Here is a 272,204-nt window from a genome sequence, read left to right as displayed (position 1 = left end):
TTAGTTGTCTCCTAATGAAGAGCACTTCTATATTTCAAGTGCAGTTGTGCTCTATATAATATTAAGTTTCTGAGTACTTTTGGTAGATGAATGCAAATGCAGATAAATTTCAGAAGCGTTCTTGTCAAGTAACTCCAGGAAGACTCATGCACATAATCATCAAAGTCTGGATACAAAAGAACTTGTTAAGTATCTTGATAATCCATCAGTTTCTGAAATTTCTTCTGTGGATTCTTTAGAAACTTGGATGCAAGAGCATAATGAATGTGTTTTAAAAGGTTTTTGAACTGAAATGGCTTAGATAATCTCACCAGAAACTGCAAGCAATTTAGATGGTTTATTGGATTCCTCATTTTTTTCCAAATCATTAGCATCTCTTCAACATGTAGCCTGTTAGATTGCTTAGCATTTAGCAGAAGTATTCCAATGCCTACTAACATGAAAGAAATTACAAATGTCTTTAGAAACTATATATACACACAAATATATAACTATATATGCCACACTGGAAAAATTATTAAAGAGCTTAAAGCCACACTTTCTTTGGAATGGACTATGGACTATGTCATGGGTTTTTTTGGTTTTTTTTACAGCTGTGAAGATATTCTTCAATGAAAGTTAATGCCTCGATTTGTATGATGAACCTGGAAAAAGCAGAATTTAAGCCCAGAGATTTTTTTAATTAGTTTAATTAATGTTAGCATATAGTATTTGCTAGAAAAGAGTGAAGATTTTGAGTAGTTACGTTAGTTGTGTACAGAACCAATGAGATTTCCTGTAAAAATAATTCTTGAGCGTAAGTCCAGCATCTAAAGTGTACAGGCTTTGGGTTTTATTGCTGGATGAACAAAAGTACTGTTTTCTAGGTATTCTGAAGACCTCAGACTACCTCAAAGGAATAAAGAATCTGTTTTCTTATGGGTTTGAATTCAAATTAACTAGGAGAAATGATGGAAGAAACCAAGCCCAGTTTTACTTGCAAGTTTTTAAATTTGAACCTAATGGGTGTAAATTTGATACGAGTTTCAGATGAGTTTTCTATATAAGTATTAATGATGTTCTGTCACCATCTATGTGGAAATCTGAGTTCACTTAAGAAGAAATGGAGATGGAACAAGGGCACTTGAAAGCAGCACAAACCTGTTTGCTGCTTTTATAACAGGACTCAGCTGAAACATTTGCAAAATATTATTTTCTTGTCTGCTGAACCCAGAGTTAGTGTCAATAATTGGCTCCGGAGATGCTTCCCTTCTGTTTCAGTTTGTTTAATTTGGCTGTCCTCAGCAGAGTGGCCGCGGAGCAGAGATGCAAACAGTGCCTGTTTGTACACCCCCAGGAACGGATCAACGACAGCAGCATTTAAGAGCAAGGGATTTCTGGCTTATATTTTCTGCTGAGTTTTGTGTCTGGGATCTCTGAATTTCAGATAGTAATAGTTCTGTGAGAGGATATGAGATCGGCACTTAGAACCACAGTATCACTTCATAGCCTCACTTTTCTTTCATGCTGTGGATTTATGCCACTTTACCGCAGTGTCATAACTTTCAGATTTGTATGCATTTATTTTGATTGAAAGGTAAAGTGTTATTTCTAGATTCTTACTGAGTTTGATGACTTTTCCAGGTCTTCCTTTCACACATAACAAAGTATGAGTATATTTCAAAACTTTTCAGCACCACCGCTATTTCTAGGAGATTCTGGAAGCATTTAAATGAGCACATAGAAATACATGAGTGCTTTGTAAAATTGTAGCCTAGGTGTTTTGTATTTGAAGTCTGGACTGTAAGATGACCTCTGGTCAAATGAATCCCAAAACAAAAAAAAAGTAGCACAGAGGAAAAAATATTTATCTGCTACAGTTGTGCTAGACTGACTGCAACTTCCTGCATATGCCCATTGCATAAACCAGAGATTCATAGCTTAAAAACAAAAACTCTCTTTGAGAAAACTGTTTCAAAGCCCTACCAAGTTTGTTTGTCTCATGTTATCACGCTACAGTGTGCTAATTAATATCATGAATCTGAAGGTTTCAGTTATTACATTTGAAACTGATTGATTATATATAAAGTCAATGTCAGCAACATTTGCAGTATTTGAGGCTGATTGTGTATGATATTTAGAGCAAAGACACAGCCTTTATTCAAAACATACATTACAGCCTTACAATATATTTAAATATACTGATAACAGTTTTATTTAAATTAGGAACAATAAAGTAGACTTCTGCAAGCATAACATTGCAACAGCTTTTATGATCAGGAAATTCTTTATCTTTTCCTTGGACTCTCCACTGCTGTTTGGGGGGAGGGAAAAAAGCAAACCTTAACTTCAGTCTGTTATTCTCAAACTACTGGCTACTGTTATTTAGAAATACATCCATGTATTTTATGTACATCTAGTTTTAATACTTCACGGCTGCCACATCCTATGTACTGACCACCCCACCCCCTCTTCTGCGTTCTTGAACATGAAAAAAGACGATTAAAAACATTCTAGATATTTTGAAGGCGACTTACCCAATGGTCAACAGTAAAATATTTAAGAAGTAAAAGCTCTGTTAAAAGAGTGGGGATTTTCCTTGCAGTTCCTAGGACATAAAGGAGAATAAAAAATTAAGGATGACCTTTACTGAGGATGCAAGAACTCATGAAATAATGCAGTAACCTTATCATGAATTATATAAAGAATGCTTTTAATCCTTAAATTTTTTCATTAGATGATCAGAACAGTGTTAGTCAACATACGTACAAGAACACGGTTCTGATTATTATATATAGGTATATATAACACGTCGATGAACCTATAAATTGCTTTCTAATGTGTTTTATTGACAAAGGCCTGTTAATTGAAATTCAGTCCATTCCTATAATAAATCTATTCTCCCACAAAGTATTCTCTGATTTACTTTACCAAAAGCTGATTTCAACTTCATTTGGCCAGGTCTAGTAAGGAGAGTAACCTCAGCCAAAGTGTGCTAATTGTTCTGTAACTGTGACACTACTTAATAATCCTGTAAATTCTTGCTGTCAAGAGCCATCCTTGTGTTTTAGCAAAAGCTTTCTGTTGTATTTGGCAACGTTTCTCGGTTTACTCTTTTGTGCCTGGATCTTAGTATCAGCTGCAATATATGCAAAGGTTTTCAATCTATTTGTTCAGTTCTGATTCTCCTAAGCTAGTGTTCTTCTAAAGCACTTCTGAATGATCCTAGAAGGTTAAAGGATTTTAATTAGCAGGCTAGGATAAACAGCAGAACATCAGTTTTTATGCAAAGCCATCTCACCAGTGCTAGTGTGGCAGGTTTCTAATTGAAGCCCGCTCTTCACTTTGATGATCTATCATTCTTGCACTGTTTGCTGACAGTGGAATGAGTGGATGGATTATTACTGTTTGCTGTATACATCTACTATTTAATCAATTTTTTAACTGCCGCAGCAGGAGTAATATCAATAAATACATATAAAGATATAGTCACGTGCACATATATAAATACACACAGATATACGTGTGTATGCATATAAATATATTTATCTTACAAGTGCTCTGTATCGGCCTCTTCAGGAAGAGCACACTTGGGCATTGTAGACAATTTAGCAACTTATATTAGCAAAGAATCCAAATTTTGGGATTCAATACTTTTAAGTTTGGAGTTCAAGTACAAATGGCAAACAAAGATGAAAGATCAAAATTATTGCTTTGTTATGCAATTTGTTCACAGCTGCAAGTGTGCAAAAAGATCAAAAAGATATCTCTCGATTGTTGCATTCTAAAATGTATGCATCAGCAGTAGTTCATTTCTGACTGAGTTAGCAACACTAGTAGCTCCTGGTCAGGGCAATAGGAGCAGCTTCCAAGCCCCAGTGCAAGAGCTGACATTGGTCAGGGGCAGCTAGCAGCTGCCATCCACCAGCAGCAGTTCAGTTCCTTTGGCGTAAGAAAGTAAGTTGAAATATTTGCAGAAATTCCTTGCATTTATTCCTTGCAGAAACAGAGCTATTGCCAGCGAGGCTGTGGTTATATTGTCATTAGCAATGGCTGTGTACACTACCATCTCATCTGAGTGCTAACTTCATCCAGACCAGAAGTAGGCACGTGACAACCTGCTCCCAAACTTGGCCAGAGCACAAGATCCAGTGAGCAGCCTGGCTGGTCTTTATGCTGGAAAACAAATGCTGTCATAAACACATTCTCTGTGCATGTCTTAAAGCTGTCAGGTTGTGCATTTTCCTTTTTTAACAGATTTGAGGTGGCAATGTAAACCCTGGATCAGCAGCCCCTGGCTGGAGTATTTTCTCAACTCAGACCTGTAGTGCTGGACTCACTGAACCACAGCTCTAAGAGCTCACTCAAGACACAGCTGAGTCAGAGAAAAAGGTGTAAGAAATGCAAATATACATTTCACAAGAAGAAAAAATAAAGCTATAGTATTTTTAATATAAACTCAGTTTAGCTAAGTCAGGTTATGGCAATCATGAAGACAAAGTATCAAAGTTTTAACTTTCTCAAGCTGCATGGGGTGGAAGTGTGTCTTTGATCTCCCTATGCTGCTGGTACAGTCTAAGACACAGCGGATCCTTAAATCCAGGGCTGTGCAACACAGGTTTTGTCAATAGTAGCACCCTCTGCAGTTCTCAGTATGCAAATCTTCTGTGTCTGGTCAAGTAGCTATAGCGGTAGGTAGAGTAATGCATTAAAAAAATGATCAAATGTGGTTTTCTCTGTGCAATGAATTCCCTGTTTTCATAAATCTCATTTGATTGAAAATTGTTTCTCTTAAAGATACAGGATACCACCACAAAACCATAAGTTGGCATTTATGCAACTTTTATAACTTAATTTTCTAGGGTATTTTTATATTTTATTTTTACTCCCCAAAAGGAAAATGTTACTTGGAAATGCAGATTATTTCTTCAGCTTATGGTTAATGTAAGGTACTATATAGAAGTAAATTATATGCCATGTCCCATAATCGTTCCTCCTTATTGCTGTGTGCTTTGTTGCATCATAGCAAAGGCTATGGGCACAGCTGGCAAAGTTTAGAATTGCTCATAGGGTTCCTTACAGTCATTTTAAGAATATGAAATAGATTGATATCTCTTTTCCATATTCTTGGAATCCTTCCACTATTTCTATCATTGTGTAGCTCTCCACCATCATTTCTGAGCTTATTTTGCCTTTTCCACTAGTTGCAGTAGCTGTGACTTCAATATTTACTTGCCAGTACAAACAGACCTTTCATACACAGCGCTTAAAACATTACAAAAACTTAGGCTATGTGTTTTTTATGGCAATTTAGAACAAAATGTTCTTTAAAAGCAGAAATAAGTTTTTGTTTTCATTTTCAGCAAAGTGCACTCTTCTGATGACAATACAACTTTGTGTGCTCCATTACTTTGTCTCACATGAGTTAATTAACCTGATGTTACAGTATAAATAATGGCTATCCGCTATGGATAGGGCGTGTATGAGCACCACCTTTTTAACTGGGTGCAGTGTAGTGTGCATAGAAATGTTTTATTGCCCCCACAGCTCTTTTTTTCTGTGGCTTATCAAATTAATTTGAAAAAAGCAGAAAATTTTAACCAGAAGTAAAATACCTGTCTTACGTCCAAAATACAATGAAAGCTTGTCTGTTAGCATTGTTGGTGTATCTGTGGTTGCATGGTGTGGTATATTCTGCCATTGAATCCCACTTTCAAGTATGAAGTAAGTTCGACAAGTGTTTTTTTGTTTGGTTGGTTTTTTTGTTTCTCCAAATGAAACAACTGCCATGGTTTCACAACCTTCTGTTTGAATTCTGATGCCAGATATAAACTTCCCCTGCTTGTAATACACTGTAAGGAAAAGGAATTCATTTAGGTATCCAAACTCTCTTCCAGCGTTTATCTCAACACAGCCAGCCAGCAACTTGTAATGTATTTAAAATGTGTTAATCACAGTAACAGATACCTGCTTCCAACTAATCACCACCATGGTATTAGCAGGGTATACAGAGTCTGCATACCCTGTTATATAGAGACTGTCTAAACGCCCTGATCACAATCTCATCCATGTTTAGCTCTTCAGTCAAAGCCAGTGATACTAACTGTATCATGAAATGTATTAAGCATGAAACACCGTGTTTCTAGCTTTAAAAAGTTGCAACAAGAGAAACTCTACAGGCAGTCAGAGGAATGAAATGGAATGCTTATTACAAAGGCTAACAGAAACAGAGGAGGAAACTATTTCCATACATGACCTAATGGGGATGCACCATCACCAGCAAGGTCAAGCACAGGCTTCTCAGTCCTGGTCTGGGAGACAGAAGAGCAAGGCAAAGCTGATAACAAGAACAGATGTTTGTAGCTGTAGTAACAGTGCAGGGAAGTTGTGGTAGGCAACGGGAAGCTAAGGTACAAGTTTCCCAGCTTAGTTAGTTGTGATGGTGATTGACACTACTCTGTTATTTTGTTACTTCTCTTTCCTAACTGTTGTGATTTTGCAAATCTGAGGTGACCTTCACTTTTTAATCATCAAATGACTTCCAGTTGCACGGGTGAACCTGAAGTTGGGTTAACCTGCCTACCATTTAGGCATTCAAACCATGGAGGTCTGTGGCTGAACTAGCCATCTACGATTCCTCTATTGCCCGTGGAGAGAAATATGCATTTTCAGGAGTCATCTGATGTATTTTAATCCTGTGTTGTAAGATAAGAAACATGACACTGTAGAACACCTGTCTGGTCAGAGGAGAACTGCTTCTTGAACTTTTCATTGTTGCATCAAGGATAGGTGTAGTGCAGAAGCACTACTTAAAGCACAAAATGTTATCATTACTGTGACCCTTCTTGTTCTGATGGTGTAACTCATGATCCAGTATACCTCACGTTCATTTTCTGTTATTTAGTTAGAAGAAGCACACTCACATTTGCACTCAAAAAATAAAATAAAATAGAAAATACCCACATTAATAAGCAGATTGGGTCAACACCACTGGAACAAACTCCAAAAATTAACTAATTATTAAGCATCTGTTTTCAATGCCATAATAAAATTCCCAAGACTGAATACTTCACCTGAGTTCCCTTTGTACCCAGCACTGTCGTACATCGGACATGAACCAATTCAGGTGAAGAGAAAGAAATTGGCAGCATGCTTGCAGCACCTTAATCATCCTGTGATGCTCTGATTTTTAACAGCGGAGAAGTTTCGTAGCAGACCATAGAAGGAACATTTATTCTTAGTAAATTGTATGTGCAGCTGCTGATCATAAAGTTTTACTACATACTGCAACAGACTTTTAATGACATTAATAGGTGTCAGTTTTTCAAAGGTGCATTCATAATCTGGCAAGGAACATGAAGGGCAGCCAAAACAGTTTCTACACGTACATAAAGAGTAAAAGGAAGACTAGGGAAAATATAGCCCTTCTGCTGAATGCATCCAGGGGACTGGTGACCCAGGACACAGACAAAGCCGAGGTACTCCAGGCCTTCTTCCCCTCAGATTTTACTGCTAAGACTGCTTCAGAAATCCCAGATGCTTGAAACCAGAGGGGAGGTCTGTAGCAGGGAAGACATTCTCCTCCTTGGTAGAAGAAGGACACACACAGTGTTTAAACACAGAGGACATACATGAGATCATGGGTCTAGAGAGCCTGCACACACAAGCATACAGAGAACTGGCAGATGTCAGTGTGATGGAGGGACTGGAGCACCTCACAGATGAGGAAAGGCTGAGAGAGCAGGGACTGTTCAGCCTGGAGAAGAAAAAGCTCAAGTTAGGGGACACATCAGTGTGTATGGGTGCCTGTAAGGGAGGGAATGCAGAAGAGGGAACCAGGTTCATCTCAGCAGAGTCTGCTAATAGGACCAGAAGCCATAGGGACAAATGAGAAACCTCAAATTCCATCTGAACACAAGAAAACACTTTTCCTGGGAGGTGGGTCAAACACTGGCACAGTTTGCCGAGAGAGGCTGAATATATTTTGCATCCTTGAAGATACTCAACACATGGTTGGACACAGACTGGGCTCTAGGTGGCTCTGCTTTGAGCAGGGTGTTTGATGAGATGATCTTCTCCCACCTCAACAATTCCATGATTCTCTAGTAAAGCTTTGACTAGCCCTATGTAAGCTAACCATTTCGCTGGTCTGCATCCACCAGGCAGACACCTTATAAAAAAACCCAGAACGGACTCAGCAAGAAGGTTGATTTTGTCCAGTCCCTACTTGTCGGAACAGAAGTAGCTGAACATCCAGCAGTCTCTTGACACAAACAAAAGCTGTGTGTATTACAAGGGAATTCAAGCCACACAAAATGTGGATGAAAAAAGTTGAGTGAGCTGAAAATTTGATACATATTACACACTTCTCAAAGGTACGTATGTTTTCTTTTGCCTTTCTTGCATTGTGAAATTTCACAGGTTAGTGAAAGACTAACAGCCAGAACCCACATGTCTCTAATTTGAAGGTGTAATGCTCAGATAACTTGTGTACAGTTAGGATGTTCCCTTTGTACTATTTGTGTTAAAGTTTGGATTTATTTTTTAAGGTTTGTTTTTATTTATGACTACAAAATGCTAATATTTTATTACAGAAATCCTCTACTTTTCAAAACACGTATCAGTTTCCCGGGTTCAAAATCACTGTTGTTACCTCTTCAGTAACTCCAAAGATATTTTGTAGATTGTACTACTTTGATGATTTTTTTACAAGACAGATCTAGTCTGTGCTAAGGGTGTAAAAATACAAATGCTTCTGTGGGCTGTAACAGGAACTGAAAGCGATTCGTAAGTTGTAAGAGGTATTTGGCTTAGTATTTGCGGAAGGCAGTATACCAAAGTTTCTGAGAAGGAATATAACTTTCCTTGACTGAAATAGCTAGGTACAGTGTGGGAAACATTCAGCCTCAGGGGGACATCCTGTTCTTGTGGTTTTAAAACAAAACATCAACCCTAAGATTAAAAATATAAACACTGTGGCCAGGGTTGTGTTCCCCACAGAAATCCCATAGATGGCATCACAGCATAAGTTTACTTACATTTCAGCTGCTTTTAATTTAGAAGGAATGCAACTGGTTTGGCTCTTCTTTTCTTAAAAAAAAAAAAAAAAAGAAAAAAAAGCTAGCACTTTCCTACAGCTTCAGCTCTATCTTCCATGCCACTTCACTCTTAAAAATCAAGTCTGCAGAGAGATCTGGTAAGTCTCTCACTTTACATACATTTATTTCTCCCACAGGTGTCCATTGGGAAGTATTGAGGACTGTCTCAGGAATGTAATTCTCCAGTACATAAACCAGCATGGCATTTGAATGGGTTTTGAGAAGCACACCCGACACCAAGGACATTTGTGGATGTATTAAAATATTGTCATGGGAAAGAGCCGAATCAATAACAGTAATTTTTTCACTAGCAATCTACAAAGTTTGTTTAACTGGGTGTTTCAAGAGGTTAATCAGGCACAGACATAGATACACACAGACACACACTCAAGGTTTCAACTCTTGTGAGCAAAGAAGTGAATTTTTTTAAGATTCTTGGAAAATCCTGGTTGTTCAAGGAACTCACGGGCACAGACATGAAAATACCATTAATTACAGTAAATTCAACATTATTGCCTTAATTCAGGAGAAGGAAAACCAGCAGATAAGGAAACCAAATTATAGCTGAAGATATCACTGGAGAAGACCAGAAAGGAAAAGGGAAGCCAAACCTTCCACAGCATGTCTGGTGATGTCATGAGCTGCTGGACCATTTGTCTATCATTCAGAAAGGACATTATGTTATCACTAGTACATTAATACCTGAATAACAACCAACAGATGTCAGCGAGATTTTTTTTTTTCATATTGGGCGCCTCCACAATGGAAGAACTGGGAAGACTGGTGAGGAGCCAAATTGTACTCAACCCACCCTCAGTTCATGAAACAAGCCAAGAATCCTGCCCCTGTTGATGATCCAGTTATGGCAAAGTTGAATTATTGATGTGCAGTTGTTGATGGGCACAATGTATATAATCTGCTGTTGAAAAGCAAAAGAATGTAAGTGGAGGCTGTGACATCCTTGGGCTGAGCCTCGACTGCTTGCCTGATACAACCCTCTCCTTCTCCCTTGCAGCCTCCCATGTGGTTTCTGAGGCTACCTGCAGTGTTTGCAGCATGACTGGATTGTTCTCCATTAGGCAGGCTCTGAACCCACTCCAGCAACATGCACATTGAGTCTCAGATTAAACCAGCGCCTGTTATTGTTCTCACTTACTCTTCAGGCAGGTTCTCCAGAGAAGGTCTGTCAAGGACCTCTGACCAGAAGAGGTCACATCCCCACTGTTATGGACTACAGCTCAGACCTCATGGACATAGGATAGGTGAGTGGAAGTTGACTTATCATACAAACAAAAATAGCATAATTATTTAGCAGTATGGAGGGAAGAGGGGAAAATAAATAAATCAGTGAATGAATGAATAAATAAATAGATACATAAATTCAGCCTTGTAGGGTTTATAGCCCTGCTCAGGATTTGCCACTGATGTGGTATTTCCAGCACAGTTCATCCCTTTTATCTCAGCTGGGTCTGCTTATAAGGTTTGTGAATGACTCTAAAACTGCCTGTGTAAATATTTGCACTTCCGATTCCTTTAAAAATCTTCCTCCTTCCACCCACAGAAAGGGAATGGGCCTGGCCCCACCAGCTAAATATGTTCTAATAGTAACATCACTGTAACCAAAAGTTTCATGGTTGCAGATTTCCCAAAGAGAAATCTTAATTCCTCAGCATGATGTAAATATTCCAATTGCAGCATGAAAATCTGGCCATCAAAAGCAAGTGGATCTAACAATGTTCAGTCACAAAGCAGTACTAAGCAAAAGTTATGCACATAACGGATTTCATGGGCAGCTAACACTTCCACCTACTCCAAAACCAGACAGAAAGTGTACAGAAAGTGAAGCCCCCATCAATACTGTCAGTATTTCTATGAGGAGTTGATTTCATTGCCCCAGAGCTATGTGTGGCTTAGGGCAACAGTAGGAAGCACACAGAAACATCTGCTCTGAGAAAATGTCATCTTTTTTTTAAAACAACATGAATCTTCTTGCTAAGTTCTGTTCCCCAGGAGCCATAACAATTATACTGGGAGTTTTTTAATGCTGCTGTTCTGGGTCATCCCTCCTCCCCCCAAACCAAAGCATTCAGAACTGCACATGCAATTTTTTCTATCATTTTATTGGAATATTTTAAATGTTTGTAAGTTTTATCTCTTAGAAGAATAATATTTTGGAATAGCTTTTAATAGAAAGCCTCTGGTCCAAGCTAATATACCCCACAGAGGACAGAAATGGTATCAGAAGAATCTGGTGCTTGCAAGAATGACCTCTACTTTGCCTGAGAAGATGCGGTCTCCTGGCAGCCCCTGGCCCCTTCACTGCAAGCGGCACTGGCCAGCTCAGCCTCGTAGCTCCAAGGAGCCCTGAAAGGCTCCCCTGTGCCACTGCCTGCTCCCACAGCCCCCCTGGCATCCAGAGACCCTGGCTCCTCTTCACACTCCTCACTTGTGCAGTGACCTGCTCGAACCTGCCTCCAGTCAAGGCCACGTTCAGCAAAGTCCAGGCCCTTCCAGACATAGACAGATGTCTTGGAAATTTGCCTGCAGCAGCCATCCCTCACACAGTTTTTGAAGGCGAGCTCCCACTCCCCTTCAAAACACCGCTGCAGCTGAGGTTAAATGAGCCAGTTCTGTGGCTCATTCTGACCACAGAACAAGCACCCTGTCCTTGTTAGCTAGACCTTTATTCTATGGCTAAGCTGAACCTTTTTGCAGGAAACAGCAGGCAATCGGTCCTGCAGAGACTGCCCAGCACAGCGCAATGTTTGTTATTGGCTCGTTTCCCTTGTTACTTTCTGGCACTCGGGCTTAGACTTCTCCCTGCAGTTTCCCAGAGGCACCAAAATATGTGGAGTGAGGCCTGGCGGCAAGTGGCAACCCTCCAAACATGGTGGATGGAGCAGCTCAGTCAGCAGGAGAGGCCCTTGTCTGCCCTTGCAGAGAGGAAAGGCTCACCCCCTGCTGGTTCTGCTGCCAGGAACCCTCACCCACAGAAACACTGGTAGCCAGATCCCAAGCCTGGGCAGCCATGTCACGTACCTCCCTGCAGCTGAAGTGCTCATGTTCATCTCAAAGCCATCTTTCTGCCCAAATCGCATTCATTGCTTCTGAAGCTCATGGCCCTGACCCAAGCAATGGTTTTGTACTATGCCACATCGAAATGTGGTCACATTTCAACCTCTGTTTGTTACCATTGGCCTTGAGCAACAGCAGCCAAGTAGGTGCATCTATGCTGGCTAATCTTTATGCATGTGTGTTTATAAATCACAATGTTGTATTAAGTCCCAGCCCTCAGGTTCTTCAAATATGATATGGGGCATTCTCTACACCAAGCTGACTGACAGATTTTCTTTCATTAACCATTAAGTTTAGTTAATACACTTGCACTTTCACATCATTAGGATCAGTCCCAGCAGCTACCATTAAATGAGCTCTTATTCCAAATTAAGAAGCCAAGACAGAGTAGGTTCAGCTGTACCTCTCACGCCCTGCCTTTCATTTCTGCTAATGCGTGGTGCTACATGTAGGATCATTATTGATCAGCCCACCTTGAACTTCTAGCTCTATTGAGAATCAAGTGCAGCCACAGTAGTGTTAATCGCACAGAACTTGATCACTGGCACGGGCACACATACAGCAGACTGCCAATGCTTTCAAAGGTCTTTTGGGATTAGTAATATCTTTTGGGATAAGTAATGCCCTAGTAACTCCAACTCTCTGTCATCATCAGAAGGATAAAAGCTCTGAAAAGCCTGTGATTCAGTTCTCAATATCTAGCACAGCATGTGATGCTAATCCTGTGGCAGATGGATGATGTAGTGTGTTACTTGCTATGGAAGATGACTTAACAAAAGAAGTTGTTAAGGGCACTTGTCCTTCATGACCTGGAAATGATTTCACAATGCATATTCCAGAACTAGTTCTTTGTGTACCAAAGACAGTATCTCACAGATGCTCCATCAACACTCGTTCTGCATCACCTTTTCTAAAAGGTGACACTGTTGGCATACCATGTGCGTGACAGTGCAACTAACAAGTTCAGTCCTTAAGAGACAGAGGACTTCCACATCTCTCAGTGGAGACTGGAAACTACCAGGGAACTTCTCATCCCTTTCACTGGTTTTCTGCCAAGAACAATCAGAAATCTAAATGCTCTCTTCTGCTACTCATTTATTAAAACTTGATTTTGCTTGAGTTGGTGTCTTGGCATTTTTCCATTCACCCACAATTGTGCATTCTTCTTCAATTATTCATACAGCAGCTGCTCTAACGCCAGTTAGATGTAGGCCAGTCAAGAACCACTGAGCAGCAAAGACTACAGCAATCACACCACGAAGACTGCCACACTCTCTACCTCGCTGCAGCCCTTTCATTCACTCTGTGTCTATGCACTACACCATGCTGAGTAAAGCTGAGTTACCTAAAGCCACAGATGTGTTCCTCAGGAAGTTTCAGCCTCGTACCCATGCAGGAAAAGGATAGCAATACTGCTGTACAGACTTCTCACTTCATAAAAAAATTAATATCTTTTTCACTTCCAAATTGTAAGCCAAAATGACACTGACTCTGACACTACAATTAATCAGATCTTTGTCCAGAAATGTCTGTGCTTTCAGTCATACATATAGGTTGTCAGCGGTTCCATACTTGGTGCAGCTTCATGCATATGACCTGCTGGTCCCGTAGTCTTTAAGATACTCACACACACTATACGCTAGGTTGGCAAGAACCGCTATTGCACCCATTTAGTGGACAAGGAGCCAAAATACAAGAACAATATTTGCAACGATACTTCAGACCTTGACATTCCCGATTTTATTATAAGGTGCTCTTCAACATGCTACTAGGTAAACCACTGTTAATATATAGTAGTTTCTGTGGGATTAGGTGGTCACCCAGCCCACATTTGTGCTCCTGATATCTGCAGACCTACCCTCTTCTCAAACATGCAGGGCAGTAGTATAAGTGCACACCACACATGCCCCCTCTAACTCAATATGTTAAACACAGATAAACTCGAAGCAAAAACAACTATGTCATATGTGTCTTGGTACCTACATAACAAAGAGAAATAGTCACAACTGCAGCTTGCCTGCCAAGACAGAACAGCTGAAATGAGAAATGTAGGCACTAAAACAAGGTGTTAGGTCAGGCTTTAAATGCAGCACCACAAATTTCTGCTTTATTCATAAATACCCTCAATGTGTCCTTTTCACATATATTCTGCAGAAGGAGTGAAAATTCTATTGACCCTTAAAACAAGCGTGGGAAAATAACAAGATTGGTGAGGAGGATTACAAACACACTCAAGTGACTTGCAGCTGGAGTATAGCAAAATATATATATCATACTAATTGTTGTTTAGCCTTGTGTTAGCATCTGTAATTATATAACATAGGCATGTGATAGACTTAGAGGTACCCTGTCGAACCCTGCACTGCTGTGGGAGAGATCAAAGCATAGCAGTAAGCTACACTTGAGTGAATCCCTGATAAACAGACAAATCCAGCAGATTTGTTAACTCTCTAAGCAAGGACTGAGTTCCTGCATTCTCGCATGTGTTCCTCTGCCTGGGTGCGCTTTAGAGGTCCCCTCATTCACAACGTAACAAAAATAAATTTACTCTTTGCATTTCATCTGTGGTTTTGTTGCTGTTCCTTGCATCCTCCCTGGGTCGGCTCACAGAAGCAGCCAGGTGCTTCTTCCAAAAGGGTTTTTTTTCTCTTTTTTCTTTGTATATCTGTACTTTGCTACTTAGCATCAAGTATCTTTCCAAGAAAAATGTGCCCGCAGTTAAGTTTGACTAATGTATGTTTGAAAATGTCACCATCCACTGCAGTAGAATTACAGTTTTATAGAGATACTTGTTGGGAATTGCACACCAAAAAATTGTATTTAATGGCTACTTATATAAGCCCCATAGCTTTATTGAACAACTTAAAACCGTGAAGGGAAAAAAGTTCAATGTGATGGTAAATCACAGTACTCTACACAAGAATACAGTACTGAAAACCAATCACAAGGGTGTTTTGGGTTTTGTCCCCTTCAAAACCTTCAGTTTACCAAACAATATTAACTTCACTGCTAGCAGAGGAATGTATACAGAAGGAACATATTCTGAAGAAATATGACCAAGTCACATTGTAATAATAATCCTTCGTACTACATATTCAAATACGAAGTTATCACACCATTTCATAAGCTCAATACTTCTACTCAAAAAAATCAGTATGCCATAACAAAATATGTCTTGAACAGAGAGATACTTTTCCAGATCAATGCATTCCAGAAACAGAATATATGCAGGGTTGTTTTTTTAATTTCAGTAAGGTACAAATACTTGCTGCAATCATCCTACAAATCAGTTTGTATTCTTCCCAACTGAACTTCAATTACAGTGCACCAGAGCTTCATCCACATGCTTTATGGACTTTCATTTGGAAAGTCTGCTGCAGAAGGCATCTCCCTCATGTAGCCCTCGGCAGAGGCAGCAGTATTTTTCCTGACACTTTCTAACAAAATCATTTCACATGTGAGAAACCTACAGCAAAAGCCTAATTTAGTTAAAGCCACTGACTGGCTTTACACGCTCCTTTGCTTTTCTGAAAACCATGACCATACTGTTTCAGTCACTACTTTCGCATTTCAAAACTCATCTGGTTTTAGTTTGTTTCTGCAGTCCTCTTTTAATGAGAGTAGAAGCATTTCGTGACAGTAAATTAGTACATCAGCCTCTAGAAAAATATGCAGCCGTCAGTATTTGAGATAATAAAAGTCATTACTATAATGCACTAAAGTCTACCTAAAACATCTGGATCTAACTTCTAGGTTTACTTTCTTATTGTGTCTTTTAACAGCTATTATTTTGTACCAGAAGTAACTTTCACATCAAGTTCCCCGAATATATTAAAAAGCAAGGGGGAAGGGGAAAGAGTAGGCATTTGCACACATATCTAAGAGAAACTTAGAAAGGTGTTTTATCTGAAACTGTGACATCAAAGTCCAATAAATCACAACTGGGCACTATCTAGGAAAGCTCTGGTAAGACTGCACTGTTCCCTTGGTGCTCCAAGCATGAATGAATCCCGAAATAGCCACACTGCTATCTCAAGAACAATCTTCAGTCGTACATAGCAAGCCTTCCCTAGATGCATGTTGCAAACTCTTCCCTGCTGGAGTTTTCACCAATATCAGCAGAACTAACCCAAAGATGACAGGGCTCACAGTAGCAAGGTTTTGAGAGTGAAAATGAGCATCTAGATTTCAGAGTTTCTCTAGAGCACCTCCCTTCCTCAATTTGAGTCCTTCAAACTGGTTCATGAACTAAGCTATGCCCAAATATCATTTTTTTTATTTTTTAAGGAGCTATTATTAGGCTGTAAGAACATGCTGCTTCTTACACACTGTCATTCTTTGGGGTGAGACATAAATGGTGCTTATGTTCATTCAACACTTTTATGAAATGACTAGGTTTTTCCAAATAACAGATTGTCTCAGTTGAAGTTGTGTATGTCACATACACAGTAAAATTCTTTGAAGTTATCAATATGATAATATCAAGATGGTATCCAAAACAAAATTTCAGACAGCTTATAGAACTTCAGGTGGACAGCCAGCAAATTATGCTAAAACTGCCATGCCTTTTTCGAAAAGGTAGAAAACCCAATTCTGTATCTGCTATTAAAACTGTGGCATGGGGCAAAAGTATGGTTGCTGCTTCAAACAAATAGAAATGAACTTGGGCATATCACCGTTTCCTTGGAATGCTGCCACAAGTAATGGGACAGAAGAGCCTGATGTTTTTTGTTTTCTGGAAAAGAAGTGGGAGGAGGGGCCAACAAAAGGCAGGAAATAAAAATAATGTGTATTGTAAGTTATTTATTATGAAACTGACTCTCAATGAATATTGAGGGCATTGTCTGACAAGCCAGATGAACCCAAGCATACCCAGAAAGAAAGGACAGTACTAAACAAGGTCTCAATGTGGCCACCAGCACTACAATTTCTTTTTCAACTCAGGTGAACCTTCCCAACAGCTTTTCTGTAATCTCTAATAGGGTGTTAGCTCATATTGAACAATGTAGTCTATTTGGGTTTGATACTATTCTAATGCTCCCTTTCGGACAATGAAAAACAGTCACTACATGAGTATCATTGGTTCAAGTATTTGACAGTTTACGGTCTTGATGCTACTGATTCATCCAGTTTCAGTTCTCTGTCTGACTCAAAGGACTTCAAGCCGTGGATCTAGGTGAGGAGAGGGTGTCACCCTCTATGTCAGTGACCAGCTGGACTGCATGGAGTCTTAGCTGGGGATGGATGAGGAGCTGACTGTGAGCCTCTGAGTCAGGATTAAAGGGAGGGCAGGGACAGATGACATGACAATGGGAGTCTTCTATGGCCACCAGACCAGGAAGAGCAAGCAGATGAGGCCTTCTGTAGACAGAAGCCTCATGAGGTGCAGCCTTGCTTTCACAAGCCCTCGTCCTCATGGGGGATTTCAATCACCATGGTATCAGTCGGAAGGACAACACAGCAGGGCATAAGCAAGCCAGGTGTTTCCTGGAATGCATTGATGACAATTTCCTTCAAGTGATAGGAGAGCCAATGAGGAGCTGGACCTTGTTCTTGCCAACAAGGAAGGGCTGGTGGGAAATGAAAGTTCAAGAGAAGCCTTGGCTGCAGTGACCAGGAAATGGTGGAGTTCGAGGGTCTAGGGCAGTGAGGAGGGCATGCAGCAAACTTGCTACTCTGGACTCCACAGGAGCAGGTTTTGGCCTCTTTCGGGATCCCCTCAGTAGGGTACCATGGGATAAAGCCCTGGTGGGTGGAGGGAGGCAAGAAAGCAGGTTAATATTCAAGGTTCACCTCCTCCAGGCTCAGGAGAGACACATCCCAAGAAAGAGGAATACAGGCAAAAATACCAGGAGGTCTACACAGAAGAACAAGGAACTCCAGGACAAACTTAAACTCCAGAAAGAAGCCTATGTAAGGAGAAGAAAGGGCAGGTGGCCTGTGAGGAATACAGAGAAATTGTTTGAGCAGCCCGGGATCAGGTTAGAAAAGCTAAGGGCCTGATATAATTAAATATGTCCAGGGACATCAAGGGCAACAAGAAAAGCTTGTACGGACATATCAGCAATAAAAGAAAGGCTAGGGAGAACATGGGCCCTCTCAACAAGGAAACAGAAGACTTGGTTGCCCACCATATGCAGAAGGCTGAGGTACTCAATGACTAGGAGACCAAAGAACCACCCAGCGTAGGAGAGAATCAGATTCAAGACCATCTGAAGTGCACAAGTCCATGGGACCTGATGAGATGCATCCATGGGTCCTGAGGGAACTGGCAAATGAAGTTGCAAAGTCATCATCCATCATACTTGCCGTGGCAGTCCCCACTGACTGGAAAAGGGGAAACTTAACTCCCGTCTTTAAAAAAGGTTATAAGGGAGACTCAGGGAGCTACAGGCTGGTCAGTCTCACCTCTGTGCCTGGCAAGGTCATGAAGCAGATCCTCCTGGAAACTCTGGTGAGGCGCAAGGAAAGTTAGAAGGTGACTGGCAACAGCCAGCATGGCTTCACTAAGGGCAAATCATGTCTGACAAATTTGGAGCATTGGTGGCTAAGGGAAGAGTAACTGATATCATCCACCCGGACATGTGCAAAGCATTTGACAGTGCCCAGCATGTCATTCTGGTCAATAAATTGGAGAGATATGGATTTGACAGGTGGTTCACCTGAATGACCACACTGAAAAGAGTTATGGTCGACGGCGCAATATCCAAGTAGAGATTGGTAATGAGTGGCATCTTTAGATGCTTAACATCTTTGTTGCAGACACGAACAGTGAGATTGAGGGTACCCTCAGAAAGTTTGCCCATGACACCAAGCTGTTGGTGCAATTGACACGCTGGAGGGAAGGAATACCATCCAGAGGGATCTGGACAGGCTGGAGAGGTGGGGCTGTGCGAACTTCATCAAGTTCAACAAGGCCAAGGTCCTGCACTTGAATTGGGGCAATCCCAAGCACAAATACAGGCTGTGTGGAAATGAATTGAGAGTAGCCCAGAAGAGAAGGACTTGGGGGTGCTGGTGCATGAGAAGTTCAACATGAGTTGACAATGTGTGTTTGCAGCCCAGAAAGCCAACCATGTCCTGCGCTGTATCAAAAGGTGACCAGCCAATCAAGGGAAGTGATTCTGCCCCTCAAATCTGCTCGAGTCCCCATCTGGAGTACTGCATTCAGGAAGGACATGATCTGTTGGAACGAGTCCAGAGGGCCAAAGAGATGACCAGAGGGCTGGAGCAACTCCCACAAAAGAACAGGCTGATAGTTGGGTTTGTTTAGCCTAGAGAAGAGAAGGCTCTGGGGAGGCCTTATAACAGCCTTCCAGTACTGAAAGGGGGCCTAAAGGGAAGCTGGGGGGGATGGGTCTTCATCAGGGAGTGCAGGGATAGGATGAGCAGTAATGGTTTTAAGCCGAAAGAGAGGGAGATTTAGACTACATATTAGGAGGAATCTTCTTCCTATGAGGGTGGTGAGGCACTGGCACAGGTTGTCCAGAAGAGCTGTGGATGCCCCATCCCTAGAGGTGTTTGAGACCAGGTTGGATGGGGCTTTGAGCAACCTGATCCAGTCAAAGTTGTCCCTGACAATATTAGTAGAATGGAATTAGATGGACCTTTAAGGACCCTTCCAAACCAATGCAACAGCAATTTAAAATAAAAATCAGATTTTTCATCAAACTTCAGTGGTATCTGGACAGGGCCTCTACAGATAAGCTATGTGCACACAAGTCCAATACTTTGCTTATCAAAGCAACACGACACTCTCCAAAGCAGTTTAGCTTTTTGAAAAAGAAACCAAATGTTGCTACCACACTTTGAACAACAAGTATTTTAAAAAAAACAGGCTTCAACACCAACAAAAAGAGGAAAACCACTTCTGGTTTGCAAGATCTATTTAACAGATAATAACACAACCATTTCATGTCAGTTCATTGTAACACTTCAATAGGCACCCCAAAGCCCCTCAGTCCCCACCATGTTAATACTAGATACCACAAGTCACCAGACTGAACTGGCACATGTATTTTGACTGTGAGAAAAAAAAGATTGCCACGTATTTTATTGCTACGAGTGCACAGGGAATTTGGAAGGGCAATAGATGTAAAGGCTAAAATCACTTCTTCAGTAGATAAAACCAAAATAGGTTAAAAGATTAGGACTTAAAACCACAATCAAACAGATGTTTTTCACTTAGTTTACCTCAGTATTTTAACCAACATTATACATTTTATTGTTTAGAAAAGATGCCGACATTGCAGAAAAATAATTATGTTTTTTAAAAGGACAAAGGTATTACATGGTGGTATAAAAAGTGTAATGGGTGCCTGGAGGGGAAGAAAGGAAAACAAAACAAAACAAAACAAAACAAAACAAAAAAAAGAAAAGAAAACCAACAAAATATACTACTCCAGAAAAAGTAAAAAGCTAAAACAAATTCCAAATGTTTAAGTTTGAAGGTTTTAGCTTTTTCAAATACACAACTACGAGTGGCTTTCACAATAACAGTCACAACTGAACAAGACTTTTGGAACTATTTCACCCTTCAACAGGCCAGTCTGAAAGTTAAAACAAATAACACAATAAACTGCTAAATTCATAAGTATACAACTGCGAATTGCTTTTAGCTGTTATAAAAAGCTCATTTACGTATCTATTGGTTCATCTTTTATAGTCAAACTGTGCTTGACATTTTTTAGTTGAGACATACTGAAACCCAGCAGCACAGATGGTTTGTGATTACTGATGGCCTTTAAGCACAAATTCCTCCTTTTTCCAAAGAATGATGCAACATCAATTTTCCATGCATATACATACAAGGAAAGCAATTCCACCTCTTTTTTAGAAGGATATGGCCTCTTGTGAAAGTAGTCTGTCAAAAACTGTTTTTGAGCTTCATATGAATTATGATCATACTGCTTAGGATCTATCGCTAACATGCAAAGCTCCTCACTAGAAGGAAGCTTCTTCATCTCAGTCCTAGTATTAACCTTTTGTCGTTTGAAAGGCACTACTCCTGAATCCACTTCTTTTTCTGGAGATAGAGCTATGCCACTACTTAAGCTCAGAGGCTGCTGTTCCTTACTCCTTTGGTCTTCTGCAATAAAGCAGGAATCCAATTGCTTCCTTTTCAATACCACAGAAACATGTTTTTCACCATTCAGAAACAGTAGCTCTTTCTTCTCAGTACGCTCAAGCTGCATCTTCACACTTGAGTTGCTGTCTTTGGGAGCACTTCTACAACGGAGCAAATGTACAGCAATAGCTGTTAGAGTCATATTTCCAGTGTACACACCACAACAGTGGATGCACTTGAAAGCAGGAGTCTTTAAAATTGTATGTACAGTTGGCATTATATGATGCCGCTCTTTCAAATGTGTTTCATAGGTTTCTTTACTAACAAACGTACCAAAGCAAAAGGGACAGGTTAATGCTTTTTCTTTGCACCTGTTGTTCACCTCTGCTGTCCGAGGTTTCACTTTGATGTAAACAGGGACAAGTGTTCTTGAATTTAGCCCAGCAAGCACTGCCAAATGTACTTCTCTTTCACCAATGTCTTCTTTTGGTAACACCGTACTGAAATCAAAGTGTGGAAATACAAGGCCACCCTGAGCATCGTTACCTAGTTGAAAGCCTCTGTTGCTATAATCTGCATGTAACTGCTTTTTCCCATTGTGTATAGTTTTATTGTGCTCCACAAGGCTTTTTAAGTCATGGAAAGTAACGGTGCAAAACAAGCAAGCTAAGCCATGCATCAAGAGATGTTTCATGAGCTCCTCCTCACAGAGAAAACATTTACAGGAGAAACAGCGCACTGTCTTTTCCGTCACCCACCTTAGAAAGGGTGCACAAGCTGCAAGTTTGTCAGGTTCCAGGGTTTCCTCCATTTTTACTTCACCATGTTTGTGGGCCACCGCCATGTGCACCTCGTAGACATTTGATGGGAAGAGCTCATTGCAAACAGGGCAAGTCTTCCACTGTTTAGCCTGCCTGATAGCCTGACTTGTCTCAGAACCAGGTGGCGGGGCTTGTAATATATTCTGAGACATTAAAACCACTGGAGGAGAGGGTGCACTAGCTGGTGACTGCGACAACTGAGTTACTGTCCCAGACTGCATTAGTTGCATGGGCACTTGTGGTGGTGCAACAGTTGCTACTCCACCTGCAGGAGCTACAGGCAAAGTAACTGAAACTGGCGCAAGCGTGTAGGTAGGTATCCCATTAACCTGCTTACCAGTCGGAATCAACTGCCTAAGTATAGAACCTGCAGTCAAAAAAGTTGTGTTTTGAGAAACTGCAGGTTGAACTGGCTGATTTACTGGGATAACTGCTGAGGCAACAGGTTGATTAAACTGAAGAAACCCAGGTCTCACAGGCTGTCTAGCTGGAACAACAGAGGCAACAGGCTGGTTAAGCTGGAGAACCCCTGACGTAACTGTCTGTGTCACAGGAAGGACCCCAGGACCAATGGGTCTATTCATATTCCCAAGTGACTGGTTGACAGAGAGAACACCTGGTGCAACCAGTTGATTCATAGGGAGGACTCCTGGTGCAACTGGCTGATTTACAGGGTTGACAGGTTGAGTCACAGGTAGTGTTCCAGCTGCAACTGGACCACTTATAGTACCGATAGGTTGATTAATAGGAAAGAGCCCAGGTCTGACAGGCTGATTAAGAGGAAGAACAGCAGGAGCCACAGTTTCATTTACGGTCCCAACAGACTGATTAAGAGGAGTAGCTCCAGCCCTTACAGGCTGATTAAGGGGGAGCCCATGGGAAACAATGATGGGCTGGGAAGGTGATGGCTGAATATTAATGTTATTCTGACCTACAGGAATATTACTAGATACAAGAGTAACTTGTGATGGGGTAACTACGGGAGCAGAAGTTGTATGTGAAAGGCTACCACCAGAAACACTTGGAACAGTCAGTGATCTGACTGCGTTTTGAACTGCTTTTGGCTGTGCCACACTCTGGTTTTGATTATTCTGTGGAAATGCCAGCTGGATGCAAGCTGGAGCTGTGACAGAACCTGCTGGAACAGTGGCAGTCCCTGCAGATGGAACAGCCACTGCCACACCTTGGGGTGGCTTTGGAGCAATATGCATTTGTTTCACAAGTCCTGGTTTCTTAATATGTTCTGAAATCACAGACCGAAGTTTGTTTTCCAGGTCTCTGTGTGTTTCAGCTGTCAAGACATGATACATTAAAGAGTCCTGGCTGTTGGCAGAAGTATTACATTTTTTACAGTAGTGCTCAATAGCATCCTCTTTGCTTTCATCAGGTTTCTGGCCAAAATACGTACTTATTAAGTTTTGAAAATGGTTCATCAGCACATGTTTCTTCATATTGTAATACAACGTGTCTGTAAAGTGACATTTCAGACATGTAAAGTTTATGATGTCAGTCCTGAATTGTTTCATGCCATCCAAAATGCTGACTGTATAGTTCTGTATTCTTTTATTAGATGAATGAAACATCCGAATATGCTTTCCCACTATTTTGGGATCAGAAGCAAATGCACATTTTGGGCAAGGAACCACCAGCTCTTGGTCCATTTCATCCTCATGGTAACGGTGCAAGTGATTCTTGAATGAAGTAAGCAATTTTGACGAGAACTTGCATAAGCTACAGCAGTATGGCTTTGTTCTGTATCTCTGCAAACAAAACAAAAACATTCACTTAGAAACTGCCAGTTCCTAGAGCTGTTATGTGTTTGAAAGTAAGTCTGCACTATCACCTGTCAAAAATGCCTTCACTGGATGTACAGCATGTTATCTTCTCAGTTTCATGGAGATCTGTTTTTGAAAAGCAGGCTTAAAGATGACATAATTAAAGGGAGAAACATTTGTACATGTTTTGCTTCTCCACACTTTACTAAGAAGCCTTAATTGAGTTCAATTCTACTCCAGCTGACAAGTAGAGATTCTGAGGCTTGTTTTTAAAGATGGGAATCACAGAACACTAAGAAGAATTTGCATGCCACTATTAATAGGAAGTGAAGCCTTCATAATTAGGAATAGCAGTCCTTTCAAAATGACACTTCTGAGGCTTTATTTAGTTCAGGGCTACTTCCTAACCACTGGAAGAGAAAAAAAGGTAAAGGTCTGTGTGTGTGTGTGCATTTCAATACCCTACCTTTAGCTGAAAGGTCTCCAAAAGTACCTCTCACAGCAAAGCCATAGAAGACTGATTTTTTAAGAACACTTTTGGAACCAGACTAATAACAGAGAGAAGAACAAAACTCCCCTTCATGATAAAACAGCAATGACCTCTTTCTATTAACTCAACATACTGTACACACCATCACAGTGATTTCTTTGAGAAATTTCCTCTAGCACATTCATTATAGAGCTTTGCAGAAAATTATTTTAACTGTATAAAAATAAACATAACTACCTTCCACTACATAGTAGCTTGCTTCCTCAATAATATGTCACTTGACAGCATGACTTTTCATATGAATGGTATGAGGTTTAACAAGGCCAAGTCCTGCACCTCGGACACAACAACCCCATGCAGCGCTACAGGCTTGGGTAAGAGTGGCTGGAAAGCTGCCTAGCAGAGAAGGACCTGGGGGCATTGGGTGACAGGCAGCTGGACATGAGCCATTAGTGGCCCAAGTGGCCAAAGAGGCCAACAGCATCCTGGCTTGTATAAGAAACAGCATGGCCAGCAGGACCAGGAAAGTGATTCTGAGCCTGTACTCTGTACTGCTGAGCCTGTACCTTGAATCCTGTGTTCAATTTTGGGCTCCTCAGTACAAGACAGACATTGAGGTCCTGGAGCATGTCCAGAGAAGAGCAGCGAAGTTGGTGAAGGGGCTGGAGCACAAGTCTTAGAGGAGGTTGAGGGGTGACCTTTTTCACTGTCTGCAACTACCTGAAAGAAGGTTGTAGAGAAGTGGGTGTTGGTCTCTTCTAAGTTATAGGTTGCAGGATGAGAGAGAATGGTCTCAAGTTGCACCAGGGGAGGTTCAGGTTAGACAGGAGAAATTTTTTCACTGAAAGGGTTACTGGGAACTGGCAGAGGCTGCCCAGGGAGGTGGTTGAAGCACCATACCTGGAGGTATTCAAAAGACAGGTAGACGAAGTGCTCAGGGATATGGTTTAGTAGTGGACAGGTACAGTTGGACTCTACTATCTCAAATGTCTTTTCCAACCCAACAGTTCTATGATTCACTCTCTCCAAAAAGCTGTCAACCATTTTTCTTATCAACTTCCTAGGAAGCTAACCCTGGCTCCTGCCAAAAACTACAGAACTCATTCACAGCAACTTCCAGGTGACTGGTTTGCACTTTCAAACATCTAATGGAAGTCTTCCCTCAGACGTGTTTGTCACCTTACTGACTTCTGTCCCTTACGAAACATCATCCAAAGGGAACATGCTGTCCCACCACTACAGTACCCAGCCTACCTAGATCACTCACATACATGTCACAGTCATCTCATGAAGAACTGTAGCAGAAGTTAGTGCAGGTCTTTTGCCATTTCATGTAGCCATGAAGGTTGTCACCTACTAGCAATACTGGAAGAATCTCCTGATGATAACCAAAATCTAAATTCCAAATTCAAAAGACTGGGTTAGATAAAGCCACCCACTGGCTAAGGCTGCTGAAGGTATCAGTGAATTATGGTCTACTTACAGTCTTCATGTGTCTGGTTTCAGCTGCTAGTAAACAGCATCACAGTAAATTAGATGCTTCCATCTTTCCTTAAAGTATATTGAGTAGAGAAAGGCCACTGACACTAGTCAACTAATAAAGTATACAGAACATTATCTAAAGCATCACCAGCCTTACTTCTGAAGAAGTTGGTCACAAAGAAAGGCGACTGCTTTTTTTAATTGGTTGTCCGAGTCTTAGAAAAGCTTATGTGTTTTTAAATACTGGGCTTATACATCCTTTACTTTCCTCCACACCTCATTTCTGGTTTGAGCCTTTCTGTCTCCATAAACTTATACCATAGTCTAATACACTGTAAATATTTCCTTGCTGCCAAATCTTGCAAATTGTTAGGTGCAAAGAGAACACTGCACTTTGCAAGCAAGTGGTCCAAGTCCTGAATTAATTTACTACTCCATATCAGTGGTGTTTGTTCCTTACACAAACAAGCATTGCAGTATACTACTAAGAAACCCCTGCAGTACCTGCATACTGCTAAGTATAGGGGAAATAATGTTCCGTGTCTTCATACATCTGTTTCTTTTTTGATGGAGATAAAAATTACAAGACTTCAGCAAAAGAAAAAAAAAATAAGTTCTGTACCTCAAATTCTATCAAATAAGGACAAAGCCTAAAGTTCCACTATTTAGCTCAAAAAAAAAAAAAATCACCACCAAAAAATACCAAAGAAATTCTGTTTCACCAGAAGTATGTGGGAGTCTGCTACTCGGATATTTTCTATACAAAATATAGCTCTTGCACACAGATACCTTAGAAAATAATTCTGTCAGCATGTTCTCCTTGCATACACACCTAAGCTGCTTTTTATATTCGCAAGTACTGCTACAGTTTACTAAAGGCATCTCAATTTTATAGAAAATTTTTAAAAGTAAGAATTTTAAGCCACTTCAGAAAAATTGTCTTGGAGATTGACCAACACAACCCCAAACTGTACAAACAGAATCCAAAAAGGCTCATTAGAGGAGTTTAAGAAAACTTACCTAGTACCACTCCAAAGAACATACCCCAAAATGCAGTAACACTTCCCACGTTCCCCACAATTTAGAGAAAAGCAGAAAGACTCACAGCCTCCAAAAACCAAAGTTCTTCTAGAATTATTCTTCTAGAATTATTAATATCTCCCTAAAAATAGCATGAACAGTAGAAACCACTAACTCAACTAGACATCTCCAACCTACTGAGTTTCCAGTGTAGCACAAACAACTTCTTTTCCCCTTACAGCAACAACTTTGGAATAGAACATCCTGAACTTCTTTTCTCCCAAGTCAAGGCAGCATGATGTCAAGATACATGAATTTTATACGTATCAATGAACTATGCCTGTCCAAAGAAAGTGGATAGGGACAAGCTTAATATCCAAACGACATAGCTTGGCAAATCTGTTCCACAGCAACACATTACAAGCTCTACATTGAAGTTCATCAGATCAGATTCCAATCTTGTTTTTTCAGACAGATACAGATACTACTGGTCATACTGACTAATGGAATCCGGATCTGTGCTACTCCCTTTTGGTAACAGATCAGGTGTCTCTGCTTGGTGTCTCTCCAAATAATAGGGATGAACAAAGATTTCCTCTCTAGTAAGTGGCTTTTAGCTCTTTTCCATTTTCACTAAAGTGGCTTATAATTTTTTCCTAAAGTACTGTGGAAGGAAGGCAGAAAAAGAAAAACCCATTCATCTTAAGTTTTAGACAGGAAGCTTCACTTGCTCTGTCTTCATTCTCCTCTTCTGTTTCATGTCTGGGGAGGAAGGGGAAATCTCCCCTGCTCCAGTAACACAGAAGTTCTCCCAACACCGAATTTCTTTCTTTAGTCAGAAGGCAGAGGAAAAGGCAAAAAAGACAAAATAAGCAAGACTAGAGCTCAAGGTAACATGCTGACTGCAGCCATGAGACCTGAGACTGAGACCTTATGAAAAGGAATTTTCCATGTGCATAAAGAAGGGAAAAAAAGGAAGATAAAAGAAACAGAGACCATCATAACCATTAAATGGAGTTATTCCATTCACCTAAACTAAAGGCAATCTTGACTGAAGATAACAGTAAACTTCATCTGAAGTGGCACTAAGAGGCTAGATGCAATCTGTCTCTATGGACCTACTCAAACAAGTCATTCACAAATTCAAGCGAACAGATGAACCTCTAGTCTTAAATGTGTGAACCCACATTCATGAAAGCAGAACTAGGAGACAAAGCAGACAAAGGTCCTGAAGGGCAGGGGGGGTCACCTTCTACTAAATGACACTTTAGCAAAGACTTTTTTTTTTAGCAAAGAGTGGCTTTTGTTTCAGTCATCCTGTATGTTGAGGTTTTGTTAAAAAAAATGCAGCTATTAAACGTGGCAGCCTTTGCTTTAAAGATTGTAAAAGCAGATAAACTCCTGGCAAACCATCAGGGCACTATTCTAAACCATTACCTTTTGATTCAGGATTAAAAGAGCAGACTCGACACTGTTTATACATTGCGGACAGGCCTTTCTCATGGAAGCAATCAGGAGTCCTACGACTCTTCAGCAAGACTGAGAAAAGACTACCTTTTCTTCTGGATACACTCCTATGCACTACATAGTACCTTAGAAACTTGCTAGAATATAAAATTATATAAATGATTTGGTTTCTTTATGTCAACAACCTTGTCCTTCTCGTACATTCTAGCCTCTCAAAAGATTCCAGCTATATGAAACTAAAAGCCATTTCGCATACTGAAATGTAACAGGAATATGTTTTCCACTGCAATTGTATCCCAAGCAGCTAATAATTTCAGCTTAGTCCATTCACACCTACGCAATTATGCTTTCACCCTTCCAATAAAAGCAGCACATAATATACAAAAGCATGTTAAGCCTACATATCAGATTAGGCTAAAAAGGCAGAACATTAGTGCAACATGGTAAATACTGATGTTCAGTGTTGTATCCTTAAAGACGGCAAACAAAATATATAACCAGCTGCATTACAGAGAAGAACAGATGAAAGGAAAGATTATTCCCCGGCTTACTACTTACCTGGAATACTCAGATGTTAAAGCTAAAAGGTGTATTTTAACTTTTCCAAAAATTCTGAAAGTGATAAAATTCAGCAGCTCCACAGGTACACCCATGTATTTCTAATACAAATACACATACCTTCCTTTTGCCCACAGACTCCCAGGGAGCGACATCACTCCATGAAGTGCTACAAAAGTGTTTTTCACCTGGGTCAAAACTTTTAAGATTCTAAAAGAAAAAAGAAAACAAGAAATAATCTGCTTTTACAGTCTGTTCTGAATAAAAGAAAGCCTCAATACAAAGCAAGGAGAAAAAAAAAAGGAAAAACTACACAAATGTAGGATGGATGGAAATTCCATACAGCATTCAGATACGGGTCTCAAAATTCAGTTCAAAGAAATTACTTCTTTGACCCCTCTTTCATTTACACTTTGATTTCATTGCTTATAGACAACTTCTCAGTGAGCAAAGATATTTTCTCCCTCTACCTTCCTCCTCTTAAACCTGTAACACTTCACTATCTACTTCAATTTATTAGCTTGCCTCTATGGTTTAGTTTGCAACAGGTTTTAGCGCTAAATCTTCATAGCACTGCTATGCTTAGAACTTAATAATGACAAAGACTTTCCCAGAAGCTCATTTCAAAGAACAGCAGTTATTTTTTCTCAAGTTGTAAAAGCAGCAGTATTATCATACCTGTAAAAACCATATTGGGGTCAACAACTTCCCTTACAGCATTCTTCCAATCAAGTCCATCAGCTTGTGTTCCTTAAGACAAAGCCAGCTACCACTCAAAATCCTCAAGTCCTGTCCAGTTTTCTGAGGTCATACATATGCAAACAAGTTTAATGGAAAAAAACCCAAAACCAAAAACCTAGGTTCCTGTTTGCTAGGCATTTCTGAAGACCTTAGGCTAGCTTCAACAATACACTACAGCATCTTAGATGAAACACAGGTTGTACAATCACAAATCTAATAGTTTGTGGTAAAAAAACCAATGCAATATTCATGCAAAATTTACAACACAGGCTATACTGAGCAACATAAAGAAACAAAGCCTCTAGCAGTCAAGTAAATACAAAGTCCTACTTAACATAGACTCTGTCTACACTGGGCTCCTGTCCACACCATGCAAATGTGAGCACCCCTTTGTGTACTGTAGATTGTAGCGAGCCAGAAGGTCATGCCAGTGATAATTTAAGTTAATATCTCAAGAATTTAGAAAAACTTACCTAACTTTGCAATAAGCTTTCTAGCTTCCAGTTTCCCAAGGAGAATCCTGAAGAGCTCAGGGCAACAATAAACAACCCCCTTCCATTCTTATAAGCATTCAGGCACTGAATGAGTCACGCATTTGCCCTTCAGCCAAACCTTCTCTGAAAAAAAACCACACACCTTAGAAAGAACCTTTGTGCTGTCCCATTGCACACCAGGCAAAGGATCTCACCAAGTTCTGAGACAAGATTTTGGCAACTCAGATGGGACCTCACTGACAGCCTTGCCCAGATTCATCTTGCCAAGTCAAACAGGGAGAATAGGCCTGACTGGACTCCAGAGCACATCCTGACCTGTTTGACTGGGCACTCCATCAGCTCCTCTTCTGCAGATGAGTGCAACAGTGCAACAGCTCAACAGTGCAACACTACAGAGGTATCACGCGGGTAAAGGCGGGAGGATAGCTGGACCTCTTTGGAAGTATTCAGATAAATACTACATAAGATGCATCAGGAAAAAAAAGACATACAGCAGGGCTGTAACCTTGGTTATTTCCTCTCTACACACAAGGTTAATGAAGGAAATTTTAACCCCTTTGTTCTGGTCTGCTTCTCATGTATGAAATGCTGGCTCTGATCTAGTTTCTCTATTTTATAACTATCTTATTTCTACATGTAAGATTAAAGAAGGAAATTCTATAAGCTGCTGGTTACAAACAAAGGGAAAATAATCCTATGTTCTGATTCTGGTTCTGTAATGGGTGCTGCTACTTCCCAGAAAGTTCCTCTTTGGTCACCTCTTGGGTGCATCCTCAACTACTGGAAAAAATTTGGAGGGGATGCCCCAACTAAGACAAATTTAATATGGTGTTGTAATCAATGGTGGCCACAATACCAATTAGATGGGAGAAAAATGGTGTGAAGATGGATCCTTGGAGTACAATATTACAATTAATGTTGTTTTGTAAGCGGGGGGGGGTGATTTGCATAAATTACCATATGTAGATTTGCTTTTATCACTAAGAACCAACTGGTATATTAGACAGAAATTATCCATACAGTGCAAGTAATATGAAATTATTTAGCATGTTGTTCACTGGTCAGTCTGTGTCAGATATTAGAAAGAAATTATAGAAAGTGGATGGAGCAAATGGAATGTCGATCTCGCAGTTAATATGAAGATTATGAAGTTTAGAATAAGAGGAAAGAAGTAGGGGGGGAAGAAAACTAGCAGAATTACAGGTTTCGCTATTAGCAGCTTTAAAAGATGGCCAAGGGAGAGGTAGAGACAAGGGAAATGCCAGAGGAGGATTTAAAACACAACTTGAGGTCATAACAAAACACAGCAGAAATTTCCCTTTGAGAACAAACCAATGTGCCTATTGCAAGCAAGAGGGACACTGGAAAAGAGACTGCCCTCACTGTATAACCACCAAAAAGAGAACAGGGAGACAGCTAACTTGTGAGCAGAAACAGATCTAGATTGAGGAGGACTAGGGATATCATTGAAACATCCCTAGCCAATCCCCTGGTTCCAGTAAAGCTAGGGAATTAAACTATTTATTGTTTTTAATACAGTGGAGCCACACATTCTGTTACTAGTTGTAAGGGATCTTTAAGTAAATTTATTATTCCTATCATTGGGGCAATGGGAAAGCAAATGATCAGACCTTTTTTAAAGCTAAAAGTGCACAATTGGTGATACTAAATTAACTAAATTAATTGCTTTATATGCCAAATGTGCCGCTGCTCGGGAGAGACTTATTTTGTACTTCGCACACAATTAACCTTTTTTTGAAAATGCAGTTCAGTTACATATTCTTCCAGAGAAGGCATGGAAAGCACAACCATGTCCCTTAGTGGATTCCCGAGATTAGAGCCATCAAGGAAAAAAGAACAATATTCCTAATGAAGTGTTAGATGCCATAATTCCTTTTATTTGGGCTACAGAGAAATGAGAACAGCACAAAATGCAAGTCTGTCAAATACAGAATTGAAGTTAGGAGTCAAACCAGAAAGAAAGAAATAATACCCAATAAACTGGGAAGCCATAAAGGTGCTGAAAGCCCTAATGAAAGTTTGGAATTTTGCGAGAATGCTAATCTGAATACAACACTCCCATTCCACCTGTAAAGAAACCTAAACCTCAAGAACATAGACTGGTCCAGCACCCGCAGGCAATCAAACTACAGCAGATGTTCATCTCGTGGCGTCTAACTTTATATCTTAGTCTTTGGATTTGTAGTTAACAAGTGTTTTACTATACTAGATCTGAAAGATGCCTTCTTCTGTACCCCAATAAATGGACATTACCAGATACTATTTGCCTCCGAGCAAGGCAACACAACAACAGGTAGGAAAGCAGTTATGCTGGATGGTGCTACCACAATTATTCAAGAAGAGCCCTACATTATTTGATAACGTACTGGCAAAAGAACTGGGACAACGGCAAGATAATCAAAATATTACATTGCTACAATACAGAGATGGTGTTCTTATTGAGACTGATTGGAGAGATGACTGTCTGCAAAAACTAACATTGAAATACCAAACCTTTTTTAGATTTGCCTGGGTACCAAGTATCTAAGAGCACAGCACAAGTAGCCCAAGAATGAGTTCAGTGTTTGGGATATGATATCTTAGAAGGCCAACAAGCATTTGACTTGTAATTGTCATTTTGTAATGAAAAAGTAGAAATCTGCAGAACTGCAGTTCCAAACATCAAAATTGGAATCACAGACGCAAAGAATTGTTTGGGTTGGAAGGGACCTCAAAGACCATCCAGTTCCAAATACCCTGCCATGGGCAGGGCAACATCCACCTCAATCAGGTTGTTCAAAGCATCATCCAACCTGGCCTTGAACACCTCGAGGGATGGGGCATCCATGACTTCTCTGGGCAACCTGAGACAGTGCCTCCAGATCCTAGCAGCAGAAAAATTTCTTCCCAATATCTAATCTAAATCTCTGCGTTTAAAACCGTTACCACTCATCCTCTCCTATATTCCCTGATAAAGAGCTTTCTTGCCTCCTCCCCTTCCAGGGCTTTATCCCATGGTACCCTACTGAGGGAATCCCTGAAGAGGTGACACCACCTTCTCACCTAGATCCACGGCTTGAAGTCCTTTGAGTCAGACAGAGAACTGAAACTGGATGAATCAGTAGCATCAAGACCGTAAACTGTCAAATACTTGAACCAATGATACTCATGTAGTGACTGTTTTTCATTGTCCGAAAGGGAGCATTAGAATAGTATCAAACCCAAATAGACTACATTGTTCAATATGAGCTAACACCCTATTAGAGATTACAGAAAAGCTGTTGGGAAGGTTCACCTGAGTTGAAAAAGAAATTGTAGTGCTGGTGGCCACATTGAGACCTTGTTTAGCACTGTCCTTTCTTTCTGGGTATGCTTGGGTTCATCTGGCTTGTCAGACAATGCCCTCAATATTCATTAAAAGTCAGCTACATAATTAAAAACTTACAATACATACTATTTTTATATCCTGCCTGCCCCTCCTCCCACTTCTTTTGCAGAAAAAAAAAAACATCAGGCTCTTCTGTCCCATTACTTGTGCCAGTGTTCCAAGGAAAGGGCAATATATAGATGGCAGCAGCTTTGTATACAAAGGAGAAAGGAAAGCCGGGTATGTAGTACTGACCATTGACAAAGAAACTGAAGCTCAACATTGGCCTCAGCAAAATACAGAATTGATAGCTAAATGGAAAGAAAGAGGACTATTGAGTTCTCAAGAAACACTCATTAAATATGGGCCAAGGATTTTGGACCTATTGCAAGTAGTATTGGAACCAAAGGGAGTAGCCATAATTCACAATAAAGCCCCCCAAAAGGGAAAAGGAACTGTAATTCAAGGTAATCAGAAAGCAGAGCTGCTCTACAAGACGAAGTTCAAGAAGCACTAAACCCTGCACATAAAGATGTGGACGTGTCACAATACTACCAGTTTGCAGAGACACACTCACATAGGAGCAGATGCTATGATTAACAGCATCAAACAACACAAAGGACCAAAGACACCAATGCCAAGTCTAGCTGATACCATTACTACAAAATGCCTTCTCTGTTGTAGAAATAACCAAAAAATTCAACAGAAACCTGTCCCTGGAAGTTTAATGAAAGGAATTACCCCAGGTGCAATAGAAACTGCAAGTATCTTCTTGTTTTAGTAGATAGTTTCCGGCCAGCCTGAAAAAGGTTTCTCATGCCACACCAACCAAGCCAGGGAAGTAACCACAAAGCTGTTAAAAGAAATAATTCCTTGATTCGAAATACCAGGATTGTCATCAGATAATGGCCATAATTTTGTCGCAAAAGTGGTAAAAGGGGTATCTAAATTCTTAGATAACTCATTAGAGATCAAATGGGAATTAAATACCCCTTGGGTGCCTCAGTGGTAAAGCAGAGAGGATAAATCAGACCCTCAAAAAACAAATTGCCAAATTATGCCAAGAGAATCAACTAAAATGGATAGAGGTTTTACCATTAGCCTTAATGAGGGCTAGGATAACCCCCCAGCAAGAGAAACAGTTAAGTCCTTTCGATGTACCAGAAAGGAGATTGTAGCAAGGTGGGCACTAGCCTCTTCTTCCGAGTAAGAAGTGAATGGACTCAAGTTGCACCAGAAGAGATTTAGATTGGATATCAGAAAAAAACTTATGTACTGAAAGAGTGGTCAAGCATTGGAACAGGCTGCCCCGGGAAGTGGTGGAGTCTCCATTCCTGGAGATATTTAAAAGATGTGTAAACATGATGCTTAAGGACATGGTTTAGTAGGCATGGCAGTTGGGCTGATGGTTAGACCTGATGATCTTAAGAAGTCTTTTCCAACCCTAATGGTTCTATGAATTAGCCTATGGAAAATCGTATCCAGTTAATGGTCTTGCTGTCAGCAATGACGAAATGTATATTAAAAGGGAAGGAATGCTCAGAAAGTATTTGATCTCTCTAACAGACATTCTACTTCCTTTAAAAAGATATTTGAATCACCAATCCCCACTGCCGTTACATATTCCAATACATGATTTCCAGCCAGGAGATTCAGTGTACACATTTCAAATATAACAGAAGAGTGAGAAAAAAACAACTAAATATCGTTCAACAAGTGGCAAAACCAAACTGAAATATAAAAGCAACGGACACGGGACAGTAAACAATTTTGCATGGATTAGGATTTTCCCCTAACAGGATAGTTACAGAGTTTATTACAAAACTTAACAGTACTAGTGATACATTGTGATTGTTTGCCTCATGTTTGGGTGTTTTAAAAATGTAATTATTGGCCAAATTTCTTGCTCTTTAATATTAGTTACACAGGAATAAGTGTTACAGCCACAGAATAGAAATGAGTTTTGTCTGACAATAAGATTGGTCTATAGTCAAGTCTTAAAGGGAGGAATAAGAGAATCAAATGTAAAAACACAACTGAAAATATGATTCAGTTACTGTACATTAAGAGCCTAATGTAAAGCCTCATTCTCTCTAAGCCAGGTTAGCATCTGTTAGTGATCTGTAAAAAGTAATCAAGCTTCCTTTGTGCATGAAAAAGAACATGCAAGGCCTTAAATCAAGGCACCTGTCTAAACAAAAAGGAGTACTGTCTCCACAAGGTCCTAAGCTGATGGTTTGCAAACTAACATGAATTCAGCAGAATCACTGAAGAAACCGGGACAAAGGTAATAGAGGTGACAAACCCCTCACAGAACACTGGCCAAAGAAACCCTTTCACCCAAAACTTGAGGGCATGCACAGTTAATTTACATAGCAAGCGAGGATTGCAACAGCCAGTAAGACACAGATTATTAATAAAAAGAGACAGACAACCAATAAGCGTAAGTCTGATGTAATTATGAGCAGAGATTTGTAAAGGAAGAGTAGGATAAACATTGTGTGACGTTTTCTTGAAGTGTGCTATTTTGTGAGCTTATTTAACTAGCAACCCACTTCGCACAAACTGAATAAAATTCATTACCTCAACTCTGTGTTACTGGCTTGCACACCAGGTAAACAATCCCATGAGGTTTGGGATAACAGTTACATGGAATAAGAGAAATCCCACAACCTTGGAGAACACACTGGTTTTCTTACATATGCTTGATAAGGTAATACTAACAATTCTTCAGCCAAACACACTGGAGTGAATTACACACCGCTATAAAAGTTTTCTTGACATTTATACGCTACCCAAAATATGTTCTGCTTCTGGTTTGAGTACTCTCCACCAAGAGACTTGAACACGAGATTCCCACAAATCAAATGCATGTGGCAGTTAAGTGTAGATAATTTAGCTGAAATGGCTATTTCCTCCAGACACATATTCACTGATAAAGATGGATAACCATTCTTATTACTACAATCAGTCAATGCTGCAACTGGCTACTCTGATGTCCCAGAAGCAAGCTTTGATTGGCTAACTTGTTATGCCCCTCCCTCATTTCTGACTTTGAGGGGGGGCAGAAAACAAGAGAAGGGAAAGGTAACAAGAAGAGAATAAAAACCTTCCAAGAAGCCCAATTAATCCTGATGCATAGTAAGTACTTCCAAGTTCAAGAGAAAAGTATTTTAAGAATAAGAACTGTTTTCCCCTCTGTATTAAGACCATCACTGTTTTCCAGAACAAAAATATAAAACAGAGTTTAAATGAAGAGGTTAAAAAGCTAAAATGGTTTACTAAAGGAAAGCCTCTGACATTGCAGTATACCTAAAGTACTACTTTGAGAATCAAATTAATAATCTAGCACAAAAGGGCTCATGTTTTCCTCCTAGCAGAGATCAATCAAGAACTTTTAGCTTAAAAACTAATCCATTTGTCTCCAAGCTACCGAGATAGTACCCATACATGAAATTTCTTCACCCTCCTCAAACTACTGTCCATTAACAAGCCTTACTAGAATAATATAACACTGATTTTAAGACCACATAGCAGGTCAAGTTTCTATCGTATCATTTCACGCCATTTCCTAAATTGTCCAGCCTTCTCACAGGGATGATGTCCAGAAATCAATCTTAATACGTGAGGAGAAAAAAAGCTACTTCTCACCTATTAAGACACAACACACCCTACTCTACCAAAAAATGGAATTGCATCTCCATATGAGCAGAGTACAAATGAAGTTATAAAAAACATTCTTCTCGCTGCTAAATTTACACCAAAACCAGCCTCAGATTACCTGGAATAATCAAACTGAAGCTATGAACTTGGTTGAGAGAGAATTATTCGCAAAAATCTGAAATGGTACTTTTTGGTCAACATTTCACAGAGCTTTTTCCAGAAGGGAAATGTTCACCGAGTTACCCATCACCCACCATTTATTAAAAATGAACCAACCAACCAAACACCATCCCCCAAGAAAACAACCAACCAAACACAAAATGCCTTCTTTCTCATTGACCATTAAATCCTATACTGCAACCAAAGAGTTAGACCGCAATCAATTTCATAGCAAAAAAACTAGTATCATCAAAATATTTCTACACTGAAGTGTCAGGAGAGAACAGCTACTGAATTGGAGGTTTAATTACAAAATATATGACACAATAAAAACAGTAAGAAAATGGAGATTACTAGACAAACACTATTTGCCCCAAGCTCTTACAACATTTAGATATATCAAACATTGTTCAACTGCAATAACTAAGAATGTTCCAGACTAGTTATGCATGTAGATCTTAAGCATTTCCTTTTCCAATTGTTTACTTCTACAGTTTCAGAAAAAACACCACAAAAGACACAATAACATCCCCACAGAGAGTTAACTTACTCCAGTACCATGGTACAGACTTAACCCAAACTCTTGACTACAGTCAATGTGAAGTCATAAAAATAGTGAAGAGCCAAAAAAAACTGTGTACCAGACGGCTGAAATACACTACTGTTTAGTCACTGAGTTACAATACCGTGTTTGCACTTGTTCTCTTGTTAGGTTTGCCAATCTAGTGGTGTGAATTATTCCTGCTTGTTGCACAACACTTTCTCCACAAAGTGGCAACCATGGTACTGCGTTCATCTCAATAGCCCCAGTACACTTGCACATACTTTAAGATGCAGAATGGAACTAGGACTCTATAATATAGACATGTAGGGTACTTTCCCCTGGACACAAAATTTAAAAAGTGCAACAAGACGCCAGAGACTAATTGCTTCTCCATTTTCAGAAACACTGAAAATCTGTACATCCTTCAGAGGCTTGCCCGTGATGAGACAGGATGCCTTCGAGTTGATTCGAGTCTTCATTTGCATGTGATTTAAAAAAAAAAAAAATCACCAAAAAGTTGCTGTGTAGCACACAAATAACATTTAATTAGTCTGTGGTGGTTTTCCTAAAGCTGTACTGTTTCCTCTTGTCAAAATGTTACTAGCAGAACATATAGAGTACCATCAATAACACATTTCATGGAGAAACGGAGTTTCTTCCAATGTTACATAGTAGAACACTAAATTCCACCCTGACATAGGAGCAGTCATGAACAATCCTTCAAGTAAAGACCATACCACAAAGATCTGTGGCAGAAGAGTATTTTATACATATACTAAAGAGTGTAATATTTTTCAACGGTTTACGTTTCAGACTGGTTTACATTCTTTCAAATGCTTTACCTTCAACAATTCCCTGCAGCTGTCAAGCCCAAGATCCACAAGAATGCCCTTCACCTTTTTTCGAGCCTTCCTGATATTATCAAGATTTTGAACAGGAATTTGAAACATCTTGCACTTTTCCTGAAAAAGAAATAAAAAAAAGCGATGGAATACTTTGAACACAGGCACCCAACAGTATGCATTTAACAGTATTAAACCAAAAACTGAAGTCTGAAAAAGGTACTTCAATACAAAAATCCAGAACCCTTAAGCCCAAGGCCTGTTCTCGTTTCCCAGCCCACCACTTGCTTCCTATTAAAGGAAAGATTCTGATTTTTGTGGGGGGAAAAAAAACCCTTACATTTCTACTTTCCCATCTAAACAAAATTCCAGGTTTTCTCTTTCAGATCTCTTTGTCTCTATAAGGCAACTGTACTGTGTTTTGTAGATTTTTTTCAAGAGAATTTTACTAAGTTCTATTCAGAAAATTACTATCACCTCATTTTGAAAGGTATTCAACAGTTTTCACCTTGAATGTTAGCGTCAAGATGAGAAGCCTCTTTGATAATGTGCTTTGTTGTCATGTATGGATACACTTATAATAGGATTACTAATAAAATCAAAATTTCCTGCAGAAGCTTCTGCTGCTGTTAGCTGTTATGGACCTAGGCATAAACAAGCTAGTAAGTATCAGTGCAGCAGAAATAAAATTTAATTAATGTATGGCATTGATTACTAAATAGGCTGAAGTGCGATAATTTTTTTTTTAATACCTGTATGCTTCCGTCTCTTCCTCCGAAGGAGTATATATAAATCTATCACCTCCTCCTACTCCAGAGTTTGAATTTCTGTCCTATCCTGCTCCTTCCAGCAAACTGCAATAGCTGGAGACCACCACAGAGAAGATGACGACAACTAAAGCAAGTTATAGAAAGACATTTATCTTCTGCGGGTCATCTTTTCAAAGAGTTGTTGTGCAACACAGTTGCCCATCTGTCTGGAACATAACACCAGGAAGGGTCAAGTGCTTCCCCAACAGCCAGGCTTTTACATGTGCAGCTTAGCAATGTATGCATCAGCTGCTTATCTTCAGCTCCCAGGACATCATAAGGTATCCCCACAAGCTTCACTTCAGAAGCATGTGCCTTTATTTATCCTTTCTTATTTATCCTTTATTTATTTATCCTTTATTTATCCTCCCTAGATTACAGTAAAATGCAATTTAGACTGATGTTTAAGAAACTTAAATGGGTACAGAATGCAACAGAACCACCCTGCACTGCAAAGATGCCACTGGGAACTTCACAGGAACTTTGTTCCTAAATAGCTGGCATAGGACCCAACACAGCTTAAAAGATCTCAGTCCTTATTGCTAAAAAATTCATCCATCCAGGACAAATTCTAATAATAAAAAGAAAAAAATAAAGAAATCCCCAAACAGTACTTCAGCCTTCATGGTCCTGAATGTCTTGAAAAGCGATACTTCTCAGAAATAGGCAAGATCACCATCAACATGAAATCTTTGCCTTGAAAGACAATACTTTCCTGTAAACAGCTGTAAAAAGCCCTCCTACATAAGACAGATACCGAAAGGTAAGCCTCACCAAAAAGCAAAAAATAAAAAGCAATCTTTTTCTACTCTGTATGACATCACTCAAGAAGAAAAGCAACAAACCTTATGTACAAAACATAAAATTAAGGCTCTTTTAATTAAAATTCAAACAACTCACATGCTATTCTCCTCCTCTTCTCCTCCCAAAGGAAAGATGTGTAGAGAGAAATGGAGAGGGAGCCCCATTTGACAGATGCTAGTCTTGTTTTCTAATATTTTTTATCATTAAGAAGTCTGGAAGACATTTTGATACCATTGGGGTGGGTGTGGAACAGGAACCTGTACGGAATGGAGTAAATCAGAGTAACTAGTCTAGCATTCTATCAACCAAGCAGTAAAATTAAGATGCAAAAGACTCTTTTTAAAAAAAGTGAAGTCAACTGGAAATTTGTATAATCTCCAATTAAAGCTTTGTGATTAGTCCCCCTGTGATGGCAGGTTACGTGCACCAACCCCATGTTCCCAGGTAACAGAGCTGACAGGATGTCCTCATGCTCAGATCCAGCCAGAAGGAGATGGGGTTCAATATGTTAGGCTCCACTGGAAACAGTTCATCCATCTCTGTCTTTTAACTGATACACTGGTGCTAATGAAGAAGGTGAAACAGACATTTCTTGAGGCATGTCCATGGTCCCTCCAGAAAAATTAATCTGCACAGGTGGTCTAGTATGTAACAGTCTCATATCTCAAGAGTTTTAACTAGTAATCTTTCTGAAATTAAGTCATTAGTCCAGGAGAAAGAGAGAATCATAGAATCACTACATTGGAATAGACCTTTAAGATCACCAAGCCCAACCGTACCTGTCCACTACTAAATCATATCCCTAAGCACTTCATCTACCTGTCTTTTAAACACCTCCAGGGATGGCGACTCAACCATCTCCCTGGCTGTGCCAGTGCCACCCTTTCCGTGAAGAATCTGTTCCTAACATCTAATCTGAAAGAGAAACAAAACAAATCAACAAACAAAGAAAGAAACCTGAATACAAGTTACTCATTTTCCAGTTTTCTAGTAGTTGGCCTTCAAACCAAAAATATACATTTCTGTATCACGGGCAAGGTTATTCAGGTGGTCTTTAAACAAACTGCTTGGGAGTAAGACTAAGTTATTCATCTAATGTTCTCTGCATTCATTAGACCATCAAGGCCCCATGATAAAGGTCACAAAATTTCAACTTTCTAAGCCCATTCCCTCAAGCCCTCAGTTTTACTCCCCAATTGCTATACTCTTTATTATTCATACTCTTCTGTTCTGGACATTCTTTAAGCCTTAGCTTGCACTTTGTTTCCATGCATAACTAAACTCAATGTTTTGTTGGTACACATCCTATACTTAACCAGCAAATTCAACATGAAAGAATTACACTGAAATTAAGCCCAAGTTACTCTATCCCAGACCCTTTTATCATGTTGCCTAAGAGACAAATTTATCTTAAACTACATCTAATTATAGCTTCCAAAAAACTGATAATCCATCCAGTTTTCACAGACAGTACCTTTTCACAAACAGAGCCAAGACAAGTTAGCAGGAAAATAAAAGAACCATTGTAGCAGCTTGTGTCCCAAACTGTTTCAAAAAGGTCATTCAATCCTTGCTCAGGCATTTTATCCCTCAATCTATCACTGCATTTACTGTTCATTTAGAATACACCTTCATACAATACAGCAAAATGGACTTTTACGCAACACTAAAGGTTCACTTCATTTCTACAACATCTGTAATCACATACTATAACATCCATCTATGTTCAGCTTTGCCACAAAAATCACAAATTCAATTCCTCCCAGTAGTACTGTAGTATTTTAATGCTGGTCTAAAAACAAGTTATTAGAACAGGCTGAACAGTATCTAACCAGTCAAAAACAGACTCCCAGTTTGCCAAGAAACTATGCTTGACTAATATCTCTGCACTAAAAAAAAGGCAAAAATACTACACTTCACTGCTCCAAAATGAGAAGTCACCACAAAGCAAAAAGTTCCTACTTGCCTTCCTTCTTAGAACAATACTAATTCCCTGTGAAAGAGACCTCAAGACGACACCAAGTCCAGCCTCCTTTTGAAAGGAGTTTCAACAACCTGGGCACTCTGCGTCTTCACCAGACGGGTCTTGGTAACCTCCACAGATAGTTTTTGACAGCCTCTCTGGGCAACCTTTTCCAATGATGGGCTCTGCTCACAGTGCAAGTTTTTTTTTTCCTTCCATCAAATCAGCATCATTTTAGTTTGTGTTCCTAAGAGAATTAGGCACATGCAATCAAATTAAATATGAAGCAGGTATGGAGCTGGAGCAAGGAAGATTACAGATGTGCCTTCCACATGCATGCAAATACATCCAGCAAAATCCAACAGTAAACTAGATAATCAGGCATATCTAGAGATTTCAGGAAAACAGGCAGCTAGAGAAAAATTCCTATCCACAGAGAAAAAGGCTGCAATGAAACCCTTTTTAGACACCAAATGATCCACGCAGAAGCCAGATCTCCAGATGTGCTCCTTGGAGGCTGGCTTTCACTGGATCTCTTACTTATAGAGCCATTTATAGTAGGGAAATTATGAAAGGCTTATGGAATTTTGGGTCTTTGGAAATGCAACCACTCTTAGTTTATGTAACTTTTTATCTAGTAAACTGGCATTAGTAACTATAAAAGAGATTTTTATAAAGACTTCTAAGTTTTGGGATATTTGTGTAGGAAGTATTTTTAAATTTTTTTTACCAACTTATATTTATTTCAGCAGTTATCAGAGTTGACAAGCACCAATAAAGAGCTCTTTTATTTTCATTGTTGATAAATCAATATTAGTTGAGAAAACAATAACTACTACTTCATTCCTGAAAATTAGATGGCAGCATGCAGTATATACTAATTCTTAGAATCTAAAGGGTAAGAACACTGGATGGCAACAACAGCAGCTAGGACAGGCACATTGAGAAACTGCCTAGACAAAAGCTAGGCTAGGCCGAATTTTACTCACATCAGTTCAGTTCTGTTTCTGGCAATCTTACAAGCCCTCCAAGAAGTCATACCAGGATATCTGCTCAATCGCATATTACATGGATGGTTCCATTCCCTCGATTCTTATCTGTGCCTTCCGAGAGGGAAGATTTAAGATTTAAGAGTATTTTGGCACCACCAAAGCTTATCCAGCCTTTAGAGGGAGAGGGAAGAAATGCATATAGCTTCCTATCAACATCTCTAGGCATTTTAACAGCTTTGAAAGATTTGATTCCTGGAAAGAAAAACAGTCAATTGATTAGAATTGATACTATTCTTGTATGTTACTTAATGCAGTGTAGATTGAAATGACAACAGAAAGAATTACTAAAACTTCCTAAGTGTAGTTCTAGTCAACCAAATAATACTACTTTATCTTCCTAATTTCCAATTTCTATCCAAGTGCAACTTCATAAAAATCTTAGATAATAATAATAAATGTTTTTCTCTTTATCTAACTAAACCAGAAACTTTTAGGGGTTTCACTTACAGATCTCGCATAGCACATAGCCACAACAATTTTGCTCTTCTTGGCTATAAATCACACACAGTTGTTAAAGTGGTCATCTAATCTGACACAAAGTTGGCCATTACTCAATAGCGGCTAGCACAGTAAAAAGCATCAAGTTGTGTAATTGCGCAGATAAAGACAGTGCATCAACCTGCACCTTACTTAAAAAATCAAATCAAAACAAATTTAGGTCAATAAACGTAGCTACCAAGGTTTAAATACTGTGATGCTTCATTAGCACACAATCAAGTCTCTGCTACCCAAGATGAGAAAATGGGACTGTACCATTCAAATTCATGGAGCTTTCCTAGTGCACTGTGACTCACACAGCGCCTGACTCCCTTGAACATTAGCATGAGCAGGACACTGAAGCCAGGAAGACTCAAGCTCATTCTACAGGACTTGGGCATCTATCTACATGAAGCCTACTCAAATCCCACAGGACTCATCAGCCCCATGCAGATGTGAGCAGGAGAGTCACACACCAAGCCCAGCTACTCTAGGAAGACATACAACTGCATTTGTATTGAACTGTTCAGTATTGTATGACTCAAAGACATTTCACAGATGCACAGAACAGACCACAGCACAGATAACCCACAAACTGAATAATTCAGCCAGAGGATAGAACTTAAAAAAAAAAAAAAAAAGGCTGTGCTACAGCTTTCGGCAAAGGACTGAAGTGTTTAAACTCAAGTCAGATCCACCAGCATTCAACAATACAACCCAAACCAAGGAGTTCCCAGTGGTAAAACCTAAGGCATTCTAAAACTGTGCTCTTGCGCTCTTCGTTGGTTCTTAAGATCTGCTATAATTTTGGGGGTGGTGATTTTTTTTGTTGTTTCTTTTAAAAAAAAAGCTTGCATGAAATGAACTATTAGAATGATAGTCTTATTACAGCTTGTAATATAGCTTATTTAAATATTACACACAGTTGGTCTAAATATTGCCCTAAAGAAATCCTATTTTTTTGTTCAAACTTAAAATGAAAGTTTATTGAAAGGACCACTAAGATTTCTAAATTATAAATTAGATTGGGGATTCCAAAAGTAAGTATTTATAAGTATTCCACTACAAGTCTTTAAAACTTTTAGGGGTTCAAAAATCTATTTTTTATAATAGAAAACTGTTAAGGAAAACATTAATCCTCCCCCAACAGTTTACCTGTCAGTATTTAAAATATTTACCACTTGTAAGGAAGTTGTTAATAGTTTTGACAGTATAAAATTATGAACCCTTGCAGGATAACTCAGATATCTATCTTTTATTCCTTTTACAAATCAGGACAAAAAGAACGTCCCACTACTTGCTCACAAGCAGAAAACAAGGATATTCAAATGCTTTTAATAATTTAAATTATACGGGATATGTTTGTTTGCATTATCCATAAACTTTTTGATTTTTTAAATTTCATCATTGCTGAAATAACACAGGAATATTTAATGCAATTCTGCATTCCACTAACATTTTAGTTCTAATGTCGCATGCATACCATTGTCGTGAACATCATGGTTCCCCACGAGCTGTTTCAAACACCTGTACAGCCTAGAATCAAGACTTTTTAGCCACAAGACTTGGAGACAATCAGTTAAATCAGTTCCTTAGATACCCCATCACTTCAGAACTGACATGAATTAGGAAATAGAAGTGGTTCTAAACAGCTGTTTAGCAAGTAGGCATTGTGAAGTCTGCTGGAAGAGTTGGGGTTGTTCAGCCTGGAGAAGAGAAGGCTCCAGGGAGACCTTAGTGCAGCTTCCAGAACTGAAAGGGATGCAGGAAAGCTGGGGAGGGGTTCTTGATCAGGGAGCGCAGGGACAGGACAAGGAAGAACGGTTTAAAGCTGAAAGAAGGGAGATATAGATGAAACATTAGGAAGAATTTGTTCCGCGGGAAGATGGGAGGCACTGGCGCAGGTTGCCCAGAGAAGTCGCGACTGCCCGTCCTGGGAGGTGTCCAAGTCCAGGCTAGATGAAGCTTTCGGCAGCCCGGTGGGAGGCAGTAGATTGGACTTGGATGATCTTTAAGGTCGTTTCTCCCTCAATCCCAGTCCCTGACCTCCCGCCCCGCGCGCCGCCTGCAGGGGGAGCCGTGCCGCGCCCCGCCGCCAGCACGCGCGCCGGCCCCCCGCACCTCCCCTCGCCTCGCGGCGCTGCCCCCGCCCCGCGGGCCGTGCTCCCTCCGCGCGCCGCCAGCGCGAGGGCAGCGGCGGCGTCGCCGGGGCCCGGGACTGACCTCGGCTCAGCCTCCGCGCACGCCGCGCCCGCCCTCTGGCCCCCGCCCGCTCCTCAGCCACAGCCAGAAAGGGAAAATGGCGCTCGATTTATCCCTGGAAGTGACGTCTGGGGCCCTATTTGCATGCCGAGAAGCTGGCCAATGGGAACGGGCCCCGGCCCGCGCTCCCATTGGCTTCGCCGAGAGGTCGGGGGCAGGGCCTCGCGAGGGGCCGCCCCTCGTCCCCCGGGCTCACCTGCACCCGGGTTACGTGCCCCGCCCACCCGGGACGCTGCCGGGAGATCTCGCGATAGCCAGATGCGTGATGTTATCCGGGAGTGGGCGGGGCCCGTGGGCATCGTGCTCACCACGTGACCGGCCAGAACTGCTGTCCGGCTCCGCGCGCGGCGGAGGCTTGAGCATCGTGTCCTCGCGAGGGGTCCTGGCGCCATCCCAGGCCCGGAGGAGGGGACGGGCCCGGCTCCCTCAGTACCCATTGGCATAGGCTTCCGCTGCCAGGCGTGCCTCACACCTCTGCCATGGCGCTCCTCCACCTGCCCTGGCGGCCGTGTGTGGGGCTGGCGCTCCAGAGGGCCAGGGTGTCGCGGCGGGGAGCTGTGAGAGCCCCTATGGGACCCCAGCGGGACTCCTCTCGGGTGACATCATCATAGAATCAATCATAGGATGGTTTGGGTTGGAAGGGACCTTAAAGATCAAACAGCTCCATGCCCCATGCCATGGGCAGGGACACCTCCCACTTGACCAGGCTGCCCAAGGCCCGATTCAACCTGGTCTTGAACACCTCCAGGGACGGGGCAGCCACACTGGCTTGCAGCAACCTGTTCAGTGCCTCATCACTCACGTGGTGAAGAAAGTCCTCCTTATGTCTAGTCTAAATCTGCCCCTCTCTAGTTTACAGACTTTCACCCTTGTTCTATCACTACAAGCCTTTGCGAACAGTCCTCCCCAGCTTTCTTGTAGCTGCTTTCAGGTACTGGAAGGTCACTATAAGATCTCCCTGGAGCCTTCTCCAGGTTGAACAAGCCCAACTCTCTCAGCCTATTCTTGTATGGGAGGTGCTCCAGCCCTCTGATCATCTCTGTAGCCCTCCTCTGGACCTGTTCCAACACTCCTTTGAGCTGTGTCTACCAGCCGCCTCCATGTGGAGCACTGAACACAGTTCTTACTCCTACTGTGATGGCAAATGGGTTCTGATGAACACAAGATGGAAGCAGAAATGGTTCCCTGTGCTGGTGGGTGACAGCCATACCACAAGAACAAGACAAGCAGCCACATCAGCAGTGTTCACCATGTGAATGAAATGCTGATCACATGGAAGTCAGGGAATTTTGTCATTGGTGTTGGTAGCCATACTGTTTCACTGCTTGTCTATGTACAGCTCATATGCAAGCCAAGATGTTGGCCAACTCCCATCAAAGCCCATGAAGGCCACAGCAGTAGACTGACTGGTATCTTGTCAAGAAGTAATACTAATAAAATATTCAAATTGGCAGGAAATTATTCTGTTTCTTTTCCAGTAGTGGCCACAAAAGTTATTTATTTTGCAGTCAACACTCTAGTAAGTACACTGAAACAGAAGTAGTTGTAAGTTTTTTGGGGTGATAACTTTCTGTTTTTAAAAATTTATATGATATAAAATTATTAGCCACGTCCATTCTGCAAAGTAGTGTAGGCTGTCAGGGTGTAGGTAAGTCAAGACTCAAAAACATTGATGGAAAAAAGAGCAGATGTCCGTGAAATGTAAATTGTCGATAGCAGTTATATGACCAAACTATAAAAAATGTTATAACACAGTGCCAGGAGGCATATGTCCCAGTAAGTTAATATGTAGCATTTCAAATGAAGTTACTAGCTGCTGTCTCATAATTCATAAAGTAAAATAATTTAATATAGCTCTGCCGAAATAGAAATGCCCAATAGCTTGTATACAACCAACAACATTCAACTTCTGTTGCAACAAAGCATCACCAAATAATTGCATAGTGTTTCAAACAATGAATGCGTTAAAATGATTAAGCAAAGGATTAAGATTAAGAGAAAATAGTTGTGAAAGGGTCTTTCACAGCTGAACATTGCAGCAAAACTGTGGAATATCTCCTGATTTACACAGGATCACAGAACGGTTGAGGTAGGCAGCAAACCTCTGGAGGTCATCTGGTCCAGCCCCACCTGCTCAAGCAGGGCCACCTAGAGCCTGTTGCCCAGGATCACATCCAGATGGCATTTGAAATCAGCCAGTGGTTTCTATCATGGTAATAAAAATGGGAGTTATTTTATAAAGTAACTTATATTAAATGTACCTACATAATAACTTCATTTGTAAATATATTATCTCTTTATCTCCAGCTATCCAATCATGCACTGTGCTCAGCAAACTCAGTTGCTATTTAAATGAGGTGGAGTTAAGAGTTAACACTCATTTGCTTGGGAAAGGAGGTTACATTTTTACAGTGCAGGACTAGCACTAAATTAGAAGTTAGTCCATTAGCCTCCAACACATGTGTAAGACTTTTCAAAGTGAAACCTGTGTCTAGACTTCAAATTCTTCCACTTGTGAAAAACAAACAGGATAGCAACATGCAAAATGCATTTGAGAGGAGGTCTTGGAACAATAAAAATGGATAAGGTTAAAAGGGAGGAGTGATGTATGTATCCATTTACCCGATAAGTCAACAACAAATTCAAATTATAAAGATAAATGGATTTGAGAGCAATAGAGTGAAAGGAAGAAAGGACAGAAATACACAATGTAAAGACGAGTAAAAAGTTAAAAGGTCAGTTAGTTTTTCTGAGACAGAAATACTAGTTTTAATCAACTAAATCCAATGGGATTAGTAATTTGCATTGGAAATGTATTTCAAGACAAGAAACAACTCCAACTAGGGGGTATCAAGACATTTGTTGATTGTGTTTTCATTACATGTAGCTTTGCTGTCATATGGGAATTCAATATTTGTTTAGTTAGTTACCCCTTTAAGTAACATTTTAAGTAATATTTAGCAGTAACAAATAAAGTAGTATTTTTGCTTGTATTGCTTGACTTCTGGGGAGGTGACAATAACAGGAAGAGAGTGCTTTGGCAACTCACAGTGAGCTGTGAGCACTTTAGCCCGGTCTTCTTCCTGTAGGTGAAATTCACAATTTCAGCTCTTTCCCATTAGCTCTCTGCAAGCGGAACAGCAGGAGCAAAGAGCACCCACCTGCATGTGTGCAGCCAACAGCTGAGGTGGCAGAAGAGACTCCTCAGAGTCTATAGAAAAGTATAACTAACTAACTAACTAACTAACTTCTCTGGCTGCTTTCCAGGTCCCGGATGAAGATCCCAGACCAGTATTGACTTACATGGCTCTTCTAGGGAAGTACAGGAGGGTGGAGGGGAGTTCTGTCTTTTTACAAGGATTTCCAGTCAATATATGTTCTTTTCAACCGTTCAGTACATTTCCTACGTGAACTTATATTAGTGTAACGGTAGCAAAATTCTCCTTGCTTTTCAAATAGATGCTGCAGCGCATACCAAGCTCAGTGATCATATTCAAGACTGCCTGTTGAATATTTCCATCAGCCTATCCTGGAAGTTTAAATATTAATGTGATTACTTTACAAAATCTCTTCCCAACAAATAGAAGTTACATGGTCTCCCTTTGCATAGTGCTTATGTTTGCTTTGCCAGAGAAAGGTGTTTCATTGATTGTTGTAGTGTTGCCATGACTGGATAAACCGAAGACGACCTGGGAAGAGTTTCCAAGGGAGCCATGCACTGGTCTCCCGCTACCACTCCATTCTTCTGCTCCCTGCAGGGGGCCTTCTCTAATCCTTTCTTCCAAAGTAACAATACCCTACAGCTCCAAAGTAACAATACCCTACACCTATGACTCTTGAAGTCTGTAGTTCAAACAAAATTATATGTTAGGAGCTGAAGTACTTTTCACTGGAGTCCAGTTAAAATAGCAGGATATCCACTGTGCTTAGTGTTTTGTGATGCAAGCTGGCACAGTCTGTTCCCTTAGATCAGCCTCAAATTCCACTGAACTCTAGAAAGCCTGAATAATCACTGAAAGTGATAGATTTTTCAAGCCAGTGCTTATCAAGAAGGAGCTTCTCTTCTAGAAGAAGACAAGGAAGCCAAGAAACAAGGCAGGAAGAAAAGGCAAAGCACAATGCCAGGCATGCAGAAGTTATACAAAAAGTAACCATATTTAAAAAGTCTGGTTGCTTTTACAGCTTAAAGTATGTTGCCAGGTCAGTGCTAGAGAAATTAAAAGCATGACAGAGTTGAAAAAATGAGTACTGTTGTAAAAGAGAAAAAAAATGATAGAGAAGCTTTTTCCAGGGAAGCTGTTCTCTCATTTACGCAAGAAAACATTTTAATCGCAACTTGCTGTTTTCACTCTCTGCCATGAGATGCTGTCATAGCTAGGTGGTTCAACACTTCCTTGAGAACTCAACCCCTGATTTGGAAAGTACAAAACGGGTCTTAATTTCTGTGCTGGCAATATAAACATGTACCAATCTCTAGCCTCAGTTTCCATTAGGTAATATTAATAAAACCAATAGATGTCATATACCAGAATTCAATATCTATGCCAAATTAACTTGTCCTCGATATTTATCCCTAAAACATTTCTCTTAGTTTGGATACTTAATGAAATCATCTCTCCTCGTGTTCTATATGAATATTTTTAGATGAGTATAATGTAGAGATTTCCAGGGGAAAATTTCATCACAATTACTTGTTAGTGATGGTTGAAGCAAGATCACTTTCCTAAACAAAACAGTGTTTATTAATATGTTTTTACCTAAAAAAATAGATTTAAAATTAATGTTAAACTGTGTGACTACTTTGGCTAAAAGAAAGATGGGTCTTAAAAATCCAGGCAGTGTTGTAGAAAAGAATTAATAATTCAGAAACTGAGAAGTAAAGGTAAGAAGAAAAGAGCAAGGACCCTTTCCAAGTCCATTCACTATTTAGTGTCTCTGGCACTTAATTCACGCTCAAAATTAATTTTAGAAATAATCAGATATTTCTGAATTTCCAGTATAATCAGGAATTTTTCAGCTTCATTTACATTAGAAGCATTTTAGTAAAATTTGGGAAATGTATGCCTGGAAAGATTAAATGTATCCGCTCAAAAAAAATTAATCATAAAATGTATACAGTAATGCAGGAAATCAATTCCTCAGTAGATACAAATATTTCTACTTTGAGAATTACATTGAGAAACATGTACATTAAGAAATGTTTACTTCTCATAATTTCTAAAGTCTGGAAATGCAAACAAGAAGATATTAGAAGAAAGCAATCACCACTGCTTTTGCCAACACTTTGCACATACAATTCTGGGGTTTTTTTTCAGATGTTTCCTGTTTTTAGAAGAGGATTTAAAAACCAATTATAAAGATGCGTTGGGTGTTGCCAGTCACTGCCTTTTTAATGTCAAACATCCCTTCAAGTTTGGTCCAGGTTTCCCTAGCTTGTTCTGGAAGTACATGGCTTTATGTCAGTCAATATCAAAGGGAGCTGAATAACTCTGCAGCAGTACATATTTGGTTCACACAATAGGGCTAATAAAACTAATGAAATCTTTGAACTGTATTAAACCGGAGAATATATTCAAAGACTGAACTATACTTTCTCCTGGTTTAAGTTTCATCAGCAAATAATTTTCTTGTGGTGCTTGATGTCACATGTAATTTGCATGATAAATAGTATTTATACATATAGATTCTTATTAACCTATCCAGACTTTCTGCTATTTTCCACTGAAGAGAGTTTCCATCAAGCAAGTATTCTGAGGAAGCTACAAGCCAGTATTATATAGTTTCATTCTACATTATGTACATATCACATATTAAGTATTTTTCTTTGCTCAGAAATAATATTTAGCAAATTCTTAGAAGAAATGTAATTCTTATATATATTTATTTAAATAGCTACAGTAGTTTGGGTGTAGTGTTTAAGGAAAGGTACTTTTCTAGATGTGCACCCCATCTTAGTGTGATTTGCTGGATTTTGATAGGGGAAAAAAGAAAACATAAAATAGTGGATGCTTAACAGAGCTGCAGACTAATATATATATATATGAATAATTAGCTGCTGGAGGGGAGGGGAAACAAAACCCCAGAAGTAAAGGTCACTTACTGTGGAATCATAGCAGTCCCTCTAGACAATTTACACTGCCCACCACTGATGCCTGGCAAACTTGATCCTGGAAATGAGATATTTCACCTGGGTACATGAAAAAATGGTTGTGGCACTGCTCCCACTCCTAAACTTGACACATAAATCCAAGTCAATAGTATCTAAAGTGTTTCAGAAAATATTCCATTACACAGCCTTTCAGATGTCTTGTCTTGACTAAAAAGAAATGTTTACTTTACGAGACATTAAGCTTATGTTAAGTGTGAGAAGTACACAAGTCTGATGATAGTACGGGAAGGAGGTCATTTCTTCAGCAGAATTATTTGGTTTGGAAAAAGAATGTATTCGTTCTATCAATGTATCAAAGCAAATCCTAAATAATTTACATGCATACAATTTCTTTTTTTCTTATTCTAAGTATTGCTTGAAAAGAAGACAGATGAAGAGGCCAATTTAGATGATGTTCTAAGGCCACCTTTTCAAGATTAGGATCTTCATGTTATCTGATAGTTTGCCCCATACCATAGTTCAGCTAGAGAAGTCCAAATGAAAACTGCTACAACCTCAGGAAAATTGCAGAAGTCATAGACAGTAGCAGATTCATGGCCAACAAACAACTGTTCAAAAAAGGTGTAAAAAATGTGAGATTATTGTGGAGCTGGGCTTAATACTGTTGAGCAGATTCAATTGGATTCAATGCCAGCAAAGGAGGAGTGGCATGGTGATGATTAGAAAGAGTGTACGAAGTTCAACACAGAAAAGACTAGATTAACCTTATAGCTCAGGAACTCAGCTCTCCTGGAGGGGAGAGACAAAGAGATGGTTATTGAACATGTTCTAACATGTCACAGTGAGACAAGGCTCAGCTTGATTGCTTCACTCAGTACAAGTGGACACGTTCAAATATAGACATTTTCTTACCATTGGTTGGAAAATGTTGGTATGCAGGAGTGAACAGCAAGTTATCATAAAGTTTCCTGTGAAACTGAAGAAATCCATGATGAAAGCTTTTCAATTATTATCTGAGGCTTACAGTGCAGAGATCCCAAAGATCAAATTGATGCTCAAAAGAACATATTTTTTGTCAGTAAAAGATGTAAAAGCAAAACTGACAAGAGATCCTCAACAGCCTTTCAGAAAACGATCGGTCAAATTGCTTTGAATATTGGCAGAATCACATGCAGCTGTGTGCCGACTCAGAACGGAACTATTTTGAAGGTGATCATAGTTGTTTTTCTTAATTGCTTAAAGAAAAGAGAGTAACAGGCACAGTCTCATTGTATTTGGGTTGGACTTCACATTCCTTCAAAGTGGAACACCTAAGGGTGATTGTGAGGTGCCCAGTTCTGATCATGTTTTTAATATCAGGAATCCAAACACTGGAGATGCTAATATGAAAGCCCTCCAGACGTATAATTTGTTCAGCCTCCTCACAGATTTCTGGAGCTCTCATCCTACCTGACTGGTTAAGAACTTATCCTTGAATAAGGATAAGTTTCACATCTAGCTAGTTGACTCTGCACCTAAGCTTAATCCAACTATCAAAGTCCTGTTTGCAAGCAGGTACCAAAGCTGCTGGTCCCAAAGTGGCTAGTACAGTTTCTTGAACAACCATCGGTGGGATGATTAGCGTAAGGGAAGTTCATGTTGAGGTTGTCTGGGCTAAAGGACTGTTCTTCCTGATTCCCCAGGGAATCAGAAGGGGTATCAGTATGCTAGATGAGAAAAAGTCTAGACGAGCATGAGACATAGCAGGAGGTTTTGAGTTTCACCAGGAGTTAGGACAACAGTGCCAAAGGTACTTGGCTCACAACATCAGCCAAGTCAGGACTTAATTTCAGCACCAGCACTTAATTTCTGCACCTTCTGCATTTGTACGTACATTTTTAAGGAAACTGCTTTCTTCACGTATACAATAACCTTAAAACAGAAGGGAGATTTCAGGGAATGGATGAGAGTTCCAGTGCTCAGTTCTTCCATGATGCCAGTCCTTGTAACTGTGGTACATGACCACTGATGTTCTTCCTCTAGGCATTCAGCCAGTGAAAGGGTGCTCTTCAGGGGAACTATTGTCCAGAGGTACCAGGTGTTTCCTGGCTGCAGCTGACCATTGGGGAAAATAAGTAAATTTTGAGGGAACGCTTGTTATTTGCGAGAGAGTTGTATCATTGGACTAAGTATCAGAAGTTCTTCAACATCAAGGATGCCAAATCTATGAACAGAAAACAATGTTTTCATGTTATGTGGGCTTCTACCACTATTAGTTCAATATGCACAATGCCATTATGGATCTAAAATCTTTCTTACATAACATGTTGGGTCATGAGCCAGCAGGTTGACTATAGCTATAAACTGCAGGGGGATTTCATATTTGTCTCTGCTAGTATGAGCCAGTTCAGAGATCAGTCCAGTCCAAACATATCCAGTCAGGCACACATTTGGATGATCTAATCAACTTTAAGCCTGCACGGAAATAAACACCTCTGCTAGCACCTTTCAGCAGTAATACAGCGAAGATATTCTAAGCAGCTGGACAATTAGACTATTTTTTCATCAATAATAACCTTCAGACTTCAGCTAAGTGTTGATCTTGACTACACTGGGGTCTGCTTTTGCCAGTTAAATATGTGTGTGTATATATATATACATATACACGTATATATATAAAAAGTACTGTGTATCAAGATTGAGAAACTAACTTCTAAATATTTTAATAACTTATGAGCTGTACTGAAAAAGGCCCAGGCCTCTTGAGAAATAGAGAATGGCTTTTCTTTTCAGCTTTGTAAGCAGCTTTTGCAACTTGCCTGTCTCCCTTTCCAACATCTTTTCCTAAACATTGCTGGTGGACGGTGATTGCCCACACTTTTCTATGCTGAGTAGCTGTTCACCGTCTTGTCGAATGGTATTTGCACAACAGTCAGCTAGATAGGGAAAGGTGCATAAAAATAAGCTGCTTTCTAGGTAACACAACTGTATCTGTTGATGCTGACTTATAAGTATTACTGATCATCTGCTGATTCAAGAGCAGCTTTATATTTGCCCTGCTAGTCAGATATATTGTAATTTAGTGTAAATAAATGGATCAACATCTTTGACCCTGTCTTGAATTAGATTTTTGAAGTGCTACCAAGAATTAGTTCTTAAATTCACAGACTCAATATGTACACAAACATCTATATACATAGATAGGTATAGTAATGTCTGTGAATAGCAGGGCACTTTGTGCAGGGGCTGTCTGTGTGGCACTGTAGACCTGCTAGTTGAGTCTCAGCCTCAAAATCAGACTGAAAAATAACATTGTGGTGGAGTTTGTTACAGCTTGTCTGACTAGGAGGATGAAGTAGATGAGCTATAGACAACTATGAGAAGCCCTCAATTGCAAGTCCTTGCCCTGATGTGGAATTTCTGTCATCCAGGTATTTTCTAGGACAGTAAAACAGGACCGTGCAAGCAGTCCATGAGTTTCCCAGCCTCCACTCATGACAATTTCTGAATGTAAATGCTGGATAAGCTGACCAGGTAATTCATTACTTGACCTGTTTCTCACAAATAGGAAGGAAGTGATGGCAAATATGGCTGTAGACAGCTCTTTGAGTTGCTGTGACCACCAGATCATCAAACTAAGGCTCCAGAGAAAGGCTGGCAAGGTAAGCAGCAGAGCTGGGGTTAGAACTTTTAGGATAGTCAACATTGTCTTATACAGAGTAGGAAAGAGGCAAGGTAGGTAGGGCTCCCTGCTTTGCCATTGAACTGAAAGGCAAAAAGAGAGCATACAAGAGGTGAAACGATGGCAGGCAGAAAAAGAAAAGTGCAAGTATAAGGGTGTTCTTGATGAAATCGGGAAGACCAAAGGCAAGGTGTAGCTAAAACTTTCTAGGAATGAAAAGGTCAAAAAGAATGATTTCTACAAGTGTATCAGCACCAGGGAGGTCAAGAGAAAATAAGGGTCCAGTGATGAATGGTGCATACAGTTTATTGGTAGACAACATGGAAAAGACTGAAGCACTCAATATCTTTTAACTTTACTCTTTCCACTCCTCCCAAATCTATGTACATACCAGCCTAGTGCAGGAAGGTGAGGAACAGCAAAACAGCAACTTCTTAGAGAAGCTAGATGTCAAATCTGCGGTGGTGGATAGAGTATGTCCAAGATGCAAAAAGGCTAGGTTGGCTCAGTCTGATGAAAAGGATCCTGAAGGGCAATCTATTAGTTTCAAATCTTAGAATGTCCAGAGTTGGAAAGAACCTGCAAAGATCATTGAGTCTAGCTCCTGTCCCTATATAGGACAACCCCAACATTCATACCATGTGTCTGAAGGCATTGTCAAAATTCTTCTTGAATATTTTCAGGGTTTAGGTCATGACTCCTTCTGGGAGGAGCCTATTCCAGTGCTTCACCACTCTCTGAGTGAAGGACCTGAAGAACCTTTTTCTAATATCCAATCTCAACCTCCCCTGGCACATCTTCTTGTCATTCTCTTGGGTCCTGTCATTGGTCATCAAAGAGCTCAGCACCTTCCCTTGTGAAGAAGATGTAGACCACAATGAAGTGACTCCTCGGTTTCCTCCAGGCTGAACAGACCACGTGAGTTCAGCCGCTCCTTGTATGACTTCCCCTCTCAACCTTTCACCACCATTAGGATTTATTTTCCAGTAGGTTTGAGCAAAGCTTACAAGGTAAGATGGGCTATCTGAAACATCCTACCAAAACAAGTCAGAAGTAGTTACCACGATAGACAAACATTTCTGCATTTTTAATCCTATAGTTTGAAGTGTGATGCTTTGTTAGCTAGGTGTTCATGAGAATGACTGGTTATTCACCATTGAAGAACAAATAAGTGCAGTGCAGCAATGTGCTATCAGCAGTGACTGAATGCAAGAAAAATAAGCATGCAACTCATTATTCCTAGTTAAAAAAGATTTTCTTCTGGTTTGATAGGGCATATTCTATAGAGCTTTGAAAGTTTTAAAGCTAAACTTTTTTGACTTCACTTATCCTCTTGCAAAGTTAGGTATATGACAAAATGGCAAAGCGTTCAGCAATATACTAATCTCTTTCTCTTTGCTTAGCATTTATTCTACATTTCTTCGCTTTACATATGCAAACAAGGCTTAAGGGTAGTTTGGCTTTCATGACAAGTAAGTAATTCCTTGGACAGAAAATAAGATTCAAGTGAGATGTGCATCTTGGTTTTCTCATTTCCCCGGTGTGATCCCATTTTTGTCGGTGGCGTTTCTGACTTGGATGAGTAAGGAGACTGTCACCCTGCTCGAGTTACATGTTTTGGAGAGGGTTACACAGAATTACAGAATGACCTGAGTAGGAAAGGACCCATGAAGATCGAGTCCAACTCCTATCCCTGCACAGGACAACCCCAACATTCACACTATGTGTCCGAGGCCATTGTCCAAATGCTTCTTGAATATAATTAGGCTTGGCACTATGATGTTTTCCTGCTATCCAACCTGTCCCTGTCACATCTTCCTGGCATTCCCTTGGGTCCTGCCATTGGTTACCAGAGAGATCAGTGCCTACTCTTCCTCCTTTCCTTGTGAGGAAGCAGTGAACTGCTACGAGGTTCCCCCCTCAGTCTCCTGTTCTCCAGCCTGAACAGACCAAGTGACTTCAGACGCTCTTCATACAGCTTCCCACCCTTCACCAGCTTTGTGGCCTCCTCTGGACACTCTCCAGTAGCCAGACATCTTTTTTATACTGTGGCATCCAAAGCTGCACACAATACTCCAAACGAGGCCACACCAGTGTGGAGCAGAGTGGGACAGTGACCTCCCTTGACCAGCTGGCAATGCCATTAGTAGACTTCTCACTGTCAGCCCATCTCCAGCACAACAGTGTTACTCAGCGATTCTGCTGGAGAGACACTTCTGTTCTGGATAGACACAAAATGCATAAACAGTTTCACGGCAAGGTCTGAGAGATCTGAGAGTCAGAGAAATCAAACTGATTGTTTAAAATGAAGCAGAGGAACTATATGTGCTCATTTAAAAATTAGCCCCTTATAGGACTGGGTCTTCAGGAAGATAACCAGATTGGAGGGATAACTGAGGTATTTCTTTACTTTCAGTCTGAAACTTAGACCTGAACAATACACTTGTAGGACCACAGAGTATTTGGGAAGGTTTGGATTGACAGGCATAGGAAGCAATGAAAGCTCTCGTATTATTTAAAACTCATTGACTAATCACACTGATTCAAACACGAGTGGTGAAGCACAGGCTCAGAGGGGCACCAATCACTTAAATTCAGCTGCATATCTGATTCTGTCAGTGTTAAAAAACAATTATGCCCAGCTGCATATTTCTAACAAGGATTAATGGCTGTATTAAGGACTGCAGCCAGTGTCTCCCATTAAAGATAGAGGACCAGGTCTGAAGGTCCCAGAAGTTCATTCCCCATCCGTGGTTATATAATGCATAAAAAAAAATAATCAAGGGATTCTGAAAGTGATTATAGTTCATAGTACTCAGATTGACTGTAAAGTTCATTTATTATCTTTTACAGCTATAAAGGTCTTGAGGTTACAATTACACGGGTAACATAGCGAAAATACAGCAAAGCACAGAGGAAACTCCCCACCCTGATTCCGAGGGAAACCAGCAGGTGCTGAGACAGAGCACTAGTGAAGGGGAGGCCACTGCTGCTCCCACCCGTCATCTTCTGTGCCATTCCCCACACACCCTGGGCTGCCTCCTCATTCCACTCCCTCGTGCCTGGTCGCTTTTAAGATTTTCAGCTCTTCTAAATCTACTTGCTTTGGCTTTGTTTTCCTCATCCAGGTTCAGAACAGCTGTCCTGTCCGTAATGTAACACCCTGTGTATGTGCTAGGCCATCTCTCTTCTTGAACAAAGCAGAATTCCCATGACATTAGCTGTGGCAAGCAGGTCAGCAGCCCTCACTTGCTCAACAAGGGAGTAAAGGTACGAGGGCCGACAGTGAGGATGGTTTTGGTTGTTTTTACATTAAATCTAATCTATGAACTTTAGTTTATAGGTGTCCAAATTAAACAAGAAGCAGAGGTACTCAACATTGTTCTATTTGTTGTTTCAAAAGCCTATTATGTAAGTTATTTTGTTCCTTTTTTCACCTTTTGGTAGATTTAGGACAGTCTCACATTTTATACAGCACAAACTAAAAATAGAGACATTAGTGTTCTGTGGATTCATTTCGCAATTACCAATTAATAGGTTCCTGTCATTCATTCAAAAAGTTAAGAGATTTGTTGCCAAGTTGCACTAAATTCATGGCCAGCTTGGATTGACGGTGATATTGCACAAAAGCAGTTTCTGCTATGATAAATACCTTCACTCACTGGAAAACAAAGCATCTAATTTGAAGTTTGTCCATGCCATGAAATTTAGGATGAGCTCCTGGAAAGCCAGAACAAGTCATGCTGAAATTTGTGGGATTAGTCACCTACTTCAAGTTAGGCAAGTACTACTGTGAACTACAGCTTCAACATGTGTCTTAATACATGTACAATAATTGGACCCCTCCCTACAAGAAGGACACTTGGAGCGTGTCCAGAGAAGGGCAATAAAGCTGGTGAAGGGGCTGGAGCACAAGCTTTATGAGAGGCGGCTGAGGGAACTGGCGTTATTTAGCCTGGAGAAAAGGAGGCTGAGGAGAGACCACCTTGCTCTCTACAACTACCTGAAAGGAGGCTGTAGAGAGGTGGGTGCTGGTCTTCTCTCCCAAGTGACAGGCGATAGGATGAGAGAGAATGGCCTCAAGTTGCAAGGGGAGGTTCAGGTTAGACATTAGGAAAGATTTTGTCACCGAATGGGTTATTGGGCACTGGCACAGCTGCCCAGGGAGGTGGTTGAGCCACCATCCCTGGAAGTTACTCAAGAGACAGATGGATGAAGTGCTTAGGCATATTGTTTAGTAATGGACAGGTACAGTTGTGCTTTTGATGATCTTAAAGTTCTTTTCCAACCAAGCAATTCTATGATTCTAATGAAAGTTATGCATACATTTACAAGATCCTGATCCTTAATACTAGCTCTTAACAGCTTACAGGAATATCCTATGGACCTTAATAACCCATATCCTCTCCATATTGTCACAGGTAGTCACCCTTCAAAATATGCTTCAAGGGGATTATTAAATATCCTGCAGTGAATTTTAGTTTTCTTTGCTGACCTGAGCTCCTGTCTTCAACATAAAAATCCTTTAGACTATTTTTTATAATCTTCAGCTTAGCTGTCTTTCAAATCTTTTTCAAAGACTAGAGCACAAGACTGTATAGTGCAACCTCCTCTGTATTGTCTTTCTTTACTTCCCCATTAACTAATGGAATTAGATGTTCCTTATTCCTGGTAGAATTCGTTTACAACCTTGTTAGTTAAAACATATTTTGAAGCTTCAGCTTTTTCTCCCTTAGGCACTCATGCTATTATTTTTTACTTTGAGCCAGAGCTTTAGTCTCACTTTCTATATGATTCCTCATTCATTTCCAGATCTCAGTTACTGGAGCATTCTTGCCTGCTGCTTTTCCCTGTCTTTGAGTTTTTAATATAATTTTTCAGTCACAGTTAATGCTTTGCCCAATTTTACCCAACAGATGAGCAGTTCCCCATCCTTTTCTGGTTGCAGTTTCCCTTCCACAACTGTGAATAACTAAATATTAAAATAAATAAATGTATTATCTTTCAAGATTGTAACTTCATTGGCCATAGTTGCAACAAATTTCACCTTCTTGTGGGAAGAGTTCCCTCATTACACTAGATCCTCTAGAGAATACCCTGTCCTGGTCTTTGCACCCTGAAGGCCACCCTTTGAGTGCCACTGTCACTATTTTGCTTCCCTCTTTCTTCCTTGACCTTAGAATAACAGGCAGTATCACTTTGTTATTATTTTTATCCAGACCACTCAAAAAAGAAGAGACATTTTATTTCAATACAGAAACCATAATTTTATTTGAGATAATCAACAGAACTGCAAGAACTTTAACTCAGTGATGCACTATGTATATTTTGTAATTACAAAACTGTTCTCTGACTGAAAGTCATACAATTGCAGCAGCCTAAAAGCTGCTTAACCGTATGTTCCAAATAGCATACAAACCTTATGCTAGCAAACTTTCCCACGTGTGGCAAACCTATTCGTTTGGAAGAGGAAGTGGTAAACAGGCTCTACAAAGCTAATTTTTCAGTATCTATGGCAGGGTTTTTTTTTGCTGTTGGCAGCTTACATTTTAAAGGGAGTGGCTTTTTCGCTTTTTCACTTCATTTCTGTTTATCAGTAGGCTGACTTAGAGTTTTGCCATCATCTGTCTCCAATTCATTTACTTCTTCCTGTAATTCATCCTCCAGCTCATAGTCTGAGACTGATTGAGTGTTATCATCCCAGTAATCAGATTCATATCTGTCCAGCAAGTATTTCTGTGGTGTAATGTCATCATCAGGAGGATTCCTTGTTTTTTTCTTTTTCATTTTCTTTTGAATCTCAGAAAGCTGCTTCTCTTGCTCTTCTGTCCAGGCAACAGTTTCTGTATCTCTTGACACCTTCAATCTTTTATAGTCCCTTATCTGCTTATTCATCAGTTCATGATCAATACCGAAAAGATTAGACTGCACAGGTGAATCTGAAGATTGAGTTGCTGAAGAGAACAGTTCACTGTGGAAAGGAAAACAAATGTGGTTTTTTGCCCATGTGTATTTTAAGGGACAATGCTAACTTGAGTAACACAGAAATAAAGTGGAGCTTTCAGTCTGACTTTATTAACACACTATGATCAGCATTGTGCTCCCTATGTTAAGAAGGAAGAGATCCCACCGTACTATGTGTCCAAGGGCAGGCTGTGTGTAAGTGTGTCAGCGTGTCAAAACATATAATTGGAGGAAGCCAACAAAGCAATGACATTGCAAATGAAACCATTTCTGGGAGAAGGGGTGCCTAGATAACAGAATGAGCACTGGACCTGCGAGCTCCAAGGAAGTTAGACTTTTCCCAGCTCTTCTAAGAAATAAGAAGCAGCAGCCTGTGCCCAAATCACGTCAGGCATTTAAATGACAGCATATGGCACCTTAAGCTGGATTTCAGTCTTTCCACAAAGCAAAAAACAGAGGAAGATGTTAGGTACCCTATGGGAAAGGTTGTCACAAAAATTATTTTCCCCAAGAAGCTATTTTTGATTTGCACCTGATAAATCATCCTGCGAGATAAGGCATTTCCACCAAACTGCAGCAGACAAGTGCAAGGCTGTCAACTTTGAGGGCATCTAGTCCACAGAACCATTATTCCAATAGACCAGACAGACCTATAGTCAGACCTATCCCTCAAAAGCCAAAAATCCCTCACAGAAGAATGTTAAATTAACTTTTTGTTAACTTAGGGAGGTTTGTCAGAGACCTTTATCTCATGTATAACAAACCAAACTTATACCAGGAAAAACCCGGCCAAGTAAAAAAGTACTGGTAAATGGAGAGCTTTTATCACCATGAGAAAATTACCAGCAAGAAACAAACTGCTGCAAAGCAATTTTTTAAAATTCAATTATCACAAACATATTGAGCCTTGAATTCTTAGAAATTCTAAACCAATTTCCCTCACAAAAGCAAAGATACCAATACCAGAACAAGTATTAAGTCTGCAAGTAACAAGCCTGATGACTATGTTACTCAGAGTATAAATATCAAACACCCTTGATTTCTAATACTGTGTTCTGTTATCACCTTATGGTTTAGTTGCCTCTGAAAGTATATATCCTATGCCGTGACAAAATGGTCCCCTGTAATTCTCCACAGCTTAACAGAGGCTCATTTACATATAAAAACCAGACTTCCCTTTCCCTATTTGCAAACCTGTGGTCTGCAGCAAGCCACCTGGGCATAAAAAACAATAACAAAATACCCTATGGAAATATGTCTGCGCTAAAATACAAAAGTAAAGCAGAGCATATATTGTAAGAAATATTTTCCCTTAAAATTAATAAATGGTGTGGCTTTGGTAAGGAAAGCTTAAGCTACAAAATAAAATGCCATCTTCTATAGTTAATTTCTCAGCTGATTACATGTTAGCTTTGTCCTAGGCTATTCCATAGCCTCTTCTGTTAATAAAAGGGCCTGATAATTAAAACTAATATTTTTAAAAGCCAAGATAACTTTTTGGTGAAGTCTTCAAAAAGTCTCTCTCTTCTATTTCCTCACAGAACCACTGGCTGAACTCTGAAATAACACATCTTAATTAAAATATACTTTCTGTCATGTCAAATAACACACAATTTAAGTTGGCCAACAGAGATGAAAACAGTCATTTGTAAACTGATTCAAAAAACCCACCTAGAAGCATTTTGAGATGTTTCTTCTTCTTCTGGAGGTCCAAAATCAGCGACTGACAATAATTCCTCAATCTGCAAGCATATGAAGACAATACATATTAAAGGTCCTGTATTAAATTTATTTTGTTCACACCTACACAAGAAACAGACAAGTACGTACCAGCATATATTTTATTTCCTACATGTGTGGAATATTTAGCAAAACCATTTCAAAATAGGCTTTTTCTCTAGTTTTACATGGAACTGCTTATGAGTCTTGTCTGGGAAGATTGTTTCAAGTAGTATAACTGATTCATGGGTTCCTATGAAGTTTTTGTCTTATGTACATTCTGAACAGTTTGATGGGGATTGTGTGATGTATATAATTTGTGTCTTATTTGGTCTTACTTCAGTGATGAAAATCTTTTTTCATAACATCCTTACACTAAGGGTTTTTTTAATTCTTCCCCCTTTCTGTGAGTATGATTATCACGAGTATCATTTTTTCGACCACATAAAGTTCAAGCAGTTCACTGCCTTTCTAGAGAGTCTGAAGTTCTTGTTATCCCTTCCGGCTCTGCCAACACACACCGCATGAGCCTGTAAGTCACCAACCGTAATTGGTTGTGATAGTACCACATCTGAGAATAAGGCACTTCAGGACATCGAAATGTGAATACGCTCTTTTCAACTAATGTTCTTTACATTCACATTAACAGGTTGAGGCAACATTTTTCATGAAAAAATGACTCATCAGTGTCATCTTTCTCTTCTGGAAATCTCACTACTAAGAGACCTCATTTCAGTGAGGTCCTGAAATTTCCTGTCTATTGACAGGAAATGAATAGAAAACATTACTATTCTAGCAATATTTGAACTAGTTTAAACTATCTACACCTTGACAGAAGATATGAAATAGTAAAAATAATATTAAAACTGAAAAAAAAAGTAGTATAAGCAAATTTACACTCTCCATGCAAAGATCTGCACTTAAATAATTCACAGATGAGAAAGGGTTGAGGTAAGAAAAAAATTAAAAATCACTGATTAGATTCAATGGAATTCTAAAAACATGTAACATTTAAAATGTGGAAATCAGCTCCTCAGACTTCATTTCTATAATCACATTTACCAGGCAACAGACAACTGCCTACCCTATATTACTCCTTAAAATTGTAATTTCATTTTTTAGGATTAGCTTATTGGCCTAATGATCTAGCCTACAAGCTTCTCTGAAACGTCACTTCAGAAATTTTAATAGTAAAAAAGTTCATGAGGTGATAGCTACAAGGATTCTTTATATTGTATGTAAGTATCATCCTTAGTCAAGATTCTTTGCTAAAATGCTCTGGAACATGAAGAGGAAGGGGTACAAAGACTGATTTTTAATGCAGATTGGTAGAGCAATTGAATGATCAGCTCTCTCCGTATTCCTAAGCATTACGGCATGCTAAGTCACTATGTTTGCATATCATTCTATTCGTACACTGAGTCAAAGATTACAATTACCTCCTTTACAGCTGCAGCTTCTCTGTCTTTTACAAATACTATTGGGGGTACATTGCCTAGAATCTGTTGACTCGTCAGAAGATACCTGGCAAAAATACAGCGTTCGTCAGTATGAGTAACTATACAGTACCTCCAGGACAGAGAAAACATGTTAAATTAATTCCAGTAGTATTACAAATTTAAGGGTATGGTTTGCAATGGATATGGTTCTTTGAGTACCCATTCAGGTTATCACTAAGCAGAACTGCAGAATCCCAATTCTGAATGTATACATACAAAAACCACGAACTACGGACCCACTGACTATATTTGATTTGCTTCCTACATGCACAGGCTGGTGCAGGTATTTTCCCCACTTCATTTGGCTTTCTTATCCCCACTGTAGGGGTGACAGCAGTCAGGGATAGAGCCTTCACAGCAGGGCAAGACAACTAGTCCTATATGCTAGCTGCAGGAAGGACTGACAGGGCTCTCGTTTTCTTCCCAGCCAACAACATTCTTTCTCAGATTGGAAGCTGTTGGGAATATAAGACAGCATTGTGCTGGAACAGGAATTACACAGCCTTGAGAAACAAGGGCAAAGGAAACGCCTCTTCTATGAGGACAGGCTGACAGAGTTGGGGCTGTTCAGCCTGGAGAAGAGAAGGCTCCAAGGAGATCTTATAGCAACCTTCCAGTACCTGAAGGGAGATACAAGAAAGCTGGGGAGGGACTGTTCACAAAGGCTTGTAGTGATAGGACAAAGAAGAAGAGGTATAAACTGGAGAGGGACAGATTTAGGCTAGACATAAGCAAGAATTTCTTCACTATGAGAGTGGTGAGGCACTGGAAAAGGTTGCCCGGGGAGTTGTGGATGTCCCCTGGACATATCACTCCCCTTGAAGCTGCTGAAGAGGGCTACTGGTTTGCTGAGTCATGGGGTGGAGGGGAGTGAAACCGAGGTCTGGTGGCCACCCCACATCAGCGGCCTCATCGAAGCCCATGTGTGCAGCAAGGATGAGTGGGGGAGAATGAGCTAGCCATTATGTATCCGCCACTCATTTGCCTGTCAGGATGACCAAACTGGCCCCTGGTCAACCTCGTGGAAACATCTAAAACAACTTTATCACTGAACTCTGGACAGGTCGTATAGTCCCTCGTAAAGCCTTATAGGATGTTAATATTGGGCTAGACTTAAGCTTATACTCTTGACTTAGGATTGTAACATTATAGGCAATAAACTAAATGTTTAAGTGCAGTTCTGGGTCCTACTCTATCTTCCCTGGGGTGCGACACCTCTCCCTGGAGGTGTTTAAGGCCAGGTTGGATGGAGCTTTAAGCAGCCTGGTCAGGTGGGAGGTGTCCCTTCCCATGGCACAGAGGTTGGAACTGGATGATCTTTAAGGTCCCTTCCAAACCAAACCATTCTATGACTGTGATTCTATGAAATGACTCTACAAGTATGCTTCAATGCCATCTTTCCTATGGAGTGAAGCCCTGATCCTCCAACAGGCTAGCTGGACAGCAGAGGGCAAGCCAAAGAAAGAGGAAGAGACACAAATCTCTACGATATCCGGAAAACTCACTGGACTTTCTGCCAGAAATGGGTAAAAGCATCACAATATACAGTAGCATCTTGACATTTATATTTTGGGATTGGTATTGTGAAGAATTTCTGCAATATCAGCCATCCTTTCTGGAGGTCCAAATTGTCCCTAGCAATCAGAATTGCCCAGTCAACCTCCAAGGAAATACTTCTTGTATTGCCAGTCCTCTTGTGCAGCATCATATATGGCCTACTGCCACACATGGTGTGTCCAGTCCACCGCCACTAGTACGATGAAGTGGAATTTCATCCAGACTCCTCTTTCTTTCTGCTCAGCCCAGTACAATCCTAGGAAAGCACAGAAGCCAAATAAGCCAGCTGTGCTCCAGCAGGAGAATACATGGCTGGTCTAACACAACTATTGTTCCCTATGAGGCTCAGCACAGGAAATGCTCTGACTCTAAATACCTAAAAATCTAAAGCATCCTAACAGGTTAGATATGGATTGTTAAAAATACTTAAGAAATGGTAATATCACATGGCTATGAATTATGAAGCGGTCTAATTATTTATCCCATAGCAGCACCGTATACGTGGAGCACTCTTCTTCAGTACATTTTCCACATAATTCTCTTTCTCCATAGTAGAAGCTGGATTCCAGTACACACGACAAGCTGAAAAGTTTGATGCCAGTGACACCTGCAAAAAGATATATTTCTTTATCTTTAAATTACATATATACACACATTTCATACACAATAAAGACTCTAACTCATAAGCACACAGTGACTCAAACTGGATATGTAAATTCTTAGAATCTCTTCTCCCTTCTCCACTCTTAAGAACTGTAATTACACGATGCCTTTATAAAGGTAGAGTTAAACAGCAAATAAGATTTACATTCAGTACGTGAAAGGACTTTTTCTATTTAGGCAAGTCACTGCCTTATCTCCCCTCCAACTGAAACTAAATGAAGTCTGTTAACACCTGTGTGTTACTGACAGCGATACATTTAGTCAATGTGACGGTGCCACCATCACAAATAGGCCAGAAGGACATGCTGTTTTGGAATACAGTTGAAAGTCTGAGATTCTGCTAAAGAAGGAGTTGTGATACTGCCTAGTTTGTTGTCACCCACCAAGAGTGTGGTTTTGATATTGACAGAAGAAAGGGTACTCCTTTGGGTACATGCCACTGTGATGTAAGAGTCCCTCCAGCTCTAAGAGTCCCTCCAGCTCTAAAGTGTGCTGGGAACCTCCAGTGCCTGAACCCCTCGCTCACTGGCAGATAATATTCATAGCTGTCATGCATCCAATTGGAAACGCATGGTGTGCAGGGGCCAAAGCACATGTGAGACTGACAATCTTCCTGAACAATAAACTTCTGAAACACAAATTGGATTCTGAAAGATTTCTGTAACAGTCATTCATTCCCTCTACCAGCATCTTACACAACAAGTTCTCACTAGGAGGGTACAGTCAGCAAATTTCTAATAATCTATCTGGCTCAAGCAAAGGAAGGAGCAGAGGAAGAAGGAGGAGAAAGCATAAATTTCCCATTGGAAGGCACAGTCTAGAGATCATCTAGTCCAGAAACCAACTCTTCAAACATGCAGGTGTGTACATATGTCAGCAGGAAAAAAACTCTATCAGAGTACTCTCGGGAGTGAAAACTGCACCACAGTCTGCTGTTGACAGTGCTACTCTTCCCTAGGGCAGAACGGACTGCCCCTAAAACCCAGGGTATATACTGATTTTTCTACCACCAAATAACTCCTCCCCTGGGAAACTCACCACTCATTAAAAAACCCACCATGACCACTAACTGGCTGTTTCTACTGCAGGATCAACCCTCCCCATCTCCCACATTGAGCCTAATGTGAGCACATAAACAACCCTGTCTAACACAAGCCATTTCTTCTTCATCACATGAGTAGTGTTATCAATCGGATAAGTTTGATGTGTCAGGCCTGAAGCATGATTCTTATCTGTATTACTATCATGTAATTTTAACTTTTCATACTGAAAAAAACAAATTCTGACAGACTCCAGAAAGTCTATTAGAAAATTTCTTTTGATAATGGAAGTTAATAATATCAGACCAGGATCAGCTCAAGAGTAAATCAGGACTGAGTCACAGTCACATTGCAGTGCAGAAAAAACACTAAACACTATGCTAATAAAATTTGTACTATATTTGGAAGAAGGCCATTTCCTTCTCTCTCTCTCATGTTATAAGTTGTTTCATTTACAGCAGTGCCTCCTGTGGCTTGCCTATACCAGCCAGTACTTTTTACGTGCAGACATGCCATCTGAGCTAGACCAGCAAACCTCAAAGCCCTAAAAAGAGAGAAATATTAAATCAAGGATACAGCACATATAGAGTCAAAAGATTCACCTTGCCCATGTAATTTTAATTGCTTGCCTGAAGACAGAATGAGTTCAGCTAGCAAAATTATCTGTTTCAATCATAAACGACAAACCCCTCATCATAGATGCAGCTATGAGGTGCAATTTTTTCCATGCTTCTGATTAATAAAGCTAGACTTCTAAGCCAAACATTGGTATCATTTCATCTTAACAAACAGCAAATGTAGAAGAAAAAAATACAGACAACAAACAAGAATGTGAAGACTTAGTTCTTGAATCAGAGCTTTAACATCCCTTTCAAACCCATGAATTATAGCTACAAATTTCAATTCTTTCTGGAACCTTCCTTGCCAATGCCATTTTCTTAGGTTTGCCTTTTTTTGAACTAAGCTCATGCCCCATAATGATGCTGGCTAGTGACACAGTAATCAATTCTCACTCAGCTGCATGAAGTCTCTTGGAAACACACATTTACATTGTTAATACCAAGCACCTACTTCTGAAAGGGCAAGGTAAAATTAACATCTGAGTAACAGAAAAAAGAGTCATACCAGGAGAATCACCATTCAGTTAGCCTAAGTTGCATTTGCATTATAGCAGCAAAGCTCTATTAAGCCAGGTACAATACTGGCAAAGTTTTTGTAGTGTGCAAGGTGAAAACAGGGCCTCATCTTGATGTGTTTGGCGGCACAAGAATCAACGCAGTAAAACTCTTCCTGCACACATCACAAAACACAGGGGAGCTCCTCTGGCCGTGCCAACCTGTGGTATAGCCAGAGTAGCTCAACGTATGCTGTAGCTTTGTTACTTGCCTTGCAGATTTCCAACTTGAGATCATAAAGTTCTTGATTAACTTCACAGGTAGTCATCATATCTACCACAGCTTTGTGAATAAGACGATTCAAGACTCTGCAGCGTATGTTATCTTCTTTCCTAGTTTTTGTCTGGTCAACTTTAATTATAGAGGCCAACTTGGTTGGTTTATACATCTTAAAAAAACCAAAAAAACCCCAAACCCCAACACATTAATCAGTAGTTACAAACTTGTATCAGGCAATTATACAGATTTGTGCACTCTAATGTTCGCTCTCAGAATGCCATTATTGCAGCTGTGATGGCTTGATACAGATCTTATGCATTAGGTGTTTCAATAAATACTTCTGTTCATAAACTATTTCACTGTCATGTGTTACAGTCAAGGTTTCTTAGTTTATTATTTTGTAGTATGTCATACAACTCAATAAATCCGTTTCCTAAAATATAGCATGTATTAACTGAAAAGCATTGCTTGTTTGAAAAACAAACAGAAAATCTTATTTTCCATAAAAGTAAAACTAAACTGTTACACATGAGTTTTAATCTGGATCAGTTCTCTGCTACAAACTTGAGAACATGCAAGAGACTGTTAGTGCTGGCACAGATGATAGATCAGCACAGAAGAGAAAGCAGCCATGGGGAGCCGAATAGCTTCTCTTGACCGCAATCCTGGCATGTCACACTGAAACTGGCACCCTGGTGTTCATTCACAAAATCCCGCTACTCCTCCACCAGAAAATACTTTTGCCAGTTAGATACAATGGCAGAAGTATAAGCTTGTTCTTCCTGGCACGGATAAACCCAGCACCTGAAAAGCTTGCACTTACCGTTTTAGATCCCAGGGTAGGGCTGTCATACCAAAACTTCTTCCTTTGGGGAAGAGGAAAGGAAAGCAGCTTTACCCTTCAGTGGCTAAGAGGAATGACAGGATCTCTGTTCAATTAAGCAGCCACCTGCCTGAACATACAGAACAGCACCCGTGTTTCCATGACCCCGCCATGCTTCAAGGCCAGGGAGCAGTGTGGGAAGCAGAGCCCCCACCCATGGCCAAAGAGGGGGGAATCATGGAATCACTAGGTTGGAAAAGACCTTTGAGAACTTTGAAGCCAACGTGCGCTCGCAGCCCAGAATGCCAACTGTATCCTGGTCAGCATCACAAGAAGCATGGCCAGCAGGTCGAGCGAGGTGATTCTGCCCCTCTACAGCACACTTATGAGATCCCACCTGGAGTACTGTGTCCAGTTCTGGAATCCTCAATGTAAAAAGGATATGAAACTGTTGGAATCTGTCCACAGGAGAGCTATGAAGCTGATCAGAGGGCTGGAGCACCTCTACTATGAGGACAGGCTGAAAGAGTTGGGGTTCTTCAGCCTGGAGAGGAGAATTCTCTAGGAAGACCTTATAGCAACCTTTCAGTACCTGAAGGGGCTACAGGAAAGCTGAAGAGGGACTTTTTACAAGGGCATGGAGTATCAGGATGAGGTGGAAAGGCTTGAAATAGGATGTGGGAAGATTTAGATTAGACACCTCCCTGGAAGGGTTCAAGGTCAGGTTGGATGGGGCCTTGAGCACCCTGGTCTGGTGGGAGGTGCCCCTGCCCATGACAGTGGGGTTGGAACTGGAGGGGCTCCAAGGTCCATTCCAACTCAAATCATTCTATGACTCAATGATCATTGAGTCCAACCATACCTGTCCACTACTAAACCATATCCCTGAGCACTTTATCTACCCATCTTTTAAACACCTCCAGGGCCGGTGACTCAACCATCTCCCTGGGCAGCTATGCCAGGGCCTGAGAACCTTTCTGGTGAAGAAATTTCTCCTGATGTCCAACCTGAACCTCTCCTGGTGTAGCTTGAGGTCATTCCCTCTCGTCCTATCGCCTATCACTTGGGAGAAAAGACCAGCACCCACTTCACCATAACCTCCTTTCAGATAGTTGTAGACAGTGATAAGGTCTCCCCTCAGCCTCCTTCTCTCCTGGCTAAACAAGAGGAAAGCCTGGGAAACGCAGCCCCAGGGATTCTTTAGCAACTGCTGTGATCAGGCACAACTCTGAATCACCGGAGCAGGTGACACTCGCAGGGTGGCTCAGGACAGGTGGCTTTCCCCTATGCTGTGGGGAACAGAGGATCGCTCTGAGCCCCGAAGCCCCTCTTGATACCAACACTGCCAACAAATAAACTAAGACTCGTTTTGGAGTTTTAGAAAGTGATCATCCTTTACCAGGCCTGGGCAGCACAAGGAGTGATCTCCATCCAGTGTGTGACCTGAGACAAGAGCTTGGGACAGAACTGATTCCCCACTTACATGCATGAGATAAATTCTCTCAGAACTCTTATGCATTTCTTTTACTTTCCAAGGTCTGATTTCAATGTTATTATGAACTTCACAAGAGTCAAATCTCTTGCTCAGTTGGAGCTTTGGAGCCAGCTCTGCCTGACCTTGCATTAGAGATGGGGAAAGGCAACAAACAGGGGGGATTGCAGAAGAGGCATCTGTTCAGCACAGATCGTACTGCACACGAGATGTAACTGTGGCTGGAAAAACACTATTTGAAAAAACACGCCATTAAAAAAAAAAAGCTATAAAAAATGCTATTAAAAAAACATGTTATAAAAATGCTATCAACAAAAACATCCTATAAAACCCCATGCTATCAGAGGGCCATTCTGTCTAACTTCCAAAGAGTCATAGAATCATAGTATCACCAGGCTGGAAGAGACCTCTTGGATCAAGTCCAACCATTCCTATCCACCACTAAACCATGACCCTGAGCACCTCATCTACCCGTCTATTAAATACCTCCAGGGATGGTGACTCAACCACCTCCCTGGGCAGCCTGTTCCAGTGCCCAATGACCCTTTCTGTGAAATTTTTTTTCCTGATGTCCAGTCTGAACCTCCCCTGGCACAGCTTGAGGCCATTCCCCCTTGTCCTGTCCCCTGTCACTTGGGAGAAGAAGCTAGCACCCTTCTCTCTACAACCTCCTTTCAGGTAGTTGTAGAGAGCAATAAGGTTTCCCCTCAGCCTCCTCTTCTCCAGGCTAAACAACCCCAGCTCTCTCAGCCGCTCCTTGTAAGACTTGTTTTCCAGCCCCTTCACCAGCTTCATTGTTCTCTGGACACGCTCCAGAGCCTCAACATCATTCTTGTAGCGAGGGGCACAGAACTGCACACAGTATTTGAGGTGCGGTCTCACCAGTGCTGAGTACAGAGGGAGAACAACCTCCCTTGACCTGATGGCCATGCTCTTTCTGACAGAAGTCAAGATGCCTTTGGTCTTCTTGGCCACGTGGGCACACTGCTCTCTCACATTCAGTCGGCTGTCAGCCAACACCCCCACGTCCTTCTCCTCTGTGCAGCTCTCCAGCCACTCTTCCCCCAGTCTGTAGCACTGCACAGGTTTGTTGTGCCCCAAGTGCAGGACTCGGCATTTGGCCTTGTTAAACCTCATGCCACTGGTCACAGCCCAGCGGTCCAGCCTGTTCAGATCCCTTTGCAGAGCCTCCCTACCTTCCAGCAGATCCACACTTCCACCCAGCTTAGTGTCATTTGCAAACTTGCTCAGGGCGCACTCAATGCCTTCACCCAGGTCATTGATAAAGATACGGTACAGGACTGGACCCAAAGAACACAATTACGCAGAGGAAAGGAACCTTTGCTTCAGGTGTAATCCGCACTGTTCCCTCTCCCGACCCTCCCGCCCCGCCCTGCCCGCCGCCCCCGGTTCAGGGACGCCCGGGTGCCGCCCGCACCTCTTCTTGCGGAGCATCTTGCTCAGCAGGGTCCGCTCTCCGCACAGACCAGCGCAGCTGCGCAGCGCGCGGCACCACCGCGGCGCCACCGCCGCCCGTGCGCGCCACATCGCCGCGCCACTTCGTCGCCCCACAGCGCCTCCTGCCGCCGCGGAGGGGTCAGCGCCGCACGGGGACGGGGCGGAGCTGGTGCCGGAAAGCGGGCGAATCGACTTCCCGAGAGTCGCTTTGGAGGGTGGGAAGGTGAGCGTCCTTTATTGGGGCTGGGCAACGCGAGGAGTGATCTCCATCCATCGTGTGCCCCGAGGCAGAGCTGGGGACAGGGTGCATTTCCCACTTACACACACGTGGATAAACTTTCCCAAAAACCTTATGCATTTCTATTACTTTCCAAGGTCTAATTTTAGTGCTGTCATGAAACCTCACAAAAGTCAAAACTCTTGCTCAGTTGGATCTTTCGAGACGGCTCTGACTGACCTTGCATTTGAGATACGATGAAAACTCCAAACAGAGAGGATTACAGAAGAAGAGACACGTTCAGCACAGATCACACTGCACCTGAATTAGGGAATGGAGTCATGTATGGCTTAAAGCTTGTTTGACACAGCCAGGCCGCTCTTAGCACAAGTTCGGGGTTTTGCTTTGTAACCTGAGTTAGCAAATACTATGAATTTTTGCTTTGTAACACAAGTCAGCAGCTTAGGGACTTGCCCCTCTGGCCAACTGTATCCTGGGCTGCATCAAAAGAAGTGTGACCAGCAGGTCAAGGGAGGCTGTTCTGCCCCTCTATTCCTCTCTTGTGAGACCTCACCTGAAGTAGTGTCCAGTTCTGGAATGCTCAACATAAGAAGGATATGGAACTGTTGAAACAGGTCCAGAGGAGGGCCACAAAGATGATCAGAGAGGGAGGACCTCCCATAGGTGCTCTCAGCACCTCCCAGGCTGAGAGTTGGGGTTGCTCAGCCTGGAGAAGAGAAGGCTCTGCAGAGACCTTATAGCAACCTTCCAGCACCTGAAGGGGCCTACAAGAAAGCTGAGGAGAACTGTTCGCAAAGGCTTGTAGTGATAGGACGAGGGACAATGGATATAAGCTGGAGAGGGGCAGATTTAGGCTAGACATAAGCAAGAATTTCTTCACCATGAGAGTGGTGAGGCACTGGAACAGGTTGCCCAAGGAAGTTGTGGATGCCCCATCCCTGGAGGTGTTCAAGGCCAAGCTGGATGGGGCCTTGGACAGACTGAACCAGTGGGATGTCCCTGCATAGCAGGGAGGTTGGAACTAGATGGTCTTTAAAGTCCCTTCCAACCCAAATTATTCTATGGTTCTATGTACTGAAACTGCTATTTTTGGGCATGTATGGATCACTATCTAGGAAACCATAAAACTAGTTATGACACAATAGGGAATTAAAGTTGTGTAACCCAACTGCTTGCTCATCAGGATTAACCACAGGATGTCTGGAGCGTTTGATAAAATTGCTATATGAGCTGACTGAAATTTCACTGTGACACAGGTGCATTTTGCAGGGTGTGGACCCTGTGCTCTCCCTGCTAGCGAAAATAAAGGTACTTGGGCTTACATCTGTGAGTCAATTCCTTTGAACCAACACAAGACATAACAGTATCTGGAAAAACACTATCTGAAAAAAACTACGCTATTAAAACCATGCACCCAGAGGGACATTCTGCCTGACTTACAAAAAAATAGTTACTTGGATGAAAGTTAACTCTATTTTAGCTTAAATCAAAATATTCCACATTTTGTAATAATAACAACTACTTCTTGTATCAGAGCTGCCCGTGGGTACAGCGACAGAGGATGCGAACATGCACAGAGCCGTGTGCCAAGCAGGCACAACCAAGCACAGGCGCTGCAGTCTGGATCAGTGATCTTGGAAGTGAGAGCAGAGATGACTGCTGTGTTTCCATTCAAGGGCCACCCAGATCTGCAAGCTGTGCCCAAGAGATGAGCATCACTGCTTGGAACATCAGGAACAGCCAGGCTGTTGTACCGACTGTGGTGCCACATAGACCCTCAGTGGCTCTGGAATACAGTTTAAATGTCCTTCAATTCAGTGTTACATTGATAGCCATTTTTAAGAGGAGGCAAGCAAAATAAACTGCACAGATGCAAGACCCTGGACTCAAGAGTTTTTCCTCGATGTTTGTGACAAAACAATGCAGTTTTCCACACAGAATCACTTTTGTTTATTTAAATATGTGTTACACGTTTCATCTGTGTAACACACATGGGATAATTACAGGAAGAGTGATCAAATTACTGTTTATTCACACCAGGACTAACACTAATGGTATGGAAATTAAATGCAGGCTGCTTTACAGTAATACTTCATGAGGGATAGGAAGACCCATAAGACCCGCTTGTATGCTTTTGATCATGTTTTCCATCATAAGGAGGCGTGTCTTTTTAGTGGCAGTTCCCATGTGTGGAGTTATTATAACATTCTTCAACTTTAACAAAGGGTGATCCCTGGGAAAGGAAAAGAATTACTGAGCCAGTCACTCACAGAGCATTCAACTGTTATTTTGTCACCTGAAGTGAGCCAGGGGGATATTTAAAATAATAATTAAATATAAAAACTAATTGCATGGCCCAAGCATACTCAGAGAAGTCCAAAATGCTGCCTAGCTTGTACTTTTTTAATACAACAAATCATCCAAATGAGCCAGTGTGAATTTTGTTTGGCTAGGATGGAAGGATCGGGGACATTGCTCCAGTACAAGTGCCCATACATCATGCACACCCACTAACAAAACTGTGTAACATCTTACATGCTCACAAACTTGTACTTGGTTTGAACCACACACACACACACACATCTGTATTTAACTTAAACATATGTCCTACCTTGGCAAAGGTTCAGGATATGTCACATCCAGAGCAGCTGCCTTAATAACTTTGTTCTGAAGAGCTTCCACCAAAGCATCCTGATCCACAACCAGGCCTTGGTTACAGTAAAAAGGATAATCTTATTTTCACATTCTGTACTGTTCTCTCACCATCTTTTCGGGAATGGTGGTCAGGCAAATGGCAGGGCTAGCGTTGTTCACAAAGCAGAAGCAGCAGCAGAGAGAGGGTGGTGAAGTAGAAGGAGAAAGCTGGGGTATGTGGATTAGAGTGGGACAGTCAAGAATTTTAAAAGGCAGTACCTAGCACCATAAAACAAAGTATCGTGCCAGACTTCAGGGCTGGCTGTGCCACTTTGGTGTATGTTAGCAACAACAAATATAAAGCTTAAGTAGTAGGTTATGCAAAGGTACATAGGCTACTAACACTCCAAGCTAACATTTTAGAGACCTGCTTGCTCATAATTACAGAAACGCTTAAATGCTCAGATATGACCAAAGAATCAGAGAATTTACTGCAGATTTTTGAGTGACAGATGCTATATTAGGGTGGGTTTTCTCAGGGCTTTTCTCAGGCCAGCAAACCATAATGCAGTTTTGTTTATTCTGCACCCTACCTCTGCTGACATTAATGAGAGTAGCTGTGGGTTTCATCAGCTCCAGCTCCCTCTTCCCAATCAGTTTGTGTGTCGCCGGCATCAGGTTCACAGACAGCAACACAAAATCTGACTGCTGGAGCAAATGATGTATCTTCTCACAGTAAACAGCTCCAACAGCACTTTCTTCTTCCTTGTTTCTGAGGGGGGAAATAGAAACTTAAACTCCTGTGTAAGCAACACAAAAAAAGTTCAAGTCATCATTAGAGAAAAGGTTTCTTAATTGTTTTCTTCGCTCTGTAGTGCACAGCAGTGAGCCAGTTATATCACCAAAATGCAGTAAAGAAAAATCTTAAGCTGTTTTCCACAATACCAAGTGCATTATACACAAAAGTGCAGTATTATACCTGCAGGGATGGAAAATAAGAAATTATTATCATGTAAATTCACTGAATAAATAATAAGATAAATGCATTTGTGTCACAACTTCTGCTTGTAACAGGGATTCTTTTCCAACCCAAAAGGAAGACTGGTATTGAAACTAATTCCCTTTCCATTGAGAAGTTGTCTGAAAATTACTGAGGAAGCTCACAAGACAGGGCAGGGGTTAAATCTTCAGAAATTAGTGTTAAGCAGCAGTCTGCCTGCTCTGTGTATCACTGCTGGTTCTCTGAAAGTGTGTGCTGCAGGACCTGCTGACACATTTGATCCATATCAGGACAAGGTTGACGCATGTATTGCCCAACTTCTATCAGGTTCCCACAAAAGAAAAGGAAAGCATAGGCCTGTTGGGGGTCATGGCATAAGGGAAGTGCACATACAGCTAATCCAAAAGAAAGCAAACAAGCCGGCAAGTCCGGGTCTTCATTGTCAGCTAGCTCTGAAAGGGCAAGCGGTGTCCCTGCCTCACCTGAATCACAGGACATATGTCCTGCCAGACTGTTTCTCCTTGCTTCAGTCTTTTGCAATGTCAGCAATACAACAGAAAGGAGCAAGGAGCCCTGACTCATGGGAGAGACCAGTGAGATGTATCTCTCCCTTCGTTCCTGACTCTTTGTCTGTATAAAGTGGGAAACTAATGACCATCTTGAAGCAAGTGTATGTACCTTGCCACTTAAAATAAAGAGCAAGTAATAAGTAGCAACTTATTGTCATAGCCCTGAAGGCACCAGCAGACACCTGCCCACCTCCCAGGGCTTCCTTACATCCCAGTGATGTGACAGCAGGGCTGTGTGCCAGCTCTCTGCAGCCCTGGTCTGACTTCCACCCTGCTTTATCACCATGAGCTTGCCTGACATTTTGGACTTTGGGGTCAACCTGGCTATGATCTGTGGCCCTTGCTGCTTCCTGGTACAATATTTAATAACAATAATGCAGAGAGCACATCATCCTATTACAACACTGAGAGAAGAAGAGATCTGTTTGACAGTGAAAGGTACAAATAATGTATAAAAGCAGTGACAAAGCTGCAGCAAGCTTTACCTCCTATTCCTGTTGTGGTACAAAATCTTCATTTCAAAGGCTTTGGCTCTCTCCGCCACTTTGTAGCCAATGCTGCCCATTCCTATGATCCCCAGGGTTGCCCCAGAGACTGCATCCCCCAGCCAGTCAGCAGGGAAATACTCTGTGTCAGGGGAGACTGCCATCTGATAGCCTTGGAGGAGGAAAAAGAAGGAAAAATGTCATGTAAAGGATGTCCTGGCATCTGGTTACTCTTTTCCCACTTACTTTTCTCCTAAAACAATGCAGAAGCAGAGGAACAGTAACATCATGTCATTGTGTTTCTGGACAAGAAGTGAATAATGATTTCTGACATTGATTTGTTTCTTAGGATAAAAAAATATCCAGCCTCTCTTTGTCAAACAAGGAACGTAAGGCCGAGCAGCAACCTCCCTTTGATGTACAGCACACCTGCCCATCATTTCTCACTGTCTGCAGTACAGATTACTGTGCGTTGAAGTGCACCTCGGCAACACCACTTCTTACTCATGGGGGTTCATCAGCAGGGCTAATGAAATGGGTGGGGCATGGATGCCACTCATCTTGGAAATACTGAATGGCGCAACTTATGAATCAGTTGTAGTATCATCAAGACTGTCAATAAGGCCAAAACATGATTCCCAGCTATCTTGCAGATACACCAAAGTTGGCAGGGATGAAAACAACAGAGCATGGTGGACAGATTTCTGGACAGCTTGCTCAGAATGACTCAGATACCTAGGCAAAGGCAGATTTCAAACCTCCTTGAAAATATCTCCTTTTAATCCCCTCTTATTAACACTTGTAAAGCAAGACTGCAGTGAATAAGTACAGCGAGTAAGTGGCTATCAGCTGAGGGATAAGAGACCTGAATTAAAGGTTGTCTGAAGAAGGAACACATTTACCTTGCCGATATGCCTGTTTGCAGATGGTATGCACTGCATCTAAGTTATTGTCAACACGACAAATCTGTCTTAACTTTATCCTTATCCCTGTATTTTTCTGTAATTCTACTTCCCAGTTTACTTTTTGTACACTTCCTAACTGCATGTTTTGAAGCATTGCCTTTTCTATAAAGAGAGTGAAAGCATTTAAGTTATCACCTTCCACAAGTCTCCTGGAAGATGCCAGCATCAAAGCCATTGCCAAGTCTGCAGTGTCACTGGAAACAATAAACGGAGTGTTGGACGCTTTCACACCATATCCGGAGAGGAGCTTCAAGTCTAGGTGATCTATTCCCACTCCAGAGCTTGCAACTATCTTCAAGTTAGGCAAGCTCTGGAGCAACTCTTCATTAACAACTGGTTTGTGATACCACATATAAATAGCTCTGATCTTTTCACTGAGAAATTTCTTGTTTTCAATATATTCTTTCAGGGTGATGAGATGAAAATATTTCTTCAGAAATTCAACATGGTCTTCATGTACTCCGTGCTTCCCTCCTATATAATCAATTAGCACATAAGGCAGTTCCTGGTACTCCATGCCCTAGAAAAACAATGAGAAACCAGAAGGACATGTCCTTAAGTGACCTATCATGCCTTTTTTTAAAAAAAAAGCAGGACTTTATTTGCTTCTATATACGCTGTTTTCCCATTTGATGACAGACTTGGGTGAAGTTATTCCCTCCCACACGCAGAACTTTTCCCATGTCCTTCCTCTGTTATTGAGAAGGATGTTCAATTTTATATAATCTTGTTACCAAGACAAGAAAACATTGTTTCTGGCATACCAGCTATGCTGACACTTAAATTAAGACCTACCAGACGCTACTCCTCTTCAATATTTACAGGCCAAAGTCTTGATAATTTAAGGTCCTTCTCTGCCAAGCAGCTTTCTGGCCACTCTTCCCCAAGCCTGTAGTGTTGCACATAATAAAACAGAGCTGTGATTTGTCAGCTATGGACTTTAGAGTTATCAATTCAGTTTCTGAACATAAGTTTACCGGTTTTACCTCAGTCTTCTTCAGTGTCCTGACAGCTCTTCACTCTGGTAACTCAGCACGCTGCCTCTCAGCTCCTTAAGAAACACAGCTATATCGAAAGAGGTACAGAAAAGACATATGTGTATACGGCCCAAGAGCAGCTAGCAATACTATTCTCCTGGCTTAGCCAGGGCAGGTTTCCGAGCTCCAGGGCTGCTGGTAGCAAGGAACTGCTGCTCTCCCATTGCCCACTTGGCAGGACCAGTGCTCCCCTCTCCACCCCCAAACTGCCAGCCTCTAGAGTGCTGTGTAATGGCTCATTTTGGATATAGAGGGATATGGAACTGTTGGAACAGGTCCAGAAGAGGGCTATGAAGATGATCAGAGGGCTGGAGCACCTCTGCTATGAGGACAGTCTGAGAGAGCTGCGGCTGTTCAGCCTGGAGAAGAGAAGGCTCCGGGGACAACTTAGAGCAGCTTCCAGCACCTGAAGGGATCCAGGAAAGCTGGGGAGGGACTGTTTACAAAGGCATGAAGTGAGAGGATGATGGAAAATGTCTGTAAATTGGATGGAGGAAGATTTAGATTAGACATCAGGAAGAAATTCTTCACGCTAAGGGTGGTAAGGCACTGGTTGCCCAGGGAAGCTGTGGATGCCCTATCCCTGGAGGTATCCAAGGCCGGGCTGGATGAAGTTTTGAGCAGCCTGGTCTGGTGGGAGTTGTCTCTACCCATGGCAGGGGGGGTTGACCTGGATAATCTTTAAGGTCCCTTCCAACCCGACCCATTCCGTGATTCTATTATTCTTTAAAATACTTGTCTTCGATCCCCCTGAGCGGCCCGCGCCCCGCCCCCTCCCGCGCCCACCGCCCGCCGCTCACCTGGCGCCGCTCGTCCCGATGGCTCCGCGGAACTGGGGGGAGGGGTCGGGGCGGGAGGAGGTTCCTGTCCGGCTGCTCCACCACCCTCTGAGGCAGCAGCCGTCTCCTAGTGGCCAACGTAAAGCTCCCCGACACATTTTCCTGCCGTTCCCTCTAGTCTTATCTTTGGTCACCAGAGAGATCAGTGCCTGCTCCTCCTCCTTCCCTTGTGAAGAAGCAGTAAACTGCTATGAGGTTCCCCCCTCAGTCTCCTCCAGGCTGAACAGACCAAGTGACTTCAGCCACTCCTCATACGACTTCCCCTCTTGACCCTTCACCAGTTTTTGTGGCCTCCTCTGGACACTGTCCAGTAGCTTGATGTCCCTTTTTATACTGCAATACCCAAAACTGCACACAATACTTGAGGTGGGGCCGCACCAGTGCAGAGTAGAGCGGAACATTCATCTCCCTCAGCCAGCTAGCAATGCCGTGCTGGATGCACCTCAGGACACAGTTGGCCCTCTTGGCTGCCAGGGCACACTGTTGGCTCATGTTCAACTTATGGCAACCAGAACCCCCAGATCCCTTTCTGCAGGGCTGCTCTCCAGCCTCTCACTCTCCAGTCTGTGTGTATATCAAGGGTTGCTGTGTCCCAGGTGCAAAACCCAGCAATTGCCCTTGTTAAACTTTATGTGGTTGGTGAATGCCCAGCTTTCCAATTTCTGTAGATCCCTCTACAGGGCCTCTTTGCCCTCAAGAGTGTCTACAGCTCCCTCCAGTTTGGTGTCATCAGCAAACTTAGTTAGTAAACCTTCGAGTCCTGCATCCAAGTAATTTATGAAGACATTAAAGAGTACTGGTCCCAATATGTATCCCTGAGGCACCCTACTAGTGACTGGTCACCAGTCCAATGTAACCCCATTCACTATGATGCTTCTTAGCCTGACCTATCAGCCAATTGTAAAGGCACTGCATTATGTGTTTATCCAGCTGTTTGCTGGACATTTTCTTTAGGAGGATACATTTTGTTTAGGAGGGTGGGGTTCGATGGTCTGTTCTCCCTGTTGGTCATTGCACTGTATGCAGGTGAGTTAACACGGTGCCAAGAGTTGCCTCCAACCGGAGACACCAGCAACAGACCTCATTGTGCACAGGAAGAACACCCTCACAACCTCTCTTTGAAAGTTAAGCCACTGGGGAAGGCTCAACAGCTCAGTCACTGCAGCTCTTATCTTGGCTAAAGGCAGTCCTGCGCTTATCCCAGCGGAGAAAAGTGAAAAATTTCCCAACAGGGTTACTTGGACTGTAAGTCCCTGGTTATCATAAAGTCATAGAATGGTTTGGGTTGGAAGGGACCTTAATGATCATCCAGTTGCAGCCCCTCTGCCATGGGCAAGGACACGTCCCACTGGATCAGGTTGCTCAAAGCCTCATCCAACCTGCCCTTGAATGTCTCCAGGGATAGGGCATCCACAGCTTCCCTGGGCAACCTGTCCCAGTGCCTCACCACCCTCACAGGAAAAAAATTCTTCCTAAGAGATCATCTAAATCTCCCTTCTTTCAGCTTAAAACCACTACCTCTTGTTCTATCACTGCACTCTCCAATAAAAAGACCCTCCATATCTTTCCTGTAGGCCCCCTTTCAGTACTGGAAGGCTGCTGCAAGGTCTCTCCAGAGCCTTCTCTTCTCTATGCTAAACAACCCCAACTCTCTCAGCCTGTGTTCATAGGAGAGGCCTCTGATCCTCTGAGGTGATGGAGGCTGTGAAGCACAGTTTCAGCACACTGTTCAGTAAACCTGTGCTGGAGTGATCCCCCTTGCTGTTTGGGTGGTCAACAGACAGGTGAAAGGGTGCCTGCCTGCTGGGGTGAGAACAGCTCAGAGCTGGGAAACACTTCTGCACTAGGCACCAGGGAGCCCTCTGCTTCTGCACTATGAAATCATCAGGAATTGTGTGCTGTGCCTATCCTGACTGTAGTAGTGCTTTGCAAAAGAACGGATTGCAGAATGGTGTCTTCTTGAATTCTACCAAGCACATTTTGATTTGCTGAACATTGAGACAGCTAAGTTCGGCATCAAATCCTCTATAAAATGACTAATGAAAAGATCAAGTATGTCAAATGTTACAATAATTATGCAAAACCTTAAATTGCTCTTGTTATCCTGTTATTTTCGAGCATCATTGGCTTACATGGATTTCAGACAGTTAAATTTTAAAGCAAAAGTTAATTAACTTGGAAGGTGGAGTTACAGTATATTAACTGGATTCTTAGCTAAGTCCACTGGAATTTTCTTCATTAAAAAACAGCAACAAAGTCTAAAACGCTTACACATTCCCTGTTTTACATCAGCTGCTTCCAAGTTTGCAGACAGGACATAATGGGTGATCTTTTAACTTGCTGCTCACCTTACAATACTCAAGATCAAAGGACCATTGTAAAGTCCCTCCCAAAGATGCAAGTAGTTCTGGCAATGAATCAAGGAAGAGACTTTACCACATTTTAGTAGTGAATTATAAAAAAAAAAAAAAAAAATTTAAAAAGGATAATGCAGTAATTTTTCCCTATATATATCAAACTGACCAATTTGAGTGAACAAAATGAAGAAGCAAGTAGTCAGAGGAGCCAAAAAAATAATAGTCAGGGCAATGTTACACTTTTTTTAAAGCAAAAATGCAGGACACACGTATCAAATGTTGAGAAAATGGGTGTGTTATGTGGTTAGATGTGGAGGGAAGCAGATGGCTTCAATGTTTTCTGTATAACTTTAATATCTAATTTTCAAGTTATGGATAGGGACCTGGTATATCTCTATAGGACATATAACTGTATAGCAAAATACACAACAAGAGAGCTCAGGAAGCCATTTATATTTTAAGTGACTTAAGGACTGTTTGAATTACTAGAAGACAGAACGTCATAGACAGTAGAGTGTGAGCGGCAACCAAACAACATGGTTACCATACACTAACTCTGATTAAGGTAAAAAAAAAGATTAGAGTACCAGTGCAGTACTCTAAGTCAGTAGATTTAATTTATAGAGTACTTTAAAGACTTAAGAAACAATTATTATGCAAGCACCTTATTAGCACTGCAATCATCAGCTTGCCCTGCTGTATTGCATAAACACCAATGGCAATATTTGATAATGGGAATGAAGTTCACAGAACGTGCACTACTACTCTCCCCATATTCACAGACATTATTAATTTCAGAGAACTTTGTCACAATGCTGATGTAATAGATCTCTTTATAAAATAGAAAACTAACAGCACATTGCAACGCTGTGTAATTCAGTTTAACATAGCACATGGAGGTCTGCAGGGATTCAAAGGACAAAAGAAGCAAAGGCAGGAAATCTATATAGTGAGCCAACCCAAGCAATGCATTTGTTTTCACTGACTCTAAACCATCATCAAGCGTTACCACTAACCCACCTGCTTGTTGTAGGTAAGGTCAGCTCTCCCAGTAGACCACTGTAGCAGTGCTTTATGCCGGATCATGTATTGTTTGTCTGTCCAAATGTTTCAAACAAATGGAGTGAGCAGTAATGGATCATCTCTTTGCTTACGTGGCCACTGCATTTTTTGTTCTATTTTTAGTAATCATGAGACTGGATGTATTGTGTTTTTCAAGCAACATCCAAGCAGAATAACAGAGATGGGAAACAGCATCTAATAAACCCAGGAAGGTTTCCTTGACTCTATGTCAGTTAATCCGATATTACTCAATAAATATTTATGGATTAATGAAAGGCAGGAAACAAAAGGTCATTTTTGGCAATGTAATTTTAAAAGAGAGGTAGTTGCTTTCTGAAGACGTTTTGTGAAGCTGTCCTTCAAGTGATTTCCAGCCCATGGAATTACATGTTGTTAGGCACGTGTGAGTCAATCCATCATTGCCATGACTGATTGTCCCATGAATCCTGTCTTCCAGCTCTGTGTCTTCCAGTCTAAAGCACTCCACCAGCAGGAAGCACTTCTGTAACTAATAAGACCAGATTCTTGAAATATTTGCCAAAGCAGAGGTAAAACTCAAAGCAAACGCTAACCATGTTCTATTTGTCTATTTTGGAGTGAAATGAAGTATCGTATCTGATTTTATGTTTCCTGCTTCACATCCAGGGAAAAGTGTGCATGTGCAAAACTTTGTGTTTTTTCCACTTTTACAATATTGATCTAATAAAGGATATTTTTTTTTTCTCTTTGCTACTTTAGCTTCTTGTAGTTTTGTTTTCAGCTCTGTAATTTATTACTTAGCTTTTGATTTTGAAAGGATAAACTTAACTTATTTTTGTCAAGGTCATACCGGTGACAATGGAAGGCATACTGTGCACCTATATGTCAAAGAATAGGGAGGTACCTGGGACAGTCTTGAAATTCCTGCCACCTAACTTGCAGCTCCTAGGAATCTGCAATGCCTTGTTCCCGTGAGCTACAAGACTTGGCAACATATCCTGTTAAACTGGTGGAAAGAAGTGCCTCTTGGCAAGCACCGATAACAGCCTTTTGCAAGAAAAAAGAAGTGGAAATGGCTCTGTAAATATGCATGAGACTGCAATCAAAATCCTAGCTGCACTTAGTGGCAACTTTGCTATAAATTTTAATGATAGATTAAATAATCACACTATTCTAAAGTCATACTACATAACAAAATGCACACCACTGCCCCTTCGAGTTGTGTATTGATTTATTCATTTTTTGGACTTGTGTTAAGACAAAATGGGTATTAGACATGAAGACAACTGAGAGGACAGCAAACTGTTTCCTACAAAGCTTTACTAAGGTCCATGAGCCTGAAGAATGCTTAAAGAGTGCTTTAGAGATGCTTTAAAGTTATCCTTTACCCATGGAATTTGAATGATTGATTGCAATATAGGTGCAGGAAAGCCATGGGATTTTGATTTTTTTCTATATTATTATAATAATTATATTAACACAAACATCTTATCAATGTGATTTTTTCTCTCTGCAGTAGTGAAGCTCCCTGCTGTATCTTTTTTTCAAATATAATTATCTTTGCAAATGTCCAGTCACTGTGATACAAAGGAAAACATATAGATTTGGATTTTAATGCTGCATGTGTTTTTGTAGACTTTTGTGCTGCCACTAATTTACAGAATTGTGCTGGAGGCTTAGAGGGCTCTGCATGGTTTTTCAAATATTTGTACGAAGTTGAAAATCTGTAGGTAGACTGCACATAACTTTGGTATTACAAACATAGTAGAATGTTCATCTTGAAGATTAATTTTCTTTAGTGGTACTACTTTAAATTTCCAGTCTGCTTTGAGTAAGTGATTCTGAGTACGTCTGTGAAAATTGACTTTTGCGTGAGCATTTTGTGTCTCAGGAGCCAGTTTAAATGGAGACTTCCATAGGGAAAGTCAGTAATATTTCTAGACAAGTAGCTTACTTTATTGCTTTTGATAGCTAATAGAATGGGAATAAATTGAATTATGTCATCTGACATTACATTTTCTTTGGGACTAAGGAGCCTAGCAAGAACTAGAAGTGCATTGGCAATCAGAAGTTGTTTTTCCCCGAGACGCTTAAAGCCTACATGCATCTATCTATGGTTGGAAGTGAAAAGTAATGCATTCCTCCACTTTACAAGGAAATTTAAATGTAAAAGCTGTTTTATAATGACATGCAAGACCCAGCCTTAATGGAGAAAACATATGAATAAACACCTTTAGTGCTGAAGGGGGAAAGAGACCATTAACTACTGCTAGAATTTTTCAACTACTTCATCTCTTATAACCTAAGTAGCTGTGTCTGTTTTAATGCCAAGGTTAGTCATTATAATGATGGTCTTTAATTTTAACTATGTATGATCCCTGGAAGAAAGGAGAAAAGAGATAGTTAAGTTACCTGTTGTTGTTTGTCCAAAGAAAGAGGAGTCCTACTTTGGTTTTTGCATTATGTTTAAATATAAAGTTAATTTAATTTAACTTTACAAAAACTACTTACATCCACAGAACGTGACCAGCCGTGTTCAAGAAATTTTGGACATTAAAAGGATATGTTAGGAGTACATATTGTGCTCTTTTGTCCAGAAACAGACTTCTGCCATTAGGTAGCAATCTGAACTATGTCAGAAGAGAGGATTAAGCCCTACTGACGCATTAACGCTGCACAATGGTCTGAGCCATAGTTATGCGACTCAGATAACAGACAGTGACGTCCTGGCACACATTGATAACAAGACCAAACTTCTCCCACTCCAAAATGCTGCTAGTACAGTTAACTCCATGAGGCATCATGTTGGTAGAAGTGTTTTTTAACAGCAGTCAGGTAGCCTCTGGGCCCAAGAGATCCACAGTACTTCAGCCTAGTACTGGGGAAACAAGCCTACCTGAGGGAAGCCTTGGGGCAATGCAGCAGGTCTAAGAGGGATGACTAAAGCTTTTTCACTCATTCAAGTTGCACCTTCAGATAAAGCAATGTGTAAGCTGAGCACTGCTGCAGTTTCATATGGTGATTCTGTGGAGGGTGTTTAATGCTTCCCTCCCACACAAGCCCCTCCTGCTGTTTCCTGGTGTGCAGGCTTGCCTTTGGCCTGTTATCAGACCTAACATTTGGATTGCATCCCACTGGTATTCATGGCACTCCACACAGACCTATTTCCCCAGGGTGTGTGGGGCTGCCTCTGCCAGACCCATGCCTGCTGCAGGGTGGCCTCCTGCCCCTGGTAGGGCTCACACATCTGCTGAGGAACAGGCAGGCACAGCAGCCTGGGCAGGGATTCCAGGTAGGCGATAGCCAAAGCTGTGGACCTGATAACACCAGTCTGCAGAGCTGCAGTGCCTCTTGGCCAGCTGCTGCACCTGGTCTGGAATAACAGTGTCTCCAAGTGCCACGTGCAGGTAAGGATCTCAGAGTGAAAAGGGAATAGGATCATAGAGTCATGGAATTGTTTGTTTGGAAAAGACCTTTGAGATCATCAAGTCCAATATTAAACCATATCCCTGAGCACCTCATCTATCCACCTTTTAAATACCTCCAGGGATGGTGACTCAACCACCTCTCTGGGCAGCTGTGCCAGTGTCTGACAACCCTTTCAGTAAAGAAGTTTTTCCTAATGTCTAACCTGAACCTCCTCTGGTGCAACTTGAGATTTTTCTCATCCTCTCACTTGTTACTTAGGAGAAGAGACCAACACCCACCTCGCTACAGCCTCCTTTCAGGTAGTTGTAGAGAGCAAGAAGGTCTCCCATCAGCCTCCAGGATAAACGGCCCCTGTTCCCTAAGCTGCCTCTCTTAAGAGCTGTTCTCCAGCCCCTTGACCAGCTCTGTTGCCCGCTCTGGACACATTCCAGGACCTCAACATCTTTCTTGTAGTGAGGGGCCCAAAACTGAACACAGGATTCAAGCATTCACCAATGCTGAGTACAAGGGCAGAATCACTTCTCTGGTCCTGCTGGCCATGCTGTTTCTGATACAGGCCAAGATGCCATTGGCTTTTTGGCCACCTGGGCACACTGTTGGTTCATGTTCAGTCGGCTGTCAATCAACACTCCTGGGTCCTTCTCCACCAGGCAGCTTTCCAGCCACTCTTTCCCAAGCCTGTAACACTGCATGAGTTTTTTGTGCCCCAAGTGCAGGACTTGGCACTTGGCCTTGTTAAACCTCATCCTGTTGGTTGCAGCCCGTTCATCCCGGCTTTCCAGATCCTTCTGTAGAGCCTCACTACCCTCCAGCAGATTGACAGTTTAGTGTCATTTGCAAACTTACAGAGGCTACACTCAATACCCTCATCCAGATCATCAGTAAAGTTATTGAACAAAACTAGACCCAACACTGACTCCTATGAAACACCACTTGTGACCCGCCTCCAGCTCTCTTTTCCACATTAGTTTGAGTGTCTGATGTGTCAGGCTCATCAGTACATCACAAAATCTGGTGATGGAGTGCATTGTCTATCTTTTTACAGTAAATGATGCCACCAGCGTGCTCCTCTTCCTCTTTGCCGGCAGGGCAAAAAAAGGATCACATTGTATTTCAGCGTATCAGTCATGAAAATATTTTCTTCAATGATGTCACTGGTATAGAAACTAAAGGATCTGATTATAACATTCATATAGCAAACAGGCGGCAAACAGAGGTGAATTTAGTCTCAGCTGGCTGTTTAGGCCCTTCTGGAAGGCTTCAAGCTCTACAACAGGGGTTCGATTGCATGCGTGCCTCTTAGCCACTGCAGTACAGTGTCCAGGGGCTGCAAGTCTGCAAGTGGGACTTAAAGCTAAGCACTTCAACAAATGACAGCAAATGGTCCACCTCATGTCATGTGAGGAATAACACCAGAGGCTTGTTTTGGTATTTAAAATAAAAAACAGGTTTCCTGTTCTCCTCTGCCACTTTTCTTTGAAAGACAAGCATGACTTCATTAAAAATCATGACTTGGTAATTTCCATAATTATCTGTTTAAATCTGCAAAAGTTTGCATTAGTTCTACAACACAGAAAATAAACTTACATGCACCAGAGACAGCACTTATTATTCTGCTAGCAAGGTGACAAGTTTATTATATTTCAGTCTCCTGATATTACCAGCTCTTCTAAAACATCAGCAGAATACTGTGAAAGTATCAAAAAATGCCTCAGGGATAAACTCACTTCTGCCAGGGCATAGCTATCAGAGATGTCACCAGGGATAGTTTATGTAGATGAGAACAAGTAATAATGTCCGTTTAAATCTGTCTCCCCCCGTATGAGGTAGAAACAGATTTAAGGGGAGACAAAGTCTCCTTTGAGTTTCTATAAATCTTGTGGTACAGCTGGCAAATCAAAGGCAGATAAGTTTAATAAGGTAAATCTGTAGGATCTTCTCCTGAAGCAGGAGCATCTTAACCAAGCCAAAGGTAGTAGTCTATTTGGGGAAATGGCCAGGAAAAACAAGGGGCAAGAAATGGAATGTGTGCTACTAGTAGAAACTGAAGCAGGCTGCCTTGTTGCTCTCTTAATGCTCCCTTAACTCCCCGATTCTCGCATCAAACCACTTCAGTCTCAGAACTTGCCCATACCTTTGCCAGCCCAGCTTTCAGCATATACCCTCATTCTGCTCCATTGTTGTCTCCCCACACTTTCATCTCTTCTGGCAGCCGTGATCACCAGGATTGTCTGATCTTTGGCACCCTCTCCACTTTTGGCCAATAGGACTGTAGATGATCATCACATCAAGAAGCAAGTCTTACATCAGTTAAATGTCACAGTCACTGAAAATGTGCTGCTGAAGAAATGAAATTTAAAGTTTTTCAGATATAGGAGAAACAGTGTGCACCGACAGTGTGTTGTTCATGTGAAACCATAAAATTAAGTCTACACCCATATTATTCTAAAACCTAAATTCCAGCCTCTATGACCACTCGGTCCATAAAGCAAAAGATTGTATATAAATCGAATGTGATTAGATTCTGCTCAAGTATTTTCAGCACAGGCCTGTGAAAACTACACTATATGATTTTCTTTATATCTAGTGAAATATGTTATGTATGTTTAAGTATAATTTAATAACCTTTGATATATTTCTGATATATGAAATATATGAAATAAAATATTGAATATTCTATTTATCAACCCAAAATATTTGGATTTTCTCATTTTGTGTGAAACTATTGTGCACTACAGATAACACTAGGAAAAGTCAAGTTATTGGTATGTAAATCTTGTATGATTTTTATAAGGAAAAAAAGAATGGAGATGTCAGTTTCCACTAGTCTTCTAGTAGATGCCAGCAGCAAAGCCATCCCTGTATCTGCTGTGCTGCTGGAAACTGTACATGGAGCACTAGATATCTTCACCCCAAAGCAAGCTACAAGTTTCAGATTTAGGTGATCCATCCCTACTCCAGAATACACAATAACTTTCACGTTTGTCACGCTCTGGAGGAGGTCTTGGTCAATGATTGGTTTGTGCCACTACAAATAAGTTACTTGAACCTTTTTACTCATATGCTTTCTGTTTTCAAGAAATTCCTTCATGGTGATGAGGTAGAAATGTTTCTTTGGGAATGCCATGTGGCTTTGCAGTATCCCAGGTATGCTACCGATTTCATACCAAAAGCTCAGGCAGATCTCTTCCCATGAGCTGCAAAAAAGAAGAAAGGCACAAAGTGTCAGAAAAAATGCATATAATTATTTCCAGAACATTTTAAAGAATAATGAACTTTCATATCCTGTTTCATTACATCTATGACAAAAAGACCTTATAAAAACACATATTTAGATAGTGAGGTAAACAAACCAAGACAAGAAAGCAGCTCTTTTAAAATATACTACAAACTATACAAAAACTCACACAGAGGTGTTTCCAAAAGTAGGGTTCTTTACCTGTGTGCGTAAATCTAATTAAACACACAGTAATCAATATATTTGTATTTATTCAGTTCTGGTCAGAAACGGTGCCAGGCATTTAACATAGTCAACACACCTGGTCATTTTGATTACAGGGTGTTAATATATATTTAAACAAAGAACTAAGATGCAATAACTTTTCTATTAGTTCATTATCATTTCATAGTTAAAACTTACATATGCACATGCCTGTCTCCTACTGAGGTATTCAGCTATCAGAGTTGCCTTATTTGCATCTAAGATGTCCTCCTGTAGGTATGATGTTTTACCATTTAAATATCCTAAGGTAAGTTAAGGATACAAATTTTCTTGTCTTCATCCCAGTCTTATTAAGCAGAACAATAAGATTAAGTAGCTCCTCTATAAAAAGTTACAAATCCTTACTATGTATGGATTCTCATGCCCCCGCACGTGTACAAATACTCTCTTTGTTTTCCAAGTGTTCTGCCTAACCTACTACACTTGTACCGTAACTTTGAATCCTACCTTGTTACTGTTTGGTACCTTTACCTGGAGTTTGGATCCTTCATCAGACGTATTCACAGAATCAAATCTGAACAAATATGTTCTCTCATTTGTCTGTAAATATTTTTGTTCACTCTCACCCAGTGTGTAACACACAATTATTCCTACTCAGTTACTTAGTTTCAGGACCATCAATAGCCTGGTGCAATAAATCTCCTTCCCTAGCGTGAATTCATAAATTACCATGGAATCATAAAATCACTAGGTTGGAAAAGACCTCTTGGATCATTGAGTCCAATCATTCCTATCAACCACTAAACCATGACCCTGAGCACCTCATCTACCCATCTATTAAATACCCTCCAGGGATGGTGACTCAACCACCTCCCTGGGGCAGCCTGTTCCAGTGCCAATGACCCTTTCCATGAAATTTTTTTTCCTGATGGTCCAGTCTGAACACCCCTGGCACAGCTTGAGGCCATTCCCCCTTGTCCTGTCCCCCTGTCACTTGGGAGAAGAAAGCTAGCACCCTTCTCTCTACCAACCTCCTTTCAGGTAGTTGTAGACGAGCAATAAGGTTTCCCCCTCAGCCTCCTCTTCTCCAGGCTAAACAACCCAGCTCTCTCAGCCGCTCCTTGTAAGACTTGTTTTCCAGCCCCTTCACCATCTTCATTGCTCTTATCTGGACATACTCCAGAGCCTCAACATCCCTCTTGCTCTGTGAGGGGCCCAGAATTGCACACAGTATTTGAGGTGCGGTCTCACCCAGTACCAAGTACAGGGGCAGAGTAAACTCCCTGGACACTGCTGGTCACACCGTTTTCTGAGACAAGCTGAGATGCCACTGGTCTTCTTGGCCACCTGGGCACCACTGCTTGCTCATGTTCAGTCAGGTGTCAACCACCCACATCTCCTCCTCCACGGACCAGCTCTTTCCAGCCACTCTTTCCCCCTAGTCTGTAGCACTGCACAGGGTTGTTGTGCCCCAGTGCAGGGACCCAGCATCTTTGGCCTTGTTAAACCTTATGCCATTGGTCGTCAGCCAGTGGTCCAGCCTGTTCAGGTCCCTTGCAGAGCTTCCTACCTCAAGAAGATCTACACTTCTGCCCAGCTTAGTACCATCCGCAAAATTGTTAAGGGTTGTACTCAATGCCTTCATCCAGGTCATTGATAAAGACATTGAACAAGACTGGGACCAGCACTGAGCCCCTGGGGGTACCACTTGGACTGGCCTCCAGCTGGAGTTAACGCCATTTACACCACTCTCTGGGCCCGGCCATCCAACCAGCTTTTCACCCAGGAGAGCGTGTGCCTGCCAGGCCAGAGGCAGCGAGTTTCCTAAGCAGAATGCTGTGAGAAACTGTGTCAAAGGCTTTACTGAAGTTCCAAGAAGACTACATCGCCTACAGGAGGCGGGTCACTGTCATAGAAGACAATCAGGTTAGTTTGGCAGGACCTGGCTTTCATGAATCTATGTTGACTGGGCCCTGATCACCCGGTTTCTCTTGCATGTGCTGTATGATAGCACTCAAGATCACTTTTCCCTGGCACTGAGGTCAGACTGACAGGCCTGTAGTTTGCTGGATCCTCTCTCTGACCCCTTCTTGTAGATGGGTAAACATCAGCCAGCCTCCAGTCAAGTGGACCTTCCCCCAGTCAGCAGGACTGCTGGAAGATGATGGAAAGGAGTTGGCAAGTACGTTCACCATCTCCCTCAATACTCTTGGGTAGATCCATCCAGACCCATAAACTTGTGAGTGTCTAATTGGCCAAGCAAGTTTCTAACCACTTCCTCTTGGATCACGGGAGCTTTGTTCTGCTCCTCTAGCTCATGGGGATGTATATACAGGGAACAACTTTCCTTACTATCAAAGACTGAGGCAAAGCAGGCATTAAGTACCTCAGCCTTGTCCACATCCTTTGTCACAGTTGTTCCCTTCGCATCCAATAAGGACTGAATATTCTTCCTGGTCCTCCTTTTACTTTTAATGTATTTATAGAAAGAGTTTCCATGACGGCAACTACATCATAGTCTCCTTGCCCTACAATAGCTTCCAATTCCTCCTGTTTATTGCTCATGCTGGTTGGTGTAAATGCACTTCAGCTGGGCTGTTATTCTCTCAGGTCTCATAAAGGGAATAGTGTTCAGTCCCAAATGACTGGTCCTTGGCACCCATCAGTGCCAATTACATCTTTTCTGTCACTAGATGTACTTGCCCCTACTTGCTCTGAGTTGATACACTGGAAGTCCTTGACAGTACACCCTCTCTCAGGCACTGGAGTGCCACTTCCAGGCTCATTCATGACTAACCTGGCTTCATCCCCCTCCCCCTTCACATCTAGTTAAAGGCTCTATTAATGAGCCCTCCTAGATTTTTGGTGAGGATTTTTGTACCCCTAGGAGACAAGCATGCTGCATCCCTGGTAATGAAGCCTGGGGGTGCATGAGCCAGTCCATGATCAAAAAACCCAAAGTTTTGCTCCTCACACCAGGTTTGGAGCCAGGTATTAATCAACTGATTTTTCTTGATCTCTCCCTCTTTGTTCCTTGTTGTTGGAATGGAGTTAAACACTGTCTAAGTAACTACGTCTAAGTAATTTAGAAAAATGTTCCAGACAGAGGTCTTGAAAAGAAATTGCACAGCTTATCATGAACTTTGACTTACCAGGTTAATTTTTAAATACTTTTGTTCACAGATTTTTGCAGCCTGCTGTCCTGAAGAGACATCAGTGACTCCAAAAGTTAGGGTTTTTTTTCAGCAATCACTGACCATTTGTTAGTGGGTCCCAGGGGATCTGTGGATTGACAGCTTTTCTTGTGGTTTCTTTTTTTTTTTTTTTTTTTTTTAAATAAACTATTTACAGCTACCATTGATTTTCCATAAGATAAGCTTTAAGAATTTTGGGAAGAGCTGCAGGGAGAACTGTTCAACCACTGAAGGTCTTGGAATCCCCTGTAGCAATACTTGCTGTTGTCTTGTCAGTGGTATTTCACTATTTGCATCTGAATGTCTAACCCTTGGCCTGTCTACACATCCTTCTATAACTTCATTTTACCATCCCTTCAAGAAGCCTGACGATATTGCAAAACCATGGAAAGGCTTCCTGATTTTATGGAGTTGACAACCATTTTACTGAATTTCTTGACTTCATTGCTTGCTCACAGAAAAAAGAATGCAAGAAAAAGCTTGGCCCTGGGCTGTAAATTAGGACTTATCACTAATTTTGCCTTAGGCTCTGCCTTCACCCATGTAATTTCAGTGGTAGACCTAACATTGTCTCACAGCCAGTCAAATAAAAGCATCATTTTTGTCTGCATGGAGGAACTAAATCTCTTGGGATTTACTTCCCTTTTCAAAAGATGCCCTCAGGAAAATTGAATATACTTTTTCAGTGACTGGCTCTGCTTTAACATGTAAATGAAGCAGAATTTTTCTTACACTAGAAAACCTTTGGCCAACTAACATTTCAAAGGAGCCTGCTTTCTTCAACATTTTGACATAAAACCAGAACATTGCACTATTGGCTGAAAAGTGTTTCAGGATATTTCTGCAGGGAATTAATTCTGCAAATTCTGCAGGGAATTAATGATCAATTCACCTTTAATATATTTGAATGAGTCACACAAACTGCTTGGTATACTTGCTTATCATTATGTAGCAGCAAGTACTGTGAACAGAACACAGATATGCACTGAAACAGTGGACCAAAGATATCAAAGTGCATAACTGCTTAGTTTAAAATCTTCAAACAAATCTCTTTTATTAATTCTACTTTACTTTTCTGAATTGTAAGTAACAGTACAGATCAAGTATAGTGAGAAGATAGTTTTCAGCATCATGACAACAGCTGTGGTGCAGGAACAGGTTGCCTTTTTTTTTTTTAGTTTAAAATTACTACTTTAAGAAATACGGCCTTCTCATACATCTGAGATTTAGTGATAACATCTGGCACACATCATTTGGGGAACACTTCACTTGGAATGGGCTGGCCATTGAGAACAGCCAGCATATTTGCTATTGCTTCTTCTGCCATCATGCGGAGAGCTTGGACTGTTGCTGTTCCAATGTGAGGGGTTATGATGATGTTATTTAGTTTTAATAAAGGATGATCTCTGTAATAAACAGAAAGAACAGAATGTATTACACAAAGAACAGAAAGTATTACAAAGAGAATTTACTCTGCAGCTATCCCATGCTAGTGGTTGAGAACTGAACCTCAGGAAAAAACAATGATGCGTGGAGATAAAAGGGTCACAAGCACAGAACCAGCAGAAAGCTGTGAGAAGCTTGATTACCCATTTCTTCTTCCTCTTTATTGGTCTCATTGCCTTGCCTGTCATTTAGGCTAACTGACAATTGCAGGAAAGAACAGTTTGTCATTTGTTTATGATAGTGTGAGACTAGTTGAGGTTTTGCCCTTAAAAAGTGAGAGACACTCCTCATGGAAGTCAAGATCACGAGCACAGTTTTGCACACAGTTTAAAACTCTTCAGATTAACAGAATTGCAAACAGGTTTCTTTACCTTGGCAGAGGCTCAGGGTATGTCACGTCCAGAGCAGCAGCCCTAACAACTTTATTCTGGAGGGCTTCTGCCAATGCATCTTGATCAATAACTGCACCTGCATTGAAAATAAACCTTGCTATTGTGACAGATTAATGACCATGTTTTTACCTGAAAGTGGGGAAAGATCTCAAGTGAGAAAACTTACAGGATCCTCACGTTATTAGAATGTCTTTCTAATAACCATTAACCAAACAAAACAAAAATCTTACTTCTTAATCTTTGATTAGAGGAGATTATGGTCCACTGCATAAGGCTTTTCCTGGGATGTGACCAGTTTCAGTCTTTTCCTCATTTCAACACTGACTTCCCACATTACTATAGACAAACCATTTGATCTCTTCAAGCTTTCCACTTTTTTTACTTCTGCTTTGTATGCTGAAACTATAACATCTCTTATTTTATGCTTGTTCAGTACCAACAGATTTGTAATCCCAAGTGAGGGTTTTTTCTGTATAGCTGTTCCAAATGAAATGTATATCTTCCCTTGTATTCCAGACATCAGCAATGCTTATAAACCTTTCATTTACTTCCACAAAAAAAGTGCTATCTTTAGGCTAAAGAGAACAGAATATCTACTAAGCACCCCTAAATTCCATAGGACCTTTGAACACAGAATCTGTTCTATAGTAAGTCATTCATTTGTGGACTGCTGGCTACTTCATGACTCAAACAATACAGGGTCATCACAGACTGAGGTTGGAGGAGGGAATGTCAACATAATCAGACGGAAACACAGTCTTAGCTGTGGAGCCACAGTGAGTTTAGATCATCCTACCTCGGCTGATGTTTATAAGAGTAGCTGTGGGTTTCATCAGCCCCAGCTCCTTTTTCCCAATCAGTTTGTGAGTCTCAGGAGTGAGGTTCACAACCAACATAACAAAGTCAGATTGCTGCAGCAAGTCTTCAATCTTCTCACAGTAGTGGGCACCAACTGCCTCTTCCTCCTCCTTTCTTCTGAAGAAAAAATGCACACACTCCCAAATTGACACAACTATCTCTAATTGGCTTTAACAATCAATAAACCTGAGACAGATCTGGAACAGCATAGAGATCAAGAGGTCTGAGGTCAAGGTAAAGGAAAAGACGTTGATAGGTATGGATGGTCGGGGAGAGGTGGCAAGGATGTGGGCTGGAGGGAGAAAGAGGCTAGAGCTAGCACTGAAGGAGTGACAAAAGCAAAGCAGGCAGGCAATATTAGGTGTAGGAGGTTGAGGATGAAGTCAGACTCCCCTCTTCTTCCCTGCATCTGTGCCAATCACTGGAGAATGTCCCCTTGCCTGACATGTGAGTTAGGACTCAGAATGGAAAAGGAATGAAGGGGAAGTGAAGTCTGCAAGAAAAGGAACTATAAATCTAAAAGAAGCTAAGACCCTTATGCCTGGTGCCAGTGCGATGAGTGATACGGCTGGGCTGAGGAGAGGGGTTATTGCCAGGGTGAGCCAGGAGCCTGAAGCTTGAAGAGTGCAGCAGGACAGGGGACACAGTGAGGGCACAAGGCCTGTTTGCTTGGACAAAGTCTTCAGAAAGGTTACACAGCTCTTGTTCCAAACTGCTAGTAGCTACCCAGTGCAGTGAGCGCAGGAAGCAAGGGGGAACTGCTTCCAGAGTGGAGCAGTAGGGAGCCGAAGCAAGAAAGCACTAGCATGCTGGTGCTCCCCATGCTGCTTCCAAGTGTCACTAACGCCTAGCAAAATCAGAAGACACAGAGCAGAGCTGTAGTTTCCATCAGTGCCCCCTGACTAACTACATGCAGAAAGCAGATGTTTTTACCTCTGTTTCCTGTTATGGTACAGGATCCTCATATGGAAGGCTCTGGCTCTCTGAGCCACTTTGTATCCAATGTTGCCCATCCCGATGATCCCAAGTGTAGATCGGGTTACTTCCACCCCCAGCCAGTCAACAGCAAAATACTTTGTGTCTGGAGAAACCGCAATCTGGCAGCCTGAGCATAAATAGGTACAAGCAAAAGTGTAATAGGTACAAAGGGCTACAAATAGGGGAAAGAAAAAGTCTTTCACCATCACAGCAGTGAGGCTTTGAAGAAACCCTTACAAAATATCCTTGATAATTTTGACCAGTGTATAGAAGATTCTGGATGGTGCCATTCCCCACAGACAGGGCTGGAGCCAGTAACACTGGGTGGCTCCAAGGTGGATACTGTGCTGGGAGGAATGGCTCCTCAAGGAATTAACTCTTTTGTATCAGGAGTATTTTCTTGGAAGTTCAAAAATAGCGCTTTTTTGACATTTGACCCCTCTTCCAGCATTGATTTCACTTTATTTAAGCTGGGGTAAATCTCACCATTTCTCTCCTGAATCACAATCCAAAGCAGCACCACTACCTGAGTATTTAGTGAGCTATTATACAAAGAACTTGAAGTCCAGCAAGATGCAATAGTAAGAAAACATCATGGGGAAAGAGCTGTTATTTCATACTCAGGAGTGGAGCAGCAGTGACAGAAGACTCAGTCCCTGAAGACAGGCAACTTCTTGTGACAGTCTCTACTGACACCTTCCTTCCCCTGAACGGCACTGCATATTAAGCGCACTTTGGTAAAGCACCTACTTTTAAGGACACACACTAATGTTGGCAGTCCAGTTTGAAAAAACTTTGTCAAAAGGATCATCATCTATTTCTATAATAATACTGATGCTCTTCTGGACATAATACCCATTGGTTTAGATAAACTCTTCACAGAAGCAGGAAAAAAATGAAGAGTTATAATAATTACTGCTCTAGAGCTGGGGACATGGCCATTAATGCTTTGTACCGTCCTGTAGCTCCTAGTACTTGTTCCAAGGGGAAATGGAGAAGTGGTGACATTTGATTTGAATGCATTTTGAGTTCACTTTTTACAGCTATAAGCAACCCATCCAGTGAACAGGCAGAGAAGAATTAAGCCCCAGACATTATTCCAAACAGGAAATCACAAATGACCTTAAAGTGCATAATTTAGACACAGGTCTTACTCTTGTCATCATTGCCTTAAAAAGAAGTGGGACACAGGAAAAGCAGAGGCCTTTGAAAATGGAGTCCCCAGATTTTTTTTTCCCTGTAAAAGCAACCCAGATATTGATTCAGACAGTTCATCTGCATCATAGTAAAAGTGAGATATGCCCAAGAAGCAGTTAAGATCCAGAAAAATTTAAAACATTACCTTCTACTAGTCTTCTGGCAGAGGCCAGCATCAAGGCCATCCCTATGTCTGCTGTTGAGTCCGCCACAGCGTGTGGGGTGTTGGTGACTTTTACGCCAAAGTTAGCAATCATTTTCAAGTCTAAGTGATCGACTCCAACTCCAGAGTTTCCAATTACCTTTAAATTAGGCAAGCTTTCTAGAAGTTTCCGGTCAATAGTTGGCCTGCACTCAAACACGAAAATAGATTGGATTTTTTTGCTGATTTCTCTTTTGTTTTCAAGAAATTCCGTCATGGTGATAAGACGAAAGTGTTTCTTCAAAAGTGCTGCAAGGTCTTCTAGCACACCATGAGTTCCTCCTACACCTAAAATCAAAACACCCGGCAACTCTTCTTCTGCCATGACCTGCAGCAGGGGAATAGAAATCATTTAGGAGAGCACCCTTAACGTAGTTATCCTTTAAATTCACATCTGTAAAACAGGAAACTGATGGGACTCGATACTGCCTTTAATGATACAGAGAAAATCCACAGTCACTCAGTACTAGCATACTACATTAGACAGCTTCCCAGCATTTTCATCTAAGCTGCAGTTAGGCTGTACCACCAAGGAATAATCCATCCCATCAGATCTAAATCCCGTACTACGAGGTGTTACTCAAATAGTTTCATTTTAGTTCTGAATCAAATTGATTTCATACAAATATAGTAGCTTCTTGACCTTATTCACAATTCATTTTTACAAGTGATGGTATGAAACAGAGGCCACTAGAAAGTTACTCAAAGTTTGTTGCCTGTTGGTGAAGCTGCAGGTAGTGCAGGCAACCACTAAGGTTCAGATGGGTCTGACAAACATCTGTCAGGAATAGTTCAGGTCTAACAAATTTGCAAATGAGGGGTCATCCTTGGACAGCCGCTACACTGCTTCCCGTCAGTGTTTTAAAATATCAAGATCTCTACCTGAACTTACCCCCACAAAGTTTATCACAGCCGTGCCTCTATGCTGAGCCAATGGAGAAGAGCACTAGAGGTGATACCGTAGGTCCCATTGACAACACAGTGCTTCATACCAGAACTTTTCCCTTGGCCAGAGAGTTTTGAGTTCAGTCCTCTCTGCAACACTCATGCAAATGCATTGTATCCTACAATAAGACAGAGGCTCCACAAACAGCCACACACCTAATTAGAGGCAGCCCTTATTGACAGAATAGTAGGTGAGGATTTGCTGTTTGTCTTAGCAATAGCCATATCTAATTTCCTACAACTCTGTTTGCTGTGCTCCACTTGCTTTAGGTCTCTATCCCATTCTGCATCCTACATGTGGTTCTAAGAAACCTGACATCATGCTAAATGAATCAGAACAACTTTTCAGAGCAGTATGTTGATTTATTCTGCGCACACAGTGTTGGGCAGGAATTTCCTGCTGCTTCAGTCCTTTCACAAAAGCCTCCAGCGAGTAATCTGCACCCAAACCTGTGACAAAAAGGTGTCAATGTAGACTGGAAGTTTCTGTCAAACCATTGCCCTTGTCCTGAGCAAACTGCGTCAATTAAATGCTTATAATCTTGACACCAGCAATAGTACTTTATCCTGGCCTTGACCTGCAATTCTACAGCAGTTCCAGTCTGCTGCTGGACATGGGCTGGAAGGGGCCTTCATGTTAGGACAGGTCTGTAGCTCAATATGAACAGCTTCTCTGGTAACACTAACTGGTTCTGACCAGCAGCAAACAAAGCAATGAGATGCAGAGTACAACCATATTGCAAAGAAATACTACATTCTTAAATATATCTAATCTATTTCTTGCCAACTGAAAATAATTTGAACCCTGCCATCCCTCTACAGTTGTGAAAATTGTGCAAATTACCCTAGCCGTAGTCTGTATGTTTCTTAGAGTATCATGCAACATGACCTTCAAAGGATAAACTAGATTTGTCCTCCAGAATGAATGATACATAGAGTAAAAGACAAGATTTGTGACAGTGTAGTCCAGCTTCTTGATGATCACAACCTGATGCTCCTGCAGCAACCTGCGCAGGCTGGGTGGCAACTAAATATTATGCAGTTAAGTGATGGAAAACTGAGCATCAGATATGATCAACTGACCAAAGCAGCACTGTATTACACCATTTGCTTTCATTACCACTTCCTCTTCTATTACAACACACTATTCACAAAGGTCAGAGTCAGACGCACATTAATTTTAGAAATGAAACTTCACAAACAAAAAGGTGATCCATGAGGAAGCCACACTAAAATGCAGCGAGAGCTGGTTTAGTTTTAAACAAACCAGATGGTGCATTAGAAACAGGCCAGTCACATGTAATCAATCTTTCAATTAGTGTGGACATGCTGGGTCTGCCATAATTTCAGACCTGTTAAAGCTGCACATGAACCATTAATAGACTGCAGCTTTGGTTCAAGAGCTGGGTTTCCGCTAGTATCAGGTACACTATTAAAAACATATATTGACAGCAGCAAGCTACAAATACTAGAAGGAACCTTGCAGAGAGAAGGAGGTTCTCCAGATACCAACCTTGGTCTGAGGAGCAGTTATTGTTTGTCCTCTAGCACTACCTGGGCTGTCTTGTGCCTGTCTGTAATCCACACTTGTCCTGTGACAACCATGTCCATGGAAAGCAATAACTGGATGAATAAATTTGGAAGCAAAATTTGAAGCACCAGACTTCAAGGGCATTGTTTTTAAGAGACTGAATGCTTTCCTCCTGAACATAATTATTCACATATCAGATGTCTTGTCCAGTGCGCGAAATGTTCCACCTGTTAAGGGTATGACAATTTTGGTTTGGGACTAGTATCATCTGCAGTATCACTAAATTTTATTCTAAGCTGTCTCTCCTCCTGTTTTTAATTTACACAAAATTATGAGTTTCCATGTATGTATACATCTATAATCACATGTAACACTTCGATATAATGTATGTGTACTAAGTTCTGGTCACATTGCCGAGACAACTTTGAGTATACAACTCGAATTGAGACAAGCGGGCAGATAAAAAAGACGACATTTGAGCTAAATGAATCCGCCAGCCTTATTTATTCTGTGGAACTGCTCACTTGCAAATTTGTTGACTAGCACTGCTGTTTCACTCTGGACTTTGTCAAATCACAGCGAAATAAAATTGCAGAGTTTTTCCTGTTGTAAATGGAGTTCATAGCAAGCAGAATAAACCCCTCCCACCAGCTTCTCTACAGAACAACAACCAAAGAATTACCCCAGGGCTGCTTTCTTCCTTATGACGTCTTCGTTTTCTGCTGCTCGACTTCACTGTGGATGGAGGAACCCGCAGAGCCCGGTTCACGGGGAATCCACCGCGAGGCTGCACCGGGGCGGGCTTGAGGGGGCGGAGCAGCGCCGCCTGTGCCTCTGCTGCGGGGACAGCGGGAGCTGGAGCGCTTTGGGCTGGAATGACAGCGAGCTGCCTTCCTCTCCTTCGGTGGTCCCGGCATGGCACTTGATGGAAAGCAGATGCGGTGACACAAGGACCTTTGTAGTTTTTAGGGAGCTCCGCAGTTCTGGAGCAAAATACTTGGGCAGAGATTCACGCTGCCGAGCTCAAGCTGATGTGGGTTTCTCTAGTGGAAAATACACTTTTCTCCCTGCCTGCTGCAAGCTGACCTTCCATAGAATCATTTGGTTGGAAAAGACCTTTGAGATCATCGTGTCCAACCGCACCTGTCCAATACTGAACCATCCCTAAACACTTCATCTACCTGTCTTTTGAACACCTCCACGGACGGTGATTCCTTCACCTCCCTGAACAGCTGTTCAGAAGAACCAGTTTGGTGAAGAATTTTTTCCTGATATCTAATCTGAACCTTTCCTGATGAAAGTTGAGACCCTTTCCTCTTGTCCTAGAGCACAGCGTAGAATAAAGTGTAGGCCTTTCATGGAGCAAAAAGATTGGCCTGGGATGCACTATCACAGGGGCCAGCTCAGCTCTGAAACCCAATGCTGAAAGGTCCCAGTTTCACCGCTGATCAGTGAAACATCTGCTTAGTGTGTTTAATCCTGGCCTTGTGCTGGAGCGTGGCCGCTGCCAGGGGGTGGGCAGCGCAGCCCCCATGGGCAGGGTTGGCTCTGGGTGCAGGGGAAATCTGAAAGAAAACACACAAGATGGATACACAGTTGTCAGCCAGCTGGTTCAAAAGCACCTGTATTTTCACACAGTGCCCGAACCACAACTAGGGCGAAGTCCACCAAGATGGTAGTTACTGTGTGTTAATACACTGACAAAATCTTCCATAACCAAGAGGCATATACAGCTGCTCTCCTTGTTGCAGTATCTCCTTGATTCTATGCAGGAACACATATAATCATAGAATCGTTAAGATTGGGAAAGACCTCTATGATCAAGTCCAACCGTAAATAAATCCAAAGAAGGCACGGGGGGAACATCTCTAGGGTAGGCGGTAGCAGAGATTCAAAGGTTTGAGCTGTGGTGGTCTCTGATCCATTATTTTGGTGCCATCCAGCAGCATGGCTCGGGCCACTGTGGCATGCCTCCTTGTCCCACTTGCAAGGGGGGATGCCCATGGCCCCAGCCAGCAGAGTGGCAGCACAACCCACCCACCCGTGTGGGCAGCCCTGTTTCCTTGGGCAGCAGGGTTGTTGTACCCCTACACAAACCAACATGAGCTGCTGTGTAAGATGCAGTGTTCGTGCTACAATCTAATCCAGTCACGGGAGTTAATGAGCAGTCAAGCCCCTCTTTTTGTAGTATTTGAGGAATAGAAGCATAAGAAAGCATGAGGACTGCAGGAGACCAGCATCTGGCCAGTACTTCAGGAACCAATAAAGATGGTAGGTCAACATAAACCTTATTTTGAACCTCATATGGAAACTTCAAAGGGGTCCAGATTCCAGTGAAACAGACTTGGGGGCTGCTTTGCAGACCTGAGACTGAATCAAGGACTGTGGGGAACATGCACGAGGGGGAGGACACCTCTTATAATTCGTATTGGGAAATGTGATTAATATGCATGATTTTTATGAAAAATATAATAGATATTTGGGGGTTGGAACTAGATGGTCTTTAAGGTCTCTTCCAACCCAAACTATTCTATGATTCTATGATATGTGTGTTCTTCCCCCCTGCCCTGCTTGGTGTGGTCCGAGCTGGTTTTGAGCCCACCCGCGCCTTCCCCGGTTGGTATGGTCCGAGCGGTCTCCCCCGCCCCCGGGGAAGTCCCGCAGGGCGGGAGCGCGCGGCTCAGCGCGGGGCCTCGTTGGGCGAGCGGCTTTCGTCACTTCCGCTTCCTCTCCGCTCTTGGCGCCGTCGGCTTGTCCCGTTTCGCCTAGAGAAGGAGGCCCGTGGGGTGAGGCGGAGACCGGGGACCGGGGACCGGGACCGAGGACTGATACAAGAAGTAGATACTGTTACAAAAAGTGGAATGTCTTTTGATTTAAGCTAAAGTTGTTTCATCTGAGTAATTGTGTTCTTTGAATTCAGTTAGACAGAATGTCCCTCTGACAGCGTTTTTTTCTTTCAAGCGGTGTTTTCCCAGACACTGTTTGAAGATGAGAACATCTGCGCAGTGTGATCTGTACTGAACAGGTGTCTCTTCTGCAATCACCTCTCTTTGTAGCCTTTCCCCATCTCAAATGCAGGGTCAGGCAGAGCTGGAACCAGCTCCAACTGAGCAAGAGTTTTGACTGTTGTGAATTACATAATAACATTAAAATCAAGCCTTGGAAAGTAGTAGAATATGCATAAGATGTCTGGGAAAATTTATCCATATGCATGTAAGTGGGAATCCATTCTGTCCTCAGCTCTAGTCTCAGGGCACGCGATTGATAGACATCACTCCTCATGTTGCCTAGGCCTTCTAAAGGATGCTGTCTTTCTGAAACACCAAAATGAGTCTTAGCGGGTTTATTTGTTGGCGGTTTTGGTATCAAGACTGGGAGCTCAGCCTTGGCCCTGGTGCCCAGTGAGCTGTAGGGCTTGTTGCAGGGCAGCAGGGTGGTGGTCACTGAGTGCTGGCCTGGGCCGATGAGTCTGCTGCTGCAGGAGGCTTGTGGTGGGGCTGCGAGCTCAAAGGCAGGCCGGGCTGTCAGCTCCTGGGTGGTTGCTGTCATCCTGCAGGCCCACTACGCACTGTTCAAGATGTCATACATGTTGCCACACTTGCACAACGGCTGGCAGGTGGACCAGGCCATCCTATCAGAAGAGGACCGAGTTGTGGTCATCCGCTTTGGGCACGACTGGGACCCAACCTGCATGAAAATGGATGAAGTCTTGTACAGCATTGCTGAGAAGGTAAAGTGGAGCTGTGATGTGAGATCGGCCTTTTTGGTTTGCAGTATTTCACAAGGTTTATATGAAGCCTGAGGAAGGTTATAACTTGATTTTTAGAGAGGTATTCTTGCTTTATGAGGCAGCAAGAAGGCTGTTTGGTTGCTTTCCTGAGTGTCTTCTAAAGTCATCAACTACCCTGATGCTTGGAATATTTAAGGGAGTGAAAATCATAGAATGGTTTGGGTTGGAAGGGACTTTAAAGATCGTCCAGTTCCAACCCCCCTGCCATAGACACCTCCTACTGGATCACGGTTCTCAAAGCCTCATCCGACTTGGCCTCGGACACCTCCAGGGATGAGGCCTCTATGACTTCTCTGGGCAACCTGTGCCAGTGCCTCATACCCAAAAGAGTATTGCAAGTTCTGAAATCAAGGTCACTGCCTATTAATAATTCACCATTTAATGAACATCAGCATTTGAGCAGAAACGAGTACTTGGTAGTAGGACTGCTGTGGCTGTAGGTAATGCAGCACTGTCACTTTACAGTCAGAATGTAGAGTAGCTGCAAATTTCCATTTTGATTACAACTTGATAAGGTACTTTCATTTTGACTCCTAAAAATGATGATATGCTAAAATGTACAGGATGATGTTGATCAATCTACCAGTGATATTTGTGGAGGTGGATGGTATTCTTTTGAGTTGCATGGGCTGACATAAATTTTAGGAGCCAAATTCTAAAGCTGTTTTCAGATGGAAACTGAATGCCTGCTGACAGCTTGTCACTTACTTAAGAAAGACAGATACTGAAGAGAAGTTAAGCTGTGAACATAAACAATTGGCTATAATTTGTCTTTTGGTAAAGGTTTTGCATAGCTGCTCTTAACTGAACCACATAGAGAATGAAGCAGAAAAACCTGAACCAGAAACAGTAATTTGGGTAGGGAAAGGGGTCAGCCATCGTCATGTAAAATTTTGTACATACTCCATAACTGGATAGAGTTTTCTGCGGTGTAGTCCTTTCTCTTTTAATGTTATTTTTAAATAAAGGGAATTTCTGTCTCTAAAATCTGTACAATGAAAGATCTATGCCTATAGGCAAATGTTAAGATGTAATAGAATACAGGAAGGAGTTGTGACTTGGTTTGCTTTAGTCATTTTTTGTTTGACATGGTGGGAGTTTCTTATGCTCAGATACCATTAGTAGTGGGTTTTGGCAGGATGCTTGATAGTTTAGCAGAGGTATTGGCAGTTAGAGGTGACTGGGAGAAGCAAGAACAATGTAACTTCTTATTTAAAAATCTCCCTCTGCAGAAATGGCATATTAAAGGGGGAGATCCTTCCTCATCTTCTTGCTTACAAGCCATGCTTGGATCTCTGCTGTTTTAAAGAGTGAGTAAAAGTTCCAATCATATAGGTGTTTATACTGGAGAATAATACAGATTGTTAACATGCTGTAATTGCGTGCTACATTTGAAGAAAATGTAGCCATATTTTACATTTGTTACCATGGTTCAATATACTTTTAGTCCACAGTGGTTTTTTGGTAGCAGTAATACTTATCTGTACTTTGTAAGGGGAAAACAAGTTTTTTTTTCAGTTTGAATCCTTTTGGCGGAAACCAGAACTCTATGTGAAAATGCAAAGCAGATGATTTTCACTGAAATGTATTCCATTTATAGTTGACCAATTTTTTTCCCCTGTTTTAGATGGCAAAGAAGCAAGGTTTCACTGAGTTTCAAAACAAATGATAATTACAAGATGTTATATTTTTGCTTTGTCAGATTTTCAGCCAAACATCCACGAACCGAGTTTCACAAAATTTCTCTGGAATGCCTTTTTTTAAAAATATATGTTTTTTGAAAGAAGGCTTTCAGTTATAAAAAAAATCCCCTGAAATACAGGGCTTTGGCTGCTAAATTACTGTAATACCCCCTTTTTACTTAAAACCCATGATTTATCTAGGACTGAATGCCATAAAAGAGGTAACCTCTTGTGAAACCAGGTGACTTTAACCAATAGGTTGTATTGACTCGGGGTGGACTTAGGGAGGATTATTCAGATGTTTTGCACTTATTGAACCATAATCAGAAGTGTGAATAGCTGGAGCTTTTGCCAGAACATTAGTTGTGCCTCTACCTGTCTGTTAAAATTTCATGAAGAGTAAGAGATGGAAAGAAAGGGAGGCAGGGAAAGAAAGACTTATAAAAATCCATATTGGTATTGTAATTACTGCTGTTTGTAATTAAAGTAGAGCAAAGCTAATCCATTTACTCATGTCTGTGGTTTTTGAAAATGTTGGCTGTAAGTACTGCTCTCAGCAGTATAGTGTCTTTCTCTTTTCCCCTATAGATTAATCACCTAAACTTACAGCATAATTAGAAATAAAAATTCAAGTAAATACTGACAGTACAGACTCTCAAGTCACTACTTACTGTGTTTGCAGCTTCTTTCAGTTCAGTAATGCAGGCCTGCTAGGCTTCTTCAGCTTGGATGATTTGTTGCAAAACCTAGTCTCAGTTCCTGTATTTTTTTTCCTGTGATTTCCTTGCCCATAAAGACATCTAAACATGAAAATCATTGTCTAGAAATCTAGGAAGATAAGAAGATGGAGTCTTGCATTTTGTTTCAGATTTCCTTAGGTAATTGCTGTATGCGCTTTAGGCCATAAGATAATATATAGCTGTGAGATTTGCTGCTTAAAGGGTGCTGAAATCTTAACCAAAAAGAGTTGCTTACTCCTAACAGAAATATAAAGGAATTTCATGATTGTTGCCATGTCATTGATCATATTTCTGTGGCAATCTCATGTTGTAGGAATGCATTAATTTTATTTTGAATTATATTGCCAAAGTCAGGGGGGAGAACTTTGGAGCACAAATGAAATTTATTTCATCTGGGATATGATTTTTCCTGCATCTCCGTTTGCCAGCAAGTGTGTGGCCTTGATCAAGATAGGACACAGAATCTGTATCTTAATGTTAAAGATCCTATAGATTCATCTGCTTTATAATCTTGGGCCATTCTGTTTAAAGATTTAATAATAGTCCACCAGGCAGATACAGTTCTGTGAAGTGTTAAAATAGCCTGTAGTTGTGGTGAGGCAGTACTGTACTTTTGGGATTTTTATACACACGTTGAGTGATGTAGACTAGTCTGTGAAGCTACAATAATTAAGAGAAACAAACAAGCAAACCAGAATTGAAGTCCAATCAATGAAAGTAAGTTGGATAAAATTTTGAATCCATGCTGCTGTTCAGTTTTTAGTTTCCTACTCCATCCTGTCGCTGTGGACAGCAGCTAGGATGGTCTGGTAAGACAAAAAATTTTGAATTGAAAGGTGGGTAAAGGAAGTCAGTGTCAGAACTAAGTACTTTCAAAAGTTAATATCTGTCTCGTTTTTCTGCTGAAAATATTTTTATCTTCAGGAGTTGAATAAGAATGGATCTGTCCAAAAGGAGGTCTATCACTAGAGGGTTGGAGCTTTTTCAGAAAGCAGATGACTTACTACAAGAAATTTACTGTATTTTAGTGTATGATATGAGGTTAAGTGCTTCCAGAATAAACTATGTGTCCAACTGCTAAAATACCACAATTTTTTTTGTATATTGTCTGGACAGTAAACTTTTGTTTTATGTTAACAACCTCAGCAGTCTCAATTGCTACAGCTGCAACTGCTTTTATTTGGTGTCATTTGCTTGCTCAGGGTTGTATTTAATTCTTGCCTGAGGTGTCCATCTGTAACACCATTGATAACTAAAAAATCAGAAAGCTTCTTAGCAACCAGTACCTTGAAATGGTAGTGAAGCTTGTTCTAAATAGGAATGGGGTTTTTGAACTGATAACTATCTGTGGGTTGGATTCACTTCCCACTGGGTGATGGTAGGTTAAGCTTTGGTTTGGCTCTGCAAACTTAGTAGCTCAAGTATAGATCAACTCCTAAACTATACCAGCCTGAATCCAGAAATACTTCAGTTCCTTTTGCTTAAAATGAAGCCGAAGCTAGAGCCTCGAGAATTAGAGCTGGCTGCATGTGAAGCTGGCTCAGATGCTGCCCTGTACTACTGTTTCTTGGCCCCAGTAGTGTCGAGACAATGGATGCTTCTGCAGGCTGTAAAACTGGTCAGTACTGTTGAAGGAGAGAGACATTTGAGTAGTTCTGCAGGGCTTGTCTTGGGTTGAAATAAAATGCCTCTTGGTCACAAGCCTGCCCTGTCTGGCATGGCCAATAAACAGTAGATATTGATTAAGATTTATGTAACAATTTATTTAAGACTTGAATAGTCTGGTACTCTTTACTAAAATCTTAGGCTGTTACTAGTGACAAGCGTTGATGATTCCGCAACAATTCAAGTAAATTTAATGTATATAATGTCACACTAACTTCAAAAGTTTTGTTGTTTCAGAACTATGTGGAGTACAGAGTTCTTGGAAGTAAAATTTTGGTTTAGCAGTGCTTTTGTAGTGGTCTTCCGATGTGACATGCAATTGCCTTGGACTAATTTTTCAGTGAAAAAGTGGGTCCCAAGAATGTTGTATTAATGCTTGGCTTAACTTAAAGTGATGTTCTAATCTCCAAATTAGATAAAAAGGTGCAAAGATTATTTTTTTTGGAATTGCAACTGTGTTGTGGAAATTTCCACGTGTGGCAAAGCTGTGCTACTGATGCCAAAAACGTCAGCGGGGTGGAAGAAGAAATGATAGGAGAAAATGGCTTTTCAAGGTGGTTTGGTTTTGGGGGTGCTTTTTTTGAGTTTGTGTTTTTTTGTTGTTTTTTAAGACAAAAACCCAAGCCACAAACTAAACAACTGCCTTTTGTCTGGCCTTCAAAGGCTAACCAGGGAGTAATCTCAGTTACTTGCCAGCTAAATTGTTGACTCTTAACATCCTGTTAAGTATTTTAGAAATCTTTCTTATGATATGGATGTGAGTGATCACTTGAGAGACTGTTGGATTTTGATATTATGAAGAACTTAGATTTTCAAGGCTTTACCTCTTGCATTTTTTGGAACGTGGCTTAAATGGGATGTTGTCATTAGATTCTTGGCAGTCTAGAATCATAACTGGCTCCATAAAAGCACACTGAAAACTACTTAAATGCTGTTTTGTTCCAGAAGAAATTTTACTTTCTTTACTACCAGTAATTATTCACATCTTTGAAGTGTGATTATTTTTTATAATTTAGAAACTGCCTTGAAGCAGAAGTCCCATCAAAATTTATTTACTGTGTGCCTCTGTTTTTTTGTAAACAAACATCTCCATACTTCCTCCATTAGAGTGCCTACTAGGATGATTAAGTACAGGGTAGGCCATATATAATATTTTTCTAGTATAGTCTAATCCTGTTTTGTGGACCAAAATTAAAAATCTTTACATCAAACAGAAATTATCATAGCAGTTCCAGATGTTTGATAGCAAAATTAATAAATGGAAAGTCCTGTTACAAACAGTAAATTTGTCATAAATCTTAGACCACATTTGTTACTTCGGACTGGTAATTTTTTGTAGTCAGATGGGAAGGAATGAAATTGATTTTGCATGTAGGTAAGGATAGGGTGTCAAGGTTGTGCAGTCATGGTATGATGCGTGAGTACAGTTACAGCTAAAGGTTTGTGTAATTTAGATGCCTGTTGACTTATATTTTAGTGTGTGTTTTAATTTCTACTATATGTGTATGAGCAAAGTTTAGAAACTAGAACTTCCCCTAATTCCACTTAAGATGAAATATCCTGCATCTAGGAAACAAAAATGTGACGTGGTTTTCTTTCAGGAATGAAGACATGAACTATGACATTAAGTGGGAGGGATTCTTGTGCATTTAACTAAGTAACTCTGCGAAATGAAAGCCTTGTTTTACCAGAATTGCCCAGAGAATAGCTTCTCATCAAGGCCTTTTTCATTATCAATTAAATTTTTAAGCTCCTGTTTTAGCTTTAATCCTCTCAAAAAAAGCTAACGCTTTTTATTTTTATCAGTTTTATTTTCATTCACTGAACCTTGTTAAACAAATTAGATGACTTAAGAGGCAGAAAAAATGCTTGGAGGGAAGCATCCGGGCATCTTAGATATTTTCTTTTTTTTTTCTGAAGTCTATAAACAGCTGACAATGGAGGCAAAATGGGTCAGCTTGGCTTGCAGAAAGCAGCAGTTACTCTGCTTGTTTAGAGTTGTACATGTCACTGTAAGGTCTCAGTTGTACATAAAGGGCATTTGTTTCTCTGGATGTTGATTTAGCATAGTATCTTTCCAGCTGATACTGGATGCGAAATGAGCATCTTAGCTGTAATTAAAAATCCTTCCCATGTTAATTGGTTGTTGTTAAAACTAATGGCAAGACTGTTTACTGTGGCTTTATGACTTAATCTTTTGGAAAATATATGTTGCAATAATGAGAGCTTGTATCTACTAATTGGTAATACAAATAGTGAAAGGCTTGGTAATATTTATTGCTTTTTTATTTCCTGTTTTCTTCTGTTTAGGTAAAAAACTTTGCTGTTATTTATCTTGTGGATATCACTGAAGTACCAGACTTCAACAAGATGTATGAGTTGTACGACCCCTGTACCGTCATGTTTTTCTTCAGGTACATGATTGTTCTAGAATGTAACTCAGTTAAATTTTTTTGTGTGTCAAATACAGTGTCCCAGTGATCATTTCGAAATGCATGTTCATTGCTGTACAAGAGAGTAAACTGTTAATTAGGAAAATGGCTTGTTTTCCAGTTAGCTGAGTAACAATGTTTTGATAGGAGTACAAATGAGTGATAGTGAAAATTTGTTTTATCAAATTTATTATTATTTTTTTTGTTTTATTTGTTTACTTTTAGATCTGAAACTCTGTATAGAATACTGCAGTAATAGAGCAGTCAAGCTTGTCAGACTGGCTATAAAGATACACCCAAGTATTAAGGTTTTTTGGAGCTAAGGTGTCTACATTGATAAGATAAAATGTGCTACTGACAAGCGTGGAACTCTTTCTGGTGTTAGAGAGTAGTGGAAAAGAAATATAAACAGTGAGGGGTATGCTGAAGTTTAATTGCACTGACTAGCAAACTTGGCCGGTTAGCGGTCTTTGTTCTAGCTTTAGAAATAGGCAGTAAAATGTCAGCTTGAGTGGCGGGAGTGGATGCTCTTTCTATGATGCCTGTTTTGCAAGCCTGGTTGTTATAAGGGCTTCTTTTGAATCCTGCAGAGCATTCTTGTGGGAGATATAAAGCTTCTTTCTGAATTATAATAACATGTTAATTTGTCTGGCTTTTTTTTTTTCTCTCCCTTTAAAGGAACAAACACATCATGATTGATTTAGGTACAGGTAATAACAACAAGATCAACTGGGCAATGGAAGATAAGCAAGAGATGATTGATATTATAGAAACTGTTTATAGAGGAGCCCGCAAAGGTCGAGGTTTAGTGGTATCACCAAAAGATTATTCCACTAAATACAGATACTGATATTTCTTCTGCCTTTTTTTAACCCTACATCCACTTAAATTTATTCTTCTGTATGTGTACATATATATATATATTAAAAGACTACAAATACTTCAACTTTTGAGCATATTTTGAATTATTTAAAAGATTTTATGTCTGTTTGGAAAAATAGAAGTCACAAATCCTGGAACTGTGTGATTGCAGTAATACTGCAGCTGAATTTTGGGTTGTTTATTTTTGTTGTAAAGACTTTACTCTGTGTTGTTCTTTTGGTATTATGTATTTTTGTACACAAAAAGCCTGCTTGCAGAAAAACATTTCTACTCTTATTTGTGTAACAAAAGCAAATGAAATCTGGGGAAACTATAGTGTACGTTTTTTGAAAGAATAAAATCAGTTCCACTTACCTTAATTTTCTTTAGCCAGTAAATTTTAGGAAGTAAAACAAAGGTAGTTGGATGCAAAGTCATAATGTTGAAGATGAAGGCTTATCACTTCCGTCTGGATTCCTTACATAGTATCTTGGTCTTCTGTATCAACTAGAAACAGGAATAAAACACTAAAGTGCATTTATTAATATTTAGCAAAACTGAGAGAAAACATCTTCCATGACTTTGTGCGTGCCTTCCCCCCCCGTCAGCTTACTTGACTTGTGGCGATGGATTTTCATGGAAATTAATGCATACAGTAGTCAGTTTGAAGTACGTTACAGATTCTGCAGTGCCGAAGGGAAAGTGCAGTTCTGGGCTGGCTACAAAGCCAACAGCTGAAGAAATGATGAGCTGTGCTTTCTCTCATTTGACCTCGGCTTTGTCTAATGGTGTTTTATAATGCACATATACTCGGGTGGCTTGGTTTGGATTCCCCTGTGGCATAGCTTTTGAAGCTCCCATTTGCATTACTGACTACTTCTGTTTTGTGTTAATACAGCCAGTCTTGTGTGATTTGTTTTGGGTTGGGTTTTTTTTAACCAGTAGATGCATATTTACAGATTAAGAAAAAAGAAGACAGACTATGCAGAAAGAAGATACCTGTACTTTTGGTCCAATTTGTCACAAGACACAGAACATTTTTTTTTTTTTAGACTTAAATGTGTTTTGGAGGACTTAGAGTGAGTCAAGGAAGTGAAACACAGGGTCCCAGTTTCTGCCTAGGTTAATCTGGTTTACAGTGGTTATTAATTATGGAATCACTTATTTTGGAAGGACTATCAGCCTCCCAGTCAGAGTAGATCCTATTGATCAAGTTGCGTAGGACAACGTTGAGTGTCTCTGAGGATGGAGATTCCCTAGCCTTTCTGGGGGACCTACTCTGCTGCTTAAGCACCCTTATAGTTGAAAAAGTGAAAAAGTGTCTAGCTGGAATTTCCTGTGTTCCAGCTTGTGTCTGTTAACTCTCATATAAAACACCTCCAACAACAGACTGACTGTTCCCTGTGCTCTACCATGGGGTAGTTGCTGGCAAGAAGCCATAGTCTTAAGGCTGAAAGAACAGAATTTGCTCAAACCATCGTATGCTTTCTACTCCACCATATCTTGGTGGCTCTTTGTTTTACCCCTCCTCATAACAATAGATTTCTTGAACTGCGAAGCCCCAAAATTGACACATTTTTCTGGATGTGGTTTCATGGGAGTTGAATAGAGAGGAGTGACCTGCTGGTTGTACTTGTGCTAATGCTGACCAGTAAATATTTGGCTGCAGGCTTTGTTGCCAGGGTACCCTGCTGACTCACAGACAACTTGTCCCACTCCTTTCCTGCAAACCTGTATGTCAGCCAGGGCTCACGACTGCAGTGCAGATTAGAATGATTTCTTGATACAAATGAAGACTGTAATAGATGCTCAGTATTAACACCTGCTGATGTTTTAAAAAAGCGTATTTATCCTTTATCAGCCGAGGTATCCTTTTTGCCTGGTAAGGCTTCGATTTCTGCATTTGTCGCAAGAGGTTCCAGTTAAGTTTCAGAATCTTTCCTGCGAAAGGTGCCAATGTTTTTGTGGACAAGAACCTTAAAGTTAGTGCAGATGTCCTCTTTTCTTTGACTCTACCGTGGCTTGTTCAGGACATGTTAGGTAACTAAAATTCCTTATCTGTTCCACCATCTCTAAGACAGACTCTTTCACCAATATGGCTAATGTTAAAGAACTGAAATTGGCACAATATGATATGTGCGTGATGTTATCTACATGGGTGTGCATAGCTTTGGGTGGACTTGTGAAGAGTAACAACTGACCAGCTGTAATCTGTTCAAATACCACCATTTCTTTTACTGCAGAACAGTTTATATTCATTGGAACTATGAAGTTTTGCAAGGACACCTTTGTGATAACATCAAATATGATAAGGTGCATTGTGTAATGTAAAACATGTAAAGAAGCATCAAAATGGTCCATGCAATGGACCATGCAATTGGTCTAAGACAAGTGGAAAATACTTGTCTTAGAAGGATCTTGTTATTCTGAGAATATTTAAATAAAAATGGCAACAAATAAATATGAAAATTTTAATACTAAAATAAGTGAAACGTATTTTCATACATGAAAAAAGTTTGTGACTGGGTAAGTTCAACATATAGGATGTAGTTTTCTACCCAAAATAGTGGTTTTGCCTTCCCTGAAACTTAACAGTTCTTTCCCAATTACAGGAAATAGTGTCCCATTTAGATTAATTTAAGTCAGACAGCCATGCAGCTGTGTGGAGATGTCTTTAAAGTCACACAAAATAATTGTATAAAGGATTACAGAATTATTTAGCTTGGTAAAGACCTTTCAGATCATGAAGTTTAACCCTTAGTCTAAGACTGCCAGGTCCATCACTGAACCATGTCCCTAAGCACTACGTCTACACATCTTTTAAATACCTGCAGGGATGGTGACTCCACCACCTCCCTGGGCAGCCTCTTCCAATGCCCGATAACACTTTTGGTGAAGGAATTTTTTCTAATATCCAATCTAAACCTCCCCTGGCTCTATGTGAGGCCATTTGCACCTGTCCTATCACTTGTTACTTGGGAGAATAGACCAACACCAACCTCACTGCAACTTTTTTCCAGAAGCAATAGTTTTTTTTTTTTTTTTTTAAAATAGATCCTGTCGTGACATGATGCAAGTATGTTTGTTTTCACTGACTCTTGGTGAGAGGTGACTCTGATAGTAAACTCGCGGTTTCAGTGCAGTGCTGTTCTGCTTTTACCTTTCTTCATCACATCCTCATTTCAGTGCTGCAGAGAAACAGTGAATAAGTAAGTGAGTGGTTTAATTATTCATGAACATGATTCAGTATAAAAATAGGAAGGTCTCTACACAGTTAAAGGAAATCTTAATGGATTGTCTTTCTATATTTCTGAAAATTGTTTTATGGCTTATCACCACAGGCGTCAGAACGAACAGATGCCTCAATTACTTCCGTAGAGTTACAGATATTCCTGTCTTTCACTGGTTAAGCAGAATTTATATGTCTCAGTTTGAATCAGGACACCACTTGCACTCACAGAACACAAGCAATGCTGTCTCATAAATACTAAGAACACAGACATAGGCATCCATCAGGGAGAGGCAGTGGCATTTACAACAGATAGTGGTACAAAATCCAGCATGCAGTCCTGAGCTGTAGTGTGATTTTATATTAGTGTTTGACAATAATACGAAACTTATTGTTTCTTCTTCCCATCTTACTGCTGCAAGAATGAGCTACTGTGGCATCTGGGGTGAATGAGTTTAAGAGGTGTGCCTGGAGCCACAATGGGAAGCTGAAACATGTTTAAAAAGAGATATACATACATTTATACCAGTGAAAATCCTCAGTCAGCTAGGCTTGCAGACTTGAGGGACAGGAATGAGGGGAAGGAGTGCTCTAAGCCACACATATTATGACAAATGTACAGTCTCAGTTTATGTATTTGGGATTAGTTTGCACTATCCCTTCTATATGTCACTTGGCTGCAAAACATGCAGCAAGCTGCAGTTTGTGTTCTTTGGAAAAAAGCTGTAGCGTCCTTTGGCTCTTGGCAATGAGAAATCCAAGATAATTTAAAATATCTCACTATACTTTAAATAAATGCAGATATGATAAATGTGTAAACAATATTTTCATGCTAGGTCCTGCCCATAATGGCAATACATAAACTACAGTAAAAATTAATTCATTTTCTTTACTCTCAGCTATTCATTAGTGTTTTCGTTCCCAGCTTCTGTCATCAGGTCAGCAACATTCTTCTCAAGGTCATCAATGCGCTTGCCCATTTCTTCCAGTAAAAAGTTAAAGGTAACTTTATTTATAAATGAGAATATTAAACATTTAGGGTTTTTTTCTCTTCTGTTAGAAAAAATAAGAAGCTTTCTTCCTGCTGTCTCTTACTTATTCACATTCACCACTAATGCAAGATGAAGCATGCACAAAGTTGTATTATTACAAGACCATCCCCACTTTCTTTCTCAACAGTTAAGCATTCAGGTTCTAAATATTTTCCAATACCTTCCTGTATGCCCATGACTGAAGTGGAGTATTTTCTGAGTGAGATTTGTTTCCTTTCCGAGGAACTATTTTAGCTGATACCATATGGTCAATATACACAATCAAAATATGAGTGCTGCTAAAATTTTGTACGCTAGAGCAGCTGGTTCCTGAAAGGTTGAGTTACAGAAAAAATGGAAGATTTAATATACTCACAGTTTGTGAAAGCAGAAGTAGCGTCAGTAAGTAGACCTAATGAGAAAACTCAGGGCCCCTTCATGGAGTCATAGAATGGTCTGGGTTGGAAGCGATGTTAAAGATCATCCAGTTCCACCCCTGTGCCCTGGGCAAGGACACCTTCCACTGGACTTCTCAAGCCCCCATCCAATCAGGCCTTAGACACCTCCAGGGACAGGGCACCACAACCCCTCTGGGCATGTCGTAGTTTTTCTTTCTGAGGGCTCAGCTTCCCACACTCAGAGCCAACAGTTGGTTTTCAACCAACAACATGCAGCAATACACTGGTTTAAATGGCACATTTGAAGATGACTGCTTTTTTTAATGACCTTCAGAATCTTTACACATAATGGGCTGATTATTTTACTTAAAAGCAAGAATTGCTGTGCAGAGCCTGGCTTCCAGAGTATCTGGAAGCCGATACTCATTTTAGTAAAGCCTTTTTTAGGATCCTTCTCAGTAAAAGGAAAAATAAATGGAGTTGGGGAGCAAATCTGCTGTGTTTACATCCTAAGCACTTAGCAACGTCAATCATTGTAACTTAATTTGATGTTGAGAAAAGAGCGCGTCTTGGTTCCCACAGGTGGAGCCCTCTCTGCTGCACAGGGGGGACCCTAGCCTGGTCCCTTGGAGGAGCCACAGAGCATCCTCCCACGGAGCCAGGAGTGCAGGTGCGGCGCAGGATATTTCTCAGTGTTATTGTCTCGGTCAGAGCTTGAAGATGCTCCTGCAGCTGGTGCAGCAGGGTGTCCACCTGGGGGGAACAGAATCATAAAATCATTGAATAGTTTGGGTTGGAAGGGACCTTAAAGATATCTAGTTCCAGCTCCCTGCCATGGGCAGGGATGCCTCCCACTTAGATCAGGCTGCCCAATGTCCCATCCAACCTGGCCTTGAACACCTCCAGGGATGGGGCAGCCACAGCTTCCCTGAGCAACCTATGCCTCTCTCATAGTGAAGAAATTCTTCCTAATGTCAACTAACCAGACTGAATGCATATTAATATTTCTTTTTAATTTTTAAAGTGTTTTTTTTTTAAAAAGATCTTTAATACTCTCATGTAATTAGTTTTGTAATATGAAGTGGTTAAAATATCGTGCTTGTTGAAGTTCCTTATACCAGAACATGTCAACAGACAAGAATGAACACGTCAGACAGAACTGGGTGGTGCCTCTCATAACCATGTTAGCATGTAGGTCATCCCTGTGTTTTTTAGCTTGGTAGCATAGAAAGCTTTTGATGCATCTGTTACTGAGGTGTCTTCTTGTGTGTGCAGATGCCCTGGGTGCGCTAACTCTTGCCCAATGTAAAGTCAGAGGTTTTTAGTTCACTATGCCTATATGGTTAGAGAGTATCACTGCTGGGCAATAGCTTTCATTAGTTTGTTACTTTATGCCAAATACCTAATAGTGCCTTCACCTGTAACAAATTTCTGTCCTGAATTAGTTGGTAGTGCTCTCAAATGTTGGAAAGATTATTTTTTATAACTTACCACTTCGAATCTTTCTTAATAAACTTAATTGTTTTCCTTCTTGACCTTCCCCACCTCATTTGGGAAGACGTGTTAATCTCTGTGGTGAGATTCTGGCATCAAAGCAAACCTCCACATTGCTGCCTGCTTCCCATAATCCTGGCATGTCCTCAGTACGTCCTTATCTTCCCACTCCTGCAGATTCTCTCCTCTTTGCCTTTCTCATTGTAGAGAGAAATATCAAGCACATTTTGCAGAGCTTGACTGTTCTACTGCTCTAGGAAGTATCTAGATAAAAAAATTTGAACAATAATATGCACATAGATATGCTTTACATTTGTACTTAGGCACTGGCTGCAATCACATAGCTTTTTTGTTCTGTTGTGTAAATAATAAGGAACAATTGATGCTTCTTACCTGTTTATTTGTTGTTAAAGTATCTCTTTGCCCCTAGGGATAAATAGTAGAGCTGTACTATTTTTGCATTTTTGCTCCTGATAAGAGCCATAGTCTTCCTGATTTTCCCTGCTGCCAGAACAGCTTCTGTCTTAGACAGCAGTGTTTTCCCCTGGAGACAGTCAAAGCAACTGTTTGCTTGTGTCCAGATGCCTTGAACAAAGTGATGGAGTCCTATTTGCAGTGAAGAGCTTGCAGGGGTAAAGAAACAGCTGGAAATGTGGAGAAGCCAGAGTTATACAGACAATGAGTTTGCAAGATTTGCATTAAATCTTCGTAGCACCACATTTTAGCAACAGCTAGGTTAGAGTTCAACAGAAAACAAGCATGACTTGGTAAAGGCTTTTTTTAAGTAGCCTCTTTTGTTTTTAAGGCAGCTTAGTGGTGTCAAGACTAAAAACCATTAAAGGTGTGGACACTGCAGAAAATGTTTCACCATGCAGTTACCCCTCTAAAGGTCTGGTTCTTTGACTTTGTGGCCTCCACAGCTAATTTGAATGGCACTCGTAGTTCAAATCTTGAGCTGAATTAGGCAAATAATCCACAGCTGGTTTTACGAAACAAAAGTAGAAGTGTCTGTGAAGCCAAAAATGTTTGTGGAGGAGTTCCAAAGTTCTAGAAAGCCTAAGAGTAGAAGAGATAAGCAGCAAGACTAGAAAGACTTTGCTTCACAATTAGTTTATTTAAAATAGACCTAAGTGTGTTTGGCTTTGCCCTGCTATCTTCTATTCTCCCCCTCCTCAGAGGGCTCAGTTTTTCAGAGTTGAGCTGTTATCAGACATTGCCAGCATCTGAAATCCAGGAAGGTAAGACGAGTGATATTTTAAAAGCAGTAGTTTGTGTTAGGCATGCACAGGCTAAGGGAAGTTGTTGGTTTCAAAAACAGAAGTTTAGCTGAGAACCAGTAAACGACCAATGCCACCAGTGCTCATAACCACATTTACGGCAGTAAGTAAAGAATACTTCATTTACTAGAAGGGTACCAAGAAGTTCATGTGGGCAATGAATACAAAACCAGATCTTAAGGGGGTAGAGAAAGGGACAAAAGACAAGATTTGACAATACAAATTCTTTTTCCATGCCAAAATATGCTCTAAACTACTTTCTTTCAGTAAAAAGCTTAGACTCTAGTCACCTTCAATTTAAATATCTCTTCTTGGTATGAAGCACATAAAGTAAAAATAAAAAATAGGGTGACCTGGAGGTTGGGGAGCCATCTGCTTCCATCCTATTTCAGAACTGCAGGACTGTGCTGTGAACTCTTTACACTGTGATTTTATGTTGAAATTGTGTTCAAAATGTGCTTCTCTTGCTCTTTTCTAGGGAAATTCCAGTCCCTCCAAAGCTGGAAACAGAAGTCAGGGTAGCAGAACAGGAAATAAAAGTATGCTGAAATATTTGAAGTCCCAAGTTCAATGCCTCTACTATACAATGCCATGATGTAAAAACCTGCGGTGTGGAGGAATAAAGGAATTGTGTTGTAGAAATGCATTACTCTTGTTGTTTGGATATTACGTAAAGTCCTCTCTCTCCCCTCTTTGCTGACAAAAGAGATTTTATATACCAGGGATCAGGAATCCTCTTGCCATGCTCCAAGCATGTCTGGCTCAGGGCCACTTTGGAATGGATGTCAGAACAGGGAGAAGGAGTCTTAGAAAAAGACTAATATTATGTGTGTAGTAAGAAAGAAAACGGGAAATTTAGTCCTGGAAGGAGACAAGAAGTACAAAGGCCACCAGGGCAGCTTGTCTGGCTGTAGATCAGAAGGCTGGGTGCAAATCACACTGCAAATTTTTGTTTTCTTTTTTTTTTTTTCTTTTTTTTTCCTTCCTGGCAGAGGCACGTTAGGTTGTAAAAGTTTTCACTGAAGAGAAAAGGGCTAGATACAAGCTAGTTCTTCCGTCACAGTATTTCTGCTACCAAATTGTAGGGTAGGGTCTTTGAGTCATGTTGTTCTTCGTCTTTGCCTCTCTCTTAGGAATCTTCTCTTGTGTACTTTGAAATCATTGTTCAGTGGGACACAATGTGCAGAAAAAGCACCTGGCTTTGCTGTGTCATCAGCTTTTATATGCTGAAATCCTAAATGGTGCTGGTCGTTCTTGCAAGCAAACTATTACCATTTACATGTTTCTCTTGACTCAGCGCAGTGCAGTTCACTGAAAGCTTGTTCCTAGTGAAGACAATTGCTTTTCTTTCATCTGGTAGCATCTGTAAAAGTAACAAAGTTACTGTTATTTAAAAGCATAGAAAGATGTGGTGAGTGAAATGTAAATGCTCCAGGCACGGTGAAAAGGCATTTGGGTCAATGGTGCCTGACAACTGACAACTGTAGAGCTTCTTTGAAAGACAAGTCACCCGAGATGAATATTAAAAGCTTAGGTGTCTGCATGGTTCAGATTTCAGGCTTTGTATCTTTGAAGAGACATGGGTAATTCCAGTGTCTGGGAAACTGGTGGAATGATCCCTGATGGAGGTGCTCTGCCTTCAGCTTTTGGGGACTGCTGCTTACAAATCCCCTTATTGTGAAACTTGTTCAGTTGGCCCCTTTCTGCACGTTTCTCCAGAAAGAAAACTGTAAGGGTTAAAGATATTCTTTATCAAAAGTTCCTTGCCTGTACTATGGACCTCATGTATCACTAAGCAGCTGTAACAGAAAACAGGATATAGCATTTTCTCTAAGTGTTCTGTATTGGGGACAAATGTCCATTTGCAGGAGCAGCAGAAAGCCCGCTGCAGGTGCTTTGACTACAGAGGCTGGTGTGGTGGCATCCTTTGGCTCTCTGAAGAGTTGTGTGTAATTCATGAAATCACCCATTTAGCTGCTGTTTACTGAATTATGTGGTGATCTAGAAATCTCTAGTTTTTTTCCAGGCATGGCTGGTAAGAGATACTACTTCTCATGTTACTTTCTGCTCCAGCCTTGTTCCTGCTGTCTTTGGACACTGAGGGTCAAGTAACATTCATTGAACGGTTCCCCTTGAGTGGTACCAAGTGATGCTGCCAGCATAGCCTGGCACAAGGATCACCTGGGCAGAAGAGCACTAGAGACTTGGCCCTCCATAGCCAAGGGGAGGGGTGAGGTGGCATAGCTTCATGGTGCAATGGCAGTGTATCTGACTCCAGATCAAGAAGGTTTTATGTTCAAGTCACGATGGGGTCATGGTGGGGCTCTCAAGGCACTTTTGGTGCTGGCAAGAGGGGCTCAGAGGATGCGTGAGGGTGTTCAGCTTCTCTCTCAGATGAATCTTTTATTTGAGGAGGACCTGTAACTGTGGCTCTTTGGGGTTTCAGGAGAAATTAGTCTGCAATGGTTGTCTGCCTCATTTAGATTACTATCTTGGACCCAATTGTTGCAATAAAGTTGGGTGGTTGGTTTCAGTTTGGTTTTTTTTTTTTTTCCTGCTGCACCCTTTGCTCCCAGTGAAGGCAGTGCAAATTTCTTTTGTTCTGTTTCTATGTGTAGAAGATGTTCTTATGTGTACCACAGATGCTAAATTTATCTCAACAGAAGCAAACCACAAGTGTGCTACAGTGTGTACAACAGAAGTCCTTTGTCCCAGAACAGAGAAAGGAAAAATAGTTTCGGGGTTTTAGTGCTACTGACTCCAGATCACATGGTGGTATTTTAAATCTTGCTGAAGCTATAGTTTCTGTGTCATTTTTCCTTTCTGCTTCCAAGACACTCCACAGCTTCATCAAAAGGGAGAAAAGATGAATTCCGGTGAGACTTGAGACACTGCACTTGCACCCTCACTCATTCTTCAGAGATAAAGGTAGCTCGAGGATTTCTCAAACTGCGTTTCACTTCCTTTGTTGGGTCTGGCTGGGAGGGAGTTAACTTTCTTCATAGCTGCCTGTATGGTGCTCTGTTTGATTTGTGACCAGAACAGTGCTAGGAGTGCACTAGTGCTTGCACAGTGTCAAGGCTTTCTCTGTTTCTCACTCTACCCCCCATCCCAGCAAATAGGCTGGAGGTGGGCAGCATCATGGAAGAGAAAACAGCCAGGACAGCTGACCCCAACTGACCAAAGGGACATGCTGGACCATGCAGCATCACGCTCAGCAATAAAAATGGGCTGGGGAGGTGGGGATTGGAGGATGGGTAGTTTCTTCCAAAGTAGCTGTTTGTCGGGGACTGGCTGGGCATCAGTCTACTGATGGGAGGTGATGAGTGATTGCCTTTGCATCACTTATTTTAAATTGATTTAATTGTTTGCTCCTCTGAAATTTCCTCTGTTGTATCAAAAATGTAATAGCGTGAAGAAGGGTTCATGTATCTCTACCAGCTGTCAGGTTGATTGCTGCTTATGTGGCATACTTGATTTGGGTTTCTTTCTTCATTTGTCTGCGGAGACAGTAGCAGCCCAAGTATAGGGAGGAATCTAATCAGCTCAGCCTATGCGGTCCTGGTTCCCGCTCCTCAGGGCAAAGCGTGCCACTGCTGCCCAGAGATGGGCCTGTAGGCTGTGCACATTTCTCATAAGTCCTCCTTGAAAGTGGAGAGGGAGTTTTTTTGTATGCAGGTGGGTGCTGCACCCATGCTGATACTCAGTGCTCTCTTTACAAAGACCAGCGCAGAAAGAGAAAGTGCTGATGTACAATAAAGCAGTAACTCCTGTTAATGCTATCTTGATTCTGTCCATCAGCTGCAAAACCAGAGACTCAGCAGTGTTTGATGGAGCCAGGAGGCTTCTGCAACCAGCTGCATTAAGGTTGCTTTACAAAATTGAAAGTAGAGAGGACTGCTGATTTAGTGATAAGACATCTTGGAAAAAGTGGCCAGTTTCAAGGTTCTTAGGACTCATTTACTTGTTTTATGAACAGTACAATGAATATTTCTTTTTAATCTCACCATGAGTATAGTTGTAGAATGAGATATAATGTGATAACTGAAGGGAATTTGACTACTGTAGGAATTCACATAATCTTTATGACAGCATTTATTGTGCAGTATGTTTGAGGAGTGACTTGGAACATATCCACACTGTCTTTAGCCTGTGTCTTGCAAGGATTTCCTATACTTCCTTCAGTGCAACAGCATTTTTCTAATGTAGAAGATAGAATGATTTTAATAGTCATCTTTCAAAATCAATTGACGAGCAACAGTCTGGTTAGAAAACCTGCAGCTATTTGTGTTCTGCAGTAAGGTGAAGGTTCGTGTGCTGCAAAACACACCTGTGTGCATGTTTGTACACTGCTAAAACTTGGTAGGTGGCAGAAAGGGTTGCAGCTGAGTAAGGTGCTGCTATGCAGGGAGTAAACAAAAGGCTTCAGAAGCCCTGAAACAAACATTTATTTGTGTTTTCAATCCAACTCCTTTCTGTTCAAGACTCAAAACAAACATTTACAACTGCTGATATAAAACACAAAATAGTGCTTCATTCAGTTGCAGGAAAACCCATCTCATTTCTCCCCTGCTGGATAAGCAGCAGGAGCATATACAAGGAAGGAGGCAACGTGTCTATAGAAGAATTATGTGATGCCCAGGGAAACAAACTTGGAAGGCAGTTGTGCAGCAACCTGTAAGGGTAAATGGATGAATCATCCTTTTTAGCGTAGCTAAAGTTTGCTGCTGCTTTAAGCAGCAGTTCAAGGATGCAGTGTCTGTGCTATCTTCTGGAGAAGGCTCTGAGGAGACCTTATAGCGCCCTTGCAGTACCTGAAGTGGGCTACAGGAAAGCTGTAGAGGGACATTTTACAGGGGCATGGAGGACAGGACTAGGGGGAATGGCTGTAAATTGGAGAGGGGCAGATTTAGACTAGACACAGGAAGAAATTCTTCACACAGAGGGTGGTGAGGCACTGGCGCAGGTTGCCCAGGGAAGCTGTGGGTGCCCCATCCCTGGAGGTGTTCAAGGCCAGGCTGGATGGGGCCTTGGGCAGCCTGTCTGGTGGGAGGTGGGAGGTGTCCCTGCCCATGGCAGGGGGGAGGGTGGAGCTGGATGATCTTTAAGGCCCTTTCTAACCCAAACCATCCTATGATTCTACGGAGCTCCTTGTGGCACCTGTGTGCAGCACTTGCCCAGTGCAATCAATAGGAAAGACTTCCTGATCATTTTGGGTAGATGATGCAAGTGCTACCTCCTTTTTTGATTACCATTTGGGGAAAATAACTCTGACTCGTAAGGAAGATGTGCTGGTTACAGCTGTGTTGCACGTAGTGAAGGAGGGACTGAGGTTCTTGAGAGCTACAGGAATTTCCATGAAGCACAATGGAGTTTCTCATAACTCTTAGGAAAACCCAAGAAGTCAAAGGCAGGGGAGCAAGTTCTGGGACCACGTTTCAAAGCAGTGAGAAGGGAGGGAAGGCTCTATTCTGGAGTGCAGGGTGTCCTGTGCCCTTCCTCCCAGGGTGAGCTGCGAGCAGGCAGCCTGCTCAGTGTCACTGTGCCAGTAGTGATGCCTAAATGCCAGCAAAGAAACTCTAAGACTTGGTTCTGAGTTCTAGAAAGTGAGGACCCATTATCAGGGTTGAACAACATGAGGAGAGATCTCCATCCATTGTGTGCCCCGAGATGAGACGAGAGCTGGGGACAGGATGGATTTCCTGATTAGAATCATAGAATAGTTTGGGTGGGAAGGGACCTTAAAGATCATCTAGTTCCAACCTCCCTGCCATGGGCAGGGACATCCCACTAGATCAGTCTGCCCAGGGCCCCATCCAGCCTGGCCTTTGAACACCTCCAGGGATGGGGCACCCACAGCTTCCCTGGGCAACCTGTTCCAGTGCCTCACCACTCTCATCGTGAAGAAGTTCTTCCTTATGTCTACTCTAAATCTGTCCCTCTCCAGTTTATACCCATTCCCCCCGGTCCTATCCCCACAAGCCTTTACGAACAGCCCCTCTCCAGCTTTCCTGTAGGCCCCCTTCAGGTACTGGAAGGTCGCTGTAAGATCTCCTCTGAGCCTTCTCTTCTCCAGGCTGAACAACCCTAACTCTCTCAGCCTGTCCTGGTAGGGAAGGTGCTCCAGCCCTCTGATCATCTTTGTAGCCCTCCTCTGGACCTGCTCCAACAGCTCCATATCCTTCTTATGCTGAGGATTCTGATTCCAGAAATGGACACAGTATGACAGATGAGGTCGCACAAGAGAGGAATAGAGGGGCAGACATGCTTACATGCATGTGGATATAAAATTTCCCAGAAATTTTATGCATTTCTATTACACTCCAAGGACAGAATTTAATGTTATTATGAACTTCACAACGGTGAAATGTCTTGCTCTGCTGGATCTTTGGAGCCAGCTCTGCCTGACCTTGCGTTAAAGATGGGGAAAGGCTGCAGACAGAGGGGATTGCAGAAGAGACACCTGTTCAGCACAGATCAAACTGCATACCACACGTTGTCATCTTCATAGAATTAACAGTGTGCGGGAAGCACCTTTTTAAAGGGATCTGTTCTGCCCTCCCCTTTCTCCCGCCCCGCCCCCCCCCCGCGCTCTCTCTCTCGGTCTCCCTGCCGCGCGCGCGCACGCGGGGCCGCCGGCGCGGCGGGGGCGGGGCCGGCGCTCATTGGCGGAGGCGCCACTTGTGTCATTGCGGCGTCCCCCGCCGCCCCCCCTCCCCCCGACTCAGCCCCGGTTGCGGAGCGGGGGTGATGGGGGCTGCTGGAGCTCGGGGAGCAGGTGGGAACCCATTTAGGCTCGTTCCCTCCCTCCCTCTCCTCGGGTGGCTCCGTCTGAGCGGGGCGCGGAGGGGGAGCTGGGAGGCACTCTGATAGTAACAGGGGGGCGGAGCGGTCAGGGGCAGCGGAGGGGGGAGGGCAGGGGGACCCGGGGGCATCTGGGGGGAAAGTCCCGGGGCGGCGAGCAGGGGGTCCCGGGGAGACGGAGCGGACAGAGAGACCCGGGGGCGGATGGGGGGAGGGTAAAGAGGAGGTGGACGGGCAGGGGATCCCGAGGACGGAGGGAGAGCGGAGGAGGCAGGGGCAGCCGGGGAGGGGGATTTGGAGCGGGCAGGGTGTCCCGGGGGTGGAGAGGGGGCAAGGAGGGAGGGAGTCCCAAGAAAGGAGCGAGCAGGGGGTCGCGGGGGGACGGAACGGACAGAGAGGCGGCGGGGCACGGGCAGAGGGGGTCCCGAAGATGGAGCGAGTTGGGGGAGACAGGGGCCGCCGGGCGGGGGATTTGGAGCGGGCAGGGGGTCCCGGTGGTGGTGGGACGACAAGGGGACCCGAGAACGGAGGCGAAGGACAGGTAGGGGGTCCCGGGGGCAGGCAGATGTCCCGGGCGGGGCTGCCGAGCTCCTTGCTGAGGCCCCGGCGCTCCCCGCAGGTCCCGTCCCGCAGCAGCGCTGAAGGAGCGGGGCATGGCCGCGCCGGGCCCGGAGTGGGCGCTGGTGCCGCTGCGGCAGGTGGTGTCATGGGGCGCGGCGGGGGCGATGGTGTTCGGCGGCGTGGTGCCCTACATCCCGCAGTACCGCCACATTCGCCGCTCCCAGAACGCCGAGGGATTCTCCACCTACGTCTGCCTCGTGCTGCTGGTGGCCAACATTTTGCGGATACTGTTCTGGTGAGTTGGTTTTACTGCGTCTGCCTGGTGCCCATCGTTCTGGCTTGCTTGCTAGCCGCAAGGCTCTGATTTGGAATATTTTGTAGAATCACAGCATCCCTAGGTTGGAAAAGACCCTTGAGATCATTGAGTCCAACTGTACCTGTGCACTACAAAACCGTATCACCGAGCATCTCATCCACCTGCCTTATAAACACCTCTGGGGACAGTGACTCCACCACCTCTCTGGGCAGCCTGTTCCAGTGCACAAGAACCCTTTCGGTGAAGAAAACTTGAGAAAATGATGTTTCACAGGGAGGTGATCAAAAGGCTGAGGGGAGACCTTATCACTGCCTACAACTGCCTGAAAAGAGGTAGCAAGGTGGGTGTCAGTCTCTTTGCCCAGGTGACAGGCAATAAGACAAAAGGGAATGGCATCAAGTTGCGCCGAGGAGGTTCAGATTACACGTCTGGAAAAATTTCTTCAGCCGAAAGGGTTATCAGGCACTGGCAGAGCTGCCCAGGGAGGTGATTGAGTTACCATCCCTGGAGGTATTTAAAAGGTGGGTAGGTGAGATGCTCGGGGATATGGTTTAGTAGTAGACAGGTACGGTTGGACTTGATGATCTCAAAGGTCTTTGCTAACCTAGTGATTCTATGAAAATCTTAGGTTTCTATAAGTGGGTAAATCCACACTGAGTGAAATGATCTTGGTTCAGGAGCACTGTTACCTTTGCAAGGTCCGATTATTAGTGTTCTGGTTCTGAGATGCAACGTTTTAGCTTGTTGGTAAAGGAGAGAGGTTTATTCTAAGCTAGGTCTTTTTTCTTGCTGACTGTATTTTACATTTCTGTTGCCCCTCTTGCTCCATCCTCAGAATGAAGGGCCTGGTCCTGTATACTTATTCCAGCATCTAGTTGGTATTAATGTCATTGGGACACTTGTCATATGTTCTCGCATTTTCCTTGGATGCCAGCTGGCTTCAGAGGGGTGTTCCCTTCTAGAGGTCCATGCACAACAGCAGATTAAAATATTAGCTTTTTTGATAAGTAGGCAAAAGTTGGTCTACCTTTCAAAGCAAATTCTTTTTGGTTTTAAAATAATTTTCAATATTTGAAAGCAAATTTGTTTCTGCATTTAGATCCCGTGCACCGGACGAAGAAAATATTGTTAGGGTGTAATTTCCATAAATGAATTTTACTAACTTATATTCTTCTTTACTTCATATAATACAGATGCTACAACAGTGGGAAACTATAGAAACCAAAGATGAAATAGTCCAGGAAACAAGTGAAACTAAGAAAATATTCTAAGAACGTTTTGACTACAAAGTGGTGTTTTGTGGTCCTCAAAGAACTGATAGGTAACAGGCTGCATCCTGTTGTTGGTTTCCAGTTTCTTTTTAAAGCTCCTCTGACTCTTTAAGCATAAGGAACTTCCTGGATTCTTCTACAGCAAAATGTAAAATGTAAGTGCTGTTCTGGAGTGGAGAAAATGGGAGCCCTTCTCGGGATCACAGCTGGCAGTCAAATTGAGGAGTCATCACTAGATAAGAGCTACTTGTTCCATTAGATCCATGTTTTCCTGGGTTGAAGCATGTGGAGCAGCTGTTGGAGAAAGTAGAAGGGAACTTAAGGACGTGGCAAGGGGAGGAGAAGTGAAAAGCCCGAGCTGACAGTTTGAGAAACAGAAATTGTCTATTTTTTGTTTCACTGGAGGTAGTTCAAGTGTACAACTGATGGGCACTGGAATGGAGATACTGGCAGTTTCTAGGTAACCCAGGCGAGTACATCTGTTAAATGAGACTTGGACTGTGGAAGAACTGAAAGATCTTTAATTTGAATTGATTTTAAGTATTTGTAGTTGACGTGTAAAAGAAAAAACACTCTGAGTAATGAAAAGTTATAATTTATGTCAATGTTAAAAGATTTGTCAGCATTTCAAAAGAGAGAGAATTTTTGTACTGTGAGTGTTTAAGCCACATGATAGTAGCACTTGCTGACATGTACTGGCTCTGTGTAGGCTCTGGTCATCTTGGAGCTCGGTGTCGGTACCAAATGGCTTCACACAGCACTTGCGTAGGTTTGTTTAGCTACGGGGGGAGTGCAAAGCCTGCAGCTGGCTTGTGGGATGATGGGGAAATGTTGCAGGTGTGAGCCTGCAGAAACCTTTCTGTCTGTACTTATAATTAATAATCTCTTTCTAGTTCTCTTGAACTAAAAGATGGAAAAGAAGACTTGTATAATGATAATTCAGTTTTCCCTGAGAGTGTATTTTGCTTCTCTACTTACAGAGATTAGGCATCTCTGGTAATTCATTATAAACATCAATAAGTCATGAAAGCAGCTCTGAAAGTGAATGTTATCCTCAGGCATATAGGTGATTAAAGGCAGATAGCATAGCAAGAGCCTGTGATATCTGTGAACATGTTTAAAATGCACCATAGAACAGCTTGGCAATTCAATTTTTAGACTAGTTGTTTAATGTCACCTATGGCTGATGTACTGACTGGGACACAGCACTGTAAATGTACACAGCAGAATTATTGTAATTGTGTGTGTAATATTTACTAAAGAGAATTAGAAGGTTTTTGTTTATTTTGTTTATTTGTTTATTTTATTGTTTTAAATTTATTAAATGATTTGATCCTTTCTTACGCTGTAACAGAACAGTAATATTGCGTTGTGTATAATTTTTCCCAATCTGACTTTCAAAGTACCAGTTGATAAGATTACTCCTCCTCTCCTTTAGCAAACTGGTCCAGACCTTAATTCAAGTCTCTTCTGAAAACTTTTACTTGTGTGTAGCTACTGTTTTCAATTGTTTTGTTTATCTTCATTATCTTCTGGTTTTTAAGCATATGGTTTGTGTCAGATTCATCCCTCTTGACTTTCCCTCTACCATGGTCCAAAAATAAGTACTTAAACTTTCAAGTTCCAGTTGTTGCTTTTCAGGCCTTAATTATTGGGGTGGTTCTTTTTTTTTTTAACTTAAAAGATACTTCTGTAATTTGTTTCTGTTGTTACTTTCAGATTTTCTCTAATTTGAATATATTCTTGAATTTGAGGCTTATCTGGTGGCATGGTCTCGGTGGCGTGGTCTTTCAGATGCACAGACAACAGAAACAGACAATTCCTGCCTTTTATGCCATGTTTCCTCTGTATTTTCACTCTTGAATAGTTTTGGTCTTTTTCTTACTCATAACAGACCCAGTCCCACCTTTCCCCTCTGGCTGTACTATACTTTGTTCACCTCAGCTGTGGGGGCAGTTCTCTCATTGCTTATTTGTGAATTGGCAGATTCCACCTTCCTTATCTTGACGGTTTGAGTTTGTTGGGTTTTTTTTTGGATGATGTATGGTTTTGCAATGGGTGAAGTCCGACCTTTTGTCTCCCCTCCAAATATTTAGTTCCAAATCTTGGCTTGTTTTATGTGTCAATAGAGTTGCAGTTGATGGATTGAACTGTGACAGTAACCAATGAACAACGTACTGAGATCAAGGATAACAATCCTGTTTCCAGTTACCTGTTTCACAATTTCTCCTCCTCCAATTAGAGTCTCCAATGGCAAGCCATCTTTTTAAAATTCAGAAGACTCAGTGCAATGCATCTACTCCCTGTCTTCCTCTCATCTAATCTCATAGTTTCAGAGTGTGCTCAAAGAACTTCTTTTTGTTAGTGACATATTATCCATTAAGTCATTTTTCATGTTTCTGTTTCACAGTCTCAAAATGTCATCTTTAAAGAGACATTTCTGCTTTTAGTTATATGTGTTTGGTTTTGCAATAACAATGCATATAACTCATATAACAATGAGTTATATGCCAGAACTTTGTGGAAAAGCAGTGGGTGAGGACTGGTCTGCAAGGATGAAAACTGCATGTGGATAGCAATGGGCATGGCTTTTTTTCAGGAAAAAGAAAATAGAAGTTTGGCTGTGCAAACTTATGCTTCAGTGTGTTGATTGATTGTGAAGTCTTTGGCCCTTTTAAAGAGGATTCTGAAAAAAGAACTTTTGGAAAAGTAGACAGTCTGTGCTCATAGCATCGCATATGGCAGTCTCTGTTTACCAGTGTGAAAGTCAGATTTTGTGCTATGACTAGACTTGGTATCAAGTTTAGCTTTATTTTTAGTAATAATCTATTGTTATAATTTTATATAATGCTTCAAAGCAGCTGGCATGTGCTGGTAATGCACACTCGCAGCCCAGAAGGCCAACAGTGTCCTGGGCCACATCAAAAGAAGCATGGCCAGCAGGTCAAGAGAGGTGGTTCTGCCCCTCTATTCCTCTCTTGTGAGATCTCACCTGGAGTATTGTGTCTGGTTCTGGAATCCTCAACATAAGAAGGATATGGAGCTGTTGGAATGGGTCCAGAGGAGGGCTGCAAGGATGATCAGAGGGCTGGAGCACCTTCCATACAAGGACAGGCTGAGAGAGTTGGGTTCTTCATCCTGGAGAAGAGAAGGCTCGAAGGAGACCTTATAGTGACCTTCCAGCACCTGAAGAAGGGGCGTACGAGAAGGCTGGGGAGGGACTTTTTACAAGGGCATGAAGTGACAGTACTAGGAGAAATAGCTGTAAATTGGAGAGGGGCAGATTTAGACTAGATGTTAGGAGGAAAATGTTTACAGTGAGGTTGGTGGGGCACTAGAACAGGTTGCCCAGGGAAGCTGTGGAAAAAGTTACACAGGAAAAGTTACACAGTTCCTCCTTTTTATAAATGCCAGAGAACAATGGTAAAATCTCTTCTGTACAGAAAGTAAAGGTGAAAGTAGAATTTTGTATGTCTAAGCAAGAAACTTGTTTTGGGTGCTCCATAGAGTCCTGCAAGTTTGTGTGTGAAGGAGCATCTCTCATATCAAGAGATCCAGTTGTAAAACTAGTTTGTTACTTGTTCCTCTTGCTGATTAAATTCTGCAATTGTATGGGCTGTCTTTCAAGACCACTGCTGTGCTGCTTCACTGTCTGTCATGGCCCTCGTAGTGTGTGCAGTATCCTGCATGCTTTCTATCTTGCCTAGAATCTCTAACTTTGTAAAGAGCTGGGAAAGTCAACCCGGAGTGGTGAGGCCTGTAGTCACTGTTGGTTTCCAGTCTTGCGGTGAGCGGCTTGCTTTTGTGAGCTGTGGCGGTGCTGTGTCAGGCTTGATCCTGTACAGGCAGGTGACGGCCAGTGGCCCTGCTTGGAAGTGGAACTGCCTGGGACAGCAGCCAGCAGTAGAAGCTGGAATGGCAGCTGGGGAAATAGGAGACAGTGCAGTCAGGGTGATGGTAGTCTGGTTGTACCAACAACAATCAGTTTCTTTTTAGAGATATCCTAGGGAAAGAGATAAGCAAACTTTTTGTGTTTGGTCTGGTTTAGACTTCTTTTGCACAACTGGCAATTGCTGTTTTGAGTAGGCTCAGAACTGGAATAGCAGGATTATTGCGACAGTTCAGTCATACTGATGGAATTACCTAGTTTTCTCAATGACTAGTTTGTTGTCTCTGCTCTGGCACTTCTGTCTTCATCACTCTGAAAATGCTTTAATCGCTTTAAGGCTGTTGAAATACTCATAGCATGTCAGCCCCTCCCCATCTTTATTTGCGCATTTAACTAGTACAGGAAAAAGAGTTCCTCTGTTTTTACAGTATTAAATAAACAGTGAAAAACTTTGTGTCCTTGTCTGACATGTGATGTCTGAGTTCCCAGAGTCTTCCAAATATCATGGTTGTTCACTTTGCCACATACCATTGTAGTTGTGGGGTGAAAATGGAGAATAATGCTCATGACGCCTTCATCCCTAAGACTTCAAAGTTGTTCTTGTCAGTGAGCCTGTTATAGTATCCTAAGGCTCTTAATCTTTCTCTCATAATCTACTTAAATGTTCCTCCCCTCCTGGCTCCTGCCTTGGCAAAGATAGGAATAACATCTGTGAGGCAGAAAGTAAGCAGAACACGTAACAGAACGCTCTCCATGCAGGACTTGCACTTCGCAGTGCTCCTGGCTCAAGCTGGCTTCAGGACTCTTAAACTGGGTTGGTGTTGCCTTGGCAGTCACTAAATATCAATGCAAAGTAGGGTAAGCAGCTTGGAGTGATATTTGTTTCCATGATCTTGAGCAAAATGAGTGTTCTGGCTTTACTTTTAAGGTTTCAAGGAACCCAACAGTGGTCCTTGACACTAGTATTCCTTACAGCGGTGTTGTCCAGGTAGTGTGGTGTAGGCAGTCTCCTGCTTACTCTGCCTGTTAGTTGTGGTTGTGTTGCCTGTGAGACTCAGTTTGGGGATTGGTCTTTGGGAAGATATAATTCACATGAGTATGTGCATCACCCTTACTGTATTTGGCTGGAGGATTGAAAAAAAAAATAATCTTCAGGGGTTATGTATTGCTTGAAGCCCCTATAAAAATTTTTGAATTTCCAGTCTACCCGTTTTGAGTTTTGTTTTATTTTTTTTCCTGGTTCTTTAGTTCTTAAGGGGTAGACGATCTGCAGCAACGTTTCCAGTCCTGTTTCCAGTAAGGCTATGGTGGTGGCAAATTGTGGTGATCAAACAGCAGATGGCCATGCTGATGTGTGTTTGTAGTGGGTGGAGGTTTGTACTGCAAGCAATACTTTTGTGAGGCACCCATTACTGAATGGCCAATAATCTCATCAGCAGGGAAAAAGTGACCTTTTGTTGAACTGCACTGGATTTACAGTCATAATAATAGCTTTTAGTTTATTGTGCTGCTAGCTCAGCTCCTTTTAAATGCATTACTGTATTTTTACATGCAAATGCATTTGTAATTGGAGATTTTTTTTCTCAGTCTGATGTAAACAATTTTAACTGTTCTGTAATTCTAAGGAAGTCTTTCCCGTGTTCTTTTCCTCATTCCCTCAATAAGAGACAAATATAACAGTAGTGAATTTGGTTATTCAGGGGAACTTGGCCACAGCCAGCAACATGGGCTGAAATGAGCTTTAGGATCATGGACATGGGCCATAGGCAAGGCCAAACTTCTGTTGTTTTGCCCTACAGTTTTTGTGTAGTGCAGTGAAGGCTTTATCCAGAGCACATTCTGCTTGTGATTACGTGCACTAATTGTGTTCTTTATTTCCTTCCTTGTAATGTCCTCCAAATTTGTTAGGGTAATGGCTCTCGTGTGGCTCACCAATCGAATCCGTTGATGGTAGGAAGAAGTAGAGGACCAGGGTATACACAAATGCTATTCTTCCAGTAGCTACCAGTGGAGTCTCTGGCCATGGTGTGGAGGCTGAAGGTGGTGTACTTTTCCTTAGCTGTACGCAGTTAGGCAGGAAATAGTTGGACATTTTCATTGGTGTGGGCTGCTTTGCTGTTCTGCACAGGAGGATTCCCAAGGAAGCTAGTCAAGGGCTTTCTAGTCTCTTTCTTGTGCCTTACTAGTTGACTCGTAACAAAAAAATCTCTCTCTAGTGAAATAGCTATAGTGGAAATACAGTGAGAGAGTGTGATGGTGAACCTTGTTTTTTAGTAACACAGAGCTCTGCCGTGAAAGTAGCCCAAGCGTAAGGAATAATGTTTTGCCAGGGTTCAATAGAACATGAACTGTCAAGAAGGCAAAGATTGCCATGCCTATGAGGCTGAGGTCTCCAGCAGCACAGTGTGCTTAGAAAATGGCCTTAGTAACTGTGCTATAAGGAAATTTAGAAAGCCTGTGTGCCATGGACTGGAGGCTGAAAGAGTCAGGGAGCACAGCAATGTGCTTTCACCTTCCTCAGCATCTCAATGTTCAAGGCATAAAACCTGGCTGAAGTGAGCACAGAGAAGCAGCTCACTGCACTGTGTGCAACCTTCCTATTTAAATTTTTTTTTTTTTTAATTTTATATAGTTGGAGGGCTGTATATGAAAAGCTTCCACCCTTTAGCTCTAGTGCACTTATTTAGCGTTTCTGGTGAGGATTGATGAACTTTCATCAAGTAATGCAGGAAGAGAAACTTGGAGCATCACCAGTCTCAAAGGGTTTAATTTTCCTGTGACAGAACCTTGTGCAATTACATATGAGTAAACTCTTCTGTCAGGATTGGTCACAATCCAAGTTCACCTCTGCGTTATGTGTAGCAAGGGCTCAGTAATCCCCACCAAGCATCATCTGTGAACAAGCACAAGTTAAATTTGAGGCAAGGTGGAAGGCAGGGGAAGACGAATCATGTGTTCAGTTCTCACATCTTTTGGCATTCCTTACTTCCCCCACTGTTGGTCCAAATTGGACACAAATTCATGAATTCATTGTTGTGTTCTGCAGACCTTGTCTTTCCACTCAGAGGTCTAGAGGTAGACAAAACATAATACCTTTTTTCCCCCCCTGAAGGGCAATGTTATATTAGATCTAGCAAGCTTATACCTGTGTGTGTATATTTCCTCATAGGACAGGTGCTATTATTTTTATAACTTCATAGTAAAATTAAAAAAAATGGGGAGAGGTAAGTTTTGAACAGAATTTCTTGTGAAATTTACAGAAGGTGTATGTGGAAAGGACACGTAACTGGTATTAATGTGGCATAACACTCTGATCTCTACTGCCTTGACTGCTCCATGAATCTGCTTTTCCTTTGAGAATAATAAATTTGCTGCTGGCTTTGGAAACAAACACTTAAGCTTCTGGTTTCAGAATTTCTAGGATCAGTCTACAGGAATGTTGTAACATAGTTCTCAGATGCTCTTGCAAGTGATTTGTGACTGAGCTACTGCATGCGCATTTAGATTTGGCTGATGACTTTCTCTTCCTCAGCCTGCTGCTATTAGGATTTTCTTTCAGCTGCTTAGATAGGATCAAAAAATGAAAATAAGTGAGTACATCACTTGTCATCTTTGAGATGTTTTTTACATTTTGTTTTCCTTTTTTTTTTAGGTTTGGAAGACGTTTTGAATCCCCTCTTTTGTGGCAAAGCATTATCATGATCTTTACAATGTTACTGATGCTGAAACTGTGCACTGAAGTACGTGTGTCCAACGAGCTCAACATAAAACGCCGCTCTTTTGCAGGTTAGTGACAGGAACTGACTTTTCCAAGGAGAATCTTTTTGAAAGGATGGTCCATTGTATTTTGGACAGGAGTTCTGTCTGCAATCCTATCTACTTGCTTGATAATTCAAGGTAGCAGCTCCTGAGCTGCTTTTTTGAAACTGCTTTTCCAGATAAATGTGTAAAGCTGTAGTTTTATTTCAGACAGGTCTTGATTCAGTCTAGAAATCATTCTCCTTAACGTTTCACACTGTCCACTGAATACAGAAATGACTGTTAAGCCATTGTGCTAGCCTAGATTTTTTTTAAGATCTTGGCCAGCATAGGAAGTTTCCTTCTGCTGTACTTTCTACTAAGTTCTTAGGTATGATCATACATTGTTATCTGAAACTTTATTTTGCAATTGCAAACACTTGCTTTTGTACATAATTTATTTTCTGTTTATTGGAGGTGCTGTCATACCATAGCTGTGAAACTGTCTTTTTGTATACCACTTTCTTGAGCTATAGTGTGGGATTAGTTGGGATTTATGGGAATTTTCACATTTTTTATTTTGATTATTTGTTAGTTTTTAGGCTTTGATATTTTCAGTGGAGGCCACAATATTCTTTATTTATTGAAATAGTCAAACCTTGTGAAAAGTCCCTGCTTTTTTTTCCACTTAAGAAATGTGAGAGTGGTAGTTTTTGTGTTTCTCTGACTTTGACATACAACATTTTATGTTACTGCTTATTAACAACAAGAACAGAATTAATGCTGTCAGCTTTTTATCATTTGTTTTGCCAATATGGATGTATAATTTATTCTCTCCATCTGTTCTCTTCCCTCACTCCCTGAAAATTGAGGATCTGATCCGGTTCCGGATCTTCATAGCCATCATTAGAAGGCAGCAGCTACTGGCTGTGTAGTAGGGTATTTTATCTTAATAGCTCAGGAAGCAACTTCCATTCCTGCTCATTGTGGAGTGGAGTGTGGAACTACTCAGGTAAGTGAATTCATGTGGAGGAGGAGATGCGCTCCAGCTCCCAAACACAAGCTGCTGTTCACTAGGTTTGTTAGTCTGGCAGGATGGATGACTTCAAAACTACTTCCAGTCGGATTTAGCAGCAGTTAAAATCTCAGAAGCATTTGAGGGGGGCACATATGCTTTTGCCCTTCTTTGATCTCTGTGCTAGCATTTTGTGAAGTGGCAGAAATGTTTCTCTGTTTGCCCTGTCTGAGGGAAAATTGTCCCTGTGCATGTTTACACACACATTCTGGCAGGCTCCTTTGGTAGCCTTTGGACCAGAAGGGAAGCTTTTCAGTTTAGTGTATTGCTCTCTTTAAACAACTCTCCCTGAAAGACATACAGTCTCCTAAAGAATAATCCCTTACCAGGTGACTGGCAACTCCTCAAGGTTGCATTGTGTCATTTGATCCTTTGTCCTGAAACTCAGCTTGTCATGTGTTTAATTAGCTACACGGACTGATTTTACCTGATTGTGGACCTTTATTGCTTTGCTTTCATCAGAAGGCTTGCATCTTCCCACAAACTTTGAGAACAGCAAAAATCTTTTTTAACCTGTGATTGATTTTCAGTAAGAGCAACTATAATGTGATGGCTTGGAATAAACATATAAATGCATACAAAGCTTCTTTCAGGTGAGGGAGAAACATAGGTTTGTATTTCAAGCACAATATGAGTAGGAGTTTCCATGTTTCTAATTCTACTCCTAATCTTATCTCTTAAGTTTTATGGTGATATAGCCAAGCTGATAAATCTGTGTACTTACTTTCTTTCCTCATAGCTTACTGGGACAGTAAGAAGCTAGGTTTGAAGTCAGTGTTTTTGATTAACCTTTCAGAATCCTGAGGGAAGTTGTGCAATTTCTATATGATTATATAATTATTTTTCACATGGCTGATCTTCAGTTTAAACATTTTTTTCTTTTTTAATTTCTATATTCCCTTTCAGTGTTTCTGCAACATAATCCAAAATAGTTAGGAAATGCAAATCGAAAATAATTTAGAATATTTCAGTGGAAGGGAGTTTGCTGTTTCATTGTATTACTATTAAATGTTGTGTTTGCCCCCCAGTCACACTAGTTCACCACTGTTTTGAGTTACGTTGGAATTGTCTTTTATATCTTTTGATTTTATTATTCTTACAGTTAAGGTCCCTTTAGTAATAACTTGTTCAGAAGGAATCTACTTAAAATTTCTTGAAGTATTAAGGTGCAGTCTCTCCTAGTCTTGAGAAGCTTGTTCTGTATTCTGTAGCCTGTTTTGTGGTGCTACTGGGTTAAAGTACATGTCAGTAGCAATTCAGAACATAGACATAAAGCCATTCAGTTGAAATGCTTGTACTTCCATTTATAAGGTAACTAACATATCATGAAAAATACTATCTCCTTGGTCTCTTTCCAATAATGTTTGATTATTTCTTGTAGGGCCTATATACAGAATTTATTAGGAAAACTTGCAACATCTTTTATTTTTTCCTCTCAGTTACTTCTCAATTATGGGAGTCTTTTAAGTGAAAGTAAGTTGAAAGTGCTGGAGCCCATCTTGTACTGCTCCTGCCTTTTCTGACTTGTTCTGTGTACATAAAGTTTATCTTTCAATTATGTGTATTGATTGAAGACAGAGTAAATCCTCTTTATATATACAATTGTTTTATTATTTTTAAAACTTTGACTATTTAGCCTGTTATTAACTATTCTGAATTGGGGGGGGGGAACCTCAAAACAAGAAAAACAAGAAGAAACCAAAAAACTTGTAACTTTATTTTAAAACCTCCAGTGATAGGACAGTTCTCTCTTCTGCATATGAATACTTTGAAAGCTGTGTGAAGGTGTCTTTAGATCGAACCAGCAGGCATGAACAGTGCCTCCTCATCTTTTATCCTTCATTTAACACCATTTTAATTGCATCTTGGATGCTTTAATGGACATCTTCTGGTACAATTGTTGTGGTAAGAATAGCTCTCCTTATGGAATGGTGGGTATGCTGTGTGTTGTTAGCTCAGTACAGAAAGGCTCAAGGTTCAGTGGTAGTTTCTTTTGTCATAGTTGTTTTTTGTTCAAAGTGCTGCAATATTTCTGGGGTGTGATGATGATACCGTGCTAGAAAGCTAAATATTGAAAAGCAAAAGATGCACGTGCCTTGTCCTGCTTTCAGCCTCCTCTTGATTCTTGAGTCAAGATGCTCACCGATACAGACAGTTAAAAACATCTAGTCACTCTCTAAAATGCTGGCAGACCAGAACAGTCTCTTCATGCTCTTAGAGAGACAAAGATTTCAGTTATACCCAAGACCGTGAGAGATTTTGAGCACCCTGAATGTATGAACGATACTGAAAAGCAGTGGACAGCATTTGTTAAAAATGGGAGCTTGGATGTCTTCTCTTACTATGCTACAGCCCAGACTCCCTAAGTAGAACATTGCCTCTTGTATTTTTACATGAACTATTTCCCTCTGGTCATTCATCCAGTTTTGTCTTCCTTCCAACTGCTGGTTGTTTTAAGCTGCTTTATAAATTACATCTTATTATAGCACTCTGATACCTTGAAGAGCTCTGTTTTTGGCACTGGAAAGCCCTCTTGTGTAATACATGATTTTCAGATGGCAGAGCAAGGCTAGAGTGAAAAAAAATTAGCATGCAGAATGGTTGCAGATGGAGTCTACTCTGCCTGTCTTGGTATGATTGGCTTAAGCTCAGGCTTTTTGAAGCTGTTATAGAACAGCATTTTCCAAAGGAAGCAAGGCAGCTGGATTGTCCTAGCTGATTATATGTGCATATCTACACTCTGTGTCACTGAGGTAATGACTTGTTTTTTGCTGTTCACAGAAGGTATATAAAGCAAGAGTTAAGCTGTTTCCCTGTTTTTAAGCCTTCATTTTCTCCCCTTAGGTACATTGCTGTTGGGTTGTGCATTGAGACTGTTTTGGGACTTCCTAGTGCTCGACTCTATCTTAACATCATGGGGGCTCCTTGTGGAAAGCATGGCGACTAAAATTTCTGGCATGTTTTGTTTTGGCTATTTTTTTTAATAGGCAAGGAGTGTACTAACTGAACTAAATTGTAACTAGAAGACCCACTGTTGCATTTAATCATACAAGTATTTTGTTCTTTTCCTTCCTTTCACCCCCCCCCCAACATATTTTGGTGTAGCTGCAGATAGTAAGGATGAAGAAATCAAAGCACCTCCCAAGAGATCCTATCTGGGTACGTACTGTACAAACCCATTCTGCATAAGTTATGTTCTCTCAACTACATATTTCATGCTTTGCTATATTTTGTAACCATTTTTAGAAATGAGTGCATGATCACTTCTACAGGAGAATGTTTCCATTACCTTTTTCTTGACATACTAAGCTGGTGCATATTATTTTTTAATTTACCCCTACCCACTTTTAACTTCCATTGAGGAAAAGATGCTTTCAGCTGTATTTCAGAAACCATTTTTTTTTAAGACAGTTTTAAATTACTGCATTGTGATATCTTCCTTTTCCTTCCCAAGCCAGACAAGCAAAATATTACATGATTTGGGGATCCATGTCTTGCGATTCATATTTCCTCCTTTTCTAGCTCTGGCTTTGGGGGAAAGTAAGAAAATACAGAGAATCTTTCAGCATTGTTCAGAATGCTAGATAAGAAATTTTCCCCAACACTTGATGTTCAGGCAAAATACCTGCATCCTTGCAGAATTTTCTGGCTTGTTAGGCTCTTTCATTAGAACAGCCTCAAAATAGTTCCTTGAGAATTAGTAACACTTAAGGTGAGAGTCTCCAATATTCCATTTCAGATTTGGAATTTCTGTTCTTTAATTTGCCTAAGGAAGGGGAGATATTAGGTGCAAACCAGCTTTGCAAGTGTTTTTCAGTTCTTAGTGATTTGGAAAGGCAGTGTTAATTAAGTCATGCTAATTTTGTTTAAAATTTGTAGGAGTGTATCACATTGAGGAGGTTATAACCTGCGACTAGAGACAGAGCAGTTCCCCAAGATGCTAGCTGTGCTCGGTTTCTCGAGTTAGTAAGGGAGCAACTGAAAAAATACAGGGTGAAGAGGAATATTACTGGTGCAAAAGAGTTGCTTCTTCTGTGTTTTGTCAACACCACACAGTTAATAAACTGGAGTTAGCTCTGGAGAAACACTGCCAAAGAGTGATATTACCCAAATGCTTCCTTGAAGCTGTAAGACCATTCCTGCTAAGGATAACCAGACTCTTTTTTAATGATTCATCTTCTGGATCTTCTCTTCAGATTTAGAGGCCAAAAATGCAACACTCTGGGAAATTTGCCTTTATTTGCTCTGATACCAGTATTTTGCAAAGCACCTTTTCCTTTTGTTATTTTTTTTTTCTGGGGTGTGGTATCAAACAATTTTGGTTTCTGTTTGTCTTTAATTCTGGTTGGTAGTCATTCTCACTGACTTTGCAACACTAACCAATGGAATGTAAACTTCAAGCAGTCCTGTCTGCCTTGTGCCTATAATTCCTGTTGTCCTTTACTAGTATTCAGCAATGCTTTATGTGCAGTGTCAAAGCTAGAAACTGTGCTCCTAGTTATGACTGAGCGGATTATTTAAAAACACTTCAAGTGGTTAAAGTGAAACAGAAATAAGTGACTTAATGGTGACCTTTTTACTCATTTCAGTTTTTTTTTCTTATCTTCTTTTAGTTAAAAAGTCGTTTACTTGGTAGTTTTGATAGGTTAAAAAGGTTGAGGTTTGTGGAAGAAAAGCAAACTCATCCAACTGGTTTAAGTCTGAAACATTTGGTTAATAAATATTCCTTGAAGTTCCATTTTGGAATTGCTTAGCAAATAGGATGGATTGAATTAATGATTAAGGAACAAGACAGTCTTGCATTACTACTGAGAGGGTGGGCAAGTCTGTTGAAACTTGATAATTCTTCCTAGTGTAAACAAAAGTCAGAAATGTGTTTGAGTGTTTATGTATAATGACATGCAGAACTATGTCCTGTTTGGTTTAAAGAGTGGGATGCATGGGTGCTTTGTATCAAAGCATGTCATACTTCAATCTACAGAGGGCTTAACTGAGCTATGTCTGTCAGTTTCTGCTGTTTTATTGCAGCTCTGGGGAATCTAGCTAAGAGGTTAGGTAGGGGGGAAGTATTTGTCACTTAGATATGGCAGTATATTCTCCAATTTTAAGGAGTTTGATTAAGCCTTTATTCAAGAAGAAAAAGGCTTTTTCATTTCCCTGTTTATTCAGCTGCGCTGTAAAAAATGTTCTTCAGAATGCTTTTAGGATTCAGAAAACCATTGTATTACTTTATTTTTTCAGTTACATAGAAATGCTCTGTATATTGCATTGTAGTAGATTGACTATCTATGAACACTGTTGTTGTACAGCTGTTGAATTGTTATCTGAAAATGTACGGTCTACCAATAAATATCAAGTGAACTTTTTAGAAATAGTATTGAGGCGTTTGTTTGATGCCTCTTTGAATAGGAATTGAGCTCCTGCTGTGCTCACAGAGATTGCTTTTAGATTTGTTTTATTGTCTGTAATCCAACAAACCACTTAATGCCACTTGTTTCCACATGTGATTTGGAATAAGCCTTTATCTGGCACATGACTCTGAAAACTGACTTTTCTAGTAGTCACTGCTGAGTGGAGTTGAGGGTGTCGGGGAGAGTTGCTGCAGTTTCACTGACCTAAGTAAGATAAAACATAATTTACAGTATGGTGGGCCCCAGAGTGTAGGGTTTCTGGTTTCATACAGAAATAGTCATTCCCCTCTTTTTACAGGCAAAGGAAGGATTAAAAAGGATCAAGTAGCTCCAGTTCTGAAGGAGTAATACTTTATTCCCTATGTTTTCTAATGCAAATGTCTAGTTCTACCTGCTACCTGCTAGCATTTGATGGCTACTGCTGAGGCTGAGCAAGGCTGAGTGATGTTTATTGTTTTGAGTTTTTTTTTTCTTGATGAGGGTTTTTAGAACAAATGTGGATAAAATAATGTCTTAGTCTGTTACACTAAATACAAGTTTCCTATGTATGTATTTTTGAGTCCTGTGACGCGTTGGAGATTGTTAGGCCAGAAGTAGGCAAAAACATTAAAGGCGGCATTGCTCCAAAGAGGCTATATCTTTTGAAGCTTTTTAAATTGGTCTCATTGGTGTGGCAGGTAAGTCTCAAAGTGAATGTGACTTCATTTTTTTCCAAGTAGATGTCTGAACCTCTTGAAGGACACTTCTGGTAGATCACAAGGGTTTGTTCTTCCTTCTCTGAAGCTGGTTTTAAAATGTGCTGTATTACTGAATGCTGACTTTGCTTTTTAGCCTGAACAAAAAGTTATCCAAGTAACATTAAGTTTTAAAACAGTAGTAATTTAAAATGACAAAAACTTAGATTCACCAATACCCGTTGCAAGAAATATTTTAAAACTGCATTTTTTTAGTTAGGGGAACAATGTAAAGTGTCTGTGTAGCTAATTTCACAGAGTTAGTATTTGAAGAATAATGAGAGAAAATAGTGATGTGAATTAAGCAGGTGCAGTCATCTGCTACCTGGTTTCCACTGGCAGTGTGACAGCTTAGTTAAATAACTGCACTTTCATCTCTTTTTTGTCTGCACTCAAGCAGGAGTTGGCTTCTGATAAATTAGGTGTTGGCATACTCTAGAACAGCACTAATACCTTACATGTGCTGTGAAGGATGTTAAAAATATTATTTAAATCAGCTCTCTGGTTCCCTCTGTTCATTGTGTTGGTCTGTTTGCATTCAGCCAGGGGTGTTCTGGCTTGCAAACATGCAGACATGTGCTGTGATTTTTCCACAGGTTCTTTGTAAATAATGTAGACAGTGCACTTCTCTGTCCGGGCGTCAACATCCTGTGCAGAGCAGGGACTGTTTCCCTTGGCCGGTTATGGGCAGCACTTCGGTTTCATTGAAAGCATGTGACTTTACCATGCTCTCTAGTAGCTGAATTCCCTGTACAGCTGCTATGCAGTTAAATACATAAGGAGAGCTGGGATCCAACTGCCACCCCCTCTGTGCATAGCTGCACATGGACATGCACAGGTTTAGATCGTTTCTCCTTAGTGTTATATGTATCTCTGTTAGACTAATTTCAGAGTGCTTTTGTTGATCTCTTGGGGAGAGTATTCAGGAGAGGTGTTTATAATGGTGTCTCTGTGTAAAATTAGGTTTCCAAAGAATTTGTTTTGCCTGAGGAAATGGTACCCAAAAGTGCATTGGCACCTTAGTTTATATAGCTCTCTGTATGGTGAGAACAATTATTTTCTCTTGTCTTTTTCTGCGTTAACATATAGACTTTTCAGAAGACAAAAGAAAATAAGAAATGGAGATTCTAAGGAAGAGATGGCAATTTTCAATTTGTTTATCTAAGTAAAATTTAATTTGAAACTAGAACCCGCAGGGTTTTTTAAAGTACATAATTTTGGTTTCTTCTTAGTTGATCTTGCAGATGAAACAAACAGAAATTTGGAAATAATTTGTCTATCCAGGTACAGACCTGTGCTGGAGGTCTAAGTTCCTATTCAGGTATTTCAGAATAGTTTCAGTCCAAATAAAACACTATTAATTTATTTTTTAAAAGGAATTTACGAATCTTTGCATACTGAATGAGTAACTTTTTTTTTTTAACTACGCCATCGCGAACAGAGGGAGGGAATAGTTTCAACAAAAAAGTTGTTCTTTTATTTTCATGGGAATTACATTTCCTGAAACCATTGCAAACCATACTAAATTACTTTTTCTTTAGGAAAACTTGAGAAGAATAGATTTGAGTCAGTGTGTTTTCTAGTGCCAATGTTATGTTTCTTTGGCAGATACTCTCTTTTCAGGGCTTCAAAGTACCATTTAGTGTAAATCTTTCTTCAACCCCCTCAGGCTAAAGGGCCTCAAATGAAAAGTTTGTACCTGTCCTGGTTGAAAAGTGTTGGACGTTATTCAGTAGGAGGAGCATTACCTTTTTGCAGGCATACCTAGTATTATTCGAGAAGTTAAAAAAGGGAAAGAATAAGTTTAGTCTACTTATAGTCTGGAGTGACATTTTCATTTAGAAAAGACAGCTGGGAAGGGGAGGAAGCCAGATAAATAGTTTGATTGTTGAGGCCTGGTGATTGACCCAGTTGTTTGTTTTCATGGGAGACGTGATGAAGACTGCAGTAGGAGAGGGGAGAAAAATTAATTTTATGCATTGATGATCCATAAAATATGCTTCAACGTGCTTCAAACTTCTTAAGCTGATTTCAGATTTATTGTTCAGTCGTGAGCTACAGATACATCAGTAGTTATAGTAAAGCCACAGGGCATAATACACCTGTCCCCTGTGTTGTAGGCTTACCCCGGTAGGCAGCTAAGCTCCACACGGCTATTCTCCGCAGGGGGAGAGGGGGGGAAATCAAAGTGAGAAAATTTGTGGGTTGAGATAAAAGCGTTTAATAGGTAAAACAGAAGCTGTCTAGATTGATTAAATACCATTATTACACTGAACAGTCAGTTTTCAGACACCTAGAAATTCTTTCCCCATGGTTTGTCTTGAGCTTCCTCTTGAAGAAGGTAAGGTGAGGGAATGTGGTTCACATTCAAAAAAGACTGGTTCTTTCCAGACATGAAGGAATACCAAGGACTCGCGTCTTATCCAGCTTTCTCTTTTAGTATGTCTGTTCTGTGAGAGTCTACTACTTGTATGCTATCACATGGAACTTTCTTTTCAAGTTGCCAATCTTAATAATTGCTAGTCAGCACAGTATTGACTTCTTAGTGGGTCTGACTGCCATGTGAAAGTGGAAATGACATGTATCTGCCAGGTAAACAACTCTTAACTGCTGACCTGCTGTTTCTTTTTGTGTAGGTATAGGTATTTAGGGAGGAGAGGGATCTTTGTTTGGGTGGTTGCACTAAACTCACTTCCTGGAATTTTGGTTAGCACAATGATATTGAACAGATTCCTGCTGAATTCAGGCTTTAGATTGGAATGTACATATTTTATATTGACTTAGGATGAGACTAAGGTTGGTAGGTGGAGTGGTAATGTCCTGTGATGGACTACTGGGGGAAAGAAAAATCTTTCAGCTCTGCAAGCTCTTACGCAGGTCTAAACAGAAGCAGTGAACTTCAAAGCTCTATTCAGTTTGGAAGCTACTTTTCTCCAAGTTTAACTTGTATATCAGTTTAGACCAGTTAACTGAGAGGAAACAGTTTGCCACCTGTCAGGTCATTGTCCCCTTGTGGGACAGAGAATGGGATAAACGCCCACCATGAGATGTGGATGGGCGAATTGCATTTCAGGAAATGTTTTTTAGCATGCAACAAAGTTAGTTCTAGAGTGTCCAAAAATTTTTATAACCGTTGGTGAATTTAGTGTCCAGGCTTGTCATTTGGCAACGTGACAGAAGAAGGATTCTTCCTTCAGGCTTCCACTCCAAGATGGCACCTTGACAATGAAGACCTTATCTGGCCAGTAACGTTTTTCTCCTTTGAGTTTGTGTAGGGGGTTGATGTATAGTGGTTGTTTCATATTCAGCCATGCTTATTCCACCAGGCAATATGATACACTGAGTGAATATTTTACATTCAGTAATACGTGTAAGTAGCATCCCTGAACTTTGAGAGCTGTATTGGAAGGGTCATTGTAAAAAGCTTTGGTTTTGTTTTGATTCTTTTTTTTTTTTTTTTCCAGAAGGCTCAGGAAACTGGATCTGTCACCCACAACTTCTTGTAGTTTAATTGCTTTGGAGGGTTTCAGTTTAAGGGCTCAAAGCGTTATTCTTATGCATAATGTGGGCAATAACATTTTGCTTCTACTGTGCAATTGCAGTGCACAGTAACTTGTACTCAAACTGGTTCATCATCATAGTTTAAAAATCTACCCTTTGTTGATCTGAAAGTCCGAAGTACCAATTGGTAAAGGTGAAATATCCTCAGTTTTTAAATGTTAAACAGGTTAGGCTGTGAACGAGGAGACTGGAGTAGAATGTCCTGCAGAGGACTCTTCCAATCTAAGCTACTGTGAGATCTAAATAAAATGTTCTGTCAATAGTTTACCGTGAGACTACTACATACAATTTGAAATACAGTCCTTTTGTTCCTTTTACTCACTTCAGCACTGGTGAGACCGCACCTCGAATACTGTGTTTCAGTTCTGGACCCCTCACCACAAGAAGGATGTTGAGGCTCTGGAGCATGTCCAGAGAAGAGCAACAAAAGCTGGTGAGGGGGCTGGAGAACAAGTCTTACGAGGAGCGTCTGAGAGAGCTGGGGTTGTTTAGCCTGGAGAAGAGGAGGCTGAGGGGAGGACCTTATTACTCTCTACAACTACCTGAAAGGGAGGTTGTGGAGAGGAGGGAGCTGGCCTCTTCTCCCAAGTGACAGGGGACAGGACAAGAGGGATGGCCTGAAGCTCCGTCAGGGAGGTTCAGGTTGGATATCAGAAAAAAAATTCTTACAGTAAGAGTCATTGGGTACTGGAACAGGCTGCCCAGGGAGGTGGTCGAGTCGCCTTCCCTGGAGGTGTTTAAGGAACGGGTGGATGAAGTGCTGAGGGACATGGTTTAGGGGAGTGTTAGAAATGGTTGGACTCAATGATCCAATGGGTCCTTTCCAACCCTGTGATTCTGTGATTCTCGATTTGACAGTGTGATATAATTTTATTAGCTAGAGAAGAATACTCGTGCAGTAACCCAAAACACTGTGTTCTTAATTTTGTCAGCTGTATCAGCTTTGTAATGTTTTGCATCACAGATTAATTCATCTCAGATTGGTGGTAATCAAGCAATAGACATTGTCTGTATCCCTAAAAAGTTGAGAAGGTGTTACATGTGTTTACTAGTGATCAGGACAGGGTACTTGCAGGATGGTGTTATGTTTTGGGGACCACAACATTTTAAAATTATTATTTAGCCTCCTTTAAGTTTTCAGCTTACAGCTGGTAGGGAAAATGGCCAGCCAGAGACTTGTAAAATGTCTACTGAGTCAGAATGGCTCCAGTAAGACCTTATTTGATGGTAGAAAAGTATGGTCAGACCTGACCTTCTAACCCTTCCTTTTGCACCAGCCTTGCGGCTTTGGAATGGCTTCAACAAGAAAATGGAAGCAGGCCATTCTTTTTATTTAGTTCTAATGCAATTCACAGGGCTTATGTGCTTAGTGCCTCTCCTGAAAGCCACTACAAGGAGAAAGCTGGGGGGAAAGGTGGCTGGATGGGCAGGGCATGGATGCAGGTTAGGTAAAGTCAGTGAGGAGGCCTTTGCTGTGCAGCATGAAGTGCGCACTGCAGTGGCTGGGTGAACTGGGAAGGAGGAGTACAGCTGTTGTTCTTTTAGCCTCTCTAATTAAAAAAAAAAAAAATAAAGGTGAGCAGAGGAAAGAAAAAAAATCCTATCTGCTACCAGGAGATTCTAGTTTTTATCTTAAATTGAGGGAAAACTGTCCTTTAACACTGGGAGGAGAGGTATTCAGGTTGGCTCTGAGGTTTTGTGTGAGTGGTAATTCCAAGAGGTATCACAGGAGACGGGGCTCAGAGCTGTGTTTCTGGAGTGTTGCTCTGGCTCCTGGCATACCTACCCAGCCCTTTGGCAGTCCCTGTCACCCCGCTGTAGTCTTGTGGGAAGAAGATGAATTAAGCAGGTTCTCTGGGAAGAACTATGCAGCTACAGAAATATTACTTGTGGCACAAGCACCACTTCTCGTCGGTGATATGGAGGAAATAATCCTGTGAATGAAATGTAAATTTTGCTTGTGCTGCACGAGGAGGGAGAGCTCATAGCAATATCTCGCCGCATGAGGGTGCTCTTGGGTTTCCAAATCTTGCCGGCTGGACCACTCAGCTGGAACCTAGGAGAGGATTCTAATCTTGCTTTTAGGACTGCGGTGGTGACTATAGAAACAGTGAATCGCAAAATCACGGAACGGTGGGGGTTGGAAGGGACCTCTATAGACCATCTAATCCACTCCGCCTTCTAAAGCAGATTCACCTACAGCAGGTTGCACAAGATCACACTGAGGCAGGTTTTGAATATCTCCAGAGAGGGAGACTCCACAACCTTCCCGGGCAGGCTATTCCAGTGCTCCATCACCCTCACAGTAAGGAAGTTTTTCCTCCTGTTCAGGTGGAACTTCTTGTGTTCCAGTTGTTGCCCAGGTCCTTTTCCGGTCACTGGGCACAACTGAAGAGTCTTGTGCAGTCCTCTTGACACCTGCCCCTTAGATATTCATAAGCATTGATAAGGTCCCCTTTCTGTCTTCTCTCTTCCAGCCTAAACAGACTCAGGTCTCGGCCTTTCGTCATCCAAGAGATGCTCTGTTCTCCTGATCATCTTTGTGGCCCTCTGCTGGACTCTCTCCAGTAGTTCCTTGTCTTTCTTGAACTGGGAAGCCCAAAACTGGACACAGTTCTCCAGATATGGCCTCACTAGGGCAGAGTAGAGGAGGAGGATAAACCTCCTTTGACCTGCTAGGCACACTGTTCTTAATGCACTGCCGGATGCCGTTGGCCTTCTTGGTTACAAGGGCACAGTGCTGACTCATGTCAACTTGTCTGTCAGGACTCCTAGGCCCTTCTTTGCAAAGCTGCTTTCCAACTGGTCAACCCCTAGCCTGTATTGGGGTGTGGGGTTGTTCCTCCTGAGATGCAGGACTTTATACTTGTCTTTGTTGAACTTCCTGAGGTTCCTCTCCACCCAGTCTGTCTAGTTTTAAAAAAATGTTTTCCTTCATGATGGGAGCCAGAGTAATTACTTCAGTAACATCGGCAATTAAATCTGAGTCTTCAGATGCTGTCTGCCCATCCTGCACATCAAGGAACAGATGGAGTAAAGCTGCTGCTTTCGTTCGGTAGGTGTGAGGAGCTTTTGCAGTTTCCTACTTCTTGAGCATGCCATGTGACATTGTATGCTCAGTCACATCTAAATCCAAATTATGAGATCTGTTCTTTAAACAAGGTCACAAAGTGATTTGGCTTAGAAGGGACCACTGAGATTGTTTGGTCCATTTCCCTGCCTGAAGCTGGGCCAATTAGATGAGGTTGCTCACGCCCATGTCCAGGTGAGCTGTCAGTATCTCCAAACAGTTTCCACAAACTCTCTGGCACCTGTGCCAGCATCTAACCAGCCTCAGGGTAAAGAAGTTTTTCTTCCAATTCTAATTGGAATTTCCTGTGTTTCCCATGATCCAAGCCAATTTTCTACCCTTTTTATTATCTGCTTACCAGTTGATATTTTGCTAATAAAGATACTGTAGGAGGCTGTCAACAGTCTTGCTGAAGACACTATAAACACTGGTCTCCTTTTGTCCTTAAAGCCAGTCATCTCTTAATAGATGGCAATTAGAATGGTTGGGTGCAGTTTGCCCTTGGTAAATCCATACTGGCTGTTCCTAGTCACCTTCTTGTCCTTAGTGTGCTCTGAAATTATTTCCCCAAGGACTTCTTCCATAACTATCCCAGGATTAGACTGACCTGCCTGTAGTTCCCTGGATCCTCTGCCTTGAATGGTGTGATATTTTTTTTTTTTTTTCTTCCTTTGCTCCCAGTCGTAGACCACCTCTCCCAGTCACCATGACCTTTCAGAGATGATGTCTTTTGCCTTGCAGAGACATCACCCTGCACCCTTGACATCCACTGATGCTTGTGCTCTGTCCGATTTATTTTTTTACTAAATTTTATGCCTTATATGTTTTATTAGCCTTCATTTATTTGAAGAAATATGATAATATTTAATATGAAGTTACTAGTTTCTACTAAGCTAGAAATAGGGAATAAATATGTCTACATTTCTGAAGCTCTTATTTATAAATAACAACATGTTAACAATTTAATTTCTTATGCTGGATATTGAAAGGCACTTACCACTTTGCCATTTTCATTGCTGTATCAACAGAAAACAAAATAGAACCTTTTTTATTGAGACTCAAATGCCATGCTTTTAACCTGTGATGCACTACAGTGACCATCCTTGACTGAAACAATTAAAGATAGCTTTATTTTACTGAAAGGTTCACATCTTCCCCCAGTCCACTCTTCCACCTTGCAAGCAGTGATGCACCAAAGATACATTTATTGGAAAATAGTTTTCAAGCCCTAGATGGATGTTTTGGTGAGAAAGAAACAGCTTTGCTACACCGCAGATACCCAATCTCCCTGGGCTGTTTGCTTTTGGCAGATGACACAGGAAATTGCATTTTATGTCCCAGCTCTGAAACAGGAAAATGAAGCAGTGCTCCATATCTGTATTCCATGGGAATGTGAAGCAAGGATGAATCAGAGCAGGGGGCTTAGGTCCTCCTGCTTTTCTCTAAGTTCCTGAATCTCCTCTTGCTGTCACAAAAAGGTTGTATGCGGTCAGCTCGGTTTTACGCTCTCTCCCCTGTTTAGTTTGTCTGCCTCTGCCCCTGAATGATTTTAGCCTTCTAAAACTGGAGCTGAAACCTTTCCAGTTAGGCTATAAGCTAGTATCATGGCACTCACATGGGATGTAAGAGACTGAGGTCCTGCTTGCAAAGTGACTCTGATGGCCCCCCCGGGTTGTCAGGCTGCAGGCAGCAGAGAGAGGCCCTAGTGGGAGCCTGAAGCAAGCATGCTAGCTCTTAGGCTCCAGTTCCCTGTTTTTGAGCATGCATATATGAAAGACTGGGATTTCCTCCCGACTTGGAATGGAGACACATCTGAAATCTCACTGTTTCCTGTAAAAGAAAAAGGCTGTCTCTCTGGTTCTACACTTGAGTCCCCAAGTTGTCCATGGGAGTTGAAGACAGGCCAGTCTTTCTTGATTGATTGTGAAGAGTCTGAATCCCTCGCTTACATGAGTGCGTTAGACTCCAGATCTCTCAATCCCGGTGATATGAATGCTGCCCTCTGTGCCTTGAGATCAGCACTGCACCATGGAAAACTTCCCTCTCCTTTACTAAGCTTTGCTGATGTTCTTTTGCGACACTAAGTTCACAGTTGCCTTTATTTGTGTTTATTTTTTTGAGTAATTTTTTATGATCCTTCAGGCCCAAGGTATACTGAAGGACAAAAGCCAAAGCAAACAACCCTCTGGTGTGAATGCACAATTGTCGCCTCTGATGTCTGCCAGTTAACAAGTGCCCAAAGAACGGCTTACAAATGCTGAAGAGAAGTTTGTTTATGAATTATTGTTAGTTCTGTTCCTGTGTACTGTGGAGATGGACATTGTTATGGAAAATGGCATAGACCTTGGCAGTTAGTGTGGAGGCTGTTGGATGTGGGTGTTCCAGTAGCACAGACTTGATGTATGTGTAGAAGTTAACAGCTAAGCAGTCCTGCTCTGTTGTACTTTTGACAATATAAGAAATCTGTTTATTCTGAACCTTGTGTTTTAAGTGTCTTTTTCCTGTGCCCATACTCTCTATCCCATCTTTGCTGAGACATGTTATTCAGCTTTCAACCACAGGAAATATATCATCTTGCCTTCCACCTGCAGCTTGTTAATTTTTGCTATTGCATGCACCCTAAATGGATTATTTCAGAGGAGTTGATTATGTTACCTGTCAGGACAAATTATTTAGACGCTTAGTGGTGTGACAGAAAAGGATGTGCAGCAGCACTGGCTTACTGCTGCATTCCAGATAACAGCCTGAACTGCTGGAGGGCTGTACAGCACATTGTGTCAAGGGAGAGACAGGATTAAGGTGGAAGGATTTTTTTGTAAGCCTTATCAGTTCTTGAATTTACTTTGGAGTGTTGTCCCACAAACGGTTGTTATGCTTTAAGGTCCAAGCTATTTCCGTATGTCGTATTCATATGACATTCACACCTTGAATCCTGGTCTCTTCTCCCATGTGACAGAGGACAGGACAAGAGGGAATGGCCTCAAGCTGCACCAGGGGAGGTTCAGGCTGACATCAGAAAAAATTTTTCACAGAAAGCGTCACTGGACACTGGAACAGGCTGACAAGGGAGGTGGTTGCGTCCCCATCCCTGGAGATATTTAAAAAGCAGGTAAATGAGGTGCTCAGGGACATGATTTGGTGATTGATAGGAGTGGTTGGACTGGATGATCCAAGAGGTCTTTTCCAACCTTGTGATTCTATGACTTCAAAGACTCTAGTTCATTGAAGCTGTAATGAGGAAGTCTTATATCGTGAAGGATTTTTTCCTTTTTCTTTGTGAGGGTGGTTGGGTTTGGAGCTGCCTTTGCTTCATTATTTAAATTATCAATATGGGAACAAAGTAAATTATTTTATATCTTTCATTTACTTCAAAAAAGAAAGCTTGGTTCATGTGATTATGTGTTTAGCTATATAATCATAACGCTGAAGTAGGTTTTCTTGCTGATGAAGGAAGTGTAATACCTATACACTTTAGTAATGATACAGCATAATATGTAATCCATTCAAATTACATTTTTATCATCTAAAAATATGTTATATAGTCATGTATTAGATTACTTTTGCTTGTAACTTATATCAAGCCATTTTAGTTAAAAATTGATTTCAAACACAAATGTGGAATAACTTATTTAAATTTGAAAATTGTAAATAAACTGCTGCGTTTGTACTGAAGGTCTGTTTTGTGGAAACATGCTTTTAAACAAAACCAAATAAAGCAGATATTATTTTTAGATACATTCTTCATAAAATTAATTTACTTGTATTTGGGGGCAGGCATCTCATCCTTCTATACTCTGTCACTATTCAAAGATGCATTGTTAGTAGGTGTTACTCAGCTCCCAGTTTCTTACTGTTTGAATAAATGAGATATTTTTATTAAGCTAAATTGAAAAAGTAAAAAATTTTTCATGCAGAAGCAGACAAAACTTTCTGAGCTCTGGTTCCACTATAGCCTTTAGCTTTAATACTTGACTTATAAAGCTATGCAGTAGGTGCTCAGTGATTTAAATGATCATCAAACACAGGCCTCATTAGAAGTATGCATAATAACAGTTTAAAATTTTCATTTGTTTTATTTTTCAGAGTAAATGTTTTTTAATGTCAAAATTTTATATTGTTACTGAAAGAATCACATGCAGTCTTTGCCTCCATGGAGAGATGACATAATACTAAGTGAGGTTGGAGAAGAAAGGGTATAACAGCTGTTCTTGCAAAGGTGTTCCCTGTATCCTCTTAAATCAACAGCAAAAAAATATGTAATTTTTTTGATGAATCACGAATTTATGGTGAGGGTCAGGGTGTATGCACTCTCCCTCTAGATGCTCAGATTGCTAGCAATCAGCAAGTTTCCCTCCTTGTGAAGGGAACGATACCATCACTATTTCTGAGATTATGAATGTCTCCTTTCATATGGATTTATTTTGTGGCCTACTTTCTCTTTGCTCTGGTCTGTGATCAGTATGCATTACATCTACCACATTGGGATCTTATGTTCCCTCCCATGGGTAAGGAAAAAAATCCAACCCCCAGAATTCAGTTCTGGCAGATTTATTTTTACTTGTATTGTACATTTGAAAAAAATGGGTCTTGTTCATCCTGGATGATTCCATGGAGATTTGGAAACCAGTGAAAGGAAGACAGATCCTCAGTATTTCAGGGAAACATTTTTATTTTTTTGATAGCTGCATAAAAGGTGTCTTTTATACTGTTACTCATTGCAATTCAAAACCCTAATGAGAGCTTGGGAGATGCAACATTTTAAATATTCAGAGCATTGCTCTTTCTTTGCTTAAGGTATGTGAGTTTCAGGATTTTTTTCCCATCAGAATCCAAACCAAACCTGCTGTTTCTGAAATGCGTAGACTACTTTGGTTTTCATACTTCATTAGTGTTTGCAAGTTTCCTGTATTTTTTGTGTGTGTGTGCCTGCATAGTTAATCTAGTTAATCTTTAAAATTTGAAGTCTATCTTTATATTGGTGATAATAATAATAAAAATTTTCCTATCCCTTCCTTACATAAGTAACTTTTTAGGAGGTTGCTTTGTAAGTGTCAGATACTGTGCAGTTGCTGCTAGGTAGATTTTTTTTTTTTCTCCTTATTTCCAGTTTGTATAGCCTTTGGAAAGAAATGGTTGCTGGTCTTGAAATTCTCTGCTTCCTTCCACCCCCATGTTTTTGTTCATTTATACAAAACACCATAAACTTGGACAGACTCCTTGTTTATGCTAAGTTTTTATATGATTGCCCTTTCTTGTATTTGCACTCCTTGGCATATAAAAATCAGGAGCATTTATTTCAGAAAATGCCACATTTTGTTGCTTCAAAGAGAAATGCTTTAGGAAGCTAAACAGTTGTTCTGCTGTAGCTTGAGGGGGTGAGAGGAGCTTAAACTTCTGCTGGTAAATGTGAACAGTTTATGAATGTGCACCTGTGTCACCACCAAACTCTTCATGATGGAGCAACTGACCCAAATCTACCACTATTACCTTTCTTTCCAGATCTTGAAGATACATTGACTATGGAGCATGAAACTGCAGACACAAGTGTTCAGAAAGTTGGTATATATTGTGCATCTTGCACAATAACCACTGCTTATGTCAAAGCAAGGATTTATCTGTGGTCAAACTAAACAGCTGGGAAGTTGAAGGGGAAATTCTATTTCAGGGTAGCTCTGTCTTGCTCGACTCTTCCAGTTACAAGTGTTGTAATCAGTAAGGCACTCTGCAAGTAATTAAATGAAATTATGTGCTGGTCTCCCACCCTATAAATTCTTCTGCTAATGCAATGAAGTAATCTGTGTGGAAATACCTCCTGTTTGGTCATTGTATACAGTATTTTAGATCTGTTCAGACTTGATGTAAATAGAGTGAGTATTGGTTTAAAGGCTGTGAGAGAAAACTGCAGGCATGTAGGTTCAGGAAACCTCCTGCTTCCAGAAGTCCTTTTTTTCCCCTCTCTGTAGAAAGTCATATGGAGACTGAAATTATTCCCAGCTTCATCTACTTTTTTATTCTTTAAAAAGTGGGTGAATTTCCATAGTCAACTTTGCAAATGTCAGTATGCTTAAATGATGTTAGTGGTAGCAAATGAGAAATTACAAGTTGAGATTTTTCTGCTACTGCTGGCCAGGAAGTTGTGAATTGATTGTTGGGGATAAGGGTTGTCACTGGTGAATGGTCACATCTCTTCAAACACATAAATAATCACAATGAATTTATTTGGTCAAAATAGTTCATCTTGTATGGGCAGAGTTTATGCTAAGAGGAGATGTGTTGTGACATGATGGCCTAATGACTGTGTGTTCCCTCAAGACATTGATAAACCAAGGCAGAAGGTCCTTCATTTAAATCAATGATGTTAAAGATGTGAACTTATTTCACAATTCTCATAGGTATGTTTACCGCTCTCTTCATCCACCCCAAATTCTTGCTTTTGTTCCAGCATAGAATGAAAATCCAAAATACTAATTTCTTTCTTTCAAAACAGGATTTTTGTTCACCAGCCTACTCTATTATTCTTAACTGTAATAGATATTTGAAAGGAAGCCCAGTGAAATGGAGTATGTTGTGCAGTCAGTTTGAGGTATTAGCATCTTTGTAATGCCATTCAGATAATTAAAGAAAGCATGTCTGACGTTTTCATGTGCATTGCAGGGACTAGGCAGAGGAGAGAGGCAAATGAAAAAAAAGAGCAGAAGTTGTCTTACAATTTCTTACATGGTTGTGATGAGTTCAAGGAGTTAAACTATTGATACTAAAATGGGTCATTCTGAAGTTAATGGAGGCAGTTACCAAGAAATGTTTAGCAGGCCACATGACATTATTTTAGTAAAGAAGGCAGCTGCACAAGGCATTATTCTGTTTTAATGCTAAATTAGTAGGGCCAGTTTGGGGGCAAGAATTTGGCTGGTAGTGGGTTACTTAAGAAACAAGGATTAAACTTGCCACCCAAAAATCCTAAATGAGGAGAGTAGTTTATATTTATAGTAGGAGTGTTTAGCTTTTTGTTATGTGCACAATTACACACGCACGTACGTGTGCCTGACAAGTATCTGGGAAAAAAAAGTGTCTTCACAACAGAGGAGATAGGGTCTCAGGTAGGTCAAGCTCAGAGAAGGCTGAAAAAGAGATCATTTTTCTTGGGTAATTTACTGGCTATTCAGCAATTTCCCCACAGATCAGTAGTTCGAAAGGGAGGGCAACATATTACTGGACAGAAACTCTGTGAGTAACTTGCTGTGTTATACATGCAGCCTGGCATTGTAGTCCCTGACATGGTGGTATTTGAGGCAGCCTGGATCTGGGCTAATGTACAACTTGGTTTTGTATAATATTTAGAACATCTTTTATTGATCTCTCTCACTGCAGTCTTCAAATGAGTATAAGTGCATATTGTTTCTAATATTATAGTAGTCCTAATATCTTTTGAGACTTAAACTTCAAAGAATGTTTCAGTACTATTAAAAATAAACTAAACTGTTTTAATAGAGAGTTTATAACTCCCACTGCAGGAATTTGAGGCCAAGGTTGCCTGCTCTGCAGTGCTGAACTCCATTTGAGTTTTTTTGTCTGGAGGCCTTTGTGTGCTGCCTGGTAGGGCTGTGGGTGATAGCTTAGATAAACTGTGCTGAGGATAGTGTAAAATATTGTTAAAACCATTGTAAAAATAGTAACTTGGTACTACACGTTCTTGCTGTGACATTCTCATCATCCATGCTTAGCCTGCTGTCAGAAAAAGAAGTCTCTTTCTATAGTTAGGATAGGAAGGCGTATCTAGACAAAAGAAGAGTGAGCTTGTCTCTAATCTGCTGTCTCCCTTGTTAGAACAGTTGGGAGCAAAGGCCTTACTTCAGAGCCATGCTTGTAGGTGAAGGGTTGGGGGATTTATTTCTTTAGTTTGACTTGCTTTGGGTTTTTTGATATTCTTGGTATAGAAGATGAGCAGAATCAGGAGTATTTGTAGTGAAAGTATTGGCTGGCCAGAGTCATCGAAACTCCACTGTGGCACTCCCTGGGCTTCCCATTTCACTCCCATGCTGTGCCTTGAGAGGAGGACTTTCTCCTGAAGTTCATGCTCTGTCTCTCACGTGGTTTCTAAAGCTGTTTATGCTGCTTTTGCTCTGCCTTTCAAATATATAGCTTGTTTTCTGTAGCGCTGCCTCATTCAAGTGGCTTTCCTAGCCCTAAGATCTGCCTAGTTATTAAGCTGTTCTCCTTTGTTGGTCATCTTGTAAGTCAACTCACAGCTGCCTTTGCCAGCTGTTGAGACAATCTCATGGAGAGAGTGACTAAGAAGAACAGGCAATACATTGGAAGGGAAAGAGGAGAGACTTCTGCACTGAACAGGTAAAAGTAGCAGTAATGCAATAGATAATTTCGGTAGTGATGTTACTGAGGAGGCCAATCATCACTAAGGAAATGCAGTCCTATAATAACATTGATTTAGATGTCAAGGCTTAAAGTTAAGTGCCTTGCCCTACTAGCAGTATTGGTATGTATCTGGTAGTGGTGGTCTGTCTTTTTTCTTCTCCTGATCTTTCTGGCCTGCTCTAGAAGTACAGACCTGGTATTTTCTCTCAGCTGGACTTGTGAAGAATGAGAGTTTGGATGGCATATAGTAAATTGGTAGGGGGTTGCAAGTATACCCCATGCAAGATTGCCTTGAAAGCATCTGCAGTATGGAGAGCTCCAAGACACATCCTTGCTTTGGAAGAGAGTAGTCCAGAGAACACTTCTGAAGGCTTTTTGGGGAGAGGGGCAGGAAAAGAGTTTGCTTCTGGCTCACCTAAAATTGGTTGCACTTGTTCTGCAGTGATGTGCAGAGATGGCTGTGCTGAGCTGTGCTGCTCCATGTGGATTTCCCAGCTTAGTTGGCATTTGCCACGCAGTCTCTGAGCCTGACAGTTGGAGCCTTGTTTGCAGATACCATAAAGCTTCATCTGTAAAGAAAACTTTGTTGTTCTGTGCTTGCTTTTATAATTTTGCTTTCTTTTTAATACTTATAATATTAGCAGTTGTACTATGAGGAAGAGATATGTACCTGTATGCAAGCGTGCTTAGGTGTTTATATAAACGCACACACAAATTAAAGTTTTGATAGGGACTGATAATGGTGTCTGGTAAACAATTCTGCATCGTTTTGTAAGACAACGAAAAGTGTCAAAGACGAGTTAAAGGTCAACCTAATTTTGTGGATTTATATAACTGCATTTTTCTCTAAAATGTTTTTTCTCTAAAATATTTTTTCTCTTTGCTGTGAGTCTCCTGTAAATGGAAGGTGTGCACAAAGCAAATTATGCTAGATAACACAGCAGAGGCTGTCACCTGCACAGAAGGTGCACAGGGTATGAATATCTTGTTTTAGGTTTTCATTCTTACTTGTACCATGTGTAGTAACTTTTAAAACTTTTTTTAAGAAGTGCAACTTTTTAATTGTTGTACTTTAAGATTCATAAAGTGGTCAGTATAGACATTACTGCTAATTATCTCTGGTGAAGACCACTGTGCCATGTGGTATTTAAAAGTTTCCCTTAAACTAAAGACCTTTAAAGTCAGGAAAGTATTAGGTTGGTGTAAAAAATAGTTGCTGTTTTTGTCATTGTAAACTGTGATGCTTATTTGGGATTATACTTTTAATTTAACTGTGTTCATGCAGTATAAATTTTAAAGCATGAAGTTCGCTCTACTTATTTATGCTGACAGTTTTATTTTCACTGTATATTCCTTTTTACATTATGCTGTCAAATTAAAGATTGAAAAAAAGCAAACTCTAGTGATTTTGTTGTATGCATTCAAAAGGGGACATAAAGGAGCAGAAATTGCTACCTATATCAACCGAGCATTTCGGCAGGGGACTGTCAACAAATGTACAGCTTGACATTGGTTCAAAACATTTCTTAATGGAAATGAGAGCCTTGAAGATAAGGAGAGTTATAGATGTCCTTCTGCAATAGACAATAACCAGTTGAGTTGAAGGAGATCTATGCAAAACAACTTGGGGAGTTGCAGAAAAACTAAACATTGACCATTCAACAGTTGTGTGACATTTGCACCAAACTGGAAAATTGGAAAAGCTTATCAAATGGGTGCCACGTGAGCTGAAAGAAAATAAAAAAAAATCACTGTTATGAAGTCTGGTCTGCACTTCTTCTGTGCAACAAAAAAGATTAATTTCTTGATTGCTTATCGCATTGTGACATGACAAAAAGTGGATTCTAGTAAACAACCGATGGCATTCTGTACAGTGGCTGGACTGAGGTGAAACACCCAAACGCTTCCCCAAACCAAAGCTGCATCAGAAGAAGGTTATGGGCACTAGTTGGCAAGTGGAATCATCCACTACAACTTCTTCAGTCCTGGCAAAACTACCACAGCAGAGACGTATTGCCAAGAAAACACCAAAACACACCAAGAACTCCAATGTTCGTCAATTGAAAAGCACCAGTTCTTCTCCAGGACAGCACCTGACCACATGTCCCCCAGTTGCCTCTGTGGAAGCTGCATGAACTGTGCTACAACACTTTACCTTGCCCAGCTTACTCGCCAGACCTCTCTCCCACGCATTACCACATTTTCAAGCATCTCAACAACTTCCTGCAAGAGAAGGTTTACCACAACCAAGCAGCAGCTCAAAATACCTTTGAAGTATTCATCAGTTCCAGGACTCCAGAATTCTATGCCACTGGCATAGACAGACTTGTTTCTTATTGGCAAAAATGCATGGATTCTAATGGTTCTTATTTTGATTTAATAAATTTTATTCTAAGGTGAGATATACTGCTTTGAAAGTTCATAGTTAAAACCAGCAATTTTTTTTTTGCATCAACCTAATAGCAAATAAATGAGAAAGGCAGGGTGTTATAGAACTAGTGTGAATTGTTTGACTTTTTTATATATACCAGTGCATTTGGGTGTGATTTTTTTTTAATATTTTTTTTTTAAGTACTTGTAAATAACATGTCTTATAACCTTGCAATAAATAATAACCTTGCAATTACTAATTCCCTTTGGTGAGGAGGTAGAGTGGACCTCCAAGGACCTGAAGGAGAAGGGCAGAGCAGTTGCTGATGCTTGGAGGTATGTTATGCTGAGGGACAGTATGGAAGATGAGTGAGGGGTAACCATGCTTGCAAAAATTCAGCCCAGTTATGTATATTTTTTTTAAGAAAGAGGAAGAAGAACAGGTACTGACCTTGATGGTGGGGAAGAAACATGAACTTGATGTGACAAAACCTAGCATAGGAGAGTTTAGAAGCTGGTGACACCACAAAACCTGGCAAAGAAAACAAAGGCAAGTATTTGCCTTCAAACTAGAAGATGTGTCTGAGGGATACAGGGATAATGCTGATGTAGAAGAGGTTTTATTAAACTTGAGCTTCTAATTTCAGGTGTTCAACAGTCCTCCACAAAGTACCAAAACCTCCAGTGAGCTTTTATAAACAAACATTCATTCATCTTTGTATGAATCTCCATAGTTTGTTTGGGTCAGGCTTTCAGCCACTTTCTCTGCAATTAAGATTTGCCACGCAGGGTGGTGGATTCCTTAATCTTTTTCAAAAGCAACGCAATTTGGATCAGGCCCATGAGTTTTTGATGCTAAGCTCTCATTTCTTTTATTTTGTACCATGCATGAAACATAAGTCCCTTTTCAGTCCCAGCAAGTGTAAAAGATATGCTGGCTTCAGACAGCATTTTGCAGGTTTCTATCACTTCTTAAAAAAGGAAGAAAGAAAATCTAAATGTATCAGTTCTCACTGTCTGTCTCTAATGCTGCTTCCTTCCTTGTTTCTGGAAGGAAGAAGAAAGTGCCTAGCTGGTTATGTAGTTGATGAGAGAGTGAAAAGAAGTAATGGATTGCCTGGTAACCATCACGCAGAGTCTTCCTGCTTTTGCCACCCCAGTTATTTCGTGAGTGCTCTGTAGGGTACGCAGGAATTTCAAGACACAGGATTGCAGAAACCTGTCTGCTGGCTGGGAGCTGCTCAGAATGAGCTAGGTGGGGAGAGCAAATGCTTGATTTGCTGCAGCTGGAGGACTGCAAGTGTAAAAGTCCTTTTCAGCATCCAGTGCCTGGGCCTCACCCTTATGGCAGATTCCTCCCAAGTCCTCTTTAGAGAATGTGGCAAAATTGACTGATGCTACTGCTGAGTGCAGTGCTTGTGCATAGCCTAGAGCATTCACTCAAAGTTTGAGAGATCTGAATTAATTTCTCTTGGCAGCCAGGGTTACAAGTCTGCATCTTTGAAAGAGTTGCCCTTGTTGACAGGCTGGTATGAGGAGGGACATTGTATTTGCCTGCTGCTCAGAACTGTACCTCTTTTACAGGAGAGTCTGCAAGTGTCTTGAGACAAGCGAAAGAGTATGTGAGGGGAAGCCTGCTGCACTGTAGCCAAGTGGCTGAGACTCGGAGGCAGGGCAGAGTTGTAGGTTCCAGCTCCTGTATCCTGAAGCTGTGTACGTTTTACAATAAACAGATTATAGATAAGAACCTGAAATAATTCCCAGACATGACTACAATTTTGTAAGCTGTTCACAGGTTGGCTGAATGACCATTTCAGTGCTCTTTCCACAGCATCTAAAGCACTGAGGTTAGGATTCCAGTGTTTGTTAAAGAGAGGAATTCGGCATCTGACTGCTCTGCCTGGACTCCTTTGATAAGCTTGCAGAGAGTAGGCGCTGTGACAGAAATTAGTCAGGTCAGGTGGGCAGGCATTGTGGCCCTGAATTAGATAATGGAAACTGTAAGGGTCTTTGAACAGCTTTCTCCTAAAGCACAAGACTTAGCCATAAACCCTAGGGGGAGGATGGTTAACTGCTCGGATACCTTGTTTGGAAAGGCACTCAGGACTAGAGCTTGTCCAGCATGCTCTTAGGATCAGTTAGTGAGCAGTGTCTTTTCATACAGGAGGTCAACAGTTTGATTATGGGAGGCAGTTTGGGTGAATGACTGTGAATCCATGGTATTTATAAGGAGAGGGAGGGAGTACAGTAAAATAAAAAATGGTTTCATTTCCTTCATGAAACTGTACGAAGGGCTCATGCAAACTCCCCCACCTCACTAAGACAGGGAATGTATATTGCAAGCTCTTCTTTGACCTCAAATGCATGAAGGAGCCAAACAAAAAGTGGGAACTGGGTTAAATGACCGAAGACAAGCGTAAGTGAATGTAGCGCAGAGGTGTAGGTACAGAATTAGAAAGGTCAAGGCACAAAATGAGATGTAACTAGCAAGAGAAATTGAGAGCTACAGTAAATAATTCTTAGGATGTCAAAGTCTCTGCTTCACTTTCCCAAAAGGAACTAGCATGGTAGCTGACTTCGTAGAAAATGCTTCTTGACTAAAAATAATGTAAATGTTTGGACCTCTGTGTCCTCCTTAATTGAAAGTTGACACTGTGGACTCTTTTTTTTGTGTCACTTGGCCTCTGTCCCACACAAGAATAGAATTTTCTGCTTGTGTTTTGGCCTGACTAGTGCAAACCATGGTTATTTGCAATGCTGTCTCTGCCTGCTTTACATTTTTCATATCTGACGTGCAGTGTGCTTCCCAGAGGAGATCTTCTAGTCTTACCTTTCTTCACCCTCAAGCTGTGTAGACTTTTCTCCAGTCAGTGCACTAAGAACCTGCTGAGCTGCTCCTGCCCCAGCATCAAGAGGATTTTCCAACATAAATCTCTTATCTATCAGTGGATTAACATGTTAAAAATGCAACTCACTGAGTGGATTAAAAAAGCTAAAGCATAGGTAATAAGATATAGTACCTTTCACTGCAGTAATGCCAGCTCAGATCAATCCCAAATGTTGGTGACTGCAAGTTACCATTTGAACTGCATTAACTGAGTATGGTTACCAGCTCATGTAATGAGTTGTCCTCTGAGCAGGATGGGGAGCTAATGAATAAACTGAGCTGTGAAAACAGTGCCATCTCATTTCAGAGAGTAGAAATATATGCATCCATATTTAACTTGGACAGATTTTAAGATTTTTGATATAAATAAATTGTGATGTGGTGGGATTTTGTATGGTTTTGTCCTTTTACAAGAAAGGGTGATGTTTGCTGAGGGAGTTCGGAGCATAAGTCCCAATATTGTTTTTATTAGTCCATAATTTTCATTCAAATGTGATAGTGGTTTGTAGTAATATGTATAACTTTGTTCAGCTCTGCACCTCAGGTGGCATAGCCCATGGCACTGATTGGTTTTCCGCTGGCTATCTTCTTTGGGACAGCTGTAAATACCTCTGCCTCTCCTGTCTGCTGCAGATGTGATCTCTGTGAGGGAGGATGGGACAGGGCTGCACACATGTGGATTTTGTTCTGTTTTTAAAGCTCTCTCTTTTTTTTTTTTAAGAGACAGTTCCCTTTTGATTTAATAGTGGAAAAGCCTTTTTGCATGTACCCATCACAGTACTTGGCACATCAATGTTTTTTTTCTTTGAAAGTATATGTTCCTATTACAGCACTAAGGTGTTCAGACCACCTTGAGAAGGGAGCCACTTGGAAAAATGAGTCACAGTTTATTTCCAAAGCTTGAAGTGATGGGTACATGAATTTATTTCCCTCTCAATTTCTGAAACCATTTGTCAGAGAAGATAAGCTTCAGCCTTGGTTAAGAAGAGGCAATCGAGTGGCAAAAATAGCTTAGGCGGTTCCGAGTAAGGCCGAGATATTAAACCCATATGAAAGGTTTTTGTATGCTGTTCTCTACATTTTTTTTTTTAGTTCAGTCATTTCTGTTTTACTTCTGCTGGAAGTAGTTTGGTGATGCAGACTTCAGTGGATGTGTAGAGTCCTAAAATGGACTTCTGCATTTGGGAAAAGTACAATACATTTTGGAAAATACAAACAAAAAAAAATAGAAGGAGAGCAATTAGCAAATATGTATTAGGTGTTTTTAGGATATTTCAGGTGTTTTTCTGTAAGGCTATTACCAAGGTTTTAATTGTTCTTATCTCATTTTGTCTTTCTTTCAGGAAAACATTACCAAGCAAAATTTATAGCAGAAGCTAGAACTTAGTTATAGCCTAGTATAGAGAACTTGAGATTATATAGAGATCATGATAGCTTTGAGCAAAAGAGAATCTCAGTCTCTTTTCTGTGCTAGTAATTGACTCTCCTGCTTCAGCTGAAGTCATATTTCACACACCATAGTTTTCTTATCTGTGTATGTTATTATAATAGAAGTAATACTTAAGATTTTCAGACAAAAGATAATGAATAAATTATCATAATTACCAGATTTATTGGCTGCCTAAAACTAGGTTCAGGGACATTAGTAGTTATGTGAATGGAAATGGACTTCAGTGCTTCAGTACTGAATATGCACATGAGCCGCTGGTATAGCAGGAGCTAATTGCATGTTGAAGTGTAAACCTAGTGTATGCAGGGAAGCCCAGACAGCTGCTAGGAGGGTTTAATGAATGAGCCAAGGATTCTGCTTGCCGAAAGCAACATGGCAACCAGATCCAAACTAATGCTGTGGAGTCCAGGATTTGATGATGACATAGCTATCTTGAGAGCCAAGAGGGTCTCTTCTAGGGCTGGAACTGTCTGGAAGGAGTGTGCTTTCGTGGTGTTTTGCCTGTGGCTACCAGCAGTTTGCTAGTTTTCAGGTATTGGTCCCAGATGGCCTCCTGTTACACGCTGTAACAAAGTTGAATGACCTTTCCCTTTTAAGAAAGGAAGACTTGAACAGCACATGCTAATGAAACAGATGTTTTAGAGTTCTTATTATTAAAAACTACATTTGTTATTTTGCTATGTCAGTCAGCAGTATGGGGTTTGTATATTTTATTAGTCATCAACAAGATAGCTACGTGTTTCTGGTGGTATGCTGTTGTTATCTGCCAAGCAAATGCATGGTTGGTTTGTTCTTTCTCTAATTCTCTCAGAGTGGATTACTGTGTTTGGTGGTATAGCATTTGTTCTGATGGATGTAGAAATGGTGTGCACTCTGCACGCATCAGTACTGGCAAAGGCATTTTGCCCTTGGAGTGAAAGTGGTGACGTCTGTGGGAGGCTTGTTCCAGGGGGATATCTTGTCTCAGTCTTGCACCTATCTCAGTAAAAGCTGTACCAGCTGCACATAGCGGCTTGCCCTTCACCGCAGGCAGCTGTACCACACCAGGGAACAGAGCTGTGAACTTCAGACGACTTCCTAGGGAGCTTGGAATTAGGGCAGTTTGAAGTAGACCTAAGAGACAGAGCCACTTGCATTGATGTGATTGGGGGCCTGTACTTAGTATTATAAAGTTTTTGGTGAAACGCTTCCTATGCCAGCTCTGCTAGAGTTTGTACCCAGAGTTCTTCATGTTTAATTCCTGAAGGTCAAAGGCTTTCATCCTTTAAAGTCATCTCTGTAAAATATTTTGGTAGTTTGCAAGTCTTTGTTGTATCATATCTTTATTGAACACCCTCACCAAAAATTTTTTCCATATCACGATTCCTAATTTTTATTTTCTTACTAGTTTTGAGTTTGGTGGGACTTGTTTTGAGGGTTTTGTTTGCTTGTTTATTTCATTTATCCTTTTAAACCCTAACCTGGTTTCTACCTCCCCCGCCCTCGAGCTGACAGTGGCTCCCGTCCCAATTCTCACTTTGACCCTGATTAACTTTGGGTCAGGTTGGGAAAAAGAGATTTCATTCTTCTTCCATTCCTATTTCTGTTTCAGATTTTGACTTGAAACTATTTTTGGCATTGGAGCAAGTTTAACAGACTACGTGCAATGTGTACTGACCTTCGACTGGCGTGACTGGTTACATCACTTACCTCTGGCTTGGACTCATCTCTCTTTGTGGAAGCACTGGCTTCCTTGCAGTGTTCACCGAAGCGATGTAGGTGTTCCTCAGCTCTACCATAACTACCAAAACAGATCTACAGAAGAATGAGGTATGGTGTTTGTTTTATGTAAAACAAGTAAGGGTGTGCAGGTAAAATTTTTGTGTAGCACGGAAATACTTTTCTAGGCAGGACAGTGTCATCTTCTAAATTTTACTTGAAAATGCAGAAGCTGTTGGAGTAGGGGTTCTCTGTCTGTAGGAGCTGTGCAGACCTGCTGAAGGCAGCGGGGAGTTCCATTACACCTCTGAGGTCTGACCTGTTGTCAAGCCAGCTGGGACAGTTCCAAGGTGAAATGTTTAGTAAAAATAAACATGTAGAACTACTGCTGTTGCCGTTAGCAACATATTGTAGTGTAACTCAAGCTGTGCTACACTGTTATCAGCAGTGGACTAAAGAGGGCTTGTATATGGAAAGTAATAAAGAGGAAAAGGAATACTAGTTTGGTGTATTACCTTCTGTTAAAGGAGCTGTTGGAAATACTTCCTCTGAACTTCCTTTTCTGTGCCTGCTTCTCTGTGTAAAAGCACAACAGAGAAGAGACTCCAGTCCTGGAAGCACTGGAGGGAGCATGTAACAGTCCAGCCAGGCTACTCAAAGGACTAAGTTTATGAACTTGCATGGGTGCAGATGGGAGCTAGCTGATGCTCTCTGCTCAGTGCAGAAATAATGTGCATGTGGATGGTTGCACTGCCAGAAGCAATTGAACTTGTGATCCTCTGCCCATCAGCTGGGTCGTAATGGCTGGCTGCCAGACATGCTCTTAGCAAGCCCCAGCGGCAAAATAAAATGGATGTCAGATGTCCTTTAAGCTTAATGGGGAGCGCAATGAGAATTAAGCTGTTCTGTTTTGTGATCTTTTGGACAATTATCACATCCTGGTTGGAGGTGATTATTTCTTAACCACAGTAGTCAGCTGTGGTACAAGAGTGGGAGCCAGTGTCCTTTATAAATATCACAGCCTTTACTACTGCCAGAGGGAGAGGTGTTTGGAGGTCCTCATGGCTTGGCTGAGAAAAGCAGCAGCATGCATCTGTCTCTGAGTTGGGAGCAAAGTGGGACCACAGCAGTTTAATATGTTAGGTCTATTTCTACTTTAGCAAATAATTCCTTTCATTAAATGTAAACTGACAAAATAGAAATGGAGAGTAAAGTTACAAGTATGTGGCCACATCTGATCAAGGTGTCCTGCCAGACTCCTGAAACGTTGTGTAGTTTCTGAAAGAAGGCAGCAAACAAATAACCCTACAGTCCCTTCTGCCACCCCATCACCTCTTTTTGTTTAAACAAGAAGTTTGAGGATGTCTCATGCTTAAGGTAGCAATCATTTTCTGATCAAACAAACTTTCAGACTAGAGACCATTAGACTGGTAATGGGATGAGCAGGCAGAACCACCTTTTGACAGTATGTTGTGAAAGGCTGCCATCACCTTGCCTCTGTATTTCAGTCTACTACTGCTTGAAAAGTTCCTTACTGAAAATGTGCTCAGTGTCTGAGGTAAACATCCCAGAAGATATCTGCAGCTAAGTCAGTTATGTTTGTTGTAAACAGGGCATGCTGGAGTGAAAGGAATCACAGTTGCGTGCGTTGTGGTACTCCTCAGAATGAGTCTTTGAGTTCTTTCATATCTCTATTCTGCTGGGTATTGCTCCTCACTTCTTAATTTTATTTAGGTCTTCATTTTTCCTTAATTGTCTTGTTTTCCTTGCTTTTGTAGCTTTCTCACTACTAGGTCTGGTAGTTTCCTCCTCTGTTGGAAAGACGTTGGAAAGAGACGGAAACAGTAAAACCAGAAAGGAGATGCATGCTGAGTAACAGGGATGGTAGTGTATGCCCTAGTGGGCTGCTAATTGAAGGGTGGAAATTTTTTCATTATTAAGCAAACAGAATTAAGCCAGTCAAAGGAACAGAAAATTTCATGATGTTCTCTTTGACAATTAATCTGATTGCCTTTGGATTTAGTACTTAAAGAAACTTAGAGCTCTATTCAAGCATTTAAGTACATTTGAATATTTGCAAACCTAAATAGTGCAGTCATAGTTCTATTAATTATGGTACTAACCTTGATAGAAGTGTTTTTTTAATGAACTGTGGTACAAGTTAATACCTATGAAGGAAAGAATCACTTAATCTCCATTCAGCTTAAGAATTAAACTAGTCTGTCCTGTCACCTAGTAAAAGAATAATTTAATGACATTAGTAGTTGTCAGGATGAATCATGGGCATGACTATGTTTGCGTTGGTTAGAAAAAGGAAGAAAGCAACCTCAAAATTTAGGATCTTTGGAATAGCTTAGGAGACATCCTGTTCTATGGAAAAAAAAAGAACATTATGAGGCTAGAAGATTACTCATCCCTTGTAAGATTTTTTTATATTATGTGGTTAAAATATTTCAAGATCTTGATATCAAAAACCACTCTCTTCCCCATCTTCCAGGAGAACAGAGATGCTGACTCTGCCACATTTGGGCTCTGATGCTCCTCAGATGCTCACTGCCAGATGCTCACTGGCTGCTAAAACAAAAAACATACAGACAAGAACTGTGCCTTGCTGTTTATCTTTGGGTCTCCACTCCTTCTAAGACACTTGCCAGTTGCTGTCCCTTCTAACAAACTGCAGTCAAAAGGTGCATTCAATGTGAGGCAGTGTAGATGGAGGGAAGGTTGGCTCTAGATCTGGCAGCAGTGCTGCTGCACATGCAGGTAGAGACCTACTGGTCTGTTCATTGTAAGACCATATGTTTGTGGGGACAACAGCATTTCTGCAGGGAGGAAGTGTATGCTTCTACACAGAGGAGGAGAGAAACCTCATCTCTGTGGGAACCACGGACTCATGTGGGAAACTGGTGTTATTATGCACCATTCATAATCCCATCAGACCTCCTTCCACTGAAGCTGGGGAGTGGAGGGTGTTTCGTCTATATGTCCGTGACAAAGCTGTAGGTGGGTGTGGTGCCTACACAGGAATGTGTTAGCCCTGGAATGCACGGGAGTGGACTGAAAGGTCCTGGCTGTATTGCATTCTTGCTGCAGAGCTGCTCTTGAAAGAAGAACTGCCCTTTACTGAAAGTTTTTCATAAAAGTTCATCAAAAATCACCTGGCAGTGACCCTTTTTTGACTGTTAGCTGCTGCTCCAACCCAAGGAAGCAACAGTTTCTTTTCAGTCAGTGCTTGGAGTTGAGGGCTGCTGATGGCAGAATCTCCCAAGGTCTATGGAAGAGGTCTGGGCAGTAGGACTGAGTTGGGCTGTGTATCTTGAAGTCTCATAAGTCACGACTGCCACATGGTACTCAAATATGCCCATCAATGGTTAGCTTGGAAGCATGTGACTCCAAAAAGCAAGGTCCTCCTGCAGCGGGCAGTTGGTGAGCTCCTGGTGTGCATTGTTTTCTCTTCCCTGGATCTGTGCTGGATGCGAGGCAAGATGTGCTGTGTCTGGCTGAGGGCTGCGTATACATGTGCAAGGTGAGAGGGACAGAACCAGGGAAGGGCTTATACCCTAACACTGACCTCTAACTCCTAACCGTAACCCTAACCCTGGACCGAAACCCTAAATTCTAACCATAAACCCTAAGCCTCTTTTCTAGCCCATGGGCAGTTTTCAGTCTGCTTAAAGGGAACCTTCTTTCTGCACATCCTCTCTCTGTTGCTGATATTGGATAAAGACTCAAAACTTTGCTGCCCAGAGACAGCTTGGCAAAGTCATGTACCCTGTCTATGTATTGATATGAACCTGTCTTGAGCAATCTGGACTAAAAAGGCTGAATGAGGAAAATGTCATTACTGCATTCAATCAGATTATTGTGTGATGAAATAAAGAAAATATTTAGTCCCTCCTGTGGAGGTACTGCATTGTTTCCTGTGAGTAAAAGCCACAAGTCACTGAAGGAGAAATAATCACCATTTATTGTCTCAGAAGCTGTTGAAGCCAAGAGTTGCAAATTATAGAATGCTTTTCCATTCAGAAAATGTTTTAGGAGGTGTGCTGACAGCTGTGAACTAGTTAGGAGCAGGTGTTTATCTGAAATGTATCCAGTGAAATAAGTGCAGTGTAAAGATAGGTAAGAAAGGAAGAAATGATACTAAACATATATACTGAGATATTATTTCCTCTTCATTTTTTCCTCTAATATTAAAAATATAAGAAGGCAGTGTTTTTTAGGGAGATAAAAGTTTTGTTGTGGGATGCTTTTATTTAGTACTGGCTGTAGAGCTTTTTCCTTTATGAGATGTGCAGCTCTTGGATATAGAGAAGCTTTTGACTTCTGAGGACAGTGTTTGTCCCAGAGACAAATCCTGGCTTATTCAAACTCTGTGAAGATTAATGCAAGCTGCTATATTTTTTTATGCCTGTCCTTGGATTAGCCAGGTGCTGTGATGAACAGATGGAGAAGGCTTTATTCAGGACTGGCTAACGAATATCTTGACCATCTCCTCTAGTGAGATTTAGAGAGATTTAAGGAGATTGGGCAAGTGCGTGTAAAAATGCCACTCCCTCTGTTTTCTTGGGATTTTTTCGCCTGCATGAGTTGTTGAATAATAAATAGGTAAAAGAGTTCCAGTAGGTTACTTTCTTTGGAGTTCTGATGTTTAAAAGAAAGCAAACCCCTAAGCTAGAGAGAAGTAGGAAGAGTTTGTAGGATATTTGTGCCTGGGCACTAGCTATGCATTAGCTTCTTAACCAACATTTAATTTAGTTTCCATTGAAAAGACATGTCAGATGCAATGGACAGAGCAACTTTGTTACATATCTGTTTCTTCTTCGGGGAGGTTCAGCAAAGTAAAAAGAGAACTCATCTGGAAAAAAGACTTAAAAAGTGTTAAAAAGAAGGAAAGTTAAAAGAATTTGATGCAGGCAATGGCAGTAATTGATTCCCCTTCCTAACTCCTGTTTCTCATGGACAGAAATTTCATGGATGAGAGCAAAATCAAAGAAATAGGAGTAGGGATAATGGATGCCTGCCATAAGAGATTTCCTTTTTTTGAGTATGTCATGTACATAAAGCAGACACTGGCCAGTACATTGGTGGTCTGAGTTAGTAGTGCATTGTGTCCAGTCAGGGACTCAATACCAAGGAAGCTACTGAAGAGAGAGAACTCTTTCTCTCAGGCTTTGTTTTTGTAGCCTTCAGATGCTGATATAACAGTGCCTGCCTCTTAAAATAGCAGCAGCTATATATATTTATATATATTAAGCAGTGAGTGGAAGTATGAGAAATGGGGGGCATTTAGTTTAAAAAAAAAGAGAAAACCAGAATGGTTCTGTGGGTTCAAATCGCTGACCCAGCTGAAAAAGCAGTTTTTCATTACAGACAGAATTGTATAGACAATCATATGAGATTAAGTTAAAAACAGAAAGTGGTTTCAAGAGAAAAATTAGGACTATAAGGTAAATCTGGGACCCTGGCAATGGAGAAGTCAAGGTCTTAAGTGTGAGCCAGAAATACGCTGAGTAAATGCAAAATGATGAGCACCACTTTAAAGTGGTTTGTACTTATACTTAATGTTATATAGGCCATTCCTTAGTTTCACTGCCTTTCCTATCGAACTAAGTTAATCAAACAGTCTGTTAGTGTGCTTATGGGTTGCCTATTTTAAACTTTTATTATAATAATTTACAGCAGTTCTGTGATTGTATAATTTGCCTTCCTAAATGCTCCATTCTTTTACTCAGATCTTTAGTTTTCTTTGTGGGTCTGCAAAAACCGTTGTCATTGCTTCTGAGGCTCCAGCAGCATTCTTAGAATTTTCTGGGATAGTTTTACTTGTTTAATTGTTTTGCTTTGACATTTATTCTTTCACTTCTGGTGGCCCTGATCAGCTGGTTACTGTTGTCCTTTATGCTGTCCTTTACCTAAAATAGTCTGGAGTTTCTAATTTTTGGATTCTGCACACGCATCCACATTTGCAAGAGTTTGGGGGATAATCAGTAAACAATTCTCATGGCTGGATATGCTAGTTTTTTCGTATAACAGCAAGGCTTACCACTTAGAGCTTTTCTTCTCTCTTCTGCTTTTCGTATGTGATTCTGATATCAGGAAGATCAGATTCCCTTCTGGTCGTTTTAGAGTTAGGAGGATGAATGAAGTGGTCTCTAGTCCTCAAAACATTGTTAGTTTCTTCCCTCTTTGCAATGTTACTACATCAGGAAAGCAAACAGGCTTGGTCTCTCTTCAGTGCACTCAGACTGACGGTAGAGTTCTGTCAGCATGTGAACAGATAGATTGAAACCATTTGTTCTGATCTCAGAAAGTAAACAGATTCTTCTCCCGACCCTCTTCTTCAGTCACAGCAGACCTGTGATCTCACTGCCTTTAATCCCATGTTCTTTCCTTCCCTGTTCAGTGCTCTGCGTTCAAGAAACTGCACTTCCTGTTTTCTTCTCTGCAGAGGTGTGGGCCTGTGGGTTGCTGTGCTGAGGTCACTCTGTGCTTGCCTGCTGTGTCTGCCCATAGCTGTTCATGCAGCAGGACAATATGAGGCTCCAAAGACAGTTCTTTGTGCCCCGTGCACTCAACACATCAGAGAATTAAGGAAGAGGCAGGTGGAAAAACCCGGAAGGGAGTGGGAGACCTCCTTCCCTCGCTTTTTCAGCACTCCTGGTAGTGTAAGCAGCAATATCTACTTCCCTTAAACATCACCCAGATTGTAGCTCAATGTGGACTGCTAAAGCTGTTGCACATACTGAACGTCTTTCTCATTTCTCTTCCCCTGGGTCCTCATTCTATCAATTCAAAAAAGTAAATTCAAAGCAAATTACTTCAAACCAAAAGCATTCATTTTTTACGAATAGTTCAATGCTTCTTTACAGTAATAGGAATAAACCATTGCTGGCATGTCTAATCAGTGCTCTCTTTAGTTGGTGCTTTTCTCTGTGCCCTGAAAATTTGAAATACAAGAGAAAATTCATTGTACTTATATTACAAAAACATTCCGTTAAGTTTGGGCACTTTTCTGGGAGCAAGGAAGCGTCATGCAAGGTATTTTGCCATAGTAGAGGTTCAGGTCTTGCCAAGTCACAAAAGGTAGGGTTGATCTTATCGTGAAGGCACCTGAAAGATGAAAATTTTCTAGAAGTGTCTTTTTTCTCTAACAAAAATGGGATTGTGATGCTTTTATTTCCTCTGTACAGCATTCAGCTCTGTCCACAGCACAGCTTTTAAAGCACTGCTCTGCAGTGCTGCAGGTCAGTGGTAACGCACATGGGAAAGGGATCAGAAAGCACTGGTTTGTGGTGGCAGAGCCTTTCTGCAGGGCTTTCCTTTGAGAAACAACACACAAGTGCTTGGTGCATCATTGTCACTTCACTTCTGTATCTCTGAGTGCTCACATGCATGTGGAAGGAAAGGGGAAAACCTGGCATTTTGTATGAAGTCTTAGGTGCTGACATAAACTCATATAGAGTTTGCAGGTGGGTATTCCCTTATGATGGTAAAGTGGTTTTGAGAAGAATGTGGAGCTTTGTTTCTTGTAAAAATCTTATTTCCAGGCAGTAAGCTGACTAGAAGGTAGATGTTTGTCAATGAGTGATCATTGTTATTTTTCACACTAATGTGTTCAGGATTTTAATTTCTTTAGTGTTTTCTTAGAATGTGAGAAGCATTTTACTGGCTGAAAGATGTGATTAATTCATGAAAAGTAATGGACTGTTATATTGTTAGATTTTGTCCTTGGGGGCGCTGGCTTTGGAGGACAACCCTGAACACTAGTCATCTAGAACAGGGTAAGCAAGTAGAGATAGGACTGTTACCTTTGTACTGAAGTTATTGAATTGGAATGTGAAAAGTGCTTTTGGGTTACATACTGGTACTACACAAAGATGAAGGGAAAAAATGTGCTCAGATTACCTTAAGTTAAAATGTGCTCCAGTTAACCCTCAAGTTAAATTGGATGAAGAGTCAGATGATTTCTTTGTTGTCTAGGGCAGGAAGAAAGGAAGATTTAAAAGCGTTATGATTTGAGCCTTGGGCTACACAGCTGTGCTGAAGCACGGCTCTATTCCTCCTGTTCCTTTTTATACCTCTCAAACCTAATTATTTAGATCCAGAGAAGGAAATACATTGAATGGTATTACACAGGGACACTGTTTTTGCCATCCTTATCCCTGGCATTGGTGAGGCACAGCAGCGGTTGTTCCTCCTGGCAGCGAGCAGGCTGCTAGCAGCGAGGGTATGGGGAGTCAATTTTTCCCTGCAGGGATGTGAGCCATGGGAAGGAGCGCTGCTTCCTGGGATTTGCTGCCAGACAGCTGGCTGCATGGCAGCAGGGGCATGAAGATGGCCCTTTCACCAGCTGCCCACCTCTCTGTGGGTGGTGTGAGGGCCCCGGGATGGCAAGATGACTGGTTCAGCTAGCTGTGCCAATGGAAAGTAGATGGGCAGCATGAGAGCACCTAGAGCAGCATTCAGCCAGCAGTTTGTGCCTACAGCTCCATGATTGTAACGCCTTGAGCAGGAGGTGAGAGACAGGGAAAGGACAGGATACTCCAGAACAACTTCATGAGTGACATGCTGAAGGCTAGTGTAAATTAGGTTCACTCTGCACCATTTACATTAAATAGACATTACTTGTGTGCACTGGCATCTGACTGAATTTATGCAAGCTGTGTAGAGCATGATTTACTGCCCCAGCACCTGAGGGAAAGCCGCTCCCTGGCATAGGAGCAGGTCTCAAAGCTTTCAATCTTCCAGCAGCAGAAGCAGAGACTGTCTCATATGTGTTTGTACTACGATGTCTAAGCAGACCCAGGCCTTTTGTCGTCTGGCCAGCATCCATTGTGTCTCCCTGCCAGGAAAGGGTACTGGTGTGATTTGTGGTTCAGGTCTTTCTTCTGATCCACAGAAGAGATTTATTTTCACCACCTGCTGCCCTTCTTTCTTCAGCATAAGTTGTACAGTACTAGAAATATTTTGTAGTTGTTAAGGGTTACCAGTTTCTGGACTCTTACAGGCTAAACTTTTCAGCATAGCTGCTTGAAATAGCCAGAGGATATACCAGTGATCCTGGCCTATCCCACCAGCCCTGTGTGGTGTGCCTTGTCATTTCCCCCCGACTCTCCTTGACAGACATATTCTAATAAATACTGGCTTTCGGGTGGGTGTGCTAAGCGTGGTCAAAATTCCTGCCATCCGCTGCTCTTAAGAGTTTAGAAAACATATGCTCATGAAGAAAAGTAATTGACAAATACTGTTTACCCTATTTTCCATAAAAACTTTGTTGTTTATATGTGAATCTGCATAAAATACATCTATTAATAAAGAAGCCACCAACAACACTTTAAACTGCATCTTTATGCATTTGTTTGCTTTATGGTGTTCCACAGAGAAATCCTCAATTTCAAGTTTCCTCAGTGACACATACAGTCTTTGAAAATGACAGGAGCTTTCAGATAGTTTGTGCTTGTATTGCAGCCTCTCTGGTATCCATTGCATTGCATGAAGCTTCAACTCAACTACTTTAGCTGGGTTCCAGAGATCCAAAATAATTGCGGATCTCTTACTGCATGCTCCTCTTAACTCCTACTAGCATTGCAGGGCTGGACAAATGGCTCCCTCTGGAGATGGTCAGTGCTACTCCAGCCTCAGAGGAATTGTAAAAAAGTGAGGTAAGGTGCTCTATGCCGAAGCAGAGCACTAGGACTGATAACCAGTTTCATGCTTGGATCCCAACTGGCTGTGCAATATTTGAAAACAAGATCTATGCTTGCTCACACGGAAAGGACGTTTCTTAGGGTATGCACATTTACAGATTTTTCAAACTTCAGATGCTTTGGATATTTGATCCCAACGTTTTTCTTCTATACTTTTTTTAATATTTTTTGGTGGGCTAAACAATTTGGTTAGCATCAGGAGAACTCCTTTCTTTTGTTATGCTTTAGTTTGGCTTTTGTTAAGAACAAGTGTTTCTATTATTAGTTTTTGTTGTTTTGTGCAGTGGCTGTTAACAATAACATGGCATTCAGATTTTCATATTCTCTGGTCTGTGTTTCACCGTTGAAGGCAGGCCAACCTTGATAGAAGTGCAGTATTATGGATGCTTTCTGTCTTCTCTAAGTAGACTATTTTGGAGCTGCAAATAGGTGCTGAAAGTTTTCCAAAGTCAGGGTGTTATAACTGAATCTTGCTTTCTCTTCCAGACATCTCCCATGCAAATGGCTTGTGGGATGTAACAGCTTAAAAGGTTGCAGGAGACAGGCCTTCTTGTACACTCTTTCTTGCTTCCCAAACCAAATGCAGTGTTCAAAATAGACAGTTTCTATAGGTGGACTACATTCCTGAAGGAAATATGAGCTTGTCAGCTCTTAAATGATTTTGTTCTGCTTTTATATCCCCAATCATTTAAAGAACTGTCACCTTTTTTAACATAAGTGAAGAGCTAATATATGAAGAAATTTCTGAAACTGTGGTAATCTAAAAAGTTAACATTTTTTAATCCAACATCACCTGTATCTTGGCCTAACACTTCGCTGTGATGTGAAGTTGTGGTCTCCTTCCACTGGTTCTTGAACAAAAAGAGTCCACTTGCCTGGGGTAGAAAAAAAGCCAAAACCCCAGCAAACTTTCAAAGTAGTCAAAGGCCAGTAAATTCTACTCATTTTTCTGGTACTGAAAAAAACTTCTTATTTTTGAGTTTGTTGACTGTCTGAGCATAGTTAGCACTACGTTTGTGACTGTAGCAGGATGTAATTACATTAGGGCAACACATACTTCCTGTTATTTGTGCTGAAATATCTGGACAGAATTTCCCAATGGAATTAACTGTCTAATGTCTAATGTCTGATTCTCTTTGTGTGTTCCAGCTTACAGGCTATGTTTGGATTTATGTGTTAAGCTACAAACATGCAGAGTCATAACATTGATGTGAGAAAATTTAGAGTTCAAATGGGAAGCGAGTGCTGCTGTGTCTGCCTTCTTGTGTAGGTTTTATGCTGAGTACCAGCCTGCATTCTGCAGATTGATGCTCTGCTAATGTGCTACTGTTTGTAAGTTATTTTGATGGGTGGTTGCAACTAGTTAAGACGGGCTGGTTTACCAGGGAGGTGGAAGAGGGAGCTTCATACAAGATCCTTTTTTCAGTAGTTTTTGCTCTTTGAAGGAAGAAAAAAGATTAAATGACCAAGAAGTGACTGAAGTTCAGCAGAGTGTGCGGAGACTCCAGTGGAAAATCCAGAGACATGAGACTCATGCAGCCAGGGTTTGAGCAGAAGGAATGAAGATGCTGAAAAGTTTTTATTCACCTAGCATTAGCCCTGGATGAGGGGGGTTGAGCCTAAATATCTTGCTAATCTCATTGTTCTGTAATTTACTCAGCCTCTAGTACAGTTCCTCAAAGAGAAGCAACAGAAAGTTTTTGGTTTGTTTCGCCCCGCCCCCCCCCCCCCCTTTTTGAGTGCACTTTACTCTTTTCATATCTGAATAATTTCAGGACTATTCTGTAAAAATTATGTTTTATTGGCTGACTGCAGATACAGCCTACTAATAGCTGGTTTATACTTCTAGTTGCTGTCACTTCAGAATGAATACGCGATATACAAGGAACCTGAATGAAGGAAGTTGTTCCTTGAGAAAGGTGAATGCTGTTTCCAGCATGCCTTTTATTTGTATGCCTTTTATTTATATGCCATTTGCAAATGAAGATCGGTACAGTGTCTTTATGAAATCTGCTGTTGGTGGCAGAGGACAGCAGCACTGTAAGGAATTTTTACCATTTTGAAAAACAGCATTTAGCAACACACCCCTGCTCTAGTGTCTCATCATAAGTGATGGTGCCTTTCTCAAAATTACTTCCAACAGCAGAATAAGTAAGTGCTCTTTCAGATTTTAAGAGCAGTTGAAATAACACCAGCTTTTCCTCTTTGTTGTCAACTGCAATTTACACAGACCCAATAATGACTTTTACTAGATTAGCAATTACTTGTAACAAGCTCAGCTGTAAGGAAGGCACTTGCTTTTAGTATGTTGGTTGTCATTAGATACTGCAGTACTGATTTATATTACTGGGAAGTACTATTTTTACCAGAAGTCTGCTTCAGCCTCTGGCAATACCAGCTATTTCAGCACAGTTCCTTCCTCCTGTCCCTCCAGTTAGCATCTCTGTTGTCACACAACTGAATGCTGCCATTTGTTTATTTCTGCCTCCGCAAGTTGCTCCTTGGCACTGCTCATCCCTAACCTGCTCACTCATTTGTGGAAAGAGTAGTTGTGTAGTCCTACTAGACCATATCCTCAAGATCAACAAAGTGAGCATTTCCTGCTTTCACTGTCTCCCAAACGTAGCTTTGGTCTGTTTCAGGAAAGAAATCAGGTTATTTACTCCTAGAAGTTGCTTAGCTGTGTAGCCAGTGCTGTGCAAAACACCTTCACTCACATGTCTTTGCAGATGTCAGGAATATAGTGTGAAGTTGGTCTTTACGAGATAGGTTGGGAATTTTTTCCTGCATTCAGCCTCTTTGTGCTGTGCTCTCCAGTCTCAGACAGTGTTTATGGTTGGCCCTCTTGCAGCAAAGCCTTGTCTATGTTAACAGCACAGCATTTTCTCTTGCATGGTGAAGCCAAGGAACAGATGTATGCCAAAAGGCTGTATTCTGCCAGTTAGTGGCACCTGGTACATGACATTGCAAAAGAACAGAGCCACATAGAGGCTTGTTCACCACTGTTGGAAGCCAGCATTGGAGCCGCTGTTCCATCATGTGGCTCTCAGATTTTCTGTCATGTGGCCTGCAGAGTCCTGCTGGGGAAGAAAGCTGAGACTGTAGGGTTGCTCCCTTTGCTGTATTAGTAGCTTGTTAAAAACGAGCCTTGCATGTCTTACAAGAAGGGGCTGGAGCTTCATTCAGCAAGTGGAGCTTCAGCAGTGGAAGAAGGGCTTGGGTGTGTTCTCCCTTCTTCCCTCTTAGTTCCCCACAACCATTTATTTTGGGCAATTAAACCCTCCCTTTCTGCACAGAAACTGCTCTTTTCTTCTCTGGGGCAGGTAAGGGGCAGCTATCTGCCAAAGATAGGTTTGTTTCTTTCTTTTCTACCTCCAAATTAAGAATAAATAGAACAACTACCTCTCTTCCCAAACTGAAGGTTAAGTTGAGAAGCTGTGGACAAAACTTGGCTTTTCTGTCCCGTGTGGCATCCTGAAGTTACATGAAAGCTGGAAGTATGAAAGCAGTGATGGGGTGTATCCATGCAAACAGTCACGCATGCACTGTTGCATTATTGTGAATGGCATCTGTGTATGCAACAAGGACAAGGCAATGGCACAGCCCACATGAGGGGGGAGGACCATTACTATCACACTTGAGTATCTGGAAATTAGGGATGGCAGAAGCCCTGTTGATGGTGTAAAATTCATGCAGCCCTCCTTCCCAGCCTCTGGAAGCACGGGCCTCTGATGTGGTAGTGGGGGCAGGGCACGCAATGGGTTTCTCAGTGAGCTGAAACTTTCAGCCTGTGTGTGCAAACGAGTATTGCTTGAGATGGAGGAGAACTGACAGCAGTTGTAGAATTTCCCCTCCCTAGGGCAGGCACTGGAGGAGTGACACGTACTTAATTGGAGAAGGCACTTGGGGGCATTCAAAGTTGCTTGCAGACATTAGAATGATGAGGTGGGGGCCTTGGGACAGTGCACATCTCTTCTGCTCATTCCCTGACTTTATCCGTGTGGTGGGTTGTCCTTGGCTAGACACCAGGTGCCCACCAAGCCACTCTATCACTCACCCTCCTCAACTGGACAGGGGGAGAGAAAAATATAATAAAAAGTTTGTGGATCAAGATAAGGAGAGGGAGGTCATTCAGCAGTTATCATGACAGGCAAAACAGACTCAGATAATGGAAGTTAATTTATTGCCAATCAAAATCAGAGTAGGATAAAGAGAAATAATACCAAATCTGAAAACGCCTTCTCCCTACTCTTTTCTTCCCAGGCTCATATTCACTTCCAGTTGCTCTGCCTCCCCCCAGAAGCAGCACAGGGGGATGGGGATTGGGGGTTGTGGACAGTTCGTTGCACATTGTCTCTGCTGCTTCTTTCTCCTGAAGCTCCTCCCCTGCTCCAGTGTGAGTTCCCTCCCATGGGAGACAGTCCTCCACAAACTTCTCCAACGTGGGTCCTCCCCACAGGCTGCAGTTCTTCACAAACTGCTCCAGCATGGATTCTTTCCATAGGTGCTTTCCATGGGGTGCAGTGGTTTGGGAATAGACTGTTCCAGTATTGGTCCCCCACAGGGTCACAAGTCCTGCCAGCCAGTATGGGCTACTCTTTCCAAGGGGCCACAGGCTTCCCACAGGATGCAGCTTCCTTCAGGACACATCCACCTGTTCCAGTGTGGGCTCCTCCACAGTCTGCAGGTGGATATCTGCTTCACCATTAACCTCCATGGGCTGCAGGGGGACAGCCTGCCTCACCATGGTCTTTATCATGGGCTGCAGGGGAATTTCTGCCCCAGTGAGCACTTCCTCACCTTCTTTCTTCCCTGATCTTAGTGTCTGCAAAGTTGTTTCTCTCACATATTCTCATTCCACAATTGCCATTGCTCAGGGATTTTTTCCCCATGTTAAGTATGGTATCACAGAAGCGCTACCACCATCACTGACTGGCTCAGCCTTGGCCAGCGGCTGGTCTGTCATTGAGCCAGCTGTCATTGGCTCTTTCAGACACGGGAAACTTCTGGCAGCCTCTCACAGAAGCCACTTTGATAGCTTCCCTTCCCTCCAGCATTGCAAACCCAATACAACCCTGAGTACCCTTGTCTGAGGTTGTACTCCTCCATCTGTACACCCCAAATTCAGGTAGTTTCCAAGTCCCAAGTTCCCAGTTCTCTTCCCTTCCTGTCATTCCCTGCCTTGCTGCAGTCTCTTTTTCCTACCTCCTTCCCATCTGACTGACCTCTTTGCTCCTCTCATGTTTCTTTGGCTTTCCTCTGGTGCTCTTCATTGCCTCTTCTCACTTCTTCCTTGCCAAGCTGTTTTCAGTTACCTCATGCACCTTTAGGTCTGTGCTGGACGTGTTCCTTTTGTCTAGTCCCAGTCTTTCCTCTGGAGAGCAGTCAGTGCCCCCACAGTCACTGCTCTGCATGAGCCCTAGGCTCTGCGAGTACTGCATTAACCCTGCTGTACTAAGGTTTTGTGGAACATCGAGTGGTTTTATATTTTTATTTTGCATTTTTATAGTACCTTGGTGATTTGTAGGTTTTTTTCTGCTGTTTTGTCCAAGCTGCTGCACAGAGCAGGATGTATATTTTTGGGTTCAGTGACAGACTCCTGGCGTTAGCTCTTTAAACTATGTGTTACATTTTTAAAAATCATTTATTCCAAGGAAAAAATGATATTTTCTTGTTTAAAGAGTATTGTCATGTCCTAATGAGAACCCCAGGCATGATGCTGATTTTCTTGAGTGTCTGATCTAGAAGTTGAAGAGCAGGCTTTTGGAATGTGCAAAGGCTATTGGAGCATGCATCAAGTTACCCAGCATGATGCTGAGTTCACAGGTGGCTTCCTAGCAAAAACCAAGAATTGGTTTGGCAAACTCAGCACAGCATGTGATGCAGCTAGAGGTAAGCTTCTAGTGCTTGCCTCCTGTGGCGCTGCTAAACTGTGTGTGTCCATAAGGTTTCCCCCAGGGATTATTCTTTCTTTGGAAGAGTAAACTCTTGTAGGCTGTATGTCTCCTGACAGTGTGTATTTTCTCCTCCACATCTGCACTGCACAAGGGGCCCACTTTTAAAACCCATGATGGCTTTCTTCATGGGTTATATGTGACAAATATCCTTTGCATGTTAAATTCCTATTCAGATATTTTGTGGCATTTCTTAATTGCCTTTCTGTCAAAAGTGAGCAGTTAAGTTGATCTGCCAGGTTTAACATGTGCTTTTAGTGAGGATCTCCAAACGTGCCAGCACAGATTCACAATTAAATTGTCATCAGTTGCCCAGAAAACACTGATAAGCTTAAATTCAGAGGAGGAGAAATGTTGGCTACCTGGAAGCAAAGTGCCAGTTATTACTCTGAGTTTATTGCCCTTCCTAATTAAAATCCCAAACAATCCTCCCCACCGCCTCCATCTGTAAACCTCTCTTAAGTGGGAAGTAAGGCAACTTGTTGTGACTGGGAACATACACAAGGCAGGTGGTGCAGGCTCTTTGCATTGAGCACAACTGGCATTGTGGGTTCAGCAGATGTTTTCTTTCTCCAGTTTTTTATTTGCATTTTTAAAATGACCTTGGAAGGGAAATGACTGCTTGCTCAACATCATGTTCTTGCTTGCACTTCCACACAGAAACTGGTTTTGGAAGATCTGTAGGACTGTAGACCTGTTTTATGCTCTCAGTCATGTGTCATGAGTTGAAAAATGCTTGTGTTTCCATGGTGTGATGGGGCACTACAAACGAATGCTTTTGGCCACCCTTCTCGTATGGGGAGAGAGTGGGCTGCAGCTTTGACTTGTAGTAGCATGGTGTATTTGTGTCTAAAATACAAATTGTGCTAGCTCCCTACCTGAATGTTTGAGAAATGAACATTAAGTCCTACCCTGCTGCAAGGGCCTGACTGCATTTGATGAATTGGAGTCAGTGCCAGGAAAACGTAATTGCTTATAATTATGACAAATCACGCGTGATGCACATACTGTGAACTACAAAGCTTTCGTCCACTACCGCTTATCCAACTGCTTAAAAAGCTCTACTATGCATGAAGCTCAGAAACAGCCTTCAGGATCTAGTTGTTCACATTTTGTTGAGGGCACTGAAAAGTATGTGGTCTGTTTGAACAAAAATATGGTCTGTTTCTCAGAGTGAGGTGAGCAGGAGCTGAGAGAGGATGGCTCAGCACTACAGCAAGAAGAAAGCAAGGATGGCTGTTAAAAGGAAGTCTGAGCATTGCTTTTGATCTGTGTCCGTGATAAAAATCCCTAGTGATGTTCATCCTTCCAGTAACAGCTGCAGGCATATTATTTCCTCTCTCTCTGTATTCCTGGATTATATGTCTTTCTGTTTGTTTTTTTTTTTGGGGGGAGCTTGCATTATCTGCAATAAGTAATGTTTTCTTGTATCTATCAGAAATGTTTATTCCAGCACATGCTAAAAAATTGTGCTTGCATGAGATAGCAGCCTGTGTGTTACTTCACCTTGCATGAGCACAAAATTGCATGCACATGAAGTAACTGCTGGGATGAACTGCCTTTTGTTTTCCATGCGCTGTGTTACTTTGGTTTATGGTCAGTGTTGTGAGCATACAGCAGTCATGTTTACAGAGTGCTGCTGAGTCAAATATCCTAGCTGGATATTTCAAAATGTTGGATACCTTCATACCCACATGCACTTGGACCTGTAATTGCTGAGATAAAAGTGCTGTAGTTTGTGGGGTAGAGAATTTGATCCATCCTTCCAAGTACAGTGCTGCATGTCTTGGCTAGGCATGCTGTCTGCCCTCATTGAGAGGAGCTTCAGCCCACTGTGGAGTATAAACCTGTGCTAAAGTGGGTGGGATCCTCTGGCATGGCAGGTATAATCACAAGTCAAGTTACTCTCAGTAAATACTCTTCCTTTCTATTCTGTCTCTTAGTGTCAAGATGGTGCTGATGTGGACCAGTGGGGACACGTTCAAGACTGTTTACTTCATCTTGAATCAGGCACCTTTCCAGTTCTCCATTTGTGGACTCCTGCAGGTTTTTGTGGACATTGCTATCCTGTTGCAGGTTTACTTGTACAGCTACTACCCTCAAAAGCCTGTGTCCCACACTGTACACCCAGCCAGCACCAAGGCCCTGTGAGGCACTTAACTGGACACGTTACAGGTCAACGGCACTGTGGAGTCAGCCATGGCAGCTCCTCTTACGCTTGTAAATACTCCTGTGTTGCCAAGTTAAAAGCAGGAATGAGAACAAGGACTGAAAATCTGGCTGCACTCAGGAGGTTTTATTTTAAATAACTTGCTCTCTCTGTTTTCAAACTTAGCTATACAGAACTGTGTCTTGGTGGGGTGAGGGGCACTTTATTTTTGCTATGTACCTATGAGCCTTATCAATTCACAAATGTTTGTATATTTAATCACAAGGGCTGGATGGTTTGTGTTTTTAATGCTATTTTTAAAAGTTACACTACAGAAATTATAGGATATTTTGTTGGAAACTTTCACCTATTTATATAATACAAAGTCTGTATATTGACAGGAAGTTTGTGGCACATGTATATTGACAGGAAGTTTGTGGCACATTCAGTATCTCCAAGACACAGGAAGAAGTATTGGGGGATCAGTGTGGCAGGTGGACACATCCAGGAGATGATGAAGGGGGTCTGAGTGTGGACAATGCTGGAGCCGTGTTCACAGCAGGCACAGCCAGTCCAGTGGTGAGCCAAAAGGTAGAGCTCACAGGAGACTGCGGGTAACTTAGGTAGCTGTGCTTTAAAACAATAGGGTTTGGGAACAGCCTGCCCTGCACTTGGGGCAGCACTGCTCCTGCAGCTGTGCACAGGACAGAGCTGGGCTGCAGGGTGTCTTTTGCAAACCAAGAGGCCCACAGGTGTGTGGCCTATGTTGCCAGTATTGCCAGGCGAGTATTTCCAGGTGGTGACTGAGCCACAAAGGTAGAAGCAACTCTACTTCCATTGCCTCAGACGGGGAAGTGAAAAAGTTTGAGATAGAGGAAAGGCTGTATCCTGTGGAGTAGGACTAGCATCTGACAGCTTGATTATTTGAGGCTGAGATTCATGTTCATGTTGTTTAATGCCAAACAAGAAAAGTTTCCTTTTTCTGTTGCTTAACAGAAAAGAATCCTTTTTCTGTTGCTTAAGATCTTCTAGGGTCTTAAAAGACTCAGCAGCCTGTACTTAGAAGGACTGATAAAGCTGAAAGAGTGGAGTTTCTTTTTAAGTGTGGATGTTGTCTATAATGGCTGTTTGCCAGTGTAGGTCACTGTGCCCTTTCTGAGAATTGCACATGTCTAACAGCTGCAGGTGCTGTGGACCCACAGGGGGTTGTGACCAAGCCCCAGGCTTCTGCCAGTTACTGTCCTGAAACTGCCCTTTATGATAAAAGGCAACTATAGTAAGATGTTTAATTTGAGGAACTAAGCCTGGACTGCTTATTTATTCATGATGCTCCCTCTCCACTGCTGGGTGAATCCCATGTGACCACAGGCAAGTGATAGATTTTTGGAATCATTATTTCTCAAATATTAGACCAAGAGCTTATGTTTTCTTACTGATGGCAGCAAGTCTTAAGTTCAATAATTTCAATATGTAAATCAGACATACTGCTTCCCCTAACCTGTTTTATTTGGAAACCTCATGAGCTGAGTTTGGACTGTCTTCATCACTGGCAAACAGTCCTTTGGAGGAGAAGCATCAGGAGATTGCAGCAATGGTTGTGTGACACTCAGTTGGGCACGTCCATTATAAGACAGGGAAGAGCAGGCTTTGTCCCTGTGCTGCTTTCCAGACTGGTGCCCCTCTCGCTGTGTGGGTAGTCCCAGGCTGACGTCGGGTCTCCCACTGCATGTGCCATTCAGTTTTGGAGCTGATGTGTTGGTGGCAGAGGGCTGAGGCCCAAATTTGTGGGCAAAGGTCCTGCCCTTGGGGCCAAGCCATACTGCCCTTTGGTGGGGGCACTGCTGGAAGTAGAAGGAAGGATATCCCCAGGGAATCCTTCCTGCCCCAGTAGATCCAGGCAGGTCTGTATGAGGGAAGCAAAGCTGAGAAGAGCTGCTGTTTCTGAGGGTTGGGCACAGAATGCTCTGCCTGGGCACTGACTCTACGCTCTTTGTTTGATACCATACTCTTTTAGGCCTGAAGTGACCTTACAAAGACAATGTACCTGGCATGGCAGACTATGAATGTTTTGTTCCTCTTTTCTCCAATGTTCTGGTTGTGTTACAGGAACATCTGGGCTTTTATCTTTTTCAATTGAAAACTTAATGACTGGCTTCTGCGGTACAGTGCTTTAATGAGGATTGTATTTCTACTGTATGCAAATACTTTCTTGTGTGTTTTAATGGTCTGAAGTTGTTTTTTTAATAACTTGTAATGATAAGATTTTTGTATATGGTGGTCTTTTTCTAATAGTCCCTTAAATGGGGATATAAGAAAAATAGGGGTCTAAAGAAATACACTTCTGTACGTTATACCTTCACCTGGGAATGCATACTTTCAGCCACCGCTTCGGCTTTAAACTACAGGTATTACTGAGGATAAAACAACTGTTGATTTTTCCTTCTGGGACTCTTCCCTGGGCAGATTCTTGAGTTTGTTGCCAGTACCCAAACCAGCAAGCTCTGCACATCAGTCTCAATCACAGCAGAGCTGCAAATGCTGGAAGAGAAGCCAGTGAAACCATGTCTGAACTCATCTTCTGTATGTGGCATTTAGCAAGTAGGACTCTAGGCCAGGAACTCATCTTGCAAGATACTTTAGGGACAAAATGTTGCAGAACTTTAGTTTTGTTCTTTGATTGTCGGGAAGTATCTGTATCAATGATCACCTCAGAGGATGAGAAATCAATTACTTCAAATACATCTCTTTGAATGTATGGTATATTTCATGGAGTTTATTTTCTCTGTCAGTTGCAATTTTTTTTTTAAAAATAAACATTACCTATTATATACAAATTGCAGTGTTGCTTTGTTTTGTTCAGATATAAGATGTATGCTTCTTAACTGCTATTACAACTCATCTTGTCTAGAGCATTGCCTGTAGGAATAATTAGCATGCTTTTCCCTCCTGATAGGTAAGCACAAGGCATAAATTGTCCTGAGGTCATGATGCATGACAGGGATTCTTGATTTCTGTCCCCTGCTCTTCCCCGCATCCTGGGGTAAATTTACCCTCATGAACACTTAACTCTTTTATGCGTGTGATGCTCACAGTAAAAAAAAAAATTACTCACTGATTATTATGTAGCTTAAAAAAACCCCTGTATCATGCAAACTGCATAACAAGGCCAAAGTCAGGACACATCTTAGAGATATGCTCTTTGCAGCCTTTGCATGGAAGATGAGGAAACTGTGTCATCTTATGGCTAATCATGGTAGCAAGAGGAGTTTTGACCTCTCTTCCTGTTGCTTTAGTACCTGAAAGCAAGCCAAGACAGTCAGGAACTGCCTTGTGGCTGATATGTGGCTTCTGGGCCCTGCCAGGCTGTGATTGCAGCCTGTTTGGCTGCTCAGGCGTGGGGAGAGGACTTGTTGCTGCATGTAGTGGCTGCAGAAGGTGGAGAAGGACAGTTGGTGAGGAGAGAATGCTGGGGGCACAGGAGAGTGAGTTGGGAAGGGCAGGAGAGAGATAGGAGAGGCTGAGCTTGCCCAAAAAGGGGCTGAAGGGAGGGAATGAAGACCTGGAAGGGAAACGTAGGTAAACCAGTGAAGTGGGGGTTAAGGACGGGGAAAACAAGAGGGTGGAGAGTAAAGGCTGCCTGCTGTGTTACAGTCTGAGGGCAGAGGAGACTATGGAGTGCAATGGCCCAGGGCAGTTCCCTCCACAGCTGAGCCTGTTCATAGTGGTTGCACTGTCTGTCCCAAATAGTACTGGTGTTACTGGCAGCTACTCTCACACTCATGGTGGGGAAGCTAATGGCGGGACTAGCCCTAAATGAAACACTGGGGAGCCCTTAAAGTAAATGGGAGCTCTCATTTCCACCTCTGGAAACGGCAGCAGCTAGGGGAGCAGCAGGGCTCTTGCCCTGCTGGCTTGTGCGGTGCTGTCTGGGCTGGCCCTGGCCTCGGGGCAGAGCTGTCCCTTGGCCGTGCAGGGCAGGCAGTGCTCTGCACCGTTTCTCCACAAAAAGGAAAGGTCAAATGCAGCACTGGACAGTGAAGCAAAAGTTGGCCCACAGATGCTGTTTGTTAAATTAGGTTGTGATCCTTAGCTTAGGCTTTAGTGCCACGAAGGCTTCAAGGATTTGACTGATAGCTTTGTTGGCGGCTTTTTGTAACAGAAAGAATATTAATGCATAAGTCAACAATATGCCAGTAAATAAACACACCGCCTGGATACTTGTGCCAGCAGCAGTAAATAAGAGACATGGACTAGAACAAAATGTGAGGTACGCCCTGAAGCCGGGGCAGATCTTCCTGTAAACAGCCTTGTAATGCAGCCAGGTTCCCAGTAGAGGTTAGCATCTGGAAATGCCCCATCAGCAAACACAGATGGTGGCCACCCCTTATCCTACCCCTTCTGTGTCCAGGTTTATGTGGATTTGGCTCTTGGCAGGTGCTGGCTTAGCTGTGCTGTGAGACTGAGGGACTTTGCTGAGCCTCAGATGGACCAGCAGAGCCATGCTATTTCTCTACCTATCAGCCCCTCCATCTGCCTCTTTCCTCTTCTGCCCCAAGGCTTCAAATTCTTGCAAGATTGCAGCTTGTAGGCACCAGACCCTGTGAGAGAGCCAAGGATACTTGCCCCCATGAAGCATCTGCTGTGAGGCTGCCATAGACTGTTCTGGTCTCATCAATGTGAGACAGCAACCTCTGTCTGCCTCCACTGCTGAGGAGGTGCTGAGGTAATCATTTTTCTTATGATTAGCGCTTTTTAATTGAGTTTGCCGTGAGGTAGGAGATGGCTGTGCTTACTTGCCATATGAGCAGAAGGAGTTGTGTTTGCCTTTGCACAATTCTCTCAACTGTCAATTTACTAGTTATTACATCCTTAATTGTCAAATATAGTTATGGTATTTGGATCATTATTATTGCAACTGCCAGAATTTGTATGTCCTGGCCCACGTGTGCTGCCACCAAGACGGCTGTGTGGAAGAGGCAGCTCTGCTCACAGGTGTTGGGAGTCTCTGTCCCATACGGAAGAGGATTTTTTTTCCTTGGGGCAAACCCAGTGTGCTACAAACTATGAAGAACTAAATTGTGTTTCAAAGAAACAGATGTGAATACTCGCTGGTACCAGCGTGTGTGCAGACCGCAGTGTAGCATTTATTATAGTTAGAGATAAATGGCCTTAAATCATGTGTATGCCATGTCAAATATAAAAAACAACTACACAGCAAAACCAACACTTCTCCAGTGGCTGCTCGAAAGTAATAAGCATCACTTGTAACAATAGCAATGCTGTGTGAAACTTACTCTCCTTTTATGTCTGGCAATGCATGCATCACAAATTTATCCAGCTTCCAAAATTAATTTGTTTAAAATGTTTCTGGTTTGTGTTTGTTTCCTCATCTGCCATCTTAGCGGATAAAATGAAACTTTATTAAAAGCCAGGCCTTGACTAACAGACATAATGACTGGGTTTTGTTACTTTATTAAAACACTGTGCGTGCTAGAATTAATTATACACCCTTTGAAAATATAAAGAACTCACTGTTGTAGGACAATAGAAACTTGATGGAGCACAGCAACAATAGGATGTGTGTCAGTCTTTCTACACAGCTACTGAGCTGCAGTTAGATATCTGTCTTGGTGACGTCTTTTCATGCTGCAGGGGCAAAAACGGCATTTATTCATGGAAAACTATAATTCTGGAAGGATGTCTACTCCATGTCTAACATGGCTCTTCTAAGAGTCAGCTAATGCTGTTCATTATTCATAGGCCTCACTACCTTGAGGAAATGTATACTGCACCCTGTATGCTCACTAGCCATTATCACTGCATTCATACCAGAGATGGAGCTCTAAAAGTACCTGATGTGCATGAACCAAAGTACCATGGAAGGTGAACCGTGAACCTGTGGGTTCACCTGGTGAATCTGTTGGGTGCCAAGTGAAGGTTGCACACAAAAATACCACCATAAAATGCACTGCTGCCCCTCAGCACCACACCACTGCTCACTTTGCTGGTTTGCATTTACCTGGCTGCAAAGCTATATCTTTGATGCCTAACCTTAATAAGCCTTAAATGTCTACAACAGGAATAAAGGAATAATAAAATTAAAATCTCTCATAAGTCACAACAGCCCAGAGCTGGTATTGCTTGGCCAACAGTCAGAGTCAGCCGAGGCACCATCCTCTGGCCCTTGGCCCTCCTAGCCTGGCACAAGGAGCCTGGCACATCTGATGGTGATAGGCTGTGAAGGATAGGCAGAGCCCTGGCACAAGTTGCTGTGTTTGGTTTGCATGTAGTTCAATACATCTGGGAGTTTGGAGACCCAGATGCAGCTTTCAGGGTAGGGAGCTGCATGTGTAACACATGGGTTGCTCCTAGCTGCATAACAAAACACAGGGCCTAGCCCAGTGACTCTGCTGCACTGCACAGCTGTTGGCTGCAAAGGAGCGGTACCAAGGCTACTACGAGGCAGAGAGGACCAGTGACGTGGGATCCTGGCTAGAGTACAAGCATGCATGGCTTCACAGCAGAACAGTAAAACACTGACTCCCCTGCCTCTTGCCTGAATCATCAGAGGCAACCATTCAGCATCAAAGCTTCTAATTTTCATTCAAGTGTTACCTTACATTTTCCCTTGCTCCATCCCTATATGCAATGGCTTAATACAGGAGTTTGCTAATGTAGGGTTGGTGTTACAACTTACACTGAGGTAAAAAAACCCCAACAGATAAACAACTCAAACCAGACAAATCCCACTTTAAGGACATCATCTTTGTACGGAGGCCAACACTGCATGGCCATAATACAAATGGGGGTGTAGGTACAAGAAAGAGTTGTGCTCCATTTCCCTTCATCCCCTGATTATATCCCACCTGTAGGAGTAGTGAAAGACCCACACACTAGCTTGGCCCAGCTACACGGCTTCTCCAGGGAAGGGGCTGGAGGGGTCAAGGGGCTGGTATCTGTAAACAAACATGCAGATGCCACCATATGATTCATTTTCCCTTTAAATTGACTTAAATCTTTTGAGAATTAGGAAGAAGAGCCAGAACAATAATTCTAATTTTTAGGTGATAGGATTGTGTTTTTCATGGTAGAAAAAAAAAGTACTCCTAACGGAGAGCACAGCTGCTGTGCTGCATTCTGGACCAGAGCTCACTGAAGGCATCGTATTGCCTTCACCGAGTTTGAACTACTCCTGCTTGAACGTGACTGCAGTCACTGCAGACACCACTGCTGAGGAAGAGTATGCAGAGCTGGGACTTGCTACTTGTATAACATCACCCTCCCCTTCTTGAGCTGTGTGTAGTTCAAATTTAGTCATCCATTGAACATATTTTTTGATACATGAGAGTTAACAGAAAGTGGAGAAATAACATGATTTGTAAAGGTATTTGTTATATTCCATTCTTAGCAAAGGAAAAAAAATAATTTAACATTCAGTACCATAGTCAGGAAGATTGTCTATGTATATTTCTGTCATGGGGCTAAGATACAAAGCTTAGGGTGGTAAATATGCATATTTAATAAATAATGCATACTGCTCTAGCACACAAGTTGGAGCTGGCAGCCCAGGCTGTGATGCTTGATCTGTGGAAAAGGCAAAACCAAGCCCTTGGGAAAGCTGAAGGGATGTTTCTGCCCTTCCCTTGCCCTCACCCCTTTAGCTTCTCTGAGGTTTACGTTCCTAGGTGGAGCTGCTGAAAAAGACCCCATGTGCATGGGGTGTAACAGTACGAGGAGCTCCCTCGTTCACCCCTTGCATGATGAGCATCACTGTGCAGGGAGGATGCAGCATGCTGGCTGCTCTGCCAAACGGCACCCCGGTACAGGCTGTGCTTCATGATACGTTCTCCTGGCTGGCGACGTTCAACAGCTGCTCCTTGCAGGTTGTCAAAAATACTTGTTCAATAGAAAAGAAAGGCCCTAAGAAAAGCGATGGAGCAGAGCGGTACTTGTTAAGAGTTTCTAGGGGCACTGTTCAGCATGCCCTTAGGTTCAAAAGCTGGTCTTTAGGGATAACCTTGTGTGTGTCTGGCCCTCATTTATACAGTTCAAGATGTTCTTTTTGCAGAACTGACCCACCCTGTCCTCTGCTTCTTGTGCTGCCAACCTGTATGTTCAGCTGTTCAGAGTCAACAATTTCTCTTGGCTTCCTGGTCCACCATGGGCTGTCCCTCCTGCCCAGCAGCATCTGGTGGGAATGCGACAACGAGACCCTGTGTACTGCCACCACCTGGGAGTTTGGTGCTCTCTTCTTGCTGGAGCATCTGCCTGCTTGCTGCTCGTTGCTGCTGCTCCTTCAGCTCACTGTAGGAACGGGAAAAGGTATGAAAGATGGACGTGACTGGGAAAGCCATCAGCAAAATCCCACTCAAGATACTGCTCAGGGCTACCACCTGTCCAGGGATGCTACGAGGAACCATGTCCCCATAGCCAACAGTTGTCATGGAGATCACAGCCCACCAGTAACTGGTGGGGATGCTTGTGAATTCTTGCTTAGCTCCCAGTTCACTCTCAGCCAAGTACACCAGGGGTGAGAATAGGGCCATGGCAACGCAAAGGAAGAGCAGGAGGAGCCCAAATTCCCTGGTGCACCGGCGGACCGTGAGCCCCAGTGTCTGCAGCCCCAATGAGTGCCGTGCCAACCTCATCACATACAGGATTCGCAGAGCCCGCAGGAAGCGCAGCACCAGACCCACTCGTTCCAGGTACTTATTCCCAGCTCCCCCGCTTGGCTTGCTGCTGTTTTTTGTGGAGACCATATCCACAATGAGAGAGATATAGAAAGGCAAGATGGCCAGGATGTCGATGATGTTGAGTGGCGTTTTTAGGAAAGCACACTTGTTCTCCGCCTGGATGGATCGCAGCAGGAACTCGAATGAAAACCATGCCACACACACTGTCTCCAGCACAAAGATGTCATAGCACTTCTGTGAGCATTCACCCTGGGGAGAAGAGGAGCAGGAAACACAGAAAAGGGGGAAGAAAAAGATTTAGCCCAAGAGTGAACGAAAGAAACAGAGAGTGGCAGTTCTTAAAGGAAAGCACCATGTGAAATGGGTATTAATTGCAAGGTACCAAAGTAAAATCATCGCTTCTAAGAGCAGCTGAATAACTAAACCTAGAGCTACTACTGTATGTTTGGTTGCAGAACACGTCAATGACAGGAGTATCCCGAGGCTGCCAAGAATCTGGTGTGATCATATCAGCTGTTGGTCAGGCAGCCCACAGCTGAAAGACCAGTGACTCACACTTCATTTTGAACTGAGCCTTTAATACCCTTTAGAAAGGATTAGTACAGGATTCACAGATTTTAATAAATGGGTGATCTCCCCCTTCCTGATTGATAATAAATTGTTTATAAATGGCTCACAAACACCTACAGCGTTTTATGTTATGTTCTTGGTGTCATCTATAATCTCTTATTCACAAGATATAGAATATTTTTTATATTCCAATTAACATTTATTAACACAAGCCCTACAGTCAGAAGCTTATATAAAGTACTGACAAATGAAGGTATTTCTAAAAGAAAAAGTGTCAAAAGAAAAAGTAAAAAGAAAAGTGGAATGGTTCAGAGAGATAAGCATTTTCAATTACCTCACCTGTAACAACTAGTGACCACAGTGCCCTTCCCAAGTTTCCTGAGGCAGCGGAAGAGGTGCACTTCCCTACAGGCTAACAGTGGAAAATAAAGAGAACTCTGGTTCTTTAGTTATGATGCCTGTAAACAAGCCAGCCTTAGCACAGTGGAACAGCAATAAACAATAACACTGGTGATGGCTGCTCTTTGGTTGTTGATTCAACACCACAAATACTATGGTGATTCTTTCTGATTATTTAGAGAAGCTGATTATTATTCAGCTGGACTTGCTAACGGATTTTGATGTGGACAATATAGCACTAGTCCTGTTTCCTCTGTAAATGCTCACTCATATAAACATATTAATGCTCTGGGAGCTCTGAGTGGAAGGCAAGTGTGTATTTATTTAAGGAAAGTGTATATTTATTCAGTGAGCCAGTTTGACTCTTAGCAGTTCATGAAAACTCTTGTAAGCATAAAGGAGACAGTCCATGGTAGTGGGGTATGCGACTCACCCTGGATGCAACAGGTTAGCACCAGTGTAAAAACCTGATTTTGCTTGCTTAAGCTAAATTATAGCAATACAGTATCACTCAAGGTTGGTGAGGCTGTGTCAAGCTGGTTTCCATTTCAGCACTGGAGAAGCTGAGAATCTGACACATCTATAAACAGTTTTGCCCACACACTCACCACAGGGGTCTTTTGCTAAGTGGAGCTGAAGAAATTTTTACTGCACAGCACCACATCCTAACTTCATCTTTCTCTAAGTGTTTATGCACAGTTTTCTGTGTTGTGAAAGAAAACATCAAAATAGTTATGAGATGTTTGCCCTATCCACTAACTACAGCATTCCCCAAAATGTGGGGGAGAGACTGGATACACACTTTTCAAGGGCTGCTGCACTGCCGGCAGCAACAGCAGTGTCATCACATTTGAGTATGAAGCCTTATGTTACCTCAATATGACAATTAAAATGCTAAGGCTCCCTCTCCATTTCATGCTTAAGAAGAGATTGAGACAATGACTAAAAAGATGTCAATAAGAAAAAAAACGTGAAAAGGAATCCTCAAAAATGGCATTTATAGTCTTTGTATTAAACAGTATGAAAGGCTGTAGTGCCTTATATTTAAAGATTTTTTAATTCCACTTTCAATTGGCACATGATTACCTCCCACTATTTCCCAGCAGGTCATACTGATGTGGAAAGAAAAATTGCTTGTCCCATTGAAACTGCTTTCAAGATCTTAAGCATACTGCAGGGAGGAAGGATCATCTTGTTTTACTAGTGTAGTAGCTCAGATAGCCTGTCTTTAACACCCTAATATTGGTAGGTAGGAAGACTAGAAGGAGCTTAAATTATATCTGCCAAACCAAATTAATAATTCAGTCATAAATAAGTGTTTTTGCCAAAATCCTAATGCATAGGACAATACATATTGTTTTTCAGGGTTTCGCTCGCATCACAGCATAATTAAGCTGTCAGAATCTCCCATCCAATACAGAAGCGAGATGCTTTCCTACTACTGCACAATCTGTGAGCCAAAGCTCACAAAGTCATTGGAAGGACTCTGCTTATGCTGCTGTAACTTGTAACCTTATTACCAAGAAACCAGCCGTCAGACTGATACTATCCAAGAGCCCTGCTGCCTGAGAATCTCTCATCACGATATGCTTGATCTCACATTAAGGGCAGTGGTTGCCAGTGATTTGCAGCTCCTGATACTATGCTTGGACGTGTGCAAAAGGATCAGGCTGAGACATTAGGAAGACAACCACAGAAGAATAGCTATGGCTTGAGCAAAGCACCAGCAATGGCAAGAAGGAAAAAAATTCCCATATACAAATTGGTTTCTCTGAGAGGTATATCACTACTTGGACCACCATGTATGGAAACTAAGATGTAGCTTGCCTTAAGGGACTTATCTGTCAGGAAACATTCTGGATTTTGGTGTGCATGTGTACAAATTTCATGCCAATAAAAGTTTAAGGAAAGTGAAGCCTGTGGAGAATATAGCTTTGAAATAGATCTACAAGGACATTAAGGCATTTAATAGCTAATTTGGCACATAATTCCGCCAGCACTCTTTATTTGGTACATAAGGAAGAGAAACTCTCTGAAGTCTTCTGCGTGTGAGTTTTGGTGTGGGAGCAAACAGGAGTGAAAATTGTTCCTCATTAACGGACTGCTAGTGGAGATGACTTTTGGAAGACTCTATCTGCCCTCCCACACTCTGGCATGTTTATCCTGTGTAGGTTCACAAACCTACAGCTTTGCTATTTATGTCTCCAATCTTCCTGCAGAACTACATAAAAAAGCACAGGAGCAGCCTGGCAGCCTTTGCTCAGCTGAGCATGAGATGCTTAGCAGTATCTGAAGGTCAAGTCATCCAGCACAGAAGAACCAAGATGGGTATCTTTGCCCATCATTGTAATGAAGAGCTAAAATGTTCTCCATCCAGAGCTGATGGTGGGCTCGGGCTTTCTCCCACTCTTCTCACTATTCACAGCTGAGAGCTAACATTGTGAATGCTGAATGTTTACTTTCAGTACAGTAAAGTGATAATGCTCCACTACACGGAGTTCATTTTAATAGGATGAAACAAACCTCTCTTCTAGCTAACGCATAATTCTCTTCAGTAAAGTGCTAGTCTTTCTCAGTATCACTATTAACCTATTGGAATCTGAACAAGCCAGGCTCTGTCCGAAGGCTCTCCTGAGAATAAGAGAGTCTGAACAGGCTTTTAGGGAACAGACCTCTAAAATTTCAATTAACCTGCCAGAGGCCTTTCTTTCACTAACCAAATGTCTTCCTGTCTTCTGGATCATGTTTCAATATCATCTAGATATGACCTATTATTATCCTGATATGAAATCAAAACCAGTAACACCAAAAATGGTGTTTAATGGTTTTTGTGCTTTGTTTTCTTCAGCTGCAGCTGCTGCTTTTCATTGCAGTCCACCCCCCCACCCTTGATTACAGCATTGTAAAAATAAAAGAAGTGCCATTTTTCTCTTTATGAAACTTATAACTATGTATTCGAGTCCAAGCAGATGCTATAACTCTGTTTAGGGTTTTCAAGTTTTTTCCAATCAAGATAAGAAACCCCCAAAATGCACAGAAAGACACAAACAGATGGAAAAAATCTATCAAGAATTAATCAGCCATTGGAATAAGAGAAAAATAAGTCCTCACAGAATAGGACATTTTCCTGCCCAGAATAGGTCTGTATCAAATCTGTATGTTCTCAAAAAAATATAATCAAGCTATACTGACTCATGGCCATAAACACATACAGTAACAACTATATTCCACTTTTTACTTTTTCTAAGCAAAATAGCTAGCTCTCATACTGACAAACCAGATTTCTTCATCTTGTAACCTTTTTTATACATTTTTATAATTATATTAAAAGACTAACATTCTTCTGTATTAATGTGCATATAACCATGCCATTAAATATAAAATATCTTAGGCATTCGATTAGAAGAAACAGTGGTATAATAAAAACATATGGAGACACTTGTTCTTTAGAAGATGTATATGTGCATATGTGTATTTAAGGGTGTATATGTGTTTCTTTTTAACAGCAAGTAGGGGTTTTTTTCCTGTGCAGAAATTACTTGAGTTTGGGGAAATATCTGAAGTTGCATGGGGTTTTGGGGCCTTATACTGTCAACTTAGAACACAAGAGAAGAAGCAAAGGAAGGTCTCAGTGAGTAATTCTATGCAGTCAAATTAAAGTGAGTCTGCTTCACTAGGATTTATAGAAATTTGTGGTCAAAAAGCCAACCACAGCATCTTTCTTTGGGGGAAAACATTTTCTTCTCCAAAGGTTTCTTTGGCAAAAGGAACATTACAGAAAGAAATGCCAGTGTCACTGGAGTTCAAATCCAGCTGTGCAGCTGTACTCATTTCTCTATATACTCTGTCTAAAAACTGCAGGCATCTTTCAGAAATGTTTTAGTTTGATTTGCAGGGTCCCCTTGACGAGTACTTTCCTGTACTGTGCCTCAGAAAAATTCTCCTCTGTGTTGTGTGATTTCTTGACCCTGCCTTTCTCCTTCGGTCTCCTGAGAAGAAATTCTGACTCTCCTCTAGATTCTTGCAGGCTTTGACGCCATCTCCCCTCTCTGGCATTAGAAGATGTCAGAAGTCCAATCACCTCTAACCTCTCCAGTTGCTTTGCACACACATTTTGCTATGGTCAGCAGCTCCACAGTACTTTCAAGACAGAAGTTTCGATGTTGCCCAATTCCCCCTGCAGTGAAGACTTCACTCCCTGTCAAAGGTATATATTAAGAAAAAAAAAACCCAAACAACCCAAACATGAAAGGCACTGCATACAGAAATACTTACATAAGCTTTAAAATCATGACATTTCTAAAATATTTTTATTCTTTTCCACTTGCTCCTTGCTACTTGAGCCTTTTGGCTCACATATTTCAAATGTTTCTCTGTGTACCTCAGATCAAACTCTTTTTTTAACAAAAATGTGGACCTTCTTGAAATTTTTTGTAACCGAGGTCTCAGCCCCAGAGATCAGCGTTAAGGGGCCTGCAGACAATGTCCCTGTGGCTGTTACACAAGGTCTGCTCACAGCCTGGACACAGTGCTGCGGAGAGCACTACGGTACCCACATCAGAGGCTTAGGGTGTTCCCATCGGATTTAGGCTTGAGGCTGAACTGCCTGTTTCAGTGAGCATCTGCAGCTCCAGCTCCTGCTCCGAAGCAGACAGGGTGGAAGCCTGCTGGGTCACTGTTCTCCCTCATCCCAGCTATTGCTGTGAAATGAAGAAGCCTTCCCTGAGAAAAAATCCAGCAAAACTGCAACATTCCCAGCAATGTGCCTCCCCAAGAAAACAGAGATTTTGCTTAACTGTGCTTTCTGATGAAAAGCAATTTTCTGATGAAAGCATCCAGCCGGTTTCCACAGTAAGGATGAGCGCACAACTCTTGTGGTGTGATCCACTGTTGGAAGGGCAGTGTAACCCCCTGCCCTTGGGAGCAGACATGGTCTCCTTGCCACTGACCCGCTACAGACTTGGTGATTGTAATTCAGTACACGTACCATTCATTAATCGTAGGGTCAGGCTGAACTTGCAGCCAGCCTGATCTGAGCATTTCTTGTGCTCTTGAGCAAAGATGATTCAGCTACTGAACTGTCTGTTCTCAAAGCTGGCTGGCTATGAATTCAAAGTAATGGTTTCTGTTTTTAAAGTAGCTGAGGGGCAAAGGAAGAGCTCTCTGCTTCTTCCTCTACATACTTTGATCTGCAACTGGAGCTGAGTTTGTACTTCATCTTCAGCTCAGCTGCTAGAAAGAGTAACCAGAGCCTTGCCTTCGGCAGGGATGGTTGCCACAAATGGTTTGCAGTCGTATTATGGATGCAAGATAGCTCTTGCACAACTGTTCCTGTGCAGCTTGTCTCTGCCGAAGGGAAAGGGCAAGGAGGTGGGCAGGAGCTATACGTACTTTAGACTTATCTCTCTGGATTTCCTTTAATCCTGAGGCAACATCACAGCCCCAAATCATCACTTTTCAAAATCTCTCAGCTTGTTATTTTTATTCTGTTAGTGAAGCTGCAAGTAAATATGGAACTCGATTGGAAAAAGGAAGATGCCAAAAGGCTGTGGTGACTGCTAGAAGGTGTGCTAAAATCCACAGCCAGGGTCTAAGAAGCTTGTAAAATTACATGTTGTGCTATTCAGTTGCAGTCATGTAACCACTTGCCTGTCCCCTGCATTTCTGTCTCAAAGTGCATTTCTCACAGGCAACTATGAAGCCAAATGCCTGTGTTCATAGAAAGCTCAGAAAAGGGCCTGGGAGTCAAAAGAAGGGAAGGGAAGGGAAGACCATGTGCGTAAGGAGTTTACCTGTGCACTGTGATAGATCTATGACCACTGCTGTAGACAAAATAGCCAGGAGAGAGGAACCAGCTCTGTTTCCTCAAGTTAATTTGTCTGATCCACAAGCAGTCTGCTGCTTTGGGCCATCTCACCCCCCAAAGTGCACAACCAAAATTAGATACTGTAGGTAGGACTAGGGTTTCTAAGCCATAAATATTGAGCCTTGATACCTGTTTAACTGCTACCTTTTCCCCTGCAAGTGTTGTAGATGTCTTTTTAACAGCTATACTCTGACTGCATGGATTTGGCATGGATATACATCTGAATTGTGGAGAAAGACACAGGCAGTTTGATCACCCAGCTACCAGACAAGACTATTCTTGTGATTCCTAAGGCTGTCCTCCATTTGCCTGCCACCCTCCTGTACACTCCCTACTGCATGCAGATAGATCCTTCAGTCCACTGTCCTCCTTTTTTTTTTCCGCAGTAAAATTGCTGGGAATGGAAAGCAGACAAGTAGTAGTACAGATGCACAAAATGCCTTCTTATTAATATCATCTTCTCAACCAGCTTTTCTCACACCTGCACCCACTTTTAGCAACCACTTCTCCAAAAGCCAAGGTATTTATTAAAGGGAAACAAATGTTATCCAGCTCTACTCCATGTAAAGCAACCAAACAATGAAATCTGAAGAAGCAAGAAACATGTAAAGACTAAAACAGACCAAAAATACCTATGAAACAGAATACCACCAACTTGCCAGATTTTCAGATGCCTATCAGGAACAGCACAGTACCTCACTTGGAGAGGCTGGAGTGTGGATGGGGATATCTAGCATCTTAAAACTCCTCGGACACTGTGACTGCAACTGGGAGCAACTTGAGGGAACTATATGCATTCTGGCAGCCATCCATTACTGTTTCCCATTCTGATCATACCACACACCAGGAGAGAGGGGCCATGCTACAATTTAAAGAGAAATGTTACCTTGGGTAACATTTTCTTTGAGGATGCTTCTTAAGGGTCTGATGCTTTCTCACTGCCTACCTCATGGGCTAGTATTCCTTTAACTTTGTATTTCTTTGGTTTTCTTGTGTTTGTAATCTGCTTCACTGCAATGGGTACACACGGCTGCTCACAACCTGCAGTTTTCAACCTTGAAACAAATCTTGACATCAATTTCTTCTCACTTACCAAATACAAAACAACCAACGCTTGTATTTGGAGCTTGCTGACAGGTCCCAATATATACGTGAAATATTTTATTTGTTCAAACCCCACCCATGTTCAACAAAGATGATTCAAGCTGGAGTGAGATGGAAGAGTAACCCAAGGTTACTTGGAGGCCTAGCGAGACATAAAACCTGTCCCCAAACCGGACAATTAAGTGCACTTCTTTACCATCATCAAATGAAGACAGAGAAGAGACATGTTTGCTATCTATAAATAAACCATGAAGAGAAGCACTGTTTAACGGTGTGGTCAAATCTTCTCATTCAGGTCTGTCTAGACATACTGGAAGTACTGCTCTCTCTATTGACTATCTGGTGGTTTACAGAGCCCAGCTCATCCCACTGAATAGGATGTAAGATCATTCCTTAATACTCTTCAGTTCAAAGTCAAACAGGATAACTCACTGGTTGGTTCTGCTAGAACAGCTAATTTTGTTTTTGTGACTGGGAAAGTCAAAACCTTCAGCTAAGTAATGGCAATCAGCAGGTGATGTAGGAGTGGGAAGGTGGGGGACCTAAATGTTCCATTTGCACTAGCTATTTGCAAAGAGCACCCATGACTAATCAAAAGGATGGAGTTGGCAGGAGAAGAAATAGCTACACCAGTGTCCAGAATCTGGACTCTAGAAGACATATGAGGTTCCAAAAATGCCTCCAGTCAAGAACACGGAGGCCAGAGGTCTTCTAAGGTTAAGCTGTTCTGTTTATGGAAATAGTGGTGTGATGTGGTACCCATGACAACAGGGGCCTGCACTCACCTCAGAGGACCCCTCCAAGTCCTACCTTCCTGTAACGTTCAAGCAGCAAAATGAAATGATGCACTTGATGCTTCTGGAGCTGAGCCTTGGGGGGTAGTCTGAGATCCCTACCTGACTTGTCCATAGCTTTTGTCTATGCATGTGTATAAGACATAAGTAGGCTCTAAATAATAAAGAATTACCACCTGTATGTCCAAGAATAGGTTTACTGCCATTTGTTTGAGCAATTATTCTGAGTCAAAACACTGATTAGTTGTATCTGGGGTCTGCTTTGGCAATTGTACAATATCTCAGTGCCATTTGGAAATTGTCTGAAAATGAAGAGCTACACAAGAAGACACAACCCATAAGAACAAGATACCGTATAGGAGATACATGAACTACTACAGCATTTGAGGCAGGATCTCACAAGCCACTGCCCATATGGCTTGTTTTTTAGCAGCTTTTCCCTGCAGCAGATCCCCTCTATGGGAAGCACCCACGGATGACACAGGTGCAGCCACGGCTCCCACACAGCCTGCCATGCATGGGCCAGGCATGCCTTGCACAGCTTGACATCAGCAGGCTACTCAGCACAGAGGATTTGTTAATCAGAGTCACTGCCACGGACAGACGCAGTAACAGAAAAAAACAATTTATTATTTCACCAAGTCAGTGTGTCTTCCAAAGGACAGATTTACTTCCGGAACACTAATGTTCTTAGTGTTTCTCAATAACTACTATCTTGGACTTTTTTTATTTCCAGATTTCCACACAGTCTTTCTTGGGTTTGACCCACTTTTTCACTGAAATTGAAATTAAAGAAAACACCAACAGAATTATTAAACACCAGAAACCTACTTGCTGACAAGTGCCTCCCTCTTCCCCTGATTTCACATGAACTAGAAATTGTCCTCCTGAATTGTCCTTATTTCCCTCTGTTTTACCCTTCTTTCAAACCCCACTGTAGAGGCTCTTCTCCTCCTCCTGCCTTCCTCTAACTTCTGGTTCTGTTTTACTGTTCCACATTAGTTTTACTGGGTCCTGCAACCTTGTAATCTGCTATAAAAGTTGGGGGGGGGAGTGGTTTTCCCCTTGGAGGAAAGGAGGAGAGAATCAAGGCTACTCTTTTCTCCTGTACATTTTTTTTCCAAAGCTGTTTTCCCCCTATTTTTCCCTTTATGTTATTATCTGAAAGCAACTGAAGGATTTGCCTGTGTTGTCTGTTGGTAGACTTGCTCTCCTGCTTTAGTGGCTCAGTTGCTGCTGACACTGCTATAACACTGCCATCCCAGTTTGTAAGCTGTATTCCTGTACTTGCAGAAAGGACATATTTTTCCAAGGTGGGTCTGACCACTGTGAAACCCTGCACCCTTTCTCATATTCTCTCTGCTCAAGTAACAGTAACAGTGTTTTCTGTGACAGCAGGGCAGAATGCAAGAACTGCCTTAAATTAGCCAGTATTTCTACTGTGTATGAAGGCAACTGTGAACTGGGAGAAAAAATCCACAGCTTCCATGCACAGGCACTCAGTGCAAGCACCTTTCAAGCGGGTCCTGCAATTTCTGTTCTGTTTTCATATCTACCCAGTGCAGTGTGTGCCAAGTTTCCAACACGACTCAGGATGTATTGGATGGCTGGGACCTTCACACTATTTTCCCTATTTTTTATTTGTATCCAGGCTCAGAAAATCTGGAGCAGAGGAAACTGGAGGGTATATGTGCCTGCATGGGAAGGTGAGGGCATGAGGATCCTGCCAATGAACAGCCAGAGGGCTGGGCTGGCACATATCCTGGTGAACAGCCTCTTCTGTTTGAGGTATCCTGTTTGCGAGTGACCTCAGGATGAAGCCCGGCCGGTAATGTTTTTCCAGCCCTGTAGCACCCCACAAACACAGCCAGGGCTGGACAAGGTCATTTGGTCAGGATCCCGCCTTCACAGGGCCAGACTCATCCCATGTCACTCCTCTTCAGAAAGCTCCCAGGCTTCTGAGTTTTTTTGGCTGCCCTTGCCTTTAATCACAATTATGAACTGCCACTGCTCATTTCATCTTACTGATGACTTCAGGTCTGAATATACACGAGGGCCAAGGAAGTGCCAGACATATATCATCCTCACTGGTACCTCCTGTGCAGGGAGACAGCACTCCTGCACAAATGAGTCAGGGACAGGATGGCAATTGCTCACCCGCCTGTAAGGCCAGAAGGGGCTCTTGAGCCAATTGCCTGCAGAGCAGAGGATCTCACCAAGTGGCTCATGAATGACACACATGGTTTCTAATGAGCTGAGACATCATCTTTAGAAGGACCATCAGAATGTATTTAAAAATTATATGAGATGTACTGAAGCATCTCTAGATAAACAGTTTGCGTTGTTAATTACGCGCACAGTAAAACACCTGATTTTGAGCATCAGTTTGTCTAGCTGCAGGCTCCAGTTATTGTTCACTGATGTCCACAGGCATTCTCTTATTCTGCTGTTTACTGCATTAAAAGCTCTTCTAGTGTCTCACTATAAAGCAGAATTTCCAGATTTTAAACAATTCTTTTAAATTTTCTTTCAAACTACCTGCTTAATGGATACCAATCTGAACATAGCATCTCAAGCCTAGTGCTTTGCCTCTTAACCAACACGTCAGATGGGAAATTGTGTACAGCTGACAGTCCACCAGGGTCCCTACATCCTTTCAGAGGCCTCACTTCCCAGAATAGTCATTTGTCCTGAGCTTTCTATGCTCTCTACACTCCAGGTTGCACTCTCTGCTGATCACGCAGTTACCTCTGCATGCTCAAATCAGTTCAGCTTACTGCGATACTTCCAGTCCCTGACTAGTACGTGATTTCTGCTAGCTGCAAATTTCATTTTTAATTGTTTTGTATTTTCTCTCAGACCACCAGCAAAATACATAAGTACCTCTGGCCTAACATCAAAAGTGCTTGCATGCCTTTCTGCATATACTGTCATTGGATGTTGATTTCTGATATTAATTTTCGGGTACTTCAACAGGAATTTTTAAAACATTTAATAGCGGAAGTAAGTTTATGAAAAATACCATTTTTATTAAGGAACAATGTTGTGTGTCACTAATTCAAATATCCCACAGCAGTGAAAGTACCTAGATCAGAAGTTATTTTTGTCAGAAAACTGTATAACATTATAAAAAGTATATTCACTTTGACTAATGAGTGGTGTTCTACATAGGCTAAAATTAGTTATGCTGTTGTCCTCAAAAATGTTGCCAACTGCACTCAGTACCGCCTTTTTCATGGTTTTACCAAGAACTAATGTCATGTTTACCTTTAGAAAATTCAATGGGCTTATAGTTTTCTTCTAGTCCTTTCCTAAGTCTTTTTAAAAACCTATTGCAGATTTTTTTAAATCTTATTTTTCTTTCATTTGTATATCACTCTTCTACCTTAATTTGTCTTGAATCCCAATGTTTCCACGGACACTGCAAGGAGCCCCTAATTTAAAAAAACTTCCTATATTTCATTTCAATCATTACGGTTTTGGCAATATAAACGTAAGAATTTATAATGTTAAATGATTTAATGCAATTTTTCTAAGTGCTGTGCACATGAATCAGCTCATTACCTCAGCCTGGTTATATAAAGTCTAGCCAAACGTAAATCTGCGTGCTTTTTTTCATCCCAAACCTCCAGAACTGATAGCAACCTCCCCTGGATCTCTGAGATGACATTTCCAGGTGATATTTTTATTACAAATTAATGGAATATTTCCCTCTTTCAATACACTAGGACAGTATTCAATAAGCCCATACAGCAAAACCTCTCTTGCCAAAAGTAGTGGAGCAATCTGTGGAGTGAAGGAGCTGTGCTGTACCTTCAGGATATTTACAAAGCAGACTATAATATCTGTAATAATTTTACAAGCACGACTGGAGGCCAAGCAGCTATTATCGTGGGATTGCTTCAGGGACTCCTGAATGATTTACCCGGTATTCAAGAGAATAAACCAACTAGCTATGGTGGTGGAATCAGAGAAATATTAAAAGGAACTAAATATGGAGCATGTTCTGCTGTGTGAGACACATTGAACCAAATATAAACCAGTTAGCAACGTGACAAAGTTACAAATGCTTTTATGGGAGAGTCTTAGCTGTTTAATTAATTATCACTAATGTTATATTGAAGCATGTTTATGCAATATTTAAAAGAAAACCTAAGCCGCCTTTTTATTCATGAGAAGATATCCTGTAAACTGAAAGCGTTCATTAGCACAGCACAAAGTTACTAACAAGTCAACAGGAATTTTGTCTTACCCAGGTCTTACCTCATACTCTCTCATTTTTTTTACTAAAACACTGGAGAGATTCTCAGGTGGTTCACAAAATCTATATTGTAACATATTATCCTCAAAATCCTCCAGGGCAGCTCCTTGTTCTATCGGATTTCTGTCTTTACTTGGCTAAAGCAACTCAGGAAGAGGTGCTTCAGTGAGACCCAAAGCTGGAAAAAGTCATGGCATGAACAGCTCTGGCAGTAACTTTGCTGAGATCAGGAATCTTGAGCAAAGGGTCTCCAGGTTCACTGAGGGACTCTGTGCAATCCCGTTCCACAGTGTCATGTTCCCACCCCCTTCAATCTAAAGCAACTCTTAATGAAAGAAAATATGTCTCCTAACCCTTCTGATACAACAGAGAAAGATTTTCTTACTGGGACCCTATTTCCTTCACCTTCTCTTCAAGAAGCTGCCATGACATAACAACTAGCTATGTCTGCTAAAGCTTAAATAACTTGAAATCAAGCAGGAAGGCTGGATCTTTTTTTCCCTCAGGAAGTACAGACTACAGAAAGTATTTTTTTTTTTTTCCCAAGAGGAGCAAGCAAGCCAAGCAGAAGAAATGGCGTGAGATCTCCAATCCAGCAATATGTCCATACAAGCAATATTAAGAACAACGAATCATTCCTTCAAACATTTTCTATTAATTAGCAGCTTAAGGCAGTCTTGCAAAGGGGAAAGACTATCTCTGAAAAGAGTTGTCCAAGCTGTTGCATGGTGTGCTATTTGACCTGGAGGGTTCCAGACAGCTGCAGTTCTGGGCAGTGGTGGGCAGAGCAGGTGCAATGGGCAATGTGTTGTGCAACAGTGACACCAGGAACTCACCGCACCAGAAGTGCTTCCTAGTAGGAAGCATGTAACAATCCTGAACTCAGTAAACTAAACTGATATTGAGATGCTCTAATGTCAACAGTTGGACTTGAATAATCAGTAAAGGGAAGATTTAGATTCAGTTCCACAAAGAAAAGATTAATACATGTAGTTATTTTACATTAGGGGCTTTATCACACAGATGATTCACAGGCAAGCACAGTTCCCAGTAAAATGATCAAAGGACATGATCACTACTTCTTGATATTTACAAAGAACATTCTGCCATTAGTCTGACATCTGAGAGTTCCATGGGAATCAGAAAAAAGATGTACACCACTTAAAACTCCACGCAAATCAATGTTTAAGGTGTAGACTGAGCAGTGCAGAAGTTCTCGACTCCTTGGTTTTAAAGTTCTATGTGTGACCCACAAAAGCAACATCACTTTTATCTTTTAACCCTCATCACTTTCAACTGCTTTCAGACTAACCTAAGCTGTTTGAAAGGGAACATACACAGCGAATTTCTCTGACCATCAAACAGGAGCTGGGAGACTGCATTATGACGATTCAGACTTACACTGCAGAACTTTGCAGTTACTACTCAGTTTTGGACTGTAAGAAGACATCAAACTCTAACTGCATCCTGCATGAACTAAATTGGTCTCACTTCTGAAAAGAAAAAAAAATTCCTTGCTTAGAAACCTAGCTCAAGGCTTGAGGCATGGGAAAGGTGTCCATGTACATGAACAGCAGTGTAGATATAATTTTTATTTCTGTTCAGATGTTGGTTATAGTCATTGTGTTTAAGACTTTCTGTGCCAAAGCGTTCACAGTCTAAACGAGGGACTACACAGAACAGGTGATGAAACTACATGAGGCACACTGAGCACATAAACAACAAAGCAAACTTTTGGTTAGTGATGATGACTAAAGCTGTGGGGAAAGGATGTTCTCAAAGCTTGTAATTTGGGCTGTGTGTTACCGTTTTGATTTAATTATCATCTGAGCGGAAAACCTACTTTAAGCTTATGAAAGAAAAAAGTAAGAAATACGTTTAGTTAAAATATAGCTCTGCAGTGCCTTCAGTCCTACATCCTTTAAGCAAGGGCATGTGGATGTGAAAGTGAACGTGAATCTTGTGTCTACACAAACTACCTCGTGCACAATGTTGCAGAAAATGCAGGTGACAACTGAGTCATTTGGTCTTTCCCTGGCCTCCCACCAGCTGTGGCCTGAACTGCCTGGAACAAGCACAAAATGCAAACAACCAACATAGGGAACAGTAGAACAGTTCAGATGCTATAACTAGTCATATTGTTACTCCTCATGGTTTCTACATTTAAGCAGCAGAGCTGAGAGCATGGTATAATGAATTCTTAGATAATCCCCAGAAAGATTAGTCCAATTCCCCAAGACTCTTTTTATACGAAGTCTCCTTTGGTGCCTATATACTATAAATAGTTATCTGTAATACCAGCAGGGAGAATTTTTTAAAATGTATGGTTTATGTTGACTGTTTTTCTAGAACAGTTTATTCCACAAAGAAAGAAAAACACAAGATGCAATTTATTAAGACTTTCATTGATGAAAACAAACCATCTATGCATCACATAAACATATGGCTCTAAGTTAAAATCAGGAAAATCTCAGTATTGCATGCAGAAGAACAGCTGATCCACCACAAAAGAAGAAAAGGCTAAAACCAAGTTCTCCAGTAACAAAAAGCTTCTTTCCACACTCTCAAGCAGAGTGCCATCCTAGGACAGAAAGCACCAACAGTAACAACTATTGTACTCCTTTACATTTTTTTTTCCCTGAAATAAGTAAATAGGTTAAAGTAAAAATGACAGTTCCCCCCACCCAGAAGTACCTCAAACTACAAGAGTCTTGAAACAAGATGATAGTCATTCAACAAAATGTCTGGCATTTCTGACACTCCAAGTCCCTGAATACTTAAACTTCTTCCTATTTAGCTACCTATTTAGTTTACAAACCTAAACAAATCACTAGTTTTAAGCACAGAATCACAGAATGGTTGAGGCTGGATGGGACCTCTGGAGGTCATCTGGTCCAGCCCCCTCCACCTGCTCAAACAGGGCCACTGAGTTGCACTAAACTGTGTCCAGACAGCTTTTGAATATCTCCAAGGATGGAGAAGACATGACCACCCTGGGCAACCTGTGCCAGTGCTCAGTCACCCTTACATGAAAAAGTGTTTCCTGATGTTCAGAGGAAACCTCCTGTGCTTGTGCCCATTGCCTCTGGTCCTTTCACTGGGCACCACTGAACAGAGCCTGGGTCTGTCCTCTTTTCACACTTCTGTCAGGTATTTATACACACTGATGAGACCCCTCCAGAGCCTTCTCTTCTTCAGGCTAAACAATCCCAGCTCTCTCAGCCTTTCCTTATATGTGAGAAACTCCAGTCCCTTAATCAACTTTGTGGCCCTTTGTTGGACTTTCTGCAGGATTCCCATATCTCTTTTGTACTAGGAAGTCCAGAACTGGACACAGGACTCCAGGTGTGGCTTTGTAAGTGCTGAGCAGAGGGGCTGGATCACCCCGCTCAACCTGCTGGCAATACACTGCCTAGTGCAGACTGGGATACCATGAACCTTCTTTGCTGCAAGGGCACATTGCTGGCTTACATTCAACATGGTGTCCATCAGGACCCCCAGGTCCTTTTCTGCCAAGCTGCTTTCCAGTTGGGTGACCCCTAGCATATACTGGTGCAGGAGAGTATTCCTTTCCAGGTGCAGAGCTCTGTATTTCTCCTTTCCAAGGTTTCTGTCGGTCCGTTTCTCCAGCCTATAGATGTTGTTCTGGATGGCAGCACGCTCCTCTGGCTTAACAATCACTTGTCCAAAGTTTGTGTCATACCCCCTTCTCAACCCTTTAGATCACTAGTGAAGATGTTGAACAGGACTGGACGCAGTGTGACCCCTGGGGTACCCCATTATTTACAGGCCTTCAACTAGACTTTGTGTCACTGATCACCACTCTCTGGGCCTGGCTGTTCAGCCAGTTTTCAATCAGCCTCACTGCACATTCAGCCCCTATGTCAATGGCTTGTCTATGAAAAGCTGTCAAGAATCATTATACAAGTCTCTCTTAACTTTGTCTGAAATTACTTTTCCATGTATGTTTGTGAAATGAAATCTTTAGCCACAAGGTTGTTTAAAATGTACATTCACATTTTATCTATTTCCCATCCTCACTAATATGAAAGTTGAAGCACAGTGTGTAAATTAAGCTTAGAAAGTTAAATAGTTTCAGGCTTCTTTACGAGCTATTATTAACTTCATTATTTATGAGTCTCTCTCTTTGTTGTAACATTCTTCAGCTGAAGATTATTAAACTGTAACTTCCTATCACAGCGTCTTTAATTAGACTAGCTTTTCCCACTTGTTGTACTACAAATGATTGAGCTTAGTGGGACTCCAGCCTACAAATGCTTTTGTGAATCAGGACAAAATGTTCAATGTTAAACTCTTGAGCTCACCATCTTTTTTTCTGTGATGAGGAAGATTGTCTAACAAAAGAAAGAAGCTTTCTTCTTCAGATTGAAATAGTTGACATTCCTGTTTTCACCAAGGAAAAAAAATGAAGTGTCTAGTATGATGACCGTTTGGCTTTCAGTTGAATCTCTCAATGTGTTTTGGTTGTTCAGCTCTCACCATTTCGTTAAAGCTTTTGCTGTAATGTATCCCCAACTGGTTTAAGACTCCTGTGATATGCTAGCTGCTTTCCTTGAGTCACTAGATGCCTGCCATTTTATTAGAGTTGTGCAGCCTACTTAAAGGTATCGTATGTCTAAAATGCCTTAAGGATACTCTATGCCTCTGGCTATTTTCATGTCTTGGAGATCATTTTTGTAGTGGTCTTGAAAGAACTCAATGCCTGAGGGCTCCTGCTATGATTCTGTCTCAGCAGTATCTTGGCTGAACAGGGGACTTTTCACCATTAAATCTAGATCTTCCATAGAAATCTCCCATTCTGAAAATTTCAAATATAAAATTACTTACACATTTGAAATGTCCTTTTCCTGAGATTTCCATAAGCAGCTATTGTACACATTACTGGATTGCCATTTTTTATTTAATTTAATCAGTAAATAAAAGCTAAATGAGAAAAAAAATTGACGAGACAAAATATATATCCTAGTATAATAAATAAAAAGTAGTTTAAGATCTGATACTATTAGCTTCATTGATAATTGTGCAGTATCTGAAATATATGATACTACATCAAAAAAAGAGTAATACTCAGGATGACCATTAGTAAGAACAAGACAGCTATGGTACACAGGAATACAATCCTTCCTGCTCTTGCCACTGTCGTCTAGAACATCTGTAATAGTTCATAAAGTTAACCAAATGTATGACTGTTTCTTCTTCTGTATTTTAAAAGAGAGAGGCAGGTACCTAAAATAATTTCCTCACCCACTTTGTAATTACTTCTATGGTCCCACACTTACATCTGTGTGAGGTCACTTACACCTCTGCAGGACATCACTGGGTGTAACAGCTGGCCCATTCAGATGCTATTAAAAAATTGCTCTGCAGCATGTTTTTATTCATGATTAACCAATCTCTTTCCCTGAAGCAGTAACAGGACAGGCAGGTGGCACATAAAGCTCTTGCCTTCTGGAAAATGCCATCTCAAGGAAAAGACCACAGCTTGTTAGCCAGAGTTTCCACAACAGTTCTGGCATGGAATCACAAAAAAGGTAACGCCAGCAAAAACGTACACATCAAATACAGTGTGTTCTTGAGATAATATTTACTGTTTATTTGTTCCTTAGTCAGGAGGGATTCACACGCATTTTCTGCTTGTTAGCAAACTCCAAAATCAGACCAAAGAGATGTCCCTGGGCACAAATTTTAAACTAGGTACTAGGAATACAGCTTAGGATGATTAACATGACTTTGAATTCACATGAACTCACTCCTCTCTGCATTTGTTATTTGATGAGCTGCATCAGCTTGCTAAGCCATGTACAGCATGGCTTGCTAAGCCATGTATTTCTGAATCCTTGCCCAGCCCTACTGAGGCTGAAAAGATCTGCATGGGTATTTACACCCATTTGTGCAAGTCCAAAATCTGTTTATGACTCTTTTCATGACTAATTACAGGTCAAATAGAATGCTGACCTGCATTGATTCAGTAGCAGGTGAGGAACATTGTGGATGAACTAAGCTATGTAAGAAGTGATCTTTCACCTGTCCCCTATGCTAGAGAGCCACCTTTGTCTCAAACCAAACACAATTTCTATTCCTTCCACAGTCGTTCTGTGGCAGAACAAAGCCTATTCACAGGAACTCTGTGCTTTTAGAATTTAAGGGTACAGAAAGCCACCAGATCATTTTTTTCTGATCACCTCTGTATTGCAAGCATTACACCTTTGTAACTTGAGCTGAAATCAGTAATTTAGTTTTGATTGATGTAAAGTGTCTTTAGCTGAAGGCTACCTTCCAGAAGGGCACTGAACTTTGAACTGAAAACATAAGATAATACAAAACCCATTAATTCACTTCCAAGACTGCCCCAGTAATTCATCACCATGAATTACTAGCACCTAGTTTCCCACATGAATTTATCAGGATTCAGCTTTTAACCATGGATCCTTTCCCTGCTTAAATTAAAGGTCTCTTCTCCCCATAAAAAACTCACTATTTTCTCAATCCTCTCACTTTTATATAAATAAAGTGAAATGTTCAAATTTCTTGTTGTATGGCATTTTTCCCAGGTGTCTGATATTCACAGGTTTTTTGCACCCTCCCCGATTTTTCAAAACACCATTTAAATATACAAACAGGAGAACTGACTGCAGCATTCTATGATTCTATGAAATTTGTTGAATTAAAGAATAAACAAAATATCTGTAAGACTTGATTTTCAAGGGCATGCAGCATCCACAACTTACACACGAGAATACTAAGCATGTCTGAAAACTGGGACATTTGCTTTTGTTTCTGCTGTTAAATTCCTGCCTCAGTCTCCCTGCCCTTTAACTCACCCACACCATCAAAATATTTTAGATGTGTTTTTTACAGTAGGGTACTGAGAGTTCATTCAAAGTGGTGTGTTAAAAGTACCATTAAGGAAAATTCATCTGTTAGCTCTTAATAAACTAATCTAACTTGAAAAAACTGAGCCTCAATTGTTCCACAATAACTAGCTTGTCATCTGGTTAGAGATTTCAGAAAACAAATGTGTTATGTAAAACTGTCTGCTAGTGTGAACTGGCAAAGCTGTGCTGGCAAGGCAGAGTTTGGCCCAATCTTCCCTCAATATTAAGTGCCATAATGCTTTCTGTGCTCTACCCTAGCCAGCCCTCTATATTACAAATACTGAATGCAATACTTGCCAGACTGCTGGAGTGACTTTGCCCGTCACTTTCTCTGAGGAGACTACAATGCAAAACACACTTTACTCTGAGAAAAGCTGCACTCACCCGGTCTTCTTCTTCTCTGACATCTGGCATGGTACTGATGCAGAGGCTGACTGCGGTGATGGCAACAAAAGAGATTGAAATACAAGCAAAGATCTTTCCTGGGATCCCTGAGTGGGGGTTCTCCACCATATCCCTGAGCTTTCGCATGCACAAACTCAATCGGCTATTGTTCTGGAAGGCACATCGCGAAGTTTCACTAAATATCATCTCCCCTTCATACAGCCTGGACTCATCTGCCTCCTCCTCTTTCTGTTGCAATCTCTTTTTACAGCACCACTCCAGGTGGTCCTCTTCTATACCCCAGTACACAAGCTCCTCCTGAAAAGAAAGAGCGCACATCTCCCTGAGAAGCCTCAGCTTCCCAGCTGTCAGGAAAGTCATGATCGTCCTGAAGGCACTAGGATTACGGTCAAAAAAAAATTCATTGCAGCTAACATCATAATCATCGCAGATGTTCATGATCTCATCATAATTGTTGCAAGATTTTAGCTTCCCAAGCCTGGTCAAGGGGCAGTTCTCCAAGGTGGTCCATGGAACTTTGTATTTAATACCACCTACGTTGATGATCACAAACCTGGTCCGGTCCTCCAGGTGGGCTAAGCAGCACAGGTCTTCCCTGGGGTGCAGAAGTTTGGCCTTTTTGTAGAAGAACCCTTTCTTGGTTTGCACTTCACACAGGTTTTCCAAGTTATTGAAGGAGTAGGAGGTGAACTCAGGATCAGCATTCCCAGTGAGCAATGCCATTTCGTGACAGATTTATTAAGTCCATAGGGAGGTAGAGGCTACTCAAACAAACACCTCTAGACCTTGACTGGAGAGTCAATCTGTAAAACAGAATTACAACAAATTTAAGGAGTTGTTAGATGTAAAACAATCCTATCTTCTTAATCTGAAGAAACTTTCTCCATGGCATTACTTTTTCCCCTATTATTTTAGGACTATCTGCTTGGGGAAAGAACTTAAAGGTCAAAAGTCATGTTGGTACTTCTAGGGGGATTAATCAGTGAATGAAAGGAAACAAATCCAGTGTATTATAATTTTCAGAAATTTCTTTGCTAGAGGTTCAAGCTATATCCTGGATGTCGATGGATACTGGAAGAGAAAATGGGTCTTTTGGATAAATGGCAATTTACATATTAGCAACTTAATAAAGAAACTTAGTTGCAAATGGATTTTTGAATATCTTGGTCCATCTATGTAATGTATCTATCACATAAATTCCTATAGTGTGAGGACAAAATATACCTACAGTACAGTCAGAAATGTGATTGCAGCAATGCTGGTCATTCCCAATTTAAATTCACCAAGCTTAGGTACCAAGAGAAATGAATATATGGGAACTAAGAATCCAGTCTGCAGCCCGCATCCAAGAAGGTTTGCGTCCTTGAGCACAAAGCGTGTGTTACTAAGATCCAATTGCCATTGGTACCCCAACTAACTGGATTAAAGCTCTGTTGGGCATATCTACCTGAACAGCCACATTTCTAAAAGGTAGAAAGCTTCTTCTTCTCATGCTGGGTGCCTGCCATGCAGGATAGTGACATCTCCTGCAGGGAGGTGTGCATTGCGGCTCTGAGCACAGATGGGCAGACACACTGATCTGCCACAGAGCTCGTCTCAGCAGCTCCCAGGGGCTATGTTGTGGTTCTGACTGCAGGAGGTGGACAGGGTGCCCTGCAGCCTGGCAGCAGCTCTGAAATGGGAGATCAAACCTAATGGAGTGGAGCTGGAAGCAACCCGCTCACTACTTTTACTTCTGGATAATGCAGAATTTAATTGGGCACATTTAGCAGGAGGTGATTGCTTTTCCCAGATCCTGGCAGACATCTCTAAACAAATCACTGGGATGAATTCAAACAAATTTTTCCCACTGATCTCAAAGGGATGGCAGAAAGCAAGAAGCTGAGAACTGGACTTCACCCCACTTTCCCGGTCGGGCTACAAGAAGAGGGAGGAAGTTTGCACCTTTGTTTGATGTAAAAGATTCTTTTTGCAAGTAGTTTTGCCCACATCAGTAAGTAGGCTAATCTACTGTTGCAGCAAGCTTATTTCCAGGGTCTGATGTGTGCCTTCTGCTTAGCCCCCATTTATTACACTATAACCCACAGATGTCCTGAAGATACTTTTTCACTTGTCATACCGCTTCCTCAGTTTCTCTAGAGCTTTCCACCCATGTCCTCCAAAGCTGTCTCTCCAAAACTGTACTAGGATATGTCCTATGCAAGTTCTAAAACTTCCCAAACTGCTGAAATACAAAGTAAGTAGGAAATGAGAAATCAGCATGGGATTGTTGCAACTCCACACTGAAGACTTGGGTTGGGAGTGGATGGGGAACACAATGTCAGAAAGTGGGGAATATTTGCTACTCACAGGCATGAGTCACCCTCTAAATATTCTCACCAACCACAGTCAAACCACCAAACCACAGCAACTGCAGTGGTACTCCTACTTCTCCATTTCTGTGAGGATCTAGCCACTAATTTTCAGAAAGGCATTTATGGGTATAAACTGGAGAGGAGCAGAGTTAGACTAGACACAAGAAGGAATTTCTTCACTATGAGAGTGGTGAGACACTGGCACAGGTTGCCCAGGGAGGTTGTGGCTGCCCCATCCCTGGAGGTGTTCAAGGCCAGGCTGGATGGGGCCTTGGGCAGCTTGATCTAGTGGGATGTCCCTGCCCATGGCAGAGGGGTTCGAACTAGATGAAGTTTAAGGTCCCTTCCAACCCTAACTATTCTATGATTCTATGTTGGATATTTGTAAAAAGTCACATAAAAGCTGGTTTACACACACACAAAAAAGGTGTGTTCAGTTACCCAATGATACTTTTTGGTAGTGTGTACATATCTGAAGAACTAACAATGCCAAAATTTCTCCGTTTTCACTTTGGGAAAAAAAAAATTGATTGAACATCCATTCATACAGGGCAACAGGAACAATGCCTCTGCCTGGCTAAGGACCAGTAAAGGTTAAGAGGCAGCAACGTGCCTTCTGAGAAAAGGGTGCTTTTAGAGACAGGCTTGAGTGCAGCTGGGATTGCAAATACCATTACTGTCACAACGAGAATGCACTGTCAGCACAGCATATGCTTTAAGGGTTTAGTCACTTGCTGCTTTTTATTGATAAGCTAAAATATTCACTGCCACTTCTGAGGACACTACACTTTTGTTTTCATCCCTCACTTGTTATACAAGTCAACATATAAAAAGTAATATATTGTTTTGACATCAAGGCCAGGGTTTGCTGTTCTTCTCTCCCCCATGTAGCAGCTTGTTGCATAAAAGGGCCAGATAAATTTCACAGAATTACTTTGAATCTTACCTTATGTGTACTTCTTCCTGCCTCCCAGAAACAGCTAACTCAACATGACAATCTGTAAGCATGTTGTTGATCATAAAACCACTGAATTACAGAGGGTTAACCTTTTATTTTATGGATATAAAATGACAGTGATTAAACATAAAGCTTAAGGAAGCAGTTATTAATTTTTTTTGTATCATCAGTGGATAAATATAAAGCGATAACAGAAGTAGTTACAGATAGTGTTGTGTTTGGTTTAACAGGTTGATTCTGGACAGTACTGGCAGTGTCCGATGCTGAAGTTTAGTTACCAAAATGAATTTTCTGACCTCAGTCTTGTTTGCAGGCAAACATTCCAGGATCCCAGAATCCATAACAGATCCAGAATCCATCATTATTTGACAGCATTTGTTTTGGAAATCTTAGCTACAAGGTAAGCATGTGAAGAGAGTTGTACATATTACTCTCCTTGGCATCTCTGAGGTGGTTGACTTAGACCAGGGCTCAGATGTTAGCAGAACAGCATGGAAAAACTTGTTTTGCCACTCTGAAGTGTCTTACAGAAAAAGAGCATATGTCACTGTTGGCTCCCAGTGTACCATCTATCCTGAGAGGTATAATAAGCTTTGAAGGTCTGCTTCTGATCTTATGTGCATGGAATGTATCATGACCTTCACTGAATACTCAAGGGTGTTTCAAAATGATATGGGTCTTAAAATACTCTTTGCATGCCAAGGTTATCTAATGTATGCACATGCCTACAGTAAAGCATCCCATTGAAGATTAACTTTAAAAGCCAATACTTCCAGAAATGATCATCCAGTTGGCATTTCTACCATTTAATCTGACAGATGAGTGCAAGAAAGACTATTAAAACACAGACTGTAATAAGCTGCCTCTTGCAGGGACACAGGGTAGAATTTGACTCTATATTTGTTGTTCATAATTTTAAAATGCTGTATAAATGTTTCGGTTTGATGATCATATATACATATAGGGTGGGTCATGCATATTGTGGATTCTTTTCTTTTTTAAGTAAAGCAGAAGAATTTCTGTTCACTAAGTACTTTCTTTGGCCACCTATGCATGCATATGTGTGTGCCTACACACACACACAAAAGTTCAGCCAAATTTTGTCAAAAGCAGACAGTTGAGGTATTTAAAATACAGGTATTTCTCATCAATAGTTTTAAGGATTAAATAAATGTCAGAAGCACACAACTGTTTCATATTCTCTTTTTTGTTGAACTATTTTCTCAGTGGAGAGGGGGCTACTTCCCTACTTACTATTTTTTCACCTTGCGTGCTCTCATCACTCTTCTCAAAAACATTCTTCAGCACCCCAGCTTTATCATTATTCTTGCATCTAAGCCATATATGATATGAGGCTCCACTGGTCTCGAGTTGCCTTGAATGATTATGAAAAATGGGGTAAAAGCATCCCTGCCAACAGGCTGGCCAGCCTGGTGAGGAGAGCTTCAAACTAGCGACTATGGGGATGAAGCAGGGCAGCAGAGGGTGCATGGTGACGTGGCCAGGAGGGACCTTGTGATCAGCAGCAAAGGGCTGAAGGGTGACCATATCAAGCGTATGCACCTAAATGTGTATATGCCTACAGGGAAGCGTCACAGGCAGAGTGCTCATAGCTTTTCTGGGAAATCATCATGACTAAGTGCCTCTAAAGCACTTGTACACAAATGCACGCAGCCTGGGGAGCAAATCAGAGGAATTAAGAGGACTGTGTGCAGTTGCACAGAAGAACTGGTACTGTGAGGGTGGTCAAACACTGGAAAAGGATGCCAAGAGAGTTTGTGGTGTCTCCATCCTTAGGGATATTCAAACCCCACCTGGACATAGTCCTGAGAAGCTTGTTCTAGCTGATGCTGTTTTACGCAGTGGAGGTTAAACTAAATGAATTTCAGACGTCCCTTCCTAGTTTAACTACTGCATGGTTTTGTGAATAGTCACTTTTTAACTGCTGCTATAAATTACAAAGTACTAAAGGTTTGCACTTGTAATACGGGAGCAAGAGGAAGTCATGAGGCTTTTTAGTCATTAATGTTTTAAGATTTTCATTGTGAAATGAAACACAGTTTGGCAGAGCACAGGTTACTGTGTCATAATATAAAGCCACACACATGAAACATAGATTAGGGTGACCACATGATGTTTTCTCTGAAGTCCAACTAGAGTTGAGTCAGTGAATCCATTCTGCAATGCTGAGTCATTCAGTCAGAGATGTGCTGGAAGATGATATGCGCCTAGGACCAAAGCAATTCCAACTTGGTACTGTGACATGATTTATAATTCACAATGCACAAAATTATTTTAATAGTCAAACTTACACACGCAATTTACCATACTTTTAGTGGTATTACAGCTAACTCTTTGGACAAAGAAGTTAGGGAGATTCAGGTTACTCTTGTACTTACTATATTTCAGTAGAACCTGGACTTCCAGTTATGAGTCCCTGCCAGGAACTATGGAAACATGAAGAGAGGGTGCAAATAATATAGAGATTTAAAACAAAACAAAACAAAAAAACAACAAACCAAACAAAAAAAAAACCACAAAAAACCACCACAAACTCCCCCTACCCCCCCCCCCCAAACAAAAAAATCCCAAACGAACAACAAAAAAAAAGGAAATAAAACCGTGAGGATACAAAAGCAATGAAACAGACACAGCTTAGCAAGAAGGCAGACTCTTCACCTGATTTGGGGGAATTAGTTTCTCAGTTTGTCCACACTGAACATGAACATGGCTCCCTACATACTCGTTATCATGTAATCATTTAGGCTGGAAAAGACCTTTAAGATCAAGTACAGCCATAAGCCTAGCACTGCCAAGTTCACCTCTAAGCTATGTACTTGAGCACCACATCTACACGTATTTCAGATACTTCCATGGATGGCATCTCAACCACTCCCCTGGGCAGCCTGTTCCAGTGCTTGACAACCCTTTCACTAAAGTAATATTTCTTAAAGTATTAATCTTGTTTAAACCTCCCCTGGTGCAACTTGAGGCCACTTTCTTTCGTCGTACCACTGGTTATCTGGCAAAAAAGACTTGTACCCATCTCCTTTCAGGTAGCTGTAGGGGAGTGATAAGGTCTCCCCTCAGCCTCCTCTTCTCCAGGCTAAACAATCCCAGTTCCTTCAGCCGCTCTTCGTAAGACTTGGTCTCCAGACCCTTCACCAGCTTCATTGCCCTTCTTTGGACATGGTCCAGCACCTCAATGTCTTTCTTGTAGTGAGGAGTTCAACGCTGAACAGAGTATTCAAGGTGCGACCTCACCAGTGCCGAGTACAAGGGGGCAATCACTTCCCCAGTCCTGCTGGCCACACATGAAAGCAGGCTGTCACAGTCCAATTAGGGCACCATAGTATCCAACTCTATGGCTTCTTGCCCTCAAGTTAACACATTCAGACCTGACATGATGATGCAAAACTGGGAAGAGCAGCTGATACACCGGAAGGCTGTGCTGCCGTTCAGCAACACCTAGACAGGCTAGAGAGTCAGGCAGAGAGGAAGTTCACCAAAGGCAAATACAGAGTCCTGCAAACAGAGAGGAACAACCCCATGCATCAGCACAGGTGAGGGGCTGACAGGATGGAAAGCAGCTCTGTGGAGAAGGACCTGAGAATCCAGGAATGCAAGAAGTTAACCATGAGCCAGCAATGTGCCCTCATGGCCAGGAAGTCCAATGGTATCCTAGGGTGCATTAAGCAGGTCAAGAAGGTTACATTCCCCCTCTACTCTGCCCTAGTGAGGCTCCATCTGGAGGACTGCGTCCACTTTAGCGCTCTCCAGCTCAAGAAAGACAAGGAACTGCTGGAGAGAGTCCAGTGGAGGGCTGTGAAGATCATCAGGGGACTAGGGCATCTTCCATATGAAGAAAGGCTGAGAGACCTGGGTCTGTTTAGACTGGAAAAGAGAAAGCAGAGGGGACCTTATCAATGCTTACAAACCTCTAAGGAGTGGGTGTCAAGAAGATGAGGCCAGACTCTTTTCAATGGTTGCCTGTGACAAGACACGGGACAATGGGCACTAACTGGTACAGGCTGCTCAGGGAGGTTTTGGAGTCTCCTTCTCTGGAGATATTCAAAATCCGCATGGGTGCATTCCTGCGCAACCTGCTGCGGGTGAACCTGTTTTAGCAGAGGTGTTAGGCAAGATGATCTCCAGAAGTCCCCTTCCAACCCCCTACCATTCCGTGATTCTGTGATTCTGTGTGACATTGGGCATCTTTGCATGGTCCAATGCTTTCCCATGCATACAGAGCACTCATAACTTCAAAGGCAGCATTACACTATTCTCTGGCAACTGTGTCATGTCTATATTCAAATTCTCTTGCCAGAGGAACTATTCAACATGTGTCCAAGTAGAACCAAAGTACGCATCAAGAGGTCTGCAGTGAGGTTGACAGGGGACTACAACTTGGACACAAAATTAGGGAGAGGTCAATCACAGCTATAGGTCAAGCCCAGCTAGACAGATCCAATACTCTCTCTCTCAGCACTCCAATTTATCTTGAAGCATAATTATACAAAGATATGGGCAGTATTTCTCTCATGTTTTGCTTTGAATTTTTGTTTCAAATTTCCTAAGCATATTTTATACCCTCAACAAGCACAACAGGGTTCTGAACTCTGCCTGTTGCTCTGCTACTTTTATGTCATGAAAATATTGTGTTATATAAACTGAAAGTGGGATTAAGTAACACTGATTAAACCAGAAGCATCAAAGCCGCCTTCTGCAAGCTGTCTGAATTAAAGGAATCAGTGCTGAAAGCAATTTTGAAGAGTCAAGATTTTAAAAATCCTGAAGATATGCAAATAAACCTTGTTTGCTATATATGCTGCTAGCTTCACTCTCAAAATGTTCACAGATAAAAACAACAGATGAAAATTAGAACAGCGCAAAACTGCTATAATCTATACAAGGATACACTGCAAGGGACAAAAGGTGGTCGGGTTGATTTCACACAGAGTATTTTATCTGTAACCCCCAAAAGCTGATTTTTATATATTTCTGTACTTATTATCAACAAACTTTAATATCCCTAACCTCTCAAGCCTGCTTAGAAAGGCAATAGTCAAGAAGTTGAAAAGGTACTAGAATTTTTGAATAGTCCTTCATTTTGTCCACTTTCTTCATCAGAGTTAAGGATTCAGTGATGCAGTCTTACACACCTAGCTGAGATGTGCCTATCTAACAGAGAAAGATGTGCCTATCTAACAGAGAAAGGCAAGTTCCTCATGCCTTTGAGCATGAATACAGGCTTCTCCAGAGAGTAATCTGGGACCACAAGGAGGATGCTGCATTGCTCAGACCAACAGAAAGCCCAGGAACAGTCACTCCGTAATGGAGGTTGCAAAATTCAGCATGTGAAGCTGGACATTTTTTGCCTACTCTGGGTGTACATTTTCCTTAAGAGTTTCATTAATTTAGTGGAGCAAAAATAGAAGAGTTTTCTTCTCTGAACATCCTTCTTTGCATTTATACCACTCTATGTAATTAACTGAAACAATTCAACTTGTTAAATGAGCAATCAGCTTGACCCCTCGACACTAATATTCGGACACCTGTCTATAGCTATTTGTCTCCACTAGACAGATGAGTTATCTAGTGTTAGCTCTTGCCAGTGCTGAATATTGAAAGTATTAACACTGTGACATCTTTAAGACATCAGAGATTTTGTCCAACTAACTACCTGAAGGTATGGGATCCTTAGCTGCATCTTCGTAGCACAAACCGTTTTTCTGCACTTCCACAAGCTTTCAGTGCCCATTTATCTTTGTACTCTAAACACAGTATAACTGTTGTTCCTATGAAGCAATTTGCATAATTCAGTTGCACAGCAGAGAAGGGCAGACGTGCTAGATAAAGTACAGGAAGAGGAAGCACCGCTCCCTTTTGCATTCTCCTCAGAATTACAGAACTTTGTTCAGGTTAGTGAGCATCAGGATTTCACAAATGTCCTAAAATAAAGAGTGCTTTCACAGTGTATTTCACTAAATGGAACTGTCTGTGTCCTGAGCAACAAAAAACTAGCAAAGCCTGCAAGGTTTAGGCAGATCCAAAAGGATTAGGCAGAAAAGTTAATTATTATACTTGCCAATAAACCAGAGCATCATGCTCAAACCATGCTTTATTTGTTTAGGGGTATTAACCCTCATTTGGTTACAGGAAAAACACATCTTTCTAAAGTGTGCTTTCATCCTCAGTTCATATTTGCTGAATATTTCAACAGAGACACCATATATGCATGGAGTGACAGGTTAAACTGAACAGACTTCAGATCAGGAGCTATACTTCCCAGAGTCTGAGGAGATGAGATCGAATGTGGAGATTTTTTGTTCCAGTTCCTGTTAACTGCAACATGAACTAAGAAACAGTCGCAAGAGCCTAGTTTTTAGAATTTGTTCTGTCTTCACTTAGAATCATAGAATCACCAGGTTGGAAAAGACTCTTGCGATGAGTTCAACCATTCCTATCTGCCACTAAACCATATCCCTGAGCACCTCGTCTACGCGTCTTTAGATACCTCCAGGGATGGGGACTCAACACCCTTCCTGGGCAGCCTCTGCCAGTGCCCCAGTGACGCTTTCTGTGAAAATTTTTTTCCTGATGTCCAGTTTGAACCTCCCCTGGCAGAGCTTGAGGCCATTCCCCCTTGTCCTGTCCCCTGTCACTTGGGAGAAGAGGCCAGCTCCCTCCTCTCCACAACCTCCTTTCAGGTAGTTGCAGAGAGCCATAAGGTCTCCCCTCAGCCTCCTCTTCTCCAGGCTAAACAACCCCAGCTTCCTCAGCCATTCCTCGTAAGACTTGCTTGTTTGGTCAGTGATTGAACCACACTAACAGTGTACCTCTGACTGTGAATACTGGCAGCCACTAGACAGGGAAGTTTCTCTCCTTCCATGAATCATCCATAAGTTTATTTAAGGAGCCTTAATCATTAATCTTGTTTAATCAACCAGTTTAAGAAACTCAGATATGGTACTAAACTTTGCTACTCAAGATGGTATTAGTCGCCAACCTGAAATATTTCTTTCCCTGTCCTTAGAGTGCTCTATTTCAGAATAACCAATAATCAAAATCCAGTATTTAAAATATCTACTCCTGTCATTATTAAGCTTCCACAGCTGGCCTAAGTTACAATGTGAATGGCACTATCAAATGCAAAACTGACAGACTGTGTAGTATGTTAAATCAGCTTTGTTTATTCCTCTCACCCAGGAAATTAAACAGATTGCCTCACTTCTATTGCCAAAATCCTGGAAGCATGAAAAGCAAACAAGTCATGGTGTCTTTGCAAATCACAGAATTGTCATTCAGGTGTTATAGTGGATCTGAAGATCACTACAGGGGAAAAAGCAGGTTTTAGCATGAGGTCTATTCCCCCTCTATCACTGATAACAGTATTTTTATTTCTGATCTATCCGACTGATTCTTTTAAATTCTATACTTAGCAGCTTCCTACCCAGATGATTAATATGCTCGATTTAGGACAAAATGTAGCAACTAGGTTTCTGACTGGAAATGAGGTTTGACTGTGTGATGCCCAGTTTCACATTCATATATGTTCATGATAATTTGCTGGGGCACTTTTCCTATATAAATGGATGGGTATATCTGTCCTTATATCTTTTCTGGGGCCATTCACAGGTTTGTATGAATGATTGTAGATACACATGTTCAAATACAATAGATGAGAGGGAATAACCTCAAGTTGTGCCAGAGGAGATTCAGATTGGGTATCAGGAAATATTTCTTCACTGAAAGGGTTATCAGGCACTGGAACAGGCTGTCTAGGGAACTGGTTGAGTCACCATCCCTGGAAGTATTTAAAAGGCTTGTAGATGTGGTGCTTAAGTAAATAGTTTAGAGGTATACTTGGCAGCGTTAGGCTTATGGTTGAACTCGATAATTTTAAAGGTCTTTTCCAACCTAAATGATTATATGATTCTATGAATAAATGCTTTTATCAAGTACTCATAGGTTTTAGATGTTTTAACTTGTATACAGATGCATCTAGCTTGTTTTGTTAGGTTTAATTAGTTAACACCAGATTTTATGCATCTTCACTGATTTTTTACAGATGACATTTTTGTTCTTTTGTGTGTTTCGTAAGTCAATTGTTCATTGATCTCAAAAATAGACTGTTTAAACACAAGTATATCTTTGAATTCAAAATTATTTCAGTTAATTATTAACATCATTGCATAGAATACCTTTCCATTTTAGACTCTTAAGACTGGACAAGATAAAGAAGGTTGCACTTTCAGAGTCCTTGGATGAGGTGACCTTTAAACAGAAGGGAGATCCTGAACTCTATGGCATGATGGCATACACTGAGCACTGGGAATAAAGACAAAAGGTTAGTAACGGCTGCTTCATGCATTGAGCGTTGTCTGTCCTACTCTCTGTGGGCATAACACAGGAATCCTGTCCTCTGGTCATGTTTTTAAATGACAGGGTGCTCTAGATCTCACCCTGTACGCAAGTTTCATTTTCATAATGAAGAAGCTTCCTTGCTTGGACTGGGAAACTCCCAGAGCCCTTCACTTTTATTCTGCACAGTCTTTACCCTGGAACATCTAGATTGTGCAGCATTTGGATGTGGTGAGCTGGAAATACTGCAGCAGCTTAAAGTAGATTTAAATAATTGTGATTTGGTGGACTTATCTACACAACGCTGTGGCAATGAATGGATTCCACCGTGAAGATGATGACTCTAAAATGAAGTGAAATATGACTGACCCAGTTATGTGCAATATCTGTAACAGTCATCCTTTAAAACTCACCTCCCCTTTCAAAAACATTGGAACAGATACAAGAGGCAGACTGACTGGCTAATTAACCAGGTGTGCAATAGATGAAAACATTTCACTGACATCTTGCTGGAGAATATTGGTAGACAAGAGGTCATATAACACACACATTCTGATATAACATTGACAGAGAACTGCTTCAGTGACAGAAATGTGAAAAGCTCAATTCCAATAACAGTCCCTCCTGTCCAGAGGTTTTTGACCCAACAGATTTATATGAACCACTGAATGAGGTGAGCTCTTGGGGCAACAAAAGTAAGAAAATAATGTAAACATTACGAAAACAATCCAGATCTTTGGGTGATGCTCAGGGCACTTATTTATTTACTAACTATTCTTGCAATTGTGCTAGCAAATGAACAGTTCACACTCCCCATGAGAAGATTCTCTGCTCAGAGCTCCTTCAGCTTTTGCCATATTGCTCACCATCATTCCATTTGCAACAGCAGTAAATACACAGAAATGTCAGGATAAAATACAGCTATGGAGTTCGTTTTACAGCGTCACTACTGCTAACGGGGTTTTGTTTCTTAGCAGTTGTTTTCATGCTGAAAAAGGGCGTGTTGTTACTCATAAAGTATACATTATTCTGCAAATGCTACAAACAACAAATCATTCTGTCACATCCCAGTATCTCTGGCACACTCTGAGCCTGCTGTTTTCCTCCCCTATGTTGATACGCTTTAAATCTTATTACCATTAGAAAGATGACAAGGAGTTTCAAGATACTTCAGTTCACTGCCACCCAACCTTCCCTTCCCTCCATGAGCTGCAGTCTGCGGTACTCATGAGGTAAACATGGAAAATCAGGAGGCAATTAACCTAAGGGCTTTGTTCAGGAGATGTGTCAGACTTCATTACAACAGGGCTCATTCAGGGTTGCCAGAGGAGCAGCTTTTTCACTTCATTCTAACTTTCCACTGCATGGTTCATATTGCGTAGTTCTGTAGAGGGAGGCTTACTATGTGGTGCTGTGTAGACAAACAGGCTTTACATCAGCAAAAACACTGTAATTGCACAAGCCAGTTTACCCTGCATCCAGGTTATGTTGGATATCTGTGTAGAACTCTCACTCCAAATGCTTGCCTTTGCTGCCAACTACATCTACAAAGGGTAACAGGCCTGTGGGAACTCCATTACCACTGAAAAAGAGGAAGGTGACCAAGACGGTGATCAGGCCAGCAGAGCTGAGGAAGCTGCTTCTGTAAGTTCCCTCTTCCCACTCTGTGATTCCAGGGTGCTCGCTCCCTCTTTATTCCACTTTTACCTGATGAGCCATCATAGTAGCTAGCCAGTTTGTTATGCAGCCAAGAGGATAAGTTTGACTATTTCGCTTTCAGCAACAAAAAGCTGCTCTTTCTTATGTTTCAGAAGGTCCAACAGCCTCTCAAAGAAGTTGAAGGCTGCCAAATGCATGAATAACTTTGCACCTCTTTCTTTCTGACTACACTTCCTGACTGCCAAAGGAAGCTCCCTAGAAGGGGCTCTGCAGTTGAGTAAGATGGTCTAACTCATCAGGTCACAGTCACTGGAGCACTGCTTTACCAGCATTGTCAGGGAAGAAAAGTTTGATGTTTGGGTAAATGCAAAAGACAATGGAGTTTCATAGGTGCTGACAAACAGCTAGACTCCGGCTCAGTTTAAAGTGTGTACTTTGGTAAATATTGGTATGTCTTGTCACTAAAGAATCTAAAGCCTGCTCTCTGCACAGACCCTTCCCTTCTCTTCCACAGTGACAGCGCTAAGAAGTGTTTCTAAGGCACAAGGTTTACGTGCTCAGCACCTCTGTGATATTTGTATCATGCAATAAAACCAAAAATCACTCCAGATTTAGCTACCTCAACTTATCTTTTCTCATTACCTCATTATTTTATTATTGTTTTCTTACTAAGAACCAGCCTCTATTATTAACACAAAAGAGCCATTGAAGAAACACACACAGAAATAACTTCTCTCTCCTCCTGAAAATTTTCAATAAATAACATCTCATAAAATATGAATTCATATCTCATTTGCTTTCTCATCACGTAAAAAGTAAACAGGGATATCAGCATCTAAAAATCTGAATAAAGATCAGTAAATAAGTAGCTAACAGCTACTTAATGAAGATGCTTGAAAGGAAAGCATGTAATCTCATTTGTACTGCATAATTCTTCTTGTATTATTTGTTTTACACTTTAAATGACCTCATTTTATTTAATGCATTCGGCAGTCTCAGTAGCGCACTCTGACACAGAACTATTTAGCTTAAGGTCTGTTCAAGCAGCTGCTCTCCAGTTCATTCAGTTCCCTTCCCAACAAGAAAATTTACTCTCCAAATTCAGTCCCATACAACTAAATGAAATAAATATTTGGCTTCTGAATACTTCTATACTCTGGCAGGAACTTGCAGCCCTATTTGGTCTCAGAAACACTGTGCTGAAGAGTATCATTACACTCTACAAGCCTTAGCTTCGACTGAGTCAAAGGGAATTGAAGCAGTTATAGAAAGTGGCTCCTAGAGAGGACAGTCTTAGGCTTTTGAGGAGCTGGAGCAGGGGGGACCTTGGGAAGCCTTGCAAGACAGAATTAGTCAGCAAGAAAGATCCTACCAGTGCTATACAGTGAGTCCAGTTCATAATCTAAATTTCTGTGTCTCTGTAGTCATTACGGGGATGCTTTTGTTTCTGTACAGGACAGCTTGATGATCTAGAAGGGAAACAAAGTGTGAAACAAATACGAAAGACGAGCAAACACAGATGAGTTTACAGGAAGAGAGCAAGAGAGAGAAAACACTTAGCTAAACCTCTTGTGGCCAACTAAGAAATGTAAATTGTACTTTTTTCAGATAAAACATGATAATGAACTAAGATAACTTGGTATTTTTATGCTAACAACAACTAATAAGTCAAAAAGAAATATGTAATTTTCTGAAAGACTGCGAAGGAGGAGGAGTGAAGAGTAAGAGGCTTTGAATAGTAATAAATATGTTATAAAGCAAACACTTCATTATTTTAGAGTTTAATTCAAGCATACGCTGAGTCCCTGCACTTTTCATGTAAATTAGCAAGTGACAAGCGGCTTATGAGAAGCTCTCTGCTTCTCTTGGAATCAGGACCCTGTCTGCAATATCACATAAGAAAACCCTTACCAATTAAATGCATAACTGGTACTAAGCCCATGCTTAAATATATATCAATACATGTAAACAGTCCCCTAAAAAAATTGTATTTTCCCCCTATATATATATCCCATACATTTATATATGTATATTTGTGTATATATATTCTCCTGAACTGGCAGGGAAATGACAGACATCAGATCTGAGACATGAAATGCTTGTGAGTCTCCAAGCACAGCCATCAGGAGTGCAGGGTCAGGTGGCACCAAGGGTCAAATCAGTCCTCACTGGCTTCTAGTGGCAACAAGGAGCTCAAAACTGGTGCCTGCACAGAGGCATCTAGTGCAACCTAAGACATCCTGGGATGCCTGAGGATGGCAGAAGTGACTCAACAGCAACAGCCCGATGCCAAGCAAGTTGTGCTAGTACATTTAAAAGAGCACCAGGTGCCTATATTTAGGCAACCAAAACTGTCCTAGGTACACAGTGTCCTTTAGGTCCTTTGAAAATCTCTCCACACAGAGCCTTTGGGTATTTTTTTTTTTTTGGCAGCAACAAAAGAACTTTCATATTCATAACTTTTTAAAGCATGGCACTCTACATCAGAAGACAGCACTGCGTATCAACTGATGTCTCCATGGAGATAAGATACTGACTGAAACAGCAGAAGTGCTGTTAATAAAAAAAAAAAATCAACAGATTTCTACTGTGTTGTGGTGCAGGTAAACCTAAAACATTCTGTAATTAAAGTTAATTGCTATCTGGAAGAAGTTTTCCATAAGATTCACATCAGGCAGCTATATTTATTACTAAATGCTTCCTGTTTTATCCAAGCTGAACATATTAAACAATTTGTATTATGAAGCATAACACCTTAATTCTCAAGTTCACTTAAGTTCACATCTGGTCATTGCAAATTTCGGATGTCTGTACTTTGATCAGGTGTTGGCTCATACAAAGGTACTGGTAATGGGAACCAGCAAGAAACATGTATGTGCATAACTGTCAATGTGTATCTAAGCTGGAAAACAGAGCACAGAAGTTCCTTATTTTTGGGTGTGAGATACCTTAGTCATACGAAGGCATCATGGAAAACCTAAGAGATATGTAATACAAGGGCTGTGGTTTTCCTTTCAGAGTACTTATGGGTCCTTTGTAAGGCACATAAGCACACAGGAAAGCCATATGGTAAAAGAGAAGCCAGCAAAAGGGTCAAATAATATCAGTCAGCCTTACTTGGATAAACGTTGTTGGATAAATGGTGCTGTCTAAAATTAGCCTTCCTGATCTCAGACTGGTAAAGTAAGACAGAAGGATTTTAAACAACACTGCATTCTCCACGAATCACAACACAAACCTGCTAATTTCCTCCAAACCTTAGGAATCCTGCTATTCATTATATTTATATAAAACAAAAGCCCAGCTATAAAAAAATTCAGTAAAGCTGATTGCGTAGATAGTCTTCCTGTTATACATATGCTAGGATCTCATGCTTTTGGCCTCTTCCCTCTATTTTATGCACACTCTGCATTCCTACTGACTTAATGCAACTGAGAGTTTGTTACAGTGAAGAGAAAATCAGTCATTGAATTCACCAGTCCATCGCAGTAAAGCAAGCTACTTTTCATAATGTATGACAGGCATCATATGAGCATTAATTGGAAGCTATTTCAGAATGCCTGGATATCGTGTGTTTGTCACATTGTCATAAAATGTTATAAATACACAGCTGATAAAGATGCCATCTTGCAACATGGATAGCCTACTTTCATCTAAATTAAGAAGGCTCATTTTAATTCTGGATACAGAATGGCATAGAATGTCCTTGCTCCTTTTGCATGTGAACTTTTTAAGATTTTCAGATTGATTGTTATTTTGCATACGGAGAACCAGTGTTTCCTCAGATCCAGCAGACCTTCTAGATCCTGTGTGGTTCCACTAAACGACAGGATGAATAGAAAACAGAGAATTCAGAGATCACTACAAAGCAGCCTTCCTGAACTCCGAGTTGAAAATTGCAGGCACAAGACAGGGACAAGGTGACAGAACAGACAATGAGCACCCTCATTTCCGCTCCATCTCACACACCTTTATATCCACCCAAGAAAGACAGGAGAAGCAAAAGCTCCATTACCCCCCGCCAAGCCATCCTGTACAAATAGCAGGGAAGAATTTTATAGATGTTACAGACATTTTCATTCCAAATTCTCTTGGATGTGTCATAGTTGTTACTGAGCCCCTCCCTTATGGACATGTGCTCTTACACCCCTGCCAGTGTTTAATGCTCACTCTCCTCAATCCAGTCTTGAGCTGCACTTTTACTAAAGAATGAATAAAACAGGTTCGTCTATGAGCCCCCTTTCTGCTACTTTCCTCATAATGAAAAGGCAAAGAAGTCACTAGCTGTATCTTTTCTTACTTCTCATATGCTGGCAAATCTCTTCTCCTTTTATGCAGTTTCTTTACTCTCTCTCCAAGTTATCTTCCACTAGAGCAACATACATTTTTATAGACCCTTTCACCTCAAATAAATATCTCACAGTATCACCTCACCATGCATCAGTTCCAGCTTCTCATATCAGATGCATTTTCTCTTCCACAGAGACATGCATAATTACATTTGTACAATATAGCACATATAAATCACCTATCACGTGGTCATACATTCTAAAAAAATTGACCTGCAATTTTCATCCACCACAGAACTTTATCTCAATTATTTCTAGCCATCAGATCTAAGCCACAAAGTTACAAATTGACTGAATATGGATTACTGAAGCCGAGGTTTAGAAAAAATATTTTATCATTTATTTACCTAAATCCTACTTTCAAAGCTATTGTGATTTCATCCCTACAGGCTTTGAAACAGAGTTTTGAAACAATACTTAAATCACCTTTTCATCTGGCAAACTTTTCTTCAGTATTTGGTTCAGAAACTGAGGTTCACCTTGCCTATTCACGTACTGCTCTGTGCACTGAGCATCTGCTCTCCATCCTTGCTCACCATCCATGCTCACAGCTGTATGCTCTAATGCAACAGGGCTATCATATTCCTTACGGAGAATACATGGGCAACAAATAAAATATTCCTGACACGTTCAATAAGTAATGATTAATAGTTTTTTTTAATTAGCAGAACAGTGACAAAAATAAATTATATTTAAGGTTACATTTTCACCACCTCCTTATTTGTATGTACAATATATGACCACATAACTGTAACAGTGATTAGCTATGCAGCTATTCAAATGTCTTTTCAAGTGCAGCTGTATATGCTTAAGCACAGATTTTTCATATCTGAATGCCTGTAAACACACAAACCAGAGCCAAATGAAGATCTGCTTATTTAATCTAGAGGATATGGCATACTGAGTAACACATTCTAAGTTTTAATACTGTAAATCATTGTTATGGTAGCCCTTTATAAATTTGCAGTTTCTGCATGAAAAGAATCATATCCGATTCATTGAAAATATATCTGGTCAGAGACTATTATAAAATTCAAAATGTGCAAATGCTTGCATAAACAGAACAAACGAAACTGTATAATTTGTGCATTTACAGTTTATTTCAGAATCATTCTGTTTTACTGACATATTCCTATTGTCTTTAAAACCTTTTCCTATGAGTTATTTTATGTTCCAATAAATGTTGCTTTGAATCCTCCCATTCCTTTTCGTTTAATTCTGCAGATTTTATTGCTTGAAACTTCCAATGAGCATCAGTGACAGCTACATTTAACCTTTCATCAATTCCTCTTTCTCATATAATGGTTCATCTTCTCGGAAGAAGACTATTATAAAGTTTCCTTTCTTTTTATTAGGCTTCTTTCTTACTGCTAGATGGCACCTGTAACTCTTAGGCTTGCAGTTTACCAAGTTAGCTGCCAGCACTTTTCATCTTCCCTCAGCTTCTTTTCCCTTCACAGCTTTATCTCAATTGATTACCTTTGGCAGTTCCAAAAACTTCCAAAATTTGGTCTGCTGAAATTCAATACTGGTGCAAGATGACATAAGGACAGTCTATAACCCTGACAAGAGGTAATGACAAATTATGAGCACGCATCTCTAGCCTGGACTAGTCTTATTTCACCTGTCATTCAATGCCTAGAAGTGCACCTGGAGCATACTATACAAACCATAAAACCAAAAGTGCATTCTTTTCCTACAAAAAATATATATTTCCTACCCTTTCCTAGTCAATGAATACACAAACATTTCTCAGTATTCCTTCTCCAGATCACTTTTACAGTACTCCTACTACTTCCGAGTGAAATCATACCATCTGACTGCTTTCTCCAAGGTAGATGGATAGGGATTATTTTAGCATCTCTTTATTTCCTTTTGTTCCTCTGGAGGGTGAGGCCAGCAACATTTGTACCAGACTACCAACATACTGGAAAGTAAAAATTTGAACAAATACTCTGGATGTCTCATGCTCTAAATTTGCTCTGAAAATGAGTATTTCTTATGTTGATTTGAAACAGGAGAAATAATTATATGTGGCGAGGAAAACAAAATCTGTCAGTTACACTGAGCTATTTTTGTCATAGCTAGTTTTCCAGCTCTACTCTAACCACGTCACTCTAGTTGTGTCAGCCACTTGCTCACCAACTCGTGGCAGTGATCCATGACTTCTTCAAGGTGATTCACAGAGCATGAGATCAAGTTTAAGGTAGCTTCAAGTGACAATAAAATGTGCAACTTACCAGCTAAAACACAATTTCTCTTTCTACTAAGCCCCAGTCTCCTCCTACCTGTGCTTCCCCTCCCAGCCTGCAGATCTCTCGGAGCAGGAGAAAGGAGGTTATTTGCAGCATCAGCCTGCAGATGTTTCCAAGATGTGTCCAAGGTTAAGTGAAGGTCCTTTGATTTTGTCTGGCTTAGGAGCAAATGAAGGTAAACAGACTTTTTTTTTCATTATTCTTTTTTCTACATTTAGTTACTTCTGAAATGCTTTCCAAATGTTTTCTCAGGGTTTGGCCTAAAATCTTCGTATGCTGTCTCCTAAAATTCTCCTCCAACATATCTTATTTGCCTTGAAGTTGATAATGTCTTTCCTCTTTCCACTTTTTCCACTTTTTCCGTCAGAGGAACCATGAGATTCTCTATTTCCAGACAAAACCCATTCAGTTATCAAGGAAAGAATCAGTTCTTCTGCAAAATCAAGTTAGGGCACCCACAGAGGAAGCCAATCTGTTAAATAAGGAGGTGCCATTTTGCACAGCGCCGTTTCAGAGCCGAACTGCCATATGCTGCTGTCTACCTCCTCTTCACTCACATCCTCTCTGGAGGAAATGAGCTCTGTGTACTTCAGACCACTAGCTCAGTCTTCCTCCAAAATGGTGTGTATGCTGCCGTTGGTATGTAGTTGTAGGTTCTCACCCCATCCTAAGGTTCTGAACATGTCTTCAATATTTTAGGGACCACAGAAAGGAGCAGATGCATCTATTCTACACGTTGCACCAGGTGATGCAACAGGGACAGAGGCTTTTCTGAAAGTTCATGGCATGCTGAGTCACAGACACAAAGCAGCTGATGAGGAGAATTGACAGTCTCTCGCTCTGCACGTGGCTGTGGCTTTTTGTCTCTGATCCCTTGTGAGTAGCACACGGGGTTAGGAGGTTGTGGAGGGAAGACACTGTGTTGTTCTGACTCCCCTGCACTGCATCAATGGAGCTGGGGAGAGGGGTAGTCGGAGAAGAGCTAAAGTTCTTCTAGGCCCAGCCTAAAGCTATCCCTGTAATATGCTATAACAAAGCAGCTTCACTATGCACCATCAAGGCTGAGCAGAACTTTCTGTGTAGACAGACTCTTCAAAGTGCTCTCCAACACCATTATCCATAAGGAATCAGGAATATTCTAATACAATAATACCCAAAGCTCTTACATTAGGTTGGTGCAAAAATAAATGCTGTTTTTAACCACTGTGAGAATATAATGGAATATTGCTGAGGAGGAACTACAAATACGCTTAAGTGACCTTGCAGCTGGGATGCAGAAAACACAAATCGTGCTAATAATTGCCTAGTCTCAGAGGCTTAACAAGCAGAATCTTTCATGTTTAGGTAACACAGGTGTGCGAAACTCAGGGCCATCCTAGAAAACATGCTTGAGAATCCAGTCTGCTGTGAGAAAGACCAAAGCACATGCTTTCCCCTGACAAATACAGGCAAAAGGACAGAGTATACACACACTTCAACTAGCAAGGACTAATCTCTGCGGTGCCTGCATTCCCACTTGCATTTCTTCTGCCTGGGTGCTGTTTCAGAGTTGCCCCAGACTGTGAGCAAAGACCAAGCTCTGCAGTACCTGTGTTCCCATTTGTGTTTCCTCTGCCTTGGTGCTATTTTGGAGTTGCCCTAGATCATGAGGCAAAGGAAATAAAATTATTCTTTTCATTTTATTTGTGGCCTTGTGGTTGTTCCTATGCTTTAAAGCAGTATACCTCAGTTTAGAATTAAACATATTAACCAAAACAAGAACCATTAGAATTCATGCATTTTTGCCCACAAGAAACAAGTCTGTCTATGCCAGTCGCATAGAATTCTGGAGTCCTGGAATTGACGAATACTTCAACAGCATCTTGAGCAGCTGCTAGGTTGTTGAAAACCTTTTCTTGCAGGAAGTTGTTGAGATGTTTGATAATGTGTTAATCAGTGTGGGAGAGGTCTGGTAAGTAAGCTGGGTGAGGTAGAATTTTCTAGCCCCGTTTGTGCAGCTTCTGCAGAGGTATTTCTGAGACATGCGGTCAGCTGCTGTCTGCAGGACCAGAAGAACTGGTCCTTTTTGATTGACAAGTTTTGGATGTAAATGTTGCAGTTCTTGGTACATTAGTTGTTTTCCTGGTGATACTTCTCTGCTACCATGGTTTTGCCAGTTGTAGTGGATGATTCCACTTGACGACCAAACGGTGACCATAACCTTCTTTTGATGCAGCTTCAGTTTAGGGAAGTGTTTTGTTGCTTCACCTTGCTCCAGCCACTGCGTGAAGTGCTCTCAGTTGTTGTATAGAATACATTTTTTTTGTCCCATGTCACAATGCCATCAAGAAATGGATCATTTTTGTTGTGCAAAAGAAGCACAGAGCAGAATTCGTAACGGTTATTTTTTTTATTTTCATTCAGCTCACACGGCACCATTCGTGAAGCTTTTGTGGATTTTCAGTTTGGTGCAACTGTCAAACAACTGTTGAATGGTCAACATTTAGTCCTTCTGCAACCCCTTTAGTTGTTTTGCCTGGGTCTGTTTCCACACCAGCCCTCAAATGGCCGTCTATCACAGAAGGACATTCGCGAGCATCCTCATCATCAAGGCTCTCATTTCAATTACGAAATTTTTGGAACAGAAGTCAAGCAGTACGCTTATTGACAGTCCCCTGGCCAAGTGTTTGGTTGATATTGCTAGCACTTTCCACTGCTTTACATCCCCTCTTGAATGCATACAACAAAATCACTAAAGTTTGCTTGTTTTCCATCTTATATTTGACAGCGCGATATATAAAAGAATAAACAGTGAAAACAAAACCACTAGCATAAAGAGAGCTAATTTCACTTTTGAATGGTATACTACATGAACACAGTTAAATAAGAATTTAATCCAAAAGAAGCATCACAGTTTAGTGTGACAAAACCAGCAGTTACTTTAATAGCTCCCAGCCCTTCCCAGGTGCAACAAACTTACTGTCCTCAAAAAGCTTTAAAATGGAAGCTCCAGCCAAGACCTCCCTCTTGAAACCTCACCTAAGCCTTCTCTCCTGCCAAGTTCTGCACGCCAGGTCACAGAAGGCACTCCTGACTCCACTTCCCTGGCAGCCTGCCTTGCCCTCCCCTCCAAAAGGACTTTGGCATCACTTGCCATACACCTTGCCTTTACAAACTTCCAAGGGACTCGCAGCCATACCTGCCACTCCACTAAAGAAAAAAAAAAAAAAGATGGAAGTCAGGGTTCAGGTCTCATACTTCTTTGCTCTCTTCCCCCAAGAAGCAGCGAGGGTGTCCCTCCAAGGAAAGGCAGGTGCTAGTATCAGCATGAACCATATCAGAATTACTGAGTGCAAGGAAGAAAGCACCCAGCCTGACACACAAACACATTTTCTTAATGAGCTTTGTCTCATTTTCTGTTAGAATTGTCTAGTTTCCTTTAGGGCTATGGCTATAACAATCTGTACTGCTATCATGTTGCTTGCTTCAGAGACACTTAAAGGCATCTCAGAACGCAAAGTAAAAAATATGGGTAGGAAATAAAAACTGATGAATGAAAGTGCTACTACATAATTATAAAAACCTAACCATAACTGTACTAATATAGTACTTGTTGTTGTGCTGTTGAGAACTCACTGGCGTAGCAGAAACGTAACATGGGCGAGTAAGCAACACAAAAATGGGTTTAAATCCATCCTTGGATCTCTGAAAACCCACATGTTTTCTGGCACTCCAACATTAACCATTTGGCTTAGACAAAATTATGGAAGTGACAGAGGGATACCCATTTCATTATCACATTAATTCACTATCTTTCATCTTCACTCTCACTGGATGAGAAGCAAGCTATATACCACCACCAATACAGGGCACAGCATCGTGCTCCCTCTCACTTTTGCCTTCTCAATCCATCCGTAAGAGTTTCCGGCATAAGTGGCACAGCTTCAGCATAAGAGTTGAAATAAACACCCAGCGAAGAAGCCAGAGCATTGCCCAAGATATTCAGAACCAGAGGTTTTCACTCTAGAGGGTAACTTCCTAGTCTCATGGCTCCAGCTCAAGGGCACTGTTGTCCCAGCTCACTGCCCTCCCAAAGCAAACAGCTGTCCCAGAACTGTCCTTTCAAAGGATTGAAGGCAACTACTCTTGAGGAACATATCATTTTAATGGGACTCAGAGATACTTGCTCACAGCTTTGACTAAGCCTTAGCTATGTGGCAGAGGTTCAGAAACACTCCCAAACATACGCCGTTTGGATTTCATTTAGGCTAAAGGTGGATGCCTTCATTTGGTAAATAAATTAATTCTAGACAATCTTAAAAAAAATAATCCAGCATTCAGAATTGAAGTAAGTTGTTGCATAAGCAGTCATGTTTGATATGAAACAAAAAAGCATATTTCTGAGAAGCATGCACATACACACATACGGCATTTGAACATGTGGTTTTTTGTCACAGTCTACCACATATACTATCAGAGATACACAACTGTTATTAAATATTCTTCACCACATTTATTAACATGACAAAGCTTAAAGACAGTGAGGTAGTAATTAGAATGCATGATTTGATGATAAATGAAAGTTTTTAAATGCTCTGTAAGTCTTCAAACCCCTTACTCACAAGAGTCCACCAGCTTCAGGGCACCGACTTCAGTAGGATGGCTTGTGTGAGTAAGAATTGCTCACAAAGGATAAAGTCTGGCAGGATTAGGCACTGAATACAAGCTCTTTAAAAAAAATATTTTAAAATCAGAAAAGAAATAAAATCACAAGTTTTACTCTTGCTTAGCCCAAGGTCAACATATTACTAATCCAGAACTCTGAGGGGTTTAACTCCAGACCACAGTACAAATACAAAGAAATACAAGAACAAACATCGAGGACTGAGATGTGCTCTCATTTATAACAAGGAAGATCTGGACATACTTCTTTGATTTACCTCAGCATAGCCAAGAAGAACATTCCCCTGCTATCTAGTCAGGAACTGTTCCCATTGCAGAGCCCCAAATGAATTCAAGTCCTTCTACAGCCAGAGGAAGCCTTCACAGCATGAAGCCTTATAAAACCACCAGGAGAGGCTGAACTCGGAATAAGGATTCTAGGGAAGCACTCAATTTAATACAAAACCTAAAAATATTTTGGTGACATTTACATTGAATAATATATGTATATAGGGGAGATTTGTAATGTACAATTATCAAATGCTGGGACTCTCAAAAGTGTGGAGGATATGCTACTTATACTGTCAGTGGATAAAGAAAAGGTTGCGTGCACTGTGCATTTCCAAGTCCCAAAGGACTCAACCTTTTGTTTCTAAATCAGTAGCTATAAAATGGAGCCTTATACCTGCTTCAAGACTACTTCAAATTGTCCTGGAAAGACTTTAAATTTCTCTTATTTCTGTATGAAATATAACCCTGACCATCTTGCTTAATCTATATATATTTTCAAAGGTTTTCACTGGTTTTAGAGTCATGCTCAGAAAAGTGCTTTCTCTGATGACTTTACAGACATCATATAACATTAAAAACTACAGCTCAAAGGTAAATCTGAATAAATGACCTTGCAAAACATGAGAGGCAAGAACACAGCAAGAAAATTATTCTAGGTGCAGAACTTACAGCAAATCAAATACAGCTGAACTAGACCTGGTATGACCGGAGTTGTTCCTGCCTTCTTGTAGGCTGAAGAGTGGAGGTATCCCTAACGCACTGATATGGTACCCTTAATCAATGTACAGAAGTTCATCTGAATGACAAGCTGGGAAAGATACATAAAACTTAGCTGGGAACAAAGACCGAATACATTAACATGAACACTGCCACAGGAACAGTCTCCACAATTGAACATAACAGAGTAAAGATTTTACGTGTGCTTCCAGATACTGAAAGACATCACTTAAATTACGTAATTCAAAGTAAGCCTACCCATACACATCAACAGAAACCACAAACAAGCCCCCTGAGGCTTAGCTGATTGCTTAGGTCTGGCAGGTAACACCTGTCATTATTCTGAGCACACGGATAAGCTCAGAACTATGTCAATGTGTGTTCTGTGAACAAATATAACAGCTCAGTTGAACAGTGACTTGCAGCCTGAAGGTCCAGTAACGGTAACAAAATGGTACTAGCCTGTCTGTGGGGATACACAGCAAGTCTCTCCCATCAAAATTTAACTGCAAATTCACTACAAGAAAAAAAATAAAAGAGGAAAGGAAGCATGAAATAAGGGAAGAGGGTATAATCTTGATGGTCTATCATACTCTTCATTAACTAGAAGCGTGTTGCTATGGTCTCCAAAAGCAATCATTTCTGATGTCATAATTAGAAATTAAAATTTCTGAGGATATGCTCCAGGTCCTGGGAAATATCTGTTTTTTAAAGTATTACCTTTTTAACACAATAACATTATCAAAGGCAGTTTGTGAGGGAAGAGAATTCATTCTTGACAACCAAGTAAAAATTTCATCCTGGCAGGTCAGAATAAAGTAGAATCCTAACCCATACAGACTTTAGCCTTGGAATAATATTTGAAAAGCTCTAAACTAAAGAGACTTGGGTTTCACTCAGTTTTGTTGAATGAATTTATATTGTGCCTACAGAGTCACCATGGAGGTTCCAGCTCCCTGGCCTTACCAGTTGAAAAAAAAATTGCACTGATGATCTGAAGGAAAGCAATCGTTTTTCCTAATGCCCATCACAATCTAGTCATCATGGAGTACCTAGGATCCCTGGAGTTTACTCAGAGAAATTCAAAAGCCCCTCATCTTCCCTCAAGCTCAGTCTATCCTTTATCTTACTGTTTTGACCGTTCAATGATTTAGTGTTGACAATGCACTTTCTCTAGCAATTGTTTCCATCTCATTCCTAAAGCAGGCTGTTCCTCTTTTTAAAAATATAAAAAACCCCCAAACCCCGAACACCTTTTGACACACTGAAAAATCTGTCCATCACTGTGGTTACCAACTTCAGACAGTGGGTCAAGCTCCTGGCTGACACTGCTTCATGCCATCCACACAAGCAAGACCTCAACTCATAATGGGAATCACATATAATTTCCTTCATTAATCTACATCACTTGTCCAGTTAAGCCAACATGTTCTCATTGTTGATGGTGAATATGGTGTTCTTATCTTGCTGTTGACCCAATTCAGTGTCACTTCAGCTGTAACCAAAAGTTTAGCTGTGAATGAAATCATTCCAGCTCAGGCTGGTAACAGCCTGGTAATCCCAAATGGATCTGAACCATCAGGCACAGAAAAGAGGGCTCATGACCCATGCGCTGCTGAGCCCCATGGCAATGGACGGACCAAGAGGGGGGAGAAGGGAAAAGGGAGACAGTGAGATTATGCAAATTTTCACACTTTCAAAGTCACCATAGTAAGTCCTAAGAGATATCCCTTGATTCAAAGCTGGTTTGATGTGAAGAAGATTTACAAGAGACAGCGTAGGTCCAGTTCTAACTAGAGAAATTAGTAAGTGGGTGAAAAATGAGCTTCCCATTCAGGATCCAGTTCCATTCAACGTCCTGGATAGATAAAGTTCCATAAATGAGCTGGACTTGAAGTTAGGTATATTTTTCAGGGGTACAAGGCTTGGCAAAAAAATTATTCTCATAGCTGTGCCAAATCCCCAGAGGACAGTTTATCCAAAATCTGACTGGTTTACTTATTCTTCTCCATCTTTCTAGCCTCTCCTTAGACATTTTAAAATTACAGATGTCTTGTAATTAAGACAGTGAGATAAGTATGCATAAAATGACAACATGTGTAAGGAACTTGCTTCACAGCCAACGCATGATGCCTGCTTTACAGTACATCTGAGAAAACTAACTTTCAACTCATGCCAGTAGTGTCTCTGATTAGAAACATTTAAAGAAAAATATCACAAGCTGGCAAAAGATCTACACATTTAGGATGGCTCTTCCCAGAAAACAAACACACATATTTCCTCTCCAAAGTTCCCAGGGGATCATGCTCAAACCGCAGATGTACCAAGCAAAGCCAACATAGTTGTGGACTTGGCAGTGTTAGCTTAACAGCTGGACACAATGATCTTAAGGGTCTTTTCCAACCTAAATGATTCAATGATTCTGTCAGCACTCTTGTCCACATGGGCAGTGATGGAGTTCAGACAGAGAAGTATGTCACGAGCACCTCAACAGCTGTTCTCATGGAGCTCCTATTCACTGAGGGGTGAGCACCGGGCATCCTGGCGCAAGGCAGCACTGAACACAGACAATGCTGGATCTTGCATGTTATTCCCTGCCTGGTTGATATCAGCCTATTTTTTTCTGCTAATGGAGACATTTATAGAAGGCTGAGACAAACAGTTCTAACTCAAATGTCCCTGTCCCCCCCATGAACATATACGAAATGCTTTTTGAGGGTATCATCTCAGTCTAACTACTATACGCTTCTTCAAGAAACATAAAGCTCTGAAAAATAAGATGAGAATAATTTCCATGATCACCAGCACATGTAATTCTTCACCTTTTGAAACAATGCTAAAAGGATGTTTTTAATGCTCTGCTTTTGTTTCTTCCAGGTTGCTTTAATATTCCCAGAATCGTGAGTAGAATCATAAGTACAACACTTTTCCTTTTCAATGCTCATGTTCTTTCCCATTTGTCCAATATCAATTTACCTCCTGCCAATTGCGCAGAACTCTAGTTCAACACATTTTACTTGGAGCCCTTGTTTTCAGCAGACTCCACAAATGCTAGCAGGAGAGCTCAGAAAACCAAAGACACTAGTTAACAAAGCAGAGCAGGGAGAATCATTATTTGTGTAGATATCCTGTAAACATAGTGTCTTTATATTTATTTCTATCAATAGTTGCCATCATAGCTAACAGTCTCAATTATCCTTATTTTAAATGTAGTTATTTAGAATCCTGAAAGAAAATAAGAAAGAGATCATGTGAGACCTTTTCTACTCAGGAGCAGGAACATACTAAGTTGACTTGATTAAATTACAGTAATTTCAACTCTTTGGTTTTCTGTAGTTTGGAAAAAATGCCACGAGTCTCTGAGTCTGATTATTTTTAAGTTCTAGATTTTATCACAAATGGTTGTGAACCAGCAGATTTGTTGGTATAACCTGAATGATTATCAGAGATGCCAGTTCATGTTAAGAAGCTGGGAGACCAGCTTTTTCCAGGGTGAAAAAAAACATAAAGAAATTATAAATATTTAATAACAAGAATAATGCTCCAGAAATTGCTCTTCAGTGCAATACATGAACCTAAGGTTAGTGGAAATACTGAAAGTTTTAAAAGGAAAAGCACTCATCCTAAAGCACATCAGCTTTTTATAACACATTACAGACATCTTTTGAGTTGGTAAGGGCAGAAGTACGATATTAAGAAAGCACAGGGACTCTGGCCCCTCTTTCATCTTGAGTAACATGGGGAGCGTCCACCTATTCTGCTGGGAAGTTGGGGGACAGCATCTCGTCTTGCATCAGACAATATGATCAGCACCAGGGTCTTAAAAAAATGGTATTTTTTTAATCCTGCTCACCATTTAACCACACTGTACAGAATCTTAATTTGCCTTGATATCTTAGTCCCATTGAAAAAGGAAAAAGCAAGGAGCAAGGAAAAGGTCTTCCACAGGCAAGACACTACACAAGAGAAACAGAAGCAACAAAGTCTGACTTTCTGTATGTCTAAACTGCTCCCCGCAATGGGATGTAGCTTCAGCTGTGATGCAGAATAAGAATATATCAGGAAAGCAGTACAAAGTAACTTGAAGTTGTGAGGTTTAATTAATATGTACTTAAAAAAAGCCTGACTGCGGTAAACAAAGCATTAAGGTCCACTGATTATAAAGGGTACCGTAATCAATCTAATGAAGATATTAATCTGAGTAGGGACATATGCAAGTCACACAAATCAAAACTGATGTCTTAATTAAGCAAATAAGCTAGTCGATGCGATGCAAAGCACACTGAATATTTAAAAAGCTACCTGGTCAGAGCTGATATGGTTTCATTTTTTTAGTAGAGCTACAAAAAATTTGCAAAGAAAGAATTCCAATCTTTGTCACTTGTATACATCTGACAAAGTTTTTGAAATTCCTGCTCAGACCCATCACAAATCCAGCACTCTGGTTCAGTCTTAATATGCTGCCTCTCTTTCTGCCTTCCAATCTGCAGACACAGTGATCACATGCAGTTTGGTCTTTCCCCCGACTACTCAAAACAAGCAATCAAACAGCTGTCTAATGCCAGTTCACAAACTAAAAGCTACGCTGAGCATTCGGAAGACAATGCTCTGGAATAATTCACCACCTGGGCACTCTTACCCTCTACCTACATTACCCACAGCACAATGTTGGCACAGGTTGGCTACAGCTTTATCAGTTCCCACCAGTGTTTCTGGCTCTAGCATCTCCAGTTAGACAGGTCTTGTGCTACAGAAGTACGAGGGTTTCCACAGCGTATGAAAATCCATCTTGATCACTGATGCTGCCCGACTGCAGGCAGTATGGGTTCAGTGCAAGGCACAGTCCTGAAATCTGTCAGATTGTCCTGATCATAGTCAGACATTTAAAAGGATTTCTCCCAAAATCAAACACAACTACAGAGTAAAGGGAAAGACAAGAAGCACCCAAAGACCATCACAATCCTGTCTAAACCTCCTGTTTAGCAAAGAAATGCAACTCTCTCTCATATGTTTCATCAACATGGAGTTGCTAAAGGGAAAAATTAACACAGACATTCTAGGGCTTCAAAACCAAAGCCACATAAATAAAGCAGGGCTTTATTCACAGGGACACTGCCAACAGATTCAGGTACCACAAGAGCTATTCATACACAGCGCTGTATCATGCTTAAAAGCCAAGCTGACACTTTCCTTTGCCTGCTGCTCTAAAACCATTCCATAATTAAGCCCAAAGAGATGACAGACATTTATTGACAATTAATGCAGTGAACCCACAAAGTATTGTTAGGCACAAGACCAGAGGTGTGAGGCCAAATGCTGTTCATCTCCTAGCCAGTACAGTAGTGTCTCAGTGTACTGCCTGAAAGTATCTGGTAATGTTGCTAACATTTTTTAAAAGGCAGAAGACTTGAGTTTTCACAGAAACTGATACATGGATTAACCCATCAAAATAAAAGTGTGATCGGAAAAAAAAAAAACCTGAGACAATTTGCCTAGTTTTTAACTTTATTTTCCCACATAAGCAGTGATGTATGAAAAAGACCACCCTCCTTCGCCTTACCTCATATTTTACTTTAGTGATGTCAAATCTGATCTTTTGTGCTTGGCTAGAAACCTTTCCAAAATAAGTGGGAAGGTCTATCCGCTTTTACCCAAGGGAAAGGAAGTGCTGAATATTCAATCATAGGTTTCTTTCCAAATTCTCTGCTTGGTTGTTTTAGAGAAGCTTTAAGAAAAGCAAGTAAAAGAGGTTTGAAATCCTCTGAGCAAAGCCGACTTCCTTCTCAGAAGGTCATCCTCAAGTCATTTCAGAACCATGGAAATAGCCGTGATAAGCAAACTTTAAAAACACCTTTCCTTCTGAAATAATTTAGTGCTGCAGGCTGAACTAAAAACATGCTCACAAGTGGAGATTTGCCATTCCTTCCCTAATGAGAAAGATGCAGTAAGAAGTTCTTGCAAAAGAAACTCGAGCACAAGCACTAACATAAAGGAGAGCTTGTCTCTTCAGAAAGACTCCACTAGAAGTGATCTGACTTGTCAAGGGTCTTACAGACAAGAACCTTCCTCAGGACAAATTCTAACCCCCTTTTGTCAGGACCAGTGCTGAAGCCAGTATATTAAAACCATACATTGTGGTTCTGAGTCAAGATAGACTATTGATACTCCCTCACAACTTATGGTCTGATCTTACTGAGAATATGCACTCAACTTTTTACTACGTATTTAGCAAACATTAACTATGACTGACATGCATAATCAGAGCAAATTTTGCTTAGGATTCAGCCTGAAATTGATAATCTCATTAGCTATACATATTATTTAGCAGATGCTGCAATCTAGGTAAAGACTTAATTTTGCACAAACCTTGCGAAAGGCCCAGGAACCCAGCAGGAGCATAAGCAAAACCTGGAGAATTTGGGGCTCCCGTGCAGTTACATGCCAAGGCACACCGCGGTCACGTCCGTGGCAGCTCAGCACACCCTATTTCTATCACTAAAATGGAACGCCACCCTCATAAAAACAAGCAGGCAAACAGACAAAACAGTACTTTCTGGCAGGAGCAAGTGCCCCTTCCACCGCTCCGAGAGCCGCCGGTTGCCACCGTGGGGAATGGGAGGACAAGGGGTGTGGGAGTGCGGGGTGCGGGAGGATGGGGGAGCGGGTGTGACAAGAGAGCCGGAGGATGGGGAGCGGGAAGATGGGAGTGTGGGAGAGTGAGGAGGATGGGGAGCGGGAGGATGTGGAGCCGGGGATGCGGGAGGACGGGATGAGGGGAGGATGGGGGTGACAAGAGAACGGGGAGCAGGTACGACGGGGATGCAGAGAGAACGGGGAATGGGTAAGGCGGGAGTGCGGGGAGGACGGGATGCGGGATGAACGGGGATGCCGGATGAACGGGGCTGCGGGAGGCCGGGGTGCCAGGCAGGGTCTCGGCAGTGGCCACCGCGCAGCCTGGGCAGCGGGCGGGCGGCGAGAGGGAAGAGCGCGGCTCGGGGACCCGGCGAGCGCGCAGCCGATGCCGCTTGGGAGCAGCAAAGTTGCCCCCAGTCCCCCAGCCCTTCCCCTCGCAGCCCCTCTCACCTCCAGCGCTGTCGCCTCCCCGCCGGGGACGAGCGCAGCCGCACCCCGCTCCATCGCGGCGCCGGGACCGCCGCCTGCCGCCGGGGCACCGGGGCCGGGAGGGGCGGCCGCCACAGACACGTGTCCGGCCGCGGGGCGACGTGCACCCTGGCGGCCCCCCCGCCCGCCAGCACTGCCGGGAGCTGCCCCGAGAGAGCACTGTCCCCGAGCCTTAATGCGAGGCGCTTTGGCAGAGCGGGTGCGCTCTCCCGGCCGGTGCGCCTGTGCGTGACCGGCGCTCCCGGGGCTGCGCGGGGCTGCGGTCCCGAGTCTCCGATCGCCCGGCCGCATGTACAGCCTTTTGATGTGAGTGTGTTCGGGGTCTGAGAGCGCGCACCGAACAGAAAACACTACACTTGTACAGTTCTAAAAACCAGGAGGTCCCGCTGGCTTATCCCACCCTCACCCCCTCGGTGCTGCCTCAAGTTGCGACTGATTTGCAGGGATTGAGATGCGTTTCCGGAGGTGCCTCGTTTATCTCTTGCCAAATTTTTCAAAATGTCTCTGTAGCTGTGAGCTGGCTCCAGATTTTTGCCAGTCTTTAAATTTTTTAACTCATTTACGGTATATTCTGGCATGCATTCAAATTTCATTTAGTGTTTCCGTCCCCCACCTTGGGAAACTTCTGGCCAGTTCCAGCACCTGTCATGATTTATGCCTCTTAAGACAGAACCGAAGATAGTGTATGTATTAATTGGTATCTTTTCTCAGTTAGCGGATGAGCTACTGTATCAGATCCAACTTGATAAAAACTGCTAATCGCAGGCAGAGCCCCTTGTCTCTGCAAGGAGCCGGCTCTGCATGTCTCGGAGAAAGCAGCAAACCTTGTCTGCAGTAACCAGCTATGAGGATACCAACTTACAAGCCTGGCAAAAGAAGCCAGTGGGTTGCACATCTCCTGCAAGATGTTCTCTATCCCGATGCTGCTTTGTTGATTCTGTCTGTAGATATTAGGAAGGTTCCCTTCATTTATACACAGACATTTCATGCTTCTACTGATTATTGCTTACAGTCACTACAAAATAGATTGAGTTTCAAGGGAACACTTCATGGCTTTTGAACTATTTGATTTTCAAGGTAACATTGAAAAAGAAACTGTCGATTTAAATGTATTGCCTTCTAATTTAATTTCATATTCTGTTGCTCTTGTATTATGAAAAGACAAGCAAATAGGATCACCCTTTCAGCCTTACTTGTATCCCTCTCAGCTCTGTCTTGGCACTGCTTCTTGGATTCTCTCCGTGAGTCACTTTCCTTAGCTCTCCCACTGAAGGCTGTGGAAGTGAAATAGGCGTTGCAATATCTGACCTTGTTTTTACCAGTACTAAAGAACTATTGAAACTATTTGCCTTTCTTGTACAGCAAGATCTACTTATTTTAATTTGTTTGCTGCTTGACAGCACCCATAGCCTAGGACATATTTCTACTGGTGTGAGATTTTCGTGCATTTACTCTTTTCTGTGCCTGTTCTTTTGTTTATTTGTCCTTTTGGCTTCACCTGTGTATAGTTTGCATTTCATCAAAGTGTTCCATTTTAAAATCCACCAAAGTATACCTTTATTATGTCTTTTTTCCTCTTCTAATTCCTAATCAGTAATTTGATGAGACTAAGGACATTAGGAACTTGTCACGTGCTGATCTGATACTATAAACTTCAGAGGTTACTGGGTGAAGCCCTGCTGCGTGTGGTTAGTTGCATGTCCCCAGAAGTCAATAGTGAGCATAACTGCACAGGTGTAATTCCATTCTTGAATATGTCCGAAGTATTAAACAATTTGTTACTCCCTAAATTCCACCAAGATGCTAGATATCTAAAGCAAATTCTTTGCTAAATTAAATAACTCTGTGTGACAGTGAAGATCGATAGCAGAATGCCATTTATGAGGTCCATGTCACTTACCCTCAAAAATAACATGATTCCATTTTTTCAAACAGTTGGAGATAAGGTTGCATGGAGCAGTGAACTGGTTTGGACAGGATCTTTTTTGTACATTCTTGGCAGAACTGATGTTGAAAGCCGAGTCTCTCGCTCTAGCCTTCACACAACGATGTTGCCTTTCTGCTGCTCTGTTCCTTATGGGCCATCGTGTGTGTGCCCTTTACTGCCTCATGCAACACCCACAGCTGCAGCAGTGAGGCTAGAAGCCAGTTTCCAATCCTTCTGTAGAACCTGGCAGAAAAACTGGGCCACAAATAGTAAAATGACAACTTTGTTTCATAACCATGCCTGTAGAGAAGTGAGATAGCTACTGTTCCTACTTTTGTTTCTGGTTTTGCCTAGTGTAAATGCAATCAAGTTTCATTTACAATCGAGCCTTCCTACCACAATTAAAAAGATATTTCAATGGTTTTCTGCAAGGAGCTCTTTTTAATGCTGGAGCGTGAGTACAGTCTCATCAGTCTTCCAGTTTAAAAATGCCGGTTTCTAGCCGGATCTGGTCATGATCCAAATGAAATCACCACCTGAAGTCCCAATTATGTCAAAGAGGGTATGATTAAACACATCGCAGGTGTGTTTACCCATTTCTTCCTAATCCATTCCACTAGTGTTTCCATTGCTTCTGTTCCACATCTGGCAGCTACAATGGCAGTGATGGAGCAAACACAGAAGCCGGAGTGCGCTTCAGTTGAACTTGTTCAATTACTTTAGAAGTCTTTAAATATCTTTTTTTCTTTTTAAGTAATTAACTTAGAAACACATACACCTTATAGGCTTGCAGTGCTCACTGAAAGGTCCTTTCATACGGAAAAAAAAAAAAAAGCAGCTTTAAGTGCAGTGCTTAAAGTTTTTTTGCTTGGAAGCTGAGAAAAGTTGGACTGTTATCCAAGAGCTCTGAAAAGGAAAAGTCTCCTTTTTCCTTTAGAGTTATGATAGGATGGCTTTTAGTATTGCTTTTTTTGTTGTTGATTTCTTTGTATTACTTGATCATCTCTGTTGTTATTATTGCCATACGGTTTAGGATTTTTATTATCTAATCCAGAAAGGATTTTAAAGGACAATAAAGTGTTTCAGCTGAGTGTCAAAAGGCACTCTTCAAATATATTCAGTTTCTCAGAACTCTTTTGGGATAGGTAGTATTAGGGATTAGGGTTTATGTATGTGTCAGTACATGTGTTTTAATGGCTGAAGAATCTGAGCCACCATGGTTAAATTACCTCACGGGTGACCATAGAAACAGGACATAGCAGTAGGCAGTAAGAACCTGTACTAAAGGTGTAATTTTATAGTTTCACCCTGGTTTCTAGTCAGCCGAGTTGTTTTAGCTGCAAACTGTGTTATAGAAGAGTTTTCTCCATCTGTCTGCAAGGAACAGAGTGGTGTTTGCAGGGGACATGCCTAGAAACAGTGGCATCAGGCAGAAGCTGAATTTTATGTGTCATTCCCATGTAAAAGGGGAAACACAAAGAGGGAGTGAAGGTGATGGTGACTGTGAAATTTGGGCACCTGGGATGCGTGTAGACTATGGGCGTGTACAGAAAGTGGCTTCTCTGAATAGGTGGCAGGGATGAAAGGAAGTCCCTGGAAGCAAGTCTCCTCCTCCTCAGCAATAATAGCAGACAGAAATCCCAGAGATGGGTACGAGAATGTGTCTGTGGAGACTAGGTTGAAAACTATTATTGTAATATTTTTGATTAGTTGTCACAAACTGTTGCTGAGCGTGCTTTTGAAGGGAGAGAGAGGCAGATAGCAAAATTTTGGTACCTGTCATGAAGATAATTATTTTTGTAGCTGTAGGGAGTGAAGAGGATGGGGGTAAAACAAGAAAGGGAAAGGAAGCATGATTCACTTCAGGTATGAGTTATTTTTCAAACAGGGAAATAATAAGGCTGAACTTCTATTTACATGACTACAACCACTTCCATTTAAGGCAGCTGATGCGAACAAAGTTCTGAGAGCTAAGAAATTATACTGCCGATAGCATTGCAGTGGGGAAGAGCGATATCATTTTACCAATGACAGCAGTGCAGAAAATGCAGTAGTTTTCCCCTCAAGTAATTTGTGAGTAAAATGGTTGCATGCATGTGCAAAATATTAATGTTCTGTTATAAATATGGCCATGTTTATATATTACATAAATAAAACATTTTACATGTATTTATGTTCTTTTGTATAATAAGGAGAACTTAGAGTTTGGTGCAAACTATATATATATATAAATTTTATAACTTGCTGCAAGCAGGATGCATTTCTTATGTTAAAGCAAATTTTCCAAATTATTTCAGGGAAAATAGCCTATCACAAGAGTTGAATAAACAAAGGAAATTAGGAAAGTCACAGAAGACATCACAGAGATACTGTGGGGATGGCTTAAAAACACTCCATGTACTTTTTGTGTGGAAATAATATTGCTGTGAGTTACAGCTCTGGTATTTCCTTTTTTATTAGACATCAGGTTGTGCTACTGCTGCTTTGCTGAGAGTCACAGCAGTGAATTTGGATCTCTATAATCTCTTGCATCCAGTTGCAAGAGCATAGTCACAACAAAGAACATACAAGCCACCTTCCAATTTAAACTAAATTCAATTTTAGGGTAGTATATGCAAATCTACCCAGAAACAGAAGCCTCATTAAACTCCTTATGTATGAAGGTGTTTCACTCCAGAGTCCTGGGGATGCTGGAGGGGAGAGTAACTTTGCCAAGCAAGAAACTGTTAGTCTCTTGGCTCTTCGATTTGAAAATGAGACCCAGGCATACATATTAACAGCATTTATCAAAACAGGAACTTTCTGAGAATATGTATAATTAGATTTCAACTACTTTTTCCAGAGCAGATGCAAACTTTCACTGTAAACTGTCCCAGTGTAGGAATCTGATAAGTTGCCAAATGTAGGTGGCTGGCAGTGTACCTCCCACCCAGGCAGCAATGCTGGCCTGATTGTAGACCACACCACATCTTTAGAAATTGCTTGTCTACAAAGGGTTTAAATATAACAATCAACATATGTCCGCCTCCATATTGGGATAACAAACCCCAGCAGCCATACTCAGGCTGAAAACATATTTAGCTAGTGTTGGGATTTGCCCACTCAAAATACCAAGGCAGAAAGTGTTCTATAAATGAAAAGAACTACAGAGCCTAAACTGCAAGCAATTTGGAAATTGTTTCATCTCTCAAACCAAACATAAGTGCCTAAGGCTCTGAGGTGAAACCACACTTGCTGAATAAAGACATGGTCAGGCAGCCAAACAAATGGAAAAATCATATGGCAGTGTTAAGCTTGATCCTGACCTGCTTTGGGCAAAATTTCAACCTCAAGGGTTAATGCTTCTTAAATACAATTAGTTGTGTAAATTCAGCATCTCATCTAAAAGTATTGTATTTGCTGTGTTACAGGTTTTGCTGTCTGAAGGGTTCTCCTAAGTCTTTTGGCTGAAAAACAAGGACAAGAAGAGAATAATATCAAGATGAACTCTGTGGGGTTTATCTACACTGCAGTTCTCAGAAAAAAAATAATCCAAATAAACTAGTTTCAGATTTTTAAAATGGATCATTAAACAAAGGTAAGCTGCTGTGTTGACTCTCTTATTGAGAACAAAGGCTTTCTCAGTAAGTGGTAGTTCATTTTGGAAAAAGAACCTGAAGTACACTTTAATTCTCAATGTCAATACACAACAGTCAAAAACAGTTTAACAAAGTGCTTGGAAAGCTGATTGATATTAATATTTAATCATCCATCATTCCTGTTTTCTGGAGGTTTTTGAGCATGGGGAAAAGATAGCTTTAAATTCTTATTGAAGGAGAAGTCACTATTTTCAGGAAAGAGTAAACCACCACTGGAAGTGGACTACAGAAAGAGTTGATGTACAGTAAGTTTACAGTCCCACTCAGCAACTTAACAGTAGCTTCCTCTATAGACATGCATCCAGATAGGCAGAATTTATGCATTATTCAGCTTGCTTTGCATGTGTTGCAGCACTTTAGATACAAAATGGATCAGAGCACTAATGGTGAATGATGGGTATTGTCTACATTAGGAGCAAAATGGTGCCACAGGTCCAACATCTACACTCCGTGTGTTTCACGAGTTTTTCCTTCTGAGTAGCAGTAGTGTGCTTGCAAGGACTCAATGCCTATTAGTATCTGAAGCACATCTTTCAGTTTAACTCATGCAGAAGGACCTCAGCTCAGGCAGAATGAACTCAAGCACAATAAATGGGGAGAAACAAGAAACTGTTTTCAAAAGCCTAGTCCTATTCTGAATTGCTAGCATAGACATACCCAAGCAGAGCATGGCTTCCACAGAAGGGCTAGACTGATGCCAGCCTGGGTGCACTGTGAGTCTGGAGTGACCAGTCCTGGGGAACTGCTAAGGGATGGCTTGGGGACTCCTTGAGTTAGCAGAGAGGTTGATATTTTCCCTTTTATGAAGAAAATGATGCAGAAAAACACTCTTCATCTTGATGCCTATGGCACTGTTCAGACTGTCATAGGACTTGATGCAGAAGTTAAGAGTGACTTTGTTCAGAACATGCACAGCACGCTGTTATTAAAAACACATTATAAAGACCACATTGAGAACTGGCCTGGAAGCTTTTCTTCCACTAGTCTTGTTTGCCATTAGAAACAATAAATTAAATGGGAAATGTCAGACTTCTATATGTAATAAGCATGCAGACCACAGAATTCACTAAGCAAGAGGTCAGTGGGCTTGTGAATTTCCCCGAGTCTTTTTAAAGACTTTATGAACATTTTCATCTTCTTTGTGAGAGCTGAAGTTACTGCAGAGCTTTTGAAACAAATTTCAGGTTTTGGGAAGCAATGTGCTATTCTTGACTTCAGCACTGCATTTATTAGCTATGAACATTGCTGTGTGTATCATCTTCTGGCTTTGAACCCACTTACCTCTGAACAGAAAAGAAACAGGTAAATTATTTGCTCACGTTGTGATTAATGTCATGTTGCTGGTATGTGTGGCATGTTTTTCTAAAGAAAATAATAGACCTACTGTTCCAGCACCTTCTGACATAAATTAGAGAAAACTGTGAGCTTTGGCAAGTGTGCTTTTGCTCTTTACCTAGCAATTAGGATTGAGAGGAAAACACATTGCCACAGGTGGGTCCCAAGCAGCTGTACACAAAACTCATTTCTTCCACCTAAGGCACAATCACCTTTTGGGATTCAGGTGGCTTTTGAATGACCAGTGTTCAAAATTGGTAAATTATTCATGTGAATGCTATTCCTACACATGATGACAGGACATGAGAGTGAGGTAAGAAAGGCTGCCTGAAAGGGAAGGTTTAGGGCAGCAAGATGCACATTGTTGTCTATGAACCCTGTTAGTTATAGATTTTAAAGAAAGGGATTTGCAGATAACAGTGAGGATGCCGGCATCCAGAGGATGGTGGTGTAGAGGAGAGAGAGGGAATGAGGTTACCCCAGTAATTCTGGCATGGCTCACATTAGCAATAGGACAGAATAGGACTTGTAAAGGGAGGTCTGATGTATCTTACATCAGTTGTTAAGTTGGATGACGTTTAAATTACTTTTTTTTTTTTTTTTTTTTGCAAATGCCAGTGGCTGAGTTATAGCACAAAGCAGAACAAAGCCACTGCAGTGAAGAACATGAGTAATTTCAGCAATGGTACCTGCAGAATTATTTAAGCAGATTTGTATGATAACTGAGGCTTTTCTGACAGTATTTAGTCTTGATGAGAAAAAGACTGATGTCCTATCTATACTGCTTATCACATTTACTGCTTCACCGCAAAAGAGTGGCTGAAAACAAACAAGCAAACAAAAAAGCTATCAGGAAAGTCGAGTGATTGCATTACCACATAATGAATGCCCAGAGTCACCAGTAGCATTTATGGCAAAAAAACCCCAAAAAGTCTTTTAAAAATTCTCAGGACTGAGATGATTGTTCATAAGTACCAGTGGGGGCTGCATCAGCGGGAGGTGTCATGAAAGAACCTTTTGCCTTTGGCTCCTTCTCCCTTTTTGTGATGAAGGAATCTTCTCCATTTATGCAGTGAGGGAACTGTCACAGAGCAGGACAGACAAGCGAGTAGAGGGATGGAGGTAGTTTGTCAAGGAGCAGCAGTCATCTCGGGTGCCTTCAGTAGGGTATTTTTTATTAGCAAACAATTGCATTTTATCCTCTTGGTACCCACTAACTTTGAACCTGAAATACTGAGGAAACAAGGCCTTGAAGTCTTACTCTGAGAAAAAAACTATCCTGATCATAGAATCATAGAATCACCAGGTTGGAAAGGACCCACTGGATCATCGAGTCCAACCATTCCTAACAATCCCTTAAACAATGTCCCTAAGCACTCATCGACCCGTTCCTTAAACACCTCCAGGGAAGGTGACTTGACCACCTCCCTGGGCAGCCTGTTCCAGTGCCTGATGACTCTTTCTGTGAAGAATTTTTTTCTGATATCCAGCCTGAACCTCCCCTGGCGGAGCTTCAGGCCATTCCCTCTTGTCCTGTCCCCTGTCACTTGGGAGAAGAGGCCAGCTCCCTCCTCTCCACAACCTCCTTCCAGGTAGCTGTAAAGAGTAAGGTCTCCCCTCAGCCTCCTCTTCTCCAGGCTAAATAACCCCAGCTCTCTCAGCCACTCCTTGTAAGGTTTGTTCTCCAGCCCCCTCACCAGCTTCGTTGCTCTTCTCTGGACACGCTCCAGAGCCTCAACATCCTTCTTGTGGTGAGGGGCCCAGAACTGAACACAATACTCAAGGTGCGGTCTCACCATTGCTGAGTACAGAGGGAGAATAACCTCCCTGGACCTGCTGGTCACACCGTTTCTGATACAAGCCAAGATGTCATTGGCCTTCTTGGTCACCTGGGCACACTGCTGGCTCATGTTCAGTCGGCTGTCAACCGTTACCCCCAGGTCCTTCTCCTCTGTACAGCTCTCCAGCCACTCTTCCCCCAGTCTGTAGGGCTGCATAGGGTTGTTGTGCCCCAAGTGCAGGACCCGGCATTTGGCCTTGTTGAACCTCATGCCATTGGCCTCAGCCCAGTGGTCCAGCCTGTTCAGATCCCTTTGCAGATCCTCCCAACCCTCCAGCAGATCCACACTTCCACCTAGCTTAGTGTCATCCGCAAACTTGCTAAGGGTGCACTCAATGCCTTCATCCAGGTCATTGATAAAGACATTGAACAGGGCTGGACCCAGTACTGAGCCCTTGTGACCCAGTTGTGACTGGCCTCCAGCTGGAGTTAACTCCATTTACCACCACTCCCTGGGCCCGGTCATCCAACCAGTTTTCGACCCAGGAGTGTGCACGCCCATCCAGACCAGAGGCAGACAGTTTCCAGGACCGCTGGAAGATGATGGAAAGGGGTTTGGAAAGCACATCTGCCAGCTCCTTCAATACTCTTGGGTGGATCCCATCTGGCCCCATAGACTTGTGGGTGTCTAGATGGGCAAGCAAGTCTCTAACCACATCTTGGATCATGGGAGCCTCCTTCTGCTCCTCTAACTCCTGGGTTTGTACACAGAGGGAACAACTTTTCTTGCTATTAAAGACTGAGGCAAAGAAGGCATTAAGTACCTCAGCCTTGTCCTTATCCCCTGTCACTGTTGTTCTTTCTGCATCCAATACGGACTGAATATTCTCCCTAGTCCTCCTTTTCTTGTTAATGTATTTGTAGAAAGATTTTTTATTATCTTTCACAGACTTAGCCAATTTGATTTCTAGTTGGACCTTAGCCGTCCTGATTTTTATCCTGCACGATCTCACTTCCTCCCTGTAGTCCACCCAAGACACCTGCCCCTTCCTCCAAAGCTCATAGACCTTCTTCTTCTTTTTGATGCATCTCAAGATCTCCCTGCTCAACCAAGCTGGCTTTTTCCCCCGCCGGCTCCTTTTCTGGAACATAGGGATGGCTTGCTCCTGAGCTGCTAGAATTTCATTTTTTAAGAGCGCCCAGCCCTTGTGAGCTCCCTTGCCCTGAAGGACTGTCTCCCATGGGACTTTGCCAACCAACCTTCTGAACAGTCCAAAGTCTGCCCTCTGGAAGTTTAATGTGATTGTTTTGCTAATCCCCTTCTTTATCCCACCTGGAACTGAAAACTCTATCATCTCATGATCGCTTAGTCCCAGGCGTCCCCCAACAATCACATCTGCCACAAGACCTTCTCTATTCTCAAACAGCAGGTCAAGGAGGGCACCCTCCCTTGTTGGTTCACTAACCAGCTGTGTGAGGAATTTGTCTTCCACGCACTCCAGGAACCTCTTAGACTGCTTCCTTTCTGCTGTATTGTACTCCCAGCAGATATCTGGAGGGTTGAAGTCTCCCATGAGGACAAGAGGTAGAGATCTAGAGACCATCCCCAGCTGTTTATAGAAGAGCTCATCAGCTGCTTCTCCTTGGCTGGGTGGTCTGTAGCAGACTCCCATCACAATGTCTGCCTTCTTGTGGGCTCCTCTGATTTTAACCCATAAGCACTCAGTCCCTTCCTTACGGTAATCCAGCTCAAGGGTATTGAAGCACTCTTTAACACAGAGGTCTACCCTGCCTCCTTTTCTACCCTTCCTGTCCCGCCTGAAGAGCCCCCCATGACTGCACTCCAGTTATACGAGTCCTCCCACCACGTTTCTGTGATGGCAAAGGCATCATAGTCACCTTGCCCTACAACAGCTTCCAGCTCCTTCTTCTTATTGCCCATGCTGCGTGCACTTCAGCTGGGCTGACGAACCTTCAGCCCTCGTAAAGGGAATAGAGTTCATTCCCAATTGACTGGTCCTTGGAATAACTAACTCCACAGTTCCAGTTTCATTCTTGCAGTCCCCAGCTGTACTCGCCCCCTCTTGCTCTGTGGTGGTGTACTGGTGGTCCACTCCAGCACACCATATCTCAGTCACTGGAGTCCCACTTCCAGGCTCATTCCCAACTAGCCTGGTCTCCTCCCCCTCACCCTTCACATCTAGTTTAAAGCTTTATTTAAGAGCCTAACTAGATTGTTAGAAAGTACTTTAGTTCCCCTTGGAGATAATTGTGTCCCATCCCTAGTAAGAAAGCCTGGGGGTGCGTGGGTCACTCCATGATCAAAGAATCCAAAGCCTCTCTCCTCACACCAGGCTCGGAGCCAGGCATTAATCAGTTGTTTGTCTTTGACCTCCTGTTCCTTATTCCTTAGTGTTGGGATGGAACTAAACACCACTTGTGCTCCAGAGCCCTCCATCATTCTCCCTAGAGCCCTGAAGTCTCTTTTGATGGCTTTCAGCTTTCTGCGCTGTAAGTCATCATGGCCTATTTGAAATACTAGCAGGGGGTAATAATCTGTTTCCTTCACCAAGGAAGGAAGTTTTCTAGTGACATCCTTCACTGATGCCCCCAGTAAGCAGCAGACCTCCCTGTGTAGCGGGTCCAGTCTGCAGATGGGTCCCTCCGCTCCTTTTAGAAGGGAATCCCCTAGGACAATCACTCTCCTCTTTTTATTAACAGAGGATGTTTTTAAGGTCCTCTGAGGATGCCTGAGCTTAGGGAATGTTTCTAGGCTGTGGGAGTCATCTGCTTCTTCCCTGGGGATAGGTTCTACCTGCAGTGCTTCATATTTATTTTTGAGGGTGATTTGGGGGTTTGTTGTCTGGGTGGGGGGAGCAGGTTTCCCAGGAGCATGAACTTGTTCATATGCAGGAAACAAATTAACTCAGTAGATTATTGACAAAACCAGACAAATCAGTCGTTTCTTCTCTCTCCTCCTCCCCCCGCCCAATAGCATCCTCTCAACCTTTATTGAACAAAAGCTACTTGTGTGAAGAGTTTATACTTAAGGTGCCCTCCCTGGCACTGCACTATTTGTAATACAACCTCATTAAGTTTATTACAGTATACAAGAAAATTATTTTTATCTTCAAATATTTTGTAGTAGCTCTTTCTTGCATATGAATTATGGGTCATTGACATGTACCAGTCATGGTGTGTAGCCACCTTAAGAGGGACTGTGGAAGTGGGTGCCTAGTGAGGTTACCCTGGCATGTTCACCTAGAGTCAGGCGAGTCTGATTAAGGAGTTTACAAAACCAGCAACTATAAGAAGATGCTTTTCCATCACTTTTCAGGCTAGGCTGTGCAGACAGCGTTTAGTGCAAACTGTTCCACTTTACGTTAGAAAGTTTTTCATATACAAGTTCAACCTCAGGCTGATCATATTCAAGAACCTGTATCAAAATAGCCTCAGGAAGAGTGTTAAAATAACACTTGCAGCTTAACTTTTCATGACAGACCCTGGAAGTTATCCTCACACCTGTTTCTTGCAGGAAGAGTTTCAGTAAGGGTTGAGTTAAGGATTAAAGCTAATGGATTTCATGCTGGGATTTAGACACCTAAGCATATTTTTTTATTTTTCTTCATCATAAGTGATTTGCTTGCAGTGACACAAGATGCTTGCGCTCTAATAGGCACTGAGTCAAGCTCCAGCATAGCCTAAACTATATTCAATCTATTGAATACAGATGAGATGATGAGACAGTAGTAAGTCACCAACACATTGTCTCAAATGGCCAGAAAGAATCAGTGGTCTATGTCCAGAGGCTAAAGGCATGTATGAAAATAATGAGGATCACCAAAACAAATGCCATTAAATGACCACTTTTCTTGATCCTTCAACATAATGTATCAGGAAGCTAAAAAGAGGGAGGGGCAATCATGGTTTGGAGAGGGCAAGATAATAGGAGCTTCATCTTGAGGAAAAATAGGGTCATTACATTCAAAGGTGCAGAATGAAATAAAGGAGTTAAGTAAGTGCCAAGCTTTCAGTGGAGTAAAGGAGAATGGGTTGCATAATCTCTGAAAATTACAAACTTGACCATGAAGTAGTATTCTCCTGCAGAACTCCCTTTTGTGATTGTTTTTCCTTGCAACCCATGTGCCTGTGCCTCTAGCATCAAGGTAAACCTTGCATCCAACTTCCTCATGTTTTTTTCTCTCTTGAGCAGAGGAGTGTCTAATAGCTGAGATACTGGTCCTCGCAGCCAGAGAGTTGTACATGCCCTCTTTGGGGCTGGACCTCATGAGACAGTTTCTCCACAGCTTCCTCTTTGAGTTGCTAGATGTCCTGGGACAGTTTTTTTGGCAGTCTTTCCACAGCCAAGACACAGGTCTCTCTCTTCTCCCTGTGGGTGCTGCATAATAGCGAGAAGTGTTTGTTCTGGCTCTGCCTCCTCTCAGCTTCTCACTAGCAAGGTGTGAGAAGCTGAAAAGTCCTTGACTGGTGTAAGCAATGCTTAGCAACGACTAAAACATCAGTATGTTATCATCATTATTCTCATTGTAAACCCAAAACACAGCACTATACTAGCTACAAGGAAGAAAATTAACTCAGATAATCAACAGCCCAAACCACAACAGAATACCAAGATAAAAATTGATCAGGAAACTATATTTGCAGGCAGAAAAAATGTATGGTCTGGAAGAGTCAATCAAACGAAAGAATAAAATGTCCAAAGAGCTGGATATTACAGAAAATCTTGGCCGGCCAGTGAAAAATTAGGAAAGTATTTTATTTTTAAAATGGAAGGCACCATCTTCCAAATGGAACCCAAACCACTTGCAGTTCCACACATCACTAACTTTACTCATCCATGGGTGGATAGGACATTAGTTGGCCCACGTAAAATCTGAAGAAGAGCCATCACAGAAGCTTAAACAGCGGCGAACAGAAAAATAATAATGAAATACATCTGTGATAACACACATCTGCAATTAAATTGTAACCCAGTTATAACTAAGTATGCACAAAGTAAAATAAGCTCTGGCTCAGTTTCTCAGAGACAATTAGATAGTTCTGCTTAAAAAAAAAAAAAAGATAGAGAGAAAAATGTATCCTTTCACAAATGCATTTTTCTACATTATGCTTTTAACTACCAGCTCTTGAATTGTGTCTGAAGAGGCCTGGGAAAACACATTAGCACCTCTCCGCAAGCACTGTTTGAACATGGTTGGCTTGGGGATAGGAGAAAGAAAGATTTCCAGACTCACTACAGATAAAGCCGGAGGGCTGTTGGCATAAGCACAAAGCCAGAGTAGTGATTCAAGAAAAGGGAAAGAAAATGCCTTTAAAGCAGAATTTTCCAAAAAGACATTAAATAGCAAATAGAAGACAGGGCCTTCGAGAGCAGCATTTAGTAATTAGGTCAGTGCTTAGATGCAGAGCTCTTTTGTGAACAACGAAGGTGTTCTACAATAGAAGTCGGAAGCCTGCTGAAAGCCAATTTGGCTGTCTGTTTCAGAAACCCTCCTGGATCTCCTGGTTCAGTTTTCACCATTGCAATTACCAGACTACCAGGGCAACTGATACGGCAAATTGACTGTTAACTTTCAAAGCTGTTCTCTATCAGTCTTAAAGAGTTAACAGAGGAGCTCTGGAACTCTGAGCAGTTCACAACATCAGTTTAGGGGAGTAATAGACCTAGCAGCAATCTGTGTGTGTGGAGGGATACAATGCAAGGTAGAGTTACCAACTGCATTTAAAAAGTCCTGCTTTCTGTGATCATTGCCCCCCCTTCCCTGCCTTCAGATCAGCAGAGCACTTGCGTATGTATTTTAAAGCACAAGCTGAGGTCTTATGAGTGTTTGATGGCGTTTTTAGACTGTGGCAGACAACTCTGTCAGAAAATGCTATCCAAGTGAATATTAGCCAGTAGTTGCACCCTGCATCCAGAAGAGATTTGAAAGAAAAAAAGACAAGGCTGTTGTGTGCTGCCAGAGAGCTACAGCAGTAGAGGTAAGCAGAAAAATATCATCTGCTGAGGAACAAGACGAAGCATGCTGGGCCTTGGAGTTTCAGTGAATGCCTTTCCTTTCTTTCTCCTAGCTTAAATATTTTGTTATTTCCAAAAAGGAGAACATGTGAACAATAGAAAACCCGTGTGAAGGAGAGCACTTGTGTTCTCAAGACAGCCTCTAGATGGGTGAGGTGGCACCTTAGAGGCAGTTGAATACAGATTTCCAATCCAATCAAATCCGTCATTAAGCTGTGTGGAGCTGGGAGTAAAGCTCAGCACAGGCTTAGGCAGATCTGTGTGCATTGTGAATCATTTTCTGGCTAGTGCTTCGGCTTAGAGTGTCATTTTATTTCCTGAGCAGTCTTTTAGCAACCTAGGGATATGGTGTGCTGGGCTGAGCAGGCTTGGGCTGTTCATTAAGCTGCAGGCAGGACCCAGCACAGTCAAGGCCTCAATGTATAGGACTGCCTGATGCCTGCTGCTCTTGGGCTTCAAAGAAGCTCCTGCCACCAGAGCAGGGAGTAGAGATGGGACTTGAGTGGGAATGTGGGGACCTGCGATAGGCTTGCAGGAATGCAAGTGGAAGTTAAGAGCTGAGTGCATGGTTCATCTTCCAGACAGCAGGTGAGGGCTTGGCCAGGAGTCAGAGCAGCACTAGCACTGGAGTGGAAACACGTTAAGCAAAGCATCGACACATCCAGACAAGACTAGACTTGCTGCTCAGGCAGAACTGAAACCAGGATTGGTCCAGCTAGAGTAGAGGCAACGCAGTTGTCAGCTTTGGGTACCCGAAAGGGTGTGTCAGCCTCCTCAGCAGTATCACCATAAGCCTTTGTGATGGACTCAAGGCTCCAAGGCTGTGAAGAAGCAGAGCACAGAACAAACTATTTTCAATCCCATCTCAACTGCATGCTAACATGCTTTGATTGAAGTGACACACAGGGAGTTGGCTTTCTTGATCTAGTGGAAATGATGTTGTTCTCTGATGTCCCTTCTTTACTGCAATTAAACTTTTGCTTTTATTTTATTGTAAGGGAAGTAGAAGAAAGTGTCATAAACCTCAGAAACTTGTCTTAGGAAAATGTGTTATAGGTATAGGTACTTGTAATTTTACAGTACAATTTTTTTTTTCAGCTACAATGTGGAAAAAATTTCAAGGGTTCTGTGTTATAGAATATAACTCACATTATTTAAAACCAATTTTCAAGGCTAAGATGAAGCTTTCTTTGGCATTTTTGCGCTAGTGCTGTATAATCATTAGATTTAATTGTAGCTTTAATTGATGGCATAGTTGTTGTTTAGTTTTACATTCCTGTGTAAGGTCTGCTTTAAACCATCTGAAATTACTGGATGTGGAGCACACTGAGCAACAAAATTTAATAAACTGTCATTGATCTCTGTATGATTAATAGAGATTAAGAAAGTACTGGCATAGGTACTGGCATAGGACATCATTGTCCCTAAAAGCAATCATTACTCATTGCTCAGTATTTGGGATTAATTGCCTTTGCTTATTACCATGGAGAAAAGAGCAAAAACTTCAGGTTTCTTTAGCAAAATCATGTACTATCACTTAATAATTCCAATTCAGCAGGAAATATTCACTGAATTGAGGGAGAACAGGATTTTTTTTCTTTTTGTCAGATCAATGCATGTAGTCTATGTAATTACAAGCTAAGCAAATGAACAAATGTATGTACACTGACAGTCACTCACTGCCTGTAGACCACTTCAGTTGTACTTTACAGTGACACACCACTATATCTTTTCTGTGTCATTGTTTATTTTAGTTTTTAGTATTTATTTTTAGTATTTAGGCACTTCTGATGCTATGTTTTTTCCGTGAGTTTGATTTTGCAGAAAAAAAATCAAGTCTGATTTTAAAATATTTTAGGGCCTACTGCCAGTACAACTATGTGTACAGGCAGGGATTACTCAGCTAAGACCTTTGCGTACTTTAAACCAGCTTTTTTTTTACAGCATTTGCATGAGCAATTCTGCAATCCATTTACAAATCATGAGGGACCTGGAATTAATGATGAATGGAGAATGGCTGAGGTGCTGATTACCTACACAGAGAAATCTTCCATCAAAAAGAAAAGTGGACCAAGGAAAGGTGTGGTGCATGTATGCTGCTTACACAAAATGCAGGTGTGATCTCTAAATAAGCAGACTATGGTAATGTGAGATGTGTGGGCTATTTCAGGCTGTTTCTAAGTGAGCAGGGAGAAAAACATTATTAAAAGAAATATTGATAAGGAATTGATTAGCAAAGATGTAGAGATTTTGCAAGAAGTCCTTCAGTGTTGGGGGAGGAGTGTCTTGGGTGTCTGAGAGTCTCCTCCTCCTCCCACTAAACAGCAAGAGTCAATGAAACCCAACTGGACTCTAGTAGTACAGCCTAATAGCTGTATCATTAATGTAAACATTACTAATTTAGCATGGCCCAAGGCTTTCTAGACAGTTAAAGATCAGTAAAAGCTGTAGAGGGTTTTTGGAAAAAATCTGATTTCCTGCTCTGACCAGGTTATGGTGTGAACACCAGGAGAGGAATAGCCACTCTCCTTCCAAATGTGTGAGCCCTAAAAGCCTCAGTACCACAAAAAACACAAGGACAGTAATTAGAAAGATGTAACAGTAACTGCTTATATACCAGCTAGGAAAATACAAAGGTAAATGAGCAACAGGGAAAATGCGTTCCTCTTGAAGCGCTTTGATTTAAACACACTTTTTTTTGCAATTCCAGTGCAGCATGCTTACAGAGCACTGCAATTTATTTTTTTTTATTCTTGTACATAAGGTTTGAAGCAGGGAAAAATATAGAGGGAACCAATCATTTCCCAGGAAATTGTTGGAAGAACTGAATTATGCTTAAAAAAACAGGACTCTGATTTATGTTCTGAAACCTAGGATTTTATCTTTCATGAGGGTGATTTCCATACGCGCTCAGCATTGGTCCAGATTTTGACTAATTGCACTGGAAACACAAAGAATCATGAAAAGGCTTTTCTGGACTTCTAAAACCATGAAAACGTAATTTCTAGTTTCTGGTATTCTGGTGTAGTTTTGTCACAGAAAAAAAGACAAGCCATTTATTTCTTTTGAAAGGTAGTGTTCTGTCAGGGGAATGTAATAAAAAATTTTAAAAGAATCAATAGTGCAAATCACAGAAAACTCATGTGTTTGTGAGCACTGTTTTCTGACAAGGTTAATAGATAAGAGCAAAATTACAAACCAAACAGCTCTGTAACAACAATATATGTAATACAGACTCTGCAGACCAACAAAACTTTAATGGTCATCTCATCTGACCTCCTCCTGCTGTTATATCTGAACTTATTTGTAGAATATTTTATGAGAGTGTCATTGAACCTTCATCTCACCATCATTTAGCAGGTCAAGAGATGACCTTGTCCTTTAAAAATAAAATGAAACATTATAAAAAAATGATTGAAGACACGGCTTATGGGTCAACAGGACACCAGCAGAGACATTTGTTAAATGAGTTGTAATTGTTCTTCTATGCTTCTACTAATTACCTAAAGTGGAGGATAAGGAACATATTAATGAAAGTCCCAGATATATTAAATTGAAGGAAATTACTAATATGAAGAAGACATGAAAAAAATAGGAAAGAACACAACCAAATAAAAAATACAGGAAGAACGTGAGAAAATGAGATACCATTTATGGAATAAAACCCAATTAAAATGAAAAGCTATTCTAATTCACAAGAGGAAAGAACAATCTAAGACGTGCATAATCAGATAAACGTTTTGTCTTTCTGCAAAGAAACAACATGGAGAGAATCTTAGGGGACTGTATTTGAAATGCAGGATAGCAAGGTAAAATATCCAGAACAACATAATATTAGGCAGGAATATATAGATATAATCTTTTACCATCACACCTGGAATAGCCTGTTCATTTCTGTATCAGATTAAGAAGATAAGAGATAATTCAGATCAGCACAGCATCATTATGGCAAATGTAAGAAACGGAGTTACGCTATGGCTCAGCAACCTGACAGTGCTGAAACTTGGAAAAATGCTTGTTAAATTTTTTAGCATTAAAGTCCTGCTGAGCAGTTAAGCTGTATAGCATAGAATGTGAGTTGCTGGGACGTCGTCTGCTCTGTCTATCTCTCAGATCCAAATGGATATTTCCTTCAAACTCAGTTTTCCCCCTGGGCCGGCATTTCAACAGCAGCCCTGCGATAAAGAGCATTTGCTCATTAGTGCAGACAACCCTATTTCATGTACAGTGTGACCCAACAGACAGGTTCTGTTTCCCTGGAACAACTTTTCTGCAGCTGTTGGCAAGGATATCATGTTATTCATTAAATCTTTTATTAGCATGCTTCTGGCTTTCACTGTCTAATAGCACCCACTGCGTTAATGATCGTAGAGTGTAATGTTGAATATATACAGTGGGAAATAACACGCATAATACAGGCAGGAGGGCAATTGATTGGACAGTTTAATCTACTGCTTTATTCCCCCGCTGCCACTAGGAAGTCAATGTTATTGAGTGAAAACACCAAGACATCATCTTGTGAGAAATCTTGGCTTTAGGGGGATTTAAAGAAGTGATAAAAGTAAAGAGAACATTAAAGTAAAACAATACTTGCATAAAACTCTTTCAGGCCCAAATTAGTCACGCTGTGTTTGCAGGTAGATATTGGTTTCAGGCAAATGCAATCATATAGTAGCACTAAGTGGCTTTCAGCTTCATTTGCTGGATGAAATAAAATGCACCGACCTTTCAATGTTTTCTCTAGATATACCTGAATCAGAATCTGAGACCCAAACATCCCGAGATATTGGTGAGATTTGGGCCTGATAGACAGGTTAGCTAGGTAGTTGGGGATAAGTTTAGATATTTGTGGAAGAGGGAAAATAAATCTTCCAGTGCATTACAGCCTGTGTAATAGTAATATCTGCATGGAAAATGTGTGCATGTGAAAAAGGGGGCATGGCTAACCTAGACAGAGAAAAATGAAGAGGGAAAAAGTTTTTTTGGTACTGGAAAAAGCACTGTGATGAGCACAAGCTGCCTGACCTACTATTAGGTGCCTGCACCCAGCTGAAGCCACGCAGTAGGAGGAATCCACTAGGTGAGATGTGGCCTGACTGAATGCTGGGAGTTATCAGGGCCCCCTGCGGGGCAGCTGCTGAAGCAGGTCTGCTGTCTAGAGAGATGTTAAAAAGCAACAGCCAGGCTTGGGCTGAATGCTTGAAAAGTCAACTTGAATGCAAGGGAAAGGGAATCATCATCTCAGTGATTTACACCAACCTCTTTCCAGTTCTACCTTGTCAAATGGTGACATGAGTGTGGCTGAGTCACATTAACTACATGGAAGAGGAGTTATGATACGGGTGCTGCATGAGCTTAGCACTATCACTTCTGGAATCCACCTGTCTCTTCTTGGTTTTGTGCTACCAGGAAAACCAGGAGCAAAATCCAAAAAGCAAGCAACTGAAGGAGATCACAGGGGCATGTCTCCTACCAAAGCTTGGGAGCTGGAGAGGCACAAAAGGTTGAAGAGTTTGTGGCTGTGACATTCTTGGCATTTGAGGAGTGCAAGCATCAAACTTAGCAAAAGCTAGCAAAGCTGACCTAAAAACTAATGTTCAGACATTGGGAGGAAAAATCTCCTGACATCAGTTTGCTGGAGGCCACTTCAGCAAAACATTACTTCAAGGAAATGGCTAAATGTCGTTATTTTAGATTTTTTTTTTTCCACTAACTCAATAAACTGTTAAGAAATTTATTACAAGAGAATACTGAGCAGGAGAAGGAGTGGATAAAAACTATTATATGCCTTGTAGCATGTGTTTTTATGATCTACAGTGATCCTGGCCATTATGTGCTAAAGGACATGAACTCCATCTGCAATTGCACATATGCAGTTTAGTATGGCAAAATGCCAGGGCAGGTGTTTTTCTGACTTGTGGCACTTGCAGACAGCAGTGCAGGCAGGTTGCATGCACCCTGAGGCTGATGCCTGCAGTGGGAACTACTGACAGCTGAGGAGTGGCAAACTTTTCAAGAGAATGCCCTGCATCACTGGGTGATGGGGCTGTCTTGTCTCTATCCCTATTGACTGCGATGTATTTGCAAATAGGATGACAAGTTGCTAGCAGATCTGCAAGTTGGTCACGTTCAGGGGACTCGATTTTAGAGCTTTATGTTGGATAGCATCACTCCTTTTTTTTTTTGCCAAAACAAAGGGCTTGAAGCCCTCAGTACCTACACAAATTCTATTGCTGTTGTCTCTTGGCACTATAGTGGGAAGCGGTAATACAGCCATGTCCTTTCCCTTCCCTTCGAGGGAATGATGGGATGTGATCACAGCAGCACTGACGTGAATATGAGTCAGGCACACAGAGACATCAAAAGTCCCATTCACTGTGTATAACTCATGACAGGTAATGTTTCCAAAGCTGAGTGACTTGTGCTAGGATCCTACCTAGTACTGGGCAGTTCTGTCTTTGAGGTAACCACTGCCTGAGTATCCCTGACAAGTCCCTTCCTGTAGTGGGAAGGGCACATGCTAAGCACCTTTGCAGACTTCTGCAGTCAGCTGAGAGGAGCTGAAACGGCACTGGGAGCTCAGAGTTACCTGCAAAGATGGGCTGCAGGCACACTGCTTGGATGTTTTACATGGTAAAAGAAAGCTTTGGGTACGAACCAAAAAACTTGTTTTGGGGATCTTTGGTGAGCACACGCTGCTTCGGGGGTGTGACAGGCACTTGCAGGGCCTGTAGCAGTATCTGCAAGGCACTCTGTGCTCTGCACCTGTGTCTGGGAGACGGGGAATCAAAACCTAGGAACAAATCATGGCAAAATGCAATGTTTCCTGCTCTAGGTACTACAGCAACACAGCTAAATGCCTAGAAATGCAGTCATGGTGTTAGAGCCAATCCTGCCTCAGAGGACCCCTGAATCAAGTTTCATGTGGGGCAGCTGAGGCAAGCTGCTCCCTGGGCATAGCAGCACCTGAGCCCTGTGTCAGTAATGACCTTGCTGTACCAGAGAATGAAACCCTTCATGTAGCATGGGGTCCAACAGGCTGGTGCCTTGGGTCAGTTGTCACCTCAATCCCACCAGTTTCCGAGGCATGTATGCACATGGTGGTATTTATCAGCAAATAGAAAAATGACATGTTTCTTTTCAGCTCCCTGGCCTTCCTCCCACTGTGAATGCTACCATTTGCATTATTGGTGTCACCCACCCCTTGGGGTCCTGTAGAGCCCTCACTGCCCCAGGGGGAGAACTGGTGAGCCTGGTGCAGAAATAGGCAGGGAAGCCAGTGCTGTGGCCAGTGCTTAGATGGCCATGGTGAAGGTGGTGCTAGCACATGATCCGTTGAAACGTTCCTGCTAACAGGACCACTCCTTGTGCCTGAAAGGTCTCTCTCCTCTCTGAGAGCCATGGACCAGTCCTGATTGTAGAAAGGCAAATGGAGTCATACTATGGCCACCCTGGCACTGGCTCTCATTTCCTCTTCAGTTTTTCTCCTCTACAAGCAACAATAAACCCAACTCCTGCAGTGATATTTGAGAACTGAGTCAGTTCATGATTTCTATGGCACCTGAAGCCAGGGTGGCAGAAGAAAGGTGCATGAAGCCCAGCAGGGACACATCCCCAGAGGTAGGGTACGTGGAGCTACATGGTGAAGGTACTCACTTAGCAAGGGGGATCTCCCACTCATGAGGGCTTTGCCTGTGGAAGACTTGAACCTATGTCTGGGCTCACAAGCCTCGCTGCATCATGATTTTTAGTGAAAGAAGTGGCTAGAGAAAATGGAATAAAATTCAAATCAATTATGCTGTTCAAAGTCAGTCTCTAAATTAATCCAATTATGCTGCAGCAGTCTTTGCTTAATGCCTAGAAGCTAGGAAATGATTGTTAAAGCAGTGGTTGGGGAAATCAGTTGATAATAACAATAACTGACAATGGAAGACGCTATTCTGAAAGTAAAGCAGTGAGGGTTGCGGGGACGGGGGGAGAAAACTCTATTATTCCTCCTGAAGTATATTGCTTAGCTATTAAAGGGGAATGCATCAGAGCTAATCAAACACAGAGCTACCTCCAGGTTTCAGTGAAGAAGGAGTTGAAAGTTTCTTATCATTCTTCGCTAAGGAAACCTCCCAGCACTGTTGTTATGCAAGTACAGCTCTTAATAACCCTGGGCATCCTTGCACATCCGTCTTCTGAAACAGCTTGCCCACACAATCTCTCTGCCTCTGTCAGGCAGGCTGTGAAAAGCCTATTTTTATATTTTCAAAACTGATGCTTCAAATCAACTTGCTACTGTAGCTCGTCATCAGGGCCTTGATGTTTTTGATACAAATGACCACATCAGACTTCCAGTGGGCTTCCTGAAAAGACCAAGGAGCAGCAGGTGCAAAGAAATATATACCATTGCTTTAGTTCATTGAAGCACAGACAGAAAATGCCTATTGACAATTTCAAGACAGGATATTAAAAATATTTTTAAAAAATTGGTCCAAAATGCTGAGTGGAAATTTGGCTAATTGCCCTAAACAAATTTGCTCAGAGCCTGTATCTCGGGTAGCCTTTACAGAGGCAAATCTGACTGAAACATGAGAGATGCTCATGAGTTTTTTGAGGGACCCGTATTCATGACATTATATTGAAGTCATCACTGTCTGGGGTGGTTGCACGCCTCTCATCCAAAATATCTCTGAATCTTGGTCTAGCTTTCTTGTTTCATAGGATACTACATAGTGAGACTATTTTTGAGCTCTAACTCTACTTTTTGAACTACATCATTCATCATTTGAACTACATCATTTCTCTGCTGGAAAACAGATGCATCCTACAGTGCCCCATCTCACATATCAGAACTTAAAGAATATATTTGTAAGATTGTCTGCTCTGAAAATACTTGGATGTAATTTCTGAGGCAGGATCCTTGCTTGTTAACACTGGAAGAACCTGTTCCCAATATTGCAGCCCACATGCTGCTCAGAAATAATTTCTTTGAGCTGTGTTGAAATTTCACAAAAGACGTGAAGGAGTCTCATTTCAGCTAGTGGGATAATCTCACATTGTTTACACCTTTATACCTCATGCCTACTATTCTTATTCAGAGCCCCTCACATTCAAAATTGCACATAAACCCTCACAAAGCTGCGAGCTTAACTTAAAAATCACCAGGTGTATGTGTTAGTGCCCTGCTTTTTCATGGTGCAGTCAAGATTTACTACCAGACTTTGCTTCCCAGCCTGAAGGAGTGCAGTGGGCTTTGTAGCAAAAGTGCATCACAAGAGTTGTGCAGCTATATTTACAGATATAAATGTATTAAATTAGCTAAATCTTTCCCAAGGAAGCCATGCAAACATCATAACATTAAGAACGACAAGCACTGAGCTGTGAGAAGGACTAGGAGGGAGGATCCAGGGAACAACAGGCCAGTCAGTCTGACTTCAGTGCTGGGGAAGGTCACGGAACAGGTTATCTAGAGTGCTATCACACAGCACACACAAGACAATGGGGTGATCAGACCCACTCATCATGGGTTTATGAAAGGGAGGTTCTGCCAAACTAACCTGATCACCTTCTATGACAAGGTGACCCACTTGATGGGTGAAGGAAAGGCTGTGGACTTCAGTAGAGCCTTTGACACAGTCCCCCACAACATCCTTCTCTCTAAATTGGAGAGATATGGATCTGATGGGTGGACTGTTCAGTGGATAAGAAACTGATTGGATGGTCGTTTTCAGAGAGTAGTGGTCAATGGCTCGAAAGGAGATTTGTGACACCCATGGTGTCCCTCAGGGGTCTGTACTGGGAGGAATGCTGTTTAATCTTCATCAGTGATATTGATAGTGAGATTGACTGCACCCTTAGCAAGTTTGCAGATGACACCAAGCTGAGTGGTGCAGTTGCCACAGTGGAAGAATGGGATGTCATCCAGAGGGACCAGGACAAGCTAGAGCAGTGAGCCTGTGTGAACCTCATGCAGTTCAACAAGGCCAAGTGCAAGGTCCTACACCTGGGTTGGGGCAA

General features: G+C 41.5%; 7 protein-coding genes across 24 annotated transcripts; 2 read left to right on the top strand and 5 right to left on the bottom strand.

Moving 5' to 3' along the window:
* Positions 1 to 9,215: 9,215 nt before the first annotated feature.
* On the bottom strand, positions 9,216 to 46,105 carry ADNP2 (ADNP homeobox 2). 9 transcript variants are annotated; one of them, XM_054057109.1, is made up of 7 exons: positions 40,352 to 40,675; positions 38,643 to 38,762; positions 30,047 to 30,190; positions 29,511 to 29,633; positions 28,953 to 29,042; positions 24,872 to 25,025; positions 9,216 to 23,800 (listed from the first exon to the last, which is right to left on the bottom strand). In XM_054057109.1, the coding sequence occupies exons 6-7, from the start codon at positions 24,932 to 24,934 to the stop codon at positions 20,789 to 20,791; spliced, it is 3,075 nt and encodes a 1,024-aa protein (XP_053913084.1). In that variant the 5' UTR covers positions 24,935 to 25,025; positions 28,953 to 29,042; positions 29,511 to 29,633; positions 30,047 to 30,190; positions 38,643 to 38,762; positions 40,352 to 40,675; the 3' UTR covers positions 9,216 to 20,788. The 9 variants fall into 9 exon arrangements, with proteins under 9 accessions (XP_053913084.1, XP_053913085.1, XP_053913081.1 ...); XM_054057110.1 differs by lacking the exons at positions 29,511 to 29,633; positions 40,352 to 40,675 and adding an exon at positions 45,971 to 45,986; XM_054057106.1 differs by lacking the exons at positions 24,872 to 25,025; positions 29,511 to 29,633; positions 30,047 to 30,190 and adding exons at positions 43,208 to 43,462; positions 45,231 to 45,825 and having other exon boundaries at positions 40,352 to 40,512.
* Positions 46,106 to 61,020: 14,915 nt separating this feature from the next.
* On the bottom strand, positions 61,021 to 73,524 carry RBFA (ribosome binding factor A). 3 transcript variants are annotated; one of them, XM_054060227.1, is made up of 7 exons: positions 73,369 to 73,524; positions 70,439 to 70,481; positions 69,608 to 69,784; positions 67,013 to 67,125; positions 64,902 to 64,986; positions 63,415 to 63,485; positions 61,021 to 61,750 (listed from the first exon to the last, which is right to left on the bottom strand). In XM_054060227.1, exons 1-7 carry the CDS (start codon positions 73,476 to 73,478, stop codon positions 61,360 to 61,362), a joined length of 990 nt encoding a protein of 329 aa, XP_053916202.1. In that variant the 5' UTR covers positions 73,479 to 73,524; the 3' UTR covers positions 61,021 to 61,359. The 3 variants fall into 3 exon arrangements, with proteins under 3 accessions (XP_053916202.1, XP_053916203.1, XP_053916204.1); XM_054060228.1 differs by having other exon boundaries at positions 70,439 to 70,523; positions 73,369 to 73,387; XM_054060229.1 differs by lacking the exon at positions 69,608 to 69,784.
* Positions 73,525 to 75,553: 2,029 nt separating this feature from the next.
* Positions 75,554 to 84,552, bottom strand: LOC104055754 (probable 2-ketogluconate reductase). Of its 3 annotated transcripts, none has more exons than XM_054060711.1 (8): positions 84,533 to 84,552; positions 80,266 to 80,344; positions 80,075 to 80,168; positions 79,415 to 79,799; positions 78,315 to 78,486; positions 76,854 to 77,032; positions 76,238 to 76,334; positions 75,554 to 75,859 (listed from the first exon to the last, which is right to left on the bottom strand). In XM_054060711.1, the coding sequence occupies exons 4-8, from the start codon at positions 79,794 to 79,796 to the stop codon at positions 75,706 to 75,708; spliced, it is 984 nt and encodes a 327-aa protein (XP_053916686.1). In that variant the 5' UTR covers positions 79,797 to 79,799; positions 80,075 to 80,168; positions 80,266 to 80,344; positions 84,533 to 84,552; the 3' UTR covers positions 75,554 to 75,705. The 3 variants fall into 3 exon arrangements, with proteins under 3 accessions (XP_053916686.1, XP_053916684.1, XP_053916685.1); XM_054060709.1 differs by lacking the exon at positions 84,533 to 84,552 and adding an exon at positions 81,117 to 81,253; XM_054060710.1 differs by lacking the exon at positions 84,533 to 84,552 and adding an exon at positions 80,987 to 81,009.
* Positions 84,553 to 94,881: 10,329 nt separating this feature from the next.
* LOC104055767 (probable 2-ketogluconate reductase) lies at positions 94,882 to 103,002 on the bottom strand. 3 transcript variants are annotated; one of them, XM_054060528.1, is made up of 7 exons: positions 102,850 to 102,995; positions 102,150 to 102,394; positions 99,635 to 100,019; positions 98,248 to 98,419; positions 97,253 to 97,428; positions 96,436 to 96,532; positions 94,882 to 96,024 (listed from the first exon to the last, which is right to left on the bottom strand). In XM_054060528.1, the coding sequence occupies exons 2-7, from the start codon at positions 102,345 to 102,347 to the stop codon at positions 95,868 to 95,870; spliced, it is 1,185 nt and encodes a 394-aa protein (XP_053916503.1). In that variant the 5' UTR covers positions 102,348 to 102,394; positions 102,850 to 102,995; the 3' UTR covers positions 94,882 to 95,867. The 3 variants fall into 3 exon arrangements, with proteins under 3 accessions (XP_053916503.1, XP_053916502.1, XP_009555237.1); XM_054060527.1 differs by having other exon boundaries at positions 94,899 to 96,024; positions 97,253 to 97,431; positions 102,850 to 102,994; XM_009556942.2 differs by lacking the exon at positions 102,150 to 102,394 and having other exon boundaries at positions 94,901 to 96,024; positions 97,253 to 97,431; positions 102,850 to 103,002.
* A 1,807-nt stretch (positions 103,003 to 104,809) lies between these two features.
* Positions 104,810 to 113,422, top strand: TXNL4A (thioredoxin like 4A). 3 transcript variants are annotated; one of them, XM_054059659.1, is made up of 4 exons: positions 104,810 to 104,953; positions 105,724 to 105,897; positions 112,355 to 112,458; positions 113,155 to 113,422. In XM_054059659.1, exons 2-4 carry the CDS (start codon positions 105,745 to 105,747, stop codon positions 113,324 to 113,326), a joined length of 429 nt encoding a protein of 142 aa, XP_053915634.1. In that variant the 5' UTR covers positions 104,810 to 104,953; positions 105,724 to 105,744; the 3' UTR covers positions 113,327 to 113,422. The 3 variants fall into 3 exon arrangements, with proteins under 3 accessions (XP_053915634.1, XP_009555224.1, XP_053915635.1); XM_009556929.2 differs by having other exon boundaries at positions 104,863 to 105,004; XM_054059660.1 differs by lacking the exon at positions 104,810 to 104,953 and adding an exon at positions 107,190 to 107,267 and having other exon boundaries at positions 105,758 to 105,897.
* A 14,340-nt stretch (positions 113,423 to 127,762) lies between these two features.
* SLC66A2 (solute carrier family 66 member 2) lies at positions 127,763 to 185,797 on the top strand. Its single transcript, XM_054060822.1, is given in 10 exon segments — positions 127,763 to 127,785; positions 128,190 to 128,426; positions 137,260 to 137,393; positions 141,526 to 141,579; positions 167,865 to 167,875; positions 167,877 to 167,903; positions 167,905 to 167,934; positions 167,936 to 168,026; positions 168,029 to 168,089; positions 185,579 to 185,797. Coding segments are annotated over 10 exon segments (864 nt in total). The 5' UTR covers positions 127,763 to 127,774; the 3' UTR covers positions 185,787 to 185,797.
* An 8,116-nt stretch (positions 185,798 to 193,913) lies between these two features.
* KCNG2 (potassium voltage-gated channel modifier subfamily G member 2) lies at positions 193,914 to 247,586 on the bottom strand. 2 transcript variants are annotated; one of them, XM_054060820.1, is made up of 4 exons: positions 247,444 to 247,544; positions 220,484 to 220,531; positions 214,752 to 215,575; positions 193,914 to 194,726 (listed from the first exon to the last, which is right to left on the bottom strand). In XM_054060820.1, exons 3-4 carry the CDS (start codon positions 215,493 to 215,495, stop codon positions 193,914 to 193,916), a joined length of 1,557 nt encoding a protein of 518 aa, XP_053916795.1. In that variant the 5' UTR covers positions 215,496 to 215,575; positions 220,484 to 220,531; positions 247,444 to 247,544. The 2 variants fall into 2 exon arrangements, with proteins under 2 accessions (XP_053916795.1, XP_053916796.1); XM_054060821.1 differs by lacking the exon at positions 220,484 to 220,531 and having other exon boundaries at positions 247,444 to 247,586.
* Positions 247,587 to 272,204: the final 24,618 nt, after the last annotated feature.

This window comes from Cuculus canorus, chromosome 2, assembly GCF_017976375.1.
Source record: "Cuculus canorus isolate bCucCan1 chromosome 2, bCucCan1.pri, whole genome shotgun sequence".
NCBI classification, from domain to species: domain Eukaryota; kingdom Metazoa; phylum Chordata; class Aves; order Cuculiformes; family Cuculidae; genus Cuculus; species Cuculus canorus.
This window is presented reverse-complemented; position numbering and strand designations above follow the sequence as displayed.

Excerpts from the sequence above, each read along its gene's own strand:
- ADNP2 (XM_054057105.1), bottom strand. The coding sequence starts at position 38,750 with ATGTTTCAAATTCCTGTTCAAAATCTTGATAATATCAGGAAGGCTCGA. Across the intron at positions 29,043-38,642 it reads GCTGCAGGGAATTGTTGAAG|AATCTTAAAAGTTTTGACCC; the intron begins GTAAAGCATTTG and ends TTTTTCTTTTAG. Across the intron at positions 23,801-28,952 it reads AGTCTGTGGGCAAAAGGAAG|AGATACAGAACAAAGCCATA; the intron begins GTATGTGTATTT and ends TTTTGTTTGCAG.
- RBFA (XM_054060227.1), bottom strand. The coding sequence starts at position 73,478 with ATGTGGCGCGCACGGGCGGCGGTGGCGCCGCGGTGGTGCCGCGCGCTG. Across the intron at positions 63,486-64,901 it reads AAGCTGCAGCTGTAAAGGAG|ATTGAGGAATTATTGTCAGT; the intron begins GTAATTGTAATC and ends ATATGCTTGCAG. Across the intron at positions 61,751-63,414 it reads ACATCTCAAAATGCTTCTAG|TGAACTGTTCTCTTCAGCAA; the intron begins GTGGGTTTTTTG and ends TCCTTTCCACAG.
- LOC104055754 (XM_054060711.1), bottom strand. The coding sequence starts at position 79,796 with ATGGAGTACCAGGAACTGCCTTATGTGCTAATTGATTATATAGGAGGG. Across the intron at positions 76,335-76,853 it reads TCTCATTAATGTCAGCAGAG|GCCTGGTTGTGGATCAGGAT; the intron begins GTAGGGTGCAGA and ends ACTGTAACCAAG. Across the intron at positions 75,860-76,237 it reads TATCCTGAACCTTTGCCAAG|GGATCACCCTTTGTTAAAGT; the intron begins GTAGGACATATG and ends TTCCTTTCCCAG.
- LOC104055767 (XM_054060527.1), bottom strand. The coding sequence starts at position 102,347 with ATGTTCAGGAGGAAAGCATTCAGTCTCTTAAAAACAATGCCCTTGAAG. Across the intron at positions 96,533-97,252 it reads TCTTATAAACATCAGCCGAG|GTGCAGTTATTGATCAAGAT; the intron begins GTAGGATGATCT and ends TTTTCAATGCAG. Across the intron at positions 96,025-96,435 it reads TACCCTGAGCCTCTGCCAAG|AGATCATCCTTTATTAAAAC; the intron begins GTAAAGAAACCT and ends TGTTTATTACAG.
- TXNL4A (XM_054059659.1), top strand. The coding sequence starts at position 105,745 with ATGTCATACATGTTGCCACACTTGCACAACGGCTGGCAGGTGGACCAG. Across the intron at positions 105,898-112,354 it reads TGTACAGCATTGCTGAGAAG|GTAAAAAACTTTGCTGTTAT; the intron begins GTAAAGTGGAGC and ends TCTTCTGTTTAG. Across the intron at positions 112,459-113,154 it reads ACCGTCATGTTTTTCTTCAG|GAACAAACACATCATGATTG; the intron begins GTACATGATTGT and ends CTCCCTTTAAAG.
- KCNG2 (XM_054060821.1), bottom strand. The coding sequence starts at position 215,495 with ATGGCATTGCTCACTGGGAATGCTGATCCTGAGTTCACCTCCTACTCC. Across the intron at positions 194,727-214,751 it reads TCAGAGAAGAAGAAGACCGG|GGTGAATGCTCACAGAAGTG; the intron begins GTGAGTGCAGCT and ends TCTTCTCCCCAG.